The sequence below is a fragment of the Panulirus ornatus genome, chromosome 19 (assembly GCF_036320965.1).
Source record: "Panulirus ornatus isolate Po-2019 chromosome 19, ASM3632096v1, whole genome shotgun sequence".
Taxonomy (NCBI): Eukaryota; Metazoa; Arthropoda; class Malacostraca; order Decapoda; family Palinuridae; genus Panulirus; species Panulirus ornatus.
In genome coordinates, this window is record NC_092242.1 from 68679892 (window position 1) to 68968249 (window position 288358).

The window sequence follows — 288358 nt, forward strand, 5'->3', positions numbered from 1 at the left end:
GGGGGGAGTTTACATACACCGCCCGAAATACTTAGTAACACTTATCAAGTCAATATTAGCGCATGCGAAGCCAAATGTTTGGCAACATCAAACAGTTTCCACCACTATATCTTTAACGACCAGCAGCCGCCAAGCCGCAATTTCATATAATATATATATATATATATATATATATATATATATATATATATATATATATATATATGATGACTGAATAAAGCTCCTTACATAATAATGTCTTCTAACACGTATATACTGTATGATGTTTGCCCTGACCATCAGTCCTCTTAAACGCGGTTATGATGTGAATGGAACAATTATGTGTAATGTAAAAATAAAATCATTGTAACAGTATCTGAATATCACACACACACACACACACACACACACACACACACACACACACACACAATCATATATATATAAGGAGGCTACATTTCCCTGCTACTGGAAGTAGTGCAGTCTTGCGTTATTGGAGTTTTTAAAGAAGGCAATGCACCGAAACCACAGCTCTCTATCCACATCCAGGCCCCTACAGACCTTTCCTTGGTTTATTCCGGATGCTTCACATTCCCTGGGTCAGTCCAGTGACAGCACGTCGACCCCGGTATACCACATCGTTCCAATTCACTCTGTTCCTTGCACGCCCCTCACCCTCCTGCATGTTCAGGCCCCGATCGCTCAAAATCCTTGTCACTCCATCCTTTCACCTCCAATTTGGCCTTCCCGTTCTCCTTGTTCCCTCCACCTCTGATACATATATCCTTGTCAATCTTTCCTCAGTCATTCTTTCCGTTTGTCCAAACCATTTCAACACACCCTCTTCTGCTCTGTCAACCACACTCTTCATTACCACACATCTCTCTTACCCTTTCATTACTTACTTGAACAAACCACCTCACCACATACTGTCCTCATATATACCAGTCCCTGCCCTCACCTGGTTATCTCCCCTTCCACGCAGTCCTCTATGTCGGCTCCCATAGTTCCATCCGCTGCCATACCCACTCCCTGGTATCTAAAGCACTTAGAGATACAATACAAAGTAGACAGTCTGATGTTCTGTGCAGAACATCACCCTCTCAGTCATCAATGTCCTCTAGAGGTAGTTCGACCATTCACTTTTGTACCCCGCGCCTTTATACAGTGACACTATACAGGCACTGTAACCTACCTGTGCACCCACCCACTCTCCTACCCTAGAAGCTCCATCCCTATTCTAAAGGATGGTGCCGGCACAGTGCTTGCCCAAGCACGTCATGCTGCAGACAAGAGGTCCAACCAGAGACGTGGACCAGATGGCAGGAAGAGGAGAGGCGGAGGAGAGGCGCTGGTCTCCGATTCTTCGCTGCCAACACGACCCCGCCCAGTGGCTGCTGCTCCTGTCTCAAAAGACCCCACACTTCCCTGTTCATGCAGGTATTATATATATATATACTCCTGAATTTATGGGTACACAAAAGATTCCTCGTTATATGAGTACTTAAAATCCATTATAAATCCCCGTATTAACGTGCAGTCAGAACCTCTTCACCAGTAAATCTAGGCAATATACCAAAACCACTCGTGAGTTACGGACCTTCAGAAATGAGGCTTGATGAGCAGTTAGACTTCAATAGTTCCTCCACCTCAAGTAGCATTACTTCCTCGTGCTGATAAGATTCCCTTTCAGTCTTGCGTAAGAGAGAGAGAAAAAAAAGGTCTTAAGAGCATACCTCATCAGAGATCAGGTATTCCCTTTTATGATGTGCTTTTGTCAAAAGGCTTCGCTGTGGTACGCATGAGGGCCATTAATAAACGAGAAAGGGCCAAGCCAAACCTTTTGTCAATATCGTGACATTTTACCCCACTTGGAAAAATCCGTCAAAGATCAGCTTCTATTAACCCCAGTGTTACTCACAGTGAGAACAACAACGAAGTAAAACCTGTAGTAAAAGATATACCATACTTTATGAAGTACACTCGTGTGCACCTTACTGACGGTACGTTAATCACCATATTTATCATCATATACTTTATGAAGTATATTCCAGTGGAATTAACTGACGGTACCTTAATCATTAAACTTATCACGTCACCATCAGCCTTTGAATTAGTAGTGTGGGAGGAATTCCAGAGTCGTCAAGCAGGCAGGAGGTATGTGAACTGAATCGCAAGCGGCAACAATTTACATTTTACTGCTTCCTATTACTGTGATTAGAATTTAGAAAATAAACACACAAGGAAACCATACTCTCTCTCTCTCTCTCTCTCTCTCTCTCTCTCTCTCTCTCTCTCTCTCTATATATATATATATATATATATATATATATATATATATATATATATATATATACATACACACACACACACACACACACATAGACACACACACGACTCTCTCTCAACACGAATGTTTCATACTGAGGAAGGCAAAGATTCTCCCTAGGAGTTTAAGGTACGAGTAGGAGGAGGAGCGGTGGCGTCACCAGTGCCTCGTCGTAACGCTGCACATCTACGCGTTACAAAGGGAATTCAGTGACTCGGACCGTGGATTTGTGGTCGCTCCAGCCAGCCAGGGAGATATCTGCCTTCCTCCACAGTCAGCCAATCATAGCTTCCCCTCAGCCGGCATTAACTGCGGGCATGGCTAGCTGTCTGGAAATGGATGGGCTGGTGCATGCAACATTATTAACCGCTCAGTAATCTGCAGCAGCAGCAGCGGCCACAGACACAACACCTATGCTTTCTCGTGTTTACAGAATTTGATCATCCCGTAGTGATGGATGTTTCCCTGACATGATGTCCTTTATTTCTCCTTGTTCATGATGGTCGACGTGGCTCAGGTCATTGTATTCCCCAGTTATAGAGGCCATCTTGACCTGGGACCTTTATATATATATATATATATATATATATATATATATATATATATATATATATATATATATATATATATATATATATTATATATTCCTAGCCTGCTTGTGGTTACGCTGCGAGTGAAAAGTGACTTTAGCGAGGTTGTATCACAGGAGTACGATCGAGTCCATCCTTTCTCTGCTAGTGTTTCTAGCACAACGTTAAGGCCACAGGAGCCCAAGGTGAAGGGATCTTTGGATCATATAATAGTGCAGATATCACACCAGCCTATGCCAGATGCCTGTGAACTGATCTGTTCCAAAGGAAGGTAAGAACAGTTGAGCTGGCTGTGGGCCGACTGCCATGTTCAGGATTCGAATCCGGGCCAGCTATGTTAGCGACTATACCTTGGAAGTTTTGTATATCCTCATCCTGATTCCCTTCTGCAAAAAAATAAATCGAAATATCTAAAAGGATAATATATATATATATATATATATATATATATATATATATATATATATATATATATATATAGTGACCGACATAGCACGGGCAATTAAGGCTTTCTCGGGTGAAAGAGGAAAGTAAAAGAAAAAGAAAGAAAATTAATCAGGGCTCCGGAGGTGTTTGCAGACTTGACTCTTGAAGAAAGAAAGTTTATATGAAGAGCAAACATCCATTTATTTATTTCGATCGTTACCCAATATCAATTAAACTTTCAAGTTCTCCTGAAACTCACAAACCTGTACGTGTGAATATATTCATTTTGTTCTCTCCATTCTAAAACACGGTATGACTCATCCTAAGCAACAACAAGGGCGGTAACAGTAGCATAATGTGAAGGACAATGGACTGTGGGAACCTCGCCGGCTGTGCATGGGTCGCTTAGAAATGAACGCAGTTCATTTTCGAGGTTTCATAGCCCGCTGTGTGACGAATCGTGGGGGTGTGTGGACGCAGTGCCCAGCCTAGCACACCACTTGAATATATCTGGTTCAGGGATGGCTAGGTGCCCGCATATGGCTGACTAATGACTTTATTCTCCACCTTACTACAAATACAGTACACAGGCGAAGGAAAGTTAGTCATTCATAAAAGGAACAACAACGGGGTGGAAGATGGGGTTTATGGACTGCATCCTGAAAGGGAGTAAATCAAAGGAGCAACAGAGGAGTTCTATCGGACGCCAAGCTTTGGAAGACGAGGAGACTCCGACACCATCGTAAAGTGTACGTAATGTAAGGCGAGGTTCCAGACCCAGCTGTTGGGGGTAGAAGACCTCCCATATCATGGTTAGGTATACGTCAGGGAAGGTACGGTAAAAGACCGAACTGTTGGGGGTAGGAGAACTTCGAAACCACTGTAAGGTATCATGAAGATAAGATAAGGTCTTAAGACAGAGTTGTGCTGGTAGAAAACTTACCACACGAGGTATAACTAAGTCAGGGTAGAGCCCCACACTGAGCTATGGGGGTGAGAGTACCTCCAGAACCAACGTAAGGTAGATGTAAGATGTGCAAGGGGGGGGGGGTGAGTGTGAGTAACATCACTATCTACAGGAGTGATGTTCAACCTCCCCCAGGTCCAGGGACGCTGTACGCAACGTGCAACATCACCTAGAACCCCCGAACCTCAGCAACACGCACCACTGGCCGGACGGAACCTCCGATTCTCTCCATCCATTCTTACCCCCTCCCCCCACCATCACCTGTCCTTCCTTTCTTAAGCAACATCTTAAAGAGCTTTGTAATCAATTCTGCGGCAACCATTAGCCTAGCTAAAGATAAAAGATCTCTAATTATAAATGACGATCTAATGGGCTTCCATAATATTCGTTTTCTTTATCATTACAGAATTTCAAGGAGCCCCCCCCCCCCTTGCTGGGGGAACCCTAGTTGTAATACAATTAATCTTACGTTAACAACAGCCATGTATACAGATCTTACCGTGTGTCGTGGTAATGGCAAAAGTGACAAATTAAAGTCACGTGACATATTGTGCCATCCATTATGTGGCTATGAGCTGAGGACGAGGAAATTCATACAAAGTTTGAAACACAAGTAACGTCTTGTGTCGTCCTCCCTCAGCAGAGCGCTACACTGCAGGAGCAGGCAACAACTCAACCTTACCCACATAATAAACTCTGCAAGAAATGTATTGTTATCATTGTGATTATTGTTATTATCATTAATATTAACATTATCATTATCATTCCTAGAACAACTACTACTACTAGTTTCTAGAACGCGTTCCACATTGCTTACACGAAACATATGTGTGTGTGTGTGTGTGTGTGTGTGTGTGTGTGTGTAACTACCTAAGAGTACTTACAATACGATTGTGCCATTAGGCAAGGTTGGCGGAGAGCGCTTATCGCGTGTGAGAAGAGAGAGAGAGAGAGAGAGAGAGAGAGAGAGAGAGAGAGAGAGAGAGAGAGAGAGAGAGAGAGAGAGAGAGAGAGAGAGAGAGAGAGAGAGAGAGAGAGAGAGAGAGAGAGAGAGAGAGAGAGAGAGAGATTCTTAATGCAGCCAGGAACGAGTACTTCATGGTTAATGTGTCACGGTGATCTTACAACCCGAGCATAACTGTAAAGATGGTCTTTGCTTATAACCTTAAACAATGATGTAAACCACCAATGTTTTCATTCGCGTCTGTTTGTATGAATCCGGTGTAGCACTCTTTTGATCCTGAGTTTAACAAGATTCCTCTGTGTCATGTGAGCTGAGAATCTATATATTGACGCCCTCCACCATATGGTTTACGAACGACCACGGTTTTACAGTTGATCATAATGGTTTTCAAATAACAAGCTCCGGCACCAGGTGAGTGCTTCATGTGACTATGGGTTTAAGTGGCGGAAACGTACCCACGGTGCCCCACCTGCCCCACCAGCTGGCTGCCCCACCTGCTGGCATCGGAAGACCATGTACAAGTAACGACCTAGACATTGCTGCTGAAGTTGTCCTACACGTGGTGATTATGCAAGTGAAATTGGAATGACTTCAGGTACCTTTGTTCTGTCTGAAACAATTCTGGGCTTCAAATAACTCTGCTGATATTACTAAGAGCAATACAGTTTTACAGGTTATGTAATCATTATTCATAATGAGTGTGAAGGAATAAGCAGCGTGTCGTAATGTTATCATCGTAACATAAAGCTGAAACTGCCAAACCAGCTTTTAATATATCCTTTGTCGTTTCTGTTCCCTTGTATGAGAACTGCTGAAATTTAGTACAGTGTTACCCTAGCCTCTCCTTCAGTAAGGGACGGTTTGTTCAAGTGCTATGCACTGCTCACTGTGGGTCTGGATTTCTCAAAATACTCAAATCTTGTATACGTATCCATTTTGATCCATACCGTTACTACAGCCCATGGATCCTGGAATTATTTCCAAACCTTAGACGAAGAAGTTTTTAAAAAAAGGCTTTCAAAGTTTTATCTACATGCCAATGGCCCTAGTCTGGCTCAGTTAAATGGCTTAATAACCCCAATTTGCACCAGAAGAAGACACACAATACCTATGCAACAAATTCTCTTCTTTTTCACATTTTACTGTGTCACAAAAGGTGGCGATATAGCACGTTCATACCAGCAATTCCACAGGTGCCAATAGTGCAGCTTCCATGCCACGGGCTAAGGAAGCCAGATCAGCTGAACATGAACTCTGTTCCGGACGAGCTATGGTTAGCAATGCCCCTTTGTTGTACGAACTAAGAGCAGGAGTTTTATCACAGTTCCCCGTTGCTGTATCTTGATTGCAGACAAAGAAAAAAACACAAAACAACAACGGTATGTAAACAAGCGATTGAATTCGTGCTTTCAGTACTGTGTTTACTTTCCAGTGGATGTGATTACGTAGCGAAGAACCCCCAACTTTCCAGTGGGTGTGACTGTGTAGTGAAGAACACTAATACCGAGTGTGTGTGTGACAAGGCTGGATGCACGAGGTCTCTACTACCAGACAGCCTGTGCCTTTATGTCATAATCTTTATAGTAACAAACACAGACGATTTATTTCGTATGCAATACTCGACAGCTCTGACACAATGCCCAGACCTGTCTTGTGGCGATGTGTCCCACCACGCACATCTGTCTCCATCACCCAAACCTGTCCTATACATCCGTCTCACTACACACACCTGTATCATTACTCAAACTCGTCTTCTATACCGACACACATCATCTTCATCCTGATTTCGGAAGAAAATCTAACACATCCAAGACGTTCAAGACGTTATTAAAAACCGACACGTTTTTGAATCCCCAATAAAAACACTCCAGCTTGCACCCATGATTATCAAACGATCACTTACATCAACGTAAAGCAATTAATAACTTATCAACAAAATCTGAAATATAGTATCTTGCCTTTTTCTAAAAAAAAAAAAAAAGGCCACCGAATATTTCTAAAGTCCATTATGTTAAAAAAAAAAGTGACCAGTTTCCTTCTTCTATCACGGAGATTAATCATCTTTCTTCTCTCAGTTTGCTATCATTAAGTCCATAAAGGTTCAGAAGCTATTAACTTATATTAGCAAATGAGGGCAAGTTTAGCCATTTTCTCAGCTTAGAGAAAAATTTCCTCATTGTGTAAAATTAACTGCCGAGCAGATAATTGCCAAACTTCCGATTGTCGAGGATTTACAGGATTTGTTGAGAACTATATCCCAGGCGGTAGTAACGACGCTCACCTCGGCTCAGTGTTCCCAGCTCACCTGTGCCACTCGTCACACACTACACCCTCGCTTGACGACCACTCACACACACACACACACACCACGACCGCAGCCCCACACAACCAGCTGTACTTCTACAACCTGAGTTGTGTCTCACACCACATTCTACGTCTGTTGTGCCAGGCAAGCCCACTCGATAGAGCTACTACCCGGCTGACTTAGGAGTGTTGGAGTGATGTTCCGAGCCATCTTGCACCCTACGTGTTGGATGGTCGTAGACAGCAGCCACTCTGGGAAGTCCTGCCCTCCTAACTTTGGAATGTTGAAATAATACCCAGAACCACCTCATTACCCTCTGTGTCAGGGATCCTCTCTTTCTCTCCCCCTAAAAGTAAACCAACGGGCTAGTTTACTCGCCTCCTACCATCATGCATCTTCCTTATTTTCACTTCCTTACATCTTAAAAATGATTTCCTCCTACCCTCCTTTTTCTCATCAAATATCACATTTTTCCTAATAACTATGATCCTGCACCCCCAGCCCTCCTTTAAGAAGAAGAAGAAAAAAAAAAAACAGGTTTTTCCTCCTCTTCAGAAATTCTTAGATTAATCTAATTTTCCTTTCACGTTAAGGCCTGGTCTTGATGAAGACTTTTGTCCGTGCCCTGGAGCCCTCAGCATAAAGAAGACGGATGAAAAAAGAAAAAGGAAAAAAAGCCCAGCTCTGATCACCCTCCACACCTGCAGAGCCGCTGACACCATGTCCTCTTCCGCCTTCCCCTGTTTTAGTTATGGTCTACATCCATCATCTGCACCATCATCGTGCATGACCTCAGTGTGTTGCGAGTCCCTCCTTCGCTCATGTATCGTGGGTCGTCATCCATGATGATACGTAGTTGTAGCTGGTACATAGGGAGAAGAGGTACTTCATCTGATCAAGTCATGTCTGACATGAGGTGGTGTTGCTAGAATGCTCCTCCAGCCTTGCATTAGAGTCTTGTCTAACGAGGACGTCATCTCATATCAAACTAAAACAGAAACTCGGTTGAAAAACTGAAGGTATTCTAGGGATTCTTTGTAAAGCAGTTTGAATAACCTGATCAGAATTTCAGTCACACAGTAGCATGTAAGGGTGATGACGCTCCCAGGAAAACTTGGGAACGAAGATACTCGTTCTTAAGTCTGACGTTATCTGTGAGGGTCGACCGACGAAAACATCCCACGACACAATGATGATGGGCGGCACAACAACCCGAGTCGTGGTGGTGACACACAACACCTGATGGACTTCGTTCACAACCCTTCTTCATGCCATCCCCGAGGCAGTGGGTAGACAGAGTCCACCAAAACTGGTCTCCAAGACCAACACGTCCGTTTGTACAGTTCACTTTGTCACAGCCAACTGACCAACACCACATTTCAGGAATGAAGTTGTTAGGTTGATCTAGTTTTATCCTGACAGCTATAACTGCTTGCTCTGGGGGACCATTATATCATTGCTCGGCCAGAAGCGAAAGGGATAAGCTGTCAAAAATAAAAAAATAAACTTTTCCTCCCCCAAGTCTAGAAAACTAAGAGGCAATTTTCATTTCAATCTGCAATTTCCAAACTTCTGGGGAACAAATAAAATTGCAGTTTTAAATCATTCTTGATTATCAGGGAGTTGTAAAGCTGGCAAGTCTGTGAAACACTGCCAAAGGAGGGCAAATTCACCCTCTGAATTTGTTCCCCCTAAACACTGTGGAGTACATGGACCTGCTCATACATATATATATATATATATATATATATATATATATATATATATATATATATATATGTGTGTATATATATATATATATATATATATATATATATATATATATATATATATATATATATATATATATATATATATATTACCATTTGTGTGTTACGTGGAGAGGATTCTACACTCGTGTGACAATTATTCTTAATTTTCTACATATGTACAACGTCCTTACTCTTATGTTTCTATTACACACACACACACACACACACACACACACACACACACACACACACACACCAGTCTAAGCCAGGCACCTGTTCATCGACCCGCCCCTGAGGGGAGGATGAACGGATGGATATGGTAGGGGCTTGAACTGTCGCCCTCAGGAGCCAAGCCCCAGGCGGGGCTTTGTTTAAATCACGGTCAGCGACGCTGACCACTAGACCATGGAGGCTGTTGTGTGTGTGTGTGTGTGTGTGTGTGTGTGTGTGTGTGTGTGTTACGTGTATACATTATTAAATGTCACGATTTCAATTCCATTTTTTTCTTACCGACTTTCTCTGCGTCAGTTTCCGTCTCAATCCGCCTGATCAATTAGTTCCCGTTTTCTTAAAACATCTTTTAGCAGTGTCCTAAAGAAGGGATCATCCTCAACATATCATTTCTCCACCAGTATCACCCAGTAATTCATTCATTACCTCTCAATCCTCTCAAACACCAACACAACTTTTCCGCTTAAAATCATTTACATCGACGAAATTACACCACTGCACAAAATATTACTGATTCTGAGAGACCTGTCTATCATTCCACAAGCTATTAGATCTCACTCCAGTTTATATTTCCAATCTCAAAGCACTGCTCAACGTGGCAATACAAGCTCAGTTAAATTCACTGATTTTTGAAACATGTTGTACTGCTATTGATGAGGAAAATGTCTATAACCTCGTTCTTCATCAAGGCTATTCGTTCTTTTAAGACATAAGTGATGGTTCTTCATGCTTCTCATGAATGGTCATGGAATCATCGTTCCAGAAGATGTTCTAAATGCAAATGTCCTTTAGAATCTGTGGTTTATCTATGTCTCATCCATCTCGTGAGGCATATACACAGTGGATGTGGTCTTTGCATTACCCTTAACACCTGACCCTGGCAGATAATAGCCTTGACGCCCATAAAACCAACCAACCAATAAACATTATCCCTCCTCCATAGCCCTTCTGTGAGCTATCCATCATCATAAATCAGTTATTCATCCATCACATTGCCATCATTCTCTCATCAATCCCCCCCCACCACCTGTCATTTTCAACCGACCTTCAACTACTTGTTCATCTTATTGTCATAACTTCCCTTCATTATTAGCCTCATCTTTACAAGCCCTTACTATCAGCTATTCATCACCCTGCTGACAGCTTCCCATCACTCCTTTCTATTTACCCTATCACCCCTGCTGTCAGCTGTCCATCATGTTGCCGTCAGAATTCTATTTCTCTTCTGTCAGCCCTCCGGGAATCAGCCCGCACCATAGATGACGATGTCAGCTTTTCACAGCATCCTTTACCATCTTGCCTTCATCACTCCAATGAATCTCCTGCTGTCAGCATCTCCATCATACTGCTGCTGCCAGTCTTCCATCACCCTTCTGTCAGCCTTCCATCACCGTGTCACCTGCCATCCCTCCATCACCCTGCCGTCAGCCATCCCTCCATCACCCTGCCGTCAGGAAGGGTTAACAACCCAGTAATCACGCAGGACGGCACGACGGGATTTGCCAGAGCTGGAGCACCGTAATTCCCAAATCCGTTTGTAGTCCGAAGTTGTGGAGGGAAATTATCCGGAATACATGAAAACTGGCGGCAATTTGACAGGCGATTGTTTCATAATTCAGGGGAACTGTTCACCTGACTCGGTAGTTCGACGTTTGACCCCCAACTCTTGTTTCACAGGTTTTGTGCACGAGGCGCACAGAACACATGCCATACACGAGGTAGACGCAAGATAGCCTCTCACACGGGGCTGGAATTATGAAAGCCCGAGCGGTAACCAGCGGGAGTAGGTCAACGCAGTTCCTTGAAAACTCTGGGATATAGTTAATCCGCTCTGACGAATGTCGATGTCTGCAATTTACAAAACCTCGAGATTAAAGCAAAACTGCGTCAGGCTTGTGATCTGTTATATACACACGTATAAAGATTCGTTACCAGAGTTAACACCGATGATCCAGTAATACATATACCCCGTGCAGGTACAGATGTCCCAATGTGTATGTAATATATATATATATATATATATATATATATATATATATATATATATATATATATATTTTTTTTTTTTCAAACTATTCGCCATTTCCCGCGTTAGCGAGGTAGCGTTAAGAACAGAGGACTGGGCCTTTTTTGGAATATCCTCACCTGGCCCCCTCTGTCCCTTCTTTTGGAAAAAAAAAAAAAAAAAAAAAAAAAAAAAGCTTTCACGCAGATGGGACGAGGTTCAAATCCTTGCTAATAATGAACGCTTGACGTACGATGGTACGATCTGCGAGTATGATGACCTCACCTTTGTCCTGACCCACATGAGTCATGTGGGAAGGTGTGTATCATCCTACCCACGGGAAGTACAGGTCTTGCTCAAGGGAATGACCCCAGTGTCACCACCGGTCTATCTCTTCTGTAGTTGCCGCACTAACTATCCCTCCTACCAGCGGAATCCTTCGTCTTAACTATTCAAGCTACCCTCTCAAGTTGTCTGACGGACGCCCATTTTCCTGAAACCACCAATGACCTAAAAATCACCATTGCTGAATGATGGATAACACGTCACGCAGGGAGGAAATGTGTGTGTGTGTGTGTGTGTGTGTGTGTGTGTGTGTGTGTGTGTGTGTGTGTGTGTGTAAGACAAGGACTGCAAAGGTTTTCCTTAGGCATTAGCTTTTCCACAGAAAGCAACGGTAATTCCTAGAATCAAAACCGAGGTTTCGCTACTATAAACACGAACAGGGTGTTGTAATGCGTCTCGTATCTGAGAGGCTAGTTAGGGGGGGGGGGGTGTCGTAAATCCGAGAGGCGAACCCTTTTGTCGCTAACTGAAATTCCAGTTCCTTGAATAACCGACCTGAAGGAATGTTTACAATGCGTGACTAAAACGCACTGACTGTTTGATTGTGAGAATGTCAAAGTCACTAGGCGTAGAGGAAACGCTCAGAGAAATCGACTGCACCAGTAACACGTATCTTATACTAAATCATCATCAATCAAAGTTATCAAGCAAATGGGAGAAGAATTAGTGACTGAACAGACCTCGTGATGGAGGTCACTTAGCATTCCAATCTTCTCTATTGTTGACACTGTCCTACGTAGCGAGACTCCCTTCCATTTGAGGCTGTCCGGGTCTTGCTAGTGTAAAAGAAAAAAAATCTCCCAGCGAGAGAACCAGACTCTCTGTAGAGAACAGAAGTTAACATTTTTATTAACAAAGTTTCAAAATTACGGACCATAAGTTTGCACCAGATGATGAGACGAAACGGCAGTACTTATTTTTTCATTATACGAGTTCGAATAACACACTTCCTTATTCTCTGTTCACATAATGTACTCAAACGACAGCTCAGATAAAAGTTTTAAAGTAACTAATTACTTTTAAAATAAGGCCGGTGTCTGTATCAATATCTATCACTTGTAGGAATGTTCCAAACCACAGAAATAATCAATGCATAAATAAACGCCACTTCTCAAGAGCAGTGGACGGACGGAGGGGGAAGGATATAAACCAAATCATTTATGACTTAAGTCAATGTCTACACATTCAGCCAACGAGTACGTGTGTCACTGTGTCACGCAGAGCTCAGGAATGTTCAGTGTGGGTATGTTAGAACATTTCTTATCATTATCATTACTAAAGTAGAACATGGACGATAATAAAAAAAAAATGGACATTGGTTAGCCCTCTTGTGGAAGCGATGCTGTGAATACATAAGGAAAATCCATGATTCCCTTAACTGCGTGTATCATTCGTCACAGCTGTGGTTATGCTGCACCATGCATGAAGCTGTACAGATGGTTATGCTGTACTATGCATGAAGCTGTACAGATGGTTATGCTGTACCATGCATGAAGCTGTACAGATGGTTATGCTGCACCATGCATGAAGCTGTACAGATGGTTATGCTGCACCATGCATGAAGCTGTACAGATGGTTATACTGTACCATGCATGAAGCTGTACAGATGGTTATGCTGTACCATGCATGAAGCTGTACAGATGGTTATGCACATCACTCATGTTTGTCAGGTATAATTCAGAAAAAAAAATGCAGTACACTAGTCATGACAAAACGATTAATGTAATCAATTTCAAAGTCACAAGCTCTGCATTGAGAGGATAGCAACAAATCATCGATACGCAAAAGTCAAAATCAAATTAGTAAGGAATGACGCATGTGCTGTATGAAGCAAGAGACAACTGAACTAGAAAGGTTGCAAGACTCTCACACACATAAGAGGACGAACCACACACACACACACACAGCGTATAAACTATATATATATATATATATATATATATATATATATATATATATATATATATATATATATATATAACAAACGAACTAAGTGTTAAGGAAAAAAAACATGATAATCGCCCGTTCCTCCCATGTTCTCTTTTATCTATGCTAAAGGAGAAAGAGAGAGAAAAAAGGTAAATATGTACACAGGACGCCAACAGTGACCCTGGACGCCTGCTTGCCCTCCATATCAGCCGCCCTTCCTCCACCACGCAGATAAAACATGGGTAAGAATAGCTGCGCCTCCGTCAACAATCGACCAAGAATCGAGCGGGTGGGAGACCGCGCCAGATAACCCAGCACGCGATGCACCGCCACCACCTCCACCACCTCAGCCAGCCGGAGTCAGTCTGGTCGACCCACCACCCCTGGGGGGTTTACCTTCACCATCTGGACCTGTTACCGTTGATGGCCCATAATGCCATCGCGGACACGGTCAATATTAACACTGGTCGCTGGGGTGACTTTATTGTTTACATTTGGTCAATTGATTTGTCTCTGTTGTGTTACGGGCAAGTGGTCTCTGGACGGGTGGAAGTCTATCGATTTTGTATGGATTGATTGAGCCAAATGTGCAATACGTTGTGAAAGATGACGATAGTTCGCAGATAGTGCCTGTCATTTTACTCATCAGCAGTTACATACATAAATATACATCCTTTGCAAACATATCTCCTACTCCACCTAAAGTCACGCCTCACCTGCCTTGTCAAACACCCTTAGGAAAAATAAAATCCAACCAACTACTGGTTGCTTAACGACTACCAACAGTCAACACTTACACAATAAGCCTAAAGAAAAACATTTTCAGTGCAGTCCCTCCTCAACATTTCATGCAACATCTCTAGCCAGCTCCCTCCCACCCAAATCACACTACACATCACAATGCAGAAACAAAATAAAGAGCTTAAGTCTGCCTCACATTTCAGCAACCAATATTCACAGATCTTCCATCTTCTGCAAACACGACACTGGCCAAACATATTTACGCTTTAATGACCCTAAAAGCACTGAGAAAAGAAAAAAGCCTTCCCAACCCAGTCATCAGTTCCACCTCACCAGACGCCCACTCCTACATACACTCCTCAAGATACACACGAATTCCATATACTGTCTTGCCAGCACTATGGACACCGCCCATCTCCCCAGCATTATAATATTAATTCACCATAAGATCCATCATGCTCAAGGGGCAACCTTCACTCTGAAGAAACATTTAAGTTACGACACATGAAAGAACACTTGAATTTCCATTCATGTATATATATCCAAGTATGTTATATATGTGCCACATACACACACACACACACACACACACACACACACACACAACACACACACACACACACATCCAGCCCAAGCTACGTAACCATTTATCGACCAGCCCCGAGGTTAGGATAAACAACTTGGGTTGGCTGAGGGCCGAGAGCCGCGCCCAGGTCTCGAACTTGGGCGGCTGCGGGCGTAACAACGAACGGAAGCCCGTGTGTGTGTGTGTGTGTGTGTGTGTGTGTGTGTGTGTGTGTGTGTGTGTGTGTGTGTTTACGCGCGCAAATAAATTCAACTAAAGCAGTTGATAAACATATAAACTGATGAATATATTCACATCCAGTATGTCCTGAGGAGTAGCTAAATATTTGATATAAAAAAGAGAAAAAATATAAACTCTTGCATTTACAGAGCAAATATAACTACGTATATATTTCAACATGGTAAATACATTCCATTATATACTTATGGGCGGATATGTTATGTGCCAAGTCGTTACAAGGTATATCTTTATGTCGAGAAAAAGCGAAATGCCCAACATGAACAGAACTGAGATCTTCACAGACTCTACCCAGACCACCTCGCTAGGACTTTGGGTCTGTGTGGTCTGTGTATCAACGTAACTTGACGTACTCCACCCACACCAAGAGCAGCTCGCTAAGCTAGCTGCTCGCCAGTCCAACAGCCCTTAGCTTTTAAATCCAATCAGCAAATTCTCTCTCTCTCTCTCTCTCTCTCTCTCTCTCTCTCTCTCTCTCTCTCTCTCTCTCTCTCTCTTCTCCCTACCAAACTCATCTCCCTCATCACCTTAACTCACCTTGATTTTTCCTTACGACGTTTCCGGGCACCAGTCTATATATATATACACCCCGTACCTCAAGTCTGAGATCAAGTTGCCACGTTGCTTCTAAAGCTATCTGAGTTAGGGTATGTGAGGCCGGCAGTGGTCCGAAGGCCTCCGTATCCACCAACACACCTCGTCCGGTCCGGTACACTCTACAGAAAACCCTCTGTGACCTCTGTGGTGGGCGATAAATTTGCCCGAGTTACCGGTACAAACCAATCAATCAGTGGAGGAACTTCTACAAAAACACTTTTCACATTCCTAGACAGAGCAATCCACGAAGCTCCCAGTGGCTGCAGGTAACGTAATAAACAATTTCGAGTTGGGATATGCTGGCTGTTGTCTGTCTATCACGTTCACTGCTGCACCTTCCGACATCACTGGTAATGTCTTACAGGATCATCCACGTCTGCTATTCTCTCGGGCGTAGAATAATAACCGTTCCGTAACTTTTCCCCAGCAAGCAAGAATGTTCTGCTTCAATACACACACAACTTACCCCAGAACGCTGCTGGGTATTTTTCCCCGGGAAAGGTTTTATATGTCCTCGCCTGTCTCCACCCCTTGCCCGTGTATAGCGGACCATTTATCTCTGTCATCATTTCACGAAAGCAAATATATTGTACGTTTCCTCTTTTTTTTTTTCTTTAAGGGAGCTTTACACGGAGACTAACAGTTTAAAATGTAATCAATCGAGAGAGTGACGAACGGTTACTTTACGAAAACATATGTTTACTTCCGAGCCACGAGAGGCTGGACGATGAATCATGAGACCTTTCGATTCGATAATGAATGTTCTCTGGGTTCTTCGAATCCCCAAAGATGACAGGCTCCGGCCGTCACCTCACACCACCAGTCCACATTTTGACATGCTCAGCACACGACTCACGACTCACCTGTAAGCGAAATTCTACGTCACCGAAACACCAATATTCGTGCTCCAGAACCCTCACTCTTCCTGCTTCGAAACTGTTACGTTTCAAATTATCCAAAAGCAGTGGACTGATGGGTACGAAAGCAGGTATGTGAGGCTACGACGCACATCTTCTTTCGTCTGATTGCTGACAGACAACGTAACCTTGCGCGATGACTCTAAATATACGTGAAACATCCGATGTTCTAAATCTCGTTATGAAACGTGGAATGTCCGATATCTTAATCTAGTTATGAAAGATAAGCTTCTTACAGCACTAAGGCCGCTGGATCCAAATACACTGACAAAATGATAATTACAACTCCAGTAAATATAGAAAGAAAATACACACAAGCAAAGGGATTTGATCATGTAAAATATGTGAATATCCTTTTAATTTGCTTGAATGTGGCTATGATTCAGATTCTACTCAGGCACACAGACGAACCTGGTAAAAGAAAATCCAGGGATATCTAAAACATGAAGACATTATAACTGGTGTTCTGACTCAAAAGAGCTGAAACCTAATTTGTCATCTGATGACGCACTTACGGACGATCGTTTCTCTGGCTCAGTGGTATTAAGCATCTCACGTTTTCAGTATCATCAGCCGGACGCTGTGGAGATCTGACCTGGACTGACCTTGGTTTAGTCCGGCGGTAAAAGATTTCATTTCCGCGCGATACACAAGGTTCAGGAAACAAGGTCTTCCTGCTTCAGGTAACCTCGCAAGCTTCTGTATTATAAGTAGAGGTAGTGTGTTCTTCCTCATTATATATACCACACTGGCTCACACACATCCTCCTCAGAACACATGGGTCATTATGATGAAGCTTTCGTTCCCTCATACTTGGTCACAGACAAATGAAAAATGGGAACCTTTGTCCCCCCCCCCCCCCCAACACATGCCAGAATCGGTCACGACAAACAAGATTATAACAGAGGTCACCACACAGAGCCATCGCCTGCCACACAAGTACAGCTAACGTTCACCACACTGCATGATCCACCTCGCTCACCTCAATGCAACATTCGTATGAAAGTTTGTGCCCTTATAACACAACATCTTAACGCTTGAGAGATACGTCAGAAATATGACTTATGCTCTCACACAACACCTTAAGGTTTTAAAACGACACCAAAATATGAATTATGACCTTCACAATATCATAAGGCTTTATATCGACACTAGAAATATGACTTATGCCCTTAACATCTTCAGGTTAAAAGCAACACCACAAATGTAACTTGTGTGTGAATGCAAAAATAGCAAGTTTCAATCTTCATGTACAATATCGAAAGCTGATAAAAGATATCAGTGAACATCTGAGTCAGAGACAAGCAAGATCTTTTCTTGTCTCACACAGCTTCATCATGATAACATTTCTGCGCCAGGATTATTCAAGAAGTTGACAGAATCACTTGCTGAAGACTCAACACCCGCCGCAAGCCAAAGACGAAAATAAATGTGTGATATTTTTCCTGCGATGTGACAAATGAAAAGAGCAAAGGAAAGGAGAAAAGAAGAGAGGAGGTAGAGAAGAGGTAAGAGGGGAGGTAGAGAAGAGGTAAGAGGGGAGGTAGAGAAGAGGTAAGAGGCAGAAATAAGGAACAAGAAGAGAGGGGCGGAAGGTGAGTGGGGTAGACAAGTAGATGAAGCGGCAAAGGAAGGAGAACTGACCTGTTCCAGAGAGGGGGAAGGAAAAAATGAGGGAAAAAGATGAGTACGAAGAAAGAAAGTTGAAGTATTAAGGAAAAATAAGAAAAGGAGCAAGGCGGGTGAGGAAGAAGTCAAGAAAATGGAGAGAAGGAATGGGTAGAGAGAGGCAAAGAGATTGGAGGAATTAGTCATTCTTAATCAATGACTCCTACGATCCATCTGAAGATCTGCCGTGTTGGTGTGCAATATGCATCCTCGTCCAAGATTCACTTCCAGGCCAGTGTGAACATCTGAATAATTCTTAAGTTCATCGAGGGAGTCTCTAGTTACTTAATACACGAAGCTCGTGTCTGAAAAATGAATGGAAACCAAAAAATAAAAAGTCCCTTTTCAAAGTCAGTTCATAATTCTTACACCAATAAGGAACAAATGGAAATGATCATGAAGAGGGAGAAGTATCTGAGTTTACAGTTCAGGATGTAGATGAACCAACGAACACAAGGAAAATATTCCAACCCATGATAGAAACAAGGGACAAAAATGTAATACCAGTTTCGTTCGACTATTTGTTGAGCCTCGACTGATAAGCAGCTCCTCTTACTATATATATCTAGATACAGATAATAGAAAAGGCAATCCGAAAAGAAAATAAGAGCCACTGTGTTTATGTGGAAGATGCTTTTCCTCCACTCAAGTACTCAGGTCAGATGAGGAGGCGAGTCGGGTTGTAGGTTACGTCGCTCTGGCTAACGTGAGGGAGAAGGAAGCTGTAATGTCAAAGGCAAGGCTTCTCGAGTTTGAAATAGACGAGCAGTCCCACTTCTAATATCAGTTTGAATTAGGGAAGAATCCGAAGTTGTCAAGGAGTTTAGGCATTTGAAAGTAACGCTCATTACGCTGACGTCGGGGAGAGCAGAAGTTCTGAGTTGGGTAATTCAATATAGGAGAGTCGGTGTTCAAGAGGCCCTGTATGAAGGTGCAAGTGCGAGTTCCAGGATATGTTCCGAGGTGCAAAGAGATGGATAATAACAACTAATAACCAGTAAGAAGTGTAACACTTGATGTCCCGAGGTGCAGAAAGATGAATAAAGACATCTAATATCCCCGAGGAAGTGTAAAAGTGGAGAGAGAATTTATAGCTGAAGTTCACAAAAGATCTGCTGGGTGAAGGCAATATCGAAAATACTGCAAGGAGGGGAGACAAGTGAAGTCGACTCGATCATGGAGGAGTTACGACGGACGAGGGATTGTGTGATAGTCTTTCAGAAGGAAGGATGTCGAACCACGGATGAGATAGATGGATTTTGTGATCTAACAACTGCAGTCGAGGGAGGTTTCTGGCGGGCACAGAGAAGTGATCACATTAATGGAAGTACGAAGACAAGACTATTATCTCGAATTATGCTTACAGTGATACCAGCTGACAAATATCGTGATAGCTGCTTGATGTGACACAGAACACATAGCATAGCCAAAACTAACAAAAAGATCGAGGAAGAAAAAGCCATCATTACGTATACAGTAGCCAAGCGAGTCTCTGAGGAGGTATTTTATGAATTCTGGCTGAAAATGAAAGATTCAGAGGCCTCTAGTACGTGAATTGTAGATGCTGACCAAGACGTCTTGGGCCACTACAAAATCATCCCATCCTACAGATCAGAATTCTCATTGCTTGCGTCTTCTCAATTGCATGAAAAGTTTACAGATTGTTCCCTTTGTTACATCTTTGTACTTCTGCAGTCTCCCCATACTAATCTATGAGCTTCTGATGTTATCCACCATTACAAACAGCCTCGTCAGGACCCAAATGGTCTGTTATCGTTAGAATTCCTTTGCATTCCTTCGTATACAACAAAAAGTTCGGTCGTGGTGGGGAAACAAAAGAGAACTGTAGTCTGTCAGACATGACCTTGTAGTTCCTGTAGCACTAACACCCACAGTAAAGATGACGTATTACGGTATGAATGGAGGCGGGTGGTGACCTTACCCAGACGTATTTCTGGACGAACTTTTCCATGAAATGAACAAATCAGTCTCAGTCAGTCAGGAGGTAATATGGTGTCCTTCACCGACACAGTTTCTGACTTCCTGAAGAACACCCTTGATCTCTCCCGTGAACTGGGAAGCTACAGTGACCACGTAGAAGACAGTCTCAACTACCTGTCTGTCCTCCCTCATGATGCTCGAACTACACCCACCACCACCCACGACACACCAGCACCCTGCCAGTAACACCCCATCTTCCACCACACCGAACCATCCACCACAACTCCGCTACCCAGAACATTCCACCACCAACACGCACCACCACCACCACACACTGCATCCCTCCACCGCCCCTGGCAAAATGGCCCTTCATCAGAGAGGCCTCGACCTCTGACTCTAGAGAACTAACTCGCCCGCCAGATTGGTAAAGTTTTAACACTATAAACACAGCCACTCGATGCTCAGACCAACCAGAATTTTCATCGTTTTGGTTTGATCACAGCACACGTTCGCCCATGGAATACCGTCCACCACCAGGGCATATTTCAGTGAGACCGAAATATTTATTGTATAAAGAATAAAGAATCAGTATGTTGTTTGGTTCAGGAGGCTACGTCGTTGTCTGGTCATCACGGGAACAAACGCAAAACGGAAACTATTCCTGGCAGTCTCTAGCTGCCGACAATTTTGTTGTAACAACAGCGTACTGCACAAATAAACTCCTCTCATCGACTTGGTATTCATAAGGTAAAATGTTGTGACAGAGTGCATTTACTGAGGAGGGGGGGGGGGTGATTCGACCATTTACATTCTTAAAAGCAAGATGTATTCCTGAAGAGAAAGAGTCTTTTCTATATCTACTTATTTCAGTACGACGTGTAGGTGTTGATACCTTACCGAGGTAATATTACGCTTATACAGTTGGCTGTAGAGATCTCCAGTTCCCAGAGGAGACTCGGGTTTTAAAGCAACGATGGTAGACGACGTCCGTGAATGATGACAGGCGAGAAACAAAGATGAAATAGCTTCGTTTCTCCATCTCCCGTGTGAGTGATACTTCTCAGCCAGTGTATGCCAGTGAGAGCGGCAGGGGTTGAATTTACCACAGACCACATTATATTTTCTTTCTGTCTCCTTGTGTCATTTTCTGTTACCCCCGAGGGAAACGTCGAGTCAATTCACGGTGATAAGGCGCCTTGTGTAGTGTGTGTGGTGGGGTCTGCCAGTGAAGGGGTGGGAAAAATATAAGGGAATATAATGCAGCCCTGGCGATGAAATTGGGGCCACCGCGTTCGAATTTATGCCACTCGAGGGAAGAGGGTTAAGATCACACGTCTGAAAGGGAAGCTGATGAAAGGATCACAGACATTATATGGAGGATAATATTATCATAGATGGCGGGCTGTAGGAAAAGGCCCTGGTTCCTGGCAAACATTATTCTTCGGTAAAAAGTTTCGTCCGGTGTATGGGAGCGATGTGTGATAATGGTTGACGTCTTCCTCCATGCATTTTGAAATCTTATATATATATATATATATATATATATATATATATATATATATATATATATATATATATATATATATGAACAAAAGGCAAGATCATAAAAGCTACACTGAACCCTTTTTCTCGTCAGGCGAAGACAAAAGGCTTTGTTGCACCTTCGATTGCTTCACTGTGACACCTGCACGTTCAAGGCCCACACACATCATTCACCGCCCACGGCTGTGATGATGTGTATGTGTCAACGTCCTCGAAGTGTACATAAAGGAAGTGATGTTAGAACGAAACAGAGGGAACATACTTAACCAATTTATCGCGTTAAGGGCAGAATGTAGGATGGCAGCGTAGAAGAGTTTCCTCAAATCTGCCTTGACGAGTGTCCCACACTTACTTCTCTTTACAGCATCGTGAAAGTCCTGTTATTCAAGATGCAAGGCATCACTCACCATGTGTACATACTACGGGTGGCAGAGACGACAGTCTATGTAACATCACAAAAGCTGACGGGGACCACTGTACCCAGAGCCTCACCTGTGCATCAGGTAGACGTCCAGGATATTCGGCGAAGGTTGCGGTACAGACGGCCCTCCACGGCACTTTTTCAATAGGTCCTCAGAGAACTTAAGAAAGCTTCTACGACATTGCTACCAAACCAAGGATTACAGGATGGAATGAACACCACCACTTTAGATATGATCCAGATTTTCCAGCTCGCATTTTGATCATGGACCTTATCAATATACGTTCAACTGCGTCACTTATTTATTCAAACGTTCGACAAACCGAGGCAACACAGGATAAGATACGGGTTTAACACGAATGACCTTCAGCGAACACTCTATTGCTAACACAAAATTCTGATAACCCCATACTCCTTAGCACCTCACTCAGCTACATCATGGGCCTGGCGGTGACCTAGCTACTTGCTTACCTGGCTACCGCCCAAACACCACCCTACCGTAGGTGAGGGGTCAGTGTAAGTGTGGGACTGTGGTGGTGGTGGTGAGGGAAGGGCCGGTAGGTACACCTGTGTGGAATAAAAGCCTCACATTTTACTTCTAAACATTACCATCTCAAAGCCGGGAGATCCGGGGCTCCAAGCTTTGATATTCAGTGCTGTGTTAAAAATCTTTCAATATCGTAATGCATTTAGGGGTCGTGATGTTTGTATTGTGGCCAAGAGTGATGGTACGATATATATATATATATATATATATATATATATATATATATATATATATATATATATATATATATATATATATGCAGGAGGGTAAAAGGATAGAGCAAATTGGAACGATGTGGTATACAGGATCTGTGGTGCTTGTTGTGTGGAAAAGGAGTTGTGGTTTCGGTGCAATATACATGACAGCTAGAGGATGGATGGGAGCGAAAGAGGCCTCATATATATATATATATATATATATATATATATATATATATATATATATATATATATATATATATATATATATATTCAAGTCTAGATCTGCACACTTTTAAGATTTCAGAATTAATGGATGCAAAGGAGACGAGAAAAACGTAAGTCACAATAATTTCCATTCGTCATTGTATTATTGCAGGAATCTGAACTTAAGGGACATAATATATAGTCCGTATGCCCAGATAACTTACTCTAAGATCTTAAAGTGTCTGCACTAGACTTGGCGTAATGTAAGATACACTTGGAAACATCTTACTGTTATTCTCAAAAGTTAACTCACAGCGGATTTACAAATGCAAGAAGTTGACCCGTGCGCGTTTCCTTGAATCCACCACAATCCAGAACGGTGACGTTTTTTAAGGAATAGAATTTCTTTTTACATCATCCTTTGTCGTTTATTCATAATTCTACTGCTTGGGGAATCTAAAACTTTTTTTTTCATCGATACTCAGTTGTTCAGTGCAGGTGTGGCGTGTGTATGGATGGTGCCTCTCTAACAAACAAACACACCAGGGCTAAATCTTCCCTCACTCAGGTCTCGATGGTCGAGGTTAGGGTTAGTGTGGGATGAGCTAGCTTGGTGGAGGAGATCTTGAGGCAGGGGAAGAAATTACGTGGATATATATATATATATATATATATATATATATATATATATATATATATATATATATATATATATGTATAAATATACACAAGACCTGCCTGCAGGTGCTAACACCGGGGGTTAGAAGTCACCTTCAACGAGGCTGCATCATCGTCAGCTGACGGTAAATGGTACATTGTCACGAAGGACTTTCTCGGCGTAAACGGGCCCACCTCTCCCATCCCTGGAGTGAGACGCAGCTTGGAAGCTGCAGGAGCCCCACGAAGGAAAAGGGTCCTAAGTTTACATCACAATACATACAATCAGCACCACGATCAAAGACGGCCAGTTATATATTCTCTTTCAAACTGAATTTCCAACGGGCACAATTGACGCACAGGTTCTCCATTCATGCGAGACGTATGGCGATGCTGACTAGAATCTTTCAGAAAGGTTACAATCAAAAGATGATCTTAAGACCATTACCATCAACATCAAAATGGATAACAACCAAGAAACGGACATACCACATAATAATGCTATTAATCCTTGCTTAAGTTAGGCCTGTATAGCACTAGTCATCTTAGTGTAAGTTAGGCCTGTATAGTACTAGTCATCTTAGTGTAAGTTAGGCCTGTATAGTACTAGTCATCTTAGTGTAAGTTAGGCCTGTATAGTACTAGTCATCTTAGTGTAAGTTAGGCCTGTGTGCCACTAGTAATCCTAGTTTAAGTTAAGCTTGTATATTACTAATAATCCTGGCTGAAGTCAGGGCTGTACATTACTAGTAATCCTAGCTTAAGTCAGGCCTGTATATTGTGTTACTGATGGCATAATTCAGTGTACCTCCCACATCAAATGATATCTATCCGTCTCACTTTAATCATAGTACCGGCTCTATTCATTTACCTATATCTCCATCATCAGGTGCATTAAGATACCACATATTCATCCAAGATACGACAAAGCGACTGTAGTTTTCAATATAAGAGCTTTGAATGTATTTACTGCTATGACAACTAAGCTGAGCTGCTACGTGAGGATTACGTCTTCATCCTCCCCTTAGGCGTCCATCACATCCACAACGTCTCCAGAGCAAGGGATCCACAAGATCATTTCTCCTGCAGTTCTTCCACCACTTAGAAACCCTTATACAACTCATCGACCAAATCCCCACATTTCTTCTGGGAATTACCTCTCACTTTCCCTCCTTCCGGCACAAAACTACACCTCCACATCTACCGCCAGTTTACTGCGTACCACACGCACACCCCCATCTGTACTCTGGCTTGCGACATGTTACCGTCACGCGCATGCGTCACTCGGAAAACACGTTCCCCCCCCCCCCCCCCCCCCCCCCCCCCCCCCCCTGCGGACTTTTCCGTGGCCGACCTCAATATCATTTCGTCTCATCACTCTTGATTTCTCCAGGGATGCGTTTTATTTTTATGTCTCAGATTGGTGCAATAAGAGGCGCTTTTAGCCATGCTGGATTACGGGGATGTGGTCGGGTTCCTCATGATCATTACAACAGACATCGTCCTGCAACCTCACTAAAAACTGTGTGTGTGTGTGTGTGTGTGTGTGTGTGTGTGTTACTGGCTTCCGCCTGCAGACTGGAAGTGAAAAATCACCTTTAGGAAGGCTATATCATTGGGAGTACATCCTCGTCAAAGAATTTATCATTACAAAGGAGTCTGTATTTCCCTGCTTCTGGAAGTAGTACAACCTTAGGCTGCAAGAGCCTTTAGGAAGGTCATGGGTACCACTAGGACCATTTCTCAGAAATTGATTCCGAGGCAAACTAACCACCAGCTAAATGGTTGGTGTACTCAGCACCCACACAAATGGGACCGGTTCGAATTCTTGCTGTTGGAAAGCATTGTGTGACACACACACACACACACACATATATATATATATATATATATATATATATATATATATATATATATATATATATATATATATATATATATACGTAAAATTTGAGCCACGAAATAGTTTAAAGGATTGCAGATAACTACTGTCGCAAAATTACTACTTTACGCAAAAACTCAAAACTTTTCCGTCCGGTGGGTAATGCGTCGGCGCTGGAGCAAAGAGTTATCGTTCAATTTTAACGCTGCATTTTGAGAGGTAATCAGACCATTCGTCACGCTGTGAACACATAATGGTCACAGCGGAGCTTCATCCAACAGGCTCGAGCGAAGACATTAGTCATAGGTCCAGCCACGACCACAGACAGTGTAGGAAAAAAACAACGACAGCCCTCACACCAGGAGCACAATGTACGTTAGTAAATCTTCATTCTCTCTGTACTAAGTTAGTCTATACTCAATGCACAAGTACTTTACCCGGGAGGGTGAGCGACGAACACTGGAGGAGGGGCGTCCGTGCCAATGTCATCTTGTCGGAGCGATGCCCTACCTGTAGGAGGTGAAGAGAAAAAATTTAGTTGCAAGTAATAACTCTGACGAATATACTATTTCGTAGCAAGAAATAACTGGTAATTATACTACTGACTACTAACGTAAGGAAATCATAAAGCAATCACAATGTTTAGAAACCAAGTTGACTTTCTTACAGTGGATGATAAGGATATCAAGTGTGGTGTTATTGTAAAGTATTCGCACACGAGAAAAGATCTTCTAAACATCTATGTTCTACTTTACAGGTCATGAATTAAGTTACACTATCCATTTTCTTTCTAAAGATATCTATTATGAAGTTCCCTGTTCCAACACTGCACGATACACCAGATAACCTTTTGGTACAGATAAGACTACAGTTCAGGTCACACACACACGGTGCAGCCGCTCACGCCTTATGGTAGAGATGAGGACATCTCCACGGTACACAAGCTCACACATCAGGGCGCACGTCAGCTGCAGATCACCCATCATTCCAGACTGACTCGTGCCACCAGGAAAGGAATGAGCGAGCGAGTCGTCGAAACGAGTGACTTCGAGGATATTTTACACACTACATGTAAAACTGGTTGCCTAACTCCACCATCTTTACCACCCACAACCACTGCCACCACCACATCACCTTTGTTCGACCAACACGACCACTAAACCACCATCACTACCACAGATGCCTCACCATTATGATCACTATATCTACAAAAACACATCCCCGTCGCTACAGTTCTGCAACGACCACAATTCTTCCGTAACTCTGCCGCCAACACAACTGTGACATATTACCACACACAACAAACCCGTACGACACCATCAATTACAGGCATTGTCACATCGCTTGCGTCAATTTCTTGCATCGATCTCCTGATTTCCGTCATTTTCCTTCGCAAGCTCTGTCACACACGAGAGCAGAACCATCGGGATAATCATTGCGTTTCGTCAACATAAATAAGCAAGATGGCGCTGACTCATCTTTACATTTCTCCACCAAAAATTGTAGAAAGGCAAGTGTGCTAAAAAGCCTTAATTGTGCGCGCTTATGATTACCGCGAGGAAAACTGACAATGTACACCACAATGTACACCACAATGTACACCACAATGTACACCACAATGACATAAGAGAGTTCAGAGAACTCTTAACGTCACTGTTATTGTACTGTGCACCTCCCTCTTCATTGACTTCGTTATGTACACAAAATTTATAATGATTGAATGCTACAAAGGCCATGACGAAGATGTGTCCGCGAGGATGTATCAGGCGAGCACATGAACACATGTGGTATGAATGTAAACAGAACACATGTCTACTATTATCAAAGGGTGAATATAATAAATGTGGACTTCACTATTATAGAAAATATGTAACTATCTTTCATAAACACACCGTTAATTATTTCGAACTATATTCAAGTAAAAATTTGCTCTCAAGATTATAAGACGACACAGAAAACTGATGAAAACTATCGGAATCAAGACGAACGATTTCGTATTGTTTGATGGGTTGCGAAACTGACGCAAATCACCAAAAAAAACGTCAAGAAGTCAGGTGATTGACGCCAAAAGCGCTAGTGTGACGCCACCTTAAGTCACATCACCAGCACACAACCGCTACACGATGCTATATTGATTCCACATCCACCACCAGCATAACTACACCGCCACCACATCTCCAACACTATCGCCACCACAAGTCCCACTCCACCAACTCAACCGAAAATGTAATCTACCACCACACCTCCACATTGTTTACACAAACACCGAAACATTAAAACCACGAACTTCTGCCACATTGTCAGCTAAGACCACCACAGCACGAACACAAATGCCACATCTCCACCACAACTGATGCACCACCACAAGCAACCAATCAACTACAAACACCACATCATCGTAGCTGCCATATCTCCACCACTACAACTTCCACATCATATCCACAACAAATACACAACCAGAACCTCCACCAAAACACCGACTACAACCACTATAACCACCATTGTAACCTCCACACGACCCCGTACAACTAACACATCACAACCCAGAACAGTGTTCCACCAAGAGAGATACAACACAGCAACCACGACAACCGGCACGTCATCCCCACAGCCACAGCACTACCACCACAAGAACCACATCTCTACCACAACCACCAAATCAATAACACCCGTCGTCCCACACACACAATAACCTCCACACTGACCCACCACAGCAGCAACAACCGCCACGTGAACCTACCACCACCACAACCACAACCGAAGCCGTGGGCCAATCAGAAATCCTGCAGCGGCCTCGTTAACGAAGCAAAATGGTCAAGTGGAACGCCTTGCCACCTGCTTCACCGTACACACAGTTGCCAACGTCCGCCAAACTCGGCCCGCTTCTCCCCCAACAAACTTATATCTCCCCAAGCTACAAATAATTTCCCTCTTACGTCTTGCACAAGTTGATATGAGCCGCTTCCTGAAACTTACTGTGTCCGACTAAGTTCTAAGTTGCATTCGGCAAGTTGTGTACACGGTCGTGGAGGAAGTAGAAGTGCGGGAGGGTCTTGGCGGCGCTGTATAAACACACTCAGGTGGATTATTGGATTATAGTCTTGGGTCAGGCAGGGACCGGCTCCCTCCCTACTCCATCACGTGTAGTTCTGCCTGGCCACGGGTCTGGTGGCACAGTGGAGGTACAGTAGTAGTAGCAGACTATTGTAACTATAATACTTGCTATAGTTGTAATAGTAGTAAAAGTTTTGGTTGTTGTAGTAGTATTAGCTGCAGTAGCGGTAGTAGTTATGTTGTATAGCAGTATTGTAGTACTAGTTACTGCAGTTGTGGTAGTAGTAACGACGTGCTATCGATAGACTGAAGCGGAGGTACGTACAGAGTGACGTGGTAGAGAGTAGATGTACACTGAGCCTTAATCACAGGTTTCATCATCATCAACCTACGTTGTGATTACGTTTATTGGACTCCAGCTCACTTCTCTCTGTGACCGAACTCTTAGAACACGTCTTTCTTATACCGTCATCAACTGGGCAATTAATATGAGTGCTCTTGAGGCGAGTCGTACACACACTTCCTAAATATATCACTTTATTCATAATAGCAAAGAGATATCCCAGAAAAATACACACACGCCCAGTCTGTGATATTTCCAAAATCATATACATATATATATATATATATATATATATATATATATATATATATATATATATATATATATATATATGCTCTTTCTGAGGGAGAGTTGACGCAAATTTTACTAACGAACCTCCCGCCTCATATATTGCTACCATTTAATCGGTTGTAATCCCGGTGAATGAATGTCTAAATTGGTTGAAATCCAATTTGTTGTTTGGTTAAAGAATGTGTGGGTACCCGGCCCTTTAGGAAGGTCTAGAAAATATCATGATCTGTTTTCGATGTTTAAGTCTATCAAAGCGGATATGATAACAGTATTGTCTTTGTTTACGAAAATGATATATCAACTTCTAATGTCCGTTTCACATCAAAATGATACATAATAACGCAAGTACCATGCAATCGCCGTCCTCACTCAAGCTCCAGTCGAGACATACGATCATTTTGAAACCACATTCCCGAGACATACACGAGGTACACTTTCCCGTCTACGTTCTAGACATTGCCCAGTTCTACACCGCCACTACTAGACACCAGTTCAACAATCTGAATACCTTTGATGCTCATGATGCAAGTAACCTAACGAGGACACTGAAAAGGCTGCCAAGACTGTTACTGTGGTTTAGGATCCTCATGTCCCCTACTGGTTGGCCATAAGTAGTACAGTGGCTCGCTCTCACACGGGTGCTAAGAATGTTGTTAATCATCTCAAGACAAATCGGTGATTTCTATACATCAGAACGAATGATGCACACGCGTAAATCTTTCTGATCCATTTTCCAATCTGTGCACGCAAGAGGCGAACCTGGATCACGTGTATGGCAGACAGCCAGTCTTTTACACATGATATTTTGAAAGCAAAAGAATTTTCGTTCATATAGCTCTCTCTTCTCTCTCTCTCTCTCTCTCTCTCTCTCTCTCTCTCTCTCTCTCTCTCTCTCTCTCTCTCTCTCTCTACACTGGAAGGTGGAGTTCACAAGATATGTGGAAGGTTCTGCGAAATTTATAATGAAGAACTAGGAACGTGGTATCAAATACATGAGGAATGTTGAAAAAGATGTCAAAAATCGAGAGAGAGAGCTTAGGTTGGGGTAATGCGGAGATCAAAGCGGTACTTACGTAGAGCCGGCCAGCATTTCAGTGCAATAAAGGGAAGAAATGAGAGCACAGCGGAAAAAAGAAATGAGGAACAAAGAAATGCTGAAAAGAATACTGTGGACAACCAGGGCACAATTCAAGTCTCTTCCATAAATTCATCAGGAGAAAATTGTTAGTTAAAGCACAGTTAATCAGGCTTAAGGATACTGAGAGAGCTGTAAAGGATGATGTGAAATATATGCGAGGAGCTGCATCACAAATTTCCAGTGTCTGCACTCTGGTGAATACCTGGTGTAGTCTTCAGGTGTCTTATATTCACATAGTTGGGTCGTTGGTCGACCAAGCTGTTAGAGGCCGCAGCCAGCAAGCCCAACATGGTACCCCACGGCCTAAATATACCTAGTCTGGTTCACTTTGTAAGTGAAAGACACAAGAACCCCAACTCCGGTGACATGGGACGGAGAGATCTTGGAAAGCACCGAAATATCTAGAGCTTTTGCCTATATATGGCTCCTGGTCCTGATGAGGTATCTTAATATGCACCGAAATAACTGTGTCGACACGTATGACAAGCCTGGAAGACGAGGCAAACGTCAACTTATCATTAAGAACCGAGGCCGGGAAGATGCGATGAATTACAGGCTTATCAGATCTTACACTTTACTCGTCGCACGTCTGTCGCAATTACCTTACTCGTCGCAGGTCCATCGCACTACGAACCTCACTCGTCGCAGATCTACCGCACTTTGTACCACACTCGTCGCAAGTCTATCGCACCTTAAATCTTACTCGCCGCGCATGAATCTCCAATATAAAAAAAAGATAACATCTGTACTAGAAAAAAAAATCCGTGATAGTGGATCGATAAGCCCCGAGTCCTCTCCATTCGTCGCATATTAGTTCGTGTCGAGGTCCAGACTCCAGGCCTGGCTTCCCTCCCAGGGGAAATCTCTCTCATGCCTCCCTCTGGATGAGTGCTCTCCGAGTCTGCCTGTGAGATTTGTGTGGGAGGAAACGGAAATATGATATCTGGCGAAACAATGGAATTTATATGGAAGATCAGTCGACAGTCTGCCGGCGTCAGTGTGGGCAGGGAACAAGTACTGGTAAATAATGAGATAATGAATGCATGAAAAAATGGGACACACGCTATCATGCGAACGACAGTTCACTGTATTTCATGGTACCTTTATGGATCTTTGCCATTTAAGATATTTCATGACTATATCTTTTCCTTACCAATAATATATATATATATATATATATATATATATATATATATATATATATATATATATATATATATATATATGTGTGTGTGTGTGTACTAAAATCTGACGTTTCTAAGCAGCGCACCTTTGTCACTTCCCTTTGATAAAAACAACGTTTTCTTCTCTTTACTCTGTGGATTAATACAGTGTTCTGCACGTTCATGAATGGTTCATCAGGCCGTTGCGGACTGAGAACATAACGACTTCCAAATTGTTTCTGATGCATCCAACCAACCCAGGTGTAGTTAACTCGGTCACAGCGGAGGTGGTAATTCATTCACGAGAGCGCAAAACTACTTTGCATAATCCACACCACTTGGATCACATTGGTCAAGAAGAGGGTTAGCTCCTCCGTCAAATACATTCGTGATGGGTGCAAGTGTAATATTTCTTGACGTCTTCATTTTCCCTAACGATAAGAAAAATGTTCCCTTTGCGGCCAATCAGTCAAGAGGCGCGTCTATCATTACACCAAAGTGGACGCACAAATTAGAAGGCCCAGCTTGTGTTTCGCTCCCTCCCGAATAAATAACTCGAGCGAGGTATAACAGCCAGGGAATTAAAACTGCCAAAAAACGTGTCATCGTCCGAGGTTTGGCTCACAGTGATGGCCAAACACTGTTACCAACCTTTACCAAGTGAAGCAGTGGACTGTTTATTGCCCCTAACACTGTCGCAACTGAAGGAAAACGGTGGACGGTGGTTCACCTACAACACCAAACACGTGAAAAATATAATTAGCAAAAAACAGATAAACATATAAACTACTGCCATTTGGAAACTTTAGCTGCGAAAATGAAAAATTTGCTTAGGATACTTTGTTCGACCATTATCAGGAAATTCACTCAAAAATTCCTCCTCCACGACATCATTTGTTAGGCTCTCCAGAGATCCGTGTGACGTCAAGACAGCGCGTCTAGGTGGGGGGCAGGTATACTGTATTCCCTGTTATTTTCCGACCAAGATAGCCGGCGATATTCATCAAGCGCTCCTTCCCCTGGCGAATTACTCCCCTGAAATGTTTCTCTCAGCATGAATATTTACACTATGATTCTTGCCGTCTATTTTTACGTACGTGGGGAGCAGGGAGGAAAATGCTTCAAGGTATCAACAATTTTTTATCTTCCATTCTCCCTCAAAATGCTTTTATAAACATGGTACTCGAAGCTGGACCTCAGGCAACGAGAGATTTAGGTTGAATGAGGAGGAGTTCATCCTGATGGTAATCTGTCATGACGTATTCATGATATGTCATGTTACCAGGAGTACCGCTGGTGCTGGTGGTGGTACGACCCCAGCTGTGGCTGAGGTCGTAACGGGGGGTAGTGGTGATAGCGAATATATCGCGATGATGACACACTAATGGTGGTGGAAGTGTGGTGGTGGTGCTGGTCGTCTTGATGGTGGCGGTGATAATGGCACTAGTCACAGCGGTAAGTGTTGGCGGAAGTGATGGAGCCGATATCAGTGTGTTGGGGAAGGTGGTGTTGGTGATGGGGGTGGCAAGGGTAGTGGTTCTCAAGGGTTGTGGTAGAGTTGTGTCAAAAGCTATGACTCTGGCTGCTGGACTAAAGATGCTGCTATGATGATGGCGAGGGTTAATCATCGTAGATAGTGATGGTAATTAGGAGTAATGGTGACGGTGGTGGTGATGATAGTGACAGGTCGTTAGTCCTCAGGGTCACTGATGGTAGTAATGACTTGTGGGACTGCCGGAAAGTGAATGAAAATACTACCAGCGTTGTTGACCATGGTTTGTGTTGCACCTGTGGGCAATTTCAAGCATCTGCTGCAACATTCTCTTCGTCATGTCGAGAAAGATTGATCAAGTCACAGCTCAAGGAATGGTTGAAGTGAAATGAAACATATTCTCTCTCTCTCTCTCTCTCTCTCTCTCTCTCTCTCTCTCTCTCTCTCTCTCTCTCTCTCTCTCTCTCTCTCAGGTGGATCGTTCGATAACAGTTCTAACAAAAAAAAACTACCACCTCAATCACCTGCAAATGCTGTATACGGTCATTTTCAATTGGTATTACCGTTTAAATCCCTGTGGGTTACCTGTTGTGACAAGCCGAAGCAGAGAGAGAGAGAGAGAGAGAGAGAGAGAGAGAGAGAGAAAGAGAAAGAGAGAGAGAGCGCGTCGTGTTACCGGGCCATACAAACAACAAATGAAGGAACTTATGACCCTGTGAAGGTATATGACCGACTCCAGTGTAGTGTATACATAACTGTACTACATAACAGCGCTGACTTCAAGGTTAGTTGGGCGAGTCCTCATAACAAGGGCACACTAGACGGCAGACACGACTGGCAAGCATGCAATACGGGATTACTGAGCCATGAAATGAACGTATAGTTACAGATGGGATCATACGTGAGGAATGATACGGTAGTATGGCAAGCAAACGGTATTTCACTGCTTACGATGATATTGTGTACAACAATTAAACAAAACTCGGGTAGAGAAACATAATGACTTGGGAATGTTCTTACTAAGTCTGAACATATACGAAAGGTAGACGAGTTTACACTTGATAGGTGTGTGAAGATGGACTGTTGGTGGTCGAACAAGATGAAGGATGTGATTGAATGATGTTTTTGAGAAACTATGAATGAAAATTGCCTGGCTACCATGAGTATCATTTTACGTGAAACCACAATATCATCTGAATATCCTAATCAAAGCTAACTTATATATACACACACCAGCCAAAGCCAGGTACCCCCAGGTACCCATTTATCGACCAACCCGGAGAAGAGGATGAACAGGTGGTTTGGCTGTGGGCCGACTGCCACGTCATTACAAGGCCGTCGCCTTATACCACATACAATGCTGCATGTCATCATTCGGAACATCTAGGATCATGCGTACTTCATTAGCATAACGTATTCTCACGAAAGAAAAAAAATGCGAGTATAGTGTCTCCTGTGTAAAAATTTTCGTCCTGACTCATTTCAGCTTCAATAAAACTCGGCCAGTATTGATATTAAACCTAAAAGTGTAGCTAAGAACGCAAGAACAATTGAATTTTTAGTGCTCGAGAAGATTACGTGGAAATGAAAAATGTGAAATTCGTATGTGATAATGACTGTGATTTACACTCGTGTTAGGTGGCACATTACAGCCGGGAACAAATATAAACCCAGTTTACGTCTCACGCGGCCACACTGGAATTGAAATAATCGCAACACAAACCCCATGTTTCATGCGTCGTAAAAGAGGAATATCACGTCGCAAACCTACGATCATAGATGTAAGGAAATGCGAGACAGTCATCTACCACTGTCCCTCGCATTAAGCCTCGAGGGTCCGATAAGGTAAAAGCCAAGCAGTGAGGTACTTAGTGACTACCACAAAGCTGAAGATTCGGTTGGGCTAACAAGACAGCGAGCAGTTCGGAGTGGCCTGTAAATATAACATTAGAAAAAAACAAATGTCAAAGGTTTTCCAGACAGAGTATTTCTGTTACAGGTTTCTGTTGCTCCAACTTAACGGTGATGTAGGGAAAGTACTAGAAACGACATAGCTATACCGTTAACAATTCGTCCACTGTTGCGAAATACCTACTAACTCTTATGCCATCACTTCCAAGTCCCTATGCCAACACTATCGATTCCCTATATCATCACCACAAACTTCCCATACCAACATTTCCAACCTCCTGTATATTTCCTTCATCGATTCTTTCATACATGCTTAACCTCGTCAGTGAGACGGTACCAGCCTTGAGCTGATAACTAAGCTGTTAGAAGGTGTTGTGTCTTTGTTATCTATACTGTGTGATTTCACTCCCCATACAGTCTCTTACCACTACCACTCATGGTGTGCTCACAGCACGAGCTCGCTCTTACTCTGCATCCTACACCAGCCCGTGTGGTGTGCTTCTAGCTGTCTTTCCTCCGCCACTCTCACATGTACCTCCCTGCATCTCGCCCCTTCTGATACACCAGAGCAGCCAACAGTATGCCACCACAGTCATCATGTGTGGCCTGCATGATGACCACTTTGCTCTCTCCATCAAACCATGTGTTCTGCACTACACACACAGACACACACACACACACACACACACAAACCCACAGTGTGTGTGCGTGTGTGTGTGTGTGTGTGAATGTAGTACGGCCCCACAACCTGTAAGGTGCGCAACACTATGTGTGCTGAACCACATTGTGTATGCTGCACCACACTGTGTATGCTGCACCACGCTGTGTACTCTGCACTACACTGTGTACTCTGCACCACACTGTGTATGCTGCACCATCCACACTCTCTGTGTTCCTCATCACGTGAGGTTTAATCACCTTCTACACTTGATCTTTTAGCAATTTCCAGGGGCTGGTTCACTGAGGTCCAGACCATCTTAAGTAGTTTCATCATCATCTCCAACTTTTATAACCAACTTTTTAATATCCTGTCTTGGTCTCAAAAGAAGAATTCATCAAAAATACGTTAGCCACGTCTGATGATAATGATATGGCCATTTAACTTGACCAGCCTCTCCTCAAAGTCTTCATTTTATTCAAATCTAAGTTTTACAAAATATATATATATATATACATATATATATATTATCCCTGGGGATAGGGGAGAAAGAATACTTCCCACGTATTCCCTGCGTGTCGTAGAAGGCGACTAAAAGGGGAGGGAGCGGGTGGCTGGAAATCCTCCCCTCTCGTTTTTTTTTTAATTTTCCAAAAGAAGGAACAGAGAAGGGGGCCAGGTGAGGATTTTCCCTCTAAGGCCCAGTCCTCTGTTCTTAACGCTACCTCGCAAATGCGGGAAATGGCGAATCGTATAAAAAAAAAAAAATATATATATATATATATATATATATATATATATATATATATATATACATATATATATATATATATATATATATATATATATATATATATATATATATATATATATATATATATATATATACTTTTTTTCATACGTATTTGCCATTTCCCGCGTTATCGAGGTAACAGACGACTGAGCCTTAGAGTGTAAAATCCTCACTTGGCCCCCTTCTCTGCTCGTTCTTTTGGAAAAGTAAAAACATGAGAGGAAGATTTCCATCCCCATCGCTCCCTCCCCCTATAGTCGCCTTCCACGACATGCAGGGAATATGGATATCTTCCGTCATGAAGATCACAAATGAGACAAAAATATAAAAAATCTTTTCTCCCATCTTTCGCCAATGGGGTTAATGCATGGATGACAAAAAAAATATACGAATTCTAACTATATCACTTTATCTCCACCACGTATACTGACGACCATTTTTTACGATGTGGTATTTAACATTTCTTTTTCCTTCTGTGTGTGTGTTGTTGGTCTTGTATATTTCTCCACTTCTCATACTCGAACCGATCTTTTAAATGGTTCGTTTTGAATATAGCGGCGCCTCTGTACCAACCTACACCAATAGGGGGCAAAAATATATATTTCAATATGCGGCAATAGAGGAAAATTTTATTTGAGCACGAAGCGGTACAATAGAATTCAGAACGCGACAATATAAGACATTAAAATACTTGACAATAGAGCTCAGTGTGCAGCAGTTTACTAATGGGTAACACAACCCAAGCGGCCTCCTGCCATACTGGTTTGCCGCTGTTTTCTGGCGATGTTGGAAACATAAATGAGTAAATGATTTTCTAAACATAATTTTCTCCGGCATTAAACATGAGTTAAAAACAATCAGCGGCATTTTGTGAAACTCGCAACACACGCCAGACATTTTCTCCCACTATAACGGGAAAGGATGTATATATATATATATATATATATATATATATATATATATATATATATATATATATATATATATATATATATACCAATTTTATCGACAAACCCTTAGTGGAGGATGAACAGCTAGGTTGACCGTGGACCGACCGGCAGCAACCAAGATTCGAATCTCTGCGCTCAACACCGGGCGGTTCGGAAATGGATCACGGTTAGCAACGCAAACTGCTGCACCACGAAGACCCCCCCTCCCCCCTCCCACCTCAAAAAACAAATTATACCTCACCCTTTCGTTGTCGTGTCGAAGCAATCATCACATCTCAGTACGAATACACAGAACATACGGACAGACACAACGACCTTGATCAAATACTTATTGTGTTACTACTTATCACAACACGAAGCTCGGATATGAAAATCATCCCAAAGGGAACAGGAAGTTTTATGCAGTGTATCTGCCTCCGTACCATCGTGTTTTTAAGCTTACATCAACGCAGCGAGGTGTTATTAATATGCCTTCCAGCTATTTCCGTCATGTAAATATTCTGTAATGTCAATTGCATTTATAGATGTATAAAAGCATAACAGATATAAACATCGAATAGCTAACAAGAAAATCTACTCTCTCTCTCTCTCTCTCTCTCTCTCTCTCTCTCTCTCTCTCTCTCTCTCTCTCTCTCTCTCTCTCTCTCCTAGGCAGTAGGTGTCATGCAGTCATCGACCGGGGTCAGTCTGGTACCAGTACTTCTCGCTTCAAGCAGCGGGAGGGCTAGCTATGGCGGCGCAGTAGCTGTTCAGTGTCACCTCTATTACTACTTTATAAAGACAAGAACAGAAGAATAAAGGATGAGATTTATATTTTGAAGGCTCTTTTCTCGACGCTACGTCGCTGGGGCAAACATGCCTAAAAATAGAAATATATATATATATATATATATATATATATATATATATATATATATATATATATATATATATATATATATATGAATAAAATTTTACACAAGTTCTCTAAAACATGAAACCTAAAAGCTAAAATAATTTCAATAGTCTGTCTGAGTGAGTACATATACATATTTTCCCCCTCTCTCTGGTAATTAATAAGCACAGTTCTTTCCCGGAACACGACATGATTTTTAAGATCAGCTTCCAGAACTTTTAATTAACTCCTTTAATAAATTTTTGTCCATCACGACGAGAGGTCCCAAGTCCCGTAACACACGGGACATCAAACGTCGCTTCTCTCTTAGGTCATCCCTCATCTAACATCTTCGTCCACGTTTCCTTCGTTATCAATTTTCTCCTGTCATCAACCTACAGTTCCCCATAAGTCCTAATGAGCTACAAATTGTACATCTCATTTGTTCTCACTATTTTTTTTTTCTCTGTCTCTCCTCATAATCTGCAACTTTCCCTCCACTTTACCTCATCATCGTTTCTCTTCTAGTCTTCATCAGCCACAAAGGACCGTTCTGACCGTATAAACACCAGCTTCTTGCTTATATCTTCACTCACTTTTCTCATCCACCTTCTCTGGCAACATATCACCATCTTTATGTGGTTAATATTATCCATACTACTCTGTCGTGACTGGTTTTATGACACAAGAAGAGCACTTTAAGATCACCTAAGAGGAGAAGACTCCCCGCAAGCATCAGTTACCATGGATTAAGATGACCTTAATTTCCTTACCTTAATCCAATCAAGGCGAGTCATTTCTCCCACCTTACCTACACAACTTAAATAGCGAAATAAAGCATATTCATCAACCTTTTTTCAAAGTCTGATGATTCAATGACACAAAACAAAGTGATCAGAGATGTGCTTTAATCTATTTACTTGGGTCTCTGGTCAGTTTTTTGGGGGGAGAATTTGTCTTTCTTCTTGAATGTATCTGAGAACAGCGCTGTCATATCACCAGGACCTCCGTGCCTATATAAGCATACTATTTTTTCCTACTGTTAACAGAATTTACTTCCCACGATACTTGTTATGTAGTTCTCTCACTGTAGGTACGATTCCTGGACTTGTTGCACACTATGTGTATCCTCTTTTGTGCCACTGTCCACAGGTTGGGTAGTTCATGAGTCAAATATGAACGAAACCTTCCCTGAGTGAACACTTGTCATCCGAATGGAAGTGATGCGGGTCACGGTGTAGTTCAATATGCCCACAATCCATGTGTCTTCGCAGCAGAAAGGATAGTCAATCTAATCTGTGGCTCATTTGCCCCAACCAGGCCCTTGTGGTCTGGCTCCACGGGCCCATTATGTTATCTCCAGCCGCTCAGTCACTCAGGTAGGCAGGCGACACTGGTGCAAAATAGGAACATAAAATCTAAGAGACTGTCAGAGCTTCTGTTATTTCAGAGACGCTCCATCTCTAGATAACTACTATTATCCACATCGACGATCGTATAGGAAGCTGCCTTTGGCCTCGCTCAAGATCACATCTCGGGACGTCGGGAAAGCTCTTTAGAATCACATCCACGACATCATTTCCACGAACCAACCTAAATCCTCTTCCCCACCTAGCTTCCCCGAAGGAAGCTCCCAACGCCGATCTCATCGGCTTTGATTTCATCTTCGGCTGTCCTTCATTTCCTCTTGGAGCGCGTCCTCCATCCTCCACCGGCTTCATACGATAAAAGAAGTCCATCAGGCAGATCTTCCTGAAGGGGCATCACAAGTTGCTACGGAGGACGTTCTCAAACATTGGTCTTGGCGGTGATCGCTTACCGACCAGGGTTGCAACGACGGGTCTGTCTTAATTCACTAAATAATTCCTTATACGTCCCTCACACGTGATACTAACTCCTCAAAATAAACTCAAGATAATATATTGCAGATGCTTATCTTCAGTGCTGACTGATCACAAGAATGAACAGTCCTTCCCGTGCTTGGAGTATTACTTTCTCTATCTGGGCTGAAAGGCGGAGCATTTGCAACGCTACTTGGATAATTTCGCAATGAAAATGGCTTCGCCAAACTTCGATTTAATTCCAATATTCAAAGGCGATTTTTTTTTCCGGGGGTTAGTAAGACGGTTGTTGTCTTACTGTGATGTGACGCTAATGTTGAGCTGATACCATAGAAAATTGGGAGGCTTTCAGCACTAAACGCGCCAATTTCAGTAGCAGGTTTCATCTCTGTTTGTAAAGTCGAGGCGTTGCATGTAAACAACCACTGATCAGACACTGAATGTAGACATGATTCATATAATCTCAACTTATGATATACATTTGTTCACTTAAGACATGCAAGGGTTCGATCCCTCGGAGTGGCAGTCTGCTCTACACTCAACCCAGGTGTTCATCTTCCCTTAGGGGCTGAGCGATGAAAGTTTACCTGGTTAAGGCTGGGGTGTATATATATATATATATATATGTATATATATATATATATATATATATATATACACACACAAGGTTAAAAGAAGGACCAAGACGAGTGTAAAAATCTCTTCCCGTAACAAACAAATAATTATCACATACATACACACAGACGCACAACTAGACACATAAAAACCAAGGACACAGATAAGCACTTCCTCATAACTGCAAAGTACCCCTGGGGTACAACACAAGAATGAACAATAAAATGATACACATGAACAATACAAATCTCCCACGGAAATTATAGCTACAATTACGCGAACATTGGGTTCAGTTTAAAGCTTATTCTTTTTCTAATAAACTCCTTCACTTCACACACACACACACACACACACACACACACATATATATATATATATATATATATATATATATACCTACTGGTATCTCGGGGTAGACGAAATCTTCATCACATGGAGGATGAATAATAGAACACGTTCTTAAGCTCTCGTCTTTCGCCTGTTTTCTTATAAGACCTGTTCATTCCCCCGCTGATGGTATCTTAGAAAACCCGACGAAAAGCTTACATACACACACATACACACACACACACACAAACATACACACACAACCCAGGTCCAAACGAGGTGGCCTGGCCTTGACCACTACTGGATAAAGATGCCGAGAGATACAGAAAGTCCGTGAAGAGGAGAGAGCAGAGAGAGGGAAGACAAACTAATTGGAAAATATACTTAAAAGTAAAGTAATGAGGAATGGAAGAATAAGAGTAGAGAAGGAGGAGGCAGGGATAAAGTTAGTGAGGGAGGGGAGAATGGACAGAGGAGGCCGGCAGCCCTAACAAGATATATTTGACGCAGGAACGGACAGCCCGTCTGCCTCGTATTGACTGTCTGACTTATTGCTCCTCCACCACTCTCCGACAACTTCACGGAGGCAACACAAACTTCTCCTTCAACCTGATTAGTTTTTATTATGAGGGAGATTTGTTTCGGGGTCGAGAGGAGGGCGTGTGTTTCTCTGGATTTCTTGCGCGTTGTTGTCTACTATTGTGTTAATGAATCTAATGTCCACACGTAATCATGCAAAGTACCTTTGGTGATAAAAAACATTACAAAAGTTTCATATATATATATATATATATATATATATATATATATATATATATATATATATATATATATATATATATATTCCTAATTATCCCAGAACCAATTTCTATGAGAGAGTCCTGGCATTACCCGGGACCTTTCTAAAGGTTCCTGCAGCTCAAAGCTGCGCTACTTCCAGCATCAGGGAAAAATGTAGACTCCTTTGGAGAGAGAAGTTCTTTGACGAGAGTGAACTCCCAGTGATACAACCAGCCTCACTAAACTAACATAGAAATTAGTCCTGGGGTAATGTTATGTATATATATATATATATATATATATATATATATATATATATATATATATATATATATATATATATATATATATGAAATCAAGCAGACAGCACGAGACAGACAGACTATCAAATAAGGTACACACGTGCCACATATGAACGGTTGACGCATATCCTACACATCAGAAGGCTTGTGTGTGACGTCAATACACGCCAGTAATATATTCCAGGATAAGTGTCGTGAGACGTTAAGGAGGAGGACTCCTCAGGAATGTCTCTTCCTTACATCGGCCATCAATATTCCCAGGGGAAGAATGTGCGGCATCTCGCATATTTGCCAAGTACATCACTTCTTCGAGGGCATAACGGGTGAGGGAGAGTTTAAAAGCAACACCATTTTATAATACCAGAACTCTTTGAAAAAAGATATCTTTATTACAGAGTTTCAGTGTGTATAACATGGCTTATCTATCATGATAAATGGCCAATAAAGTAACATCTATTGAGGCATTACTTACATAGATGTGCTTTTGACATCAGGAAAACACACACACACACACACACACACACACACACTCAAGCACACAAGATGAAACAACCTAGTCCATTTGACGAATATGTACAAGACAAACTAACAGTACAAGTAGGTCTGTACCCTCCACGGCCCTCGTCATACACGACGGTACGACCCGAGAGCACAACGGTACGACGGTACAACCGTATGGCACTTGAGCGGCAAGTTACACGACCTTTAAGTATGATGGAGTGACCTTTAACTTGACCCAAGGATCGTGCTGTGTGCTGAAATGCCGTGCCCTCACACTTAAGGGTCGTACTGTCTTAAGTGACGTAACGCCGTGCTCAAAGGACTGATATTGCCGTGCTAAGCAAAAGTTACTATGGCAAGAAAAGCAACTTCAAACTTTTCATTAAATTATACAACCCCAGGATCCCCTTTTATGGAGACTACTCCTGCAGCTTCGAGGCTGCGCTCCAATCAGAGGCAGGGAAACGATGGAATCCCCTAAAACTCATAATTACTCAAAACCACTGTACAATTGTATCTTCCATTACCGACAATGCGGCAGCGCAGGCGGCAAATTTTCACCTGCGGGGCAACCACCTGCAGGCACTAATACCAAGGTTCGTAAGGTCCATTATAAGTTCATCATCAGCATACTTCCAACCCACGGCAGATCACGGATGCACTCAACATACCTCAGGGTCGACATCCACTCCGTATAAACAGACGGGAACTGTAGACAACGTTCACATGACAATCGCGTAAAAAAAAAAAAAAAATGCTCATAAAGTAACACTTTGTCAAAGTGGGATATGAACTGCTCTAACATTAAAGTGGAGCTGGTGCACTGGGCCACAGGCTCACTAAATCATATTCTTGCCCTGGGGAAGCGCACAACATTCGTGTCCACCGAACAGCTAATCGAGAATTTATAGCGAGGAAAAAACAATTCGTATGGTAACGGGGAAAAAATACGAGAATTTTTCCTATCTTGTATACCTGAAGCTTATGTACTGCTAGAATACATCAATCTTTTTTCTAAGGTTCAGGAAAAAAAATAATAAAGATGTTTTCAGACATTTCTTTCCTGCGATTTGTATTTAATGACATTTATGTGCAGAAATATTTGGATGCATAAATGTCAAAAGACGAGATGAACATTCTGCACTCCATTATACAAACGACGCCTCATATATATAAATTGGTCGTTTGATTTTTATACTTCCAAACGAAGCCAATACACGTATATATATTAAGTTCCATGACACCCTAAAGGTATAATATGTGTGGCATCCACACAGGCATATACACCACACTAACTAAAGCGACGCTGCTCAAAACCATCCATAATGTGACGGGTTTTCGGGGGAGGGAGGGGGAGGGAGGGAGGGAGGGAGGGAGGGTGGGAGGGAGGGAGGGAGGGAGACGTGGGAGGGGGAGGGATGCAGGGGTGGGAGGGGTGGGGGAACGTCTGCTTCAGGAAAACCGCAACTAAATGGGTTTAAGGGATTTCAAGTTAATTGGACAGAATTCATTGGATGGGCCACTTATGAATCTATTGCTCAGCGGAGAGAGAGAGAGAGAGAGAGAGAGAGAGAGAGAGAGAGAGAGAGAGAGAGAGAGAGAGGTAAAAACGATTTGTCCTGAGCCTTTCATCAACAGTGACATCACATTTCAAAATATGCAGCAAATGGTGTCGAGAGAATTTTAGGGACTAACTTTAAAACTAGTCCATACATGATGCACGGCACAAAACCTGGTAGGATAAAATGAAAATAAAGTCTATCATCTCCTCTGTCCTCTGGTACGAACATTACCATTAACTTTCCAATCAAAGTAACTTAAATGATCTTAAGATAAACGTAATATTCTTTTTTCTTCGCCAGAATCATTGGTTTGTATGAAATATGTTTGCAGTACTGTCGTGGCACTCCAACAGCAATGAAAATTCCATGGTTGTATGAATTGTTTCTCAAGATGACAGTTTCACGGCGTACACGCATATCAGATATATATATATATATATATATATATATATATATATATATATATATATATATATATTAGCAAAAAAGCCTATTTATACACACGCATACAGAGTAGGGCATGAACGCACACACACACACAAACAGAGCCAGGTGCAAGCACGCTTTTAGTTATTCAGAAGGAACAGCACCACAACCCCACACGATAACAAAATGTTCTTATTCGCTTTGGTTGTCAGGGACAAAGAAAAAAAAGAAAAAAGTGTTGGGAACAATTTTGCGAGATATTTCACCCCTAGTGTTTGGAGAGCAACTTTATTCTTACTTCGTTACCAGAAAGAAGTAGCCAGCTCAAGTTGCCCTAGCCAGACCAGCCCCAGTTACCCACTAGTCCTCACCTACGCCAAGGTGGTGTGTGGAGGGGATTACACAAACGTACCCCATCACTGTAAGTAGCCGGGTCTGCTGCGCTTGTGGGGTGGAAACATTCAGCGGGCGCGTAGGATTTACATATCATAGAATACACACACATACACGAGCCATGGCGTCTCCTTGTTGAGGGAGGGAAGGTATTTGAACCCATATATGTACCGCAGCCATCAAGATGATCAGAACGTCTCTGCTTACAAATGGATCCTCCCTCCTCCCCCCCCCTCAACCATACTGATATCGTATTTTACGAGTCTTTTACAACTCTTTTACGACTTCCATGGTGACTGGCTCTGATGTCTAATGGATGTCTGTTATGACAAGGAAATATTTTCTGGCATGAATGACAACACCAGCGTGTTGTAACTATGTACTAGTCTTCTAATATGCATCCAACCGTAACGTCACATCACTTTATATATATATATATATATATATATATATATATATATATATATATATATATATATATATATTTTTTTTTTTTTTTCATACTATTCGCTATTTCCCGCGATAGCGAGGTACCGTTAAGAACAGAGGACTGGGCCTTTGAGGGAATATCCTCACCTGGCCCTCTTCTCTGTTCCTTCTTTTGGAAAATTAAAAAAAAAAAAAAAAAAAAAACGAGAGGGGAGGATTTCCAGCCCCCCGCTCCCTTCCCTTTTAGTCGCCTTCTACGACACGCAGGGAATACGTGGGAAGTATTCTTTCTCCCCTATCCCCAGGGAATAAATATATATATATATATATATATATATATATATATATATATATATATATATATATATATATATATATATATATATCCTAGCAGGAGCAAAGTGCCTATTTTAGCGACCAACACCTCGGGGTGGATGAACAGCTGGGTTGACTGTGGAGCGAATGCCGTAACCAGGATTCGAACCTATGTGCTCGACCCTGGGCGGCCCGGGAATGCGTCACGGTCTCGTAAAAGGCGACGGTAAAGGGCAAGAAATGGGGAGCGAGGTGCTGAAAATCCTCTCCTCCTGTATGATCACTTTGTCCCGATAGGAACAGCGAGAGGAGCCAAGAGATGGCCTTTCTCCTAAAGCTCAGTCACATTTACTTCTGACGCTATTTGACTAGAGCGGTAAACGATGAACAAGTATGAAACAGAATAAAGAGAAACTATACATATAAGCATACATATACTATAACATTTTCGAACCTTTGAGTTTATACATATAACAAAAGGAAAACAAGTGGAACCATAACACGGAAAATATCACTTAATGACAATCCTCGGAATGAAAATGGAAAAAAGAAAACGGTGTGTATTTATACGAAACACAAATTCAACTTTGTCGGATGTAATTTTGTAAATGAAGCTGTAAATCGGTTTAATGTAGCGCCGGTGGCCGACAGTCCAGTGGCAGCATTTTGTGCTGTCAGGAATATTAGTTTTAAAATGTTGAAGTCGTTAATCTGATAAATGTCAGAGCGAACTGGATGAAGCTTGGCTCTTACAAAGCACTGTGTTTAATACAACAATTAATTATGGCGGTAGAGGGGGGGAAAAAGCGCTACATTTATTGTCAAAGCCACCATGGTCACCCACCGGCCGGGGACCATCGCGGCAACGCGACCCACACGGCGCTACCATGATGGTGGGCCAGTGGCTGACTACCCCTGGCCCACCAACCTGCTGCCCACACCAGAGCCAGCATGTTGCCGTGGGCCAGTGTGGATCACATCCACATTCTGACGGGACGAAATCATTCATACAGTGGCCAGATAAGACGTCGGAGCGAATTCGGAACTTCCACTGCGAAAAAGTGAGGAATTGTGAGGGATATCATACGAAAGCTTAATAATTGCATTGTTTCACAGGTATGATAAGGCACTAACCCTCACCATCTCTAACGCCATCGTCATTCTGGCAGTGGCTCCTACCCCCAGCTAACAACTATCAAAAGCTTAGATCAGTCTTCTGTTACATAAGCCCGGAATTATCCAACCTTACGATGCCTATGACGATGATACAAGGCCCCCTCGGGACGCTAGCGCAAACCAATGTAGTTTACCACCACTGCACTGCGCGTGACGGGGAACTACGCAGCCCAAACGTCTTGTATACTGGACACACTACCTGAACGAAGGGGCACCCACGCCAGACAAGCGGCGTGACCACGTTATGGCTCTCAATACAGATGGTATGAAAAAAAAGAGTCTTCATCACTTCGTCAAGCAGCGCCTACAAGTCCTCCAAGCTCTCCAACATGATGAATAAATCTCTAGTCATCAGTATACAGTTGCACATGGTGGTTACAGATCTGTCTGTCTGTCTGTCTGTCTCCTCTCCACCCTGTATAGTCACAGAGTCTGGACGGTCCATGGGTGTGTGTTCTGTGTGTATTTCCCTGCGCCAGTGTTATGATGGTATACTCTCGTGTTTATTGTATAAACTCCCGGCCTTTACCACTCATGGTGAACGGTCCATTACCGTGGCCTCCACTAAACTGGTCTCTGAAAATCTTTGCAACCTTCACTTCAATATTATGTGTGTGTGTGTGTGTGTGTGTGTGTGTGTGTAATGTTTACCAAGGACGGTAAAAGGTATGTCAGATATCTTTAATACCTTAGTGTCATATTCTGCTCTTTTCTGTGTGTTCTTCAAATATTTACGAACAAATCTGAGGCTCCTCTAACTTTACATGAAACATGACAACAAAAGGATATTGATAATGGTCTTCGCCAAACTGTAACTCAAACGTTAATACCAGTCTTCTGTAAGTCATACCAGTCTTCTGTAAGTCATACCAGTCTTCTGTAAATAATACCAGTCTTCTGTAAATAATACCAGTCTTCTGTAATGTAAACATTGTAAAGGAAGAGGTGAGGGGACGACTTGCATATCATTGTGAAGTACCCACCAACGAAGTTCCATCGTCAACATTCATCCATACGTGGGTGAATTAACATAAAGATACATTTCTCTTAATCTCATTCTTAAAATTGATTCGAACGTCGAAGTCAAAAGAACTCGACCTGACCCAAACAACTCCACTACTGCGAATTATTCTAATCACGGAAAAAAGTTAATAACGAATGCTGCAGGCACCATTTCATGCACCTAAAGAAGGAGCTCTTGTCTAAGGGGATAAATCTCGAACATTTTTATGCCTCTCTTCAATATCCAGAGGAGGCGGGACCTTATGCAGTCGTCTGGCAAGAGCGAGTGTGTGTTCCGCAGACCCCCTCCCCCCCTCCCTCCTTATCAGTCGTTGGCTGTACAGAATTCAATAACAATAAAGCAGGAGTGACGCAACCGCGAGTTGACTTTACGGCACAGCGCAGAGATTGGAAAAATATTTCCCTCTGTGATCTTGTGTCACGATAACATGGACTCAACCCAGAGAGAATCGCCGCGTTTTGTTGCTCTCCTGAGAGAGAGAGAGAGAGAGAGAGAGAGAGAGAGAGAGAGAGAGAGAGAGAGAGAGATCCACCCACCCGGCGCCGCGGCCTGGAGGGAAAAATCAAGCAGAAAAATGTTAAATAATTTTATCCATACTGATTTCCTGCATTCGTCTGTCCTTGGTAACTGCGTTGTAATGTATTATCAGTGGCTTGAGGCTACGCAACTTTGAGTAGATGAAATCTCTTATGAAATTAGAATTAATTATCCGAGTAGATTTCAGCGATTTTTTCAATAGATTTTAATGTAGACGAAAACTGCTGTTTAACAAGCATGCAAACACTGACCATGTTTAATGGTCTCATAACGACTGTGTGTACCTCTAAGATAAACAAACATACATCCCTGGGAACACGGTAGAAACACTACTATCGACGCGTCGTGAGTAAAAGGCACGTTGGAAGTAGGGGTGTGGACGGAATTCCTTCCCTCCTGTATTATTACTTTGTAAGTGTAGGTGCGGAACAAGCCACGTGGGGATCTCTATTTTCACTAGAGGGTTCAGTCATCTGTTCATGGCGCCACCTTGTTATGATGGAGAAGAGTAAACATGTATTATAAAGATATGATGATTTAGTGTACCATCCAGCCAAGAAAAAAACAAGGAAGATTTGATGTCTTAGGCTAAGCTAGGATAAGACAAGCTAGGCTAAATCTGAAGTTCGTATCTGGTTCTTGAACTCCCTATGATCTCCAACAATATACATTACTTTTTTGCCTAACACACTAATGATTTAACTCTGGTTAAAGTGGGTTTTCCCGGCACATAGATACCTCCCTCTTCCCGAAGCTGCGGAAATCTCCTTCCTTCTCCCACCCTATGTCTTCCTATAATCCTCAAGTAACCTCAACATTCAGGTCTACACATTTTCCAGGACACTCGGATTATCTTCGTATCTTCTCTCAGCAATACGCCCGTGACTGAGTCGTGTTTTGCTTTTGTTGTGTGGAAAGAAGAATCTGCTAACGCGAGAATAATGACTTCCAGTCTTTCTCAGTGTTTTCACTTGTAACGCACTCAGTGTACAGAGACCTACATGCTGCCAACCTTGGCATTCTAGAGGAAAGTGGAAGCACCAAGATAGCATACGACAGTTACACTACACTATGTATCACCTGATATACCAAGGGAAGACACTGATCTTATACCTCCTGTAACTAGATTGTTACGATAAAGAAAATGATCTGTACTTGTATTATTCCACATGTGAAACGCAGTCATGAAAATACTAACCAAAACAATCTGCATCTCATTAATGCGCAACGTGATGTTTCTTCTCATGCTGAATCCCATGGCGAATAAAAGGGAGAGAGTTATCAAGAATATAATACTGCTAGAAACACTCTTCTGCTTCACCCAAAATAGCATCACATTAACATATTTTGTACCTTAGAATAAAGATAACTAAATGAAACTACACAATATAAACCAAGTGATGTTATGTTCCTATTGGAATATCATTACCCTTAACGTTATGGTTTGAATATATTGTTCAATTGATATATCATGTGATGTCCACGTAATAAAGGATCTACTGATTTTTCTGACTTGCCATCACAACTAGGGAAGACCTTGCCTGGCATTCGGTTTCAGCATTAAATGCTCGATGCTTAAAAGGGCAACATTATAATCATCTACCACATCCAAGACTACGGTAACAACCACCACTATTGCAACCACTGCTACCAGTACCAAAACAAACCATAGAGACCACTGCAGACTACACCTATTATCATGAGTAATAACATCATCATTCTCATCATCTAACTTTCTCCTCCTCTCCCTCCTTCTATATTCACTCTCATCTATACCTCCCGCTCCTTCATTCTGCTGTTGCCACTCCTCTTCGTCATATCTACCTTTCTCGTCCTCCCGTTTCCTTTCCACCCAACCTCATCTTATTTCTCATCTTTTCTTGCTCTTACTCCTAATTCTTCCCGTCTCCGATCTCCTTCTAATTGTTAATATTTTCCCTACTCAGCTTCCTCAACGCCTTTCCACCTCATATTCTTTTCGTTATCATTATCTATCATTAAATGTGTTTTCTCAAACTTCCTCCTTGTCGATGTCTTGTTCAGCAGGATAGACTGTTCGGCATTATACTTAAATTCCACTGAATACAATAGAATTCCAACAGCAACAGACCATCGAGTCCTAGCGAAGCCGTTTGTGACAGCGGAGAAGAACAGAAATTCATGGATTAATGTACTAGTAGTAGTAGAAAGACAAAGACTTTTCAAAGACTGTTACTTGACTTATGACATTACAGAAGGTTATACAATGTAGTAATACACGGAAAAATAAATAAAAGGCATCATCAGGCCAAGGAAAGATCATTTACATCTTTCCCCTTCAGGAAGAAGGAAGGACCCGTCCCAAGGGAAGACCTTCAAAGGCTAACCCTCCGGCTGGTCCAGCCGCTCGTTCCCGCCACCAGTGAGAAAAATGGCCCGACCATCGCCGCCTGACATTTGAGGCTCGTGTTAAAACCTGCCTCTCCTCTACCACCACCATCACCACGATGACCACCACCAGTAACCTCCCTACAACCTCCATTACCCCTATGCTTACCTCTGTTGCCCCCACACACCACCAATAGCCTCACTCCCCACCTTCACCCTAACCAGACAATGCCCCCAACACAAACAACCCCCCCAAAACCACCACCACCACCAACACCAGCCCTAAACCTCACCTCTGCAGTACCACTGCTCTCGCAAGACCTTGCGTCCAGTATTCATATCACATGTGTTGCCCACCTTGTAAGCCCGAGCTCCTCTTCATATTTCTTCTCGTTCTGATGCTGTTTCCTTTTCATATCTTGTTCCCGGCTGTTCTCCAGGAACCTGCGGTTATAGTTTTTACTTTCTTCACTGGATTACTGAAGTGAGAACCTGCTCCATGCGTTATCGGACTGAGCCGCCAGCCTTGTGGTACAATCTCATCGAAGAACTTATCACACCGAAAGATACATCATTTTCCCTAGTAATGATTTTGTTCATAACTCAGCTGACCGTTATGGTAGTTAGAAAAAAAAAAAAATCTTTTGGTTTCGGGAAAGTCCAACACCGGCGGGGCGGTGTGAGGAAGGGAGTCACATACTCGCTGCATCAGTTACACGCAAGATATCATCTGGCCGACCTCAGCACCCGTCACCCGCTCAGTGGAGAGGCTTTTGTCTGGCCACACTCGCACCGACCCTTAAGTGAAATTCTGATTTCCAAGTAACAACTTGTACCACACCAGATTTTATTTACCTTAACACTGCATGACACTTAGGATTCATTTCTTCAAGATCCATTTTCTTTGTCGCGTCACCGTGTAGACACTTTACTCCGGCTGAAATTTTCTCTGATGGGTGACTCTAAGTGAAGACGTTCGTGGCTTTTCCGAACTATTAAAGAAAAAAAAAATATATATTGAGACTAATGCTTCTCGGGGTAATGTTAGTCTCTCAAGATTTTTCATGAAGTTAATCTCTGCCGTTTTAAACGAGGCTAAACGTCGCTGAACGTCGTGATGTTGCGACACATGGAGGACTTCCCGACCCATCGTAGTGAAGGGTCAGAGGCAGACGACAACTCCTCCTCACAACGAACCAGACGAAAGCTGTGTTTGGCTACGTCGCATAAGATTCTGGGAACGAATACACGAATTTTACTCTTTTTTCCTCTCCTTTCGCCACGAGAACACGAACATGAAATAGATTAGAATGTTTTAACTAGGAAAAGATATGTGTGGTTACTGTACACATGTGAAATATTAGAGGAAATATGCACTGCAGCAAAGAAATGTTTTCGGACTTTTTTATTCGGTAAATAGTGTCAGCTTTAGGCATTTTTTTTTTCTTTTTAACTTGGTAAACTGTGGAAGTTTCAGACGAATAAAACTATATTGCGCCGACTTTTTGCCCGCGTATCAAAAGCAAGTTTGTGGCAAGTGTTCGCAACTTTCCAAAGTCGAGTGGTGCTCTATATTAAGTCTCTAGTACCAGTATAATCTGGGTCCCGTGTTATCCCGTGCTTTCAGTGACTCCTCAATTCAACTACATTGACTTTATATCTTTTATACAACTCTACATGACGCACAGCTAACTTTTTTAAAACTGGTATAGCAGACTTGTTTTGCATACTATTAAGATATCAAAGATCGGAAGTAGTAATTCAACCTGAGGATATTCTTATTGTTTTCTTAATATCAGTTATACATATCACATATGTAAGGAGGAGTGACCATTACGGAACTACTCCCAACCCCATCAAAACTGCATAGACCCAACCACTCACTTGACCTTCCTCGCAGGTCGCTAGCCATTAACCTTCTCCCACAAAAAAAAAAAAATAAAAACCCAAACCCCACGTCATCACACCATGATTCTGTCAATTCCTATTGCTCTTGTTGTTGTTTTCGCTCCCATCATCCAACAGACATTTTACCTCCTATGTACAAAGTAATGTAATAGGAGACTTTCCTCACATTTTGAGCAACTCCTCCACCTCATCTAGTGTATAATAGTTTGATCATTACATTCATTTCTTAAGTTTCGACTCTACCAACTTCTCTGTTGCTTGAAATGATTCTCTGAACCGTTCATAGACATATCATTTCCCACGTGCTTATCTTGCTTCATCTTTCTTACTCTACAATAATCGTTCCTGACCTTCTTATAAATTCCAAACACTACCCTTATTACTGCCGAGTCTCCTCTGTCTTTTCCACTGAGTATACCCACTTTCCTGTACTTATTGACGTGTGTGTGTGTGTGTGTGTGTGTGTGTGTGTGTGTGTCTGTGTGTGTGATGACCGTCTATAACTACATCCCTGGGGGCAGGGGTCAGTGAACTAGGGTGGTGTCTGCGTTGACAACGGGTGATCTTTGTAATGTTAGACAAAAGGTAACAAAGCAAATATGTATATTTACTGTGACTGCAAGCTGGTAGAGCAGAGTGAAAAGCTGATTATATTAAAAAAACTAGACGTGTGCTGCAAGCTATTACAAAGAGCTACAGAGATTCTGTCGCGAGAAAATAATCATTGCATAGACTGGTACACGTAGCTTAGTGATTGGTATAGGGTGGGAGAAGGGATTAGTGAGGAGTAAGCTTCATCAATAAGTACTTCGGGAAATGAACTGTTGAGCAGGTTATAAGAATACTCTGATACCCTACACTTTCATGGTGAGGTGCAGCACTTCTCAGAGGCACTATTTTCTAACTGAAGTGGATTATTCAAGTGTATAAACTTGGATGAAAATGTTGAGTGAAGCTGGACTACGGCGACTGAGGTGAAGGTAAATGAAACTTTATTAACCACGGGAAGTACGTGTGTGTGTGTGTGTGTGTGTGTGTGTGTGTGTGTGTGTGTGTGTCTGTCTGTCTGTCTGTCATTATTTGTGTGTTACAGGGAGGGAGGTATACACTTGCTGCCGTGTCTCAACCTTGTGTATATATATATATATATATATATATATATATATATATATATATATATATATATATATATATATATATACGGTCTCTACTCCCGTATACACATACACATATCAAAGCCAGGTACCCATCTATCAACCAGCCCCGAGTGGGGAGGACGAACACCTAGGTTGGGTATGGACTGACTTTTATCACCTAGCAGTCGCACAGCTAACTTAGAAAAAATGTAGAACAAAATACTTTCACAAACACTGATTCTCAATTTTCATAGTTGCCACAGGCGCAGACACATCATAAGTATCAACGATCATTGAAATCACTTGAAGAAAATTAAAAACTAAATAAAAGCACAGATTATGTCTTCAGGAAACTAATAACTACGTACTTAATGGCGAAAATGTTCAACTTCACCTCTATGGAAGAAGTGCGAAACATCGGGCTGAAACTGAAGACCATAAATTTTCGGAGAACGATCTAAAAAGACGTAATAATAGTGTTTAATTACTATCATATCTAAAGATCACAATACTGTAACTATCACCTGTTATAACAAAAGATGGCAGGCTGGATACTTCGGACCTTCAAGACAAGGGAAGGTAGAAAACCACTTCAGGGCTACACTAACACACTGTCAGACAGAATATTACCATGTACTAGCACTTCCTCTATGGTTGGGCGAAACTGTCGAGTTTGGAAGAGCTAAAAGATAAAATGAATAAACCTTTCGCAAGCCGCATAAACGGCATTAGGAACTGGAACTACTGGGAACGACTGAAAACACTGAGGTTCTCTGTAATGCGCAGATGACAGCGATGATGATTTTCATAATCAACACTTAGAAAACGCTCACAAACATTTCCCCTCTACCAAGAAAGACATGGAAGACCGTATAACATGATCCCTGAAACAAAGGTACAGTACTAAATACTGGATAAAACATGCGTGACCCAGAATTGCTTGGTGTAATGCAATCAACCATAAAAGACATTGTTGATTGTTCATTGGTAAAATACGACTCGGACAATTTGCTACAAAGTGCACCAGACCAGCCAGGATGTGGAGGTTAAGTGAGCCTAAGGGCAGCTGCCTCTAACAGCCTGACTAGAGAATGAAGCAACGAGACAACTTGTCTGAGACCCAGCTGTGTGGGTATAAGACCTCCGAAACCATATTTTCCTTAGTATGTACAACAAAAGAACGAAAATGCAGGGAAATATCTAAATAGGCTATAAGTTATCTTACTTACACTTACGATCTCACACTCCCACCACCCACATTATCAAGAGTTAGCATCTCTGTACACTTCTAATCTTCATAGTATTTGAAATAAGAACCGTTAAAAAAAATATAACTAACATGACAACTTATTTTCCTACAGAAATATATCTTAATATAATGGAGCAATGGCGTGGTCAACTGAATGTCTAAAGTATCTGAGTGATCTATAATGATAAATCCAAAACGGTATTACTTTAGCCTTGATAGAAATGTGAATAATTTACACATAATGGATTATGTCTAGCACAGGCCACCATGGTCAGATAGCAGACAGGCAACCACGCAGTTATTGTTACCGGATCGGCCACTACATTGCTCATGTCTGGGGAGGGGAACGCCTTGTACAGGGGGTAGGGGACGGAGAAGGGAGGGCCGGGCGGGGGGGGGGGGTTAAGGCCGAAGAATGACAAGCCGTGCAGGGGGACTGGGAGGGGGGGTGGGGGGATATGGCTAAGCGTTCGGGGGTTTTGGTAACGGAGGACAATGATTGAGTGGGGGGGGGGGGGTAGTGATGGTGGGGGGGGGGCAGTGCAAAGAGTTTGGGGACTGGGGCAAGGGAGGCTGATGCTGGCAGCGATGGTGGTGGTGGTGGTGGCGAAGTGGTGGAAGGGTCGTGCAGGAGGTGGGGGTTCACATAATGAGGTGTTTCTGTGGTTTATGTCCGACACCAGTGAAGCACACACAATGATCGAACCTTCGAAGCTTCGGAACCGGGTTCAAAGCCGATCGTAGGCCGACAGAAGCTTGTAAACAAAAACATATCCAGAAATAAATGTACTTAAAGGTAATGTAGTACATTATAACCTTACACCTACCTGCCGGGAATTCCCAAATGCGCTCACATTAGGGGATAATCTCCTTGTTAGCACACTTTCCATCACTGGACGCGCAAAGCGGCACACTGGGCTATGGCAACTGACAATCTGTTTACAACTTTTCCAAGTTTCTGGAACGCTAGAACATCTGACAGAATCCTTTATGGCGAGAAAATAAGTCACATTCTTCTGTCAAGTAGGTTACAAAAAATAATGATTTGGCATGTTAAGTTTTATCTCACTACATTGAAAATGATTACTTAGTTCAATGTAAATACACAAATTCACGAAAGAATATAACAGAAAACTTTATACTGATTTTTAAGCTAGACAAATGTATTTACTGATCCGATATCATTGTATGTGAAGGTATTGAGGCGTTGTTACAACTCAATTCTGTATTATGTCCAGGATTATAATACTCTGTTTTGTAGTTCGTTACTGCTTTTATCTGTTATTAAAATGCTTTCGGGATTTATTGAATGAATGTGTTGATGAGAATGCGTTCGTATCATGATCTCATCTTAAGTTGTCCTACTGTCATGAAATGACTCACAAAAGTATTCGAAAAAAAAAACACACAAAAAGTCACTATTTCAAACATGATATTCCTACTGAAAGAGATTATTTTCAATATACTAGTTATTGTTTCGTATCAGAACCTAAGAGTCGTTAAAAGAAGCTATATTTTCTTGTTTTAAGAATTATTGCATCCATCTTTAATACGAATTTATCACGAATGCTAAATCTTTTGCTGCTTCAGTTTTTCATCAGCCTTCGAAATCCTTGAGGATCGAAACGTCTGTACGAAGGCTTTCGTAGGATAACTAGTATTCTTTGTTTTCTAAAGCAGTTGTAAACTAGTTTGCAAATGGTAATAAATCTTTCCGCTATAATGCTGTGCGTTATTTCTAAGATACCATTTAATGTGCAAAAAAAGACAATACGATATACAGTATTCAATACTTTAAAGCAAGCATGATTTGCAATGCCTCGTTTTGCCCTCGTCGTTTTAAACTTGTCGTTTATACATTTATCCTCACTCAGGGGATATACGTTCATTTAAATAATGTACCCAGTACCTCGGGGTGGATATATATATATATATATATATATATATATATATATATATATATATATATATATATATATATATATATTTTTTTTTTTTTTTTCAGTTTATACTCCGTGTCTTCATTCGCTGGGAGGTATGGCCGCTTCTTACACTCACGCGATGAAACTGCTGCACCTTTTGGCTTTGATCTCCAGTAAGCTGGCCGGGAGCCAATTGCGCTAAAGGCATTATTAAGGCTTACTCTTCTCACTCCTCTTTACCTCCATTGTCTCAGACTTGTGTTGTGTGAGGGGCGCGTCGAGAATGCTGCAGGAAACCTAAATGTTTATGATAGAGTATAATGGACAGCACAATACGTCGCTGATGAAAAATCACTACAAACAAAAAGAAAAACAGGTCGTAATGAAAACGTGATATTCATATTATGGCCAACAGTTCGTAATTCGTAATATCATTATCATCCGTAGTCATAAACATTTCGTAATGTCATCCTATACTTCGTAATTGTTTTGAAATAACGAAGATCGTTAAAGAGGTGGTAGTTTTATTCGAGTACAGCCCTATAGAAAGATTACGTAAAGAAGTTATGAGACGAAACTACAAGAGTCGTCGAAGATCTAAGAATGAATAGATCAGCCGAGTGTGTGGCCTGGGAGCGTAACGCACAGTGGGTGAGTAAATCGCTTTACGGGCGATTTATTTTTTCTGAGATTCATCCAGAGTTGACTGGGTGAGAAATCAAGGCGTGAACGGGAGAGACAATTTAAGGAAAATGGGAGCTGATGCTATCAAAGCTGGAGTTTTGAGGTGAATGAAAATAGGCTTCGCAGAGATGAGGAAGAAGAGAGCAGGGAGATGCAGCTGGAGATGGGGAGGAGGAGATGAGTGTTAGTGTGTGTGGGTTACCGCGGGTTACCTTGCTCAAGTCTGTGGCCTTCGGTAAGGTTAACAGACACGTGAACTACACTGCCAGATAAGGGGCTGACAGAGGATAATTCAGAATGGCATCGAATGCGATGATATAATTCTACAACTCATCACTGATCATATTTTTTCCTTTCCTTGAAGTCATCTTGTTTTGCAAAGTCTAAGTGAGCCTCCAACACCGTATCTTTAACAGGTACTGACACATGAAATAAAAGATAACGATTTACCTGTAGACGAGGAGGATTCGAACCCAGCGTTACGTCCTGGCCCTCTACCCCGTGGTCAAAAAGGATGGCGTACCGGCCTGCCGCGCGGTACGACTGGGTTTGAATCCTCCTCGCCCATACGTACACAGTTGTCCTTTAAAGCTGTTTAGCGTGTGTGTACGTGCGTGCGTGGTGGGAGGGGGTGATCGACTGGGCCTTAGACAATACCCTAACGGTGCTACAGTGGAGGATGAAGGAAATCAATGACAGTTTTTATGAAATACTGGAAACTTGTCGTGCACGAGAGGTACGATTTAATAGCTTTCCTGAGGCCTCTCCGAAGCATGTTTACACTGTTTAAAAAACATCCTTATATAAACACTAGCTCGCGAGAGAACATATTACCTTAGTAATATTCATAAGATTGTACTGGATTCATTTAACTAACATTTAATTTTTTAACATTTCATGAAAAATATATGTATATTCATATCTTATAAAGTTCTTAATTTCCCGTAAAACCTTCGAGCTTGAAACCGTCTTTCACGTAATGAATCAGAATCTCTCAGAATTAATTACTTAGTTGCAGGATCTTGGTGGGAGTTCTGGTATCTAATTAACCTCACTATTCAAGCCGTAATCCCATTAAGAAAGTCTTGAACTTCGCTCTTCCCTCCACCATCGATGCTGACCACCAACTTGGCGTCCTGGGCCACACTCACCTCCTCAGCATCAGAAAAGTTATCGTCGCTAAGGAGATATCAGGTTCTCCTGCTGAATGCCAAGGCAGGATTGTGTTTCCCCCAACATGTTTAGCACGCGCTCGTGACTGCTGCTGCCACGCCAGCAGGAAGGGATATGAGGGGGCTCATGTGACATGTAAATATAATGGGAAAAATATATAATCATGGACGACAGTCATGTTAGTACGCGCGAGATGTCCCATAGCCTGTCAGATTGGTGACCGATAAAAGTTGACGAAATAGACATTATTTTCATTTCTTTATCTTTTAAAGAAATACTCGGTATCTCAAATCTTGTAGAAAATGCCGAAATTCAATAAAATCTATTTCTTCCACCGTAAGAATTTAATGAACTGAACACTTTAGACGATATTGACAACATACCATAAACTGATGAAGTTGGATATTTCTGCTAAACAGTGCGAGACGAACTGATAGTGGAGTGTTTTTAAGTGGATGACGACAGAAAAGTTCTACAGCGGGAAATCACAAGATTCAAGATGTTAAGACGGCACACCACAGGCTGTGTGTGTGTGTGTGTGTGTGTGTGTGTGTGTGTGTGTGTGTGTGTATGTGTGTGCAGTAGATAGGATGCTTTGAAGACCTGATGAATGATTATCTCGAGCCCAACAGACGGGTTGGCTGAACCATCACCGTCCAACAGGACAGGTCAACATGAGGGAGACGACCTGGGTCTTCCCGTCATCTACAAGGCAAATGTATTAAGCCCGACTTTGCTCCGTCTCGTGGACGACACGAGTTAACGATTCACGGGGCGAGGAACTCATTCAGCCAGAGCTTCACCTCCCATTCTCACGGCCATCAGTTGATGAATGCTCCTTCACCCAGCGTTCCACTCAAATTTGGAGCGTGTTTCCTGCAGCGGAAGAGCATTAGGGCCATAACCAACCAGCAGATGAAGCCATTACCTCGCACACGGCTTCAACAAAATCCTCTGCGTTATATAAATCAAAGCGTCCGGGGAAATATACACATACAAAATAATCAGAACATGTTCAGGTGTGTTGGTAAAGTGAGGCAGGAGAGCGAGGGTTTAACTTGACGACGAAGACGTCGAAGAAGAAGAAGAAGAAGAAGAAGAAGAAGGGGGAACGTGGAAACCTTGCCATTCGTCCCCCGTGTTGCTCATCAGCTAGAATTAATTAATAAGAAAGAGAAGACCAAACACAGCACGTGAGTGTACGTGCGTCAGGAGGAGGAAGAGTAGTACAGGAGGATCGTCTTAATTAACGGACGCGAGGTGTGGGTGTGAACACCACTTGGGAGACGAGCTGTTGGATCCGATTCTCTGAATAGATGGAGTGTAGGTAAAGGGCCAGCCAGTCACCAGGTTGAGAACGAGTCTACTTACTTCGTGAATAATAATGATAATAATGATGATAATAACGATAATAATTTTATGGAGTTCACTTCACCTGGTGATGCATTCCCAGACACTATTACTGGAACAATATGGTATTGGGTAATTCTTATCCACTTTACAATGCATTTCAGTTGATGGATGTAAAGAACAGTTACATTAACAGTGAGTCCAACTAGAACTTGTAGAAGAGTGTGTTTGGTCAAGTTGTGATGAGAGAGGTTGGTAAGTAAGAAGGTGGAGGAGGTAATGCAACACAAGTTATCTGGGGGACGAGTGGAAACTTTACCCCCGAGTATCGTCACACTTTTAGAAACATTCGCTAAAGAGGTTGTGTGAAGGTGGGCCGCCGGAACCTCTGTGAGAGTTGGTGGTGTGAGAGGCAGCAGGTCGGTGTTTGTCACGACGTGGCAGAGGCTATATGATTGCCTAAGTGGCGTCGCGTCAGTGATGTACCGGTCGTGTGGACATAATCAGCACAAGTGGTCGTACAGTATCCTCAACAGTTTCCCGTTCATATTAAAAGGAAGGTCAACCGGTTGCCAACGTCAGTGTCGGGTGTTGCCGATCACAGGATCCATACATCATGGTAAGTAACTCAGCTTGGTTAATGATTAGGCAATATTACCTCAGTGCTGTGGGAGAGCCTGGTCATACAGGCTTGCTTAGGCGTTTGTGCATTCCCTCAGGAGGCAGAGGGCACGAACATGCTTTACAAACAAACACACACACACACACACACACACACACACACACACACACACACACACACACACACACACACACACACGGACCACATACACAGTGAGGGGTGTGTGTGTGTGTGTGTGGTCTTACAAAATTCCTCAACAGCTGAGGAAAGTGCAAAGGTGGTTGTACTTCTTCCCATAATGACTTATTTATGGCTGTAGCGTTAAGCCTAATTAATGGACTAGCTCAGCTGGAACCCATGGAATGGGTTATAAATGAAGACCTTACTATTGATTTACCATCTTCCTCGTCCCTGATGGTGCGGTACACCTCAGGTGCTGCATCCATCATGGTCTGGTCACCCACCCTCCACAAGACCTGCACCCTCAACAATTCCTGCAACTGCTACGATGGCCAGGAATCTTCACTTACAAGTAGTGAGTTACGAAGAAGCAGCAGCACAGGAGACGTAACTGAACAGATCTGTTAGAAAACACAATAAGAAACATGGTTCGTCATTGCTTTGTTCTTGTTGTTACAGTAAGTCTCCTAAAATGTGAATGTGATATGCAAAAAGACTTGTGTGTTTAGAGTATTCGTAAACATCGTTAAACTTGTGTGTGACGAATTAGGGTGAACTTGCTTGATATATGTGTGTGTTTAGAGGACTGGACCAGAAATATTCGAGTATGGATTTTCGAAGTATTCAGTGTACGAGGCTATGTATGAGGCTTTTATGTCTGAGGAATAATTCTGAAACGTCGCTCCTGTTCATAAGAGAAAATTTTGATGCACTAAATTACGACTCTGTTCGAAGTAAATACATTTCATGTTCTCGTCATAACTGATGTAATGTTTGTTTTCATGTTATCACTGTCCACCTCGACAGAGTTGAAATATATGATGTACTGAGCAGTGTTATGTACGAATCCTAATATCTTAATTAATTCAACTGACAATAATCTCAGAATCTCAAAATATTCTCCATATTTCGAAATTTCCTCCTTTTAAACACAAACAGAATATCTGGAGTAAGGCCTCAAAAAGTATTTTCAGCGGAATAAATTACCTATCCCCCTCCCCACGTCACTTTTTTTTCTTTTTTTGGAGGGGTCATTAACAAAAAAATGTCAAGCCATGTGTAAAGTAGATATGCATGATGTTATAATTAATGAAATGATGTGAGTGAGGCATTAGGGTCCAGCGGTTATGAATGTCATCCACATCAAATCACTCACTAATTTGAATACTTTGATACAAACATTACAATACACCATCGATATCTCTGTTGTACATTTGGATTACAATACAAACGTTTCCGTTTTTTTATATATATATTTTCATAATTTGGTCCGTTTTTTATGTTTTCAAAATCCTCAGGCCTCCAACTGTAGCACCTTTTAGATGAGTTACTAAAAAGGCATATAATTAAAAGGCCTTCCTAAATGGCCTTGTAAGAAGGTAACACATTTGCTTCTCTTGTTGTATGGCCGTCAGAAATTAGGTGGTAAAACTGGCCACATATCAGATCACAAATTCCTGGGCAGTATTATGTTAATGGCGAGCTGGTATGCAGGTTTTATCACATTAAATTCTACCACTCATTCTATATTACTCTGACAGCTTTAATTGTTAACCAAATTAAAAAATGAATATGGATCGTGTCCTGCTACACCGGGATCAGATTACCATCTGAGGGGCTCTGGCAATTATATGTTGTATATTTTCCATCTATTTATTTACCTTCTTTTCTTCTAAGTTAGACGGCAGAGCATCACACGTTGGCTGAACACGTAACATTTTCGTCCATAAATGATCCTGGTATGGCAGAAGAATCGCTGTAACTCGTCCCATACCAGCGTCGCTCGATGCCACTCTGCCTGCCGGCCATTCAAGTGCTTTCTCTCACTTAATTGACGACATTACGGGACTCTTGGATACGGAAATTGGGCAGTAGAGAGAGCTTTTCAGGGCCCAGATAACCGGTGATTGCTGCACCATTGTCCATTTTCTAATGTTAGTGCTTGTTACCATATTCAAGCGTGAATATGTATGTATAATCTATTTATTGACAGTATTTTTTGTCTCGTATATATAATCAACGGAAGATGACATATTCTCGGTCGATAAACTCATCTTCATAAACGTAATTATACGTCTTAGATTCGCAAGTTAAAGACGATTGTTTCCATATACTCGAATCAGGTTGTTATACATCAAAAGTGAAACGAGTAACATGAAGTACCAGGATACCAGTTTCCCAAGGGTATGAATAGCAGGTAGATACACAGCTGTGCTGTGATATAGAGACCTGAATGAGCCACACAGCATTTGTTTATGTAGGTAACAGTGGCCTATGTGACAGACACGTTGGAGAAATGTGGAAATGTTTGACACAATGTTTATGTCTTGGGAGAGTCGAAAAATTGCCAAATGAAAGCGGTTAAAACTGAGGGTTCAAAACGCGAGACCAATCCTCTCTCAGATTCCCAGCTTTTCGCCTCAGAGAATCCAAAGGTCTGAACCTTTACTTGTAAGAAGCTTTTGTTGAGTCTTTCGAGGGATTTCGTTGACCCTTTGATCACCACGACACAGGAACATTAATTTTATTGTCCGAGGACAAGTTGCCTCGGATCCTTCCATCCCACAGAGGCAAGAGAAGGAATAGGACTTAAGTGTATGAGTCGAGGAATGTGGAACTGAGTGAGTGGGACGAAGAGGGCGGGAACGGTGAGGAGGGTACGAAAGAGACAGTAGAAGTTAAAGGAGAGGGATGGAGCGGAGTGAGAGGGAAGAAGAGGGAGGGAACAATGAAGTACTCGAGTAAGGAAGAGGCAATAAAATTCTGAGAAAAGGAATAATGGGAAAGATGGAACAACAAGTGAGGAATAAAGGTTTAGGGTCAGGGAAGTGAGGAACGAATGTAAATGGTTTGGAAGGAGTGAGGAGTAAGAAGCAGAAATGATGATGAAAGACATACTGAAAAAGATGGAGGTTGTGGTGAGGAGGAAGAGGGGCTGGGAAAGGGAAAGAGAAATGAAAATGTAAATGTAAGTAAATAGCGAAATGGGGGAAGAGGAGAGAAATGAGAGCAGAGGAGGGTGTGGAAGGTGAGGAACACTGAAGGTAATTATACAGCAGGTGCCAAAGTTTCCCTAAAAGTTTACTTTGTCTTCGGGAGAGGCCCCTGCCGTATCCCATTATAGATGCTCTACCCTCACCTACACTGCTGATTCTCAGGGTAGTGATACGCAATTTATAAAGAATATATTCCCACACAGTTATAATAGATATGAAATAATTTGATGTCTATATAGAATACATTCCTACACAGTTATAAAGAAACAAGTATGAAATATCAGGTCAGTTGATTGTTGATGTGTGAAACCATGGAGAAGGAAGGTAAACTAAACACCATGTATGAATTTTGACCATCCTCGACTATAGGAAATAACTACTTAAGATCTTCGGTAGAAAGGACGTGGAGGTACTTCGTTCGTTTGATTCAAGACTCAAACTGGATCCAGGTCAACGCAGCGATAAAGTTGTCTCATGAGATCGTTCATACTTATAAGTTGACGTAAGTGTGTACAGACGAATAAATTACTTTTCAGTCAATAAATGTTCGTGCTTTAATTAACTGTTAACAGATTTTTTCCTCCTTTCCTTGCTTGCATGACTCTTGCCTACTGCGGCGATCTGGTTGATAGGTAATTGTTTGCTCATTTGAGAAACTGTTTGGTGCACCCAGTGGCGTGGCAGAAATGAGCAAATACACTATGGTGATTACCATTAGCAAGTCACCATGTTTGGTGCCATATTATCCCAGTAATACAGGCCACTACGACGGTCAGATAAAATGGTAATGGGCACGTGAAATATTTCGTCGTCTGTAGATGGCTTCCAAGAATTCCCTGTTGTGCATTAGTTTTGGCACGTTTATGACTTCCTGTTCGTGCTTGTATATAGCGAGAATCGACTTCCCGCTTGTGCTTGTATATAGCGAGAGACGACTTCCTCCTTGTGCTTGTATATAGCGAGAAACGGCTTACTGCTTGTGCTTGTATATAGCGAGAAACGGCTTACTGCTTGTGCTTGTATATAGCGAGAAACGGCTTACTGCTTGTGCTTATATACAGTAGGAAACGATTTACTACTTGTGCTTGTATATAACGAGACAAGATTCCTCGCTTGTGCTTGTATATAGCCAGAGACGACTTCCTTTACGACTGATACGATTACCCAGAATCTTCAAGTGAAGTGGCATTCACCAAAGCATGAAAAAATATACCATCGATAACTTGCGGCGTTTATCTTTGTGACTTTACGTTTGTTTATATGACATATCAGTGCAGCTGCTGGTCTGGCCTGTAACAACAAGCGTGTCATGCTCTCCACGTGTTTCTTTTAGTCTGTTTGTGAGTCGTGTGTTCCCTGAACCTTTTGAGTAACTGCAAGACGATATTTGTTCGTCATAACGAGCGTGTGTTACGTTATAATGATATCTGTGTAATATATATCATCATTAATGAAGTGCTATACACATTAGGGCCATGCATATAGCCACACTGGTTATCATCTCACACTCATCTTACTTACAGTCACAAACCTTAGCCTTATACACAACTTAGAGGCTTTATAAACCCGTAGCTTCAACACACACTATGTACTAAATAGGTTTAGTGGGAACGGTGTATCACGTTACTCTCTCACCCTCACACAAGTTTAGTCAGGAGCCACTTCTTTGATAGCTTTACTACACGATACACATACAGCTCACTCAACACTCTCATACAGACCATGTGTACACGTCTTTACGTCGAGGACAGCGTGTCGTTATAGAGGGCGTCGAGAAATTCCTCAGCATGTCGATGGAGGGAAGGGAAGAGTTTGTTGTTGAATCGTTTGCTAAGGCATTACTGGGACGTGGTCTTAAAAACAAATGTTTCCGGGGAGGTATAAAAAGCATTCGAGTAAAAGACTAAGCAAGACTAGGAATATTTGGTGGGAGGAATATCGATGCAAAAGCGGCTGAGACAAGTAGATGCCACTATGATTCATTCAGTAACGGGAGCACAAACAATGTATTTACAGTGATCAAAGATGACCGAACAACAATGGTAAGTAAGACGAGTTTTAAGAGAAAATTGAATCAAGAAGACACGTTTGGTGGCTTGATGGAGATGTTAATTCCTATATTTTTCAAGACTGTCGTGTGAAGATTACAAATGAGCAGAACGAAAAAGGGAAAGAGAAACTACAGTAATCTTTTTGTGCAAGTATCGTAACCTGGGTAATAATCACGAGAGAGTAATCCGAGGATTTCCAGAATCCAGAAAAAATAAGAACATGTACATTTTGACGATCAGAACGTAAGCGCTACGAGAAAATCATCAGAACCAAGAATCGAGCTCCCTGACGGGAATGAAACAGATCAACAACAGTTTAGTAAAGCACACAGACAGGAGCAGAAGGTGATCCTCACTACGGTAGGATCCAGTGCGCTAAACCAAAGGTTCGTGAATATGATCACGGTGAGGAACGACACGCTAAGTCCTATGCAGCAGTCTTGAAACGTACGTGAAATCCATCTATACAAAACAAAAAAGGAGTGAAAGTTATTGCAGAAAACAAAATTCTTATAACAATATTACCCAAAAATGCAATATCCTTGCACTGCAATAGCTATAACCACCATACTGTCACAGGATAAAAACAAAAATTATCCTTTACAAACTTGCTTTAATATTAGCCACTTTTTTCCCCCAATAACCCAGCTTGGGGATCAAAATGGAGAGGCGTATAATTAATAACAGTTGGCTGTTGGGTAGATAACGTATCCACCCGGTTATATGGTGTTTACTCAAAGAATTACTGGGCATTCCAGTGAACCTGTTATAATTACCTCGCTCATTACGCACCCACATCCCCTGGCTATTGATTACCCTCCACCCTCTCCCACCTAAAACACCCCCACCCCTCCTCTATCCAACAGATCCCCCCACCCCTCCCCTCCCCTTCTCCCGCGATTATAGCCACACCGACGGCAGTATTTAGCAAGAGTTGATTTACATCCACAGAGGAGAGACACCAGAACCGCAACTACGACGAACACCCGCTGCCGCAGCCACGTTCAAAAATTGCGACCGATGTCAAAGGTACCGTAACTTTCTCAAGGCCGCAAGTCAAGGCTTGACCCGGCATATACAGTGTACACTGACCACCGCAGGGGAGGCAGACTGCGTGTACGTGGCTGGCGAGATGCTCGGGAAGATGTACGTGTGGATATGGTCACTAAAGTCTGGGTTATATCACCGCGGGAGACAAACACAAGAATACTGGGATCCATGGAACGAAAATGAGACAAGAACTGATCGGAATGAGTTACGAAGAAATGAGAGAAGACTTCATTCTCCGCCTTTTCGGAGAGAAAGAAGGATGAGGAGAGACATGATGACCACATGCTGATTATTCAGGTAACCTCGACAGCCCTAACATAGAACAGTTCTTTGACGTCTGGAGAGAGTCCAGAACAAGGGGGCAAAATTGGAAGTTATGAAAAGTGTGCTGGGGGATGTTAGGAAACATCTTGATCAACACAGTTATGGAAACATGGAAAAAAAAGGTTACGAAAGGAGGCAGTAAAATGCGAGGACAGTAAGACTGCATAATTCAAAAACATATATGATGAAAATGCAGGAACAGGTGGTGGTACGCTAAGAGTGTACAGATCCCTATCCATACATGAAGATATTAGGTAATAACAAATAGGTTACGATAAAACGTCTCTCTCTCTCTCTCTCTCTCTCTCTCTCTCTCTCTCTCTCTCTCTCTCTCTCTCTCTCTCTCTCTCTTTCGATACGACCAAAAATCCTTTTTCCCTCCCCTTTTCTGGTCATTCCAATAACCAGACCGACAACCATGACCTCCACCCAAACGACGCTCTATACCCTCGTCCACGGCAACACTCACCTTCAGCCACACGCCACAAACACCCCATCCAATGTCCTGCCTTCATGGCACGAACCTTCTCCATAGCAAAGTCCTATCACATACAATCATCTATTCTACGTCCGCTCATTTTCGATATTTCCTTCGTCACTTATCCCTAGTTCATATTTTCCTATTATTACTTATTGGTCTGCTTCACTTATAAACCTGAAGTTGTTGCAATGTTGATAGTGGTGTGTCGTCACGGAAAGTATTTAGTGTGAAGTGTTTAAGTCGGTGTGTGTTGGTGTAGAGAGGTAAGTTTTCCCTAGTCTCGCGGCCGTACCCCTCTGGCCATCACTGTCTCATAAATCCACCCAGCCCCCCACACACTGAGTTCGATTACAGTTCATTTATTCATTATATTGTGGAGCGAGAGGGTGTGGTATTCTGGCAGGGTGAGGATTTGCATAGATCACATCGCTAAATACTACTGGCGGGGAAGACGGTCTGGTGGTCAGTTATACAAGAGTATAATGGTGAGATTTCCAGACTTGAACGTTCCATTAGATGAACAAGAGCTCTGTGTGTGTGTGTGTGTGTGTGTGTGTGTGTGTGTGTGTGTGTGTGTGTGTGTGTGTGTGTGTGTGCCTATAACAACGACATGCGAGTATGTGTACAATATTCCTGAAGGATAGGTACAAGTAAATGACATACGCTGCCAACTGTTACTAACCGATCAATAATTGCAATATAAAAGAGTTTTTTTCTATTTTCCAGATATGAAAACTTTCATTTGTTTCTAATCACTTACTGCTCACAGCGACGGCAACAAGTGAAGAATGTAAAAAGCTGAAGAAAGGATTTTTTTTTTAAAGGTTTGTGATCTGCTATAAAGTTTAAGTGAATAGAATGATAGATACAACGAAGTGGTCTGACTTAAATAATGAAACATCTCCCGGTATAAGCCCTCCAGATTTACGACTCATAATATCCAGAGCATTTTACCAGTGGCGTCTGTTGCCTGTCATTCAGTTTTCTGGTAGAATCATCTTAAGAATAGTAATGACTTCCTTGTGAGCGTCCTTAAGTAACCTGATAAATGGAATCAAGTTGGTCTATCGTGGGCCTGTAATGTATGTCTACCATCGCTGTTGTGGGACGAATGTGTGTGATGATAGTTCGAGGCCTCTATCAAAGTCCCCCTCAACTCAGGCTTTGTGATATATATCAGTCCAGTCACCACGCGACGGCTGACGAACTGACCATGATCATCTCTGTTTTCACTGGGATCTTGCGCGTCAAATTTTTTCTTTTTGAAAAAGGAAAGAGTAACGGAAAACAATGAAACGAGGCCAAACAAACTGTGCCTTATTGGTTCCCAGAGACTACCCGTTAGTGACTGAACTTTACGGTCTTGCCTGAACGAAACACATGACGCGTTGGTACAACGTAAAAGAAGACAGAATACACAATATTGTTATTTTTTCGGGTAAAAGTACACGCGCGTGCGTGGCATGCCAGTACCTGAATCATTTGAAAACTACCAATAAGACATTCCTGCATTATTTTGCATTGGTTTCTAAGTTGCCTTGCTGTACCACTACATAAATTTATGAGAGCGTTACACTCTCTGCTCGTGGGAGCATCGAGGTCAAAAGTTAGATTTACGAGTGAAAGGAGAGTTTGCATGTTGTGAGCGCTGCCTGGATTTCCAGAGATTTCTGAAGCAGTAAGGAAAAAAAAATACAGAAGCTTGTGATTTCAGGGACGGAAAAAGACTGTTGCCTTCAGGGAAGAATCAGGAGGTAAGAGAGTTTACCAGAGAAAATTACTGTTGATCTGCGTTTGGGTTTGAATAAAGCAAATGATAAAAGAGGATTTAGGTAAACGCACAAGATGAAAGTAATAAACCTGATATCTGCAGGAAATATGTGATTTATTTCGGAGTTTACCAAACTTCCCTGAAATGGAAGGTTAAACCCGCCTATATGACAGCTATGAATGAATAAGATGAAATACTTAAGAATTACAGAAGAATTTAGGGAAGGCCATAATCACTTACCAAGTAATCATACTGACTGTTGCGGTTGCATGGAGAAAATAAAAGCTGAGAGGATAAACAAGACTCGAGGAATAATGGAAGAAAATATATGACAAAAATGATATAAAAAATTTGATAATACTAACCAATTGGGAAAACAGAACTACATTTAATGGGGGTGATACAGTTTTGGTTTTTGACGCCAAGAAGCTAAAGAGTAATAGCTATATTCTTGAAGAGTAGGTAAAAAATTACCAAAAATTAAGTAAAATGAGAAAGCCTTAGTGTGTGTGTGTGTGTGTGTGTGTGTGTGTGTGTGTGTGTGTGTGTGTGGAGAACCGACGCTAAAATGGAAATGAGATGTGGGAAAAGTTCAGAGATATTTTTTGCGAGCGAGATGAAATTTGTATGAAGGATGAAAGGGATGTGAGCGAGGACAGCCGCATGACGGCACTGGAAACAATGTTTTCTGCGATGAAAGGAAACACACGCCAACACAAGGCACAATGAAAACACACTAAACGGCGAGAAAAGAAGAAAAAAAGGAGTTGAAAGAATAGAGGACGAACGAGAAAGCGTTTTAAGGAAACATGAAAAAAAAAGAACATGATAAAAAGATCGAAGAGGAGGCGAGATTTGGATTTGAGAGAGAGAGAGAGAGAGAGAGAGAGAGAGAGAGAGAGAGAGAGAGAGAGAGAGAGAGAGAGAGAGAGAGAGAGAGAGAATGTGGACCCCCGTAGATCCACAGGCAGAGATATAAGAGACATGTGGACCTCTGTGGTGTAGCGGTTAGCGTTCCTGATCATGACCATTCACGGGCCGCCCAGGGTTGAGCCCATAGGTTCGAATTCTGGTTGCGGCAGTCGGTCCACAGTCAACCCAGCTGTTTATCAAGCCCTAGAGGTTGGTCGATAAAATGGGTACCTGGCTCAGGCTAAGGTATATATATATATATATATATATATATATATATATATATATATATATATATATATATATATATACATATAGCGTTAATTGAAAAAAATGCCAAGGTGAACAATGCCGGTGGAAAAGAGGAAATGAGGATGAGTGACAGATCCAGTGGGAAATGTTTGACAGCTGGTCTATGAACGCTAGTTTCGTTGACTATGAAAAGAGAAAAATATTTCGTAAATCTATCTTAAATGAATATAAAAAAAGAGAAAATCTTGAATCTAGTTCGCAGGAAAACAGAAAAATGCTTCACGAACCAATTTCAGAGAAACGTTTTATCAAAGCTTATAAATGAAGTCAGCATTGTGCATTGTATATTCATTATAACTAAAGAAACTTATTTTTACCTGTATGATTTTCAGGACATTTCCCCTCCACCGAGTTTGTCAACCTTAGTGTGTAAAGCAGTCAGTCAGGTAATCACAGACAATGTGTACACACGCACACAACACACACACACACACACACACACACACACACACACACACAATGACAACATAAATATAGAGTATGCATTTAACAGATACTGAACCCTTGGACAAAATAATTTACCTAAGATCTTTCCAACAAAATCACAAGACTTTTCAAGTACTGGTATTTATACATACTCGCAAATTGTTATCATCTTTAGCATAAACACTAAGTCCTTCCCGGATACTCTGTTGACAACGACTCAATTAAAGGGCTTCTCGCACCGGCGGGAGTTTGAACATTGCAATAAATATAGTTAATGACTTAATTTGCTTTTCGTCAAACGGGTTTACAGGTGACGTGTTGCCATTACCATTTAGCTGTGTGCAGTTAGTGATGATTACTATGATTACTGCAACGAGGGAGTTCCTGTTAGTCATAGTACAAAGCAAATACTCGAGTCCAATGTAGACTTTTGTCTATATACATCATCATCTGTGTCATGCATGTACAGCCGAGTGTATGAATAACTGTTGGTAAGGCGTTAATGCAGTTCTGAGATATTATCAACGTAAGGAGAACACACACACACACACACACACACACACACACACAACATGACAATAAGCAAGATACTTTAAGAAAATATGAATAGAAATAACCCTATAATATAAGTGTGGTGGATGAATTTAATATGATGATACAAGACTTGGTTAATTCAATCAGTGTATATAATTCTACGAAGTTGTATGATAGTAAAGAATGTTCAAGAGGCTGGGGTCCCACGAGTGTAGAACTACCTCCTCTTACAGATTTCTCGAGGTGATGACCCCTTCCTCGAAGAATTTGTAAGGTTCGATCCAGCTGACGTGCCCCGAACCACAACCCAGTATTTAAAAACTAGTGCAGCAGCAAGTCCTGGTCTTCTATCACAGCACTAACTTATACAAAAAGACCTTCGTAACTCGCGAAACACGCAGCACGAAGAAATTTTGTTACCCTTGAATACTGAATTCAAGAGGCGGCGAGGGAAACTGAATGCGTGTGATAGTCTGAACAGAGACATTCCTCCTTTCCCCGAGTCGGTCACCTTTCCTGTGAAGAAGCGCTTAGCACCACATCAGCCATCGACTCCCTAGTCTTAACACCACCTCCCTCCCGGCCTACGTTCCAGCCCCAACACCAAGTATAAGAATATGAAGTCGCCGGATGGTTATAAAACCTTTAGGGTAAAGCACTCTCCTGCTCCCCATTGCCTCTTTTGTGAACCTTTCCAGTGAGCTCGCGTCCGAGAGAGCCAAACCCCTCTGTTCCATCATCAGCGCTTCCCTCACTCATTCAAAACTCACTGGAAGCTTTCATACGTCCCCCAGCACCGAAGTCAACAAACCCACAATCTCTCAGTGACTTATGACCCATTACCATCGTCCCTGATCCCTGCCTCACTCCATGAGAGTTTTATTGGTATTACAGAGACTGAAAGTTCCATACACTCTCAACACTTTGATAATGTGATGGTCTTCTCTACCATGCTCAGACTCGTCAGCTTCGTAGAGGTACACCAAGACCTCTGTGGCTCTCACCTTTACTGACATGTCCAAAGCCCTTGGCCAAGTCAGCCAAAACACAATCACTGACAAAGTTGTCGACACTGGGCAGCGAAGAAATTCCATTACATGGTAAGCAGACTTCCTCAGAGCGATGCTAGGCTGCACGCTTCAGAAGGAGCCCACTTCACTTTCCAGTTCCCTCACCTGCAGCGTTCTACAAGTCACAAAATATGACTTTTGTGCTTCCTGAGCCTTATAGATGACGCCCTAACTGATGCATCTACTCGAAGTAAGTATGATGAACAACTAAAGTTAAGTGTCAACGCTGACGGAGGCTCTCTCAGACTCCTCCCAGACCTCCAGAGTTAGACGAAAACCAACCACGTCCTTATATCGACCAAAACAAGACCGTGGTTATGCACATCACTCATATCCCACCCTCTACTGGTTCGGCATTATCCGTCGACTCATAACAATTCTGCTGCCTGCATCTAAACTCGAGAACATCTACACAACTTACAGTCTTCCTAAATTCACATCTCCCCTGCCTGGTCTTCATCTCTTAACCACCACACAACAGAGCCTATTACAAAAGATACGGAGGAGGGCAAGCAAGATCCTTCGTCGTCCTTCTCACATCACCTAGCAAGAGGCGCTAAACACACTAGTTTCTCCTGTCTTCTCCCCCAGTCATCACCTGAAGCTTATCCAACAGTTCAGGGAGTTGCTCCACTAGTCTCATCACTCGCCTTCTACCACCTCGTCCCTGACTTACAGTTAGGTTTCGTTACTCATTTCTAAAACAAGACAATCATGAACATCACCATCACCCTCTACCCTTATTACAGCTCAGGTGCCATTATTGTATGTGTCTGTTGTATATCTAAGCCAGTTATGGCTGCCCTTTTATTCAATAAACCCGTTATTTACTATATTACACACAAACACTCGCATGTTTCTCTGAACTTAACAGTTTTTCCTCTACATATTATGTTCTTTGAGACTGTAATGAAATTACTACTCTACAAACACTTGTACATAACCACACGAGGTTTTCATTCCTGTTAGTCTCTCAATTACATCTAAATATAATTGTTTACCTCTCAATCCAGCTTAAACCCTGACCTCTTGTCACGTTTTCATTAATACCTTTCAGTCGGCTGGGAGACCATATTCTTTATGCATTCATCCTGATGCATCTCTGCAAATCTTTTCGGTTTCAAAATCTAGGTTTTCATATATATATATATATATATATATATATATATATATATATATATATATATATATATATATATATATATATATATATCTTTTTGCCACATGTATTCCTGAGGGATATACTGTAACGGATATTGTCTTAAGCTTACTATAATTCTTTTAATGGACGAAAGGTTTAACTTGGGGAAACTACACTGGTTGCCGAGTTCAGGTGTTGAATATAATATCTTCGTGTTCAAGTGAATTTCATGTATTTTCTCTCTTCATTTTGTAACTATACTGTAACCAGATTCTCCCGTACTGATAGTATTATATATATACATATATATATATATATATATATATATATATATATATATATATATATATATATATATATGAAAACTGACTGTTATCAGTACTGATGTTTAAAGCTATAGGCAAGAAACTTCTGCGAGCTGCGGTGTTGCAAGCTGACCCAATGGACTATTTACCGTGTATCATGAGTGGGTGACTGTGGTATGTGCGATCAACACCAGGATGCCAGCCACGGTGGCGTTCAGACAAACTGCAGTGGTGTCTTGGATGTGGTCTGGCGTGTACCAACATACCACAAACATATGCTCTGCGTCTAGGTGAGTCAGACATGGCGGTTGTGGGGAGCTAAAGAGGCCATAATTACAGTTATTATCTCTAATTCCCCCGCCGTCGAGTCGTATTTCATCAAGAATTAATGAATCAAGTTGGACATATATGTAACTGCATAAAGTATCACAGGGAAAGACATCATTTCTTAATTATGTAGTTAAATGTTTGACTAATATGATGAACACGCTTGTATTTCTGCCTTCACGTGATTAAATGTTTGACGAGATGTTGAGTACACTTAACCCAGGGATGAGAGTGAGGTGAACAAATGACTTCGGGTAATGACCCGACCAGCCTGCAAAGAAAGGATTCTCATTTGCTCTTAAATGAGGTCAATGAAAAGTGTGGTTCAAAGACCATTTAGTCGGGTTGTTAGGAGTCTTATATTCGACAGCCTTATGCAGAACTATCTTATGGATGGTTTTACCTACAGCCCAATTTACGAGAGGGTCAGTATATCAAGGAGGCTAACATTCAGTGTGAAGATTACCGTAGATTTCCCCATTGTAGGAAATGTATGTCAGCATCAAATATAAAGACAATATTTTACCATCTAGCAGGACGAGTGTTCGGGAGCGTCACGGTCAGTAAACTTGTATGTACAGAGGCACAAACTGTGTGGTGCAGAGATTTTGGAGTTTAGGGAATGTTGTGCTTATTGAGTGAGTTGGCGCGTGACCTTCCCGGGTGTGTGTGTTGATGTGAGGGAAGCGAGGCTGCCTGGCTGCCTGGCTGGCTCGTCGTGGACCCACGAAGTCACTGACTCCCACTTGCCCGTCACGTCGACTGTGTAAGGAACGATAACATTAGTTTTGCTCCAGAATGAGGATGAATCGCCGCTCTTGGGTAATGAAGCTCACTTCTTGCTGATTTATGCTGGCTTCCTTCATGCTTAAGACGAGTTCTGCTTTGTACCTTCCTGCTGATGACTGCTGGCTTCCTTCATGCTTAAGACGAGTTCTGCTTTGTACCTTCCTGCTGATGACTGCTGGCTTCCTTCAGCATTAAGACGAGTTCTGCTTTGTACCTTCCTGCTGATGACTGCTGGCTTCCTTCATGCTTAAGACGAGTTCTGCTTTGTACCTTCCTGCTGATGACTGCTGGCTTCCTTCAGCATTAAGACGAGTTCTGCTTTGTACCTTCCTGCTGATGACTGCTGGCTTCCTTCAGCATTAAGACGAGTTCTGCTTTGTACCTTCCTGCTGATGACTGCTGGCTTCCTTCATGCTTAAGACGAGTTCTGCTTTGTACCTTCCTGCTGATGACTGCTGGCTTCCTTCAGCATTAAGACGAGTTCTGCTTTGTACCTTCCTGCTGATGACTGCTGGCTTCCTTCATGCTTAAGACGAGTTCTGCTTTGTACCTTCCTGCTGATGACTGCTGGCTTCCTTCATGCTTAAGACGAGTTCTGCTTTGTACCTTCCTGCTGATGACTGCTGGCTTCCTTCATGCTTAAGACGAGTTCTGCTTTGTACCTTCCTGCTGATGACTGCTGGCTTCCTTCATGCTTAAGACGAGTTCTGCTTTGTACCTTCCTGCTGATGACTGCTGGCTTCCTTCATGCTTAAGACGAGTTCTGCTTTGTACCTTCCTGCTGATTTCTGCTAATTCCACTTTATATTTAAGACAGGTTCTGCTTAGTAGCTTTATACTAAATGCAGAAGAGAAGGTTCTGCTTTATACACTCCTTGCGCATCTGATATTACCAAAAATATGTCGCAAAATATCGCCTGTGTAATGGTTTCTGGGATGAATGTTCCCAGAAACACTTTTGACAGCATTTCCATACGCATCTCAGTTCCAGCGCTTACTGTATCAGCTTTTGTGTGGCCTCAGCAATTACACTAAATGGCCTGTGATATCGGGAATATTAATGAGAATAATGTCACTCAGTTTTATGATGTCTGGTTGAATCTGCAACTAATGCTGTCATGAATATTATGTGAGGCTTCATTATTTCCTAAATGAATACTGTTGATAAGGCGACACCTCTTTTTTCTCAATTATTTATGTATATATATGCGGTAAATGGTAAACTGTGTTTCCTGTGGGTACATTTCGACGTAAAGGTTGCTACCATATCAATTTCGTTTTGGCGACGAAGTCTCAGGCGAGGCAATCGTCGAAACCATAAGAATGCGACCTTTTATCACCCATATCAATGTTCTGTGGCATCACCTTTGTTTTTCTTGAAGTTTAGATAATTGCAGTTAAAGAAGAAAAAATCTTAGATCCATCTTGACGATATTCAATCTATCATGATCTCATAAGGTCTTGCGTTTTCTATTTCCTTTCCTTCTCTCTCTCTCGTGGGTCGAGGTTTAGCAGCAGATACATTATGTATTGACAAAAAAATACCGACACCACTACCGACGTGACGTTCCCAGAAGAACGTTCCTCACGATTGGCTGTCACTGTCCAGGTGAAGCCAACCTCTTTCCACTGGCTAAAGAACTTAATATAACATCATAGGTATGCTTTCGTCAGCCCGTCCCCGATGCTAAACCTGTGGTAGGAGGAATTACGACACAGATGCTCAAGAAATGTCAACTCTAACGGTACATAACGTTAGACTGGCTTACAACGCTTCTTGTTATATACCATACCAAGCAATAGTCTGTAACCCTTACATAAAAGAAAAATAATCATGTTTACTAATCCTTCACTTCTATGTGAACCTATTTAGATCACACTTACGAGATAAGGAAGCCTTCAAAATCATGGTTTTTCGTGTTTCGTTGCTTTTCTTTAGTATTCCACTCAGTCCTCAAGCACTGTTTCAAATAGATCGTCTCTAATTTTCCCTCACGAGAACGTTGTGACGGGGTCAGGTCACCGAGGCAGCAGGTCCTTTCCACCGCTTGTTGACCTTAACAAAAGGTGAAGGTCAGAGGGCGTTGTGGGACGAGGAGGAGGAGGGAGTAATCACTGCCGATAGGTCAAAAACCGATAATGTCCGGTGAATAGATGGCAGGTTGCGGGACACAGTGGGGTAGAAAATGTGCCCTAAACCGTAGTAATGGCGATGGTGCGCTATGGAGACGGCACGGAATCATCGCAAATCTATAGTGTACTGCTGCATCTAAGAAGCTGGGGTGACTGTAATTCTTCCGTGTATCATACTGATACACGGCACCGAGATAATTCTGCCTCAGTTCACTGCAAAAGAGGAGTGAATTAGGTTTGCAGCAGCAAGGTTTAGAGAATCCTTGGTTGTTCTGATCGCCTGTTGTGAGGCTGACAGTTACTGTATGTTACAGACAAAGATTTTGAAGGGGTAATGCTGGTGATAACAGATTCATGACAAAACTCCTCTTAACCAAATGTAAGTTGAATCTGGATAGCTCTGTCAAGCGTAAAGCCACCGAATTGCTGTATCATGGACTTCGAGGCATTATTAAAATCTTTGAGACAATGAAATGCCCGAAGTAAGACTTTAAGGGGCTGAGCAGGATCACTCCTGATGAATAATGGAAAATGAATATTGGAATCCCTTCTCTTTCTTTCTCACTCTCCATGCGTAATGTGCACACTGACCTGAAATTTGGATTCGGATTCCTTACCTGACTCATCTACCCAAACCCCGGCCTTATTACTCCTCCGCACTTCTTCACATTCAGTATAATCATCACCTTGAATGTGATTACACTGGCTCTGAAGTTTTATTCAGTAAAATCAGTGGTTTTCAACCTTTTTCTTTTTTCAGTATAAGCACACGAAACTTCTCATATTTCTGCGGCACCTCTTTTTCACTGTCTGATTTCTGCTTGCCACAAGGAGGTAAATTAGAGCCATAATCCTTGTGGATCGGGTCAGTAAGGGGAAAAGAGATGGATATAATCAGTTACGATAGCATGGATAAATCTAAGGCCGTCAACGTCGAACTAATACATCAATCAATCGAGAAATCAAAGACCCTCTCCAAGTGTTAAGGATATTTCCAAGACCACATACACTCCTACTATGCATGAGGCATATGGAACAGTAGAAAAGGACACTGGCATTTCATCTGCAACTTTTCCTAAACGTTTCCTTTCCTTTTTACGTAATGATCGTGAAGAGCTCCAGCTCCCTCTGGTAAGATGTGGAAAATTGCGAGAAAATTATTATTACTACATTTCTTTTTTTTTTTATTTGGCTATTCTTTATTCATCTGCATCCCCAATGAGTCAAGTGCGATTTTCACTCGCTTCGATTTCCAAGAACGGTCGTTGCGGATGTCAATCAGCTCCCATTCCACTCCAGCAAGTTTGGAGCAGGTGTAATCAAATTTCCCAACCATGCTGAGTGTTCTCCTGTATGTCGTAGTGCTCACCAACCAATGGTAATGTTTCTTTATCATTTGTTGCAACGGCATTTGGGAACACGTCCATGTTGGCTTCTTTTACATGTTACAGTTTACCTTATGCAAACGTTAGATAAAACATCTACTAACATAAGTCTTAGCACATCAGGGTCATCCGCCAGTAATTCACAACATTCTCGTCCCTCAAAAGTATAAGGAAGGCGGACATATATTCTTTTTAAAAAGCTCATGCACGAGAAGCAACGCTCTTTCTCTTGATGGTCATCTGATATCTGCACGAGGGATAAGGTTTACGTGTCCGGAGACAGTTTCCTTCACAAAGCTTGGCAAATAAGCATGATTTGGCCAGTTGGGTTTTCTTGCAGTTCGATGTTTTCTCGACTTTGTCTTAGTGTAGTTCTGTTCGCATCGTAGTGTTCTTGCTACCAACGAACGAACGCTTCGCGATGCAGACAATAACGTGTAATGATACTTTGTTTTATCTTTTCATAAATTATAGAATTCCTTTTACTAACCTGACCATTGTGAGAGGTGATATATGTGTGTGTGTGTGTGTGTGTGTGTGTATATATATATATATATATATATATATATATATATATATATATATATATATATATATATATATATATATATATATATATATATATTTATATTGCAAGAAGTCACAGTGGCGCGCGTGATGTAGTATATGCTGATAACTACGAGGCAAATGAAGCACGGTAAGTTCCCAAACGCACTTTCATGTAATGATCACATCGTCAGGGGAGGCGCAAGAGTGAGACAGAAGACGTAGAACAGTCAGTTGATATACAAGGAAGAGACTTAGCTAACACGCCATTAGTAAGCAAGTGTTACCATTCTTTATCTATTTATCATTGATTTATTCACACACATACACACACACACACACACACACACACACACACACACACACACACACACACTTCTGATAATCCTATTCATTATATCAACCTTGCTGAGCCCTTTCGAGTTTTTATCCCTTTTAAGCCGACAAGATAACAGGATTTGCGTCAAGAAAACTTAACTGTATAAGTCCTACCCCCTTTTTTTGACGTACACTACTCTGCTTTTTATAGCCTGATGGGATACTTAGGAATTTCCAACCACATGATGTGAAGATGAAGGTAATACAGGAAATAATGGTATTACTCATGTCTATATGATTGAAGTACCAGGTTGAAAGATGGGGGTCACATACACGTAAACAGAATCACACAAGTCAGGTTAAAGTTGGGTCTTTCTGGCCAACCTTCCTCTGATCGTCTCTGATAAGGATACGAGAGGAAACCTAACTACTGGTAGCGATAATTACCCACGCCAGACATCAACTGCTGTTAGAGCTGACGATAAATAAATGTAGTCTATCCTTGTTAGGTGATGACGCATTGGTCGTAGCGAAGAGCGACGTGATAGCTCTTGCTCATGTGAAGTAATGTGAACCAGTCCTGACAGTAATGTGTGGCTTGATCCTCTACGTGAAGGATTTTTGATCGCTCCGATTTCGTAGTTTGTGGTGGTTTTTACAACACAACATTTTTCAGCGTGTACATTTTTTCTTGTACAGCATCAGCTTCCACTCAAGAATGAGCTCTTCCAATTGAACTGCTTCTCCAGCAAGCATTCCTAGTTGCTCGTCCTCTTTTCTCAAGTTCTTTTCTGTGTCATAAGTTTGCTTTGCTCTTATCAGTGCTCAACAAACATTGTGAAAATAACTTATATTTTTCATGGTCCACGTATCTATCCAGAGCGAGCGCTACTTTGCATCAAAGACGTTTTTGTGCATCATTGATCATACTTTCCTGGCTTATCTACAATCAACATCACAGCTATGTTCTGAAGGCTGATTTTATAGACCATTACTCGAGTAATTTTCATGACGAAAGTATTCAACAAGGTCGGTATACCACACTAATCTTATGAAGGATCGTACAATACACCACATTAGTCTTACGAAGGAACGTACATTGCACCACGCTGATCCTATGAAGGGAAAGTATATCATACCAAACTAATCCTACGAATACCACACTAATCCTATGAGGGAACAAATACTATACCACATTGATCTTATGAAAGAACAAATACAATACGAATCCTATGAAGGACCAATATTTTACTACACTAATCCCATGAAGGACCGTATATCATACACTAATAGAATGGGGGAACGACAAGCATACTTCACTAATTATATGAAGGAACGTGTAATACATCACGCTAATCCTACGAATAAACGTACATCATCCCACACTAATTACACTAATTCACACTCCTGGGTGAACTTGGTTGCATCACTTATGGTGGAACTTCGATTCAAAACCATCTGAAGAAGGAATTGTAATATACTGATCGACTGCGATGAGGAAAAAACAGAAATGATTTATCATAAACCTAAACGAGAAGAATGAAGGAAAATATTGAGTAAAAACTTGTTCGTACGATGTTGTTCCCAGAGAACTCGATAATATACACATATCCACACACACTCATATATATATATATATATATATATATATATATATATATATATATATATATATATATTCAGTGTCAGCTGTGCTGCCGCCTGATTTTTTTTCTCTCATTTTTTTCTATCAAGCGACCTGTCGTGTCTCGTTTGGTTCATTTATGAACACTGGATTCACCCGGAATGGTTCACGGCTCGTGCTTCGGTGTCAGCAAATGAGTTGGATAGTCCAGGGGTTTGTGGTCTAGTAAGTGGTAACGCTTGGGCAATCGCTGTTAGTGTGGTGGTAGTGGTGGCACTGGCACTATAACTGGCTGGCACTGGCTGTGGTAGTGTCATGGTGTTGGTATAGAGTTTTGCGACAGTTTGACACCTTCGATGTTGGCTCTGCCTACAGTCATATTATTTGCATGCGACGTAAAGAATGTGACAACATTAGCATTGGCTGCATCAATTGTCATATTAATGGTATGGGGTATGACAGTCGACAACCAACTATCACATTAATGGTATGGAGTGTGACAGCACGACACTAGGTCGACGGCCATTCCATCACACACATACGTGTGTCATGGAACCATTTCGCTTAAGGGTCAAGGAGTCACAAAAAGTTGGTGGAAGACAAGGGTGCAAAGGAACACAACTAAGATGGTGGCAGAATCGAAAGGAATGAGTTACGAATAAAGGAGGGAAGACCCCAGTCGGACCACTTTGGCAGATATAAAGAGGATACGTGTGGAAGACCCGTAAATTTCCTTAGAAGGCCATGACATTCGTTAATACAGATCAATCCTTAGAACTCATAACTGAAACCAGGAGGAGGAAGAGGACATGATTGGAAGCTAGGCAAGAAAATTGTACGGAGGAAAGTGGAACATTTCTCCAGGAATGGATCTGTAGACACGTGGAACACGCGAAGCGAAAAGGATGTAAAAAACGAGTAGCACTGAAACATGCCAAGAACCTACATGGTAAAAAGCTGATCTCGACGAGTGCTAAGCTTGTACCCAACACGTAAAAAGAATTAAATAATAAACCACGCACGAACACGCTACGAAATGGAACAAAATAAAATCCACGAACTACGAATGATTTATCAACATCATCGTTAGCATTAATCAGCCATCCCATATTTCATTAACAACAGACATTTTATTTATGTGTTAAATCTTTTTCAGTTCGTTAGTATATTGCTGCCCTGTTATGATACGCTATGACATCCGTATTGTGTGATATCGAAGGATTTATTCTGTCCAAGTTCTTATGGTTCTTACGATGGATAATTGACCAATGGAAGATGTTACGCCTGGACAATGTTCTGGAAACGTTCGTTCTACTTTAAGCACACGCTACTGCCAAAGTAACACGTCATATTCCGAAGAAATGGTGAAAAACGATCAAAAAAGAAAATTCCAAGGTAGTTAAGGGGTACTAAACGATACACGAGACGCGCTACTTAGCTAAGATGTTCTGTTCGACTTTCTTCAATAAAAGACAAAATGTATAATAAGTATGATACTATGTCTCTCCAACTCCCACTCTTGGGCACACCTCACACCCTCTTCCATATTCAGGCCCCGACTCCTCACAACATCTTAGCTCTATCCTTCTACTTCCAGTTCGTTCTCCTCCTCTTCCTTGTCCCGTCCAATTCTGACATACCTTCTACGTCAACTCCTTGTCACTCATCCTCTCCCTATGTCCAGACCATTTCAACACACTCTTTTCAGATCTCTCAACCATACATTCCTTAATACGACAACTCTCTTAATCCATTACTCTAAAGCATTTCATTTGTTATTTCCTTTCGCTGTACCTACTTTATCCTGCATTCCAGTAAGCTTTGATCTATCTCACACATTTCCATTGTTACAGAAAACAGGAGAAAACGTCTACTCTTTGTCATGTGATGGAAACATTGTTATGTCTTCTGGTTAAGCTCGCGGTACATCGTTCTCTACGTTCTACCTTTCGTTATAATCTGCATACGTTACACGAATCCACGAATTAATGTCAGTGACACTAATGAACGGAAGCTTCAGGTCTTTTCGTAGCCTTTAATAAGACGTTAATCATATACCTTAGTGTGGTTTCATATCCAGCAATCTGACGTGCAGCAACACGCGGGCCAATTAGCAGCTCCTAGGGGACGTACATCATGAGGAACTAACATGCAAATTCTGAGTTCGTGAAGGTCCCCACAGGGAACAGATCCGCACCCTTCGCTCGCTCCACCGGCAGCGTTCTCATTACGCGTTCTTAAAAGACATAAACACCTGGGAATTTGCTTGAACTTTATTGCCTCGGATACGTTAAAACCGTCTGGTTTCCGTCAGTCAAGGCGCTGGGGTGAGTTTTTGAGCCGAGATAATTACGCAGTGTTTAGGAGGACGGACGGGAGAGCTAATCTCATAGTGTTTTGTTTACGATGTACGACTTGTGTATGAGTGATATGATTATCGGGATGATTCATAAAGCCAGACACATAATGGAAGCATCACGAGACGGATACGTTACGGTCGTGCTAATATATGCAGGCCCACTTAAGTAGTCTAGCTATCTTTTTATCTGTTTATCTCATCATGAATTTCATCTCCTGATCCATAAGTGCATAAATACATGCCCTGGAGTCACTTAAAACCCCCAAACACGTGCCCAGACCTCTTGAAGTGAAACATGAACTGCCATAAATAACTGCTTCGTACATTTTCATTCTGCAGACGAACTGATTGCATTTCCCCCCCCCCCCCGTCCCCCCTCGCGTAAATAGATATGATAATGACGGGGAGTGGGGATGGGGTGGGGGGTGGATACAACAAACCATGCGTTACAGACTTTCAAAAATGTATAATATAGTATTGACTGACTCAATAGTCTATTCTCCGACATGAATGGAGCAGCTTCGTGGTATTGCTCCTGTTCGTGATCAAGGTCATCTCATTAATACTATATATACATATATATATATATATATATATATATATATATATATATATATATATATATATATATATACACACATATAGGTATCCAATATATCAGTCAACTCCTGGGTGGGATGAAGAGCTGGGTTAACTGTGAGACCGACCGTCGTAACTAGAATTCAAACCTAGACCGCGTGGGCGATGAATGCGTCAGCAACGCTAACCAGCCACCTCACCGAGTTCCTCTCTCGCTCTTCACGATCCTCGTACATATTGACCTCTTCCCAGCATACATGTGTCTGTTTACACTCTGCTCCTCAGTGGAAATAGCGATGGGCTCAGCGCTGTGGCTGAACCAGTCATGGAGGTTGTACTCCGCCCACTGATACTTGTGATTAATGTCTCGCTGACATCTCGCCCGGTCTGGCTGTCTGGCTTTTCTATCTCGAATACAAAAGACGAATAAAAGGTGTGCGATAAACGCAGAGTACCGAAGTGTAGGAAGACAACTGACAGTAGGAGTAGGAGATGTGAGGAAACAAAACTATCATTGACTTTAGCGTCGAAGTGACGAACCTAAACCAGAGAACCAACCACATACACAACCGTAAACACACAACCACACCACGGCTTGACCTTTGATACTTACAATCCCAAGGGTCCTACCATCTTACTTTACGGTCGTACCATCTTGTTCAAGGGTTGTACCATCTTGCTTAAGGGTCGTACTACCTCGTTCAAGGGTTGTACCATCTTGCTCAAGGCTCGTACCATCTTGTTCAAAGGTCGTAACGTCTTGCACAAGGGTCGGACCGTCTTGCTCTAGTATCCCACCGCTTTGCCCAAGGGTAGTACCATCTTGCTCCAGTCTCCTTTCCTCTTGCTCATGGGTCGTGCTATCTTGCTCTATTGTCTTTTCGTCTTGCTCGTCGGGGTAATACTCACAGTTCCTCACACAGGCGACACCTTGAGGGTTCTCGTGTTATGGGTGTGCGAGATGAAACCCGAGGACGTAGTTCCAGTCTGTCTTAGATCAGTTCACGACTCACACACACTGATGCATGACTGATGCAATCTATCTTGACTGCTGCAGCATGACACTAATGATGCGTCACATGCCGCCGCGTGACGCATCTGCATCGTCGTGCGGTGGAGTACGAAACAAGTTGTCCGTCACTGGTTGCGCCGTCACACACTGCTCCAGGTAATACTAGGCCATCACAGGCTGGCTGCAGTATGGCGTTCAGGACCCGTTTCGCAATGCAGCATAACGTGCATGACCTAAGATATACTGCAGTATGACGTCCATGACCTTACACACCACAGCATGACCCATTATAACTTCAGCATGACGTTCATGACCTCTGGATGCCGTTGAATGACTTCCATGTACTTGTCATATGCTGAATCATGATACTTCTGAGTCATGAGGCCTACGTACCTCATGCTCGCAGCATGAAGCTCATGACCCAATACACACTGCAGCATGGAGCATTACCTGCAGAGGCAGATAGTATGAGGAGAATCTCTGCACCATCACCCTTCACCAGCAAAACCTCCTAAGCCCTGCCAACTCGCCTTCCCATCTTCTGCTTCTCATCATCCTTAATACTAAAGAGGAAATTCCTTTCTGTCTATAAACTAAGACTTCCCACAAGGCCTGCCTGCCCTTAACGTCGGCCTGCCAACCTTCTCTTCGGCCTGCCAACCCTTTTCCTTTGGTCTGCAAACCCTCCCTTTGATGTGTAAGCTTCCCTTTCCCCTCTCCCCTCAGTCAGCAAGCCCCTCCCGTGGTCTGTGACCCCCTCCCCCGTCCCTCCCCTCTCGGTCTGTCAGCCCTCTCCCCATGGACCGTAAACTCTTCACATGCCTGGATACCTTCTGGAATCATTTATCACGGGAATGAGGATTATCAATACACCAGCAGGAGGTATATGCGGGACCTGTGTGTGTGTGTGTGTGTGTGTGTGTACTCTGCGCGCCTATGCCTCCGCTCAGTAGCTCACACATGCGGCCTCTCACCGCTTAACTGCCCCTCATTCGTAACCACCTGATCCCTCGCTCTTCGTTTAAGTATCGTGGTTGAACTGCCCAGCCGCAGCAGGTGCTCAAGTAGTCTCGTTAGTCATGTGATGAGGTCGGATCATGCACTTGATTAGCGAGTTTGTAGCGATACCAAAGTGGAGAGAATGGTGAGACACAGAACAGTTTATGAAACAAGAATAAGAACATACACACACACACACACACACACACATACACACACACACACATACACGCACACACACACACACATGTATGTGTGTGTGTGTGCGTGAGTGTGCGTGCCTGTGTGTGTGTGTGTGTGTGTGTGTGTGTGTGTGTGAACATTTTCCCATAAGCTCGAAATAAGATGCAAGATGAAAAAAAAAAAAATCTAAGCACATCAAATAACACCTTAGTTTCTTTTCGAGACTCGACTGTCTTACAGTCACACCCGCACATCCATTCTTTCCAAGATTCACGTTCAGTTTTCTACACTTCAGCCCGCAACCACTCCAGATTTACTACTCAGACGAAGCATAGCCTTTAACCAGGTTGATAACCTCTTCTCTGAATACCAGATTTTTTTTCAGGTCTTTGGGCCAAAACATCCGCCAGCCAACCTGTGTCATTCTTGCTTCCTCTTGATGGTCCATCCTGACAGAGCCGATCATATTTGGTTCTTCCATTCAACCATCTTAAACGTCACGGTCATCACGAATATTTTTCGGGAGAAGAGTTCTTCTACGAGATTGTAATCCGAAGATGCAGCCTGGATGATGGTGAATTTTCCCTCGCACTACAGCGACAAGCAGGCCAAGTCCGGTAACGCCCCTCTTCAGAGCATATTTATTGGTTGACTGATTGACAGATAAAGAGATGTATATATATATATATATGTATATATATATATATATATATATATATATATATATATATATATATATATATATATATACACTTATCGATCTCATGTATTTCCTCTCCCATACATCATCGTACCAGAGCCAGCATGTCGGCTCCAGACATAACCCACAGTGTATGCTTGTCCAGTTCTGTCCAGCCTAGCGGCCGGTCTCCCCCCCACCACCATCAGGCAGAAGGCTTAGTGAGGAATTATCACACCGCCAGAGGGGATCTAGTTCATATTACGCCCTGTGCGCCTTGTGCTCCATCTCAATCATCATTACTACAGTGTGGGGCGCAGGTGCTGATCTCGCCTGAACGCTGCTCTGTTGGCCCCCTGACGAATCTGCTCGTCCTCTCCGGCGGATTAAGTGTGTCCGGGTGCCATTCGCTGTGACATGTCTGATGGCGAGTCTGGCGAGAGGGCACTTGATGAGTGTCTATGGTTTGTGGTGTTTTATACAGAGTATGGAACCTGGTGTGGTGGTGGATACCTGCTGTGCTGTTGGATACGTGGCGTTCTAATGGACGCATGCTGAACTGGTGGACACATGCTTTACTGTGTGGATGGGAAGGGCCTCCTAGTGGTTATATATATATATATATATATATATATATATATATATATATATATATATATATATATATATATATATATACATATATATATATATATATATATATATATATATATATATATATATATATATATATATATATATATATATATATATACACACACGAATAAAGTGCACAGAAACGCGCACTTCCATAGAACATACAAACCTCCAACAGCCAGGATCGAACCCGGGACCCCTGTACACGAGGCAGGGACTGTTGGAGGTTTGTATGATATATATATATATATATATATATATATATATATATATATATATATATATATATATATATATATATATATATATATACATATATATCCTGAGCAAATATACCTCGTCACGAAGTGGATGGTGACTCATACCTATCTGGCAGGTTGACAATGTTCAAGAATAGTTCGGCCACATCCACCACGATGGATCAGGAGGAGGCCCTCCATCCATCCCTTTGATCGATGATAATGTTTGATGAACGTTTTTATCGCCCTTACGATGGATATTGACACATGATCATCTTGAAAAGTTGGCACTAATGGACAAAATACAGGATGAAACGGCGGAGGTATATGTATAGTTTGAGTTTTCGTCAGCAATACGTTCACAAGGGCGAATCATCTTTTATTACTAGTCTTGTAGAAACTTGACTGTAGTAAAGGTAGTGCTGTATTATTCTCAGACAAGTCTCGTGCATGAGCAGCAGAAAGGAGGAATATGTTTGTATTGGGTAAGGCAGTGAGGACGCCTTACCTTCTTGAGAAAGACAGTTTTGTCTGTACCAGCGGTAGTGGCCAGCCGGTGAGGACACTGGTGTGTCCGTTCCAGTGTCGGAGGCTGGAAGGTGAGGGCGCTTCCTCTTCTGCTGCAGTGTCAGAGGCCGGGAGGCGAGGTCACTACTATATCAGGGACCGGAAGATGTTGGAATGATAGAACAGCTATGTATGCAGCTATGTCAGGGGCCAGAGGGGGTAGCTTTAGACAAAACGCAAACTCTTGAGCTCTGTGTCCTCACTTCCATGAGCGTCCGTAACTTGTACGCGACAAGAAACGGTACGTGTGACACGGAACAGTACGTGTGACGCAGGGTGGGTCGTGTGTGGGGTGAGCGGTGTGGGAGGATAGGAAGCTTACAGTTGATGAACGCCGCGCTGGCGACACAATTACTGAACATGGCTCCGAGGGGCCACGTTGGAACTGCAGTGACGAGTGTAATGTATGCAAATGGCGTCTCAGTGCCGTGAGTGTCGCTTTCCTGGTATTGCCCGAGGCTGTTACTGCTACCCCGGCCTCCTCTCCGCCAGAGTGTGTTGTTTTCTTTGTCCTCCTCCTCAGATACATTGTCCCAGCGCGCTTTAAGAGCGAGCCTCCTGGTGCTCAAACTTTACCCAGCATTTTGCTGGCACTCTGTTGACCGGGAGTGATCGTGATCGGATTATGGCTGAAGGATTAGCAGCTTTACTGTTATTCCAATTTCTACTTCGAGTTTAGAATGAACGCGAAAAATAATCTACGTGATCACAGGCTCTCTTATTGAGATTTGGGTACTCTCTCTCTCTCTCTCTCTCTCTCTCTCTCTCTCTCTCTCTCTCTCCACTGTACATTTTCATAATCGAAGAAACCAACACTTTTTCTAAACAACCAGTCCGTCATAATAACATTTGATATAACCCAACTACTTTTTGTAAACACGCAGTCTATCATAATGATATCACACAACTACTTTTTCTAAAGTCCTAGTCTATCATAATAACACATGGTATAACCCAACTATTTTCTCCGTCATATAATAATTGGTGTATAAACCTGTACGGATCCAGAGATGCGAGTTTCTGAGGCTCAACATTTGGGAGTCAAAACACTGGGGAGTCAACCATATATTTTAGTTCTGACGTACATTCTTCCTATTACTATTGCTACTACTACTACTACTGTATGTAAGTTTAAGTGACTTGGAGGGATATAATTAGAGAAAGGGGAATGAATGATGGACCCCTTTGGAGCGAAGAGACTGTACTCACTTTCGTCAACAGACAGTGAACGATACAGCCACACCGACGGTGAATTTTCGCTCGTGGCATAACTACAAGCAGGAGGATATATATATATATATATATATATATATATATATATATATATATATATATATATATATATATATATATATATATATATCACATCAAACTAGATCAAATTTGCAATAGATTCAATAGATTCATCAGTGTAGTTTTCTGTCTTTCTCTTTTGTTTTATTTCACTCGTTTCCTTCCGCCTCGGCTGAACCAGGTGTCTTGACGTCAGCTTCAGCACACTGGTGAAGAGCACGTAAATCATTAATGGCATAAGTCAGTCCTCGACTTGATACTGGGCCGGGCCATCTGTCTTACCTCTTATCACACACATGTAAAACAGGTTCTTTTAAAAGTTTTCTTGCCAAGACCAGACTGGGACTGCAGTTCCTCCAAGACAGCTTGGCTTTGTGCCAACGACTGGGATTTCGAAGACTTGGATCCATCAGACATATTTCTCTTCTGAAGAAAAAAAAAATATCAAATTTTCTTTGGAGACTTAGCAGGGGGGGGGGGGGGTGGTCTTATCTGAGAGTTCCCTTTAACTCCTTGAGCTTGTAGGCAGCTCCTTCCTTCCAGCAGAAAATCACAGCCGGGGTCGTATTGTGATCCTCAATAGTCGTGCTTTCGTGCTCAATTGGTCGTACCTTCGTGCTTAATGGTCGCGCTCCCGTGATCAATAGTCGTTCCTTCGTGCTTAATGGTCGCGCTCTCGTGATCAATAGGCGTTCCTTCGTGCTCAATGGTCGTACCATTGTGTTGTTGGGGATCAAGACGTATCCAGGACACGTCTTGAGTTCTTCAAACAGTGTTGTACGGGTCAAGGTAGTAATCACAGAGCAGTGTTTTAAAACCTTCTCTTGATGAAGGGAAGACACTGTTAGCAAGAAATGTAATGTTTTCTGAAGTACCGACCATCTCTCCGACAAGGTCTTCTTCCTTTTATCGTACGCAAACTTTCAAACCTTCATAAGTTTTTTCTTATTTTTCGGCAAACCATTACGTCGGACTCAAGTTGAGAGCTTCATTTATAGCTCATGAACTGCGGGGCTCTCATGAGCTTCTCCCTTAAATATCACAGAATATACGCGGAACCCTTTCAAGAAACCTCGTTAATCCTGGTTAAAAAGAAAAAATTGGGACAGAGGAACACTTAACTCCGATGTCAATGCAGCTGCCAAATTATAAACACTTTTTCAGCCAATATTTGAAGTAAACGAGGTGGATCAGCTGAAGACAAGAACGTATCTAAAGCGTTTCAGTCTGCGAAAGTGAGGCCATCCATTGTTCTAATGCTGGAATGATGAATGACCTTTCAGAACTGAAATCTGTCCAGGTGATTGTTCAGAAAAAAAGATAACATCATATATGAAGTGAACACGTATGTTTCTTTTGAGATATAAAATGGTGTAGATAGAGAGATAAATGGATAGATAGACAGATATAGATATAAGAACTGAAGAGCACTGTAAATGATTATCTAATCATCATCCACCATTCTAATTCAAACTATAAAACTACAGTTGCTACACCAACATCCAGATCCAGCTGCTACGAACGGCAGAGAGCCGTATACAAACGAACCCATTATGAACCACTTGAGTAATCATATGAATGCAAATGATACCCAGGAGAGATGCCGCCGCTTGTTTCATTACACATTATCTGGCCCGCTAACCAGACACGCTTCGAACTTCGCTATCAGCTGGTTCGGTTCAGCTTGCTACTGCTTCATCCGTAACTTGTTTGAGCCGTGTCAAATCCGTGAATATGAGTTAAATTAGACCTTCTCGACTTTAGGATATATATATATATATATATATATATATATATATATATATATATATATATATATATATATATATATATATATTATTTTTTTTTTTTTTTTTTGCTTTGTCGCTGTCTCCCGCGTCTGCGAGGTAGCGCAAGGAAACAGACGAAAGAAATGGCCCAACCCACCCCCATACACATGTATATACATACGTCCACACACGCAAATATACATACCTACACAGCTTTCCATGGTTTACCCCAGACGCTTCACACGCCTTGATTCAATCCACTGACAGCTCGTCAACCCCGGTATACCACATCGCTCCAATTCACTCTATTCCTTGCCCTCCTTTCACCCTCCTGCATGTTCAGGCCCCGATCACACAAAATGTTTTTCACTCCATCTTTCCACCTCCAATTTGGTCTCCCTCTTCTCCTCGTTCCCTCCACCTCCGACACATATATCCTCTTGGTCAATCTTTCCTCACTCATTCTCTCCATGTGCCCAAACCATTTCAAAACACCCTCTTCTGCTCTCTCAACCACGCTCTTTTTATTTCCACACATCTCTCTTACCCTTACGTTACTTACTCGATCAAACCACCTCACACCACACATTGTCCTCAAACATCTCATTTCCAGCACATCCATCCTCCTGCGCACAACTCTATCCATAGCCCACGCCTCGCAACCATACAACATTGTTGGAACCACTATTCCTTCAAACATACCCATTTTTGCTTTCCGAGATAACGTTCTCGACTTCCACACATTCTTCAAGGCTCCCAAAATTTTCGCCCCCTCCCCCACCCTTTGATCCACTTCCGCTTCCATGGTTCCATCCGCTGCCAGATCCACTCCCAGATATCTAAAACACTTCACTTCCTCCAGTTTTTCTCCATTCAAACTCACCTCCCAATTGACTTGACCCTCAACCCTACTGTACCTAATAACCTTGCTCTTATTCACATTTACTCTTAACTTTCTTCTTCCACACACTTTACCAAACTCAGTCACCAGCTTCTGCAGTTTCTCACATGAATCAGCCACCAGCGCTGTATCATCAGCGAACAACAACTGACTCACTTCCCAAGCTCTCTCATCCCCAACAGACTTCATACTTGCCCCTCTTTCCAAAACTCTTGCATTCACCTCCCTAACAACCCCATCCATATACAAATTAAACAACCATGGAGACATCACACACCCCTGCCGCAAACCTACATTCACTGAGAACCAATCACTTTCCTCTCTTCCTACACGTACACATGCCTTACATCCTCGATAAAAACTTTTCACTGCTTCTAACAACTTGCCTCCCACACCATATATTCTTAATACCTTCCACATAGCATCTCTATCAACTCTATCATATGCCTTCTCCAGATCCATAAATGCTACATACAAATCCATTTGCTTTTCTAAGTATTTCTCACATACATTCTTCAAAGCAAACACCTGATCCACACATCCTCTACCACTTCTGAAACCACACTGCTCTTCCCCAATCTGATGCTCTGTACATGCCTTCACCTTCTCAATCAATACCCTCCCATATAATTTACCAGGAATACTCAACAAACTTATACCTCTGTAATTTGAGCACTCACTCTTATCCCCTTTGCCTTTGTACAATGGCACTATGCACGCATTCCGCCAATCCTCAGGCACCTCACCATGAGTCATACATACATTAAATAACCTTACCAACCAGTCAACAATACAGTAACCCCCTTTTTTAATAAATTCCACTGCAATACCATCCAAACCTGCTGCCTTGCCGGCTTTCATCTTCCGCAAAGCTTTTACTACCTCTTCTCTGTTTACCAAAACATTTTCCCTAACCCTCTCCCTTTGCACACCACCTCGATCAAAACACCCTATATCTGCCACTATATCATCAAACACATTCAACAAACCTTCAAAATACTCACTCCATCTCCTTCTCACATCACCACTACTTGTTATCACCTCCCCATTTGCGCCCTTCACTGAAGTTCCCATTTGCTCCCTTGTCTTACGCACTTTATTTACCTCCTTCCAGAACATCTTTTTATCCTCCCTAAAATTTAATGATACTCTCTCACCCCAACTCTCATTTGTCCTTTTTTTCACCTCTTGCACCTTTCTCTTGACCTCCTGTCTCTTTCTTTTATACATCTCCCACTCAATTGCATTTTTCCCTGCAAAAATCGTCCAAATGCCTCTCTCTTCTCTTTCACTAATACTCTTACTTCTTCATCCCACCACTCACTACCCTTTCTAATCAACCCACCTCCCACTCTTCTCATGCCACAAGCATCTTTTGCGCAATCCATCACTGATTCCCTAAATACATCCCATTCCTCCCCCACTCCCCTTACTTCCATTGTTCTCACCTTTTTCCATTCTGTACTCAGTCTCTCCTGGTACTTCCTCACACAAGTCTCCTTCCCAAGCTCACTTACTCTCACCACCCTCTTCACCCCAACATTCACTCTTCTTTTCTGAAAACCCATACAAATCTTCACCTTAGCCTCCACAAGATAATGATCAGACATCCCTCCAGTTGCACCTCTCAGCACATTAACATACAAAAGTCTCTCTTTCGCACGCCTGTCAATTAACACGTAATCCAATAACGCTCTCTGGCCATCTCTCCTACTTACATAAGTATACTTATGTATATCTCGCTTTTTAAACCAGGTATTCCCAATCATCAGTCCTTTTTCAGCACATAAATCTACAAGCTCTTCACCATTTCCATTTACAACACTGAACACCCCATGTATACCAATTATTCCCTCAACTGCCACATTACTCACCTTTGCATTCAAATCACCCATCACCATAACCCGGTCTCGTGCATCAAAAGCACTAACACACTCATTCAGCTGCTCCCAAAACACTTGCCTCTCATGATCTTTCTTCTCATGCCCAGGTGCATATGCACCAATAATCACCCATCTCTCTCCATCAACTTTCAGTTTTACCCATATTAATCGAGAATTTACTTTCTTACATTCTATCACATACTCCCACAACTCCTGTTTCAGGAGTACTGCTACTCCTTCCCTTGCTCTTGTCCTCTCACTAACCCCTGACTTTACTCCCCAGACATTCCCAAACCACTCTTCCCCCTTACCCTTGAGCTTCGTTTCACTCAGAGCAAAAACATCCAGGTTCCTTTCCTCAAACATACTACCTATCTCTCCTTTTTTCACATCTTGGTTACATCCACACACATTTAGGCACCCCAATCTGAGCCTTCGAGGAGGATGAGCACTCCCCCGCGTGACTTCCTCTTCTGTTTCCCATTTTAGAAAGTTAAAAAATACAAGGAGGGGAGGATTTCTCGCCCCCCGCTCCCGTCCCCTCTAGTCGCTTTCTACGACACGCGAGGAATACGTGGGAAGTATTCTTTCACCCCTATCCCCAGGGATAGTATACATATATACAAACATATACATATACACACATATACACACATATACGCACATATACACACACACACACACACACACATATATACATATGAAAAATGTAAGAAACAATTTAGAAAACTGAAACTTCTAGCTTGAAATGAAAAAATACCCTGAACTATTACCTTCAATTTTTGTCATTTTTCTTAGAAAAACAGATTTCCTTTACAAGCTCATTATAAGAAGTATTTTGTATGCTGAATGCAAATCTGGCGTTAAAATGATGTTTAGTCGTCATTATGACATTCATTTAAGCTGTTAAATCAAGTCAATTTCAAAATATTTTTTGTTCCTTTGCATCATATTTACTGGTCATATATCGGTAACTTTGGGCATTATCATACATTTTCCATTATTATTTCAAGTATAGAAATGTTTGAATATCTTAGCTTTCAATTCTGAAACAAAAAGTTTTTGGCGGTAAAAAATACCCTGAACTATTATCTTCAATTTTTGTCATTTTTCTCAGAAAAATAGATTTCCTTTACAAGCTCATTATAAGAAGTATTTTGTATGCTGAATACAAATCTGGCGTTAAAATGATGTTTAGTCGTCTTTATGACATTCATTTAAGCTGTTAAATCATGTCAATTTTGAAGTATTTTCTGCTCTTTTCCATTGTATTTACTGGGTATGTATGAGTAACTTTGAGCATTATGATACATTTCCCATTATTATTTCATGTATAAAAGCGATTGAATACCTTATCTTTCAATTTTGAAACAAAAAGTTTTTGGAGGTAAAAAATACCCTGAATTATTACCTTCAATTTTTGTCATTTTTCTCAAAAAATAGATTTCTTTGAAAAACTCATTATAAAAAGTATTTTGTATGCTGAATACAAATCAGGTATTAAAGTGATGTTTAGTCGTCATTATGACATTCATTTAAGCTGTTAAATTAAGTCAATTTCAAAATATTTTTTGTTCCTTTGCATCATATTTACTGGTCATATATCGGTAACTTTGGGCATTATCATACATTTTCCATTATCATTTCAAGTATAGAAATGTTTGAATATCTTATCTTTCAATTTTGAAACAAAAAGTTTTTGGCGGTAAAAAATACCCTGAACTATTACCTTCAATTTTTGTCATTTTTCTCAGAAAAATAGATTTCCTTTACAAGCTCATTATAAGAAGTATTTTGTATGCTGAATACAAATCTGGCGTTAAAATGATGTTTAGTCGTCGTTATGACATTCATTTAAGCTGTTAAATCATGTCAATTTTGAAGTATTTTCTGCTCCTTTCCATTGTATTTACTGGGTATGTATGAGTAACTTTGAGCATTATGATACATTTCCCATTATTATTTCATGTATAAAAGCGATTGAATACCTTATCTTTCAATTTTGAAACAAAAAGTTTTTGGAGGTAAAAAATACCCTGAACTATTACCTTCAATTTTTGTCATTTTTCTCAAAAAATAGATTTCTTTGAAAAACTCATTATAAAAAGTATTTTGTATGCTGAATACAAATCAGGTATTAAAGTGATGTTTAGTCGTCATTATGACATTCATTTAAGCTGTTAAATTAAGTCAATTTCAAAATATTTTTTGCTCCTTTGCATCATATTTACTGGTCATATATCGGTAACTTTGGGCATTATCATACATTTTCCATTATCATTTCAAGTATAGAAATGTTTGAATATCTTATCTTTCAATTTTGAAACAAAAAGTTTTTGGCGGTAAAAAATACCCTGAACTATTACCTTCAATTTTTGTCATTTTTCTCAGAAAAATAGATTTCCTTTACAAGCTCATTATAAGAAGTATTTTGTATGCTGAATACAAATCTGGCGTTAAAATGATGTTTAGTCGTCGTTATGACATTCATTTAAGCTGTTAAATCATGTCAATTTTGAAGTATTTTCTGCTCCTTTCCATTGTATTTACTGGGTATGTATGAGTAACTTTGAGCATTATGATACATTTCCCATTATTATTTCATGTATAAAAGCGATTGAATACCTTATCTTTCAATTTTGAAACAAAAAGTTTTTGGAGGTAAAAAATACCCTGAACTATTACCTTCAATTTTTGTCATTTTTCTCAAAAAATAGATTTCTTTGAAAAACTCATTATAAAAAGTATTTTGTATGCTGAATACAAATCAGGTATTAAAGTGATGTTTAGTCGTCATTATGACATTCATTTAAGCTGTTAAATTAAGTCAATTTCAAAATATTTTTTGTTCCTTTGCATCATATTTACTGGTCATATATCGGTAACTTTGGGCATTATCATACATTTTCCATTATCATTTCAAGTATAGAAATGTTTGAATATCTTATCTTTCAATTTTGAAACAAAAAGTTTTTGGCGGTAAAAAATACCCTGAACTATTACCTTCAATTTTTGTCATTTTTCTCAGAAAAATAGATTTCCTTTACAAGCTCATTATAAGAAGTATTTTGTATGCTGAATACAAATCTGGCGTTAAAATGATGTTTAGTCGTCGTTATGACATTCATTTAAGCTGTTAAATCATGTCAATTTTGAAGTATTTTCTGCTCCTTTCCATTGTATTTACTGGGTATGTATGAGTAACTTTGAGCATTATGATACATTTCCCATTATTATTTCATGTATAAAAGCGATTGAATACCTTATCTTTCAATTTTGAAACAAAAAGTTTTTGGAGGTAAAAAATACCCTGAACTATTACCTTCAATTTTTGTCATTTTTCTCAAAAAATAGATTTCTTTGAAAAACTCATTATAAAAAGTATTTTGTATGCTGAATACAAATCAGGTATTAAAGTGATGTTTAGTCGTCATTATGACATTCATTTAAGCTGTTAAATTAAGTCAATTTCAAAATATTTTTTGTTCCTTTGCATCATATTTACTGGTCATATATCGGTAACTTTGGGCATTATCATACATTTTCCATTATCATTTCAAGTATAGAAATGTTTGAATATCTTATCTTTCAATTTTGAAACAAAAAGTTTTTGGCGGTAAAAAATACCCTGAACTATTACCTTCAATTTTTGTCATTTTTCTCAGAAAAATAGATTTCCTTTACAAGCTCATTATAAGAAGTATTTTGTATGCTGAATACAAATCTGGCGTTAAAATGATGTTTAGTCGTCGTTATGACATTCATTTAAGCTGTTAAATCATGTCAATTTTGAAGTATTTTCTGCTCCTTTCCATTGTATTTACTGGGTATGTATGAGTAAATTTGAGCATTATGATACATTTCCCATTATTATTTCATGTATAAAAGCGATTGAATACTTTATCTTTCAATTTTGAAACAAAAAGTTTTTGGAGGTAAAAAATAACCTGAACTATTACCTTCAATTTTTGTCATTTTTCTCAAAAAATAGATTTCTTTGAAAAACTCATTATAAAAAGAATTTTGCATGCTGAATACAAATCAGGTATTAAAGTGATGTTTAGTCGTTATTATGACATACATTTAAGCTGTTAAATCAAGTCAATTTCAAAATATTTTTTGCTCCTTTGCATCATATTTACTGGTCATATATGAGTAACTTTGGGCATTATCATACATTTTCCATTATCATTTCAAGTATAGAAATGTTTAAATATTTCATCTTTCAATTTTGAAACATAAAGTTTTTGGAGGTAAAAAATACCCTGAACTATTACCTTCAATTTTTGTCATTTTTCTCAAAAAATAGATTTCTTTGAAAAACTCATTATAAAAAGTATTTTGTATGCTGAATACAAATCAGGTATTAAAGTGATGTTTAGTCGTCATTATGACATTCATTTAAGCTGTTAAATAAGTCAATTTCAAAATATTTTTGCTCCTTTGCATCTATTTACTGGTCATATATCGGTAACTTTGGTCATTATGACATATTTTCCATTATCATTTCAAGTATAGAAATGTTTGAATATCTTATCTTTCAATTTTGAAACAAAAAGTTTTTGGCGGTAAAAAATACCCTGAACTATTACCTTCAATTTTTGTCATTTTTCTCAGAAAAATAGATTTCCTTTACAAGCTCATTATAAGAAGTATTTTGTATGCTGAATACAAATCTGGCGTTAAAATGATGTTTAGTCGTCGTTATGACATTCATTTAAGCTGTTAAATCATGTCAATTTTGAAGTATTTTCTGCTCCTTTCCATTGTATTTACTGGGTATGTATGAGTAACTTTGAGCATTATGATACATTTCCCATTATTATTTCATGTATAAAAGCGATTGAATACCTTATCTTTCAATTTTGAAACAAAAAGTTTTTGGAGGTAAAAAATACCCTGAACTATTACCTTCAATTTTTGTCATTTTTCTCAAAAAATAGATTTCTTTGAAAAACTCATTATAAAAAGTATTTTGTATGCTGAATACAAATCAGGTATTAAAGTGATGTTTAGTCGTCATTATGACATTCATTTAAGCTGTTAAATTAAGTCAATTTCAAAATATTTTTTGTTCCTTTGCATCATATTTACTGGTCATATATCGGTAACTTTGGGCATTATCATACATTTTCCATTATCATTTCAAGTATAGAAATGTTTGAATATCTTATCTTTCAATTTTGAAACAAAAAGTTTTTGGCGGTAAAAAATACCCTGAACTATTACCTTCAATTTTTGTCATTTTTCTCAGAAAAATAGATTTCCTTTACAAGCTCATTATAAGAAGTATTTTGTATGCTGAATACAAATCTGGCGTTAAAATGATGTTTAGTCGTCGTTATGACATTCATTTAAGCTGTTAAATCATGTCAATTTTGAAGTATTTTCTGCTCCTTTCCATTGTATTTACTGGGTATGTATGAGTAACTTTGAGCATTATGATACATTTCCCATTATTATTTCATGTATAAAAGCGATTGAATACCTTATCTTTCAATTTTGAAACAAAAAGTTTTTGGAGGTAAAAAATACCCTGAACTATTACCTTCAATTTTTGTCATTTTTCTCAAAAAATAGATTTCTTTGAAAAACTCATTATAAAAAGTATTTTGTATGCTGAATACAAATCAGGTATTAAAGTGATGTTTAGTCGTCATTATGACATTCATTTAAGCTGTTAAATTAAGTCAATTTCAAAATATTTTTTGCTCCTTTGCATCATATTTACTGGTCATATATCGGTAACTTTGGGCATTATCATACATTTTCCATTATCATTTCAAGTATAGAAATGTTTGAATATCTTATCTTTCAATTTTGAAACAAAAAGTTTTTGGCGGTAAAAAATACCCTGAACTATTACCTTCAATTTTTGTCATTTTTCTCAGAAAAATAGATTTCCTTTACAAGCTCATTATAAGAAGTATTTTGTATGCTGAATACAAATCTGGCGTTAAAATGATGTTTAGTCGTCTTTATGACATTCATTTAAGCTGTTAAATCATGTCAATTTTGAAGTATTTTCTGCTCCTTTCCATTGTATTTACTGGGTATGTATGAGTAACTTTGAGCATTATGATACATTTCCCATTATTATTTCATGTATAAAAGCGATTGAATACCTTATCTTTCAATTTTGAAACAAAAAGTTTTTGGAGGTAAAAAATACCCTGAACTATTACCTTCAATTTTTGTCATTTTTCTCAAAAAATAGATTTCTTTGAAAAACTCATTATAAAAAGTATTTTGTATGCTGAATACAAATCAGGTATTAAAGTGATGTTTAGTCGTCATTATGACATTCATTTAAGCTGTTAAATTAAGTCAATTTCAAAATATTTTTTGTTCCTTTGCATCATATTTACTGGTCATATATCGGTAACTTTGGGCATTATCATACATTTTCCATTATCATTTCAAGTATAGAAATGTTTGAATATCTTATCTTTCAATTTTGAAACAAAAAGTTTTTGGCGGTAAAAAATACCCTGAACTATTACCTTCAATTTTTGTCATTTTTCTCAGAAAAATAGATTTCCTTTACAAGCTCATTATAAGAAGTATTTTGTATGCTGAATACAAATCTGGCGTTAAAATGATGTTTAGTCGTCGTTATGACATTCATTTAAGCTGTTAAATCATGTCAATTTTGAAGTATTTTCTGCTCCTTTCCATTGTATTTACTGGGTATGTATGAGTAACTTTGAGCATTATGATACATTTCCCATTATTATTTCATGTATAAAAGCGATTGAATACCTTATCTTTCAATTTTGAAACAAAAAGTTTTTGGAGGTAAAAAATACCCTGAACTATTACCTTCAATTTTTGTCATTTTTCTCAAAAAATAGATTTCTTTGAAAAACTCATTATAAAAAGTATTTTGTATGCTGAATACAAATCAGGTATTAAAGTGATGTTTAGTCGTCATTATGACATTCATTTAAGCTGTTAAATTAAGTCAATTTCAAAATATTTTTTGTTCCTTTGCATCATATTTACTGGTCATATATCGGTAACTTTGGGCATTATCATACATTTTCCATTATCATTTCAAGTATAGAAATGTTTGAATATCTTATCTTTCAATTTTGAAACAAAAAGTTTTTGGCGGTAAAAAATACCCTGAACTATTACCTTCAATTTTTGTCATTTTTCTCAGAAAAATAGATTTCCTTTACAAGCTCATTATAAGAAGTATTTTGTATGCTGAATACAAATCTGGCGTTAAAATGATGTTTAGTCGTCGTTATGACATTCATTTAAGCTGTTAAATCATGTCAATTTTGAAGTATTTTCTGCTCCTTTCCATTGTATTTACTGGGTATGTATGAGTAACTTTGAGCATTATGATACATTTCCCATTATTATTTCATGTATAAAAGCGATTGAATACCTTATCTTTCAATTTTGAAACAAAAAGTTTTTGGAGGTAAAAAATACCCTGAACTATTACCTTCAATTTTTGTCATTTTTCTCAGAAAAATAGATTTCCTTTACAAGCTCATTATAAGAAGTATTTTGTATGCTGAATACAAATCTGGCGTTAAAATGATGTTTAGTCGTCGTTATGACATTCATTTAAGCTGTTAAATCATGTCAATTTTTAAGTATTTTCTGCTCCTTTCCATTGTATTTACTGGGTATGTATGAGTAACTTTGAGCATTATGATACATTTCCCATTATCATTTCATGTATAAAAGCGATTGAATACCTTATCTTTCAATTTTGAAACAAAAAGTTTTTGGAGGTAAAAAATACCCTGAACTATTACCTTCAATTTTTGTCATTTTTCTCAAAAAATAGATTTCTTTGAAAAACTCATTATAAAAAGTATTTTGTATGCTGAATACAAATCAGGTATTAAAGTGATGTTTAGTCGTCATTATGACATTCATTTAAGCTGTTAAATTAAGTCAATTTCAAAATATTTTTTGCTCCTTTGCATCATATTTACTGGTCATATATCGGTAACTTTGGGCATTATCATACATTTTCCATTATCATTTCAAGTAGAGAAATGTTTGAATATCTTATCTTTCAATTTTGAAACAAAAACTTTTTGGAGGTAAAAAATACCCTGAACTATTACCTTCAATTTTTGTCATTTTTCTCAGAAAAATAGATTTCCTTGAAAATCTCATTATAAAAAGCATTTCGTATGCTGAATAAAAATCTGGCGTTAAAATCAAGTTTAGTCGTCATTATGACATTCATTCAAGCTGTTAAAAGAAGTCATTTTCAAAATATTTTCTCCTCCTTTGCATCGTATTTACTGGTTATGTATCGGTAACTTTGGTCATTATGACATATTTTCCATTATCATTTCAAGTATAGAAATGTTTGAATATCTTATCTTTCAATTTTGAAACAAAAAGTTTTTGGAGGTAAAAAATATCCTGAACTATTACTTTCAATTTTTGTCATTTTTCTCAGAAAAATAGATTTCCTTTACAAGCTCATTATAAGAAGTATTTTGTATGCTGAATACAAATCTGGCGTTAAAATGATGTTTAGTCGTCGTTATGACATTCATTTAAGCTGTTAAATCATGTCAATTTTGAAGTATTTTCTGCTCCTTTCCATTGTATTTACTGGGTATGTATGAGTAACTTTGAGCATTATGATACATTTCCCATTATTATTTCATGTATAAAAGCGATTGAATACCTTATCTTTCAATTTTGAAACAAAAAGTTTTTGGAGGTAAAAAATACCCTGAACTATTACCTTCAATTTTTGTCATTTTTCTCAAAAAATAGATTTCTTTGAAAAACTCATTATAAAAAGTATTTTGTATGCTGAATACAAATCAGGTATTAAAGTGATGTTTAGTCGTCATTATGACATTCATTTAAGCTGTTAAATCAAGTCAATTTCAAAATATTTTTTGCTCCTTTGCATCATATTTACTGGTCATATATCGGTAACTTTGGGCATTATCATACATTTTCCATTATTATTTCAAGTATAGAAATGTTTGAATATCTTATCTTTCAATTTTGAAACAAAAAGTTTTTGGCGGTAAAAAATACCCTACCTTCAATTTTTGTCATTTTTCTCAGAAAAATAGATTTCCTTTACAAGCTCATTATAAGAAGTATTTTGTATGCTGAATACAAATCTGGCGTTAAAATGATGTTTAGTCGTCGTTATGACATTCATTTAAGCTGTTAAATCATGTCAATTTTGAAGTATTTTCTGCTCCTTTCCATTGTATTTACTGGGTATGTATGAGTAACTTTGAGCATTATGATACATTTCCCATTATTATTTCATGTATAAAAGCGATTGAATACCTTATCTTTCAATTTTGAAACAAAAAGTTTTTGGAGGTAAAAAATACCCTGAACTATTACCTTCAATTTTTGTCATTTTTCTCAAAAAATAGATTTCTTTGAAAAACTCATTATAAAAAGTATTTTGTATGCTGAATACAAATCAGGTATTAAAGTGATGTTTAGTCGTCATTATGACATTCATTTAAGCTGTTAAATTAAGTCAATTTCAAAATATTTTTTGTTCCTTTGCATCATATTTACTGGTCATATATCGGTAACTTTGGGCATTATCATACATTTTCCATTATCATTTCAAGTATAGAAATGTTTGAATATCTTATCTTTCAATTTTGAAACAAAAAGTTTTTGGCGGTAAAAAATACCCTGAACTATTACCTTCAATTTTTGTCATTTTTCTCAGAAAAATAGATTTCCTTTACAAGCTCATTATAAGAAGTATTTTGTATGCTGAATACAAATCTGGCGTTAAAATGATGTTTAGTCGTCGTTATGACATTCATTTAAGCTGTTAAATCATGTCAATTTTGAAGTATTTTCTGCTCCTTTCCATTGTATTTACTGGGTATGTATGAGTAACTTTGAGCATTATGATACATTTCCCATTATTATTTCATGTATAAAAGCGATTGAATACCTTATCTTTCAATTTTGAAACAAAAAGTTTTTGGAGGTAAAAAATACCCTGAACTATTACCTTCAATTTTTGTCATTTTTCTCAAAAAATAGATTTCTTTGAAAAACTCATTATAAAAAGTATTTTGTATGCTGAATACAAATCAGGTATTAAAGTGATGTTTAGTCGTCATTATGACATTCATTTAAGCTGTTAAATTAAGTCAATTTCAAAATATTTTTTGCTCCTTTGCATCATATTTACTGGTCATATATCGGTAACTTTGGGCATTATCATACATTTTCCATTATCATTTCAAGTAGAGAAATGTTTGAATATCTTATCTTTCAATTTTGAAACAAAAACTTTTTGGAGGTAAAAAATACCCTGAACTATTACCTTCAATTTTTGTCCTTTTTCTCAGTAAAATAGATTTCCTTGAAAATCTCATTATAAAAAGTATTTCGTATGCTGAATAAAAATCTGGCGTTAAAATCAAGTTTAGCCGTCATTATGACATTCATTCAACCTGTTAAAAGAAGTCATTTTCAAAATATTTTCTCCTCCTTTGCATCGTATTTACTGGTTATGTACCGGTAACTTTGGTCATTATGACATATTTTCCATTATCATTTGAAGTATAGAAATGTTTGAATATCTTATATTTCAATTTTGAAACAAAAAGTTTTTGGAGATAAAAAATATCCTGAACTATTACCTTCAATTTTTGTCATTTTTCTCAGAAAAACAGATTTCCTTTACAAGCTCATTATAAGAAGTATTTTGTATGCTGAATACAAATCTGGCGTTAAAATGATGTTTAGTCGTCTTTATGACATCCATTTAAGCTGTTAAATAATGTCAATTTTGAAGTATTTTCTGCTCTTTTCCATTGTATTTACTGGGTATGTATGAGTAACTTTGAGCATTATGATACATTTCCCATTATTATTTTATGTATAAAAGCGATTGAATACCTTATCTTTCAATTTTGAAACAAAAAGTTTTTGGAGGTAAAAAATACCCTGAACTATTACCTTCAATTTTTGTCATTTTTCTCAAAAAAATAGATTTATTTGAAAAACTCATTATAAAAAGTATTTTGCATGCTGAATACAAATCAGGTATTAAAGTGATGTTTAGTCGTCATTATGACATTCATTTAAGCTGTTAAATCAAGTCAATTTCAAAATATTTTTTGCTCCTTTGCATCATATTTACTGGTCATATATCGGTAACTTTGGGCATTATCATACATTTTCCATTATCATTTAAAGTATAGAAATGTTTGAATATCTTATCTTTCAATTTTGAAACAAAAAGTTTTTGGCGGTAAAAAATACCCTGAACTATTACCTTCAATTTTTGTCATATATAATATACATATATATATATATATATATATATATATATATATATATATATATATATATATATATGTGTGTGTGTGTGTGGTGTGTGTGTGTGTGTGTGTGTGTCTTTTAATCAGTTGCAGTAGCGATTGTGTTCGTTCAAGCCTTCTGCTTCGCCTACAGATCACTCTGGGAGAATGATCCTTCCTTCAGCGTATCATGCTAGTCTTCCGTATCTAATGAACTGATCATCATGCGTTTCGTCTCAGCAGCTATTACCATGCAATACACACATTTCCTTCATTTTTTTCTCTTCCTATTTTCATGCTTTTAATTGAGTAATTTTTTTTTTCTCACTTGATGAATAATACGTGGCTTCCTTCACATACGAGATCTGCTTCTTCCCCAAAACGGGAGGTTTCTACAAACCTGGTGACGCCTTTACATGTTTTTTTCTTTCATTTCTCTTCTATCTTTAAGGTTTGTCTTCAGTGAGAACGAACTATTGTCCGTGACTGTAACCTCCAGCATGAAAAAAAAGGAGGGAAGAAAAAAAAGTAACCAAGTCTTTGGAAACTTTTTATCGCGCTACTAAATCTTCCTGGATAAAGGACGTGAAGTCAAAAGCTTAGAAAAGTTTTAAATGTCTCGAATCTCTCTATTGTTTTTTTTTTCATGGTAGGTTTAGGTCTGAGTCAGAGCTCACTGGACTTGCGGAACTAACTGTAAGATGCAGCAGATTCACTCGGCTGTAGTGCATTGCGGTGCTATACCTGATAAGCAAGGCTGGGATTCGTGCGTGCCTCTACTCTGGTAGTGTATGTCACTTTCTTACTCACAAAAAACAAAAACACATCGTAACACTGACACAGAGTGTGAGCTGATTTGATAAGATGATTCAAACACCTTCAGCAGCGAGTTATCTCTTAAGGATCATAGAATATCGGTGACGTTGCTCCTCCAAGACGGAGAACAAAGGAAGACGTCGCTTTTCTGACCGGAAAGGACCACAAAGCTACGGTAGACAACCTGCGCACGCGCGTTGTCTATCATCAGCTCCTGGCGCATTCCTGATGACCATCAAAATGAGGAGGGTGTTTCTCCTCCTGCGTGTCTCGACACTCCTCATAGATCCGTATGTCTGCATCTCCAACTTTAACGTTATAACAAGTTACCACTGCCACACCCGGGCAACGAATATCTTATGTGCATATTATAAGATTCGCTGATGAATTTTTGGTTACATTAATATCTAAATGATCGATTTGAAGAGATATATTGGTCTTACTCCTATTTTCTGTTACCACACGTAGATATGTGTAGACATTATGTTGTAGTGCATATGTGTGTGTGTGTGTGTGTGTGTGTGTGTGTGTGTGTGTGTGTGTGTGTGCGCGCGCACGTCAGTGGACATATTCTTCGTAGTTGTAAAGGTGACGAGCTGACTAGATCTTAAGTCACGTATTGCATAAATTTGCATCATGATTTGGAAAAACTGATTTTTTTTCGGGTGGTGGTGGTGGGGGGGGGGGGGTGGATGCAGGTGCTAAGACTTCATAATGATGAACAATGGGAATCTGAAATCAACAATATATGTAGATGTGTACAGTGCAAAATACATGCATCACGGCACACAAGTTTTTTCTCCAAATTAATGAGCTCATCAGAATATTTGTCTGCTGTGTGTCCTCACCTGCAACTCGTGGCTGGTCATCAGGGAAAGCAAGGACCTCTTACAAGAGGATTTTTCCTGCGAGGTTGTTCATTCTCTCTCTCTCTCTCTCTCTCTCTCTCTCTCTCTCTCTCTCTCTCTCTCTCTCTCTCTCTCCCCTAATGTATGCGGAGACGCCGAAACCCGGTCATTAACAAATATGTTCCATACCGTCCAGTGATATATGAAGATTATTTCTGCAGAAACTCTCCGAATAAAAACAAAAAAGCATCGTGAGGTCTTTCACCACCAATCAGAGGAGAATGAAATTCCTTATGGGGTTTCTAATAGCACTCAAACACGAGACATGTCTTTAAGGTGTTGCGGAGGAGAGTCTCTATGTCTCTTCCACTTTTCGACAACCCGTTGCTAATGGAAGCATACGGCGAAATGTGTCGCATCTTCCACTGTGCATACGTCAGGGGGAACTACTCAATGGTTGGCCATCCCCTTGGGAGGGAAATGAAAAGCTTTAAGTACAAAAGTGGCTCAAAAAATTTAAGGTGAAACTCCTCTAACAAAAGCGAATACAAAAGGAATGCATACAACAACAGAGACCCCTGGGCGCTTTCAAGGCTGTTTGTGATAGAGATTAGAATCATAAGAGCTTAGCGTGGACGGAGCAGAGAAGCAAACACGGGATATAAGGATAAAATCCTCCAAAACTTTGTAAGTACAGAGGCGCAGTCGTGGACTGGCAACAATGTTTTAAAGTCTTATCAAACGTATATGTGCTGTTCCTTCCAATTACTAATACTGATTATATATATATATATATATATATATATATATATATATATATATATATATATATATATATATATATATATGTGTGTGTGTGTGTGTATATATGATTTCATTTATTCTTGTTTTCAAACTTCAATTATAACCTGGAGTCAAAAGGAAGGCCTTCAGATCGTGTGCATGTGTGTGTGTGTGTGTGTGTGTGTGTGTGTGTGTGTGAATTTTTAGGAGGGAATTTTCAGCAGAGGATCCTGCATGCGCTTATTCCTTTAAGAAGTTTTATAAGGACATTAACGAGGGGACTTAACGTAGCGAGCAGGAATTACCCGCTCGTATAATCTGCGTCAGAAAATTCCATTATCCACCTCCATTACAAAATAATGAGGCGTGCTGACGAGAGACACATGATAAAGATGGCTCACTTCACAGATTCTTACGGCAGGAAACCTCTGCCAGCCAGACTCACTATCAGGCAAAATGCTCAAGATATACACGTAGACTTTCTTTGTCTGGTAAACAATCACTTAACAATAACAACGACACCCCAACACTTTGCTCTGCCCTTTTTTCCGCATCATGTAATACAACGTTGAAGATGTAATCACAAAATGTCTCTTACGTTAAGAAAATCATGAAAAATCAGCGTTGCTCTCGAGATAATGATGACACAAGTTGGAAAACAGGTGTGCGTCCGGCTGAAGGTTATGAAGACTTAACGTTTGGCGTAACGCCACAGTCTTATTCAACTTTAGGGACAACGCAACGGTCACTGTGAACGTTTTCTTTTTTGGTTATCATATCCAGGCATCCAGCTTCGTCGTACATCTTCCGATCCGTCTTTCTTTTGGCAAAAATCTAGTCGTAAGTACTCTCTCTCTCTCTCTCTCTCTCTCTCTCTCTCTCTCTCTCTCTCTCTCTCTCTCTCTCTCTCGTCGTACCCATTAATCAGTGTGTCTCGCCACACCCTTGTGATGATACCACAGGAGAGGTGGGGCGTTCAGGTCTATGAATGATGCGACACTCACGACATAGTTCACTGTTTCGTCATTCAAGCAACAGCGCCGCCAGCGGCCGGAATTTAAACTTCCTCCAGTTCCAGGAGAAGCCAATGAAAATATGATGACGAAGTAACATGAAATATAAACTCGGACCATTAATAGAGAAACGACGCTCGTTTGTGAAATGTAGTAAAGCAGCGATTTGACTGATCATACATATACTGTGTTGGTAAAAGATTAAGATAATACAGTAATATTATCAAATAAAGCAAAAGTATATAGAAATCTTAGAAAGTTACCGTTAAACAAACATTCATGTATAGAGTATGAACATAAAGCAGAAGTAAAAGATTAATTATTTACAGTTATGCATATTTTACATCTGCCTCGCTCTATAATTATCGCTCCTTCCTTGTGCATTGACAACATACCGAGTCTCAAAACTCATGAATGAAGTAATGACGCATTTCATCGTCTACAACGTAAAATATAAGAAGGAGAAGTAAATGATTTGTAAATCTGAACTGGTTTGTTGCATTTGTACAGAGCCAGAGTACTGGGGGTGGTCACAGGTGACAGGATCATTGTAATGACTGAGGGATTGGTTCCACGTCGGCCTGGGTGTTGCAGGTGGGGCCAGATTAATAATCAGTGGGTGCTACAAGTGGGTCACGTCACCCATGGTGGGCCCACACCAAGGGTGGGTCACGTCACCCCTGGTGGGCCCGCACCAAGGGTGGGTCACGTCACCCCTGGTGGGCCCGCACCAAGGGTGGGTCACGTCACCCCTGGTGGGCCCGCACCAAGGGTGGGTCACGTCACCCCTGGTGGGTCGAATAGTTGGATCTCCTCCGTGCAACAGTCGCCACGTCTGGTTAGCGTTACTGCTCATCTTGAGCAAACTCAAACTGAACAGTTGTAAAAAAAAAAAAAGTACACAAATCAAAGACAGTACGATGCAAATCATTTGACGTCATCGAATTACATACGTACACAGCCATCGTGTCCGAGAAAACGGTGACCAAGTGTATAGAACGAGGAGGTTGTATGTAGGATCAAAATGCGTCACAATGTATGGCATGAACATGTATCCTTAATGTGGTACGAGTGTCATGGAGTATTTGAGGCATACAATCTTACTCATCTATTTTTCTGCCTTTTTATATATATATATATATATATATATATATATATATATATATATATATATATATATATATATATATATACACACGAACAACTAGGGTTCGCGCTAATTTAAAATCTTAATTCTATGGATAAAAATTCGAATGAGAAAAATTTGACAAGCTGAACCTGAATAAAATAAGTTTCTATCGAGGAAAAATGATCACATTCTAACGTTCAACAATATCAATAACTTCCATCACGTAACTGGAACTCAAACCGGGAACATCTAATACTTTTCAACTGACGACGTAAATCATACTTCATTTGAATGATATTTTTACTGTGAAATATTATCCTTATTACAGGATGTGAGAGAAGTTAACATAATAATAATAATGATAATAATAATAATAATAATAATAATAATACAGCTACCAGTACTACTTCCACTAAACTACTACACGAGATTTAATTGCTACACTCACAGAGGCCTATCCATCTCTGCTTTTCCTTCGAATATAAGACTCACTACAGCAATCAGTCGCCATCTCTTTGCCTCTATTACCTTCACGCAAACCATTATACAGCCACATTGAGAACAAGCCTCACTGTTGATGAACCCATTTACAACTTTATTCCGTTATCGAGAACGATTCATTAATACAACTTGTTCCTCTCCAGAGGAGTAGCTTGAGAATCCAGTAACTGTACATAGCATCGTAAGGGTAACTCTATCCTGTATACATGTATTCATGGAACGGATCCTCATCGAGACTGATGCTACCATGGTAGGTCACACACGTGAGAGGCCTCAACACATTACGTTCCTCTGCCAGTCAATACATTTACACAGTGTTGATATGAGAATAAAAACCAATCCGGATGTCATTTCGAAATTACTACGAGAATAAAAAGCAAATCCGGATATCCTCGCCGATTACTATGAGACTAAAAACGAATATGGATATGTCCATTCCAATCACTTGTTTTTATGTAACGAACTACTTGCACAGCAGAGAACCCTCACGAAATATATAAATAGTTCAGCACGAAACTAAACTTCACTAAAAAAATAATAATAATGCACCAAACAACTCCCAACAGACACCTCATTAACAATCTTGCCCGCGCAAGTAAGGAGCAAACATCTCCTCAACAAACATATCACCATCAAAGGCCTTCCCTCCTCCCTCTGAAGGAGAGAGAGAGAGAGAGAGAGAGAGAGAGAGAGAGAGAGAGAGAGAGAGAGAGAGAGAGAGAGAGAGAGAGAGAGAGAGCCCAGGCCGCTGAATGCCTCACTTGGTAAATCTTGCCGCGGACGTGAAGCCAAAACCTCCTGGATAACTCCACCACCATGAGAGAGAGAGAGAGAGAGAGAGAGAGAGAGAGAGAGAGAGAGAGAGAGAGAGAGAGAGAGAGAGAGAGAGAGAGAGAGAGCCTACCACACCGCCACCACACACTAGACGACGCACCCCCGATGAAAACTGGGCCGCACGGTTGCAGGGACAGACACGTCTCATCTGTTTAACACCGCTGGGCATATCTCCCCACATTGAACATTTTCCATGTGGACGGACTCGAGAAGGATGCATCCACACTAGTGTCTTTTCACCCCACGTCAGAATGAAACCCGGGGATGTTCGATGTAACGGTCAATAGGCGCGTCCCGCTGCGTTCGACCACAGATATATGGTCAGAGTATAACAGTATAACATATTTACGGTAGAACCCAAAGACTATTTTCATGGCTGCTTTTCGAGGCTTCAGTCACACGCTACAGGTCATTCATTACCCGCGGTGAGGGGCTGAGAGAGGAATCCAAGCAATTAACCGCCTTCGCCAAAGAAGCAAAACCCTACATACATGTATTCCACAGGTCAGGCAGTGAGTGTACTGACGACACACCTACGGTTAAGCTCTAAGTCAACCTCCTCCCGCGTGAGTTTGTAAGACGAGTCTATACACAGCGATTACGGTGCCTCACTACGGAGGAGTGCGAGGCTGCAAACCTCTAACTGTCGCTTGTCTGCGAGGATGGTGGGTGTGCTCTGTCTCCCTCTGGTATATCCGAGAAATACTCTAATGTACAATTTAGTGGACAACAAACACCGAGGGAAAAGAAATGGCAACCATCTAGCCTGCCTGACTGAAACGTTAAGATGTAACGATCAGAAAAAACGTCTCGCATTTATTTCACATTAAGAAAAGTTGTGGCAGTCTCACATACCTGCTTCCCATACTTGGTGGCTCTGATGGGTGATAGTTTGATGAGAGAAGGTGGAGGGCAATTACCGAATAACGTGATATTGAAGGGGTAGCATACAAGGGTGGGTATACAAGGGTAGGTATACAAGGGTAGGTATACAAGGGTAGGTATACAAGGGTGGGTATACAAGGGTGGGTATACAAGGGTAGGTATACAAGGGTGGGTATACAAGGGTAGGTATACAAGGGTAGGTATACAAGGGTAGGTATACAAGGGTGGGTATACAAGGGTAGGTATACAAGGGTAGGTATACAAGGGTAGGTATACAAGGGTGGGTATACAAGGGTAGCATACAAGGGTGGGTATACAAGGGTGGGTATACAAGGGTAGGTATACAAGGGTAGGTATACAAGGGTAGGTATACAAGGGTAGGTATACAAGGGTAGGTATACAAGGGTAGGTATACAGGGACGAGACAAGGGTGATTACATCCACCCACACTACAGAAGAGTTTGTTATGCTGTGCGGTGCGGGCGGGCCGGGCTGGGGGGCGCCTTATAATGTCATTAAAGGCGGCGTCGGGCTGGCAGCGCGCTGCTTGTCATGCGTCCCACAACCCCTCCCGCCTGAGATTGCCTTCCCAGCTGCTTTATCCAGAGATATGAACCCAGCTGGCGATATATTACCGCCAGATCCATTCTGGTCATCTGATCATAAACAACAGAAGTAACGTATAACATCGATATATATATATATATATATATATATATATATATATATATATATATATATATATGATTGTGTGATACCACTATGGTGTACCTCAAACGGCTTGACCAATAGACAATCATTTCTATATAACGTTTTTTACCGATCGCTGAACACAGACGTCGTACATTACTATTACCGAACGTACATGTTATCAAAACCCTCTACGATATCTAAAACTATTATTCTACCCCTTACGGTCACAAATCAATCCCCTTCCTCAGCAAGATGAGGAATAACCTCAAGCCTTGAATGAGGAGTCAGTCAGGAGGACGCCATGGGAAAGAAATAACAGGAAAAAGAGAGGAGGAGGAGGACGAGGTGGAGGCTGATGATGAGGTCGGGATGAAGAATAGGATTACACAAGAGGAATCTGATGGCGAGTTTGATTCACATGAATGGGATTACAGGGGCCAGACCGATACCACCGTCCACCGCTGTCTCTGTGGTTTGCTACAGCTCTCTCTCTCTCTCTCTCTCTCTCTCTCTCTCTCTCTCTCTCTCTCTCTCTCTCTCTCTCTCTCTTCATGCTTCAGTTGGGACTGGAAAGGGAAAAGGGGGGAAGCTATACACGCGAGAGGGAAGAAGAGTGGGAAGGGAGAGAAGGAAAGGCAGTGTAACTGGTGTGTGTGTGAGAGAGAGAGAGAGAGAGAGAGAGAGAGAGAGAGAGAGAGAGAGAGAGAGAGAGAGAGAGAGAGAGGAAAGAGAAGAAAGATGAAGATGGAAGAGGAGAAGAGGGAGATTATATATAAAAACGAACAGTGGATGACGAGAGGAGGGGAAGAGAATTAGGATGGCATATGACGCGAGGAATGGAACAAATTGGTGATTACAGAGCAAGCAGCTGCACTGCCCTCCACACGTAATGGCTTCAGACGGCCAATCTCTGAAACCGGCTCTAGAAATATGGATCACAGAGTATGATTTTGTCTAAAATTATTAACCATAAGAGAATCCATCCCTCAGATAGATAGATAGATAGACAGAGAAAGAGAGTGGGGTGGGGTGAACCCTTGATTGCTTGCCGTTTCCTAGTCCACAGAGTACCGTAAAAGTTCATTCCGGGAGTGGAGGTAGGATGCAGGTATCGTCTTAAGATTAGGGTATATCTGTCGTCCGGTAGATGACCCTCCTCCTCCTGCGCTGCTGCGGGAGTAAGTGCAGAGTTTGTCTCTGTTGTTAATTTTAATACCTAGTCAACAGGTAAGTTCCCTCAAGTAATTCCTGAAATAACGGAACTTAGATCGAATACACGGGTGCTTGAGAGAGCCCACCACTTTAATGTCATAAGATTTTGATAAGAATTTCATTTTCCAACTTGAAATGAGCATCTCGTGTGAATGTAAATGTTCAACTGTAAACTTCTCAAAATTCTTGAAGTCTCACCCCGATGCACACACACACACACACACACATACTATCAGTTCAATGAAACTGATTGTCGGCACAAAAAAATGGTTCAAAAGGCTCCTTAATGGTAAAGAAAATTCAAGATATGAGGCGCCAAGGGTACAGAACGCTCTCTCCCTCCATATCCTTCGAACAAGTAATCACAAACAGGTGTATACATATACACAAACAAATAGAAAAAAATACGAATTGTTAATTACGAAGATGAAAGTATACGAAGAAACACGTTCATTCAAACATGCATTCACGGGTTGACCCACACAAAGGTTCACAATGGCATTCATACTGGCAGAGACATGCTCCACCTCAACACTGTTCCAAAGACAGTGACGTAATTCATCAGAGGGACTAACTAAAGCAACAAATTCCTTCTTCAATGATGATGGGACGAAGGCGAGGATCAGCGGGGACATGAACGTACAAAAGCAGGAGGAAACTGGGGGAGGAAAGATGTTAGCTGATTCATATACATATTTATATATATATATATATATATATATATATATATATATATATATATATATAAATATATATATATATATATATATATATATATATATATATATATATATATATATATATATATGTATATAGTGGAGAGGGCAACCCGCTTGAATGTTCTGTACGTGAAACATGAGCTTGTAAGCGGAGTAAGGCTCACACACTGCAAGCGGTCCGCATGGATTCTTCTTTTTTTTCCCCCGTGGCTTCAGTAAAGTGAAGCACTTGGGAAGGCGAGGGCGTGGGGAGAGGGGGTGAGCCTGGGGTGGGTGGGGTGTTGGTGGTAAAAGTACAATGGAGATAGAGTGTCGTAAAAAAAAAAAAAAAAAAAAAAAAAAAGGCAGGATGGGGGGAGGGAGCAGAGCACCGAGATGGTCAAAAAGTAAACGTTTATTATCAGATATGGTGATAAAATGAGTGTAAACATGGATAATCTAAGGAGCCTAGAGGGAACGGGGAAGAGGGTCAAAAGAGAGATGGATTATGGGGAGTGATGAGGTATCAATGTAATGTGTGAGACTATGAGTACAGAGCTTGTTATTAAAGTGATAATGATTACTGAGTCCGGGGGTTTGGGCTGCCCTCGGCGCCCTTGCAGAAGGGACGTCAAAATATATCGAGAGGCGGGATGAGGCAAGGACCTCAGCCAGCAGCCATCATATGATAGTCTGTTGGTTCTTCCAGAGCAGTTGCCGCTGTTGGTCTTGGCTGTCAAGTTATTCTGAAACGATTCTGAAACGCAGACTGATTCGTAAGGACAAAGCTGATGCGAAATGACTAAATTCTCATTCTATACGCCAACCAAGGCTTCGTCTTCGTTAGAATATGTATCTCACTATTTCCCTTTATCCGTCTTGTATAAAAGGCTTCTTACCAGCTGTATACGAATGTATTCCTTAGTGACGGTATGATAAATATGTATCGCGTGAAGGTAATTCATATCCGTTATCTTTAATCCACTCCAGAAGTAAGTGGTTACTTGTTATTCTCCAGATAATTTCCAGGTAGAAATACAGTAACGCACACGTTTACAAACACGCACTTACACGGACACAGAAAAGGGCAGGCACAAACAATCTACAAAGACATACAATAACACAAACATAAGTACACATACACACACAAATCACGCACTCGAAGTACACATAATAGACTGAATGTTTCTACACACACACACACACACACACACACACACACATTGTCCCCGGGTCACTAACAAACAAAAGAAACTTTAATTAAAGTGCTCACCATAACATATCAGAGCAATTTACCTTTTAAAGTAGTTTGTGTCTAGAGAATAAAGTCCCTTCAACTAATCACAAGAATGAATTTAAGTTAAATCGTGGCGGTCTCTCCTGTGATGAGGAAAACCTTAGGGTTTAGATAAAGGAACAACTCAATACAGACGAAGGAATACAATGGTTTTCAAACAGCAACAGAACACTGCGTCCTTCCGGGGCTGTTTGCGGTAGCAGACGATGTCAGAAACTCGCAGGTCAACGGAGGTAGGATTATATACTTCACGACTTCTTTTTTCTTTTCCAGACGGTCCAAACGGAGGAAGCGAATTAAGTCGAAAAGGTTTTATCTGTGAGTAAACGAACCACAGATTCACACATGTCTCTACTCATGGTACCTCTTCTTCGGTATCATGAATATCTATCTAGTTAGCACGGTTCTCCTGTGACCCAGGCATGAAGTACCAGATGTCACAATCCCTTGAACTCCAGGGGAACGGTAGCCCAAAGTAGACTGGGCTTTGGAATGAAGTTCCGAGATTAATGGTAATGTCCTTTTAATGATCATTAATGTAGGGGTGAAGTCCCTGGAGGGATAATAACTTAGTCCATTTGATTATCATTAACAGTGGAGTGGAGTTCCTGGAGGGATGATAACGACCTTTTGAGTGTCACTTGAAAGGTGGATGCTACTGTATAGCCAGTCAGTGACCTCAGACACGTCTTACTAAATTAACCACAAAATCCTCGAACAAAAGCCAAGCGATGCTTCACGGGACACCATAATGGGTTAACGCCCATCTGCCTGGAATACGTAAGCAAGAACTGAAAAAAAAAATCGATTTTTGGGGCAAATATTTTGTTTCCCTTCCCTTGAAGATACAACAATCCGAAACCTTATGCTCAGATCAAATCTGATCTTGTAGTGTAGAACTGGTTGAATACGAAATTATTTATATAGATATAAAAAAACGGGCCTCCGTGGTGTAGTGGTAAGCGTTGCTGACCATGGTCTACGCGCACCCACTTTCGAAGAGACAAGAGTGAGGATTGACTTGATCTCAACCTTTATGTTCTTCAAACACATCGATGGACATGGACTCAGAACTCCTCTTCGCTAGAGCTTTAGAGATAGAACAACCAGTGGAGATAACATGAAATTAGATATGTAAAGAAGTACTTGAACATATGCAAGACGGTGGATGACTGGAACAGCATTACCTGGTTGATGCAGACAGCAAACATGAATCTAAGAAGCTGCATGATAGTAATGTTCAAGAGATGGAGTGCCCGATGATTGTAAGACTTTCTCCCCCCCCCTCCCTTACAGTAGAAATAGGTAATTACACACACACACACACACACACACACACATACGAGTCTAAGTACAAAGCAATATTTCATAGAGAACGGCTTGAGCACAAAAGTCCAACACATTGTTTACTCTCTCATTTCGACCAAGTGCACCCAGCGCTCTACTCCGCTGGCATTGTCAGCGTTCCAGTTGTTCTTTGCATTCGCTTCCTCATCTCCAGCACCTTCCTGCCTGCTGCTCTTAGTCTCGTGATGTCTCTCTTGCCTCGCTGAATTTTCTATAGTCTCCCACCCAACCCGGTTCGTAGAGAACGAAAAGTTTCTTGTTAGAGAAAAAGTGGGAGGGGGAGGCGGGTTCAACTTATTCATTCATTCAAGGTTCAGCCTGATTCCTGGTACTTTCAGCTACTCATTTCTTCTCTCCTTGATGTTCTAAAACTCATCCTTTTATATATACCTCACAAAAAAAGTCTTGGTATCGCAGAACTTCGATTACATTCATTTTTATCACTTCTGTCATCCATATATTTCTTTCATCCTTCTTCTTACTCTTAATTCATTTAATTCGCTCCTAATATTCTATCAAGGTGTTATCAACTATTCCAGAACATCGGCTGTCATTACGCTTTTTAATCGACCTCCTTCGTACCCATCATGCAGTCACAACGGTAGTGCATTTTAGTTCATTAATTTGTCTTCTGTCCCCGGGGAGAGGGGAGGAAAGATTGCTACACTCGTATCTTCTGAGTCACATAGCAGGTGATTACGGACGGTAGCAAAGTGTGTGTGTGTGTGTGTGCGTGAGTGTTTTGAGGGGTGTGGGGGGGGCTTTACTGGAAATCCTCCCCTCCTGTATTGACACTTCCTGAAGATACGAATGAAAAAGGCAGCCAAACGAGAATTATTCTACATCTGGAATGCTCAGTTGTGGCCATCTCACTACTACGGGTCAAGGAAGGCTGGTATGAAAGAAGGAAATTGGGTGATTAGTAATGATCTTCTCGGCTATACTTAACACCTGAATATATATATATATATATATATATATATATATATATATATATATATATATATATATATATATATATAGACAATCAGCTATACGTAAACTACAAGACTATATAATCTGCCATATCAGTCTTGAATACTTGGGAGAAAAGTAATTAGTTTACATGTATGAATTATATATCTGGGTTTTTACATAATTCACCATTACTTCTTTTTCATGGGATCAAAACCTACGGAAAATCGAAAAGAAGCAGGTATATCACTTACACTTCTGGAGGATGAATTTTCTAGCCTCTCTGTCGCGTAGATACTTTTAATACAGTCATCTATGGCTTCCTCCTCCCGCCCCACAGACTGACAAAGACCACTCAACAATCCCCATAGAAATCGTCTAATTTTGATAGGGTAAAGTAGCATAAGATCCAAGCAGTTGAGCTGGAAGAAATTTCCTTTTGTGTTCTTGAAAAGTGAGGAAAAAGTTCTCATTGAGGCTTAACGTGTCTTTCTGGGTGAGCTGGCCGCAAGGGGGCGTGATCCTGGCCCTCTCGCGAGAAGGAAGTAAACTGAAAGGGGAGACAGACAGGGGAGACGGGAGAACTCAGACTAGCGAGGCCCAAGGATGGCAGCTGAGGGCGAAGGGGAGGGGGGCCTGAGAGAGAGAGAGAGAGAGAGAGAGAGAGAGAGAGAGAGAGAGAGAGAGAGAGAGAGAGAGAGAGAGAGGTGGTTAGAGGCAATGAAAGGCGTATACAAGGAACGAAAAGGAGAAATTGTGGAAGAGGGTGATGGAGGGTAGGCTTGACGCTAAGTGACGAGATATGGATGGAGATGAGAAAAGAAAAAAGGGAAACATCTTAAATAAAGTTCATAAGTAAGTGGAAATAGAGGGACTGTGTGTGTGTGTGTGTGTGTGTGTGTGTGTGTGTGTGTGTGTGTGTGTGTGTGTGTGTGTGAAAGCAAGGCTGTAGAGGGACGACGGGGATAGTGCAGGATATGAAGGAAAGGTGACTTCAACGAAAGGAGAGGAACGAGACGAGAGGGTCTGATGTAGTGAAGAGTAAACTCAATGAGGATGTGGAAGCAGGGGTGGTAATAGTTTTGACGTGGCTACTGGAATGGAAATTGGTTCAGGGATCACTTGAGGAGGGAGGAAGGTTATTCAAGTTAGGCCGGAGGGAAAGAGATAAGATGAAATATAAATACAATATGAGGTACAGAAGGGAGGGGGAAAAATGGAACACTGACGCTCCACTATACTGGCAAAGTAACGAGTGTTCTGTCAGTCTAGAACATCATACCTCAGTCAAACACATTCCCCCTAAGTCTACGGCCACGTCTGTAACACGACCTGTTTCATCAAGGATCCATAACATACCCGTCACGACCTGTCAGAGACCTATAACGGTCCGATACCAACCAGTCAGTAACGCTGAAGACTCATCAGGGGTCCGTCAGACACCGAGCCAAGGGAGGACTGACTATAACCATAAAGTAAAACCTTAAAATGTATGGAAATTATTTCAATTACCGTCCCGGGCGAGCGCAAGTTCCGGAGAATGAGGGGAAAATTGGTGAGAGCGGGGGAGCAGAGCGCGGAAGTGGGATTAAGCAAATTGGTGTGATCACTTGGCCTAGTCTTCCGCCGAGTTGGTGGTGAGGCTTTGAAGTTTTCCCTGCCCGAGGCCAGTGGAGGGAGGAGGAGGAGGAGGAGGAGGAGGAGGAGGAGGAGGAAACCAGGGAAGGGACCACACCACTAAAACCACGTCATAGGGATGACATGAGGATCAACGACGAGGAGACCACAAAAATAAAGAGAGGATGGAACTATACTAAGAGGACGGCTTTACTGGCTGCACACCAGCGAGAGGGTGAATGGAGGACCACACCAACGGTACTCGCCTACTGAGGACCACAGCAACGGACCTCACATATTGAGGACCACAGCAAGGGACCTCACATATTCAGGACCACAGCAACGGACCTCACATAGAGAAATAATGTACGTCAGGAATAAATGCCACAAGCCCACACCAAGATGAGGACGTTGAGGTTTGCGACATCCAAAGGACGAGACCAGGGTAGGACCACACCCAGGGGAACAACGCTGTCGTCATCAGACCATACGAACCATACCCAAACTACACAGATGTAAACTCGATGTTAAGATGATTTAGACGGACCAAGAATATGACACCAAATTAATTCAACATATGAGCAGATACGGAAGACTATATCAAAAAGCCGGACCATCAAGGGATCACATCAGGGAGAGAACAGACAGAGGACGATCATACTGAGGGGAGTACACACGAATATGACGTGATGAGCATTGTACCACAGGAATCTGAGCAGGAATACCAGATCAGTGGACTCACACAAGACCCAAGATAATAAATCACGAAAAGGAAACAGAACTATAAAGACCACATCCTTTAGACCACGACTTAGGAAACCACAGAGAACCACGCCAGGGAGGGAAGAAACATCAAGGGAACCGCAATATACGGACCACATCAATAGCACAACACCAGGGGAAATAGAACTGAGCGATTACATAGGGGGCTAAACTAAGGGAACCAAACCCTGTGGGGTTATATCGAGGCGGACGATACAAAACGATCATATACGGAAAATTTATGCATGAGTGGATACACTTAAGTGGGCCAGACTATGGGAGAAACTCAATTGTGAGATAATATCTCTGGAACCACATCAAGGGGACTATACCAAGGGTACCACCACGCCAGGAGGGGAGGGCAAGCTGTACAGGGGTGGACAAATGGGGCTCAACAGGAGGGTGGGAACACGATGATCACATCAGTAAAGACAATACGTGGCAACACACTGAAGGAACTATCAGACAACATTACATAAGGATCGCTAAAGTATAAGACTATATCATAAGACAAGACGAGTGGTTTACCCCTACGACAACAACGCCACCGAGGGAACAATGTGAGGCAACACACTAAATCGACCACAGGGGATGAGGGCAGTCACATTGGAAGAACCCACATCAAGGGGAAGCAACCCGAGAACATCGTCATACAGGTGGGTGGCACAGAGGAATTACACGATAGGGACCTGTAAGACAGGCACATACACACATATCTACACACACACACACACACACACACACACACACACACACTATCAAAGGGGAAACATGCAGCAGTTTCATACAAGTTAAACCACGTGAGGCGATCCTCTTTAGATCACAAGGAAGAACCAACATTGGAAAGAACACAACGCCATCGGAACGTCCACCAAGGAGGCTATACTAGGATTAGAAGAGCAATTATTAGGGATAACCGCAGATCAACGTAGGAGAGGAACGCACCAGAGTAGTAACATGAGTAGGGTATCACCGTCCTATGAGGAAAACAAACTGCAGGAGGGATGAGAAAGAATGAAAAAGAGAACAATGTGATCAAGGCATAGCCATAAACAGAGAGAGAGAGAGAGAGAGAGAGAGAGAGAGAGAGAGAGAGAGAGAGAGAGAGAGAGAGAGAGAGAGAGAGAGAGTGTTTGAGATCTTATAGGAAAGGAGAGAGAGAAGGGGTGGGGAAGGTTAAAGGAGAGTGCTAGGAGATCTGTGGATAAAGAAGAGCAAGAGAGTAAAGTATTAAGAAAGGGATGAATGAGAAAAGCCCAGAGTGCAGGAAGTCAGCAAGGGAGACATCGGGGAAAGGTCAAGGAGAGAAAGGAAACGGAGAGATGGGAGAGATGAGAGGAGCCAGGAGGGTGAAGGTTATAAGAAGACAGGAAGGAAGATGGAAAGAAATGAAGGGACAGGGATATTGAGGAGAGGGAGGAAAGGGAAGAGAGAGTGAAAGAACACCGTCAGGAGTACTGAAGCAGACGCCGAGGGAGGACGTGATGCAGCAGCAGCATGTGACACACACACACACACGCACACACACACGGTGACCTGGGCTGGAAGAGAACGCTCAAGAGTCCGTTAAAGAAAAGCAAGAAGCCATGACAAGATCCACTACAGCGGAGGAAACAGATGCGTCAGTGAGGGCAAGAGAAAATGACACGAGCTACGGCTGGATGGAGTGGGGGAAACTGGAAGGCAGGTGCGTCACTTTGAGCGAGAGAGGAGAGGAGATGACTGGAGAACGAGGGGTCAGATGTCTCAAGACGACCAAGAGGAGGGAAGGTGAAGATCTGGAAGGTGACTGGAGGGGAAGGGGAGGGATGCCAGGGCCAGTGGGTGGCTGTGGTGAGGGACTTGAGCTGTGTGACGGGTGACTGGAGGATATGCTGCGGCGAGTGACGCGGAGGGGGGGGGGATTAAAGCTTGTAACAGTATTGGGTGACAGACAGTGTTACGGCGGGTGATAAGGAAGTCCTAGGAAGCGGTGACTGTCTGTGTGTTTTTAAGAAGGCTTATGACGAGTGACAACGAAGTGCTTTTCGGGTGACGGATGGGGTGCAGGCCGGTGTGGCGGAGTGGAGGGTGAGGGTGAGGGGTACCCGGAGGGTGAGGGAATAGGATGAGTGCTGGTGATGGGTGAGAAATGTTGTGTGACAGTGAGGGAGGGCGGGTCTGAACGACGGCTCGTGATGAAGGTGGAAAGCTGTTGGGTGAGACGTGACGCGGGTGACGGGATGCGTGTGATGTGTGCGAGTGAGAATAGGGACCGGAGTGACGGGTAACAGAGGGTGTGCATTACAACAGGTGACGGAAGGTAACATGGCGGGTGTTGGATACAGCGCACCGGGTGACAAAGAAGTGTGTTGGTACGCGACGGGTGACGTGGATTGTGGACGTGGGGAGGCGGGTGAGGGCGGACACGGCTGGGCCTGCTGGCCTGGACGCGTCGTGCTATTCTGACAGGCCCTTTGTCGTTGTCGTCCTCCCTGCCGGACGACCACTCACTCGGTCGTGTGTCTCCCTCCCTCCCCCTACCACTGCTCTTGACATGGTTGCCAACGCTGAATGGCAAGTCCAGGAGGAGACAGGGAGGTGGGGGAGGGAGAGGAGGCGGGGGAAGCAGGAAGCTGGGCAGCGGAGGGGCGGAAAATGGGAGGGGTGATCGAGAGAGAGAGAGAGAGAGAGAGAGAGAGAGAGAGAGAGAGAGAGAGAGAGAGAGAGAGAGGTTATAAAAATGACATATTTCTTAAAGCTTACCATGATAAGAGAGGAACTCCTCAGCTTGATATCACCACAATAACAGTACAGAAAACATCTTGAGGCACTTCACTTAAGATGAAGTACAGAGAAAAACATCCCCAGAAGATGAAACCTGGAGAGCGCTTCCTTGTGTATAACTTTTTCAAGTGTATTTCATTCATGACGAAAAGTGTTTGTGACACGATCAGGTTTCTTGGTTTTATTTCAGCAATTAAACAACGCTTCCCACCCACCACTATTGTAGCAACCACACACCATTCTCTTCTGCTAGGCACCACTGATACACGTTATACATTACTAAAGAGCCACAACGCATCTGAACAAACTGAATAGCAATAATCAACTGATCTAAACATTTCCCCCAATGACACCCAAAAAGGTATGGCTGCTTGTAGCTCTCCCAGTCACAAGAATATTCAGTAAATCATCACAGTTGTGCTACCCAGTGAAACCGCTAACTAGGCAGTTTGAATGTCACGTTGCTACTACCTCACCGGTTACGCCTCATTACTGTAAAAACAGACATATTCTTCGTACTACGTCATACTTTAACTGCGAAATATCTTACTACATCTTGCTGTATTACCCGCGGGGCTCTTATCCTAACATATACACAAAATGTATGAGTTACATATTTGAACTAACACGTTACGATACTGAAAACTCTATACGATCAGCCTGTTAATAAATCCTCGCTATCACTTCATGAACGCAGGGATTAATGTATCTAACGAAAGGGGAAAACAACTGAAACGTGACAGTTACATATTAGCATATAACCTACGCATCACCACTAATACGGTATATGTCATATACAACTATAATCTACTGAAGGCCACTAATATAATTCACTACCTGCTATAACCTACTCAACACCACTATTATAAGTCATATACTATCATAACCAGCCCAGCAACACTAGTAATTCACATACTACTGTAACTTGCCCAGAATCCCTGATATGAACAATAAGCATTCAATTACCCAGCTTTCTTAACAGAAGTCACACACCATCATCATCTGCCAAGCACTGTTAAAACAAGTCTTTTACTACAATAATATCCTGAGTTTTACTAGTATACGTCACACATGAATATCATCTTCCCAGCGCTCCTAATACAAGTCACAAAATCGCTAACAACCAACCCAACGCCAGTAATGCAAGACACAAATTGTTATTGTCTGTGGAACATCGGCCATATAAGTCGTACATCACTGTCAACCTGACCAGCACCAGTGATGCAAGTTACATACTTTAATCATCTATCTACCTGACTCTTAATTGCCTAAACCCTCTAACACGATAACCGTACATCCCTCTTAGTTGCCGAGTGCCACTAACCCTGCACCTCCATGCAACACTCCCCTCCCCAATACGACTAATATAACAGGAACACATCCGTGTCACATGCCTATCACCACTAACACAGCACTTTACTCTTAATTCGCATCAGTATATTGTCCACAGCTCATAGCAGGATATGGTTCAGAGCTCACATCAGTATATTGTCCAGAGCTCATAACTGTATATTGTCCAGAGCTCACATTAGTATATTTTCCAGAGCTCATAACAGTATATGGTTCACATATCACAAACAGTAACAGTATATGGTCCTCTCATAACAAAAGGTGAGATCAGAAAGCACAGAAACCGAAATCTATAGAGGAAGTATAGACAGAATGGAGACGAGGGTAAAAAAGGATTTATTCCCTCAAAAAAATTATATACATATAACGTATGTGAAGACTGAGCAGAAACATTTTATGAAAGTCGAGACTAAAACAGACGAACCAAAACGCACAGACTGACGATCCAGACCAAAATGGACACTCCGGAGCACACAGACTCAAGATCGAGACCAGAACAGACAAACCAGACACAAAGACGAGGGACACCAGAAGACACACACCAGTGCAGAGTGTATGAGATCAAGACCAAAGCAGACACATTATCGAAGTCGAGACCAGAACAGACACAAATCATATCACACATTCTAAGATCGAGACCAGAACAGACAACCCAAAGCAGACAAAGGTCGAGACCAGAACACCTAGAACAGAGCAGAGAGAAATTAAAGCCGAGGCCAGAACAGACAAACCAGAACGTCGAGTTTAGGACCGAGACCAGAAGAGGAGGGCTAGATCAGTGAGCCAAGGGCGTCAAGACTAGAACAGAAGGACCAAGAGGGGATTCACCTATCACAAGGTACAGGCGACGAGACAGAGGTCCACAGCAGGCAGAGGAAACACGAGTTATCATCGCAGATATTACAGCAAGTCATGTAATGCCAGACTGGGGAGAACATTATAGAGAAGAGGATATGAGAGATAAGCAATGAGAGAGACAATAGGATATTATGTATCACAACAGGAACCGGGCCAGATCTGGACCAGAGGAAGAGAGAACCCTGAAACACAAGAACTAGAGCAGAACAGACAGACACAACAGAGCTAACGACATGCTAGAACCCAGACCACCGAGGAAAGAGGGAGAGAGACCATAGAAGACCAGAAACCCTAATGAGAGAGAGAGAGAGAGAGAGAGAGAGAGAGAGAGAGAGAGAGAGAGAGAGAGAGAGAGAGAGAGAGAGCCCTGAGTGCGGGTATCGGGGCGCCCCAAGAGAGTGACAAGCGTTGTCAGGTCCTCCGCCAATTAGACTTTGGTCAAGGGGCCGGCAGGGAACCTCCTCTGCCAGACACAATATTCATAGCCCGGGGATTACCATGCTTGTCACTTACCGCTCTCGCTCTCCACGACACACAGTGGGGGGACAAGCCTTTGTACAAGAGGGACGCGTGACCACGTCCCTCTGCCTCTCCGACGTGCTGATGGAATTCGTTTTCACCTATGCTTCTGGGAAGTCTGATGCACAATGTGCCGACTGGCTAAGTTGAGGTACAAGAAAAAGGGTCCCATGTTCATCTTTAAAAGAATTTCTAATCAGTGGTTGCGATCCCTCTCCATTTTTTTTCTACTTTAAGATAGGTTGGTTAGAGGAGAGGACGAAGAGGTGTACAGAGAAGGGATGGTCTGAAATGGAAAAGACGACTGAGTTTGTATTGGTGTATGGTGTAGGTTTTGTTGATACATACAAGTGATTTTCTGCAGGAGCGTTTATGTTATCCTCTCTCTCTCTCTCTCTCTCTCTCTCTCTCTCTCTCTCTCTCTCTCTCTCTCTCTCTCTCTCTCTCTCTCTCTCTCTCTCCTCGTCTCGATCACCCCTTCACTTTTAACTCTCGAGCAGTCGATGACAATAACGTCCAACTTTTCATGTCGTTCAACGACTGCAATCAGTGGCGTATCTAGGGTAGGGCAGGTGCCCTGGGCGCCACTTGACGGGGGCGCCACTCAACACGTTTGTATTTTGACATATGCTGCCTGATTGACATTTTTAACGGTTTGGTTCTGTGAGATAAAAAAGAATCTCGCCTACTTTTCAACTACAGTAATATTTTGCTACTATCAGTTGCATTACCACTTCTACGTTACAATTTTGATCAAACAAGTCTAACTTTAAGACTTTGAGTTTATGTAGAATTAAGTTTGGCCTAACTCTTCAACAGTTCATAATTACACTGTACATATTGTTATATACATCCACTGTATGTACATTCTTAATCAAGCCAGGGGCGCAATTTCAGTGCTTGCCATAGGCGGTTTTCCCCCTAGATACGCCCATGAATAGTTAAGGGTATTTTTTAGCTCAATATACTTTTTGTTTCAAAACTGAAAAATAAGATATTCAGATACTTTTAACTTGAAGTAATCATGGAAAATATAATAATAATGCTCTCATTTACCGATACATACTCATTAGATACGATGCAATGGAGCAGAAATATATCAAAATTGACTTCATTTAACAGCTTAAGTCTCATTAAGAGGACTAACGTTATTTCAACACCATTTTGTATTCATCATGAAAAATACTTCTGATGAGTTTTTAAAAGAAAACCTTTTTTTCTGAGAAAAATATCAAAAATTGAAGGGTATATTCTTAGCTTCAAAAAGTTTGTTTCAAAATTTAAATATAAAATATTCAAACACTTCTATACTTGAAATAATCATGGAAAATATATCATAATGCTCTCAGTCACCGATGCACACAGTGAATACGATGTAAAGGAAGACATATTTTGAAATTGACTTCATTCAACAGTTAATTTGAGTGTCATTAAGAAGAGTAAACGTTATTTTAACACTAGATTTGTATTCAGAATGTATGCCACATCCCTTCACGTATAATTTTCTAACTTGGCAACAAAAAACCAGTTTTCTCATTTCTAATTTGTAGTCTCCTCCGATCACTATTTTCTCTCTTCTTGCTACACATTAAGCATCTGCCATGACCATCACGTTATGTTCGTTGTCCTACTATATGTGAGCGTGATGTGTCACACTGATCCCCTCGCTTACCAGCTTATCATCCACAGTGTGTGTGTGTGTGTGTGTGTGTGTGTGTGTGTGTAAACTATTTACCACTATGTCCCGAGAATCGAACCCCGATCAATCTGTTTGGCAGTCATATAAAGATATAATGGCCAATAGTTTACATCAGATATCATGTGTACATTACGTGGTTGATGTATACATCATAGAATGATATCTCTTATCAGTGGGCGCCCTACATCCAACAGATGACGTACACCACATCTGGAAGATAACATTTTCAAAGAGCTGGCGTGAGGCTTCGTGCAAATCAAAGAGGTTCACATTGTTGTCACAGCCACATGATCCTGTCGCGGGTATTAGTGGCTAAGAAAGAATGTATCAAAGATGCACATTTCCACGACTAAGTGTGTACGGCAACCCAGTGAGCGATGCTAATGGTTCACTAAATTGCTACACACCACACGAGGTGATTGCGGCTTCACTATCAGCAACATTGCAATCGTTTGATTTTTCCCTCATAATGTGACACGATCGTAATACTGATAGCGTCACAGAAGCGATATCAGGATGTCAGTGCAACACATCTACACCGTCAGTCTCGCTACAGTCGTACCTGAAGTTCATCTCATGTGTTTCTGTTTTCGATGTGAACTTCAGAAACATGGACCTAGAGGCAGACCTTTCAGGCGATCAACCACTGAAAGCGGCGACGCACCAAAGGATTCGAACCATGGCTCTGCCACTAAACTACCCTACACTATTGGGAATTCACTCAAGTCAACTAATGAAGCTACTAATTTTTTCGTAATGATTATGCCCAGCATTTATATATACCCTTACAGGGGTACGAACAGTAGTATAAATTCTCCTAAGAAAACGAGGATATTACTTACTGTAAACTGCGCACTATGCACACAGTTATGAGTTCGCATTGCGTGTACAAGGCTACAGTAGGCCTTAATGGCCTGAGATTTAGGAGATATAATAAAGAAAAGAACAAAAGTAGACTCACGACTCTTACTTTTCTCTCTTTTTCCGCAAAGAAAAAAGAAAAATCATCTTTAACAGTTTGTTAAGATAGAAGAATCTTTATTGGAATTTTAGCCGGGGGTAAGTTAACTTTGATAAATAATACACATCATATCTTAAACTTGTTCGTTTATGTACAATGTAACCCATGAATCCTAAACAAAAGGAATTTTAACTTCTTTCTCTTAAAGTCACATCAAGACGTTTCACAACACTCCTTTAAAAGTTCTGATTCATCTAACTAACCTGAAAATTGTCTGAATTTGAAATGATGCAAATATAACACGTAACTTGTGGAACCTCACACACTGAGTCTTGGATTGGACTTCAAGAATATGGAAACTGGACTAGCACGACTGGATATATCAAGTCCATTGCGTTTGTGTGTGTCTGTGCACGTCATGTAGAGCTCTAAGATGAAAGGACTGAGACGTGAAATTTTGTCCCCGTGCTTGGTGAATCCTGAGGGTAAGCCACTGGGTGTTGTTACTCATTCCTTGTGAAACATTATTCGAGACATTCATAGACAGAATACAAGCCAGAGTTGGAAATCGAGCGAGAAACTTGAGGAAAAGACGCAAGATTTTTTTGTATTGTATACGAGTACTGGATGCATGAAATGAAATCAGAAAACTTAGTGTTGACTGCACACAAACTCTTGAAAACCTTTTGTGATTAGCAGAGGGAGTGCATTGAACGAGGCTCCACGAGCGTAGAACTCCCTCCCTATACAAGGAGGTAATTACATCCCACAAGGACTGTAAACGAGACAAACTGCCGGCATATATAATGATCACATTTACCTACATGGATACGGAAATGTTTAAGAAAGTATTCGTAACGAATATAAGGCCAAGACTAGAATGTGGCTCAAGTATTCTCCCGAACTTAAAGAATCGTAAAAAGAAAACTATAGTAGACAAGGTCCTGAGGAGGGCACTAGGATTAAGAAAACTGAAAGAGGACAGAGGCCTTGTATTGGTCCACCACGAGATGAGACAAAGGTAATGACTGACTCTTGCACAATGTCTAAGATTCTAAGCCACCAGAATTAAGAAAACTAAAAGAGGACAGAGGCCTTGTATTGGTCCACCACGAGATGAGACAAAGGTAATGACTGACTCTTGCACAATGTCTAAGATTCTAAGCCAGTTTGAAAATGTCGAGAGCAAAAGATTCTTCGAAAGATGCAAAGAAAGCTAGGAGAGCCCATAATGAGACACGAAGAAACTTGCCATAAAGGATGGTATTCTGACAGTACCAGACAAGTGGATGAACAGAACATCCGAGACCTGAGCTGGCGAAAGCTGACGATGTGAAAAAAAAAAAATATTAAAAGCAATGCGATTGTAAAGAAAACTCAAGAGACATGGCCCGACGGGTGTCGAACTCCCATCCCGCATCGTACAAATAGGTAAATACATACACACACACACACCCAACTAGCGCCAACTTTTCATCGCGCCTTAATTTAAAACTCCTGCATCTTACTTGCCCGCAACCGCTTAACTTTGCATGATGAAGCACATAAAGCCCTGCCAGCCGTCTCCAGCCCTCGTTACCGTCTCAGACGCACATGAGAACGACTAGCCTCGGAATGGACGAAGTATGGCAAGGGGATAGGGCTAGGCGAGACGAAGGGACGGATGAGAAGCAAAAGGAGAGTAGGAGGGGTGGAGATTAAGCCAAGTGTGTGTTGGGAGAGAAACGATGGTCGTGAAAAGACGAGAGACGTGAGAGGCAGGGGAGAAGACTGGGTGAGATCGAGCGAGGGTCGAGGTAGGAAGTCGTCGACCATGGTTCCTGAGAGGAGGGAGGGAATTTAGGCAGAATGAAAGGAATGAGAATGACAGTCCGGAAAATAAGGAACACCATGAGGTCACTGGAGAAGCAAGTAAAGAATATATCTTACATTGATTCATATATAATACTGTTCAGGGTCGGCTGGATCATAAGACCATCCCAGCAACTGGAAAAGCTTTGTATACACACATTGTGGACTAACTTAGTCGTTGATGGCAACTCAAGATCACATAGTACAGCAAGAACTTGTAGTTCATCACCGTGATCAAGTCAACTGAAGACTAAAACGACTTTTCTTAGTTCTTAGACACGTGAATTTACAGCTCTGAACACTGTGATCTGCGTGAGATAAGGCGTTCTCTTTGGTAACACAATTTCAGATTCCGATGAATTTCTTCTTTCGAGTAGAACACATGCAGAATATATATATATATATATATATATATATATATATATATATATATATATATATATATATATATATATATACAAACACGTGTTACCGCGGGGACGATACAAAAGCTCTAAGACCCCAGTGTGCCCTTAAAAATTATCTTTTTTCAGTACACTCAACTATACTTTTTCAAAACAATTTCCAACTTAAGGATACTTGCTCTTAACATTCATATCCCTGAACGCAAAAGAAAAAAAAATCATATCTTAGTTCCCCAGACCATCTAAGCCCCTCCTCCCAACCACAACGTCATTAGATTGTTGTCTTCGATAATCTCTTCCAACACTGGGCCAGTGTTTCCTCAGAGACCAAGATGTGTGTGTGTGCCAGACTGATGTGCTGGTGATGTGGTACGTATATAAGATGATATACCCTTGTGTTGTGTAAGCTATGTACAGTCTTATCCCTCATAGGCAACCATACCTCTGCCTGACTTGCATTGTCGTCATGTGCTATTCTGAGTACTCCAGATGTCTCGATTTCGCATCTTTTTATCTCTATCTTGTTGAATACGGTTATTCCCGGGAGTTCCCTTTAATCAATACCTCGACTCTCTCGACGGGAGGAAATGTTTTGAACGAGTTTGACAACTTCTGACAGCGGGAGATCTTACAGTTTCAACTGCACAGGTTATCAATTTGTCTCCGGATCAAAATGGTGGATCACATTTGATCTCGCATCACGAGTCTCACGGTGAATATATATTTCTTTGCCCACCACTGACCGAGAAGGCTCCGGACACTTTACGATCACCCCCCCTCCCCCCCTTTTTTTTTCCTGCTTTGCCGTCTCATCTTCTTGGTTTCGGTCTTGAGACTAAGTCGCCACGCAGTGTCCATTAAGATTGGGCACCTAACGCAGACCAACTCCAGCCTCATTTCTAACTATCATGATTAACGTAAGCCCGAACTATTCTGGTTAAAGGCTAGGGTTCCCAAACGACGGCTGGTCACCACCACTTGTTCAGACTTTCTCTGACGAATGACTGGTCGTTAGACCACTGATGATTAGAGATGCTAACGACCCCCTACTTCCTCCACTGATGTAGCAGGTACTAACTGATAACGGGTTATCTCCGTCACTGGTCCAACCTCGTTAGATTCTGCGGCTTTTCTGTTTCAGGCTTGGTGAACGATGCAGTGGTGTGATACTCCATAACAGATATAATCATTCTTTATTCCGTGGAGGAATTCTGTCACGAATTTGACCTGACTGACTTTTTCTCGTGTTTATTTACACTAAAATGTTGGACAGAATGTAGCAAAACAAAAGGATCTGATTATAAAGTATGATTTATAATACGTAATTTCAAGATAAACTTTCGCTCATGTTTTTCACGTTTAAAGATATATATTCTTCAGGCTGTAAAATTATAAGATTATAAGAAAATACACATGATGAAGTATTCGTTTAATGTTTATCCTTAATTAGATTAGATTTAAAGTTAACTACATATATATATATATATATATATATATATATATATATATATATATATATTGTGTTCATCATTTGCCGCAGAGCAAAGTGGCGCCATGAACAGACGAAGAATGGCCTCATTTCCCCACATTAACTCTCTAGTTAACATGTATGATGCATCTAAACCGGAGCCAAGCTCCAGAAATCCTTGTGGTTTTCCCCCGACTACTTCACATGCCCTGATTCCGCACGTCGCCCCCTGTATAACACATGACTCCAGTACCCCTTATCTCGTGCATGCTTCACACCCTCCTTCATGTTCAGGCCCCGATCACTCAAAGCATCTTTCACTCCATCCATCCATCTTCACTTCGGTCTACCCTTCTCCTTGTCCCTTATACTTCTGACATGCACGCCTTCTAACTCAGCCTCTCCTCACTCATCCTCTCTATATGTCCAAACCATTTCAGCACACCCTTCTCAGCTCTCTCAGCCAAACTCTTCTTTCTATCAAAATGCTCTCTTAACCTACCATTTCTTACTCGATCAACCCTCCCCACACCACATATATGTTTGTCCTTAAACATTATAATTTCCAATGCATCCACCCTCATCCATAATCATTTTACCTGAGGCCCAAACCGCACATCCATTCAACACCGCCCGGGTTACTGTACCATCAAACAGTCATCTTTTCCCTCACAAACAATGACCTCTTAACACACTACTCAATGCATCCAAGACCTTAGCCCCTCCCTCACTCACCTTATGGCTCACTTCAGTCCCGATCGTTCCAGCTACTGCCGTATCTACTCCCTCTTTCTAACGGTACAATCAACCGACTCAGGACCTACAGTTGTGCGGATCACCGGACTTGATGATAGGGGTATGATACTGTTGGGTCACACTGCATAAACGAGGTCATGCTCAAGCTACACGTCTATTGGACAGGTAAGGGCGTCTTCCGTCACTCTCCTTCTATAACCCATATGTACAGTAATGCCACACCGCTGTTTGTGATCAGCTGGATAGTAATTAGTCGCCTCTTCTGGAGTTATACGGCCGTTGCCATGAAAGAAACGGAGAACAAAACAATGGCATCAAGTCGACAGTAGGATACGAGCAGCAGCGCCTAAGGTTATTCATTTCCTCTACCGAAATATATTGTGATGTTCAGTCAAAAGTTAATTATACTGTAAACTTTAAGATAAAAAAATTCGCTTATGATAACGAGACGAGTTACCATTTATCTCCGGGTACGTGTAAATTTTGAGAAGAGGCTAGAGTGTGTGTGTGCTTTGCCTGACGTATTCAGAAGGTAAACATAAGACAGCGCCAGTAGCCGGGCTGATTAGCTGAAGTGTGCCAGCTTTAGCACTCAGCCCCATCGTCGCGTCGCTACTCGCGCCGAGTGGCCCGCCACTCGACTCTGGACTTGTTTTTCAAGGCCCGACAGTGTCGCCCTCGGTGGTGTAAAGTCTTTCATCTACTGAGAGCATCATCCATGACCTGGCCATCCATTTCCAGGCCACGGACGAGGGTTTGCGACCTCCCGCTAGCTCCCTGGCCACTGCAGAGGAGGATGTGGCCAGTAATACCTCGAAATCTTAAGTAGTCTAAGGAACATTCACGATTTCAAAGCTTGCAAGTCACCTGATGATTCCCTCTAACGACCGAGGATTTTGTCAGTTTACGTAATGATGCCTCACTTGAAGGATGTAACGGGGAACACTTGTGGTTCCTGCGGCTCAGCAGAGCTGTTGGGAATAGAATAAAAATGGACGAGAATACTGCCTAAAAAGTATCAAAAATATTTGCATTTAAGTTCCCACAGCCGGAGGAGAAATTTTCTTTACGTTATAAGACAGATTTGGATTCCAGGCTAAACCTTTAATTTCTATGGGCCACACACTCAGGCAAAATCGAAGCCGGTGTTATGGTTCTTACGCCAGTCTGTAGATGTTTGGAATATCATCATCATGTTTCACGAGGGACTTATCTGGGGTCTTTAAGTCAGACCAACTTACAGATTACTGTATGACGCAACGAACGAAGAGAGAGAGAGAGAGAGAGAGAGAGAGAGAGAGAGAGAGAGAGAGAGAGAGAGAGAGAGAGAGAGAGAGAGAGAGAGAGAGAGAGAGAGAGAGAGAGAGAATAAGAAGAACCACGAGGCGAAACTTAATCTGCGCCAGTCACGCTATGAAGGCTACACTGTAATAGACAACATCGTTTTACAGGACAGTGTTGCACATCAGTCTGTCGACAGACGGTTCGTCGTTCACGATGACCATCGGAAATGTCTCCCACCTCACTACTGGAGTCCACGTTTCTCTAAAGGATTCGGAACGTCTTTAATATATTCAGTGGTGGGAAAAAGGCTGGGGCAACCGGGAGGCAATTGCAGGTTTCAAAGTTAGTATCCCCTACACCATCGACTCCAGCCTAGTATGAGAATCTAAATCTACGAAAAAAGGCACCTCAGAACCTGCTTAAGAACGGGGAGATATCACAAGAGACGACGTGAGTCGCCCCTTTTCGAGAAATTTACCGACACTATCTGTCACATATTCAACAAAGCCTCGCATATGATCATCTGACGATAGCATTATAATTCACGGTTAGGTTAACGCCGGGATCGGAAGCCTTTATCGACTGCCGGGGGCAGTAAGGTCGGTCAAGTTCCAGGGTATAACCAGAACGTGAATAAAACTGACCACATAAAACTTCCTCAGGTGTTTAAGATTATTTTCATGCTAATGTATATATACGACACTGACCTCGACGGCGATGCACAGTCCAGATGCAAAAGATTTTAGGTTGTGAATAAATGTGAAATATTTATGAATAAAAAATTAATATTTCTCGGGCTTGGAGAAAAAAAATAAATCATGATCTTTAAAAGGCATGCATGTTAGTGGATAATTAAAATACCTACTCTAATGATGAAAAAATTACTTGCGTTAATTACTATGGAAATTCTGTCTTTGAAGTCCTTCATTTAAAATTTAATCATAGTGTACTCATCACAGAGTAACCTTGAACTAGAATTTACTTGATGCAATCACACCAGAATATATCAAATAATGATATAATAATAATGATTATAATAGTAATGATGATAATAAATAGATAAAAGTAATAGAGCAGCAGAACAATAATAATGATAATAATCATGATAACTCAAAGCCTCTTCACTACATCCTTCCGTCTCTTCTCGGTCTGCCTCTCTCTCTCTCTCTCTCTCTCTCTCTCTCTCTCTCTCTCTCTCTCTCTCTCTCTCTCTCTCTTGCTCCTCAACACGCGAAAGGTAAATCCTCCTAATCAATCTCTCTCCACTCATCCTCTCCATATATCCAAACCATTTCAAAATACGCCGCTCTGTTGTCCCAACTACACTCCAATGACTACCACGTCTCTCTTTCGCACTGTCATTCCTCACAAAATCAACCTTCCTTACACCACATAACGTCCTCAGGCATTTCATGTGCAACATATCGACCTTTTTCCGTGTTTTTGTATTTAAGGCCCACGAATCGCAACAGTTCAGCAACGTCGGGACTACTATACTAATAAACATACCTAAATTTACCCACGAAGACACAAAGTTTTTTCTCCCACACTTGACACAGCCTTTACTCCGTCACCCACCCTTTGGGTGGATTCAGCCCTCCATAGTTCCATCTACCCCCATGTCAACTCACAAGGCTTCTAAAACACTTCACCTCTTCCAAGTTCCCTTCAGTCAAACCTATCTCAGCCCCCCCGCTAAACCGCATTAACTTATCACACTCGCTCAAAGTAACTCTCACCTCCCTCCTTTCACGAAAACACTCTTCCAAACTCACACAGCAGCTTTTGCAGTTTCTCACAAATAGTAGTAGCAGTAATAATAATAATAATGATAATGATGATAATGATAACATCAGTTCAATTTTTCTCAAAGTGCACCGATTAGACTGTGGCCCTCGTTGACTTACATAAATGACCCAACTTATTCCAGAAGTACACAAACATTTTAACGATGAAGAAAAGACATTTGGATGATTCCCCTCGATGTAAATACAAAATTCAACCATTGTACGGTATAAGAATTATGTTCCAGGTATATACTGTCAAACCCCCTTTATAACTATCCACTGAAACATTTTATGATCGATGGGGAATATTTTCAGTATTGAAAATGGGGGAAAAAAAATCAACCCTATACGTAATTTTCGTCTCCTTTATCCGCCAGACCGTCTTGAAGTTAAGACATTAATCTAACCTTGTCTGAAATTTCGCCACGGGATATTTGTAGTTATGTCAGGAACTATATGGGAAGTTATACCCACCTGTGCCGACCTGTTTCACATATGATGAGGGGGTCTGGCCATCCAGTGATGGCGGCAATTACAGGAAGTTGTTGCTGTCAGAGGAGATGAGCCGGGCGAGTGATGGGCTGTCAGCTGCGTCACTCCCAGAAACAGCAACCGCCGGCTGCCATCACCCCCCAACCCATCACCCATCACCCGTGGTCCCCAGCCCCATCACCCGTGGTCCCCAGCCCCATCAAACGAACATTAACTCCCCCTCCCCCCCCCCCCCCGTTTTGTTGTTAGTTTCTTTTTGTTGTTAGATTCTCCAGGTCCTCTGCCAGGCAGGATGTCTTGCTCACGTAAGAAGGCCTGTCTCTTGGGAAGGATTCCTGTTCTCTTACATCGTTCTCCAATGTTTCGTTAATTCTCTCATACAACAGCTTCGCTCTCGACTATCAGACACACAGCGGCTCTCCTGCACCCCAGCTGAAGACAAGCCACTAAGGTCTTGATCGCCACGTCCACTAGTGTGTTCAGCGTCGGTTATTATTCTAATAGGGTGAGCTAATGCGCGCCTCGAAGTCGCCCGGCGTTACAGATGGTACCATCACATATTCATAAGTTTCTGCTGTGCCAGTAACTCTCTCTCTCTCTCTCTCTCTCTCTCTCTCTCTCTCTCTCTCTCTCTCTCTCTCTCTCTCTCTCTCTCTCTCTCGCACCATCATTCAGAAGCTGACAAAAGTTTCTGTTGTTGTTCCAAGGATCTAAGTCTGCCGTGGGGACTTTTCTTTTTTTTACATGAGCTATTTCTCAAAGTCTACTTACTTTTTCTGTGCTATACGACGTGCTAAGTAACGACAAATCCCTCCCTTTTCTTATGCCTACAAAAGCCCTCCAGTGGACGGAGTGGGGAAAGTGTAGCACAATAAAAGTGAGAAAAAAAATTCTCGTTTTCGACACACAACGGAGTGGTCAATATCTCGTCCAAACGCCTTTGGCTTTCCCAGATCAATGTTGGGTTGGTAACCACTCAAAGTTGGGTGGGATAGGATGACTCGGGGGAGGAGTGGTGATCCAACATGATCAAGCTAGGATCTGGGCGCGAACCAGCGGCCTTAAGGTAAGATGGCAAAAGCTATATAGGCTTTCACCTTCCATCTTCCTATAAAGGAATACAGAACTATAAATACACACACACACACACATACACACACACACACACACACACACACACACACACACACACACACACACACACACACACACACACACAATATCAGTGTTTTTCCAACTGCTCACTGCAGGTTGTGAAAGATCTTTACACACGTTTCTCAACTCGGCAAATTCACTCTCCCTAAAAGGGTGTTTATAGCTCACAAAAGTGATATCATCTGGAGTGTATAATTATCATGAAGGTGGTTAACCCTATTTCTTTGTCTCGTCTATAAAGATCGTATGTTCAGGCTTAGTTAACATTATGAGACATCATTTTTTCAACTTTTTTTTAACATTTCTCCTGCGAGATACGAGGACGCTCGTCTGAGTCCACTTGTCTGCACTGGTTTTCAATTCTTCGCTTCCACCATAAAGGGGCAGCACGTTATTTCCAGGCGACTCGCTGGAAGACTTCCTTTATGGCTTTTGTAGTTTCCCAGTGTGCCTTCCTGCAGATGAGATTCTAATGACAGGCCCGCCTCTTGAAGGAAGACAGATGGGTGGCGTCGGGAAAGCATGAAAAGTTAAACAGACTTCCTTCATGTAGCTGTTGAAGGGAGGGGGGGGGGGGGGGGTGCAGGAACAGTAAGCAAATAGGCCAATCCTCGAGTTGCCACCATTACTCAAAATTCTGCAGACCTTTCTTGCTCTCTGCGTGAGCAAACCAGAGGAGTAGGAGGCACGCAAGCAAGCACCCAACTCACAAACCCAGAATGATACCTTTGAGGTCAAGAAAATGGAAAATTACGGTGATGAGAAAGGCGGTCAAGAGATGAGAGGAGGGAGTTGATTCATATATATATATATATATATATATATATATATATATATATATATATATATATATATATATATATATATTCGTAAGCTGGTTGCCACATGGAAAATGAAAGAGGAAGATCCAAGCTCCTTCCTGGGTATTCACCTGGTCTGGGATACAGAAAGACTGAAGAGATGTATGTTTTACAGACACATGGGACAGGCAAGTTGTGTGACCTCATCATGTGAGTGGGTTAGGTGAAGGTCAGGCAAGAAATGTGACCACCTAAGGCAAAGGTCAGGTTAAGGTTTAGGGCATGAACTTGTACATGTTGACAACATTTTTTAATATAAAATGTACTGACATATGCATGGCGACACTGACGCTAACATTCTTAGGAAAACTGTGGTTAACAATGGTGGCTTATATGATAATTCTGTTTAGAATTGAATGTCCTAGTCAACAGTGTGGAGGAAGCCTCACACACACACACACACACACACACACACAAGGAAATATATAGCAAGCTGTTCATATCTTAAATAAGACCAAAATCAAAACATGTTCCTCAGTGTTGGTCATCACACTTAAAAAAGCACAAAGACCTAATAGAGAAGGTCCAGAGGAGGTCAACACCGATGGTATCAGAATTAAGAGAGCTTAGTTACATGGAAAGGCTAAAGGCTATAAATTTACTCAACCTGGAAGAGAGAAGAGCGAGGGATAACCTGATTAAAACCTTTAAGTTTTTAAAACAGATGGATGACGTGGACAGCGAACAGTTCTTCGGGAGATGTAGGGGTAGAACTACCAGAGGACATGGTTGATGCAGACAACATACAAAAATCTAAAAAGCCGTATGGTATTAGAGTCAAGAAATGGGGCCGCACTAGTGTAGAACTCCCTCCTCGTACAGTACAAAGAGATGATTAAACATAAAAACGGGAACAATAGACGATCGCAAGAAAAAAAAATAGCATAAATAACACTCGAAATTGCAGGAACTTAATAAGAAAACGCAAGAATTACAAAATACAAGACAAACACATATTAGTGGCAGGCATAACAGACACTTACAGGCATCACATAGATAACAAAACCAAATAAGATAAAGAGATGGTTGGACATTCACAGCGAAAGAAATAACACGCGAGAGAAGACGCAGTCCAGGAAAACAACACAAACACAAAACATTCATAACAGAACAGATATCATACGAAGACGCACCACACAAAGGAGGAGAAAATAGGTAAGCAGCAAGACAAAATCCACACACCAGCTATATGAAAACTGGATGATGAATAAGGATAAAGTAACAACATGATGCAGAGATAAAAAGACGAGCGACAGCACCACCCCACCACCTCTGTTGCTCTCATTCAAACGCGGAAGAAAGGAAGGAAGGAAGGTAAGTAGGCCTCTGACCATCACGGGCTCTTGTCCTATTACTTCCCGTCCTCTGATTTTCCACCCTTAGTCTTTTATTCATACACTCGGCCGAGCACGGCGAGTTCAAGGTGGGGAGGAGAGTCTCTGAGGCAGCCATGGTTAATCATGTAACATTCTATCAACCCTCATCCCCCCTCCCTAACCTGTCTCCCCGAGCCGGATAAAATTCCCCTCCATCGACCATCAATTAATCAACTTGCTGTCGATCACGCCAATAACCATCGATCTCCAATCTTAGGCAAGGGAGAGAGGGAGGCAGGAGGCAGCTAAGGGGAAGCTACGCCATAAGGGGACTAGGTATTTTTAATGTGTATCTTTTTTTTTTAGTGGAGGTGAGGTGGGGTTATGTGTGCTGGTTTCATCATCCCTTCACATCGCGTTTGCATGTGTTGTGAGATACCTGGTCCGTCGTTGTGTGTCTGTGAGATGCGAGACGAGGGACGGGAGCGAGACCTAACACCAACCTCGTCTACACGAGGTAGAAATTTCATCTCTCCAGTCCTCTGTCTCGACCAAGACCACAGCGAGACAAGGGAGGGAGGGAGGAGGTATGGCTGGTTGTCTGATTCATCAGGCCAAGCATCAGGCGGGAGTTGAGTACGTGGGTTGCTAGCACAAGGCATCAACCAGCCACGGACGCAAACCGTCGTAAGAACACATTTCGCTCTCGAATCTTAAGGGGGAGATTGATCGACGGCGACATTATCTCAAATTCCAAAATGAGATTTGAGGATTCTGGAAACTGAAGAGGAAGCGCCTGAGGCGAAACACCTCAGATGACCAACTCGATAAGGACATAAAAGGGATCCGGCCTATAAATAAAAGGGGTTCAGCGCCACAAATGCATCTTGGATCCTCCGTATAGCGATCTTACTTTTAGTGGCCATAAAGCGTTCCGAGCGACGTGATCTGATCCCGACGGCAACACTGCAAACCTCTTTAATCCTCAAAATGACGTCCGCAAAATTGTCTCGATATTGCTGAATATTCGTAAATATTCCAGAGGTACTGGCTGGGATGTGGTGGGGTGAAGGGAGTTACTGGGCTACAAGTACCTGAATATTCCACGAGTATTGACAAGGATGCTTGGGGGGGTCTGTGTGGAGAGGATATCTAAGGTTTATGTAAAGGTCATGTGAACACCAGGTCCTGCCAATGATAAGTTTATACACGATATATAGACTTACGCGAGAGATATATAAGCACATATTCGCCCACAGAAACGCAGCCAGATACCACCAACACGTCCGTACCTGAAGACACAAAGGCTGTCATGTAGAGTTCCCTTTAAAAGGTCAACAGGGGTTAATAACTCCGCCCCTGCCAGCCACCGTGATGATGAAGGGGAGTGAGTACCCTGCTGGCATAAACCTTTAGCTATATGGGTCTGATGGATGAGAACTCCTCAACGGTGACTAGCGCGACTATGGTTGGGGTCTGACCCTGAGAGCTGTGGGGCAATGGTTGTGTATAGTAAGGTTATGTGTTCATCAAGTTGACAGAATACTTGTGCCTGATGAAAGGTGGATGACTTAAAACTCCCAAGATGACACAGATGGAATCAGCCGGTCGGGGAAAAACCAGCTAAGCAATTACTTATTGTTTGATCCGTTATAAAGTGACAGACTCTTAATAAGATGGTTCTCTTTAACCGTGGATGACCTCATCTGCGAGGAGGAACGAGTAATGGGGATGAGTTGGAACGACTCAGGAGGACAGGAGTGAGGTGAGGAGTAAGGGTGGGGAGATAAAAGACGAAGAGGGGGAAGGGGTTCATCAGGCAGGAGAATTGAAGAACTTCATATGAACTGGAACTTTGTCATCCTTTATTACATGGTTATCTTCGAGGATCCAAGCCAACCACCAGCCAGAGCGCGTCAATCAGTAATGAGAGAGCGATATAAGCAGACATTAAACAAACTCGGATCAGTATGGTACAGACACACTCAGTGCAGCGTAGCGCACACACACACACACACACACACACACACACACACACACACATATACACACAAACACAGACACACACACAAAGATCAGGGTTGTACGAACACACATCCAGAGGAGGGGCAACAAAATGGCACCAGAAGTAGGAGAGTTGCCCACCACTAGAAGAGGAAAGAGTAAGGTGTCGTGAGCCTCAAGCATCTAAGCTGGTTTGACGACGTCGACAATGGACAGTTCTTCGAAAGATGGAAAGATCTACTGACCAGAAGCCGTAAGAAAACTAATAAAGGAACTCCTTATGAAAGATTCAAAGAAGTGCTTTTATGATACCAGAATGGTGGAGGAATGAAATAAGCCACGTGATGAAACTATGAACTCATGAAGGTATGCATAAGTGCGTATTCACTGCTCGACATACAACGAACAACCTAGGTATACACTAATCGACAGGCAACACTCTTAAAGCGTCAGGTAAAATAATTCAAACTGTATCATTACCGACAGTGAGCCACGACGTCCGTCGCCAATAATATTAAACATGTTTCCCTTATATCACTGATTACATTTCGATGGCTTTCTATTATCTCCGTCGAGAATGTGTCGCCCATGCCCGATGTGCAGCGAGTGGATCTCTCTCTCTCTCTCTCTCTCTCTCTCTCTCTCTCTCTCTCTCTCTCTCTCTCTCTCTCTCTCTCTCTCTCTCTCTCTCCTTTTTTCCCCATGGGCGAGGCCACCACTACCACCACCTCCTCTCTCTCTCTCTCTCCGGTCGTTACATAACAGAACGACATATGTGCCGGTCGTAAAACCCGGCCCTAATGCATGTAAATGAGTCAGTTTGTAATACTTCAACCGGTTTTGTCACAGTGTCCCATTTTTCTCCAGTGTAGAGAGCAACGGACCTTCAGGCAACAATGCTCATCAGCTCGTGGCTGTGGTGTTGGGTGTTGCAGTGGGAATTGTGTCGGATGAACGACTGCGTCTTTGTGTTGGAGTGTATTGTACGCCGGTCGGCGAGTGTGTCTGTATGTTGGCTGGGTGTAGTGTTTCTGAGTGTTGGTAAAGTGTTATGAGGAGGCTGAGAAGTGTATCTAGTGAGGTACTGCATTCTGGATGGTGAGTGTTGCTCTGGATGACAAGTGCTACTGGGTGTCGTGTGTTGGATGACAAGTTGTAATTTAATGGTGTGTGTGATTGATGACAGTGTTGCTGGGTGTTGTGTGCTGCATGTCGTGCTCTGGCTGAACAAGTCTTACAGGGTGTCGTGCTCTGGCTGAACAAGTCTTACAGGGTGTCGTGCTCTGGATGAACAAATGTCCCTGACATTTCTCTTGCCTCTGGAGAAGTTCATACTCTTGTCGCAAGACGCACTGCCCAGAATGTTCAAAAGATGGGCACCCCCGAGTGTAAAACTCCCTCCCCGTACAGTACAAATAAGTAGTTACAAATACGTTATCATCTTCCAACCCACAAAGGTCGGGAGTTGACTATGACACCAGTAACCTCTCCTCACCGGACGCATAGACGCCATTTAACGTTTAATGCGGTGGTCTGGGGCTGGCCAGCCGTATGATGTGTTCATCTCAATAAGAGGACGGGATAATGTCTTCCCTGAAGCCCCCCGTATAGGAGGACCGGCTGGAAGACTGGGGTGTCTAGGAAGCTCCTTCGCCTAGTTTCGTTTCCAAGGAGAGGAAGAGTGATACAGATACATGTCTCTGCATTTGTAATTTCTGTGAAAGATGATATACATAATCACCATTCATATCTACGGCTATATTTTTTCATTGATTTGGTAAAAATACAAATTGTTGAATCATTGCTTCTTAACTATCAACTATATATATATATATATATATATATATATATATATATATATATATATATATATATATATATATATCAGTATGACTAATTAGTAGTCCAAACAATCATTTGAATGTGCAGACGCCTCCGTCAGTAGAAACAGTAGGAACATGATAGAAGATTCATGAACATCGAAGTATCCTATCGGCAGACATCGACCTCCGCCCCGCCACCCCCAACTCTGTACGCGAAACTGAAACTATTCAGCTATTTATCAGAGATCTGGAGTTTGAACCTGATTACCAAATTACTGGTCTTGTTTGCCATAGCCACCAAGTTGCTAGCGGAGTTGGGAGCCTCTCGTAAATTATTACTGAACTCGGGAATATCTGACCAACTTCAGCTGAAGTTTGAGAGTGTGTGTGTGTGTGTGTGTGTGTGTGTGTGTGTGTGTGTGTGTGTGTGTGTGGCGGGCGAGTGGGTTGGATTCGCAGGAGAACATCAACATCATGGTGACCACAGGGACCGCCGTGGCTGCGGTCCTGCTCCTGACGGACTTTCCTAACAAGTTGGCCTCAACTCAAGGCTCAATTATAATATGAATGCCTCCACCCACCCAAAGTTGTGATTAGTTCATCCAAGTATTTCTGGGTATTCACAGAAACTCCCAAGAAAGTTCCTTTTCACTACACGGTAATCATAGGCCCCCAGAGAGAGAGAAAAAAAGAAATATCTCTACGGCGAATAGTCCATTTCGCCCAACTAAAATCTGGTGCCATTGACGTCTGGTTCCTAATGTAACCAGAAAGTTTCCAACGACAATGGCGTTGCATTTCTGTGTCTCAATTGGTCAGATATCATTACCATCACAAACAGGGCTATTCCCCAGTGTGAAGGGTAATCAGTCACAGACTGACAGAGGAAAGATAAGATAAGAGACGGAGGGACATATGTCTGTGCGTGTGTACAGCAGGAGCAACACGAGGGAACAATTGAGAATTGAGAAGTGAGAGCGAATGGGAGAAAGAAATAAATGTTGGGAACTGGGAGGTGAAGCACTAGCAAGACCTATAAGGATTACTGTTCTTGTAGGCAAGGTGAGAGTAACTGAGGCAAGATCAGGAGGCTTACGAATTAGCTAAATTATGTAAATGGTGACGAGAGAGAGAGAGAGAGAGAGAGAGAGAGAGAGAGAGAGAGAGAGAGAGAGACTAGTCGATAAGGGAAGCCGTTTGACAGACGTTAACGAGGTGGCGTTAGAAAAAAATAAAGACAGAGATGAGTAGGTGGAGTGAACGCTGCACGAGGGGAGCTCGGATGGGATCAGGGGAGGTTGAGGAGGAATCAGGGGACGCGACATGGGGTCAGGGGAGGCGACGTGGGGTCAGGGGAGGCGACGTGGGGTCAGGGGTACTGTTATGGAAGATGACGTGAGGTCGAGGTTGGGGGGTAGTGGACAAAGAGAGGAGAGCTGGGGTCAGAGAGACAGAAGGGAAGGGTGGTGAGGTAAGGTACGAGTGGGGGAGAGACATACTAAAATAATGCAAGTTACGTTAGAGACAGAAGAGATGGGTCATGTACAGAACCAAGGATAGTACACGGGACGATGGAGGACAGATGGAGAGGACTGTTCACAGTACCAGGGACAGGCAAGGTAGACGGGGGACAAGACTCGTCCCACTCTATAATTCATCTTCGGTGAAAAATAAACATGGTTTCGAGAAGGACGTTATGACGGCTGCTGAGCAGGAGGGTCCGACCCTTGGAGTCACGACAGCCTGGCCCTCGACCTGACCACTGAGAGTTAGGCCAAAGGCCGAGACATCACACTCCAACAGTAGTATTGTTGTACTCAAGAGTAGTTATCGTCGTGTTCCAAGGCTGATTAACGTCCTGCTCAAGAGAATAAGGGAATTGTAATTAAAATTATATGAATCATGTCAACACCCAAGCCTTAAGCTTAAAAAAGCTATTCCATGTTCGACTCGCAGATGTTAAGATATATCAATGAACCCATCATCGATAAAATTCAACATATCAATGGATGAATATCTGCAGTGTACCTGATCAAGCAAGCTGTTACGACTTACGTACAGGATGCAGCCTCAGGCTGCCTTGTCTAGTCTGAGGAGCAATCTGGGTCCAACATCGAACTCTGGAGGTGAAGAGAACCTCAAGAAGTTGACGGTAAGTTATACATAAGGAAGTTTAAAGAGCAGACAAGGGAAAGGGTGGGGGCAAGATTGCGAAGGGGGAAACGGATATTAGGGTGAAACGTGGGACGATAATTAGGGTCAGGGTCGCTCGAGAAGATGAAGATCAGGGATAGATAGGGGAGGTCATCAATGATGAGGGAAGGTTGGGACAGACGGGAGTGTGGGATGGAGATATGATGCCAAGGGACAGACGAAGGGATGACAAGGAAAGTCAGGGTGAGGAGAACGGATTTAGGTGAAGGAGGAGGCAGATGGAAGCACTTGGGTGTTGGACTGGACATACTGAAGGATCTCAAGTGGGTGATGGACAAGATAGAAGGAATCTACGTGGATGACAAGTTGAAAATCTTCCCTCACAGCGAAAAGTGTAAAATAAAACATTCATATGGAGAAGGTAAGAAGATCAACAGATATCAGATTTGTAACTGTTCAACTGAAGCTCGGCTACAGGTACTATTACCGCTTTGGACTATCTGGAGATCTTAGGCCTATCCGGAGATGTTAACCAAGTGAATTGTCATGTCTGCGACTAGAGATGTGGACACAGAAAAGGAAAAAAACAGTGCCTTAAGATATAGTCGACACAAACTCTGCAAGATATGTCACAACACCTTGTTGTTCATAACGGGATAACTGAAACTCTAAGATAGTTTCCACTTTTGCATTTAGTCAGTAAAACTTACCATATGAAGGACTATGTAATGCATATGATGAAGCTTATGTAATGACTCAATTTCTCTAACAATCTATGTATTGAATGTAGGACTACTGTTCTGACAAAGACCCTTTGTGACTTCTTTAATTCAACTTTTGCACTACTGCTCAACAGGATGAGCGTGGGGCGCACTATCAACTAGTCGGTGATATTGTAACAAATCAATAAATGATTGGATACTGACAAATTTTGGGTGGGTGATGGAGGGAAAATGGGAAGAATTTGGCTGGATGATGATGAAGATGGAAGAAGCTTACGTGGGAAGGACAGACAGCAGGAGACCTGATGGTCCATGACGAGGTTATCTGCCGTCATAATCTTATTTGTAGCAGAGACAGGATAGCAAAGCAGAAGGCTTTGTAGATGGGGTATTGGGCAGATGGAGGGAATTTATATGGGGAAGGGGCACATGTGGGGAGAACAGGTGGTGGCGGGGGATTGAATAGATGGGGGAAAGGCAGGCTGGAGGCTAGAGGCAGATGTGCAGATAGTGTGAATCAGGTCAGCAAAATACAAAGGGATTGTAAAAGAGACAGGTAGATAAGGGGAATATGGATACGGATGGGGATAGGCAGAGAGTCTGAAGTCAAGAGCAGTGACAAAGGCAGTGTGGATGGGGTCAGGGTCAGAAAAAGGGAGTTTAAGTGAGGTCGAGAACAGACAAAGGGAGTGTAGGTGGAGTCAGAGTCAGACAAAGGGATTATGTCTGAAGTCAAGAGGAGACAAAAGGAGTGTAGGTGGAGTCAGAGTCAGACAAAGGGATTAGGTCTGAAGTCAAGAGGAGACAAAAGGAGTGTAGGTGGAGTCAGGGTCAGACAAAGGGAGTGTAGGTGGAGTCAGGGTCAGACAAAGGGAGTGTAAGTGAGGTGATAGGGAGAATGTGGATAGGGTCAATGACGGTCAAAGTGTAGGCAGTTGATGTGCGGCGTACATGAGTGAGTAGTTAAAGTGAGGTCAGAGACGAAGGAAGAGTCGGTTGCTGATGTCAGGCCCACACAGACGTGAAGTAAGTTGTGGCAGGCACACACACAGAGGAGAGGTATGTGGTATCAGGCATACATGTGCGAGATGCAAGTGGTGTCAGGCACACATGATTGGTAGGAAGGTTGGAATAGTAGGAAACAAAGGATGTGTGTGTGTGTGTGTGTGTGTGTGTGTGTGTGTGTGTGTGGTTAGTGTCAGACGATGGAAGTCCTTGCTGTGGTCAGGGGGTACGTGAGGTGGTGGCGGGTGAGGGTGGTGGAAGGTGGACAGTTGAGGGAACATCTGCCGGTGTGTCCGAGAGGCCCTTCTGAGAGTGAGCGTCGAGAGGGAAACGGGTCCAGAAGAGCACGGGTGACGAGAGACTCATCTCGTGCCACAGTCCGGCCATTTGTGTTAATACAGACCATTTGTACCGCGCAGTATGCTGAAATTAGACCCATTTGTCGGGGGGCCACGCTGTATGGGTTTGAAATGACTGGTCCTGGTCATAATGGCTCAGATGAAGAAGATCTGAGGTGGAAGGTGCAGCTCTGCAGGGATGGCACATGATAATGGGGCCATTTGTTAAACTACATGAGATACGGGTGGGGGTCCCCATGATATATACAGGAAACAGATGGCAGGAGAAGGACAGTGATGAGCACAGAGGAGGTGAAGGTGAATATCTGGAGAATTACGATTTACAGGATATATTGTGAGATTCACAAGACAAGAAATGATTGTGTAAAGAAATATCCACGAAGGTTTCTTGTCATGTGAATGTCTTCCTCTGACTCACTGTCAGTGAATATGAATATCAGTAAGGTTTATAATTGTACAGGATAATGAGATATTTAAAAAGCATGAAACATTTACGTGAAACACGAAAAAGCTGAGGCCTTCCAGAAATATTCATGAACTTTGTTCTTACGTGATTATTATCCACTGGCAATATCAATGATATGCATGTATGTGTGTGTGTGCCTGACCATCCATCATCGTAAGCAGTCACGTATACATAACGTACCAATTGACAATTTGTTGACCTAGTTGTCCTTAACGAGAGATTGAAGTTACTAAAACAATCAACATACCTCAGCAGTTTTTTTTTTAGAGGTAGTAGAGCGAAAGCTGCACGTCACAAGCAAAACCACATTTTCGGCGTCCTTTACGGCAGAACGTTTCATTCTTGACACACACACACACACACACACACACGAACCCCCGTGGTGTAGTGGTTACCGTTGTTGACCATGAGTCAACACGGGTCAGCCCAGGGTCGGACCCGCATAGGTTCGAATCCAGGATATGGTCTACACGCAACCCAGGTGTTCACCCTCCCCTCGGGACTAGTCAATAAATGGGCACCTGGCTTAGATTGGTGTGTGTGTGTGTGTGTGTGTGTGTGTGTGTGTGTGTGTGTGAATAAATGCATCGGGGTAAATACAAGGTAGATATAAACAAGGTTAAGAGACGGGACAACACGAGTGTTTACGTAAAACTTTCTTCCCGGAACACAAATAGTAATCACACATAACGAGATAAATGCAATACATCATAACAGAACAAATGATCAAGTTACTCACATTCTATCTTCCAAAGGCTGTGTCGGCTGGTGTTAACACAACTTACCTGTAAAAGTAAAGAAAAAAATGAATGAGACAAAACTCATGTAATGATCAGTTATGTTTTTCCGAACTGACAAGTTCCATTACTTGCGACACACACAAAAATTTCAAATCAATATGAATCTGTCGGGCTACGTAACATGAAATAACATAATATAAGGAAAGAAAAAAAATTAAAACCTTTGGTGTAAAAAAGGCAAAGGAAGCAAATGTGTAGCACCAGAGAGGAAAGGTGAACAGAGTTCTAGGGTTTTATGAGAAGTGCATCGGAATACAATCTCACGAAATACTCTCCTGTCGTCTCTCACTATACAGTACGTCGACATCTTAAACATTAGTGTTAAGTTTTCGTTGCGTATTGTCCCTAGAGAAAGGGTTACTAGGGTTATACCCCCAGACGCACATTATGAAGGTGTTGTGGGGTTGTGTAGGAATAACACAAAAAGACATATTAACGTCTGATCTGACACAAGTCCTGAAAATGATCAAAAATTTCCCCACAATATCATCATCCTCACCAGAAATGACGAGGACGAGTTGGCAGAAAAAAAAAATGCATTTATTTCTGATGGAAATGAAGTACGTGCCTTTCTTCATTAATATAGTATACTTGACATGTGAAATGACTTTCCAGTGACAGAAGTTGACAGGACCATCATACAAACAAAAAAACAAAAAACAAATAATTGACGTCAAGTCCACGACTAACCCTGAGTTTCGTAGTGAAAAAAGAAAAAAAAAATCGAGGCATCTCTCTCTTCATCGTCTACCTGCTGTACTGCCACCTCCAAGATGAGTATTGTTCTGGTCTCTTCTACCATCACAAACACCCTTGAAGGAACCCAGTGGTCTGTTGCTGTTCAGTTCCTCAGCATCAACACATCACAAGACGCGCGCTTTTGTGCTCGCCTTTCCATGCGTCCCACATACGAAGATGCTGTTAAGGGAATGCTCGCCTTGTATACTCCAGGATTTGAAAATAATTCCCTTACACCGAGTGAAACTATTATGATATACTCCTAAACGAGACGCCGTGTAAGCGAAAAGAAATAATCAAATAACGAAGAAAATAAAACAGTTACAGATGGAAGATATTCTTATTAAAAAATGGGAAGTATCCCTGTCACAAAACGACGTATCTGGACTTCTAACCTATTTCCAAATTGAATGGTTATGAGAGAGAGAGAGAGAGAGAGAGAGAGAGAGAGAGAGAGAGAGAGAGAGAGAGAGAGAGAGAGAGAGAGAGAGAATCTTGCAAAACGAGATCAGCCGAGAAGAATCTTATTTCATGAAGACTTTAAAGGATCTTTATCATGACGACCCATGATGAACACTGTCAGTCAACACTGACGACGCACATCCTTCCTGCTCTGATTTCCTTCCGCTTTTGGAAGGTCTCCTTCCCTGGCTCTACTCTTGTCCATCAAGTACTGGTTGTGGGACTGGTAATTTTTACTCTGGTGTTCTTGATGTATTTTAGCAACATCCAGTTCATTACTGGAATAAAGCATTTCAAGCTAACTGAACCAGTGAAGTAAATAGTTATACGTCTATTTAGTTCAGTAAACTTATTGTGAATACTAAAATCATGACTCCTATAAAAATGTGTGTCATTATTGTTCTAGCCATCTTCGTGTGTGTGTGTGTGTGTGTGTGTGTGTGTGTGTGTGTGTGATGAAAGAGTATGTGTGAATGTATCTGAGTGTGTTCATGTCTGTTTGTGTGCGTCACTTATTTTTACTTCTGTACTTAAGTAACGAGTATGTGTATAATTATTTGCATTACTTACATATGTATATATATTCATTACGTATCTATTTGCATACGAATATTTCCCACAAGACATTTTCTACACCCATTTACCATTATGCGTTCCTTCAAAGTGTGTACCTCAGCAGTGGGAGTACGTAGGGCTAATGTGTCTCGCTTGGGTCGCTGATCATAGTCCAGTGCACTCCATTTGCCACCTTAGATAATGTTTTCTAATGGAGCGCACTTAACCATGAACGATATTGGTATATGCCGAGCGGCGGTGGAGGATGAGGATGGGAATCCAGGACCTCGTTAAGCATGAACTTAATGGACATTACGGAACAAAGGACGAATGTTCGTCCAGCAGCAGCGCAGGATCACTGACGGTCGACTGGTGTTTGTACTACAGGCCGTGCACGCCTCCCCTTTCCCTACAGTCGCTCTATGAGATCGTCCTTGTCCATAACGCTACTCTTTTACGTTTTCCCTTTTGCGCTATATTATATATATATATATATATATATATATATATATATATATATATATATATATATATATATATATATATATTCTCTAAAGTGTGTTTATTCTATAGCCTCTCCACCGTTTGTTCTGCAGACATCATATTGACAAGTGATCTCAGTCAAGTTACCTTCTATTCTCCTGCCACTCCTACAGCCTCCCTGTCTGTCTTCCACACCAACTCGGTCGTTCAGTTCGCTATCTACAGTTATCTATCAATCTTCTTGCTATGATGTCTCCCTTCCATTATCCTCACTTCTTAGATATCTCTCACCACCCATATTTACCTTTTTGTTTTAATTCTTTCTTAGTTTGGTACAGCTTAAGCATACCTTTTATCCTGTAAACATAGATGTACATCTACTCTATTTTATCTTCTCTACCTTATTTTCTCTCTCATTCTCCGCATTTTTATTTTCTATTTTCATTACGACCCTCTCACTCTGTCCTTCTAGCTCATCCTCTTGTCACTCCTCTCTCTATCTATAGTCACTCTCCCTCCCTATTTCCTCCCTTCCTCATCCCTAAAGTACACAATATCGTTCTCATCCCCACACTTAACCATAGTGTCCTACCCCTGGCCCGTCGCTGGGGAGCTCGTTCCTGCGGCAGCTGCCTCCCTTTCCCTTACCAGCACGAGTGACGCTGTCTTTCCCCGTAGCCAATTTTCCCAATTTCCAGCCAAAAAAAGAAGAGAAGAAAATGCATGATGCAAAGTTTCCCCCGCGAACAATAACACCATCATTCTACTGCCAATCCCACGTAATGCAATATCCAGCATTACCTTCACAAAGTAAATATTATCCTTTCAAGGTGGAGAGGCTGCCAGAAATTACTCACAGTCCGCCACCCCCAGCTCTTCACCTCTTGAAGAGAGGGAGGGGAAAAAATATAAAATTGGACGAAAAAGCGTCGCAAATACCTTGTGCGCTGAGGTGGTCTTGTTAAAAATGGTCGGAAATCGAGTGCGCAAAGTATGTTTACATTGTTGAAAATGTATTTAAACTGCGCAGCCTGGCAGTCTGAGGAGGAGATCATTCAATTCCCGACCGTATGAAGCAGGACAAATGTTTTCCTTGTCTTTACTGAATTTCAGGGCAGAGTGGGTGGGTGGGGAGGTCCCTCCTCCTCTAGTGAATCACGGCCGTGGGCGGGGTGTATGCTAACTACAGACACAAGGTGGATAAGTTTGACTACTCAACGCTCTCTCTCTCTCTCTCTCTCTCTCTCTCTCTCTCTCTCTCTCTCTCTCTCTCTCTCTCTCTCTCTCATACAGCGCACCAGGACAATAACCTTCGTCTATGGGCCCTCCAGTAACACACACACACACACACACACACACACACACACACACACACACACACACACACACGCTCCCCGTCATTCCCTCTTATGTTTTAAGACCAGTGGGGGCGCTCCCTCCCTCCAGCCCCATACACAACACACACACACACGCTCCCCGTCATTCCCTCTTATGTTTTAAGACCAGTGGGGGCGCTCCCTCCCTCCAGCCCCATATCACTGTCAATATCTATGTAGATCTGTACGGTACGCATCCACAAGTATTGACCCCCGACACTTGACGATGGCTCCCGTGCATTTGTCGCCGTTACTTGATTGCTAGATTACTTCCCCTCACTTCGAGGGAATGTTTCTTTGTCGACCACTCTCCTGTCAGGTCCATCACTGTTGCAGGATAGACTATTTAACGTCAGATTCCTGAGTTGTGTGTGTGTGAGAGAGAGAGAGAGAGAGAGAGAGAGAGAGAGAGAGAGAGAGAGAGAGAGAGAGAGAGAGAGAGAGAGAGAGAGAGATGGCACGGACAAATACATTATGATTCATTATTTATTTACTCAGTTACGTACACGTCGGTACGTATACACACATATACAATAGCCACTACCGGGTGACAAACACAGGCGTCATATTAATGAGGCACAAACAAACACACTGCTGCACCCATCTGTCAGGTATGGCAAATACGTAGATTTATTGCTCTCTCTCTCTCTCTCCCTCCACCCCCCCCCCCTCTCTCTCTCTCTCTCTCTCTCTCTCTCTCTCTCTCTCTCTCTCTCTCTCTCTCTCTCTCTGTCAAATTCCATCAAGGGACGGGGTAGAACATCAAACCAGTTCAAGCGAACCATCAGAAACATCCGTTACCGACAACGAGGGAGGAACCAACCAGTCAAAGACCAATCAAAATGTTCTTGGTCGGAAGAAGAAGCACCACACACAAATAGGAGTCACACAGACTAGAAATGGTAGAGGTGAATAATCTAAAATGTAAAAAATAATTGCAAAAAGTGTGCCACAGTAACTTGCATACATAAACACCAACATTTACAAGACTGCTCATCCATTATGTGTTATTCACTAACTATTATCCATCAGTTTAATGACTATTTCCAGTGTCCCTCTCGGCTGTGATCTCAGGTTCCTTATGCTGAGGCAGAGCCAACACTTGTTGTTCTGATACAAGACAAACTGCTTATCTAATCTACTCACTTACCCCCGAAATAAAAATAGATGAATTAATGAACAATGCTAAGATAATGATCCATGTTTTATCTTTTATCCATTCTATGGATATGGTTGCTTCCTGAGTGAATGGAAGACAATGATGATTAATCTTTGAGCTGTGACAACTGTCAACACCGGGTCAAGGTTAGGTAAGGTTATTCCTCATTAGCTCCCCTGGTCTTCTCTTACTCTCACTTGTCTCATCCCTCACCTCCACCCTCACATACACCCTCAACTCTCGCTCTTTCACATGCTCCTCCTCTCTCACCTTTCACATACTACACCCTCCACTCTCACTTACTCATCCACACGCTCCTCCTCTCACACTGCCTCTCCCTCGCACCCCATAACACCCTCTTCTTCCCCCTCTCCCTCACATTTCCTTCCTCTACTGCTGACCACTTCTGCCTTTGACCCAACAACTTTGTTCATAAAGCCATCAGCAACTTTATCTATCTTCCCTAGTCTGTAAAATTGTTAGTATTATCCCTTTCGCATCTAACGCACCATGCCTTTGATGGGTCCACGGAATTAATTTAGCTTCATATTAAAAAATAACAGAGTTTATGTATGAAGTTTTAATCTAATGTTGACGCTTTTACAGTAAGCTTAATGTTCGCTGACAGAGGACAAAAGGATTGTATTCTAATAACGACTATAGTCATATACAAGGCGAAACAACCGCGGGTTTGGACCACTAATAACCAAGTGCATATATCCAACCTCTATATATCATCAGCTACGAAAATCCATGCACGCTGCATTGCGGAAAACAGACTGTAATTGTTAATGATACCTGACACATACTGCCCCTCCAGCCTAATTGGGCTGGAGTCGACGATGCTCAACTACCAGTCATTAACCAGTGAATGGGAGGTACCTCCAAAGATAGCTAACATTGCCTGTGAATAATGGGCAACAAACCAACATTTCCTCCAACTTTTTAACACGTCTTCCATTAATAGGCTTCGACATTATAAATATATATATATATATATATATATATATATATATATATATATATATATATATATATATATATATATATATATATATATATATATATAATGCTACCTTTCAACTACCGATCTATTCCTGCCCAAAAAAGAATTTTTGTATCATTCTTCAACATAAAGAATAATACAGACATGGTGACTCGATAGGCTGGAGTTTAAGCTTATCCTTATCATTGTCTTTATAAGAAAAAGTGAAGGGATTCATATCGTTGGTGATGGGCTGTATGATATATTCACGATAACTTATGATTCTCTTCCAAATATTTCCTTCAGGCATATTAATTGTGCAAGGTATTTTTTCCACCTGCTTTTCCGCCCGACGTGTTGCTTACTGGAGGGAGTGGAGGGTGGGAGAGAACCTTTACTTTGCTGTTATTTTCATGTACTGCTTTTAAGGGGACTATTTCTTTTTCTTCAAAGTAGTTTTAAGGCCAGACCTTAGGTCTGTGTATCTATGTACCTCTCTTTAATTATAAGACTAATCTGTATCATATTATCTAACTCCCCCTAAGCAACACCTATCTAAAGGGAGGAAAACCTCGTCATATTCATTTGCTGCAACACATCCGTAGGGCGTCTACGGAGCCCCACCTGTGTTGAGTAATTATCAACGTGTGTACCACATATGCTCCCTCCCACTCCCTTAGCGGGGCCTCCGTGCGTCGTATAAGCGTGGATGTGATACGTTTTCCAACATATTATGATGGTAGGGTGCTGGTAGGGTGACGGTAGGGTGATGGTAGGGTGATGGCACGATGCTGGTAGGGGTAACTTCTAACATACATGTCAACAGAAGGACATGTGTGTGTTCGTGATTACGATTGTGTGTTACAGGAAGAGTCTGTACACTCGCGCTGTTCCGTCTTTTAACTTTGTATGTATACACGTACAATGTCTTTACTGCTATGTATGTATAAAAACATGTATACACGCAGCCTAAGCCTGGTGTGTGTGTGTATTTGCACTGTATGGGGATGGAGTTCTGTACTTAAGGGGCCTAATCTCTCTAACTTTCACTTTAATACATTCTTTTTAACATTCGTATGCTGTCTGCATTCAAAATTTCTTTACTTTTTTCATTCATCCACAGCTTTCATTCTTTTAGAATTATTTCTTTGCATCTTTTATGACATTTTTCTTGCCTTATAACTTCTTCAGACCTCTGGCTACTCCGTCTTTCCATCTTTGGAAGAACTGTTCACTTTTGATATCATCAAACAAGTTTAAGTATGCAATGATAATCATAACAGTATTGATAATTATAATACTATCATTATCATCATTATCATCTTATCGTCAATATCATTATTATGACTATCATTATCAATATCGTTAATATTTTTATCATTAACAATATTACTATTACCATTATTATTACTATCAATGTCATACTATTATCATCATTACTATCAAAGGATTACAGAATTAACTGAAGGAAGAGGCTAAAAAGATACGAGAAAAAACACATATAAATACACTCGGGAAGTTATACAATAGGGAATGCTAAACGGGGTATCCTGACGTAGATACAAAGGTTGATATTTACATACTCGTCCACATCGTCTATTATTTACTGATGTTCACAGTGGTACGGTACACGCTTGGTGGATCTCAACAACCAGTGGGCGGTGGCGCTTTGCCCTCCTTGTTGCTTGTGGCTACGCTTGTGACTTGCTTGTCACCATCTTCGTTTATTATCACGCTCCTTGTCTGCCACCATCCTCGTTGTGTGTCACCTTCTGCGTCTGTCGCCGTCCACGTTCTTTGTCACCCTCGTTGCTTGCCATCATCTTCGTTGTTGGTCACCTCTGTCCGTTTGTCACCCTCGTTCTTTGCAACCGTTATTGCTTGCCACCGTCATATTACTTGCCATCCTATATTGCTGCCATCCAATCCTCGTCCCTTCCCATCATCGCCGTTGCTTGCAATCCTATCCTCGTTGCTTGCCGTCACTGCGACCCTATTCCTCGTCCCACGCTGCCAACAGTGGTGTTTGATTTCCAACTTGGTCCAGCAAGCACTAAAATGTCCAGTTTGGCTGTGAAGTACGGTCACCGATGACTGAAAAAAAAGTTTCAACGCATTTTTCTACCAAACAGTGAATGATGCTGGCGAAGCTGCTGGTTCTCGGTACGGTGCTAATCACACTCAAACAGACATACAGAGACGACTTATCATTATACTGTACACTTCTCATTTAACACTGCACACTTCTCATTATACTGTACACTTCTCATTTAACACTGCACACTTCTCATTATACTGTACACTTCTCATTTAACACTGCACACTTCTCATTATACTGTACACTTCTCGTTACACTGTTCACCCCTTATTACACTGTGCACTCATTTCACTATAGAAAACGTTATCAGATGACAACCACAGCCCTGTGTGAGTTGAGATTATCACACGAACCCGACGACATAAATGATCATGTTGATGGTATATCAATGGAAGGTTGACACCACTTCTGCACTGTCTTGTGCTTTTAGAACGTGATCATGCGCTGATTCTGGGATTTGTTCATATCATCCATAAGGTTGAATTTAGAATAAGTTTCTTTTGGTTAAAACACCTTAAGAAAACACAAGGAGCTAGTTACTACAAAAGGTCCAGGGTATGGTGATAAAATAATGGCACCAGAGTTAAGAGTGTTGAGTTACAGGGTGGGGCAAGACATCTTAATTTTTCCAAAAAGGAAGAGAGAATAATAAAGAGTGACCTGATCACAACCTTTAACTTTCTAAACCAATCTGATGACGCAGAAAGTAAACACTTCTCTAAAAGATCTATGGTGACAGAGCAACCGCAGGACATATTGTGAAATGGGCAGAAAGAAAAAAAAAATGGTCAAAAAAATAACATACAGCCCCCCAGACCCTTGTCTGCTACCTACTACGAAGGGTCAAAATTTACATCACACGGACGTCAAAGACTTAGTCGAATGAAGACGCTGAGCATCTGGTCACCGACCCTACACTGAGCAGACGTTCCCAAAGCAACGTCGGAGAAAGGCGGAATGACTGTGTTCGATGGTATAACCACTCATCCCCGCCATTCTCCTCTCCGTACCTCCCATATTTCTGGCACAGCTTTCGCATTCACCGGTAACATACTTTCCCGAAGATACATCACTATAGCGGCCAGCAATTTCTCTCCTGCCAAGGAAGTGGATGAATTACTGGAAACTGTGTATAGGTGTGTTCCATCGTGGGTCTGACAATTTCCTCGGCGTCTACAGACTAAAAGTAACTCTACCCTTTTCAATACCGAAGAGTGATTGTGTGTGTGTGTGTGTGTGTGTGTGTGTGTGTGTGTGTGTGTGTGTGTGTGACGCCGTTCCACCGTCACCCGTCGAGACGCAACCATCTGGCCGTCCCCCTCATCTTCTCTCCCTGCCATCCCACACTGTAGCTACAGCTGTATTCCCAATACTTTCCGGTCGTTTGCTACTTCACTAATGGCATACACGTTAGACCCTTATTAAACGGACCATTGTGTAGTGTGGGCATGTGGGTGTAAAAAGGTCCCTTTGGGGTTGGCGAGCAGGAGGGAGCGAGGGACGGGCAGCCGGGGGTTATAATATGTGTGTATATTAAAGGAAGCAACGTAATGGCCGGTTTGGTTTCCCATGAGAACAGGACGTGTGGTTGGCCCGCCAGCAGGGGGTTCCTTCGGTCACCAGCTGGTGTTATTATTCAACGTCGCTTTGTTTCCCGTCACATTACTAGGGAAAGAAGTGTGGTCATATTGCACTGCCGTCCGTAATATATATATATATATATATATATATATATATATATATATATATATATATATATATATATATATATATATATATTATCATACTCGCTTTTCCTTCCTTCCCAAGGAAACCATTTCATTGGGTCTTCTGCAGCGTTCAGGAAGCCAGTCACGTCCATCACATGCAACCATAGGTCACTGAGTATGGAAATCACATGTGTATGTCTGCGTATATGGCACATGTTAAAGTGTGAGGGCCTGAACATGCAGGAGGGTGAAAGGCGTGCACGGGAAAGAATGAAATGAAGAATGCGGTATACTGAGGTTGATGTGCTGTTAACAGATTGAAGAAGGCATTTGGAGCGCCCGGCGTAATTCATATGAAGGATGGTGGGGCCTGGGTATGGATAGGGAGCTGTGGTTTCAGCGCATTACACATGACAGATACAGAATTTGTGTCAGCGGATGTGGCCTTTCTTCGTCTGTTTCTGTCGCTACCTCGCTCACGCGAGATACGGCTATCAAGTATGAAAATATATACATGCGATAATATCATACCACCATAGTTATATTCCATATAAAGTATCATACAATTCGTTCTCATAACAGCATCACAATAACAAACATAAAACGTGAGGAATGAAAACAAGAGCTGAGAAATTACTCGTGTTTACATCTTCGACTGCAGCAAACTACAAAGTCTCTGTTATAACTCTGTGTCGTCAATAAAAGAAAACAGAAGTATTGGACAAGAGTTAATATGTACGAGTTCACCATTTCATGAACTTGATATTGAACTCTTTGGCATATCAAAAGGCGCTGCCCCGTGAGAACACAATGCGTATTTTATGAAATAACTTCTCGCGATTCAGCACAGTTAGGTCTGACATCAGTGACCAGAGGAGGTACAAAGGAATTATTTCAGTGTCAGAGGAGAGTCAGAGAGAGAGAGAGTAGAGGGAATGCCGCCAGGGGGAGTCAGAGGATAAATTGCAGCTTTGCTGCATGTATTTGGTTGGAGTGGTGCGTGAGAAGGACACGGAATATAAATTGCTGATAAAAGTAAAGTAACAAGGTTTGAGAGGGAGCAATCTCCATGTAGAATAGCGCTGCATTAATATAGGACGGAGAGGGTTGCGAGTTTACATATGGGGAAAGCATATATGGCTAGGGTGGTGGAGGACCCGGATGTCATGAAAGGGTGACGGACTGAAGCAGTTCTGATAGATGTATGTCGGCATGTAAGAGGCAGGTGACCCCCCGCACACAAGCGTGGGGAGATCGGCAGTGAGGCTGGGTATCTCTGGTAAACTGTAGTGAAAGACACGCTCTGGTGTGACATAGAAAACGAGCATAGTGGATAACGGGTATTTACAAGGCCGAAGGAGAGAGAGAGAGAGAGAGAGAGAGAGAGAGAGAGAGAGAGAGAGAGAGAGAGAGAGAGAGAGAGAGAGAGAGAGAGAGAGCTTAGTCAGAGAGAATTTGCGGCGAATCTGACAAATGAAACTCAAAAGGGACGGATACAGTCTTGAAAGCTACAAGATATATCTCAGATGTAGAAACGGAACAACATTATGATTCTGGCTCCCGTATTTTAGAGAACTTGCCGACATGGACAGAGAAACCAAAGCTAAATGATTAGTGAACTTTCAATAACATAAATTTGTAACATTAATCTCCCTTCAAGCCTTTGTTCTGCCTTCCCACAGTACAGGGACTGTGGTGGCTTGATATTTATGGCTAAAATTACAGGTTAGTATTATTTTTTTTTTGCTTAACTTTAGGGGATTTGTAATTATAATTCTACCCGAGTTATATGTCATGTAATTTCATTGCACATTTTATTCAAATTCTGATTTTCAGACAATTTGTGTTGGCAGACCGCGGGACTGTTTACATACGAATTAGTCTTCATGAATGTTACGTAGGTTCTAGTTGGTATATTCGATTAAAATCTAGTTTTGTAATTATTAGTTTCGTTTCATCTATATAATGTTTTGTGTTGGGTCTTAATGAGCCACGAACAGTCGATGCAACGCTCTGATGCTAAGGATGAAGCACAAACCGATACGTCTGTCTCTCAGCGCTCAGTATGATGTGAAGATGCCAAGTGTAGCAGCATGGATTTTAGTAGTACTATGGAGCATTCATTTCCCACCTATATATCATTTATACTTAATCGCCGTTTCTCGCGTTAGACAGGAAACGCCAGGAACAGACGAAGAGAGGCCATATCCGTGTGTGTGTATAGATGTACAGGTTAAGGGATGCAGCGACGGGTGTAAAACACTCTCCCAGTAACACACAAATAGTAATCACACACACACACACACACACACACACACACACACACACACACACTTCAATGACTGAATGGATATCGCCAACAGACGAGAATTTATACAATAGCACGAGCCCAGATCCTCGTCCTTCATGAAGACAGAAAATGGAGTTCGCTTCATCTCTACCATTAGCAGTATAAATGTTCGATACACCAAACCATTACCGTGCCCAGGTACTGAGATAACCCGGATAAAACTACTGTAGGCATGCAGGACACGGAGCTCTGTGTGGTCCTATCATTACCAACAGCGATAACTGTCCTGCCTTACATCTTACCCAACACACACACACACACACACACCGACACACACACACACACACACACACACACATCTACCTATCTGCGTCCACACACTCAAGTGATACATACACGCGTCCCTCGCTTGTAATGGCATACCAGAGGACGACGAGGCTGTCAATGACACGCGCCTGGGCCAGGCGTGGTTGAACAGGCGGTGTTGAGATGTGTTACGCTTTTTCTTGCTCCCGAGGGTATAAATCAGGTTCCAGTGTACGTCTTGAATATCTTTTCTCTACTGTAGCACATTCAGATTCCAAGTCCAGAGACCAAACGGATGGTTTTTTAACTGTTTGATGAACGGACTCGGTGTAATTATTAACTCCGTATATAATAAATTCGTTTAAACGATCACTTTCCGAGTATGGACCTTCTGAACTGAAGGATCATAATATAACGATACTAGTTCAGCGGCTGAACAACTGTACGTTACGAGGGCACAAGACAGACAAACTCTGGCACCGAATTTGTTATAAATTTTCGACTCGAGTACATTTTTGCTGTTGTTGTTCTAAGTTACAACCGAAAACTAAGATTGCGTGGCTGGTGGCTATAGTAATACTAGCTTTATGGGGAACGTCTGCCTAAACGGAATACAGAGTGTAGTTTACGAGAAAACTGGGCCCATTTCGTGCATTCCACTCGTAAAAGACTAGCCTAATGCTAAAGAAAAATCTGAACATATTATCTGAATCGTACTTTTAAGATCTGAAGATTTTCAAGGATACCAACAGTCAGTTGCTGGTAAGGTTAAGACATGATGATCCTTCTCCCGAGGTTTTCCTGCTAACTTAATTCAAGAACTGTTTTACCATCGGGTGACGCAGTCCTCTAGACTGGGTCATCCATCCATGGTCTGCCACAAACTGAGTAGGTATCACCAATGGTCGGAAGACAAGACCTGGAAGGACCAAACAGTCGAAAATCAAGAGAAAAAAAAATCCTCCTTTTACTCCTCGAAGGATCATCCTGATGAGGCTGAAGGATATTTATGCCATCCTAAGGAACTTTGATGGAATGTTAGTAAGCTAATACTATCATGATCAAGACATCGACCATAGACGTCAAATGCACCGTCAACCTAAACGTTCATAATCTGCTGAGGTGACGTGGAAGCCCAGGGTCGGTTATGTAAGGTACTCCAGGCTGATTATATGTCCGATCTTTAAGCTTCGTACATCACTGTAAATCAGAGTCGTCTTAGGACTCGCTCACCATAACTCACGAGGAGCATTTCATAGCCTCAGTGTGAATCGGAGGACATCTTGCGTCTCAATGGTTCATCCTTCTGCAGGTAAGAGCAAAAGTTACTGCTTGCAGCCCCTGCAGGCGACCGGATGCCATCATCGTCAGCGGATGGTGAATATTAAAGTGATGCTAAGGACCTTCTCGCCCCAGAGGAGCCCATCTCACGCGTCTCTCGCTCAGAGTGCAGCCTTGACGCTGCAATAGGGTTATATGATGAAGATGACCGCGCTATATAATCCTCAGCGTTCATCATGCAAGATGTACCATTTTCGTAACGAAAAGTGCAGTATATAGTGCCTCATGCTCGCGACTGCCGAAGACTATTGTACATTTCTTCACTATACAACAGTCATCTCCAGCGTGAACCACTGAGCATATGGCGTGTAAGACAAGAAGATATAATTTAAGTGCTGGGAATTGAGGACATCACTTGGGGAGGAACAAATAACGAAAAATGGTGAGAAGTTAATTTCCTTATCCACTTTTAGCTCTTTAATCCGTCTCTGCGGTGCCATTTCAAGCTACAGATCGATAATATTTCGACAGCACCTGAGTGGAGGAAGAGACCTGGTGAATCAGCGGTGAGTTGAGACCTACGCAGCCTACTGGTCTTTCGAGCTTCTTGGCAAGAGCGGTCCTGCCCAGCCACCCTCCACTTACAGTGGGTTACTCAGACTCGCATATTCAGTGGTAGTTGAGCTTTTGGTAGTGTTTTAAGGAGGGAGCCTCCTCAATGGAGCTGTAGAAAATGTGAAGAGAAATGTAGGGAAATAGTGATGGAAACGGACGAAGAAAAATATACGACATAAAGAGAGGGGAAACAGAGAAAAAAATGGTGGAGAATGGCAGAATGAGGTATGTAGAGAATAGGGAGAGAGAGAAGGGGAGAACACATCAGCTAAAGTAAGGGATGAAGCTCACAGAGGACTGAAATGATTTACATGGACACTGAAAGGAGAGTTAAACATGCGTGGAGGAGAGGAAAAAACAGAATTATCATACAACGTAAAAATATCTGCTAAATATAATGTCACAGTGAACTCAGATCCAGAAAACCTTACTGAAAAAATGGGGCAGAATTTGTGATTTCTACAAATATTTCCTCCACTTACTGTGATGTGATCTTCCGTTTACATACTACATATAAACAACCGCAAGGTTTTCAAGGACTCCTTCATTCGACTGGTGACTATATATCTTGTGTATTTATGATTGCCACAGGACTAATCTTTATGAAATAGCCCTGATGCTAACCAGTACATTTCTAAAAGTTTCAGCACCCCAAGGATGCGCTACTTCCAGTAGCAGGGAAATGTAGACTCCCTTTGGAGTGAGAAATTCTTTGATGAGACTCTAATCCTAATGGTACAACTTAGCCAAAATGTGACTTTTCACTCGCGATGCAACTTTGCGCAGCTGGATAACTGACCTGTTTCATGTGGTCTGTAGTTCTAGTGTTTACTTTTGAGAAGGGTGGCTGACCAGGAAGATGAGGCACAGTTAGGGGTCAAGTGGATGATGAAATGTTTACAAAAAGGAAACTGAATAATTGAAATAATTGAAACTGGTGTTCTGAGGACATTTTAGTTTGTTTTACTATGTAGGGTGCAAATTTGTGTATGTCGTATGTGAAATCTTATATGGTTATTTTTTTTTTCAGTTTGAGTTAGATTAGTTGAACTTTCGGGATTACACGAAGGTGCTAGTCGGATTCACCTATCAGGTAGTAACAAGGGTAGGTTGGATTTCTGCGAGGTAAAAATATTCGAAGCAAAACTGTTCTAATTGCGTTAAGCAGCGCTGCATGTCAACTGTTTGTGTATTGTCGGGACGATGTGAACTGTGGCTTGGAATTTCAGACTCTGCTTTGCGAGAGGAGGAAGGTGGAGGGTCATGCAAGATTTAAGAAGATTGGAGAGAGAACTGCTCCCTAGGGAACTGTATTGTAGCGCTTGAGAATCATAAAGGTAAAGGCTTTGTGTATGACTTTCCTTTGACTATGAAGTTAAGATATCCAATTGTGTGGAGTGTGTGATCAAGTAGCATCTGTGTGAGGATACATCGACGAACAACGTCAGATGCATCGTTGATGTACATCACCAGAGAGGTGTGTGGGGTACAGGGTGGTTGTCGTTGATCAAAGCCATGGTCAGAGCCATGTGTTGTGCGAGTTTTGTATTAAGTGTGGCAGTGGAGTGTTTGGGTTAGAGGCCGGGCTGGACACGTGAAAGTTGGATGGTTTTGTTGATTCTTCTATGAATCAGTTGCATATCTTTAATGAGTTTGGATAATGATGACATCCTTGATACAGGGTGGTGAGAGAAAGAGCACATATACATACATGTGTGTGTGTGTGTGTGTGTGTGTGTGTGTGTGTGTGTGTGACAAAATGATGAACTACAGTAAACTGATTCGCACAAGGGAGACGTACTTTTTTGGGATGGTCTATCGAACTGCATACCATATCAAAACAGTAACCCAACAAAAAAGAAATACTTGAAATTACGTTAAGTGTAGTGGCTTCATATCATATATATATATATATATATATATATATATATATATATATATATATATATAATTTCCTTCTCATCCATCCGTCTATATATACAGCCACCACTACAAGTCTCACTGTGAAAGAGTTCCTCGCACATAGAAACATCCTCTGCGTCATGTTAACATTTCTTTCACTCATTTCTCCCCCGTCTCTTTCATTTCCTCTCAGTGCCTGCCTCTCTACTGCCCTTCTTTTCATTCACCTGAGAAAGCCTTCCCGTCTTTTCTTTTTCCTTTTCATCTGTCATTTAGAAATTATAGAAAAAACAATCACGTCATTGCTCTTTACAACTTAACCAGACGTATAGTGCCGTACATGTGAAACATATCGTGAGATAACAATTTCTACATTTATCCCACCGTTGTATCGCACACAAATACTCTAAGATGGAAGACAAAATACATCTCTGACGGGTAAATCAAACTCCGACCTTTGTAAGACTACTGAGTAAAAAGACGGCTGACCTTACCCTCTGTACGAATAGTAAACATTACAACGGTGCTTAGATTCATTCGGGATGAACTGAGTGACCTGAAACCACCGGGAATGCCGAAGGAAGAGCTGCATTTTGACATGTTCTGTGAAGAGGGTATCAAAACAGTACGATGCAGTCTGGTTTATAAAACAACCAGTGAGCAACTTGAAGGGCGAGGTGTGACCTCAGGGTTCAAGTATGACTTGAAGGACGAGATGTGGACTCGGAGATGAATTGGGACATGAGGGAAAAGGTGTGAAACTCTGGGATGAATTGGGACTTGAAGGACGAGGTGTGACATCAGGGATGAAGTGAGAGGTCAGGGTCGAAGCCCTCACAAAGTATGACTTCAGGGAGTAAAAATCGCTTCTGGAGGAGGCTGGACCCTTAATCTAAGACAGGGTATCATGTCAAAGACGAGGTAGAACGCAAGGGACGATATGCCAATTAAGGAAGTTTGTCTTCACGGAGATGTGATCTTAGAAGGAATTACCAAACTTCAGGAAGAAGACGTCAGACACGGAGTATGACGTCAGAAACTCACGAAGACGAAGTATGACCTCAAAGAAATGAAGCTTAATCTTCGAGGAGGACCATGACGTGTGTGTGTGTGTGTGTGTGTGTGTGTGTGTGTGTGTGTGCTATGACTTCTATGACTTCAAAGATTACGCATGGTTCCCGAGATAAAACAATGTCATCTGAAGAACAGAACATAATTCACAGATGAATAACAGCTACGGAAGTTTTCGAGGCATCATTAGGCTTCATAATGATGTTTTTGAAGAAGAGTGAAGCACTAATTGTTTTTTAATTCATTACAGTGATGGCATAATGGTAGCAAACAGCGAGTGAAGTTATTTTGAGACCACTCAATTACCCAGCTGTGTATAGATGAGGGAGGAAACGAATTACTCGAGGCAAACCTTGTTATTCTGAAACCAAACCAGATTATAAATAGTCGTTTCCTAAATGCAAAACGGGTCTTTCCCCAAACTAAACCTTCTTTCCGCTTTAGGCTTTCCCAACTCTATCTTCATGCTTCCATCTCTCTTCCTTATTGGTCCCGTTTTCTCTAATTGTTCGCGAATCAGTCTCTCTCTCTCTCTCTCTCTCTCTCTCTCTCTCTCTCTCTCTCTCTCTCTCTCTCTCTCTCTCTCTCAATACAAGAAAAAAGAAGCCAGAACACAGCTGAGTCATCCCCAGATGAACCCAAGGGTGACACTTTAGTAATGAGCGTTGGTGGTGGCGGAGCGAAACACTATTCATTCAAGAGACGCGGGTGCGGTGGGTGCTACGCGCTAGATCCTGCCCTTCTTGGAGGCAAAATCTCGTAAGTAGGTACTCGCAGGTACGTAGCTCCTCCTTGCTTATGACAAGAGATTAGAAAGTTCATCCCAATACTGCTGGATCGACGAGATTAGCCAAGCCTGCATCATGCGGATTCAAAGGTTAGGTTACGTTACGTTACGTTAGCTAAGCCTGTGTAACGCGGATTCAAAAGATTCATCTCAAATATGAATCCATGAGATTAGCCAAGCCTGTGCTATGAGGTTTTCGGAAATACCATCGTGGATTAGAATGCAGATTGTCGCCTGATGTTAACAAGGCAGACCCAACACATGGTCATGACTACTGTTAATACATACATACATACATATATATATATATATATATATACATATATATACATATATATATATATATATATATATATATATATATATATGTATATATATATATATATATATATATATATATATCACCTCAACGGAAATTCCTTACTTGAAATACCAACGAATGTGAATTATTAAATCACACCTGGCCAGGCTTAACCTCTCGTGCATTAAACAGCGGTTCCCTGGACAACGAAATGTAACACAATGTTTATGTACGAACCAATAAATCAGTATTCATCAACGGAACAAGATGAATCAGGTACATGACCACAGGAAAAGAGAAAAAGATATGAAATAAACCTTTGGTTAGACCCCCCAAAATATATATATGAATAAAACCCACATTATAGCCAGGTTTGCCAAGCAACATGCATGCGAGTCTGACACGACCGACGCCCAACACTTAAAAGACGCATTTAAAGACGATGCTTCAAGAACGACAGCAAGCACTCAAGAAACACTGCTGCCAGTATGAGGAAATGAGGTGAGGTGGGTGGGGAAGAGAATGAGGAGAGAGAGGTTAGCAAAGAGCGAAATATTGGACCTTTTGCCCAGTTGGTATGACAAACACGGAACGCTGTAAATCTCTCACCCACAGCCACTCTACCCGCAAACCATACATATAAGCTCTTGTAAAACCTCAGCCCCAGATCTCGCACCTTCGTGTTACTTCGTTTGAAAATTATGTTGTGGTCTCTAATGTACGGGGGAAAGCTGGCCTGTCAGGAGACGTAAACCTAACTGAGTTTTGTGAAATTTATGATACGCCGGAAGTCGAGTATTTTGTAGACATAGCATTTCAGTCTTTAAAACCACACGACCAGCATTGTGCGAAGACTAGAAATGGCCTCATATGCTCGGTTAGAAATACTGGGGAAGATGAGGAGCCTCACTAGAAATGCAGTGTTACAGTAATAAATCCTGGAGGAGTTTGTGGTGTTTTGCAGGACGAGAGAGAAAGAAAACAGATGACGATGATGGAAAGTGTGAGGCAGTTATTGACCTTTGTTTTCTATGATAAATGAGACGACACGGGCAGCTGAATCCCCCAACCAAGGCCATCCATTATATATATATATATATATATATATATATATATATATATATATATATATATATATATATACACACGTATGCCATTTCAAAACCAATATGATGCGAGGGTTCACTAAAGCAGTCGGGTTCGATACCATGTTTAAGGGATGTTGACCGGCAGCCGCTGCTTAAGAGATCATTCACACAGCTCAGTCTCAAGTCCCAGGGTTGCCTGCCACTGCTGCTACCCTCACCTGTATGCCAGCATTATTGTCAAACCTAAAAAATGATCTTCCTCTTCGACAGCCCAGGTTTAAGTGACCACCGCTTTAAAAAGGAAAGAAAAAATATCTAAAAAACAAATTCGACACGACACCTTTACACACTTGGGGGGCGGTGCCTTGGCCTCACTAAAAGACCATCAGACAGCTGGACAGCTTGGTGGAAAATGGTCTGACACCAGGTGGAAGTACTGAGCTTTTAGCACATATATATATATATATATATATATATATATATATATATATATATTTTTTTTTTTTTTTTTTTTTTTTTTTTTTTTTTTTATACTTTGTCGCTGTCTCCCGCGTTTGCGAGGTAGCGCAAGGAAACAGACGAAAGAAATGGCCCAACCCCCCCCCCCCCCCCATACACATGTACATACACACGTCCAGACACGCAAATATACATACCTACACAGCTTTCCATGGTTTACCCCAGACGCTTCACATGCCTTGCTTCAATCCACTGACAGCACGTCAACCCCTGTATACCACATGACTCCAATTCACTCTATTTCTTGCCCTCCTTTCACCCTCCTGCATGTTCAGGCCCCGATCACACAAAATCTTTTTCACTCCATCTTTCCACCTCCAATTTGGTCTCCCTCTTCTCCTCGTTCCCTCCACCTCCGACACATATATCCTCTTGGTCAATCTCTCCTCACTCATTCTCTCCATGTGCCCAAACCATTTCAAAACACCCTCTTCTGCTCTCTCGACCACGCTCTTTTTATTTCCACACATCTCTCTTACCCTTACGTTACTTACTCGATCAAACCACCTCACACCACACATTGTCCTCAAACATCTCATTTCCAGCACATCCATCCTCCTGCGCACATCTCTATCCATAGCCCACGCCTCGCAACCATACAGCATTGTTGGAACCACTATTCCCTCAAACATACCCATTTTTGCTTTCCGAGATAATGTTCTCGACTTCCACACATTTTTCAAGGCTCCCAAAATTTTCGCCCCCTCCCCCACCCTATGATCCACTTCCGCTTCCATGGTTCCATCCGCTGACAGATCCACTCCCAGATATCTAAAACACTTCACTTCCTCCAGTTTTTCTCCATTCAAACTCACCTCCCAATTGACTTGACCCTCACCCCTACTGTACCTAATAACCTTGCTCTTATTCACATTTACTCTCAACTTTCTTCTTCCACACACTTTACCAAACTCAGTCACCAGCTTCTGCAGTTTCTCACATGAATCAGCCACCAGCGCTGTATCATCAGCGAACAACAATTGACTCACTTCCCAAGCTCTCTCATCCCCAACAGACTTCATACTTGCCCCTCTTTCCAGGACTCTTGCATTCACCTCCTTTACAACCCCATCCATAAACAAATTAAACAACCATGGAGACATCACACACCCCTGCCGCAAACCTACATTCACTGAGAACCAATCACTTTCCTCTCTTCCTACACGTACACATGCCTTACATCCTCGATAAAAACTTTTCACTGCTTCTAACAACTTGCCTCCCACACCATATATTCTTAATACCTTCCACAGAGCATCTCTATCAACTCTATCATATGCCTTCTCCAGATCCATAAATGCTACATACAAATCCATTTGCTTTTCTAAGTATTTCTCACATACATTCTTCAAAGCAAACACCTGATCCACACATCCTCTACCACTTCTGAAACCGCACTGCTCTTCCCCAATCTGATGCTCTGTACATGCCTTCACCCTCTCAATCAATACCCTCCCATATAATTTACCAGGAATACTCAACAAACTTATACCTCTGTAATTTGAGCACTCACTCTTATCCCCTTTGCCTTTGTACAATGGCACTATGCACGCATTCCGCCAATCCTCAGGCACCTCACCATGAGTCATACATACATACATTAAATATATATATATATATTGTGTGTGTGTGTGTGTGTGTGTGTGTGTGTGTGTGTTAACACGGGCAAAATCCTTCCTGTATTATCATCACATTACATTAAAAAGTAAAGCACTGACAAGGACCTTCTTGCCCTAGGAGGAGGCCAACCTTACTCTGCCGCCGCGTGAAGCGCAGCCAAGATGCTTAATGATCCTGATATAACTGAAGGCACCAGGAACTCCATTATCAAACGACTAAGATACATATACTTTTTAACTCCTTCCTTCTCCATACAACTCTAAGATTAATCTAACAATTTAACGAGAAGTTCTGCATCTCTGTTTCCGTAATGGCTTATGTTTCCGGAGGATGATGGAATCTGAGCGGTAACAAAGAGAGGAAGTTTCCCTCGTGTTCATGATTTTGCTTCCTTGTACATCCTGTACTGACCCCCTCCTCTACCTCTCCCGTACTGACCCCCTCCTCTACCTCTCTCTTTGTCTGTCTGTTATTTTCCTTGTCTATCTTGCTACCTGCCTTTTACTTTGCTGTCATTGTTTGTCATTCTTTTTGTCGTCTTTATTCCTCTACCTGTCTGTATGTCTGTCTGCAAATCTTGCCAGTTTATTTGTCTCTCCTGCTATCTGTCTATTCTTCACTGTCTTTGTCATTCCTTTTGTCGCCTCTGCCTCTCTATCCATGTGTCTGTCTGTTTTTCTTTCTTTTCTCTGTTCTGCTCCCACCAACATTAACATGTAATTAGCATAAGTGTGCTACATAACATTAATGATTCACAGACTAAAATAACATTTACAAATGTTGGCGGGTGTGGCAAAATAATCACATTCCTGAATATTGCTCGGCTTATAATGGAATATTTTATTTTCTCTTGGAAATTCTTTAATTGAAATTTTAATTAAAATGAGCAATTAACCTTTTCTCTGCATACAAATAACAAAAGACTTTTACATTATATGACACTGGAACACACGTCAACGGCAGGCAGCTTCCCAATTATGTCATGTATTTTTCGATTTGCAGCTCAAATTTTTGACAGTCCAAAGAGGAGCAAAATAAATTTGCTTGCATAATTCATATGAACGTACCTCCTCTTCACGCACACGTTTCCAAGTACGGAGGTTAAAGCACACACACACACACACACACACACACACACACACACGCACACACACACACACACAACACTGAGTCCCAGAGCGGATGGACTACGGCAACAGATATTTCCCTTCTAGTTATGGTACATGGGTAGAATAAGGATTGCAAGGCAGAAGGAGCCTCCCTACTCACCTCTCCCTCCGGCTCAACCGTCGGCGGGAAGATGCGAGAAAGAATAACACCATGAAGTTTGTCGTAAAATACTGGAATGGAAATCTAAAGGAGAGTGTGGACTGGGAAAAGTTCCCAAATGGTCTGATGACACCTGACCAAGATGTGGCAGCATCGAAGAGGCTTCCAGATAAATGCTCTCTCAGGTACCTCAGACGTTGGCAACAAGTCCCGGACAGCACAACAAGTGACGATAGCAAATATCAGCGAGAGTCCAACTCCTGCACTACCAATGGAACAACAATTAAGGACCAGACTGGGACAAATATCCTCTTAACGGTACCAAACAATGGTAAACAACCCATGTCATCGAACCATCAACGGCACCACACAATCCTAGGTATCAACAGGTGTGTCACTGGGATAATAATGAAAAGAAAAAAGATCACAGAATATCCCTGGAAAGTATTAACAACTGCCCAGAAGAATGACCCATACACAGATCAGTTTGCAGTGAGAGGCACCACATACTGTCAGTAGTCCAGACCAATGTCTCCCTCAACGGTAGCGGTGCCAAACACTAGCAATAGACTTCGGCAGTGTCGGCATCAGACCTGGCCACTGCTTGGCCACTGGTGCTAAAAAACGTGTATAGCAACAGATCCGCTAACTGTGACCTCCCTGGTATCGAACACAGACTGACGGTGTTCCTTCAGCGGTATTGTAATATACAGACAACATTGTAGCGCCTCTTTCCCTCCCTCTCTGGTTTCATATCATGACAACAGCCTTGCCTAGTGTCCCCCACCGTGGTAACAAAACACAGTACAAAAGGTCTCGATCAGCGCCTCATCACCGCTACCACCAAACGTTAGCCACTGTCCACAACGCTGTAACCCCAACGGGGACCAAACACTGCCAGCTTTCCCTTGATCTGTTCCAATAACTGGAAACAATCCAGCCGTGCGTTCTTTCCCTGCTCCCAAACACTGCCTATGGTTCCTGCCGGCGTCCCGTTTATGGTACGAAACACAACGTGATGGATGCAACCGCAGGGATGGTTGCCCTTCAGGAGCATTTAATGGTCATCCTTCAAGAGCAATCTTGGTCATGAGGGAAGTGGGGAGAACAGCAGCAGCTGAGGTGGTGGAGTGTACGTCGACGTGTTCATCATCGTCTGGTCATATGTTATGTTCGGATCGCTCGTCAACACCGCCGTTACTGGTAACTCGTCTCAGAGAACAACAACTGAGCCTGGGTTTAATAAGCAGCTTGAGATCAGAATGCAGTTGAGAGAGTGGCGAGTACCGACCTTATTAGCGTTAGTAGCATGATAACTTGTAACTGTGAAGCCGTCTTCATCAAGTGCCCAGACGAAACATTTTCCTCCGATTTTGTGGAAATATTTCAAGGCGATCGAGAACCTTCAATTACATCACAATCATCATCTTTGCTACAGAATAACAGGTTCAGTTGTATTATCTAAATATTTGAGAAACTGCAACAGTAATTACTAAAGCTTCATCAATAGAAAATATTTACACAAAAAAATCTCTCTCTATTTGTATAAATGATATTGGCTAATTGAGTGTTGGGCTGTTCGTTTCATGGTGTATGCCCCCTTGCCTACGAATTTAACAAATCAATGAAATTAAAAGCAATATATATTTATATTCAATGATTTCCATTTATCCCCAAGGCCAATTTCTATTGAAGAGTCCTGTTGTTAACTAGGACCTCTTTCTAAGGGCTTCTGGCAGCCTAAGGCTGCGCTACTTCCGGTAGCAGGGAAATGAGGACTCCTTTTGGAGTGAAACGCTTTTTGACGATTGATACAACGATACAGCCACGCAAAGGTGACTTTCCACTCTCGGTGTAATCTTGAGCAGGCGAAGTCCGGTAACACACACACACACATATATATATATATATATATATATATATATATATATATATATATATATATATATATAACATGAAATCGTCTTTAACGTTCACTGAGAATGAAAGCTTCGCGTACGGAGGAAATAACCGATTAAAACCCAAAATCTCATTAGGATCCAAAGCGAAACCTTTCAGGATTCTTACGGAAGGAGAAGAACAAAGAAGGGGAAAGATCCTCCAAGTGAAGAACCTGATCAAATAAAGGAAGTTTCCGAACACACACAAAAAATAATACTTTACCTGATTAGAGATTTTGGCAAGAGTCACGGTGGGTATTGATTTTGTCCCAGGCCAAATCTGCGAGGATAAAAGTGATAATTGCAAGACGATTTCCAGATTAGATAAATGGCCAATTATCTCTTTTTGTGAGAGACAATTACCGGGGATGAGAGAGAGAGAGAGAGAGAGAGAGAGAGAGAGAGAGAGAGAGAGAGAGAGAGAGAGAGAGAGAGAGAGAGAGAGATACTGTGTGAAACAAGGGCCACCACCATCGTCAGAACACACACACACACACACACACACACACACACACACACACCAACACCACTCTTCACTTGTTGCTTGTCTGTTTTTCACTGAACATGTAATCAAATGCAAAGAAAAATTTCATTTTCCTGTTTTCTTTTTTATTCCGTATATACGACGTGGTTATGCCTTCATATACTGCCACTGGAATTTTCTTCTAAATAGTTTTAAACCAAGTTAGGTCTGGGGTAGTTCATTTACGTTAGTTGAAGTGAGATTAGGTTAAGCTAGGTTAGGTTAGGTTAGGTTAATTAGATTACTATGCTAGGTTAGGTTGGGTTGTGTTAGGTTAGGTCAGGTTGTGTTAGGTTATTGTAGGTTAACATAGGTTGGGATAGGACTTCTGAGGTTACGGTTGAATATCTCAGTCCCAATATTCGTCCTTCCCAGCAAGTGGCCCAGTGTATAACGCACAGAGAACAACATTCACCACAACACAACCTTGTTTTAGATCAACACAGAAGCGGCTGTGCGAAATATCGGCCATGATGAGCCTCGAGAGGCTAGTGCATACGTCACTGGAAAGGAATGGCGTTTTTGCCTTCATCGAGAAGCGTGAAAGATGAATGAAGACTTTTTGGTCTACGTATATATATGGAATGGCATCTCCATTCTCTTAACTCTATGTTACGCAATTTTTCCTGAAGAATGACAAACATATAATGATATGTAAAAACAATGATTGATAAAAACAATGTTTCAAGAATTGCGTATTCAGATTCCTGGGGTCTGAAAAATATTTGATAAAAAGTATTTACCATGACAAGTAACATTTGTGATAAATTCAATTACAAATTCTTTGCTACGTTTCTCTGTATATATCGTGAGGACAATAAGGTCTGTATTACGCAAACGAAAGGTACGTAAGATGAAACGTTCACTTTCCATATTGACGAACTTCAAATGGTAGGTCGTCAGGTGTTGGCATCACCGAACACAAGTAAAGTTTTCCCCGTGAAGCTAAATCATTACAACAGTTGCCGTATGTACGATAACGGTTCGTCGTTGTATCGTTAAATCATTTCATTAAGAATGATGGTACATGACCGGGTTAGTAAACAGTACAATGGGATGTTAGGGTGAGGTGAATCACGTGTAGACATATGTATGTTTACCCAGAAGTACCACATCCACATATCTACCGGGTCGGTCCAGGTCAGTTGAGCACAACCATTATTATACGTAAAGAATAAAATGTTTTTTTTAAGAAACAGTCGTTCATCTGTACAGGAGTATGTCCTCCCGTACAGCAGGGTACAGTCATACATACACCGGTGTCCGCAACGCAAGGCTGTCCCAGGAGGAGCCATATATCTGGTCAACTGGGTCACCATCCACTTTACATAGTGAACGTACGCATGTACTACACCAATAACTGGCGTATCTCATTACATAGTGAACGTACGCATGTACTACACCAATAACTGGCGTATCTCATTACATAGTGAACGTACGCATGTACTACACCAATAACTGGCGTATCTCATTACATAGTGAACGTACGCATGTACTACACCAATAACTGGCGTATCTCATTACATAGTGAACGTACGCATGTACTACACCAATAACTGGCGTATCTCATTACATAGTGAACGTACGCATGTACTACACCAATAACTGGCGTATCTCATGCTGCTTAGTCAGAAGAATCTCTGTCAGGATTCCTCATCCTGATTCACACACACACACACGGGGAAGGAGGCGTACTGTATACCCTCACGAGTATTGATGTTTCTAGTATACCATCGAATACTTTGAAACCAAAGTCTGACATACACAATAATGCTCAGCAGACGCACAGGTCACACGCTCCATGGCGACGGTTGGCGGTGTGTGTGTGTGTGTGTGTGTGTGTGTGTGTGTGTGTGTGTGTGTGTGTGTGTGTGCGTGTGTCACTCGAGACGATCTTATCCCCAGCGCTGAAACTGACGAGCAAGAAGTGGGTCGTCATTTGGCTTGATGGTTATGTTACTACTGTGGTAGGCCAGCGAATTGGGTCGTTAAGTCAGTTTAATGCGTCTAGCTGCTTGGGGTTCTGGGCGAAGCGACGTCGCCAGAGACGACGAAGCCTCGAGGGATCGGAAAATCCAGATAACTCCTGACTTGAACATGAGGGTGGAGGAGGTGCTGGACCACGACTAATGGTCTTTTCAATGAAGACAAAATATATTCTGTAGACACACATACACACACAAACCTTAATACATACACCCTAATGCACCATTAAAAACAAAAACTCATGAACAGGCCAAAATACACACACACACACACACACACACACACACACACACACACACACACATACAAAATGCACAAACATACACACACAAAATAAAGCAATCGCACACGCACTCAAACGTACACTCAGACCAACACACAAGTGCAAATACACTCATATACACTAACATGGCTAGCACTAAGTATACATAAATCAACATAAGCACAAACACATTCGGACCAAAAATATGTCCATGTGAACATGAAAATAATATGAACATTCACAAAACACGCATGATATACGTCATTCACAAAACGATTCATAAAATCCATAATATACCAATTGTCCTCCACGTGAAAATTGAAGTTATGTAATAAATTAATTGGCTTTTCTTTTTTTTTTTTTGGTGGGAGGGGGGGTCAATCATTTATCATTATTTTCATATGAAACTGCGTTTTCTCTTCAATTATGGTCAACAGAGAAAGGTTTTTAGCCGTGACTCCGACTACAAATCAGCTTTAAAAGGTTACTGTGTTGGGGGTAATCAAATCACGTCTGACACGGCCGGGAGAGGCACGTTGGCAGGAGCCTGGCTCGTGTGTGTCCAGGTCATCTGCTACAGTGACAGTGGCCTTCCATTTCTCTCTCCTCCCTACAACCATCCATCCAGCTTACCTTTGAATTTTGGTCTTACCCCAACATCCCTAACACTCTCCCACCTCTCCCTTCCCTGCTCTTATACCTCTCACCCCTAACACTCTCGCCCACCTCTCGCATCCTCGGTCTCATACCTCTTACCCTAACACTCCCTTCCATATCTCCCCTCCTTCCTCTAATAGCTCTTACTCTAACACTCCCTCCCACTCATTCCTTCCTTCCTCTTACTCTAACACTCCCTCTCATGCCTTCCTTCCTCCCTCCTTCCTTCCTTCATCTCTGCCATCCTGTTTCCATCTGTATGGTTTAGGAATTTTGATTATACTCACTATCCCTCCAGCAGATAACCTCGTCATGGACCATCAGGTCTCCTGCTATCGATCTCGCCTCTATGTTCCCGTGTACTCCTACGCTTCCCTCCCTTTCTTTGCTCCCATGGACAACACTTGATGGCCCGTTGGACGCTCGTAGAGAAACCAACTCTCAGAGCCCGTTCGCATGAGCGGTACTCCTTGAGGCTCTGAGCAACGGAAACCTGTGTAGGCATCTAATGAATCAGACTGACAAATCAAAAATCAAAGATGAACCGAAAAACAAAATCAGAATAATAATACATCTTCACACAAGTAGAGTATACCTATTTCAAGTACAAGCAGCTACAGATAACATCTCTATACGCTTTCTGTGCGCTTCATATTGTTCGAATCCTACACGAGAATCACTATCAATGGATATAACTTTCAAATCCTGGCGCTCGGTGTACGATATTACGTTTTCTTATGAATATCTCGTCCTAGAAGGGAACTGCAGTTGTTTGGAGTTTCAGTCTCATGTGATTTATCGAAAGACACTTGGCCCAAAGTGGTGAAATAAGATTTCATTTTTCTATTTTCTCTCATGAAGTAATATTGTTCTATAGTTCCAGTAATTCTTGGTAAACGGTATCAAATACCACTCACAGTGTGCTTTTCGATAAGCGATATCTTTCGTAGCCTGGCGTCTAGTATGATACTTCAACCAGGACCTGAAACTGCGTTTGTTTTTCTCGCCTCGATCACCTAAACTCCTCGTGACCAATATATATAAAGGTTCCCGCTGTTCTGCAACTCATATCATCCCACTACTGTATGTTCATTCCAGGGTAGTATATTTCACCTCCGACGAAGCTAACAATCATCTTACCTTGCCTTTCTTGTTCCTTGCCTTATCCCATATCAGCAGACATCATCAACCTTCAACACTTGGACTCATCTTAGAAAAAAAAACCATAAGGCCATCCACTGTCTTCCCTCTGCGTTCAACCCTGAAGCCTGTCTTCTCCTTGCCCCAACCCCTCCCACCACGCTCTTGTGTGACTCCTCCTCCCCATCCCATATGTGACAACCCTGGGCCCTTCCTCCCCACCCAGAGGCGACCCTCCTGCATGGGAGATAACTAGATTAACCTATCAAATGAAGACAATAACTTGTTCGCTCTCTGATTTGTTGTTCCCATTCCCGGGGCTTCCGGGAGCCTGCCAATAACAACACTGCGCGTTTTCAGAGTGCAGGACGCAGGGGAGACTCACCAAAACCATCCAGTCCGTATTCCGTCGTTTTTTGTGTCGCTCATGCCACGGATTGTGATTAGACCAAAGTATTAGAGATTTGCCTTAAGAGGATTTACCGATGGATTTCCAGCGAACGAGTAATTTTTACTTTTTTTTATGTGCCAACTCTCGTTAGCTAAACAACACAGACAGGAAATTGCTTGCAAAATTCGAAATACAATAATCTCTATAAACAATTTATTCAGACAAAACCAATCTGAATAAGTGTAAAGAAAAAGTATTCAATGATAAGAAAATCTACAGGATGGGAAGGCGAGAGATGTTTGTTTTTAAAGTCAACGAAACTATCTGAACTTTATTAACGTGTCCTTCAACCATCCCCGAGAGCTGTAACACAAGATAAACCTCAGACAACGTAACCTTTCTATGGTTCATCAAGGTTATCAGATAACCCGGCAGGCATCAGCTGAACCAGAAGAAAAATACTTGCGTTGAAGACGACCTCGTGAGGCTAACCCAACAGGTATCAGTTAAACAGAGTGATGCTACTTAGAAGAAAATATCAGGCGGTGTTCAGTGCCAAATACGGGTCGACTTTAACCACAGACTTTGTCTTACGTCATAATGTATGCTGTACGTGGGCAATCGTCAGCATAACATCTGGGTTGTAGCGATGGAGAGGGTATAGTTGTCACCATGACTACAACACAACAAACAAATCTCTTACTTCCTCACCCTGGCGCTCACGATACCCAGACGGGAGGACTGTTGTAGTTATTTCTACCGCCATAGTTTGGAGACCAGGTCGCGATAACTGCTTTATGATCTTAATGACGGATCTACAAGTAATCACCCAATACGAAAGCTGTAGCACCCGGCCTGTGCGGAGGCGTTGAGAGGTACCTGATGTCTGACGAGTCATGCAGCACACATAACGAGCGCGTTATGTAGTTATTAATGATAATCATGCAGCACCGAGGGAAGGTGTTAAAGATATTTCGGTTGACGAATGTACGAAGCTTGATCTTGACGTCCTTCATGTCCCTCGCAGTAGACAGGCCGAAAACAAAGTCTCGCCAACCAACCCTCCTGATCCTCAGACAGTGGGTCAGACACGGACGTCATTCCAACGATCGTCGCAAGAATCAGTTGTATAGACTGTTAGTGTTCGGTGGATGGGCTTATCTGGACATCAAGTCCTCCATCGTCAAAATCTGGATATTTATATACAGTTATCCGAGTAATCGCAGCATTATTTCACCTATGGTGAAAAAGCAGAAATATTGATATCAAATAAAGATATCTACACGACACAAAGACTTTGTACAAGGCAACTTTCTCAAATCATGTGTGAACAGAAATGTATATCTGTCCTCTGCCAGTGTCTTTTCAGTTTTCCTTTCTTTCTTCTAAACAGATGTGATTTCGACGGGCCAGACCCTGGTAACTGTGACGGCCATACGAGTGAGCGTGTCAGACAAACCTTGAGAGCCAATGTTACATTCCGACGTAACGCACTCCTAGCATTCACACCCCTCATGAAATCCCTGATACCAAACGAGTACGTAATCCCAGGACAGCCCACACACCCCCGAAAAGAGGATTTTCCCTTCGATAATCCCACCACAATTGCATTACTGGAAAGCTAATCCCTCTTAGAGACATCCGCGAATCAGCTAAAAGAAAAAAAAGGAAATCCCCTGAGGGACGCCAATATTGGTAGCGCAACCCTGTCAGTTCCTGCCAGCTTGATGGTCACATATGGGGTCGACCGCCTCCCTCTCATACAGACAGGATACCTCATCTTCCACGTACCTCATCATAGTCTGGTCTCCTTTATCCATCTGTATAAAAAATGTATTTCAAGATTTACTCATAAAGTAAGAAATCAACTCACTTTAGGCTTTAAATTAAAACTGAAAATAGCGCTCGTAAGAAAACCAAGTCACGTCAATATATAAAGTAAACATTGATGGAGGGCGTCCGTAATATCAGCGATAGTAGCTCATCTGCTACTGTAATAGGCTTACGGTCAAAATGTTTACATTAGTAATGAGGCGGACAGTTGTGGGTCCGCTACAAGCACACTCAACTCTATGGTCCGAGCACGGATGATCCTAATGGGGGAATCGAGAGAAGCAAATGGCTGTCCAAACCTCAAAACTGAAACCTCCTTTTTGCTCTCCTCGCTGTCCAGAATATTGGCGACGTTTAGAAGAAACAGAAACTGTACGTAAGTTTCTAGTCGTCAATAACATCACCATTAAGTGCAGTCCTACCCGATACTTAGTAGAAAATGGACAAATTATTGAAAAAAATAAGAATAGAATTCACTTCTAAGTAGCAGGTTTCAAGGAAGTATCAGTCCATTACCACTGCTATGTATAACACAAAGACGCATCTTTCGTTTGATGTCCCAGGTCAATGCGCGCTCCTTAAATTCCCAGAATACCTTCCAATGCAAAGTATGTGTTTTTATGAATATTTATTCGTTCTAAAAACATGTTTTCAATCTACACCCGTGCGTGTGATTTGAGAGAAAAGAGGATATAAAAGAAGGAAGCGCAATTACTCCGAAAGCGATATGACGGCAACGTAGCATCTGGCATCCTAAGAAACACAAACGGGACTGTATTTAGTTGTGTTGTGCGACGGTGGATGGCGCCACCGTGAATGTGTTTCGTCTGCAGTGTCTAAAGGTTTTTTGACAGCTGGCGCGACGCTCTAATGACCCTAAAAGAGACACGGGGACGAGTCTTGCGGAAAGATAATCAACATTCACAAGTATTTATAGTTTATTAGTATCCAAAGGACGCTGCAACCCGATGGGTGAATCTTATGATACTTTTGTGTCCATATGACGGTGGAGGGAGACATTACCAACATGACAGATGACTGACGGACTTGTATGTTTAACGAAAGCACGTTATCAGAACTGGGAGAGGGATTTGTCCCAGACAAAGTCGTCCATCAACTTTCATATGTTTCATTGCTTTATACCTACTAACGCTACCTTCCTGGCCATATTTCACTGATCATGTACCTAACTATATAATCTCATACTTTGTGGCTTTGTTCTTGGATCCTTGGTGTGAACTCTGTATCCCCTTTTGCGCTACTGCCCAAGGGTTGGGTAGGAACGAGCAGTAAATTATCTGCTACTTCTTAGAAGATATGATTATTCTAATTCACGGATAACTACAAATACAGACGTTCCGAGCTTTCGATTGTATTTCAAGCTATTATCATTCTTGACAATGGCTTGAAAGACAACAGAATATTGTTGTCTCCTAATCACAGTGCTCCACGTATGTATGTGAATTCCCACAGAGAATCTAATTCCCAAGTCTAGCCTCTCCTCTCATCAAAAGGAAGGCAGAGATTGCAATTCTCTAAAAATCAGTCAACACAATTCTATTTCAATAACCACAGTTAAGTAACCTGTAACAAATTCTTGCTGTATTACAAAAAGACACTACAAGATTTCAATGTAGATTATGAATTTAGATGTCAACAAGAGGACTGCGAGTTCCTTACTATATGTGTGAAGTACAACTTGTACATTGTCCAGAAGATATATTGTATACCTGCAAGTAGGGTCTACAAAACATGTCACCAAGAAGCATAATACTACCCATACACGAGATAGTTGTTAAATCTACAAGTATACTACGCTGTGAACATGACATAAGACACCTACACATCCCAGAAGAACTAATAATGAAAGAAAAACAACTTAGAATCAATAACCAGCACACGGGACAAGGCAGGACACTATAACTACATACTCAAGCACCACGCAACAGTCAATAAGCATACAATGCTACATGCACGTTCGCCTACAGGTATTACCCAACCGTACTCGGCTACTCATTCCCAATTGCTTCACTGGCCTCTTAACACGTTCCCAAAGATGTCTTAATTTATTCAAATTGAAACGTCAAGAGAACCCTTGAAGGTATCTTACACAACCTCCCCAGCACGTGAAAAGACGTACTACACAAGTTAAAAGATTCAGAAAGAATCTGATAAAGATTAATCTTATGTGTGTGGGTGTGTGTGTGTGTGTGTGTGTGTGTGTGTGTGTGTGTGTGTGTGTGTGTGTGTGTGTGTTAAAGCATAGTAATGACACCGTAACACAACAAAATCGTAACATAACAGAAAGTGACCCTAAACATGTAGAAAATGATAACAAGCAGGGGGCGGGCAATCAAGACAGTGACAACATGAAGGAACATGAACACATATATCTATCACCTTGGAGAACCGTCCAATCATTTCTGGCGAGCATCTGCGTTATACGTTCATCCTTCCCCGTGGGCTCAGCTGAGCGGGTAGAGTTCACCCGCTCCAGTTGAGCAAGCCCACTGTGCATCCCAATAACATTAATTACGCATGGTGGGGTGTTATGGTCTGCTGGTCACACATGACCCGGCCTGACCCTGCTGGATCCCAGGGACCATCCCTAACCCCTCTGTCATAGATTATGAATCAGCGCGTCTCCCGTACTAGCGAGGGGACAACGACGCCCAGCCTTGTATACAAGGGTCTACATGCACTGCCACCATCCCTCCGCCTGCTTTGCCTATCCTCCCGGCTCTGCTGCTGTAGGGAGACGGAAATGCCCTTGTGTTGATCTTGACTTCGTAGGGAGGACACCTCTAGCTTCCACTCCATAAGAAAATAAGATCCAGTTATAAGACTACATCAATGTCGTTTTTACCGCGAGTTTACGGAAATATTCATACTTGTGTTCCAGACGCTTTGAGAAAAATCATCTTTAACTTGTTTATACTTACGACTGATCGCTACTGAGCTCAGCCACGATTCAGTCATGAGAGATGCTGTTCCGATGTCTTGCCAAAATGTTTATAAAGAGATAAAAACGTGTTTCTTTGAGTTATCTAGTCATTGTGAGCAGATATATCAATCACTACACTCCGGTAGTACCCTAACATGACGTAACTAGAGTCTTTGCTGCGAGTGTAAAGTAATTAGACCGATCATAAACTACCATAACTGTACAAACGCGGAGGTATATGAACACGAATGTACATATATGGTGCATATGAACGCGCACTCTCATAGAACACAATGCCCTACAACAGCTAGGATTCGAACCCAGGAACTTTTGAGTGGTATTCGGGAACGCTAACTGCTATTCGATTACAAGTAATCGAATACCCTTCGTGTCACATCCATGCTAGCTGCTGGTAATGCAAGTCTTATGGGATTTGACCGGTGTAGACCCAAATGCGCATACGCATATACATACACATAACCTCATAAAGAAATTACGACAGAAACACACACACAAACAGAAACGATATAGTCACACATAGTAGGAAGCAATGACACACACACACACACACACACACACACACACACACACACACACACACACACACGCTGTCATATTCATACATTCCCCAAACTTGTCATGATTACACATACTCAGTACGGACCATACTCGCACATCAGACAGACAATCATACTGACGTTCGCAAAGAAGCAAGTGCAATCATAAATGAAAGAGATTATCATATTCAGCCACATACAAACGATCAGATCACAAAGAAGTGATCACATGAACACATACACTGAGACAAAAGATCATACCTACAGACACGGTCATATTCACACAAACACATACTCACACATGGAGACTCTCTCTCTTTCACACACAGACGATCATAGTCATACATATAACAGAGACGATCAAACAACGGTCATGCAAACATGCAGTGCATGATCATGCACAAGCATCTGGAGAGCCCGTTACACACACACTGCGATCCTGCATCAAAGCGGCCAAACAAATTAACAAAATCCACAAACACCAGCTGTGGCAATCGTGCAGTGTGTGTGTGTGTGTGTGTGTGTGTGTGTGTGTGTGTTTGTTGATCGTGTTTGGTAATACTAAGGTAAACACATCATGGTCCTACAGATGCCATTCTCGCACATGTTGCTACTTAAACACACGTTTCCAACTCTTTAGGTTAAATTATGGAAAAACAACTTGAACACATCATACAAAATGCTCATTCTACTTATTTAAAAAGCTAGGGTAAGGTATCTAGGGTTTCTGATCGAATTGGGATCATAAAAATGTTTGAGTCGTTAGAAACTAAACAAGCAGACCAGACAACTATGCAACCCTTATGTTGCAATTAGTGGATAAAACCAGCAAAAGGTTGTACTCTCTCTCTCTCTCTCTCTCTCTCTCTCTCTCTCTCTCTCTCTCTCTCTCTCTCTCCCATATATATATATATATATATATACGAATAGACATATAAACAAATATTTAACTAGTAGCGAGTTACTCATTTTTTCCTTATGATCTAAAAAGCAATGGCATAAAGCTTGAAGGGAAAAGGCTTCATGAATACAAGTATGGATGAGCGAGGGAGGCTGTAGCTTGTGTGGACGTGTGTTTGGATGTGTATGTGAGGGTCCACTGATGTGCATGTCTCTGATTACTATTTGCGAATAATATTTGTCTGTCACGGAGAGTATTCACACTCGTCTTACCTCTCTTCATATACACGGTACCTGACAACTGAAACTTGGAAGGTGAATGCTTAAGTATATACATGGATGCCAATACAACAGACTTATTCAAGAAGAAATTAAACGATTATTTCCTCTCTAAGTCAATGCTGACTATATGGGAGTAATAAAGATACAGTCCTTCACAACCTGGTATTCATGTTTGAGGACAGCCGATAAGTCACAAGCAAACTGTTTGGTCTATGTATCATCCGGCCATCTCCCCCACCACCCTACCACCTGAAACCACTAACCAGCCACCGGCAATCACACAAGCAATGACGTGGATCACAGTGAGAGAGAGAGACTATGGAAGGGCAGAGGTCTTTGCCACTGCTCACTGTAACAAGACGATGGAAGAAACTTTGTGCATCACACTAACTGACTGTTGATGTCCAGCTCTGCTGCGGTCTTCAACAAGAGGTGTCAAAGATATATTCAGTGTGGTTTATGTCTCCAAGTGGTCCTTAGGTAGGGGGAAAAACCTGGGCCAGCAAACCCCTTAGTTACACATGAAAAGCACCACTTCCCCACACGTCCATTCAATCACCTCCCCCTTAACTTGCATACAGAACTCCCTACCTCACATAGATACAAACACACGTAAGCCTCTCTCCTGCATATACATATAGCCACAACTCGGTACACACACACACACACGGTGCATACATACAAGGCTAAGAGACGGGGCAACACGAGTGCAAAACTCCCTCCCCGTAACACACAAATAGTAACCACAAACATACATACCAGTAGGCCCTCACATACACATCAACAGCTTCCCCCACACGTGCACTACTTCCTACACGCCATCATCCCCATACATACATACATGCATACATGAATTAGCCACCCTCTCTGAAACAGTATGATAAATGCGCATATGCACGATCGTCAGCCACATTCATTTTGCACCTCGGGCAGTGTGTGTGTGTTTCAACCTGGGTCATACGTGTATGCGTGTGTCTATGTGTGGGCGCTGTTGGTTGTTGCTACCTTTCAATATGCACTTGGGACACATGCATCGATCCCATCCTACTCCTGCTCAGTCGCAGGACGAATGTACAACATCTCTGATTGTTGGGTGGGCTGCGGCCACAGGATGCGGAGTCTTCATTGAGAGGGAACAAGAACGTTTCCCTAAAGTGATCTTATCGCGGAGGAAGAAGAGGAAACCTTCCCGTCCTGCCGGAAGACGTGCGTCTTACTTTCAAGAGAACACTCAGATAATCTAACGTGCTTCTAGCTTTCAACTGCTATCAACGTACAACATCACAGTGAGGGGGGGAAGACATAGGCATTGTACCATAAAGCAGCAGTGTCTTGGCCTTTATAACGTGTGTAAGTCAGGATCTATAAAATGTTAAGATGTTCTCAATCAAGTCAAGAGGAGTCGAGAACAGCGACGCTACTGAGGGAAAGAGATCACCATTTAATTAGGTCAGGAGCACACACACAGCTGGTGCTGACTCACCACCACGTCCCCGTGCCTGACGCTGGCCAGACGTCTAATTCGGCAATTACACACGAGGAAATGGCTCGTGGTTCCCCTGCATCTTGGCCTCTCCTCAAGACCATCACTGTCGTTGTGAGGCTACACACACACACACACACACACACACACACAGACACACACACACACACACACACACACATACACACACACACACACACACTACAAGTCAGCGTCACAACAGACAGGGGTGAGAGAGTTAAACATCGAATACATTCATCAAATGATTCATTTATTCACAATCATCCAGGGACTAGTTTCCAAAAGAGAGTCCAGGCGTTAACTCATGACCTCTTTCTAAAGGCTCCTACAACCCAAGTCAGCGCTATCACCAGTGGCAAGGAAATGTGGACTTTTTTTTGGAGTGAGAGGGTCTTCGAAGAGACTAGACTCCCAGCGATACATCCTTGCCAAAGGAGGCGTTTCACTTGCGGTGGAACCTCTTGCAGGTGGAGTCCGGTAACGTCAACATCGAGTACCTATATCAGGAAAATGACTACAAGTTCATGGACGTGCCACATCGAGCTAATGTTCTCGTAGGAACACAACAAGAACGGTCCCACTCCAACCAATATGAACATTTAGTCCCTCTAGGGTTTGCGTGAATACTAACTGATACCCCCTTAACCTTACTATAACCCATTGTCTTTACTGTGGATGATGTCTGTATAACAGTATTTTCATTCAATAAACCGTTAGTTTATTGTTGAACCCACGACAGTGAATATACCACCGTCAGAAGGCAATGATATTTCCCTTACAGTATCACTGTAAGGGGTTTGCGTGAATACTAACTGATACCCCCTTAACCTTACTATAACCCATTGTCTTTACTGTGGATGATGTCTGTATAACAGTATTTTCATTCAATAAACCGTTAGTTTATTGTTGAACCCACGACAGTGAATATACCACCGTCAGAAGGCAATGATATTTCCCTTACAGTATCACTCTCTTTACTGCCCCCTGTATCTCTAAAAGCTTCTACTTTCCCTCTTTCAATAAAAGCTATTCACTGCTACTGTATCAATAAAAGCTATTCACTGCCACTGTATCAATAAAAGCTATTCACTGCCACTGTATCAATATGAAAAGCTTTTTTCCTCACCACCTTTTGCCTCTTGTCATCATCTCGCGCAGGTTATTCCCCGGGAGGCTTGCGTCCCCATGAGACGATCAAAACAAAGCTGGATTCTTCCCCTCCCTCCCTCCTTCCCTCCCTCCCTCCCCACCGCACCACTACCACCGCCACCCTGCGGCATCTGGCTGAGCCCACCACGCTTCGTTACCAGCCGTCAGCCTCGCGGATTTTCACCTAATGGGGAAAGCATCTCGCTTTCTTCGCTTTGAGTTTTATCGGTCTCAATCTCTCGTCCAAACTCTGCTTCATTATCCTTCCCACTCCAGTCAGGGTTGCGATCGTTAGACTGGGGGTCTTCTACCTTCTCCCGGAGGGGGATGTGAATGAACAGGAATCGCAAGGATGCCACCATTTACGGGTTGGTTTGGGGAAATCCGTTCAGATCCTGCAGACTTTTCGGACCTGTGTTTCCTCCGTCTACAACCACAGATTTACTTCGTACACTCATCACTCCACTTGCGAGGCTACAGAATGTATAGGGGAATGATGGCAGTGATCAATAGATCTAACAGTGCATCGCGATTAGGGGCGATATAAAAGTGAAGAGAGAGAGAGAGAGAGGTTAGGGAGGGAGTCAGCTGGACGCACCCGCCTACCCAACGACCAACACAACGAACTCAAATATTACTGCCCGGGTCATTAGCTCCACTGGATGTGCTGTTATACTCCGCGCCCCAACCGCAGCAGTTGTTTATAACTGCTATCATCTCGCCCTTAGGATACCTCCTACACATTATCTCCACTATATTACCCTCTTGTTCCCCCTCCCATCCTCTCATTTTCTCTCATTTGTGTATATGCACACATAACGTGTACACACACACACACACACACACACACACACACACACACACAATGCAAAACAAAGCTGACGAAAAAAAAACCCGCTCGAAAAACTCACTTGGACGCGCATCTAAAGACTGCCTCACCAGCGTAGTGACGGAGGGTAAGAATACGTGAAGGGCGCGGCCTCAAACAGTCTAACTGAACACTAGGGGAAACAGTAGATAAAATTCATCATTATCATTACTGTTATTGATATTACATTCAGTTGTATCATTCAGATCATTATCAATCATTTTCATTATCATCATAGTTATAATTAGTATTACTATCATTAGTATTAACTATCATCATTAGTATTACTAATTATCATCACTATCATTAATTATTATCATCTATCATTATCATCATTCATAATATCAATGATAATAAAAGATTTTTATGGGGTTATTGCACTTCGAGGCCGTGATCCGTGAAACTGCAGAGTACGATGGGCTTCTGTGGAACGGAAAGGTTCCACGACCCATTCCGTCTGCTGACGATGATGCAGCATCGTCGAAGACGATTTAGGTGGTCTTCCCCAAGCGGCATTTCCAGAGAGAAAGAGAGAGAGAGAGAGAGAGAGAGAGAGAGAGAGAGAGAGAGAGAGAGAGAGAGAGACAGAGAGGTGACACCAGACTCCGCCAGCATGAGATTTACACCGCGAGTAAAAAGTCACCTTTTGGCGAAGTTGCATCGCTGAAATACAGTCTCGACAAAGACCTCCTCATTCCAAGCGAGTCCATCCCTGCTACTGGAAGTAGCGCAGCTTTGGGGTGTTGTATGCCTCTGGAAGACGTCATGATCTGACAAACACCAGGAAGTCTCTCAAACAGAAGTCCTTTGGTAAATTACGAGTAAACAGATTATCATCAAAACAGAGCAAAACCTATTCATGGAATGTTAACCCTCCCCCTCCCTCCCTCCCTCCCAGTCGAGAGCCGGTATGTGGCTCTTCGGCTCTCCAGACAGCGACATGACACCACCATGAGAGGCATAACCGACCAAACGACGCTAATGCACGAGTCCATCAGCCTGCGCCACGGGTTGCCGGAGCATTACCATATTTTTGGGTTTTGCTGTGAATGTTGTATTGTTACGCACTTTTTTGTCCCCGCCCGTCAAAAAGAGTTCACTGTGACAGCAGGACTATCCGGTGCTTTCGGGCCATTAAGCACGTAATTAGGTTTTCGTATAACATTGCAATTAGGAGAGTAAATCTGTTGTTATGCGTTCTACTAGGCTGATGGCGTACTCACACATGCCTGTTCGCAGGTTTCCACAAAAAGAATTTGTAAACCTCTGCACGGCCGAACTCTCTGCCGACTGCATACAGATTTCATTCCTATCAATCATTCTGTGTTCGGGCAGCGGCACGTGTTTCAATCGTGCCCGCTAGGAATTTACGACAGCTCGTAGATCCATGCAGTCTTTTCGTAAGGCTTTACTATCGTTTTTACCTCTTTATCTACGTCAGTTAATAAGAACATCATAGGTGCTAACACCGTTCCTCGAGGCACGCCCACCCCTTACTCGGTAGATCGTTTCATTCGCCGATGCTGTGAATTTTCCACATTTGTTAAACCTTCGACATGTATGTCACCAACTTCTCAGGATGCAGTAAATCCTCTCCTGCCGCCACCACATCTGGACGGCACCTGTCATCAGGCAAGTCCCACGGTTCCTACACTTACGTGCTACATACTATACATCGCGAGTGAACAGCGAACTGAACAGAAGTTTAATTAAAAATCCTATCCAGGAAACGTGGGCAGCACTCGGGGGGCACAGGTCATGTTTCAAAATACATCGAACTCAAACACAATTGGTTTCTACCCAACATTCATCGAAAACAGTATGAGGATGAATTACAAAAAGAGAAGTCTGACAATATATTGAATGAATACAAAAACATATCTTAGAAAAAAAGCCACATGTCTTTAACTTGAAAAAGGAAGTAATGCAAATAAAACAATAAAGGAATCAACTTATACTACAAAGAAAACGCGAGATTTATTGATATCGTTATCACATACCAGGAAAAAAATATCATCACGGTGAGTGAGCCGCTGTGAAAAAAATGATCAAATAAGATGAACCATACCGTATAGAAAGCATATATTACCACAGTGTGAAAAATGTTCTCAAATACAATTAGTTCCTATCTAACGCCCTCTGCATATACAATGAGAGAAACGGCAAAAATTTTCTGAAAATATGTTGAGGTTTGTAAGCTCTGGTGATGATAAAATGTTTTAAGAACTATTACTCATTAACCTGAAGAATAGGAAATACTAGAAAAGATATTCACTTACGTAATACGTATCTGTAAATATAAAACGCAAAATGCAGAGATCTGTCCCTATGTATTACGAATGACTGCTCGAGCAACGCTCACTGTACGTTACTACAGATATGATCACCATAACCCCAAGGTTGGCCTCGACGAACCTACCATACATGCTTCTGAAGGTGACCCACAGGGGACAAGTCGAAGGCAAGGCCACCTGAACTAAGGATCGTACCCTACTGCTCAAGGGCTATACACATTCTCGTGCTCAGGTGCCTCAGAAGGTTGGAATTCCCTCAGGTCCACATATCAGTAAAGTTGACCAAAGGTTCGTTCATGATATAAACAATAAGCCTCTGCAGCTGTCATTTCCCAGTAGAGAACACCCAAGTGAAATAAAAAAATCTCATCCGGAAAGACCTGGTTACAAATGGATTTAAGCAAACCCTAAATTAAATTTACTTCACCTTCATATATTGCATCATCATTTGTGGCTGCTTTACGGGAAAAGAAAATCAGTTCAGGATCACCGAACTGAAGGAACGCAATTAAAGGGAAATCATCCTCCGTCTCTGAGATCTCCAACAGAACTAATAGCATTATGAATGGGAGACAGAAGTCATGCACACGAGAGCCCTGGCTGATGCACTTTCATACACTTAACGAAGAAGCATTGAAGTGAATACTCTTAGGAAACGCCTCAGGAGTTCTGTAGTAAACCCCACCTCATTACCCTGTTGCATTAGCAAATGTACCTATTGTCCTGTTGACTCAACAGCCCAATAGACTAAGCCTTACCAACGTGGTTGTCCACATCCATTATCGGTTTAGTGATAATCCTCCAGTTATGTGTTTAGACTGTGTAGGTGCCGCTCAAACGCCGTTGCACGGTCAAAGAGGTCTTCACCATGATGGCTGCCTGGGAAGATGTGTTGTTAGACGAGGTCTCAAGCTGTGCGAGTCGGACCTTCAGGCACTGAATGCAGCATGGATGAGGAATCCTTCAACTGGTCATAAAGATTATCAATTAGTCCTACACTGCCCACTAACTTGCGATACAATGGTCTAAACGTCTCAGAATATCACATTCTTAGGATTTCATCCTACAAACTAGACGTACCAATAATAGACTGAAATACATTAATTTCAGCTCATACTCTGCATCATTATATCTTGTGCAGCCATGACATGTGGCACATACAGTGCGAGTCTCTGATGATACACAGTTTGGTAAGCAGAGATATTTTCATTTTTTTTTTTTCATTATTGATACCTCCGATTTACTTACACCAAGAGCAAAATTCTCCTGGTTAGATATGTCTTTTAATGGTTAACATCCTCAACCTTGACTTTCGTCCTGGATGCAAGACACAGACACACGTATTCAGTAAGCTCGTCACAATCCATTCGTCCAACATCACGTTCAGCAGGAGCAGAACCTCAGGTTTCTATGTATGAATCAAAATTAGTTCTCTTCCGCACGATTTTTCTTTCTCTGACATCGGTTTAAAGGCGTTCCAGTACCTACCATTCGCCATTACACATTACCCGTGATTTGGATTTTGTTTACGTCAGCTTAGAAACATTTCAGAAGGCCTAGAAGGTTATGTGTCACCGTGGCTGTGGTGACAGTAGGAGGAAGATCCTTTCACTCCCCTGTCTTCTTCCATCATTCATAGCCTCTGTGGTTCACTCTTGTGACATTATGATACCAAAACTATTTATGAGGTCTGGACTCATTATGCAAGATTTTTCTACAACTTCTTTATCTCTGAACATAACTTATTATTGAGCTTAGGATTATATGACATGTGAGGCAAAGTCAAGCCATGGAGTCCATGGATATTACAGTCACAATAATGTTAGTCGTGTTGGTAAAATGGGTCGATTTGTTTGAATATACACATCTTGCACAATGTACATACCCACTTAAATGAAACATTATACTCACAGTGTTACACAGGCCCGACCTGTGCCAGTAATGGTACCGCGAGAACACACACACTCGACCTGGGCCAGTCATGTAACCCCCGAGAACTGGCTGTCATTGACAAGAGACCGTGCCAAGGTCGACCTGTTGAATCTTTTTTCACATGCTCTTGGTCGAGTTTGCATTCAGGAAAGAGCAACAAGGAACACGTGAGATAAAATGGATGCAAAGGAAATCAGTTTCTTGATGCGCCTTGCGAGTGTGGGTTGTGTGATCAACACCAGCCTCACGTCGGAATCAGAAACTAAGATGTATCAGAAAGACGATGAAAATTAGACTGTTGAATCGGGATACTTACAGTATTACCGAGATTTCCTTTTTTATTTTTATTTTTTTTTTTTTTTTGCTCAAAATGTAATAGGAGCAGAGAAGAATATATCCAGGGTGTCTTGAGGATTAAAAAAAAGAATACTAATCCTCACTGATCAAGTAAAGGAAATCTATCAACCCATTGACTACAAATGATGCGAGTTACAAACATTTTTATGAAATATCCAACGAGAATTACATTAAGTCTATGAACTCGAGAATAACTCGCTGTGACTAAACAATAACTTGATTCTTAGAAACCAGGCACTTCAGAGTGAGCGCATTTCCCGGTTTAGCGAGGTAACGTCTGGAACAATCGAACACTGGCCCTCATTTGAACACACCCAATCCCTAGCTGTCATGTATTATGTACCGACACCAGCAACAACCATCCACAGCCAATCCAATTCCCTCAGGCTAGAGCACGATTTAACTTGATAGCTTTATATGCCCAAGTTCGGAAATATTATATATATATATATATATATATATATATATATATATATATATATATATATATATATATATATATATATATATATATGTCAGTCTGCTTGAAGGTTACAATGCGAGTGAGGAAACATCTCTAACAAGGCCTTGGGTTTCTAGGGGCCACAACCTTCCAAACCAGACCACTCATATGGAAATACAAGCCTAAGCCCCAGCCTCACAACCTATACTCACAGATCCCCTACACCACCACCACCAACAGACAAACTCTGACAAAACACATTAGCACCGAAATGACCCAACCAACGCTAGACAACCACCCTACCCAAACTCTTGTCTTAAACACCACACTCCCTAGACAAACATGAGTCACACTTTCCTCGTCTAAATTAGTACAAACACCGATTAAACGCATCCCTTCATGCTCACAAAGCAACTACCATAATTACGACTTACATCTGCCCAACACTCTCCTCTCACAGAATAGTACACATCACTACACTTCATGGTCTTTCTTACTGGATGTAACGCAGAACTGAAGCTACAGGAGACCAGTCAAGAATGGGTCCTGATGTTATAAAATTACACTCCCTCCCATCCACCCACATCATATATATATATATATATATATATATATATATATATATATATATATATATATATATATATATATGTATCATATATATATATATATATATATATATATATATATATATATATATATATATATATATACACAAAGTGGACGATACAATAAATTAATCACACCATCAGCTGCCAAAGACCTCTATTGCACAACAGTTCAAGTGAAACACTGTGTCGTGTGGGTAGGTGGGCGGGTAGCGGAGACTGGTGGGCTGCTGGTGGGCTTCCAGGTAGGCTGGTGGGCCTTGGGGGCCCGCATGTTAGCCCAGAACAACTCCATCAGCCTGGGTAAACATTCCAAGCGGAGTGCTTTGAGGGTCCGTTGCTGTGGACCCAATATTGTCTTAGATTACTGACTCACAGTTTACGTTATTCTCTGGCGGCTACCTGCAAACACACTGGGTTTTATATGCCGGATGTGTGTGTGTGTGTGTGTGTGTGTGTGTGTGTGTGTGTGTGTGGTACGTAAATAATATATAAATAATGCTTTATTGGATGTAGGTAGCCATTTGGCTGAAAGCACACAGTTGAGGCATTAGAAATATTTTACGTGAGTAAGTGTGAGTACGCCTTTTTCAGTGTGGTATTAGTAATAATGTGAATGATAATAATAATAATGATAATAATAATAATAATAATAATAATAATAATAATAATAATGATAACGTTTTCATGAATTATCTGTAAAAGAAGACCCAAAATATGGTGTCTCTCCCGTGTGGTGGTGTGTGCAAGCTCGGGTGAGGTAGATGTAGTCATGGTGCACACCCGCAACTTGGGGACAAGGGATCTCAGACGACGAGAGCTGATGGTGAAGTAGTACCTTCATCCTGAACTGCTGACTGATGTCAAGCCTTAAGAGATTCACGAGGACAGGTGTGTTCAACGTTTCTTTGTCAAGAGACATTGAACATACCTGTTACCATGAGACCCTGAACACACCTGTCCTCTCTAATATAACAAGTCTTGATATCATCCAACAGCTCAGGTGCAAGACGAACCAAGGATGACCTTGCATGTGAGAGCAGTACTCCATACATGGACGAATCAGTTCCTTGTATAAACGGGGCAACTGTTCAGAAGAGAAGTTTCGACATCTACATGGGACACCCAGTTTCTTAGAAGGGAGACGTAGCTATTCCTGTAATGTGGGATCTCCAAGAAAGAGTGAATGTTACAGTAATGCCAGGTATGTTCAGAGAGTCAAGAGGTGGAATTACAGAACTGTCACAGGAGAGACGAGAGTTGTGAGGACACTTTATAAATACGCATCGATATTATTCGTCTCGAAAGGCTTATTTGCAATTGGATATTTGTTAACATTTTCAAAAAGCCGATAATGAAACATTCCACTCGTTACTGCCGCATGAATGTCTTCATAAACTGTTACTTGAATAAGGAACAGAACATGAAAGGACTCTTGATTATACATTTCATTCGAGCTCAATATTATAGCAATTCGTTACATCATTTCACTTATCTAAGATCTGTTGGTTTAGAAGTTTAAATTGTATGTCTTTTAAAAAGACCTCAAAAAAATTGAACAAAGTTTGCCGTTGGGTTGACAATTTGATATAGCCTTAATACGTGTATGATACGTGATATATAAAAGCTTACAACCCATATATCTCCTAAAAGAAAAAAATACCCATTCAACAATCATTCGCGACATCTGAACTTGTGGCCCACGTAGGGCACAGCAAACCAACGACGTTCACGAACGTAAACTCCTGGTGTATACGACGACCTAGCGACAGCACTATAGAACCCCGGTAGTGGGCCAAGTGCCCCGCAGACTGCGAGAATCGGGGTCCCATCAAGCAATGGTCACGCCACGTTAGTCTCCGCCCGCCCGCCCGCCCGCCGATGGTTTCCTACACTACAACATCTGGGTTGTCAGGTCCTTTCTATTGTGGCCGTCGAGCGTGACGCTGCCCGGCCATATGTAGCGGCCACAGCTTACAGCTCGTCCCTTTGCCTCCTCTTCCGCCTCCTCTTCATCTTGGCTATTTACGTCCAGGAACGAACAATCTTGTAAAATTACTGAATTTCTATATTTTCTTTCCATTTTCGTGTCTTGGGTCACTGTGCCATAGATAAAATCCGAATAAAATCACTTCAATAGTTTACGACTTAGCACGCATTACTAACTGATAAAGATATCCTATATTCAGTTACCGAAGACGAATTCTGAAGACTAAGTAATGTGTTGTTCATGAATATCTCTATCAGGTCACACCGAAGCCGAATATCAATTACTTCAACGCAACACAGGAATCTTACATGGATGAATATTTTCTCGGCCTCCTCCAGCATGAATTTGGTTACCTACACCTTATGCTCCCCCCATCCCTTTTTTCCAAGGATATGTTTCACACTTTCAACAAGACGATGGCAAATAATAGTTTGGGTTAGTCAGATAAAGCGTCCTGGTCATATGTAGTGGCCCTTGTGTGGCTGGCTGAGCACATACAGCGAGAATCATTCTCAAAAACATGACACTTTTCTGGGTTACCTCACCAGCAGGCGCACCATTATCGTGATGCGCTATTTTACCTTAATCACTGCTGAGTGAGAATACTGAGTAGGTTTAGGCAATAGTCATGATGGGGCGGCACCACATTACCGCTCGCAACTGTCTCGCTATAAAATGTATAATATGCGAGGGAGATCTGATAATGTACCAGACGGGAGGCTCATTCCCCTGATTGCCCATAACAGTGTTCTAAAAGCCTTTCATTTTTTTCTCTATGGTTCTTGTCTGATTTATGTATATTGACAGGAGACATAAACAAACGCATATATATATATATATATATATATATATATATATATATATATATATATATATATATATATATATATATATTCAGTGTCATATAGACCTTCAATTTTACCACTATATGATTTTCGACGCAACCAACATTCCAGAAGCAAATTTCAATGGTTTTTCAATAGCCAGTCACAACAGTGATTCACGGGCTCATAATTTTTGTCCTGTTATTTTTGGCATCACTCGACTGCTGTGTCAATCAGAAGTACATCGGTTACATCAAGTTTTAATCAGGCCGTCACAAAATCCATCTGATCACACCTGATCGGAGTAATCATTTCGTAATCGGACCCGCATCAGGCAGAGGATGATCAAGTGATTAGCCAGATCTTCAATTAAGATGGTATCAGTGAGGAAGGTTTGTGTGTGTGTGTGTGTGTGTGTGTGTGTGTGTGTGTGTAGGGAGGAAGGGGAGGAAGACGGAGACGGACATAGTGATGATAGGGAGGAAAAACAGAAGAAAAAAGAGGAAAGACAGAGGAAGCGCTGAGAACGCTGCGGAAACACAGACTAAGGGACGAAGGGAGATAGGATGGGGGGTAGGGGGACGCCACAGTGGGAGGGGGAAGCGAGTCAAAAATGGAGGGAGGGGCAGGGGGGGGGTGTAGGGATGACAAGGGTAAAGGGAAATAGTGGAAGGCCCAAGGGGCAGAGGGGAGGAGGAACAACCAGTAAAGGAGAGGGAGGGAGAGAGATGGCAGAGTTGACGAAGGGCCGAGGAGGAGGAGACGGAAGAGGGAGCGGGGGTGAGGGGATATGAGGGCGCACTCCAAGGCATAGGAGGGAATTCAGCCTCCTGGTTGATATATATATATATATATATATATATATATATATATATATATATATATATATATATATATATATATATATATATATATATATATATTTCCTATGAGACCACGAGGAAAATGAAACACGTAAAGTTTCCAAGTGCACTTTTGTGAAATAATCACGCCATTTGGTAAATCACGTATTTACCACATGGCGTCCTAGCTATGTCTCTTCGTTGTATATCAGCTGACTTTTATTTCTTTCTTGTATTTCCCCTAATGATGTGATTATTACACGAAAGTGCACTTGGGAACTTAACGTGTTTCATTTTCCCCGTGGACTCATAGAAATATACTTGATAACGCGCAAAATTGTGATCCTTTCCAGTATATATATATATATATATATATATATATATATATATATATATATATATATGAAATTGTCCAGCTCATTACAGTTGCCACCATCTTTGTACCTTCTCTCACTGGCATTCTGTTCTTTCTGTTCTGGGACTTCCTCTCCGAGATTCATACTGCCTCCTACATGTGGCATCAGCTTGCCTAACTTATATCTCGATGGTTTGATACAAAGCCTCATACTGCGTTAACTTTTCCACAACACCGTATGGTTAATCCTGTCGCTTCCTTCACCCACCTAACTGCTCCATCACTGTTCTCATTAAAGACCCTTTCGTGTTCTTCAGCTCTCCTCAGGGGATTATATACTAACGGCGTAATTAAGCGCAGTTTGCCTATTACAATTTTCCATACAATAAATTGTCTTAATGACCCACTGTCTACGATTAACTCTCGCAATTTAAGAGACTCACTAACTACGCAAAGTGTTCCTGCCTCCCTCTACTCCTCTCTTCTCTCTCCCTGTCACTTCGTATCTTTCATCTTTTAGGAGAAAAAACAATTGTTAAGTTCCTCTTGTAAGCCGGATCTCCACTACTTGCCCTACGCAGTCTGGCTATAATTTCGTTCATACTCTGAATTCATGTTAGCTTGTCACATCATCCTAATGCTGCTACATTTCTCTCGTCTCAATTTTTTTTTCTCTGAACCATTTCTTAATTCTTTCCACCTTTTCTCTTAACTCTTCCTTTCTTACAAATACCTCCCTGTATTGCTCATGATTCGATAGTCAAAGGAGCTTATTTGGAATGACTGAGGCCTCTCGTCAATTCCCGAATTCTCCCTCTCTGTCTTACAGATGGTCCCCATCCTTCATCTTGGCTACCAAGACAACCTTATACCTTATATTTCAAGAATGGTCAATTCTTGTGTTTCTTCAGGCTTCCTCCCTTACAGCTCTTCCGGAGATGTTATCACAATTCCTTTTCCATCTAACTTGTTTCTAAGTGACTTGGTCATATCCTGCCAGCTGATGTGTCCTGCCTGTCTATAACTTTCTTGTTTGTGACTTTCATGATTGTCCTCTGGACAAAGACAGGGTCGTTGCCCTTTCCCGTTGCAGAGCAAGACTTGTAATACTTTCATATCTCCGTCTATCTAATCCTATTTTCATTATCTCTGCCCCTTTGTTTTTTCTATCACCGACACCGATGACTCCAGTCTTCACATCACTATCATTCATCTCCTTTGTTACTGTGCTGTTTAGGGATTATGCAATCTAAAAAAACATCAAGTCTCCTGATGAACTTCCGATCTATTTTTGATTCTGTAACTACTACATCTAACTCCACATAGGCTTCAGTGTCTCTACGCTGCCCACACACTCTTAACGTCCCGACAAATGGACAGATAAGGGAGTTCAAAGTCATATCCTTCTACTTGTGGACAAAATCATCATAACCCGCTAGAATAACGAAAAGCTTCCTTTAAATTTTCCTTCTCACACTAACTTTAGTGGTGTTATTTACTCTAGATTTGCGATGCACTGGCGTCCATATGTACTGGACTTCCCCACCCCACAACCCCTTCCATCTAGCTACCTACCTACCTACCTAACCCCTTCCACGCACCTGGTTGCAAGACGAGGATCTTCCATATGATGATTCGGCTGCTGTCACTACACAGGAAGACCCAGCGTTCTGTATGTTATTACACACTTGTTATTATCTATTTGTGAGGTACAGGGAGGGAGTTCTACACTCGTGAGGCCCCATCTCTTAAACTTTCTTAACGGTTACCCACCGTTTTTTAAGTTCTGTATAATCTCAGCATTTCCTGTCGCATCACTTGGGTTATTCTATTCAGCCGCTACTTTGATGCTACGAAAATAATTCTGTACCTTTGTGTGTGTGTGTGTGTGTGTGTGTGTGTTTAAGTGTGACCGGGGAGAGAGGAAATTGACGAAGAGATAGAATATTACAAATACACTGTCAGGTGAGAAGCAGATTACATATATAGGAACACATTGATCAGTCATAACAGAACAAATGAATATAACTTAATCAAATATTTGTTTATGTATCTATTCGCATGATAGAGAGAGAGAGAGAGAGAGAGAGAGAGAGAGAGAGAGAGAGAGAGAGAGAGAGAGAGAGAGAGAGATGGGAACCCAGACAAGAGAAACAGCACACAGAAGCAGGCTCCCCAGTCAGACAACGAACCACTAACAGTACAGTGCAGCCGCTTCCTGGAATAAAAAGAAACAACGTAGTTTCGCCAGACATATTTTGATATGGTAATCCAATAATTCCAGCTGCATGTGGCGGCAACAGCGCCAGCCAACCAACCTGCCTGCCTACACTGCCAGATTTCTTGTAGTCCTCCTCCTCCTCCTCCGTCTAGTTCGCCCCTTCAATCCTGATCCCATTATCGTCCACCCTCCCTCACTTACAGCTACCTCACCACCATCCCCCGGCCTCCAACGCTCTACCCCTCTCCACCACCCCTGGGCTCCAACGCTCTAGCCCTCTCCACCACCCCTGGGCTCTAACACTCTCCCCATCTCCACCATCCCCTGGGCTCTAACACTCTCCCCATCTCCACCATCCCCTGGGCTCTAACACTCTCCCCATCTCCACCATCCCCTGGGCTCCAACAGTCTCCCCTTCTCCTTCCCCCACACAGTGGCCTCTTTCACCATCCATGAATACCTCCTGAATCGACACCATCTTCAACAGCAAGCACACGTTCATCCTCCCAACATCATAATTAGTTCTCCCATCTCCATCTCACCCGTCTCATGAATATCTTGGCCCGCTTGTGACCCATCTCTTGTGTCATCTGGGCCCGCTTGTGGCCCATCTCTTGTGTCATCTGGGCCCGCTTGTGGCCCACCTCTTCTTAGCTTATAGTGTCAAGTCGTTGCACCCACTGTACGCTCTATCCTTAACTCCAGTTACACCCGGTTATGTACCTTACACACACACACACACACACACACACACACACACACACAAATTCGAATATCCGAACGGGTCATGCATATAAAAGTTGCTACAGGCACAGTCATACAACGTTATTTGGTAGAAAGAATTACATCTTTCTATCGAATATCCAATATTTATATGGGATATCCGATATTCATAATGGCAATTCCGACTTTAATACGGGAAACCTCGGGTTTAGGAAACAAAAGCAAAAAATCGTACTTCTGAACTATATATTCAGAATATTCTCAGATAATCTGATTTCTCACTATGAAAGAATATATAAAAAATCTCGCTTTATGTGTGTTCAAAATCCTAATTTCTAGATGTAAATTTCTATCCTTTCAGAAAAAAATTCCTTTCCTCTAAATGAGAAACTCTTAGCTATGCATGAACAGAGTTCCAGTTTCTGTGTATGAAAACTGTGGCTCTCTCAGAGAAATGAAAAGAATATCAAAATTTCCGTAAAAACTATTGAAAGATAAAAGAAAAAGAAAGGAGAAAAATAAAGAAAAGAGAAAGATTTGAAAGAAAGGAAAAAGAAAGAAAGCACCTCTACCAGCTGCATTTTTTCTGAGGCACATGTAAGGCGCATGTAAAGAAAACGGCAACTCTGGCGGAATCGTAAAACGTTAGGAGTGGACCTAGACAGCCATGAAGGCTTTTCCTCACCTGGTACCATTGCTTCGACAGCTCCAGGCGACACGTCCACCAACTGTAATGAACTGATCAAGTGTCGCCGTTGCCCAGGGGAGAGGCACACCACCCAGCAAGGTACGTCAGGTTGTCCAGGTCAAGCATTATGAAACGGGTTTTTCGTCTTTCATAATTCATTCTACTATCAATTTTCAGAGTTTTTCGTTCGTCTAACATTTCAGATCCTTTATCCCCGCCCCCTCTCCCTAACTCACATAACAGTGTCAATCTGACGTATTACTCAAAAGCGATGTACAAAATGTGTTGTTCCCCCGCTACCTTAAGCACTCAGCTTACCTACCTCGATCACTTTACTTGCTCAAGGCACCAGCACACTTGAGAGTCTTGGGTTGTGGAGTAAATCGTTAGGTTCACTGCTACACAGGATGTGGACATCGTCAAAATGTTTCGAGGTTTGTTAGAAGTGCGTGACAAGCGAGTAAGGGAAGTGAGCATTTCAAGATGGTGCATGATTATAGTGGTGTGTGAAAGTGTGCGAGAGAACAGCATCTGCAAAAGATGCAGAAGAAGAAAGTATTGCCTAGATCCGGATTGCTCTTCACACTCCGTCTGACCCGTACAGGGAACGGAAGACACCCACAAACACAGCCTCTGTCATTCCTCATACCTGACGAGTCATCATAACCATTCATCAATCATTCATCTTATTTCTTAACCACAGCTGACGAAGGACGTCCTAGACTCTCTGCCTGCAAGATTAGCACAGTTGACGTCGTCAGGCTGTGTGTGTGTGTGTGTGTGTGTGTGTGTGTGTGTGTGTGTGTGTGTGTATACTACGCTTCCGAGCATAAAGTGAGCATCTCCACCACTTCCCACCCTCACCTGTGGCGTCCCACAGGCACGACGACGGGACCCTCGCGAATCACTTACTTAATGAACAACACAGTGAGTGTGAGGACACACAGCTGCATCCCCCAGGGGGCGACTTTGTTAGGAGGAGGGTGGTAGGGGGAAGCCAGTCCCGACCTCCGGTCCGCTGGCAACAGAAGCTTTAGTAATATATATATATATATATATATATATATATATATATATATATATATATATATATTGCAGCCAGCCAGCCAGCCACCCTCATCAGTGGTTCACAGATGTGTTTATATTACAAAGAGAACAAAAGCAGCAGCAACAGAACACTGGCAATGGTTCCAAGTCATGGAGGTGGGTGGGAGGTTGTGGTGTGTGTGTGTGTGTGTGTGTGTTTCCCAACTTTATCTGAGAACTCTCATAACTCCTCGAAGACCATCAGTAAAATATCATGTCGTGCGGAGACAATGTCACTTTATTGGCTTTAGCATCCTACGACATTTCTCAGGTTTGTGTACGACTTGTCTGGCTGCTTGGTTGTCTGGCTGGCTGGAGGTGTTGCTTCTGTTGGGCGAGTTTAGTTAAGAGACTGCAGGTCGGGCAGCCAGCCAGCCAGCCACCCTCATCAGTGGTTCACAGATGTGTTTATATTACAAAGAGAACAACAGCAGCAGCAAGAGAACTCTGGCAATGGTTCCAAGTCATGGAGGTGGGTGTGTGTGTGTGTGTGTGTGTGTGTGTGTGTGTGTGTGTGTGTGTGTGTGGTGGCGGCGTGGTCCCCAGCGGCGTCATGAAACAAACAGGAGCGGTGGCCGGGTCAACCATCCGTCAATATTTCACTGAAAGCACTTTGTCCTCGACAGTCACTCGTGTTGCTTGCTCGCTGAGTTATTGAGGATAACAGACTGACTCATCCTGTCTCTGGGATTCATTAATGTCACACAAGCGGAGGGTTTGTCACCCTCTCACCGAGGCCTTATGTACCTCGCCCCTCTGCTCTGTGATCGCAATTGCACTCGTGGGTCAAACGTACAGGAAAGATGAGAGGGCTGACGTCTGCTCATAACTTCCTCTTGAACATCATCTTACGACCGACCTGCCGGCTTCTGCCTTTAGTCATTCATGACAGATACCTTCAGAATGGTGCTTTGCCTTGCAGCCTGTCTCAGAATTTCTTGCCCTCTGTGGACACTGCCGACGTTATTCGTGGTTGGTTCTTCGCCCTTTCTGGCTCCTGTAGACTTCTTTCACTTTCAGTATCTGATTTCGTCCTGTAGACAACTCTCTTATATATTCATTCTCTCCCGGTGTCTTTTCTCTACCTATATACCACGTTCATATTCTGTGCCCTTTTGCGGCTCCCACCATCCCTTGTCTCCTCATCTTTATACCAACCCACTGTCCACCAAACACACGCTACGACGTCCTTCTTTGACTCACATAACATCTCCACCATTACCCATGATGTCATGTCATCTGCCCATCTAACCCACACATCCTTCTCAAGATCGCCATAGTCAACTGCTTACACGGTGATGGTGGCAACTCTCGAGACCATTTCACGAGAACACCCCACCGCCCTATAGTACACTGGACTGAAGGGAGTTAGAACTTACATCATAGTGAAACAGACCGTATCTCTGACACCCACAGACAGTTACATGGTGACACCATAACCTGTAACTGAAAAGTAACTGAACTCGTAAGTTTTTGACGAACATTTTTTTCTTCTTTTATCAGTAGCGGCTTTTGCACCCAGTTTTAGATATCATTCAACACACCTTTCAGAATCATGACATGCAACCTGTCAGAATCCGCAAGATCGCAAATGCTCTGTGGTGTTGAAGACAACGAATACTACGGAAGATGATTAAACGAGAGGAAGAGACAGAATTAAATCCGGGAACACACGACATGGTTATACAGCAAGTGTAAACTGGCTCTATGATAATTAGGCTAGAGAAGACGATATCAAGCCAAACATGTGGCACTGTAGTCTAAACTGTGTGTGCTGTATGTACGATGATCAGACTAGACAACACGGATTCTAGACACACTATGTGGCACTCCAATCTACACAGAGTGTACTGGATGTACGAGGATAAAGCAAGAGGAGTTGGCGCAAGCCAAAACACATCGTGTGACTACAAGACAGCGTGTGCTAGAGGAGACAGTATCAGACCAAAACACACCATATGATACAACAATCTATACACAGTGTGTGCTGGGAGTATGAGCACAAGGCTAGGGGAGGCGACACCAGCCTAAACACCGTGAGTGGGTACACACGTTGGGTGCTGAGCCCTGTCGTCAAACGGACTTGGGATCGGCTTCAGATAACAATAAACATTAGCACAATGGAGGTAGATATATGTCTTGACTGAGGACGCTGGTCTTCGTGGTGAATTCAAACGTAGCATTTGTCTTATTACTTCATGGAAGGTGCGTGTGTGTGTGTGTGGAGAGAGAGAGAGAGAGAGAGAGAGAGAGAGAGAGAGAGAGAAATTTTGCTCCCTCCCTGCATGTATTTTAAAGCCCACCAACTGATGCAGATGGTGCGTGGTTGTGTCTGGTCTACGAAAATTACATATTATACGTAATCATATACAACACCAGGGCAAGGCGTCAGGACCCCATGTTCATGACAATTCACCAAGGACGAAGTGCTCACCAAGACCTCACGATATATTCAGATGATCGCGTAATACTTGGTACATATCTGGAGGGTGGTGTACATTATGGGCGTCTTGAACACGTCGTAATGAGTAACGTGATTAACAAGATGGAAGATGAAGCACAGAGAGAAAGAGTTACACGGATACACAGACCACATAGACCCAAGGTCCAAGCGATGTGGTCTGGCCTGAACACCAGCTAAATAAAGAAAATGCAGTCCCCTTAAAAGCAGCAGAAGGAATGGATAGCAGAACAAAGGCGCTCTCTCTCTCTCTCTCTCTCTCTCTCTCTCTCTCTCTCTCTCTCTCTCTCTCTCTCTCTCTCTCTCTCTCCATTCCACCCGGCAACACACCGGACGGAAAACAGGTAGAGATATATAATGAAAGATTGATTTACAGAATCATCATCATACATATTACACCAGCAAGGTGAACCACGGGGGAAATGCCATCCACTGGTTAACTGTGAGGGTTTGAGGCAGAGTGGCACTTGAAGGGCTGGTTGGCATTCACCACACCAGCCTGGCTGCATCACAGTCCCCATTCCCCGGGTCACTTAGGCCAGTCAGGCTGTGTAGACCCCATCCTGGGCTTCACTAAGCAAGCCAGGCTGTGTTAGACCCCATCCTGGACTTCATTAAGCAAGTCAGTAAGGTTGTTAGACCTCAACTTCGGGCACTAAAGGCCAGCCAAACTGTGCTAGACCCCATCCTCTTTAGCACGACAGTACAACCCTTTTACACGAGAGTACGATCCTTGAGCATGATCTTATGATATCGGGTATGATGGTCTAATCTTTGACCTAATCCCTATGGATCAGGTCATATGACACGCAATCATATCCAAATAGTCTACCAACCCCTCCCTAGAAAAATAAGAGAGAGTCGTCTACCCTCATGCTCAAGGGTCTTACCGACGTGCTCAAGAGTCGTACCGTCGTACTGTCGCAATCAAGAGTTCAATTACCACAGAAGCTAGTCTTTCGAGCAATGTAGTGTCACACATCCATGTAACACAGAGAAGCACGGCTAACCTACAACTAGGGTCTTGCTGCGCAAAGATTCCTCAAGACTGGCAGGCACGGGATCTGGCTTCGTTCTCGGGTTGCCATTACTGGCGAAGGTCGGGTGTGTGTGTGTGTGTGTGTGTGTGTGTGTGTGTGTGTGTGCGTGAGTGTTCTATAAGATGGACGAGTGTGCTGTGTATCCTGATAATTAAGATTTCTCTAACTTCTGTCACAGTCTGGAGGGCGGGACTGGTGGGATAGGACTCCCTAGTTCTTTAAAGAGTAATCCCAGGAAAGATGCAAGTATGCCTGTATGCCTCCGATCTATTCCCCAAGGAAATGATGACGGACTTACTGATGATAGATAGATAGATAAACGAACATACTGATAGATGTAAATTTGCTGTATATATCCGCTAAACCACAAGTTGCTTTCTCTGTTTTTTCCCTCTTTCTGGGTAGCTAAGCCAAAGGGAGAGGTGGGTGACGGGGTGCCTCCTGCTGTTGCTCCCAAAATTTACTTTACAACTGCAAGCAGCCTCGTCAGGGATCATCATCTGTCCATCCCTGGTACTCCCATTCAGACAGACTCCCATTTAGTAGATGTATAGATAGATAGATGCATGGAAAGGCAGAAAGCGAGAAAACGTACCGTCAGATGGGTCGACAAATCACTGAGGACGGCGTTGGCAGTTGCGTGACAAAATGTAGCGAATAATACCAAGTAATCGACCCCACAGTGGGAGGCAATATCTGGTCACTGACGCACGGAAATCTTTGGGCCTTTGTTCGCGTGGCCTCGTACAGGAAAAGAAGAAAAAAAGAGAACCTCATCAACGTCACAATTTGACAGCTTTTCAAAACAGCTTCGTAAAGCACAGCACGCAACGTAATTAGCAAAATGTTGCGAATTTTCGACTTCATATTCAAAATTCGAAACTGCACTCATTCTTCATACAAAAGACAATACAATATCTAACTCTGTACATTACGCTACAGAAACATATTATGCTCAGAAGCACATTAACGTTTCCAAAGAATGACACGCTGGTTCTGGGAAGTACATGTAACACACACGAAGCACAAGCATACGCCGGTTACCTGTACAGCTTCAGAGAGATGAGCCATACCATCAACTCCATCATTCAGATTACAACGAAGGATATACGTGTACAGGGAACATATGATTTAGCGCTCATCTATCATGCATCTGTTATTTTTCAATTCTCCTAAACACAAACACAGATCAGCGTTGTTTGCTCAAATTATCAGCATGTAAATAAAAAAACATACAAATATGTATTCGGAGAAAAAAAATATACGAGGTGCGTGCAGTCGTGTATATGATATCTTGCTGTCTTTCATTATCTGATTTGATACGCTGAACTAACAATATACATGAAATATTAATATCAATTTTGAAACGACTGAGAGAAGAGTTTTGAAACCTGCTTCCTTAAGACCAACTGAAACATAAGTACACTTATGAGAGAGAGAGACAGTTTCAGAGTTTCCCTGGCAAAGAATCAGGTAAAAACATGGAAGGGCCACAGGAGTAACAGAGGAAACAGTACAACTGCAGGAAGGAAGAGTTAGGAGGGGTCTTGGAATTCCAGGAAGGGGAAGTTGGGGGAGGAGGATTAGGAGTCACTCTACGTCAAGGACACAAATCACTGGACACGAGCAACATCGATAAACGCTCCCTGACGAACCATTAGACCTACTCCTAACGAGCCAACAACACCCATGTTACCGTCAGTGTCAACAGTAAGGTGCTACAGTGTGAATATGATCATCCAGTATTCTTAAACCTGACCATCTAGGCTGTTTGTTGTTGTTCTGTAACAGAGGCAATCCAGTGGCACTGAAGTCTGCCAGCATTACTGATGCTTCTCGATATTACTCGTGCATCAACGAGCCACAAGAATTGTACACTATGAGTTGAAACCTGAATAAAAAGGAAGAAAAATGAAGGCGCCTATAACCCCATGAGAAACTGGAACACAGGATGCGTTGATACCATAACCTGGACACCTGTCACAACGGAACATCAGACATGCTGATAGAGGCGAGCTGTCGATTAATAAGTGCTTATTTTTCCCACCCGCAGACATGCACTGACTCACCTACGGAGTGAAGGTGTTACGACTGAGAATATTCGTATCTTCGTGTGACAGATTCCAAACGATACATACATACTCAGGTGATCCATCAGAGCTCCCACTGTAATGCCAGTTGAATCTTTTTTTAGAGAAAGTGACAAAATAGACGAGAAGAAATATAGAAACAAAGAAACGAAATCGACTGACAAGGAAATCATCTACCACAAAAATATAATGAATCCGTTGATGTGCGTTTCCTGACATCCAGATCACCAGAGGGATGAGAGCAACACACAATCTGGTTTGTTTACATACACAGGTCTGGCCATATACCACACTCCTCTTCCCCTTCAGAAAAATGCTTAAAACACCCTTTAATTTTCGCGGTAAGACCCATGACCCACTCATAACGCAGAGAAAGAAAAAACTCCCGATTCATAAATGGTTTACCAGCGGCAGCTAATGCAGCAAGAGGTACTACGTGTAAGGAGCTCTGGTATAGTGTTGATGAGTGTAAAGGACTCGGCCACACGATCAGTTTCGCAGCTTGGTTTCGGAACATGGCATCGAAGCTGTGCTCGAACACTGATCGTAAAGACAGCAACACTGAAGCACCTACCCCTGGTCGGTAGTTACGTGTGGGAGGCGAGCTGTTGCGTGGTTATCTGCGCGGGTCCCAGCCACACCAAGCGCGCGCGCCAGTTTAGAGCAACGATGGTGGACACTATGGCGTCGCGTACATCCCCTCCCAGGGACCTGCATTTGAGTGGACAAAGACGTTAACACTACAACTGATTGAACTATGTAGTCTATTATTATACATTATAGTTGTGGGTACATGCACACCCGTATCCTCTGAATGTTGTTGACCACATAATGGCTTACCTTCACGTATTCATTCCTTAGAACGTTGTACATAACGTCACAAGTCTCGGGAATAATAATGTGTGTGAGGGAACTGCTTGAGATCCGTGACGTGTACTGGAGGGTTCCGTAGCTTGCATCTGTGGCCAGATATCTGAAGGTTACAACCTCAAGTCGTGATCATCCTGCACTTATCATCGAGTCTCTCACATTTGTGTTGGTCCGGGATATAAATGGACGCACTTTCTATAACAATGTTGTAGTACAACTCGGGCCATCCGAACCCCGTGCTTGACGTCGTCGTCTCTGTTCGTACGTTGCAACTCACTGAATATTTGGTTATAAGTTCCACAGTTTGTTTTGCGACCACAATTTCACTCATTCACTGCGTTTTTTTTTTTCTCTCTCTTTTTCATCGATATCCCAGCGGCCAAGGTAAACAGTGCAGCTCTCCGTCTTCTCTGTCTAGGAGCCATGATCCACTCCTCCCAGTAGACCCCCACACACTGACCGTTATCGTTGTTGAGCCAGTTCTGTGTAAACGCCCCCTTGTCTGTCCGCCAAACAGTCGTCAGCTCCAGGTCCGACCCCATGCCTCGACACTGATCCAAAACGTGCTCGAGCACAATACGTGGCAACTGATTGTGTAGCCGAGCCCTATAAGACGGTACTGGAGGAGCTGATGTGAGGGTTTTGGTCAAGGGTGTTGGTAGGGAGGTGACCTGTGGTGTGAGGTACCTCTCTGAGGAAGTGAGAGTGAAGGCTGTTTTAAAGACAAACAAGCAAACGATCCACACACAAACGACCCAAACACGAACGAATCACACACGAACGACTCACACACGAGTAACTCTACCCGTGCGTGTGTGTATGTTTGTGTCTAGAAAATATAATGAAAGTAGATTGGGATATTGTTTGACTGGATGGTGCAGGAGGTGTGGGTTGGGATTGCGACCTGCTTGGTACGATATATTTTACAAGTTAATTAAATTTAAAATTTATATTATAGTAATTGTATAAGAATCTTTTTAAGTTATTATTAAAAAAAATTAAACATCATTCAAATTACCAAACAATGATTATCAACGTGAGGGATGGGGTAGCGAAGTGTTAAGGGTCAGAATGATGAATGGTGGTGTTGGAGTGTTTACGATATGATCACGGTGACCGAGACGGTGAGCAGTGTGACGACACTATACTATATGGGATTTTTAATACTGTAGCAGATGAAATAGTGTGGTTGAAGGGATAATGAGAATGTGGGAGATGGGAGTGTGTTGTTGAAGTAATGGTGACACCGTGGGAAGAGGGATGGTGGCGTCCCGTGAGGTGGAAAGGGATGGTTGATGCCGCATAAGGGAAGGGGCAGTATGCCTGTACTGAAGGAAGGGTTAGTGGCGACACGTGAACTAGGAGATATAGTGACGCTGCTTGTGGTGGTCGGGCGACGACATCACGTAAATTGGGAAATATAATGACGTCACTGATGGCGGGATGGGCGGTGACGTCACATGTATTAGGGGGAGGGAGGGGAGAGAGAGGGGGGTGCCTGAGAGTGATGATGGTGTCTCTCGTCTTTGTCTCGCAGTGGAGCATGTCTCCCTCCCTCCCACCGGCCGCCGGGCGTTGATAAAGTGAGACAGTTATTTACCCATTACTCTGACTTTTTGAATCTCTCTCTACAGGGGGAGGCTGGTTCACCAGTCACGACGCGAGGTTAAATAATAGGAGGGAGTGAGGGAGGGAGGCAGGGATGAGCCACAAAATGCCCTCATGTGTGTTGATCTTGGCCGGTTTGATGAAATGTGCAGACCGGTACATTTAAGTCCCATATGAACTAACTTCTGTACACCCCTGTCCCATTCTCTCTCTCTCTTTCTCTCTCTCTGCTTTGTGATCCTTTTCTTCCACCATGTTCAAGGGACCGGCATCTTTTTCGGTAGTCTTATAGTCAGACCACCTCGCTGAGACCTTGAGGTCTATGCAGTCTATGTATCTTTGTAGATCTGTGTAACTTTACGTTCCACCTCTCTCTCTCTCTCTCTCTCTCTCTCTCTCTCTCTCTCTCTCTCTCTCTCTCTCTCTCTCTCTCTCTCTCATTTATCTGCTTATCTATCTATCTGTCTATATATCTGTCTATCTATGTTTATCTGCCTTCCCATTCCTATGACAATGCTAATTCCTCGGGCAGGGAGACCCCAGGAGATATAACACATCAGCAATGGTAAAGGACGAGCGTCACTTTTATTTTCATTTTTTTCTTCCATGCCAGAGCCTGGGAGGGTCCCGAGCCTAGCACTCGCGAGGGGAGGAGGTGGAGGGATGCTGGTTTGTCTGTGACATGCTGGGAATTTTAGGGGAAAGATGAGGGGAAGTTAGGGGGAGAGGAATAAAGGAAGAGGGAGAAACAAGGGAAGGAGAGAGATATAGAGGAAAGAGCGTAGGAAAATGGGAGAATAGAAAACAAAAGAGAAGTAAGACAAGAAAATGGAAGTATCAACAGGATAACAAAGACTTAGGGGGTAAATGTGGCAGAAAGGATAGGATAGAAGGAGAGGAATGGGTGGGAAAGGAAGAGAAGGAAGAAGGAGAATTGTACTGTAGGCTGGGAAGCATAAAACGGTAAATGGAAAAGTATATCGTAGACGCGAAAATCTAAGCCCAGAAGACTTATGAGGTCGAGAGAGAGAGAGAGAGAGAAGAGAGAGAGAGAGAGAGAGAGAGAGAGAGAGAGAGAGAGAGAGAGAGAGAGAGAGAGAGAGAGAGGATAATGGCCGTGGCAGGGGGTAGGGGTGGGCGGAGCCACTGTCATCAGCTCCCTGCTGCTCACAGCCTACCAACAGGGCCTGCCGCCCAGCCTAGCCTACGCACCACCGCCACCGCCGTACACACACACACACACACACACACACACACATCCCTCCCTAGGTAGCCAGCTAGCCGGGGGTGCTGGCTCCTCCCGACATTTGGATGCAGGGGCGAGTTATTGGTTTATATAAAGTTTTATTTTATGGAGATTGCGTGGTGAGTATATTGGTAGTTTAGGTAGGGCAGATGGCAGGGTGTACCGCCTGGCGAGAGCTTCCTCCTCGTGCTGAATGGAACTAAGTCATGTATATATACGTACAGTCAAGATGTGTGACACGATTGCGAAATACTGTTGTCCTTTTTTTCTTGTAACTAACTTCCCATTCATCCAGTAACGTCTAGTTGTCCTCATCACTCCCAGCTTGAACATCTGGTTACACTCATCACCCAGAAGTTGAACATCTAGTTGTACTCATCAACCATAGTTTTAAACTGTTTCAGTCTCATCGTTGCTGCTCACCAACGTCAAACCATCACCAGTCTAAACTGTCAGTTTGGGCAGTTTAGGTTTTTATAGTATCATTTCTTCATCTTCTTATCATCATCATCATCATCATCAACAGTAGTGACAGTAGCAGTAGTAGTAGCTGTAGCAATAGTAGTAAATCGTAGTAGTAGTAGCAGTAGTATTAGTAGCATTAGTAATAGCAATGGTAGTAAGTTGTAGTAGTAGTTGTAGTAATAGTATTTATAGCAATAGTAGTAGTAGTGGTAGTAGTAGTATGGCAGCAACCAGGTGTCGCACACACCACCTCCCTCCCCTCATCACACACTGTATCACTACCGTCTGGTCCTCACTTACGACGCTGTGGCGCGAGGGCCGCCCCACCCACCCAGCTGAGCTACTGCGCGACTCGGGAGAGAAATGTGGGAAAGGAGGGAGAAGGAAAGAAGAGGGGCGGAGGAAGTGCGAGTGTAAGTGTGTTTGTACAGTACAATGAAATAATAAATGAATGAATAAATTAATAAATAACTGTTTCTTGTTTTTAGGATGGTCATAACAGACCTAGTTAACTAATTGTAAAAGAGGTAAGACCAAGGTGTGTGTGTGTGTGTGTGTGTGTGTGTGTGTGTGTGTGTGTGTGTCTGTGTGTGTGTGTGCGCGCGTAATAAAACCAGTCTAGTATATCAGCGATATGTAGACAATTAAGAAAACGCAAATTGTTCAGAAAAATCTTTGTATGCATTATCTGCCTCGGTTGAGGAAGTTTATGGAGGTACAATTTCAGTGAGTTGACTTTTCTGTTAAAAAAAGAAAACAGCAACAAGATGATCAGTACTACTGTGACGACAGCAAACACAGGTGAGGCCTGAGACCAGACATGTAGGACGCACACAACCTCAGCAAGACGGTTGTCTCTGTAAGCAAGCCGTAGAAATACGACGTCACTAAATGGGAGGCGAGATGGAGAAGGATGAAAATGATGAAATATGTATGGAATATATTTCACCGAAACAGAGGGGTGAAGGTTGGGGGAAACGCGAAGAAATAATGAAATTTGTGTGGAGTGTGTTTTACAAAGAGGAGGGCGGGGCGCTCGGCCGAGGTGAGGAAATCTGAAGAAATAATGAAACATGTATGGAGTGTATTTTCCAGGGAGAGAGGGGCGGTAGTGAGGATCTCTGAAACACTGATGAGGGGGAGACAAATCACCAGAGTTGTGACATGTGTACCGAGGGGGAATATCGTGAGGGTGCAATTGTGGCGAGGATTGCTGGGCTTTGAGGGCTGGCTGCTCCCCAGCCTGGCTTACCTACACTTGTTAGGCAAGGGAGAGGAGGAAGGTCAGCGAGGCCGCAGCCCCTCAGACGGAATGCTACACCAAGGAAAGGTGTTAACTATCAACAGTTGTAGGGAGGTGAGGAAAAAATGAGGGGTGTATGAGGGGTGATGGGGGGGAGAAAGTGAGTCATAAACAATAGGTTGAGGATGGCGAGCGAAGACAAAGAGTAGTTTGGTACACAGGAGAGACAGATGACAGAGGAGCTGACGGTTCATTAAGAAGTTATCTGCTGGAATACGACAGTCGCATCCTGAACTAGTTGTTCAGCGTCAGACTGAAATGTGGTAGTACAATAGGAGGCTCCTCCCCCACCCACCACTCCCTCCGGCACATCAGACGGCAGGAAAATAACCATGAGGAAGCATCATAACATGGAAATTTTATGGGATATATGAAGGAAATAAACATTCTCATCTGATTACAGCCGATTATTCTTTCTTGTTCTCTTGATGATGACTCACTAAACACTCTATATCTGCTTTCAGCTTAATCATCACCATCTGTCTACAATGAATGACAGGCCTGATCGAGATACTTTGTGGAGGGAGTTACGTATACATGGTGTGGCAGGAAAACTGCTGGAAACGATGAGTTTATATCAAGAAAGCAAGACTTATCTGCACGGAGGGAGAGAGGAGGGTGGGTTATTCAGAGTGAAGGTAGGTCTGCCTCAGGGGTGTGTGATGTCACCCTGGCTGTTTAACCTGTCTGTGGATGGGGTGGTCAGGGAGGTAAATGCAAGGGTCTTGGAGAGAGGAGCAGGTCTGCACTCTGCTGAAGGTGGGGGATGGAGCCTGAGAGGTAAGTCAGCTGCTGTTCGGTCGAGGCAGATATGAGTAAGAAACTGCCGAAGCTGGTTTCTGAGCCTGGGAGACTGTAGGAAAGGAGAAAAATTGAGAACTAATGTGAATGAAAGTAAAGTTATCAAGTTTAACAGTTGAGACAGATCGGTTGGAGTGTGGTTTGACTGGAGAGAACCAGGAGGATGCATAGTATTGCAGGTACCTGGGAGTGGACACGGCAACGAATGGAACTATGACGAGCAGAAGCAAGCCATAGGGTTGGGAGTAAGGTCCTGTTGACAGTGAGAAGTGTAAACGGAAATCACTGTCTGTGAATACAAAGATGGGAATGTTTTATGGTACAGCGATGCGGTATACAAGGGGCGATGTGCTGTCGACGAACCAGGACGTATGAAGCCATCAGGGGAAACCACAGAAAGGTGTGTGGGACTTGGCTGTGGATGGAGGTTGTGGTCCTGTGCGTTATACATAACAACCATAGAGTGATGTGTGAGGGAATGAGGCCGTTCTTCGTCTGATCCCGGAGCTACCTCCCTCCGCAGGAAATGGCGATCAAGTATATAACAGATCGCATAAAACGACCTCACTTGATTAGTTGTAAAATAAAAAAAATCTCAGTATCTATGGAAGGAGCTGATCTTGAAGGCTGAAACATGGCTTAAAATCTATGCTTCACCTGAGATTGTTGGTGGATGAGATATTTCATTTCATCACAGATCCAACACTGTTTGCATTACATCACGTATACGGAAATACCAAATGTAGTACACATAAAATTGTGGTAACTGAAGAATGAAATAAAGCAGCTTTAGGGAACGAGGTCACGCTTCGTTATCACTTGGTGTAGAAATAACCTGAGTCACATTTTGTTGTTTCCTCTTCCGGCTTCAGTATATCACAACAAAAGACAGGAAAAAAAGTCTCTTACAATTTGGCAGGAGACAAGAGTTCTCGTTACGGGTCGCCCTTTCATCATCTTCAGTATAAACACGACAGCGATGATGAAACCTGGCAGGCCAGCTGGACATGAAGATTCATAAAGTCGTCTCGTGTGCGTGTGTGTGTGTGTGTGTGTGTGTGTGTGTGTGTGTGGAGGGGGGGGTGGTCGTCGACTAATACAGATCCCCTCAGTAACAGTCCCGAGAGGCCCATTTTTAGCCCCCAGGCTCGAGCAGCCCAAATATTTTGAAGAGCTTTTTGATGGGTTTTGAAGGGACCTTCCGGTAAATAAAAGCTGCCATTTTGGACTTGGACTGAGAACACAAAGGATGATCTTTTTTAAATCTTTTTCAAAGAAGGAAGGATGATATTGGCGGATAATATTTTAGGCTTGTGTTTTCAACGAAAAAAAAAAAGCCTCAAGTTATATTGACCGACTGGCCAAAACCCCCCAAAAAAGAATTACGGGATAACACAGGGTTCGAATCTCTTTAAGAATATAGGTAGCTTCTCTTCATTGTGTATAGACATCAAGAAACGACAAGAAACGAAAGCCACAAACAAACTTTGATGTAAGTACAGTAATCAAGACAAAAGACATTCCACTCACAGTATCAGCCACACCACAAGGTACATCTAGCCACGAGTGACCAAACCATAATATCAATGATTCAAGTTATATATCAAATTAGATTCTTCGAACATCAGTTCTTAAAAAAAGCAACTAAAAAGGAATCTCATCTGCATCTATCAACGAAATGTTAACATAAAACCTTTAAAGGAAAAAAATATCTGGTACAAAACCATAATCGACTCATGAACGACTAATGATATTCATCTGATATTCCCCGTGAATGACTCATGACATCAAAACACACCCACCTAAATAATAAATATAAGATACATTGTAACGTTGTTCATATCCAATCACTTGTCCATCACGGGACAATGCCACACTATGTGGGGATCTCACCGATAAATCACTCCTTCCATGACGGCATCCATAAGTCTCCTAGATTTTATGAACCTTTCGCGATTAAGTTTTATCATATCATAGACGTAAAAACCGACTTGGCTGAACACAACTCTGACTTGAAAAATTGTGTGTATGGTACTGGCGGCATTGTGACCACGCTGGCTAGTAGTGCCGCCCTGGCAGGCTGCTTGCCCAACAGACGGTCCTGTACTGCTTTTTTCTCCAGCCATTATTACTCCTCTTGTCAAAGTCTCGTTCTGGGATGTTATGCAGTTATTACTACCCGATCTAAGGATACTCCTCTATACTGCAACATCTGTAGCTTCGGTCTCGAACCTTTTAGTTATAACCTATTTTCACACCTGAACCTACCATCTGATACTCTTTAAATCTTTAACCCATTATGACTCTTTTAACTTGAGATCCCCCCTAACCCTATAGCCTAGCTTTCTCTCCTGTTGCCACAGTCTCCTATCCGATGATCTTAACCCATGTTTCCCTTGTTGCCACATTCTTCTACCTGTATGATCTTAACCCATTTTCTTTTACTTCTGTAACCAAATTCTTGTACTCCGTAATCTCACCCAATTTGCCTTCCTGTAATCCTAGTCTTCCTGCCTATAATCTGACCGCCTTTTTACAGTTATAACTACAGTTCCCTCTCTGTCATCTCACCCTATTTCTCTCCTGTGAGCACTGTATCCCACCCTGTAATCTCACACAGCTGTTACTCCTTCAGCCACAGTCTTCTAATCCATCCAGCTACTTCATCAATCCTTCACCCTCATAATCTACTTCAGAACCATCCTCATCTACCTCACCCCTTATATCGTCTTCTACACAACCATCTTTATCATCACATCCTACACACTTTCTTCATCCCTACCGACGCACTTGACTATTCTCTGCAGCTGAAGGCACGACTGTCACCCTCCGGTCAACGCCTGAGTCGACGGTACTCCTCCTCCTCCTCTGCCGTGGAGCACAGCAAGACTACTAAGGTTCTTTAAGGATGGCCTCCAGCTCCCCAGAGGGCATCACCAACTGCTGCAGTATTATAACCGATCCCTCCAGCCAGCAACTCTGAAAACTTTCACGAACAACAGCAAATCTGCTGCAACCGTAATCAACTTCCTTCAACAATGGACGCCACGTCACCAAGACCCAGAATAAATGGAACAGTCAAAGCTTGAAGTAACGCTGCAGCCGACGACCACACAATAGCCCCCCACACACTCAACAACATTCTCTCTCTCTCTCTCTCTCTCTCTCTCTCTCTCTCTCTCTCTCTCTCTCTCTCTCTCTCTCTCTCTCTCTCGCTCTCTCTCTCTCTCTCCTTTCACTGTGTTCTTCACTCGCCTCTCCGACCCTTATACCCGGTTCACTACTGTTCACCACACAGGCCCTCTCTCTCCTCTTCGTTCATCTTTTTATATATATCAAGACAACACTGAAGTTCTTTTCTTCGTCCATCTCTCTATTCAACCAACCTCAGCTCCTCATATAGTTACCAGTATTTCAGTTTTCTCATCAAGTGGTTTAATTCCTCTCTACACTTTCCAGTCAGCCATGTCTGTCATAGCCACTCTTCATTGTAGTACAAGAAGCATTACAAATGTTTCCCGGTTGCTTGGTTGCTTGGATGTTTGACCGCAAAAACTTGAACTCCTTCTTCAGGCGTTCACAATAATTATAAGACACACGCTCTCACTATTCCACGATCACAAACAAACTCGAAAAGAACCCAGTGATCTGTTGCCGCATGAATCCCTTTGAATTCCTCTGTAATTCCATAATTTTCAAAAAACAGTAAGTTTTACGGAAAGTTTTTTGGAAGGGGGAGTTACCACACAGAACGTGCATCAAACATAATGACGCTGTGATTCACATATAAACAAAAGCAAAAGAGAGTGGTATTATCTACGCATCTGGGTCACGGCCTCTGTACACTCGAACTCTGGAAGCCGAACATCAGCTTTCGGAGTATTTGACAGATAAATACTCTTTAATCTGGTTCCATTATGTATTGTCCAACTAATCAGATGGTCGATGCAAAGACCATAACAACTTTTCTTATCAGAATGAGGCCAACCACAACTACCATGTGAGGGAAGACACGTCAGGCTCCCAGAGTGCACAAGACCGAAGATAATGATAGCTGGGCAATGGCTGCTGAGGGACAAGAGACACAGGCACTGTATGGACTCTGGTGCGAGTGAGGGACCATTCCTGCTCTGTTTTGTTCATTTACTAAATCCCAGATATAATGATATCATTTGAAGAGACGTGATTTTCAATGCATGATAAAGCAGCACTTTATTCCAGTAAATAGAAATTCTGACATTTAGTACTAATGAAATGTCAACCCCAAACTCCCGAAGCACAAAGATTAATGAAACATTGATCATGAAAAGGTCACATTCCACTTTCTTCAACAACTTCCACATGACGCCACCCCCCCCCCCCCCCCGGTCAAGGTGGTTCTTATGATACAAGTAACAATCTGCAAATGCTCAACAATTGATCAAACTGAATCAGTTGTTACGTCACGAGCAATAATCCTTTCCACCAGTGGTGTACGAGATGATGATTTCCATAACAATGCTTCATCATCAGTTAGCTAATCAACACTGAAGTCTTCTTGCCCAATAATTTGTCCACTGAGCCTATAAAGAAAACAGAATCGATAAAGAAAAACGAAACACATCGACGTTTGTTATCAACTACTTCGCCTTTAATGAATTCCTGTCCCTTCCAGCGTTATACAGTCTTCATAGTACACTAAAAACTATAACTTCACAGTGTTGCACTTAACCTCAGTACAGCCAACTTCTGTCCATATATATATGAATATAACCAGAACTCTTCACAGAGCCCCATACTTCTAGAAGAGCTATTTTCTTCCCTCCAAAAATAACAGCAGCTTTCCAATAAGTCTTTTACCTCTAAAAGAGCGACCTTCCCTCCATCATCAACCATACCTCTTCACACAGTCACTTACCCCTAGTACAACTACCTACTTCCCTTTTTGCAATAACCAAAGCCCTTCACAAAGCTACCTAACTCCATCACGGCTTCCCTTCCCTCCATCAATAACAGTATCTGTGTACACGCCCAAGAGCACCTCTAACGTAGCCTCTTTCCCTCCGCTATTAACTAACATTCTCTCCAACAGCAATCACTTAACTGCAACAATAGTCTCTCCACCAATCGCAGCGGCACAAGAAGAGTGGGGTGCGTTAATTACATAAAAGTGAGGCCCTTGGAGAGGGCGACGTTTAATCTAATTCTGCCTAATGATGCAGACAGGAAAATAGGAGAGGGAGTTGCTGAAATTTCCCTGCAAGATTTCACTGTGTTACGAAGTCAACGGAAGTCACCCCTTTTTGTTCCTTGATTCGTTACTCTCGTTCGCCTGCCGTAACAGGCGAGGCGGGGGGAGGAAAATGGTAATTCACTACTTAAGCCTAAAAAGAGACATATTTTTATCACTCCAATAAATAAGACATCAGAGAAAACAGTATCTTGCCGGTACACCGAACTAGATAACTTTGTCTCTCAGAAGAGAAGAGGAATTAGTGTGTGACTAAAATCCATATGGGAAACCAATTGGTCCAGATGGATTACTGTATATTTCAGTAAAGTAACACGTTTATGGAGAAAGTAATAAGACCACATGTTGTAATTGCTATACTGCGGCTAGGTTACAGGTATTGCTTCTAGGCTATAGGGACTATTGGTGTTGTGGCCTATCTAGAGATGTTAATCATTTCAATTGTAATTGACATGACCGGAGTCGTTGCCTGGCAGGCGTTCCACACGAAGGTCAAGTGGTGCGTTAAAAGAAGACGGGACCTGGAGTCATGGGTCATTAGGGTGTGACCTCCGCCAGATGGCAGGAAGGGGGTACGGCATTTGCCACGAGCACTGTGTATACTTGTATGTAATCTTAAATGACAATCAGAAAAGTGAAAGAACAAAACAACAATACAGCAATGCTGATAACATAGTTATGTAAAGGATGCGTTGAAACATGAATGCCTTTTCGATAACCGAAAAAGAGATTCATTTCGACCTTATCATAGTTGCCATCTGAGGGAAATTATCCCAGGAGTGTCAAGCAACATTTTTTTTTCTCCTCTGTAATTTCATTCATGCCTACCATCTGATTCAATTCACTGAGTTTCCACATAAGCGAGAGGAGAAGCCATATTCACTCGAACCACACAATGTTAGCAAGACACACACAATTAAAGACACTAGACATATTCACACAATAAAGTCGCTTTTAAAGCTTTCAAATATATTAGGTAACAATGATGGTATTTTGGCTTGTGAGTTGTTCAGGAAACTGACTTGTGTCAACAACGAATGTTAATACAACAGTCAAGATTTCCTGCTAACAACTAATAAATGTATATTTATATATTAATATGATTCCTAACTATTTAAAACTTATTCTTAAACTTTAGCGAATATAACAAGGTCAAAGTTTAGGTGTTAAGTTATCATTCACAAGTTAATTACTGTAATACTATAGTGATTTACTCTCATAACGTTTCCCAGCTCTCACTCAACGTGTCTGTCTCAGCACTGGGGACCAGTCTGGTCCCAGGGTACAGTCATGTGGCGTCATAGTTGACACACACGAGGATAACTGGAGGAGATTCACACTATCGCCCGCATGAGTAATGCCACAGCCTTTCGCTCTCATCTCCTTAGAGGATAGTAATTCTGCAACTACTGTTGCACACACACACACACACACACACACACACACACACACACACAATTATAAAGGAGACCATTCAGTCTGAAGGTTCTGGCAGCAACCCTACCCCGTTTTCGGTATGGAAACAATATGAAGAAGGGGTAACCACAGGAATCTGTGTGAGGAATCTAATAATGATAAGCAACGGCATCATGAGGTTCACCATCTATTCCCGGCACGTCCCCAGTCTAGCCCAGTCTACCCCTACCTCACACTCCTAGAGAAACTCTGGCATTCGAAGAATTGCCCTTACTCCTCCCCAGCTAACTCCCCTGCCAAAGCCAACTCTCTCTTGCTTCAGAGCTCTCTACCTCGCCCAACTTCGCTCGAGTGTTTTCCATGAGGTGACTGACGATATCTTGTGTCCCCCGTCCAACCAATCATCAGGATCCCTCAGCCCCACCTCATCGCCCTGCCTCACACACCAACAGCCGAGACCCAACGTTGCTTAAAAAGAATGTTCGACTAATGCCAATCGTTTCTACGTCCACTAGCCAACGAGAACGTTTCTTCAGTGATCCTAACTAGACCACGATAACTGCTGCCTTTCGCGTCTGTCGGCAAAACCCATTTTCGTTTCAACAGTCCCCCCTAGATGAGCAAACCTGAGCAGTCGGCTAATCACTACCCCAATATACACTTTATAAATTCCAGCTTTAGTACAGACAAATAAAAATCAGTTATGCCTCAGTATCCCTCTAACCCAGCCAGAATGAAACATTAGAGGCCTCAGCTTTTCCAAAGCCAAGCCTAAATTTTGCCTTTTCATCATCCAACGAAACCAAGGGTTATCTCAGCTTCCCTAGCGATGTGCAGATTTGTCTCAGTCATCCACGATCGAGCCTTTTCCACCTCAGCCTCAGTAACCTCATCATCCTCCCCAGCTCAGACCTAAGACCAGGGGACATCAGGTTTACTCCACAGTCACAGTCGGGATTTTTCAAACCTGGTCAGAATTGTCTCTATTTTCTCTGGTCCAACTCTCAACCCAGAGTTGGTCCTCTTCCTTCCTCCTGCCCGAGCCCAACCCTCCGGTGCACGGTAATGGCAGACGTCCCTGTCGAGCGGGTGATTTTAATCTAATCTGTAGCCATAATCAGCGAGGGGGGCGGCTGCCAGAAATCAATGAGAGTGTTATAAAGTTCGTCAAGGGTACTACGAAGTACTGCAGGTTGATGTTGCCACAAACATGTATGAAGAGCTTCACACACACACACACACACACACACGCACGCACGCACACACACACATACATACAAAAATACACACGTGTAGTCCTCTCTCCCCGAGATGTATCGAGAAGTAATCACGGAGAAGTAATTACATACACACGTTCACACACACACACACACCGAACCATATGAAACTGGGAATCATCACTTTCAGCGCTACAAAGGCTTGGCTCTCAAGCGCCAGACAGCCATCATGACACATCCTCAGGGTGTCACCACACTGCAAGACCTGCCAAAGGTTCACTGCCGAGTCTGACGTGGTGACTTAGAAACACGATCCAGTGACGTCCTCAGACGCGGCCCGTTACGATGACTTTAATATGGTTGATGATAGACTCGTCTTGTGGTTGGGCTGGCACGAGCCAGTCTTGTCACGTCGATGGATGGCTTGTTCTCAACCAAGTGGGTTAAAAAAGAAATATCTAATCCATTATGAAAGAGAACTACGACATTTCATAGATGGCGCACCCTAACGAACCAAAGCCAAAAAAAAAAAAAAGAATCAGTGGAGAGCAGTCCATACGCAGGGGTAAAAAAAAAGAAAAAGGACTCTGAAAAAGATGTCAACCGTAATAAAAGTGTGACTGAGGGAAAAAGGTCGACAGAGTCGGATCAAAAAAAAAAAAAAAAAAAAGAAGAGAGTATCCGAAGCGACAAATGGTAAAGTGAAAACTGTGAAAGATTCCCCTCCACTTCACGGCGGACATCCAGTCCTAGAAAACGGGATTAGAGGGAAAGAGCAAAGAAAACAGGTCAGCACGACATACCGTAGGGTGGTAATGACCCTTAGTGGGCTAAAGAAACGAAACTGTATCCACTGATGTTCAAGTAAAAATGACAGAGAAAGACATGCGAGACAAAAGCCGTGTTAATACACTTCAATCACCTGCTTCATCCATGACATATGTTAATTTTGGCAAATTAGGCAAAGCCAATGAAGGCTAATGAATATTCACGTAGCTACCAATATGATGGGCACATATTGAGAAAAAAGAGGACAGTCAATTCAAAAAACCACTACAGACTCTCCCATTAGCAACCACTGAGTTAGTTCGTTCAATCCATATATATATATAATATAATATATATATATATATATATATATATATATATATATATATATATATATATATATATATATATATATACATACATATATACATACCTTGCAAACGTGGGAGACAGCGACAAAGCAAAAGAAAAAAAAAAAAAATATATATATATATATATATATATATATATATATATATATTATATATATATATATATATATATATATATATATATTGCACTAGGTCACAGTGGTATGCGTGATCTAGTATATGCATATAACCATAAGGAAAATGAAACACGACAATTCCCAAGTGCACTTTCGTGTAATGATCACACCGTCTGGAAAAATACTAAAATGAGAAGACGTAGAACAGTCAGTTGATATACAAGGAAGAGACGTTGCAGTTTGAATTCAGTTGTACACTAAACAAGGTGAAAATATGTCTAATTCCAGATTATGCAGTAACTAAATCTTATAATGAGAGACTACGGTCGCTGCAACATGGATTGTCGTTCCCGTTCGAAGAATCCAATGGCCAATTACAAGCTTCGGGGGTTTAAGAACAGTCATATTTACTGGTTATCAGCCATATATTTCCGACATCGCCTCATCCACGACCGTTGTAATGCGAAAAGCTAGTGTCGTGGCCGTACAGTGCGACTTAATTCTTAGGTTTTACAGTCACTCCTTGTGGCTCTGCCCTCCTGTAAGCTACTACTTGTAATCAATGTTCTCTGTGTAAATTATCCGACGTGTTGTATGTGGTTGGTTCAGGCCAGCATAACCTCACTAAGGGCAGGGCGCACTTTATGTGGCAACACGGCACAGCGCTCTGGTAGAAAGCTGTGCAAAGCCGGTTTTCATACTTTTGTATTCTAGTCTTCCACTCAGTGCATTAAACACCTACAAACTAGGAGCATTTTACGCAGTACAGGTTAAGTCGGGATGGACGGTGTGAGTCCTCCGCTCCTGTGTACTTGCTGTGTATGTTCTCATTCGGCAAACAACGCTTTACAATTCCTCCTGGTTTAGGGTTTTTACTTTCAAAATATGACTGATGAAATTAGATGAAACGGCTGTAAAAACTGTGACTGTGAGACGTCGTACGTAAGTGATCTGATCTATCGCTAGTAATTTCATTACGAATTTGAAAATACAAAAAAAAAGATGTAGGTAAGTCAGAACTATGAATGAACTCGTTCACAGAGAGCAAGGCAGAGGCCATACTATACAGTAATGGAGTGTGTGGTCTCGGAATCACCTTAAGTATGAGAAAAGTGCCCAAGTTATTCTGAGAAGTTGTAACAAAACGCTGTTGTTGACCTTGCTAACCCCAGCAGTGGATAAGTCTACAGGCCAAAAACCAACCAACCAACCAACAAGGACTGTGTACCTCAGGTTCTGTTACCTTACTACCTTCCTGGGGATTTCTTAACTACGAGCCTTGCCACAAACCCTCCGAAAGTCTTCACCTCTGAAAAAAAAAAAAAAATTAGAGATGGTTTTAAGCTCCTGACTACAGCTAGAGTCATGGCATCAAGGATAATCTCATTTCGCAAGTGAAGATACAGCTTTAGAGGAGGATGAGATGACCTGTTCTGCCCTAGATTAAAACCTGCGGTTAAAGTTCGATCCTTGTCCAAGTGCAGAGGTACTACTTTACGGGGAATTGTACCAAAAAAAAAAAAGGTTCCAGCGCGTCACTCGTATCCAATAACAGATCCGTGGCGGTTATAACAGAGGGTGTGAAGTGTGTGAACCATTACAAGTGTTCCCTGGTTTTGACCCACTTGGTATGGCAGTCTTGTTCTACCAACTGGAAGGTTCTTTCTCCTGGGAGGCTTCACTGATAGGGCTGGTTCGGGGGCGGGGGGCACTCCATTCTTAGGAGGTTCCACTTTTTTAGAGAGCCCACTTCTGAGAGAGAGAGAGACTCCACTTCTAAGAAACCCCACTTCTTGGAGGCACCTTTGCCTGGGAGGCCCTTTTCTGGAAAACTCTGCTTCTTGAAAGCCCTTCCTCCTCAGTGCCCTACTATCTGGGTAGGTCCGCTTCTTGGAGGCCTTACGTGGAAGCTCATCTAAGAAGCTCCACTTCTATGACACATAAAACTCTACAGCAATTAGAAATAACATTATCACATTGTTTGTATTTCCTTCTTTCTGTTACTTTACAAGCAAGTGCACATACCGTTCTTAGGCACGTTCATAAGAAAATCTATCACCAACGCAAAGAGTGTAGGTGACAGAGACTAAACCTTGAGATTGGAAAAAACAACATAGTTATACCTAAAGCAGTCTGAGAGCGAAACCAAAAAGTAACATTATGCTGTAGAGCTTCAGCAACAATCGTTATGTACATGTAATGTACGGAAGGCGATGGAGAAGAAATAAACTCGCTGCTTTTATACTGTGCTGTAGGAGGAGGGAGAAATGAGAGACGCTTTGGGAAAGGTAAGGCGTGTAGGGGGTGCACAGGTGAGGTGGAGTGGCTGGTCCAGAAGAAACACTTGTTTGAAGGTTAAGGACCGTAGCCTCAACCCGCTGCTTGTGACTGTCCTGCCAAACTTGCCATGGGAGTGATCATCATAGTGGCGGAGAGAACACGTCACTAGGACGACGGATAGAAATGACGCCACCAACGCTGTGGGTCAAACATTATCTCTGATCTGCTGGTGATGGCCATACCGTACTGTGTATGCCATTGTGAAAGCTATTGTGTAGTTCCTTCTCACTTTTCCCCTACACTACCCAATCGCCTCCACATCCTCTCCTTCTGCTGTCGTACCTTCTTCCCTTCCTGTGCTGACGCAACTCCACCCCAAGCTAGCCTCTTCCCTCCTCCCCCACGATCACATCTCCCTTCGTGACCATCCCTACCTCCCGCCCCTTTGTGGGGAAGCGGCAGCAGCAGCGGTAGCAACAGCAGCATCAGCGTTCTACTAGACTCGACCCTGACTCATTTACCTTCATTAATTAATATGGTCCTAATACAGGCATGATCCTCTTAGCGTGCCGGGTCCCCCCTTCCCCAACAAGGACCACTAGTGGGTATGGGCTGCCGTCCACAGCCGCCAGAAGAACGCAGCATTTTTTTTTTTTCCTTTTTCTTGATTGGGTGGTTATGGGCAGGGGTGAGGGTGGGCAGGGGTGAGGGTGGGTAGGAGTGAGGGTGGGCAGGGGTGAGGGTGGGGGGGAAGAGGGGAGAATGGGGAGTGGCAACGCCCCCAGAACCCACCCGATGGAGGCGCAGTCACCACCTTTATCAGCGTCTCACTGCGCGGCTGGATGGATGGGCCTACGTTAAGGTGTGTGTGTGTGTGTGTGTGTGTGTGCCTTTCGCATGTGTATCAGGGGCTGTGCGCAGTCTGATGTCTGTACACAACCAACCGGTCTCTCTCTAGTGCCTGAAGCGGATGTCATACTCAATCATTAAGAGACTGATTAAGGGCAATCACTTGACGTCACTGATTATAACGTAAATTAGATACACTCGATCAAAGAGCTCATTCAAGGCCGCTCCTTTGTCAATGAGAAGTGACGGACGGGAACCTTTTGATCTACGGCTATCAACAACAGATCATGTCTACATACGATATAGTCAGTCACCTTCTATAATCGTTCTGATACACAGAAAGGCTGATACAAAAGAATAATATATATATATATATATATATATATATATATATATATATATATATATATATATATATATATATATATACATATATATATATATATATATATATATATATATATATATATATATATATATATATACATATATATATATTTTTTTTTTCTTTCTTTCATACTATTCGCCATTTCCCACGTTAGCGAGGTAGCGTTAAGAACAGAGGACTGGGCCTTTGAAGGAATATCCTCACTTGGCCCCCTTCTGTTCCTTCTTTTGGAAAATAAAAAAAAAAAAAAACGAAAGGGGAGGATTTCCAGCCCCCCGCTCCCTCCTCTTTTAGTCGCCTTCTACGACACGCAGGGAATACGTGGGAAGTATTCTTTCTCCCCATCCCCAGGGATATATATATATATATATATATATATATATATATATATATATATATATATATATATATATATGTAGTTGTTGCCGGACTCTGCCTACATCACGTTACACCACGAGTGAAAAGTCACCTACAGCGAGGCTGTCATTGGTAACACGGTCTCGTCAAAGTGCTTCTCACTCCAAAGGAGTGCACGTTTCCCTGCTGATGGAAGTATGACAGCCCTGGGGATGCAGAGCCTCTGGAAAGAGGTCGTGGGTAACACCAGAGACGTATCTTAGAATGACGTCTCGAGGTAACGATGAATAAGAAAAAGCTAAAACTTGCTTAATATTTCGTGTTCCTAACTGTTCTAATGGAGGCACCTTACCGCACTGCAGACATGGGGAGGGGGTGTCCCTTTCCTCTTGAAAATCAAATTCTGAAATCTGTTTCTACAACGAATTTTGGCTAATCTACAACGCACAAAGGACACCGAACAAACACTCTACATCCAACGCTTCTTGGGGCAGAGCCAGAATATCGCTTAGATGGTTTAAACTATTCAAGTGTTCAAGAAGGTTATATATTTCCTTAACAACTTTGATTTTCTTGGTTACAGGAGACGCCTCCGGTAACACTCATCCTCTCCAGTCTTGCAACGACATCTCTCACGTCCTGTCTCATGGATCATTCCAGTATTCACGTTGCTCCTTTACATCTTCCCTTCCGAAATGGCGGCCAAGGCACGAAACACCGTCGCTGCCTGTGGTGTGCGTAAGGCGGGCATCCCCCCCCCCCCCCACATATGCGGATTGATAAAGAAATGGAATACATATTTTTTCCCCATGTACCGGATGTGACGTAGAACATCATTGTCCCTCAGATGGGGTATTGGGAAACGATCATGGCCCTCCAGCCTAGAGTATATGTGAACATTAAGTATTATACAGCGGGTACACAGACTCCTCCGAGAGCTTCCTAACTACAACACACACACACACACACACACACACACACACACACACACACACACACACAAAGATGGTAAGGGAATCAAGAAAGCTGAGTTATAGGGAAGAGGTTATATGGGCCCTAAATCTTTCAACCACGAAAAAAGTTTAGCAAGGAACTTGTTTCAGATGATGTAAGGGATGTTCTTCTGTTGATGTATGACTGGAACAAACTGAATTATAAGACTGTGAATGTGTGTCTGACTGAGTGAGGCAAAGGGAGTGAGTTGTAGGCAAGCTTGGCTTCCCCTTCTCACACACGCAGCTTTCGCTTACCGTTCAGCTCCCCCGAGATAATGACTATATAAGTTCATTAAGGAAGTTAGCCCCAAATCCGCTGAGACTGGTTCTAGTTATAGTGCTAACGAGTTAGCTGCCCAGGCCGAAAGAGGGCCGTTGGGCACATTATTCCGGGAAAGGTTCCGCTAACTCAGTCAAGTGACCAATCATAAGCCGACAGAGGCTATCAAGTTCTCCTGCCCACATGAAAGAGAAAAACCGAGAAGAAAAAGGCATAATACAGATGAATGGAAACATCCATGGCTGTGATGGCGTCTATAAAATCCTTACGAACTAGAGGGTCTATGTTGGATGTGTGAGAAAATTCAATTTTGCTCTTAATGAGGCAATTAAGAGAACAAAAGTGCGCTACCGATCTCCACCGGTACTGTCAACACCCACGTACGGACAGAGGGACGTCACAAAGGACGGACAGACAGCGAATGCCACGGTTGGATGGACGGACGGACGGTGGAAGTCATGGACAGAGAGACATTCATATATATAAGTTGAAGGGATTGTTGATTTGAAATCACCACTTCAAGAGTTATATATATATATATATATATATATATATATATATATATATATATATATATATATATATATATATACTTGATCATGTTTCTCCCTAAATCTCCCTAATCTACCTTACTACATCATCCTAAATGTTCCCGACATCATCTCAATACAATGAATTAATCATTACCATTGTCCAGTCCAGCACTACAGCTCGTAACTCTGGTTCAGTCATTTCTCTCATCCCTCGTTCAGCACATTCCCTCTGACATGATTCATTCTAAGATCCTTATTTACCGGATGACCTCTTGACGTCAATTCTTTTCTTCTTCTTGCCCTCACTCGAACTACATGCATTCACTGCAGTCCATACCCAAGTCTGCTGTTCTTACATCATCCACAACTCAAACGTGTAATACATCTTTTCATATCATCTTCATATATGACTGTTCTATTAAGTTCTGGTAACTCAGTGTTGTTCATTCCTTTATTATTTTCTTCTGATATTTCATTCCTCTTATATCGTCAGTGCCAACCGAGGACAGCGATTTCATTTAAACCACTAAGAATGATTTTTATTTTCTCATCCACTCCCTTTTTCTTTTCTCTCGCCCTTTCTCTCTCACGTTTCTTTGCACATGGCATTCTTTTTCCTTTGTGTGTTTTCCTCTCTGTCCTGAGGACCAAGACATGAGGAACAAGTCCATCAAATCCCATGTGTGTCATACAAAGGGACTGGAAGGGTCGGACTGGGAGTGCTGGGGGACCTACCCGGTGCAGCAAATATTTAATCGCCACGAAAGATACATGTGAGGTCGGGCTCTCGGCTGCACCTGTGACAAGCACGCTGGATTCACATGACTAAATGGAGCGTCAAGGGAGTAAATGGAGGCTGTAGATAAAGGATAGTGGTTGACAGTTTTAGGGAAAGATAGTTTTGTTATATCAGATACAGAGAAAAACTGAAAGGTTATGAAGACCTTTGTTAAGAATGGGAGTGAAGAATGATGTACGTGGTTTTAGGGGAGAGTTGAACTTATTGTTCTCCAGAAGACGTGAGGCACTTGATGACATCTATGCTCCAGGCAGAGCTGGTCGAATGTGATATAACTTTGAAAGTTATCACTGTGAGTCTTGACTGTTACTAGGTTTCACCATCGAAGAGCAACACTATTTGAAACCCATGATCGAGGAGCAACACTATTAGAAACCCATGATCGAAGAGCAACACTATTTGAAACCCATGATCGAAGAGCAACACTATTTGAAACCCATGATCGAAGAGCAAACACTATTCTAAGGTTTCAAGATCGAAAAACACAGTTTTGACAAGGTTTCAATAATGAAGAGCAAAATCATATTGCAAGAACAGTGAACGTTTCCTCACAGACCAAGGATAAGTTATCACCATCATGACACTGTAATCTGGATGGCTCATAACCTGTATAAAATAAACTTCACGACGGAGCCGAAGTCCCAGAACTCCAAGCAAAACAAAGTGCTAAATAACAAGACGCTTATCATCGCCTGGAGAGTGAGAACTCAGAAGCATTTTGTGGGGACGTTCTCATCTGGGCGAGGGATTGCAACGTTGCATAGGAAGTTCAGGAGACTGGGGCCCCGTGGGAACAGAACTCTCTTAAATAGGTAATTACACGCCGACATCCTGATGAGAGATATCAAGTATGACATGCTGATAAGTTCTCACGTAATCTTTTGAGAATAAGGAGATTCACGGAACAAATCATAATTATGTTAGATTAAGAAGTTTATGAATAAAAGAAGATCAACCTAAAGTACTATAGAAAAATTCTTCATTAGAAGTAGGACACTGTGACGAGTATCAGCATCATAATGACTTAATGACTCTTCTTATTCTGGTAAGGAATACTGTCAGAGGGTAAATAATGCCACACGTCCCTGGAGCCTGGAGAGGAGAATAGCCGCACCACTGCTACAAGGTAAGTCAGGGAATGTTACCTGATGCAAATGTTAGAACTGAAACAATGTACACCAACCAGGGTGGACGAGTCGTAGACAAGAAAGAGCTGGACTTTAAGAGATGAAATTGGGGAAAAACATTCCGGGGCACTGATGGAGATGAGGTGGATATCGAAGAGATAAGATCTGAGCTAATCTGTCCAGAGAGAGAGAGAGAGAGAGGAATTAAGCAGATCACTAGCGACCTAATAGAGTGTAGGGAAGTTATATCCTGAGGGAAATTAGAATCTTTCTTCCCTTCTAGTCTCTTCCTTGACCCTTTTGTTAATAACTATGACCCTGATAACAGTGTACATATTGCTGTCATATCCCAAGAAATCGCAAATATTGCTCTGCTATCTTATTTCGGTTTTTGGATTAGTTCTCTGTACTTACGCATGTAAGTCCCAAACTCAGCCTTCACAGTAATATTTATGCCTACATGGACGCGGTATTGGTTGGGATTCTTCATAATCTCCCAAGATAATTTCTAATATAATTCTAGTAGAAAGGAATCTGATCTCTTTGACCCTCGTGCTTGTTGCAGAGTTCCTTAACCCGATACTAAATCCTGGCAGACCGTGTGATTACCTCCACTAGGTTCACCTTCACCCTCATCTCCCGACACCTCAAATCATTTAATGGTCTTTGCACTGCGGTAATTCCGGGGAATTTTACCAATAACACTCACTCTTACACCATCCTTGTGTCAAACTTTTCATATCTAAATATACATAGATAGATAGATTGACTGATAGATAGATAGATAGATAGATAGATAGATAGATAGAGAGAGAGAGAGAGAGAGAGAGAGAGAGAGAGAGAGAGAGAGAGAGAGAGAGAGAGGAGGTGGGGGAGAGATTCAATGCTATGTACAATCTAGATGGAATACGATTGAATTACGTACAAGGTATAACACATCATTTTGACATAAGCCATTAAAGCCGTCCACCAACCTAGAAACTCATCTCTGTCAGTCTCAAATATTCTCCATTTCTTTATGATTCTCACCAACTGCTGTCTACGGTAGTTAACGAGCTGAGGTACAACACAGTGCAAGGTACTTATGTAAGCGAGGGTTGTGCCCGTTTGTACGAATACGTGAGGCTGTGTCTGTTGTAGCTTCAAGTTAGTGTAATCTGCATACATATCGCGTCTCCGTCAGCGGAGTAATAACCACTTTAACTATCTATTATAACACCACCACCATCGCCTCTAATTCTCTGGCCCCATCTCCCCGTTTCCCTTTAGGGTCTTCCCTTGACTGAGTCCTCCTTACCTTCCTCACGACAGACGCCTTACCTTCCCTCACTCCTTCGTGCTCACTTCTCCTAAGTTGAATCCGTCTCGATATTCCCTCACTCTTCTCCACACTCCTAATGCTGCATTTCTCTGACCATTCAATGTATTATATCTCTTTCACCAGTCCTTCAAGTATCCTTCCTGGTTTCTTCCCTTCGTTGCGTCCCTGTCACACCAGCCCTTCACTAACACCAGCACCAGCACTTCCTGGATCATCTTCCTCCACCAGGCTTCACCACACACGTCGTTGTACCATCTTAACTCAATCCTCAACTACCCAGTTCATCTTCCTTTCCTTGCACACGTCGCCATATTCTCCCCACTTTCCTCCCTCACTCTAGCACCAAGCTTTCGTTTTCCCCCCACTTCCAGGTACTCTCACATTCTCTCCTCTCTGTCTTTACCAGTGTAATATTCAAACACTAAAAAAGTGGAAATATATATATAATCATATTTTTTAATCATATTTTCTCATGGCATATCACCGTACAGTCTCAACAAACGCTCCTGCCTGAGGCACACTACCATACTTTCGTTAGTATTTCTGGTCAACCTCCACTCTGCATATCCGTACACACTGCAACTCCGACACACACTCAAAGTCTCCACTATTCCACTCATATACAAAGAGGAACCCTCCCCACCAAGCCACCAGCTCCATCCCTCCCTTTCCATCATTCACTGAATCTGTTCTTCAGTTTATGCACCCGAAACCGACCCGACCATTTCTCATTATTAAGTCAATGTCTGCATCATACGCCGCAGTGGAGGGGAACACTCACCTTACCAACTAAATATCGCTCAGTTCACCGTCTCTGCTGACGGCGAATTCCAGTATTTCTTCCCTCAATCGCCTTTTCCCAGCATCACGAAATATTCAATAACGTTTCGGTCCTTACGTTTCTTATCCTAACACCCCCTCCCCCAAATCTACATAAGCTGCGAGTGTTTTCTCTACCAGCATTACTCTTGGTTATCACCCTCACAGAGTCCTACTTACTTACTTACCATACAAACACTTACTGCGTATAGTTCCCACTTACTACCTACACCTCGTATCACCTGTTCTACTTATTTCTTCATGCACGACCATTTTCAAAACCATTACAATGTTTTCTTTTCATGAACGTATATCAGACATCCCAGACGCGCGTGCGCACTCTCGTAAACCCTACCTCTTCCTCTTACACAAGGAAGAGGAATATTCTTCCGAATATCGTCAAATTCCCCGATGATTCCTCCACCATTTTCTCTTACCATCTGATTCAGGTGACCTCTTTTTGGGCCACACGTTTTTTCATTCTTCTGGGTGAGTTTTATACCAGAGTCAGACCCTCTCAGATTTGCCCTGAAGAGTTCCTTTGTCTCCATTAAAATGCTCATTCTCTTTCATTCTCAGGTCCTCTGAATATTCATTATTTCATACCATCACGTTTAGATTTACGCTTAGCATTCTGCACCTCTGCTTTCATAATTTTCTTCTTTTTCCACCTTGTTCCTCCCTCCTTCCCATTATATATATATATATATATATATATATATATATATATATATATATATATATTGCAACTTCGTGTGATACTTGCATTACATGAAGATTTAGCAAAGAAAGACAGAGAAAATGGTAGAGTCAGCTTACATCGCGACAGAGGAGACAACCAATCATAGAGATGGATTCTTTAAGTTGACAAACGTAACAGCAAGTAATATTAGAACAGATGAATATTTCCCTTCAAGTCCATGACTGACATTATTTGCGCCTCTTTAGCTACAAGAATCATTAATATGTGTGTATTTCTACTCTTCCTCCACTGATCTACGATATTCATGTCTGCTCCACTAACACGAACAGCCTCGAAGGGACCAAGTGGTCTGTTTCTATTTGAATTCCTTTGTGGGAGGTGGGGAGAGCGAACACTGAAGCCTGCGCTGCGGAGGAGGAGGAGGAGGAGGAGGCGCACAGCCAGAGAAGCAGTGAGGACACGACAGGTCACGGCAGCGTCCAGAGGGCTGAAGTGAAGGAAAAAAGAGTGACTCGGTTGTCTCAAGTGTCTTCTTCCACCCTTATCCATACACACACACACACACACACACACATATATATATATATATATATATATATATATATATATATATATATATATATATATATATATATATATATACCAATCCATTTATATTTCAACCTTCCTGTAGTACTCCCCACCATACATATTCGTTACCTATTCAGGTCACGGACTGCTCAATACACCCGTAACCCCTCCTCCTGCCCCTTTTACACCACCAACCCCCGTCCTCTCCTGATCCACCCAGACCGCCGGGGAACTGGTCGAGACGGTGATGTAAACCAACATTTTTCGACCCCAACTCTGCCACGCCCGCCTGGCTCACACCCAGCTCACTAATAAACAGATAGGCCGTGAAAATAATCAGAGGTTTACAGGTGCTGCTGACTCGGGGGACGAGAGAGAGAGAGAGAGAGAGAGAGAGAGAGAGAGAGAGAGAGAGAGAGAGAGAGAGAGAGAGAGAGAGAACGGGGTACAGATGAGGAAAGACGTAAGATGAAGACACAATTTTAGAAACGCAAAGAGAAAGACTGGCTAGACCGAGCTATGGGGACAGAAGACCTTCAGAACTATCGTAAGGCAAGGTAAGGCAAGATCCCAGACCAAGCTGTAATGATTTTACGATCGTAAGGTATATGTAAGGTAAGATAATGTCCCAGACCAAACCTGTGGGGTTTACACAACCTCCGAAACCATACGTAGGGTAAGGTAAGGTCCCCAGACCCAGCGGTGGGGGATAGAAGACATCCCGAACCATCGTGAAGTACACATACGGTAATGTACGCAAGGTAAAGTTCCAAGACGGCGGTCGTCCTGTATAGTTATGTTAAAGCTTACATGAGATACGAGAGTTTAACATAGTGACACTAATTACATGGTGACACTGCATGTATGATGGCTGAACTTATAGTGGCATTAAATGTATGGTGATAATTGACTGATGGAATATATGACGATGATGCACTTGGCTCATTACGACAGTTCAGTGTAAGGTGACACTGAGTGTGTGGTGATGACGTCTTGGTGTAGATGAACATAACCCGACCGTAACTGCTTCAACAGACAAACGAAAGTTATTTGCAAAGTTGCTTGAGGTCCCTATCAATAAACAGATAACCATCTTATATAAATAAATGCATAAATGAATAAATTATACATAAATAAGCCCCAGATCAAGCCAAAGTACGCCACACTTCGTGGCCACAACGAAGAATGCTACGACCCCCTAGATCCAGTATCTTAGGTGAGTGTTGTTGTTGTTGATGTTATTGTTGTTATATATCCTTGTAAACAGATAAATACACTTAATCTTGACAATCACTAAGGAAAAAAGAGCGTACCGGTACCACCATCTCCTATAATCATTCATTAACCCGGTTATCTATCACCCTAAATACCTCTTCTTTAACAGCTGAAAGACTGAGTGAAATACTTACGGCCCCAAAAGCTTCGTATGGCGTGTCGTGACGTTCTTGCCTTACCTGAAACAACGGAAAAAGAGAATTACATTGAGTCCAGGACACAGGTACTTAAATTCTTCTAAACTAGAATAATTCCAACACTGATTTCTATGAAAGACTCTTTGTATTCCCTTGGTTCTTTATAAAAGTTTCTACATCTGTAGGATGCGCTACCTCCAGTCGCAAGGGAAATGTAGAGTCCTTCAGAGTGACAAGTTCTTTGACGACATGTACTCCAAATGATACAGCCTCGTCTAAGGTTACTTATCACTTGCTGCAAATTCAGGCAACTAAGAACGAGATAGCCAGAGAGGGCAGCCCGCTTTCTCGTCCAGAGCCTCAGCATAGCTATGCAACGAGGGTACGGAAGTTACATGAACAGCGTACATCCCTCATCCAAGGAACTACGAAACCTTAACGATCAGTAATTCAGATTTTAAAATTTTGTAGCTGTTTTGTGTTTTCATATAAAAAGTCTGTTTACGTTTATAAATTCTTTTCCCCTTAAATGAACTATATGTGTGTTTTCATATCTGTGGATGTGTTTGTGTGGAGACATATGTACATATTCAATATATTTCAATAAGGAAAATAAATATGGGCGGTAGGGAAAGAAAATATTTCAAAGGGTCATCGGAAAAAAGTGAGTTCCCTTTTTTGATAACAAATGTGAATTCTCTTTCCTGAGGCTATGAACCCTGCAGACTGGGCCAGAGGTAGTTCAACTCTCTCTCTCTCTCTCTCTCTCTCTCTCTCTCTCTCTCTCTCTCTCTCTCTCTCTCTCTGACAACAATATGTGCGGAAATTTTCTCCATGTCCCTCGACGAGATATCAAAATAACGAGTGAACAAATGCATATATTTCACACCACCACTGACACACTCTCTCACTAATTCTCACCTGGATACGCTTCCAGAGGTCAAAGGTCATCGACCGTGCCGCCTTACTTGTAGGCGGAAAGATATAATTGTCATATTAAATCGTGGATAAGTAATAATCAACTCAGTATACCTGGAATGTAATATATACCTGAATAAAGGCTGGGACGACCTAGAGTCAAACAGATGTGGGAGTAAAACGTGAGCTGGGAGGAGAGAAATGTGCTAGTATTGACCACAGTGTTGAGGCGGGCGGCCGGCCTCACCATGTGGCCATCCTGGAAGTAAAATTACTGATCAGAAGAAGAAGACAATAATGGCGATTTTATATCCAAGATGGCAAAGAAAATCTAGGAAGTGTACATTTTCATGAGAGCGGATGAGGGCACACAAGGATACATCTGACTTACTTCTAGATACCAAATATTGTTAAAAGAGATTCTGGTTCTATATCCATAAACTTTCCGACATAAACGAGTCTAAAGCTGTTAAATCTCCTGTTTAAGACCAATTTCTATTAAGTATACATTTATGTTATGTTCAGGGAACATGTTAGATTAGTCAAAATAATGTCCAAAACATCCAGTACTGCTCAGTGCGGTTCAATGAAACACATAATCACTTGAGACAAGTTAAAAGCTTGAAAACTGTACCTATCTGAACCTAGATGGTAGAAAGTCACCACAACATACTGGCGGAAAATACTGAAAAGTCTATTCCCTGATATGTACACAAGATCATTCCTCGCTGGCATGACACACTAGGATGAACGTTCAAACGTCTACAAATGATCCAACAAACGTCTGGGGGATGAACAGCGTAAATCTTAAGGACGTAACTGTGCACAACGTACTACAGGTAAATACTTAAACAACAACGGTAGACTCCTGGACGTCTTCAATAAACAACGGGGAAGCTTGCACCAGGACCAGCCAGGATGCAAAGCAGGTAACAGATAAAGCCCTGAAGCAACGATCAGTTAAGCGAGTTAAAACAGTTAAGCAAGGTCGCGCAGACCAAGTTAGGGTACGAGCTGCAGGATCTGGCGTCGTCTTGTGGGGGAGGTGGGAGTGGTGGTCTCCCCCCCCCTTAACACACACACACACACACACACGCACACACACACACATCTCGGGCTCAGCTTCTACAGAACTAAGGCAAGTTATACCTAGGCCCTTGTATTGCAGAGAGTGTTTCGAAACGTTGCATTATATATTCTAACACGGAGAGAAAAAACTAGTTTAAGTTTCTATCATTGAAAGCATGCCGTGTGAATGTGTCTCACTTCTTGGTAAATGCACTCTTTGGTATGCTGTGGAAATTAAATTTTCTGCTTATCCCTAGACTCTCCAGAGGTCTGCTAATAAAATGTAGCTCACATTTTGCTCCGAGCAATACTGCACGAACCAGTTTATCTTTGTTTTGAAGCTTCACCCTAGGAGTCAGACTCAAAAACAAAAGAGCAACGGTAATCCTAGTCGCTTTGTTACAGGCGCGGACATGGAGCTGCGAAATAGTTAAGCAAAACACTTGTAAATGATTGTCTCGCATTCTAAATCCGCTGTAAAATGAACAGATGCAAAGCTTTCATGCAACATATTTAACTCTCCATGACAAAGTGAAACGTATTTCAACACAGCTTCCTATAAACACGACAGCGATTCACGCTTTACTTCTGTACTTATGTAAGTGCTATGTGACACATTTCACTGGAAGATTCTCACGTTTCCTATCACTGTAATCTTTAGTATAGAGATAATAAAGATATCCATCAACACAAGAGCGTGAGGTGTACCACAAATACTTGACACGATCTTATCAGAGTCAACGAGACACAGCCAGTACCTCGACGTAGCGACTGGTTCTTCACTACCCTTCCGAGACATCGTTGAGAGACTTGACTACTTTAATGATGTGAGCCTCACAGACCTCATGTATGTCAGGTGGCCATCGTGTTTACCATCAACATGCCTCAGGAGCTTGTAGAGAAGCTCCACTCCTATCACAGGAGGAACATGAACCTACTCCTCTATCTCAGGTCATTGTTCATATACTTTACAAATTTTCGTAAGACTAACAGAGAACTATCATTCTCCAGTGCAACTTCGCAGGTAATGTAAAAAGAAAGAAAAAAAAGTTGAAAAACATAATGAGTTCTGAGGAAATTCAGTGAATGATGCATAAAAGAATATTTCTTTACACCCTCTTGCCCCTCATTGAAATCTGGCGCTTGAAAATATGATGGATTACGACAAACTGTGATGAAAACAAATGATTAGTAATATATGTCTTATTACTTTAACCAAGAACATGTACATATCAATGCAGAAGGAACAAGGGTGAGGTGGAGCCCGAGAACACGATGAAAGGATGGAGTGAAAAAGCTTTGAGTTACAGGGGCCTGATCATGCAGGAGGGTGAGAGGAGTGCACAGGATGGGAAGAATTGGAGCGATGTGGTATACAGCAAAGTGCTTTCACTTGTGTGAACCAAGACACACGAAGCGGTCAAGGGAAACCAAGGTGTGTGGGGCTTTCCTGAGGATATTGTTTGCCAATATTGGGGCTCTTTTCTGATACGTTATACATGACAGCTTGAAACTGAATGTGAGCAAATGAGGCCATTTTTTGCCTGTTCCTGGCGCAGCCTCGCTATGAGGGAAAAGGCGAAGAAGTGAGAATATATATATATATATATATATATATATATATATATATATATATATATATATATATATATATATATATATATGTTAGGAAATATGTATGAATATATGCCAGTAACCAATTCTCCAGTTCTCGTCTGCACTGACGGAATTTTTACACAATTACTGAAGGATTACCGTACATGACAGACCTAAATCCGAATCTAGTTGTTAATCCCATCAAATTCATTACACAATAATCGCCACTAGAGCAAATAAAGTTCACTGTTTGATACTCGGTAATTAATTTAATTAGGTATGATACCCACACATCTGAATAACAATATCATGTCCACAGACGTATATTCCACCTGGCTCTTTCCATCCGTGGGTAATAATGATGATCAAGGCCACTGTGGCGCAGTAGTATTGTGATTTGTTCACAAATCTTAATGAAACATTTTTTTCTTTACGTTATCGTTGATTGGCTGCTGGCCTCACCTTCCTGGAAAAACATTACACAAATGATCTTGCCTAAGGTCTGCACTCTCTGTCTCTCCTGAATAACTTCCATCTTTACTGTGTCTCCCATCCTGTGAGAGGAGACTCGTTTTCTCGCTACGTTTCTTCCTCATCCTCCTTCTTTTCTTCCGAGTAAGCAATAATCATTTTTTATGAGGGATGGGGGGGCGTTGCTTCACTGTGAGGCTGATACACTTGAGGTTTGGTTCACGTGTGTCGTCACACAGTATGTCCAGTAGCCTCTCTCTCTCTCTCTCTCTCTCTCTCTCTCTCTCTCTCTCTCTCTCTCTCTCTCTCTCTCTCTCTCTCCCATGTACTTGATTTATTTCCTTGAGGAGCTTTCATGAGGTGAAGCACCAACCAACCTAAAGTAAAATAGAGGCATATTTTCGGATCCTGTTCCTTGCACTGTAAATCTCTTGTAATCTCTTCACACACCCCAGTACAATGCACCTATTTTCTTCATCTATTACTTGGCCATACACCAACCAGCGCTCACATATTTTGGCACAAAGATGTATTTTTACACGTCCCACGATGTCCATGTATCATAATTGTGATCTGATAAATTTGTGGCTCTTCCTTGGAAAGGGTTAGAGATCACCAACTGCTCATGCTTATATTTTCGGGGTCATTACTCAGTCATCTCTCATCCTTCAGCTGTGCCCAGCAGGTGGTGATCCACTCGAGGTTACCTTCCGTTTTGCTCCTACCACACAGGGTGTAAACTAGGGTTCTTGGACGTGTGTCTTCCGCCACCCGGGTTGTAGACTAGTTGGGAGGGGGGGGGGGGGGGGGTTCCAGATTACACAGGAGTAAAGACACGATTCGCTAAGTGTTATGAGGGGAGTTCCAGATTACTCTGGAACACAGCCAGGATTCGTGAAGGAATAAGAAGGGAGTTCCAGATTACATGGGAGTATAGCCAGAACTCATGAAGGGTTAGAGAGCAGAGATCTCACCATCACGCACGGTACGATAGACTGAACACGTCACGTACCAGGTGTAGGTACTGACAGAGGGAGCGAACTGTAGATTCCATGAAATTTAGGCTTTCTATACCAATAACCAAGGTGTAAAACTGTGAAATTAGCTTTCATGGTGTGTATAAGTCCCATATATCAATCACTTACCAAGGTAAGCCAATAGTATGTGCGCGCTTATGTATCTTCTAATATTTTCTATCTCATTTTCCCAGGATTGAGAGTTCTGGGCAACCCTCCTCAGACACTAATAGACTTTAGCTATTGTTCTCACCATTATCAATATTTCCTCAGCCAGCCTCAGTCCGCACCACAACGCTCCTTCCAATGCGTCCCCCTCGCTACATAAGGCTATATAAAAACACCTGACATTTGCAACGTTCATAATATTACATCGGTTCTCTGAAACACAGCTTCTCTAGGTTATATACAACCTGATCTAGATTATCAGAGAGCTAGCGCCTTATATGTCTGGGTATATAGAGACACAGTGCATCAAAGGAGTTTAACTGTAGGCAACATACCACTTGGTGATTGAGCCCTTAAGCACGACTGTACGACCCTTGAACATGAATATACGCCTCTGTGATGGCCTAGTCTTTGACCTGGTCACTTAAGAATCAGGTCAATAACCATGCCGTCACACTTAAGGGTTGTACCGTCACACTGAAGGCTTATAAAGACTCGAATCGTTGTGTTCATAAGGTCGAAAATCGAAATATTGCCTCTACTGCCATACTGTGACAGCTCACGCGACCCCAGGCCTGCCTCGCCTCCACCACCACCGCCATAGCAGTTTGTCCACACTAGCAAACCCTGGCTTCCAACCTCACCGATCTCGCGCGGTTCGAAATACCTCCCATTCCTGTAATTCCAGTTTGATCTGCCCCTCGATGCTCCCACCTGAGAAGGATTAAACAATCGGAGTTGCGAAACAGAGTTCTCTGATCCTAACTTCAATCTCTTCGTCGGTGACTGAGGAGCCAGATCTAGCATATTCCTCCAGCCTTACGGAGGGAACCCTTCACCATAGATACATATGTAGCTACTGATAGCAACATGCAATGTCTGTGGGATATCTTCATTGACTATGATTACCCCAGGACCAGTTTCTGTGAAGCAGCCCTGATGTTACTCAGGACTTTTCTAAAGGTTCCTTCAGTCCTAAACTGCGCTGCTTCTAGTAGCAGAAAAATGTGGACTCTCCAAAGGTGACTTTTCAGCCGTGGTGTAACCCCGAGCTGGTGGAGTCCGGTAACACCTCTATTTGTGTGTGTGTGTGTGTTTGTGTTGTATATACATACATATATATATATATATATATATATATATATATATATATATATATATATATATATATATATATATATATATGTTTGAAGGAATAGTGGTTCCAACAATGTTGTATGGTTGCGAGGCGTGGGCTATGGATAGAGTTGTGCGCAGGAGGATGGATGTGCTGGAAATGAGATGTTTGAGGACAATGTGTGGTGTGAGGTGGTTTGATCGAGTGAGTAACGTAAGGGTAAGAGAGATGTGTGGAAATAAAAAGAGCGTGGTTGAGAGAGCAGAAGAGGGTGTTTTGAAGTGGTTTGGGCACATGGAGAGGATGAGTGAGGAAAGATTGACCAAGAGGATATATGTGTCGGAGGTGGAGGGAACAAGGAGAAGAGGGAGACCAAATTGGAGGTGGAAGGATGGAGTGAAAAAGATTTTGTGTGATCGGGGCCTGAACATGCAGGAGGGTGAAAGGAGGGCAAGGAATAGAGTGAATTGGAGCGATGTGGTATACCGGGGTTGACGTGCTGTCAGTGGATTGAATCAAGGCACGGAAAGCTGTGTAGGTATGTATATTTGCGTGTGTGGACGTATGTATATACATGTGTATGGGGGGGGTTGGGCCATTTCTTTCGTCTGTTTCCTTGCGCTACCTCGCAAACGCGGGAGACAGCGACAAAGTGTACTAAAAAAATAAATAATATATATATATATATATATATATATATATATATATATATATATATATATATATATATATATATATATGTTATTGAACTTCGCCTACGCATGTTCCCACCACAAACAAGTAGTCGTCTTCAGCTAGGCTGTATCATCACCACCATCATCATCATCATCATCATCACCATCATCATCACCACCACCATCATCATCATCATCATCACCATCATCATCATCATCATCATCATCATCATCACCATCGTCACCATCATCATCATCATCATCATCATCATCACCATCATCATCATCATCATCATCATCACCATCGTCACCATCATCATCATCACCATCATCATCATCATCATCATCATCATCACCATCATCATCATCATCATCATCATCACCATCGTCACCATCATCATCATCATCATCATCATCATCACCATCATCATCATCATCATCATCATCACCATCGTCACCATCATCATCATCATCACCATCATCATCATCATCATCATCATCATCACCATCATCATCATCATCATCATCATCACCATCATCATCATCATCACCATCATCACCATCGTCACCATCATCATCATCATCATCATCATCATCACCATCATCATCATCATCATCATCATCACCATCGTCACCATCACCACCATCACCATCATCATCACCATCATTAGCAGCTGGAAGAGAGCTTAATCTCGCGTAAGACCGAACCAGACTCGTTGGTAAGCCAGCGCTGCCCACACACTTCCCAGTGTGACTCATGACCACAGGGAGGCCAACTGTCTTATTTGATGGGATGAAATCTGGCGACCTTTTCTTCCTTCTTAATGGAAGGAAGGAAGGCAGGAAGGAAGGCAGGAGAGAGGGAAGGAAGGGTGGTGCTGCAAGAGTCCCTTGACACACGTCTACTCTCATTTCTTTCCTTAAGGAGGCGCGGGCTTTTCTATACTTCGTGCTGGACATTTACTTAAATGAACTCTCATTCTCCGAATTCTAGAAAACTAACTTTCTCGTTTCTGTAATTACAAGAAACCTTTACTGCTAATTCTTGAAGTTTTGTAACTTCCAGTCACTCACCTGATTACGTCCCGTCCCTTCCAGCCTCCCGGAATTATTTCTCTCCCACAATGTGTATGAGACCAGGAATCCGTTACATCTCACCCGTGTCAGCATCACAGTGTTTATATTTCTCTTTTACGTCTCAGGCTTTTTATATCATCAATTTACGTAAATAACAATACATTTTTTCCCTCCCTTTACTTTTTTTTGCCATTCATATCATCAGTTAACGTACATATTTGTGATTTTTTTCTTCTTTACCTTTTATGATATCAATTGTTTACGTAAATAACTGTAAATGTTTTGTTTTGTATACATGAGTGAAAAAACTCGCTCCCCGTAATCACATATATTCATCACCTAAGCCTTAGTTACGTGAAAAAACACATAAGGAGACATATTACCCGGAGTGAAATTTAATACCAGGATGGAGGTAGAGGTCGTCATTTGTCTGTGGTTATGGCACTTATAATGGGAATTCGATTCTAATTATGATAATCGTCCATCCGCTTCGATCTCAAAGGAAAATGCAGAGTATGATGAGTGATTGGTCTAAGTAGACGATTTACCTGATAATGGCTCTACGAAATACCGATATGCCTTTCAATGGAGAAGAAATTGGTGGTTTTTGAAATGACGTATGATAATCTTGTGTTAACAAATGAGTATTTGTACATTCATCTATGAACACAAATGTGATATGAATGGTTAAACACACACACAAACACTCACGCACACAGAGAAAGACACTTCTTAAGTATGTTGAGTTCCGCATAAAAGGAATTTCGTATAAAGTTGAAGATTACGCTACTTTCATCGACACTTGATTACATAGCTAAAGCTCGTGAATGTATTTGTAACAGTTTCCCCTCAAACATCAGAAAAATGTCCATTTACACAGCAGTTTACCCTCATGACAATACGACCCCCTTTGAACACGACAGAGCAACCCATGAGCATGATGGTCTGTGGCATACATCCTCACCTTTGAGGGTCAGGTTAAGGGTCGTAGGTTAAGGTCAAGGGTTGCAGGCTACGGCCTACAATCTCTATTAATGCTTAAGGGGAGAGGTGGACTTAAACTGGAAATCAGAAAATGTTAGAACTATTATGGTTTGTTGTTGAATAAATAACTTTTCCTTTCACCCGATGGTCAAATCTTCACTAAGTCACTGACACAAGTTATCAAGAGCAATATAAGCTTACAGTGATGAGTGGCCGATGATATCTTTAATTTTCTACAATACTGTAAATATGATACAAGACAATAAGAGGAAAAAGATAACCTTTCCTGATTGGAAAACTCAAAAGTATAATAAACAAACGTTACAGATTATCAGTTCAAAGACAATAATGTTATTTCTCATGTTTCTGAAAATCAACCCTAAGATTGTGACTAAGTTACAGAAAAATAATTTAGTCAGTCAACTAATCAATTATTCATACACTTTACACCCACGAAATGTCAAGAACTTCTCTCCTCCACACTCGAACTTCTGATAAGAAATATGTCTGTAAATGCATATTCATCTTCAAACGTCTCACTGAATTCGTACCATTCATATCTAGTGATGAAATTTGATATGGCTGCGTACACGAAATGTTTCTTTTCTAAAAAAGAAAACTTAAAAAAATGATCATGGAATCATTTACAGAAAAATGACGGGTACTTTATTTCTTGAGGGTATACCTCGACCTCTATCTATAGTTGACTGTGTTAGAATGACTTACGTTACATAACATTCGAAGAATCAATTTCCCATTTATTGAAAACACAAAATCCCTCCTTTCGACAGCTATATCTATCTTACTGCCTCTATCATCCTTTCCTATCCCTTGAAGAAATTTTCTCCATATCTTCGCAAATTTTTAGTTTTCATCTAAATTCTTTCTTTGCTTATCGAGTATTTTCATCACTACTGAGTCACCTTTCCTTTTTGTGTACACTTCTCTGGATAAGTGCTATTAGACTCTCCCCTTACTATTAATGGTCGGGTTGATAAGGCAAAAGGCGTTCGATTCCATCTCTGGCCAAAATGGAAGAGGAAAGAGACCCACTTTAAATGAGCGAGCAGCTTTTCATACCGTGGCGAATTAGACTCCCAAAGATATTTTATGTTAGTTGAGACGGCACGGGCAACTGAGGCCCTAACCCAGGACATCTCTGTGACGATATACATATATATTTACATCCACCTTCGCCTGATCCAGGTACCCAGTTTACCGTACCAAACCCTAGGGGTTAGAGGAACAGCTGAGTTGACTGTGGACGGACTGCCGCAGCCATGATTCGAACATAGGCAACCAAACCTGGTCGACCTGTTAATGCGTGACGGCCAGGAAAGCTAACCGCTACACCACGGAGGTATGGAACAGATGCTCAGGGAGAGGAGTTAGTGTGGCACCTCTACCACTGCCCGGGCGTTTGGGAAGCAGATTATCGTGATGGTCAGTATGTAGGACAACCAACATAGATGATTTGGTTATGCTTAACACACGTATGTTACCGCAGTGGTGAACTGTTGTATAACCACACCGAAGAAATGTTAGAAAAGTCAGCATTATAATCAACTTACGATAAGTGTTTGAAGTTGCACAGAGGACATTTAATAAACAGAAAGACTTTTCGCTTTAATATTCTTTTGCATAATTTTGATTTGATTCGTTTTTTAATTGCATCGGCGGTGATGGCGTCTGACACGTTCATGTTTTATAAAGAGAGTTTTAATGCATGGTCTTTGAGAGTAACAATATTCATTCATGCGAAATAATGTTATTTTTCTTTTTTCAACATCCTTTCTGCTACCATTATCATTAGTGAATTTTTTCCATGATCAAGGGAGAGTAATTGCAAAAAGATGATTAATCTCACTAATGATGATTGTTCATCATACTGAGAAGCTGACAGACTGTTGGGAAATCACAAACCTATAATGCTTCATGTTCCATATTGACGTGCATAATAATGGTTAACGACGAAGATTAAGACAAACTCAAGATAGACTTTAAGGGGGAACAAAAGCTATGACTATGAGTTGTTATCAGACATTAAGAATTTAACATGAATTTCCTGCACTATTATCGGCACTACTATCACCGCTCACACCATCATCATCATCATCATCATCCCCAAAACCATCATCACGACCACCAGTAACAACACTATTGCCAGCACAACACACACCACCACTACCACCATCTCTAAAACTTGCCCACACCCTCAAAGTTGCCACCCACCACCACTACCACCACTACCACCATCCTAAGCTGTTACTTGCCAACACCCGGGCCAACGTTGCCACCACCAACACGTTACCATCTCACCAACAACTAGCCAGCTACGTCCTCACGTCACTGCAGCGTCTATGTCCCCGGGGAACAACAAACGCTACAGCGTCATCAGCATTATTACAGCTGGGACGCTCCACCGCAGTGGAAAAGGTGAGGGAAGTAGGCCCGGAAGGTGAAGATGCTGGTAATTGAACAGCCAAGATGCTGGCTGGTCCCGAGATGTGTGGGGCTGTGATGGCTGCTGGGAGAGAGATGCTGGTGATGTGTGTATATTGTTATACTTCGCCCCACAACCACCAAGAACCATACTTTCTGCTGAGCGGATATATATATATATATATAGACCTTGAGATGTCTGTAGACCCGACTCTCCTATTTCAAAAGGTTATAGGATGAAGGAAAGACGAGGGAAGGAAGAGGATTCCACAGTTTGAGCATGAGAGGCACTATACATGACAATCCTCATGTCGACGGGCAATAACAACACAAGAATTAGGCAATATAGTTCAAGTCGTTTGCTGGTTGACTGGACTACAGGCTCGCCCATATCAACTTACAGGCTCATGAAAACCGTCAACTTCAAGCGCCTACATCCCGATATATCGTCAACACCTCCTGCAAGTGTTGAGGACAATTATATAACCACGACACTTTCACTAAGCGAGTAGATGAGGTTATTCTAATGTTACTATTATGAAGAAGATTTTTGAGACCAAAATTTCAGACTTAAGAAACAATTTCATTCTTAATAATATAGTTAAGATCGATGTCTCAGAATGTCCGGTGGATAGTAAAAATAAAGGAGAAATTTCATCGCTAAACCTGCATTTACAGGTGCTGATAATAACAACTCTATATCTGAAGAAATCATAAGAAAGTAACAATAGTATTAGATAAGAGAGCCCCCAACAGACACTAGAGGTAGAAAAAAGATCCAATGCCAACGTAGTATATGTTGTATCTAATTATGGAGCGTTTAAAAGTAACATACTACTGTATTTTGTCATCACTTTGACATAAGCATAGAATTCCTAAACTCCTCATCTGTCCTGTGATACAGTGTGTGCTGGCACTACGCGAGACTGACTAGGTTTTCATATCTAAATTGTGAGAGCAAAGAAAATGTAAAACTTCCAGACGAACAGGTAGGCAGGCAGCCCCACACTGTAACGTAAGAATCTTGACGTGGAACATCAGCATCATGTTGACAATTAGTGCATGTATTCCAGACCGTGGCCTCTCCCCAGCCCTGGAAGCCCTCTTCCATTACTCACTAGGGGGTCTCTTTCTATACAACCACCCTGATATGACATAAAAAACTACTAAATTAATCTCAGCCGAGGGTCACCTTAATTTAGGTTCAGTTATTCCAAGCAATGTATTCATATTGTATTTATGTATGCACTCACTCAAAGCCTTTATGAATTCATCCAAAATACATAGTGAACTAGTTTCAGACAAGGACCCTTCAGAACATGAACCAAAAATACACTGCTCATTGTTGACATATGATGACCGTCGGATAGATCACCGACCAGTAATTATCATAGCTTCCTCATTATCAACATCACTTTTCAGGCTATTGATGAGACGAACACACATTGCTGCTGTGGTCTGCCAGTCTGGAAATCTCAGGCGCTGGTTCGTGCGGACGTGGTACACTTGACTCATATCCTCAGCTAACTGGGAAGGCAAGATGCTTTGTGCACTACCACGTTCCTCAGACGGTTTGTGGATTAGCACATTACTCAGGTGCCTTGCGGACAGATTGCAAATCCTTATGCGCTATGGAGACTAAGTTGTGGGATACCTGCATCACATCTTCTGATGCCTTGAAGGGATGATATGAAAGATGCCAAATTCACATCCTCTGGTTCTAAGAAGGATAATCATCTGGGCTTACCAGACTCCATATCTCATTACGTTTGGGTGGCGTGTGAGTTCTAAGCTGCCTCCTTTACATCCTCAAGTGCAGAAGGAAGGGGCTTCATTATATGTTGCTTGACACACACACATCCCCAGGTGCTGAGGCTGTGTGTTAGTATTTTCCTGTCTTACATACATCACATGAGATTCATGAGGTATGGGATGGCTTACTCACATCCTCATGTGTTGAGGATATCCGAGTAATAGGTCGCCTGACACATCCTGATATATCCTCATGAACTGGGTAGCATTTGTACCTTGAGGACCTGTCTCACATCTTCACTTGCTCGGGAGCTTTGAGTTTTGGTATGTCTGACATCTATCCCCAAGCGTTAAAAAGTCTTGATTGTGGACTGACTGAGTCTAAAGTCTCATCGGATTTTATGAAGACTAAACTTTTACCGAGAAAAGTAATCTGCCTGGGTACAGCATGGTCTTGATCATTACCACCAGGCAAATACTTATTTAAAACTGAAATCAACACAATACCCATACAAAAGCAAATCTAACATCAGGCCTCCACCAACATATATATATAAGTCACCAAATAGAATTTTCAGTCTGTCACCTCTAAATGCACTGACTCCCGAGTGGAGCAATATTTACCACTGGAGGTGCCAAAAATCTTGGCCTGGGAGTCTGCTCTTAATGTCCTGTCAGAACCAGTTAGCGCCCGGCACTGTTGCCACAACCCTCCACACCATAGGGGCTCGCATCCTCTTTCGGGAAGTCTCCCACTTTACGCAAAATAATTTCCGTAAAGATTCGCTACCTTCTCTTTTCTACGCTTTCCTTATGCATGGAAAATTTTATGGGCATAAAACTCTTGTCTGAGGTGATAAGGTATGCAAGTTCGATGAAATCTAAAGGAAGAGAAAGTGAAAGTGGGAGAGAGAGAGAGAGAGAGAGGGTGGGTCTCCCAGCCCTAGAGTTCATGGCAACCCTCAACACTGCTCCCACACTACATTAGCGGCCAATCAACACGAATTAATTAAGTAAATGGACGAGGTAATAAATTAACTTAAGCGACTGACGTGTCTCTCTCGGGCGACGAGAGTATAAGGCGAGGGAAGACTGACTGGCACAAGTGGCACTCCTGCTGACTGACACACTGCTAGGTGACACACGTAGTGCTGGGTGACAAGTACAGGGCTGGGTGACACGAACTACCGAGTGGCACAGTGCTGGGCGACACACAGCTGGCTTTGCATACCACTGGTCGATACGCAACTGAATGACACGCCGTCGCTGAAACGTTCAACAGGACCTGACGATACAGGGCTGGATGACACTGACACTGAGAACCTTGCTAACGAAGGTGACCGAGACACATCTGGCGTGACACAAAGTTGGCTGAGATAACTGGCGGAGGGTTGACTGAAGAAGGTCGATGGCATATGTGACTGAGACAATATTAGATGACTCATGACTGATACAGTTCCAGCAGATATGTAGTACATGACACAAATACTGGATAACACTGTCTACTCATCCCTGTGACCTTTTCTGGGGTCCTGTGGCAGTTTGAGAATGTGAGTAATGATGATCTGTTTCCTGTAAGGTTATCTCAAAAGAACTCGGCGACGAATCAAATCCTGCTCAAGGACATGTATGTTCGCAAAACTTCAAACTGGACTGCAATCCGAAAGATATTCTTCAAGAAATACTTGAAGCTTGGGTCAATGTCGTATCTCCATAATATCACAGTTGCATTGCGAATCTTTCTCAGTCTGCTTGCATCTGTTGCTTCAGGTGAACTACGTACCTTCAGCGTATTAGGGCAGGTAAAGAACTGCTACATCTGGAACAGGAACATCTGAATGGTCTTGGCAAGCTTCATGTATCAGTTATAACGCTGGCCGTGGGCTAGATTTTTCATCAGTACCGATAATTAAAATGTATTTATGCAGGAACAAAAATCAGAAAAGCCTCTCTGTTGAAAAAAAAAAAATACAATTCGTAAAAATGCAATTTAACAAAAAATGTGTTTCATGCTCTCAATTTCCGTGTTCACCTCAACTTCCTTAAGTGAAAGGACTTTATGCCAAAATACGTAAACACTGCATATTTCTTTACTTCAGTTTGCGTAGCTGGAACACGATGTATTTTTCCAGGAGTCTGTCACTTCCAGAAAACATCTATTACTTCTACAAGTGAAAGCAAGATAAATAATACTTTGAAGTGTTTAATGAACTGAACAGAACTGATAAACATAGTGTAATATTCGTCTGTAGGAGCCTTACTGAATGTAAATGAGTAATGTGTATGTTCAAAGAAATACCGAAATTAGTATAGAAATTACAAACTGTGTAAGAGGCGTGGTCAAAAGGTCTCAATTTATTCCTGTGGCCTGGGCCTCACGTGTCCTCTCAGAGGGCCTGGTTAACCTGTACAGGCCCCAGCGACACATACCTGCCTAACGACACAGAGCCCGAGTGAAGCGTGATGACCTGAGAAGTATGTTCGAGTTCTGACTTACTAATGTGCGAAGTGAACAATTTGTTGAATATTTCCTTATCCACATACTTGAGGGCTGTTCTAATATTTGCCAGCAGCAAGTCTTATACATAGATCAACGAGAGTAAACGAGTCCCAGAATAGACCCCCTGATGTGTTCCACTGGTGACCTACACCCATTCCGAAATGGCTCCGCTGACATGCATCCTTCATTTCCTTTCAACCAGACAATCTCCTCCCCAATAAAGGACTCCATCCACTGATAGAAAGATAGATATATAGATGAAGAGGTTAGATATTTCTTTATTTTACAGAAAGGAGGAATTCTACGTTAAAATTTTTAAAAACACAGGAGTTTTGATTTACGAAAGTGTCTTCCCTTCGCAGATTCTCAAATATTTGCAAATGCATTCACTTCGTATGTTCATTAACCCAAGTTTTGTTGCGTGTGCTTTCCTTTGTCTTTCGCCTCCTGAATAACTAAGGCAATACCGAGATGTTAAACCAGGAGAGAATTGAAGATACAGCCTAGTGTCTCCTCTTGTAAAATGAACTCAATCTGGATTATCCAATTACCTCGTGGAAAAGACATACAGAAGCAAGACTTTCTATCGCCCTTTTTTTTTTATTAATTCACAAACATGAAGAATCTGCTGTCCTCCAGCTCCTGCCAGGCAATATCAACACCGTCGATTATGAAAGTTTCTGAAGTCACAGAAAGTGTGGAAAACTCTCTCTCTCTCTCTCTCTCTCTCTCTCTCTCTCTCTCTCTCTCTCTCTCTCTCTCTCTCTCTCTTTTGTTGTAACAACATATTTTCGCTCGCAACTTAACTTCGCAAATGGAACACGGGCAAAAGTTTGCAGAATTGTTGAAAACAAAGCGGGAGCTGCCATTAAGTCGTGCTTAATATCTGAAGGAGTCCAGGGAGCGTCACTCCTGCCAGGGGGCCGCTGCCTGAAGGAAGGGGGAAGAGGGGGGGGAGGGGAGGGGGTCTTTATTGAGACCTCGGAGCGTCAGGTGGAGCGCCTTAGGTGAACGGAGCGTCTGTGTCAAGCTTAATGGGTGACGTGGTGGGTGATTAATGATGGAAGATGTGTCGGAGCAGTGAAGAATAGAAGCGTCAAGAGAGTGTGTGTGTGTGTGTGTGTGTGTGTGTGTGTGTGAGAGAGAGAGAGAGAGAGAGAGAGAGAGAGAGAGAGAGAGAGAGAGGGGGGGGGGAGGTGAGGTGAATAGCTTCTATTTTCTGTATGATGTATTGGAGTGTTGGGTGGAGAAATTGCTTTAGATGTAGTGGTAAGGTAAAGAATCTCCATGTCAGGTAAGGGAGAAGATGACTTTACATGTCTTTTATTACGTGATATCGCTCGGGAACTTTTGTGTAAGACGAGTGTTTTTTTTTTTCTTTGCGAAGATCTGGTGGATGCTTTGGGGTCACATGTTGGGGGATAGTTTGTGGACAGTCAAGAAAAACGTGAAAACAAACTTACGTCAAAAAACGAGAGAGAGAAAAAAATTGGTTGATGATTTATGGACAGCCAAAGTACCAAAGTTTTGCAGGATATATATTACAGACAGATGTGGAGTGCTGGAGGAGAAGTCAAATGAGGGATTTGTACGTGAGAGAAGTGAGAAATTGGACTGAAATCGTTTAAAACGATGTGGATGAGACAAAATAGTTTAAACGTGGAGAGTTCAGGATGAGAGGAATAATATGCTCAGTATACAGAGTTAACCCCATGAGAACGATGATATCATCCTTCAGTATGATATGGTCTGGTGTCTGACCTGAGCTTTAAGTGAGGTCAGGTCAAAGATTTGGCTATCATGCCCAAGGGTTGTGCTGTTGTAGTTAAGGCTCGTATCGTCGTGCTCTGGACACCAAAGTAATACTTTAAATCACACAAAGAACTGGAGAAATAATGGCGTTTTTTTAAGAGAGTAATATCAACAATATCAAGTGTATATTCCCTTGTTCATGATAATCAGTGGAGGTACAAGAACATCCCACGCACTCTACGTACTCTGCTTGACAATAAAAGTCGGACACGGATGAAAGTCCTGAGGATGTACACCGCTGGTGGTAAACGTTAGAAACATAATGTGAGGGACGACTGGTGCAACGTTTGGTCGCTCACTGTAACCTGGACATGTAAAGAAGGTGACTAATTTACACACGTTTACTGTTGGTGAAACACCCCTGGCTAGCAGATGAGTCGTGAGAAAAAAGGAAAAAAAGATAATCTGAAAAACATTTCATAATTGTCCTGACGCCGAGATTTAAATCAAAACTTTACTGAAATTTCACAACAGTAAATGTTTACGTGGAATAAGAACAAGCGGCTGCTATAGCAAAACCACTCTATTTGCTCACAAATGAAAATAGGATACACACACATCAGCGACTTAGACTAAAACTATTGAGAATAGTCAGAGAAGGAATAGTTCAAGAAAAAATAAGTGATGCAATCCACCAATTAACTCATTATCATTAATTCACTTTAACAATTCACCTTAACACGTCGCTATTGATTGACTGATTTGACCCCTTGCTCACAGGACACGCTGGGTCACCGCATACAACAAGGCCGACGAGGGAGAGCAATGGAGAATTAGCAAGCAGGAAAGCCTATTGAACACATCTCCCCAGAGGACTCACAGGTACAGTGCAGCACGTGAGGTGCTCTCTCCCTTCCAGGTACTAAAAGGCCAGGGAGCTTGGTGGAGGCAGGTAACAAAGGGAGAGAGAGAGAGAGAGAGAGAGAGAGAGAGAGAGAGAGAGAGAGAGAGAGAGAGAGAGAGAGAGAGAGATGAAATGTAGTCTTATCTCTTAGATGTATTTTCTGTGAAGTTCACACCCTCTCTTCTATTTGCATGAAAATCTCATTTAGAAGACAGAAGTGGTCATGGGCTCTGAGGCGGCAGCACCAGTGATGAACCTGGTGATGAATGAGAGACGAGACGTCTCTACCAGAGTCAGACCAGACGAAGGTTACAGTGGACGTAGTGATGAGTCAAGAGGTTGGACGACTCTATCTTCACCCAGGCCATGTGGCTGATGCATGTGGTCATGAGGGTACCGGCAGCTTCAAGGTTGGACCTCGTCCATTACCAGGGAAATGATGGTCACCTTTGAAGTGAGGATTTTCCTGGACAATATTGTGTGCCTTTTCATTCACTGATGACGACACCACCACCGCAACCTCACGCAGGCGGAGTCCGGTAGTGGCCGGAGATGAGTACATCCACAGACAGATGCGTGTCAAGTGCCACACCATAACCTGCGCAGACAGTCATCAACATCTCGATGATTATCATCAACATGACCACCATCATCAATTACCATCATCCCCATCACCACCACCACCACGCGTACTGACCTCACCATCACCACTACCACCACAACGCGTACTGACCTCACCATCACCATCACCATCACCACCACCACACGTACTGACCTCACCATCACCACCACATCATTCCTCGGTGTCACCACCGCGACACGAACCGGACCATCTTCACGACAACGACCAAAATCTCGAAATCATCTCCACAACCACTGTCCTCCCGACCCTCCGTCGTCATCATCAATGTCAAATCCTCCACCACAACCACGATGACCACTGCTTAAACTGCGACCATTATCTTATGACAACCACCATTCGAACTTCTTGCCACCACATCATACATAACCATCATCACCACCATCAGCAAAACCCAAGGTACTTAACGAAATAACCACACATTACTTATACATGCTTTTACCACTTCCTGAAGTAACCCCACATCTCCCAGCATCATCATTAGCCTGTACACTGCCACGCACACCATCACCATCACAAGGACAGATCTCACCATCAGTACAAGCTAGCACCACCACTCACCATCTCTTGTCATCAGCTTTACTTATTTCATCCCTTCGTTTCTCCCGTTGGTTGATGACGAGAAAATTACATCTCAGGATTTACATACGCTCCCAGCGATTGCTCCACCGCTGCCATTTCACCTCAGAGTGCGCCTGCCCTGCGGCCCTCTCTCTCCAAGTCAGGGAGCGCGTGTGTGTGTGTGTGTGTGTGTGTGTGTGTGTGTTGCAATAGACACGTCAAGACACGATTCCATTCTGGCTGACGGAGACACAGGGGCCTCCTCCCTGACCATGGGAGAAACAATATGATTCGGGCAGTACCAATGTGTGGTCAGTTTTAGTGCAGGTGTTTGGTAGATCACCTTCTATCACTGATATTCCTTAAGGTCTTCCTCCTTCATCTTTCACCGTCTGTAATATATGGTTTACTCTGATGTTGGAATCTGTGTTGATTCTACTAGATTAAATACAATTTTCTCCTTCAAATACAGCTTGACGAGGTCTGTAAACCTGCAAGGAATCACCAGTTTTCAGCTTCTTTGGTCCTGGAAGGACTCTTGTTTCCAGGACTGGATGAATGTCCGTTAAAGTCTGGCAGAATTATGAGGACAGCAAGAGAACAGACACTCCCCCTCTGAGTCTGGTTGTGATTCATTTTCAGTTTACTGTGCACCCCATGCTCATCCTGCGAGCGGTAGCGCAAAAAGATCACAGGGTCACAGAGGGTACACACGTCATCCACACAACCAAGCTGCCACTGTTGGTATCACCAATTTTCACAATTTCTGCCAAATCCATCGGAAGTTGGTGTCGGGGGCTCGTCTCTGTCCCCATGGGTCCAATCTGGAATCGAGATTCGTTCGTTGAATATCAATTTTTCTTTCCTTCTTTCATCGAACCACAACACATCTGACGCAAGAAATGTACATGTCTGGGTCACAAGATCATTAACCACTCAATCATGCTAACCGGCAAAAAAGAAAAAATAAGAGTGCAGGTCAGCTTAGTACCTTAATTCTTGCTTCGTCCTACATTTAACTCGTCCTACTGAACCTGTCCAGAGTAATTACCAATTATAAGGCCGGGAATTATTTAAAATTCTAGCCAAATCTAAATCAGAAATGACTCAGTGTCTAATAAAAATGTAAATGAAACTTGATTCTGGAGTTAAGTTTAATTTCAATGCAAGAAAACTGACTTTGAAAGCAGTTTGACACACATCACCAACAATCAATATACAGGAAAGCGAAATTACGAACCGAAGTTCAAAAGTCGGGGAGGAAGACGAACTGGAGACAAAGGGTAAAAATATGTAGGAACGGAGACTAATTACGGCTGTCGAGGTATTAACAGGCCGAGCGTCCCCTCACCTGTTGTCAGCTTTTCCCACTGGTTCTCGGGGGATCGGCTTAATTAACACGGAAACATAAAAGGTATCACAGGACGCTTCGTTCTCCCGTATCAATCGATAATCTCAGCCAAGGTGTAGGGGTGTTTGGTCGACAAGTGCCGCCTTGGACGACCACGACCAACCCTGCGTTTGCTTCCCGCAACACCACCCACCGACCTCTCTCGTCTTCCATTCCATAACCCCGGGTACTACAAGGTCGCCTCATTTTACGAGATACTGTGTACTTGGGATTGCTGGTCCAACGCCTATATGCACAGCGCTTGATGGTCTGTGTACTTGGCAAGCAATTTCTGTTTGCCTATTGGACCTGAAGGGAGCAGGTATGCATTTTGGGATATGAGGTACACTGAGACGATTATTGGGTTTGGTAGCTTACAAGGCTTTGAAGGAGCGCGGGAAGACGTGGTGAAGGGAGAGCACTGACGAAGGAGAGACACAGACAGGGAATATGCAAATGGAGAGAGAGAGAGAGAGAGAGAGAGAGAGAGAGAGAGAGAGAGAGAGAGAGAGAGAGAGAGAGAGAGAGAGATTCGCAACACACACTGAATACCAACCGTCTGACAACATTATGACCTGCCTCGAAGTTTGGGACAGGCTCATAATATTCCCCTCAATTTCGAGTCATTACAACAAGTATAAAATAATAGGACTAAACTCACCTGCCAGACACTGTTGCCAAAAAGCTATTTCGGGACATATATTACTTTATCATCTGCAAAATTCGTCCTCCAAATTGACTCGAAAATCATCTAATAAATTCTCGTTGGCTATCAGAATTCCATCAGAATTCTGGTGGTGACGTCCCCGAGGTCCGTGTTCCTGGTCGGGAATTACCGGGAGTCAGATTAATACTGGGACAGGCCGCGACAGTGGCCCTGTTATTACAGTTAATGGTAGGCGTGAGCTGCTGGCTGGAGGGCTGGGTGGCTGGAGGGCTGAGTGGCTGTAGGACTGGAGGGCTGGATGGTTGGTTGGAGGGCTGGTTCGAGGGTTGACTTGCTGGAAGGTTGGCTAGTTACCTGGTTGGATGGTTGGGGGATGGCTGACAAAAGAGTTGATTGGTTGGTTGGAGGGTTGACTGACTGGAGGGTTGGTTGGCTGGTTGGAAGGCTGACTGTAGGGCTGGTTGGAAGGTTGGCTGGTTGGAGGGATGGCTTACTTCAGGGGTGTTAGGGTTTGGGTAAACCGGCTCAAGGCTTGCTGATTCTACTTTAACTAGATCCAGGCTTACTGCCTCTGGCTGGCTAGCTGGCTGGCTTACGACTGACTGACTCTTGGTTGACTGACTCTGGCTGATTGCCTTTAGGCTGACTAGCTCTAGTCAGACTTGATACAGGATATCAGTCTGTGGGCTGGCCACCAGTGGGCTGTTTGGTTAAGCTGATTAGCGGTGGTCGGAAGTACACTAATATGCTGACTGTCGGCTGGTTCGTTTTCTTAACAACCCTAGAGTCTGGGAGCAGTGCCTGTAGTTTGATTGGCTCTGGGATGTCTTGCAAGCTCTGGGCAAGCAATCAGGCTGCTTGGCTGGATGGTCTGGGTAGCTGTGTACTCTTTGGACTGTCTTTATTGCGTCTGAACTGTTTTGCAAGTCTGCTTCGGGATGCCTCGAACTTCACCCGTCTAGGTGATGAATGATTCGTTCTGAGGCTGGTTGACTGGTGGGTTGTATGGCTAGTATCTCAGAACCAAAATGTATTTCTTCACAGTATCATCTGCAACACTACAACAGCTCATGTACTCCAGCAGGGAAGGACTTATCAGATAGCTTAACTGCAATGATCACGTCTAGTAACACAGAGACTGATGGATTTTAAATATTAACGAACCCTGTCAACAAAGCAGCAAATTAACGAGAATATTTGATGACAGAGGCTGGGGTAATACCGGCTGCTGGGAATAAAGTGCTATATGAATGCGTGACGATGATGGTGGTGATGATGACTCGACCTGATGAATATAAACCATGAGCCCAACAACACCTCACGAAGTACAAAGAAATGTTTGCACGTCTTCCCTGTGGCACATCTGTTGTGTCAAGAAAGACATTACATATGTAAAACTATGTGTGTGTGAGTGCGTGTGTGTGTGTGTGTGTGTGTGTGTGTGTGTGTGTGTGTACGCCCACACGTCTCTATATTCCACTAATTAAGTCCAATCGTCAATTAAGCTTTTTTATCAGAAAGGGAAAAAATTCTTTATTCACTTCTTTGTTACTGAAGTAGCATCAGCATAATGAAAGTCTATGTTTGTACGAGAATAAAAGTATATGGGAGGAAATCCCACTTATTCTGGGATTACGTAATCGAAGGATTAGGTCTAGGGATATGGGAGGAAATCCCACTTATGCTTGCATTACGTAATCGAAGGACTCTGTATAAAGGGAAGCAGGATCCTCATATCCGATCCACGACATGTAGGACAAGGGATGAGGAGTGAAGGATCCCTCCTCCTCCTCCTCCTTCCCTCCGCTTTGAGACTGCCGCACCGCATGAGGTAGGGAGGGGCAAGCCGCCCCCTGTCTCTCCTGTGGGATGATGTCTCCCCCATCCCCCCGCCATCCTAGTACAGCAGAACTAACTCCCGGGGTCTTAGGGGAAAAGGGAACACCACTCTCCCTCCTCCTCATTTTTGACTCCGTCGGAGTTGGGAGATATAAGGGAGGCCATGCCCGAGGGAGTTGGGGCGTTGTCCCTCTTCCCCCACTTCAGGGACTGCGTGGCTGGGGTGCGTTTAGGGGTGCCCTTGTGTTCATGGATTTTGAGGTTAGCGTAGCGGCCACCAGGGAGAGACAGAGGCTATGAGTTACATGATTTCTTCAGCTGACGAAACTAAGTGCATTTACGGTCTTCACGCACGTTGCATCCTGACGATTTCCATGTGTATTACACAAGAGTAGCCCCACAGGAGAGAAAGTCCCAGTGTATCGTGGTGTCAACACTGGTGTTCCATCTCTGGGTTTCACAGGTTTGCAGTGCCCACACACGACAGCGGTGATACTAGGTAGTTCTCTCCCCTTAGTATCGTAAATCGTGAGTGCGTCTAGTATTCTCCCTGTGCCTCGATCATTATCTCTCTCTCTCTCTCTCTCTCTCTCTCTCTCTCTCTCTCTCTCTCTCTCTCTCTCTCTCTCTCTATTTTTCATTATGATGACGTCTGAATTTCTCCTCATCGAGGATCGTGCCCTTATCAGCAATCCTCTGTGAGACTTTGATGTTTGATTGTAGATCTTTAAGAGTCATCGACACAGGAGATGCTTATTCTCACATTCTGTTGTCGTCCATAAAAATATAAGAGTGTAAATTCACTCTGTCTTATCGGTAGGAGAAATGAGGAAGTCGAAACGAAAAATATCTGGGGAGCAAGTATTAGACCCTGAGGCTTCATAGTTTTTAAACAGATGAAGTTCTAGATTTCATTTAATTAACTGCTTATTCTCTAGGATCATTTTGCCAGAAGAGATGAAACTGAGGATTCATTGCACTTTTTCGGCCATTTCTTACTGAGCAGTTTCATGATGATATCAGTCAAAGGCGTTTACCAAGTACGTTGATTTACACCAGTGTTGTGTTTACCTTAGAAAGGCAACGTGTAGAACACTTGTGTTCAGTTATTGACGACATCTCTACCTTCTCCTGTCATTTCTTCTAAAACCGCTGACTCATATATTATAATGTTTTTCATGATTTTCCATTTCTTCAATGTCTTTCCTGTAATGCGCGAATAAATGGCTTAAGTCACAATACCAAAACTCCAGCGGAAATTATATATAAATGGATTTGTACGAAGTCCTGCATGACTGGTCGGTCTGATCTGGTCTTTGAGGATAAAGATCTGAAGTGTTATTATTCGCGCTTCTTTTAATATTGCGTTCTGGACTTTTCATCTGGTAAATCATTTATCATTCACAATCATTTACTTTCCAGTGCCAGTTGTAGTTCTATGAAAGCTTCGGTCGACTTAACCCACGGTCAACTATTTCTTGCGGCTGTTTCACTAATTCTTGCTTTTTCGACAGTGGCTGGACTGGCGTAGATGATACAAGGGATACAAGTGTCTGTCGCTGCTTGTCTTCAGTTATATGCCTTTGGAAGTGGGGAAATCGCCTTGCCCTACACATAAGACAGTAACTAACCTACCCTAATGTAACAACAGGTAGTATCCAGAGGACGTCTCAGTACACACCTGAGCTGAAACGTCACAAAAGTATTTCTTGAGGATCTCAGTCATAATATCATCTCTCAAAACTAACCTTTACACAGCTCTGAATTATATAAACATTGACATGATGTTCTGGTGAAAGATTAAGATATCCCTCCACAATCAGCAGCACAGATGTCATGAACTCCTTTGGAGTAAAAACTTCCTCGATAAAGTTTTTATCCTTTTCGCCCATTGAAATTGATACAACTGGTTTTACGTTTACCAATAATTCATCATTTTCCTTTGCAGGATAGAAAACGTTGGCCCCTGGAGTGATACACTTCAGGAAAATAATTTCGTGTCGAGCAAGAAGGCTATGTCGGCAGTATGCACGGTAAGTAGAGAGGAAAATGGCGGAGTCAGTCATGATACCACTGAAAAATGCCATCCGCCGTTCAGGTTGTGGTGGCCAGGAAGAAAAGGCGAAGTGGAAATGAGGGAGAGAATGTAGTAGCCAAGAAACGAAAGAGTGGTGGTGGTGGTGATGGTGGTGAGGGAGGGTGTGGTTCCCAGGGAGTAAGGGAGTAGTGACGATGAGGGAGGGTGTGGTAGCAGCGTAGGAAGACGTTGTGGTGGTGGTAAGGGAGGGTGTGGTAGCCCTCCGCAAGAGAGAGCAGACAAGGTCCTAAATCTGTCAGTTCCAACAATGTCATTCAAGATGGAATGTGTAGAATATGAAACTGTTTCGTATTTCTGATCTTGAAATCTCTTTACTTTCAATGTCCTTTGAAAATCTTGTGAAATTTGGGCCTTAGGTCAACTTCCTCGTGTGTGTGTGTGTATATATATATATATATATATATATATATATATATATATATAATCATGAAACAGAATCTCCATGTTAGGCGATGGTCACAGTCTCTGTTAGACATAGCCCGGAGCTCAACGTGGGCAGACGGTCCCTTCCTGGAAAAATGTAGCCAGTATGTGTGTGTGTGTGTGTGTGTGTGTGTGTGTGTGTGTGTGTGTGTGTGTGTGTGTGTCCTTCCTGGAACAGGTAGCCTGGAGCTATCTGCAGCCACCACCATCACCCTACCTCCCTCAGGTAGGTCACTAGACTCCATATCGCTATAACAGTAACAAGAAAATCTTTCAAAAATAAACTTCTTGTTGTGACACCGTCGACATAAAAATGAAGAAGACAAGAAAATTTTACCATGCAGCCACTTTGTCTACTGGGAAAACAAATTGGTTTGGCAAAGACAATAGTCTTATATTACCTACATAATATTCAACTTCTAGTTAAGTTAGAAAATAATATATATATCTATATATATATATATATATATATATATATATATATATATATATATATATATATATATATATACTTTATAATGAGAATGTACGAAAGTTCTCAAAATACTATACTAAAATAACCTCAACCAAATCCGCATCAGCAAAGAATGTGAGAAACACATTCCTTGGCGCTAAACGACACAACTAACTCTTTATATGGAATCAAATATAATCTATGAACCGAATGTGTCAGACGAGGAGAAATGAACAGTCTTGTAAGGTCACGTCAACTGAAGCCTCATCGGTAATTTTAAACTCCAATATCGACCGACTAAAACTTAATATCAGTAGCAACAGACGGGATCTACAATGCAATTTCGGCGACCGGCCGCTTTGATGTCCAGCGTCAGAGAGAGAGAGAGAGAGAGAGAGAGAGAGAGAGAGAGAGAGAGAGAGAGAGAGACAGTTGGGGGGTTGGGGGCTAGGCAGATGGTGCAGGCAGACGGAGCGTAAGAAAGGTAAAGGTAGGAGAGAGATACAGAACCGGGAACATTATATACAGAGAGAGAGAGAGAGAGAGAGAGAGAGAGAGAGAGAGAGAGAGTAGGCAGAGGTGTGGACAGAGTGAGAGAAGGCATATTCATTTAGTCGAGTGTGACGTCATGTGGTGTCATTACCTAACTACCAAATATATAGTTCGAGGGAGGGAGTTCTACACTCATGAGGCCACCCTCATCTCTTGAAGTTTCACTACTACCACACGACTTTTTGGAACTTTTTGTTTGCTGTCAGAATTCATTTCATCACACAACTCATTCCATGTATCTAATACTCTCGTGCTAGAAAAGTACTTCTTTACGTCTCATCTAACAAAAGTCTAGTTTAATTTCGTGCTCTAGTCTCTGGTTGGTCTGTCTTTGCACCTTTCGAAGAATTGTTCACCGTTGACTTCATTAAACTGGTTTAGTAACTTGAAAGGTTGTGATCAAGTCACCCCTTACTCTTCTCTCTTCCATGGTGGACACATTTATCGTCTCCATCATCTCACTCTAACTTAGCCCTGTTCATTCAGGTACCAATCTTTGCTGTCCTCCTCTGGACCTTCTCTTTTAGTTCTTCATGCTTCTTTCAGCGTAGCGACCAAATTTGAGAAGCACATTCTAGCCCTGGCCTAACATACGTTCTGAATATTTCGAAGTCAACGTACTTCAGGTGATTCAAACATTTTCCAGAAAACATTTGGTTTCTTTTAACATATCTTGTAAGTTGGAGTCCTTGCCACAGGTTAGGTACAGCGTCAACTCATGAGTCGCTCTTATACACTGACTCCGTCAGCTTTCTTCCTACTTGTTATTATTCACATCGAGGCTTTCTTTCGGTACATCCCATCCTCAGTGTTTTACACCAATTTGGATTGAGTTTCAACAGCCATGTACTATGGTAGCTTCGGAACCTTTTTAGGTCGACCTGCTGACGTCGTCAAACCGATATAAAAACTGCAACGTTATGATCAAGTCTCCCATTACTCTTTCGTTTCCATACTGGACAATCTACTAGCCTCTAACCTTTCGCTGTAACTCATCCTTTAACCTCACGCTGTAACTCATCCTTTAACCTCTCGCTGTAACTCATTTCTCTTTATAACCACTGTACCTATATGTAACCTTAACTCTGACGTTTGTCTGTTTGATCTTTGAGCTTCGTGAAGTGCAGCAACCAGAGTCGTGGGGCAGGTTCTAGTTTTGGCCTAAGATACGAAATTGTGTGTGTGTGTGTGTGTGTGTGTGTGTGTGCTTAAAGGTCTTCAGCCTCCATAAGCTGGTATTGCCCTCTGGTATAATCCTCCCTGAGTCTTGCTTTGTTGATTTAACGTCGTCCATTGTTGACCTCGTCAACAGTTATATAGCCCTTTGAGTTTACCGGCCCAGAGTTGCTTTTGATAAAAGCTTCTGGACTAATGTTTTTCTTCTGCTGGGACAAGAAATGTATTTCATTCTCAAACCTCGAATCTTTCAACTGAGACGTTTGCTGGGCAGATTAAAAAGACACCGACCATCGTCGTTCTTTTTCCTCACTTCCATCTCAAGTTTCTGATGGACTCTAACGATCTCCTGATTAACAAGACGAGGTTCGATACAGATACTGAATTAGGTTCTTCCCAAAAGTTTAATAAGTTTACAGTTTCAACCCAAGGCTTCGAGATCTCGTCCGACGATGGTTGGAGTGGCTGGACGCGGACGGACGGACCAAGCCGACTGGAAGGGCGGAAAAAACGACCGAGCGACGGCGACCTCGAGGACTGACCACCGCCCGGACGAGGTCAACCCGACAGCACCGTCCTCCCTCGAACGATGAAGGAGACGGGGATATATATATATATATATATATATATATATATATATATATATATATATATATATATATATATATATATATATAACGTACGGGGGAGAGAGGAAGGATGAAGAAGAGTTTTCTCGATCTTTCTCTGTATGAAGGGTGGAGAGAGAGAGAGAGAGAGAGAGAGAGAGAGAGAGAGAGAGAGAGAGAGAGAGAGAGAGAGAGAGACAAAAATTTTCCCCCCTCGCCATTTTCGCCCGTTGCTTAAACCGGTCGGCAGAGCTGACTGGCAAGCAATTGCTTGTGAGAGAGTGTATTTGACAATCATTAACGAATCACATGTCAGTCGAACGTTAGGTATGCCAATTACAGCAGTAATTGATTTTCCAGCAGGTGACTGGAGCACTGACTTATTGTGCACTGGAAAGTGAAGGGATTAACCAGTAAGCTCTCGATAGTTCCTCCAGGAAATGTACACTGGAACCACCACTGGAAAACAAAAGAACTGGAATGGAGGTGTTTGTGTTCGATTAGCCAAATGAGCGATATGAGCTGTGCACTAATACGCTTATTTTTCCCCCAAAGGATATGATGTGTGTGTCTTCAGTCTTGTATCCTGATGAAAAGCTTAGTTGGATATTTGTTTGAGAGAGATTTTTACCGGTTTAGTATTATAGAGTTTTTGCTGATGATAATAATAATAATAATAATAATAATAATAATAATAATAATAATAATAATAATGATAATAATAATGATAATAATAATAATAATAATGATAATTCTATCACAGTTACTGGACAAACGTTTACATAAAAATAAAATGTATAGACCACTGATAACATGACCTCCATTCGTGATAAAACACACACACACACACACACACACACACACACACACACACACTGATAATGAGGCAGCACGGGCCCCTCATGTGGTCGGGCCCGCATGGTTTCGAATCCTGGGCGCGCCAGTCGGCCCATACCAAAGTGTTTTTCCTCCTCTTGAGGTCCGGTCGACAAATGGGTACCTGGCTTAGCCTGGTGTGTGTGTGTGCGTGTGAGTGTGTGTGTGTGTGCGTGTGTGTGTGTGTGTGTGTGTGTGTGTGTGTGTGTGTGTGTGTGTGTGAGCTCATGTTAATAAAGACATGGTTAAGAAATGGGGCAATACGAGTGCGAAACTCTCTCCACTTAACACAAAATAGTAATCACAAACATACACGGAAACATAGTGAAAGACTGAGAGTGTAGGATCCCCCAAAACCTCATTCAGTAAACTGGAAAAAAGAAGGTGTGGACTAGACAGAATAACACACAGGAGAGAAATAGACAAGGATAGTAGAGAAGGGGGGTGAAGCAAAGAGAGAGATGACAAGACGAAAATGGGAGACGGGTTAAAGTGAGAAGAAAGATAAGGGTAGGACCTGAAATGGGAACAGGTGAAGGGTTTGAACAAGATCAAAAGATAGCTGAAGATAAAACAAGCTAGAGGGTTGAAGGAAGAGATGAAAGGAAACGAAGAGGATGTGTACACAGACAGATGCACTGATAAGGGGTAAGAACATACATATACACATACATACATGCATACAAATGGATATAACGAGAGAAGCGAGTAAAGAAAAGCAAGAAGAGCGAGAGGGTGAGGAAGGTGGGTAGCAATGTGATACACAGTGTCGACAGCAGTGAACTGTGACCACAGCTGGAGAAGTTTGAGGTCACACCCATTGGTTACGGGGTCACTGCTTTCTGGAAGACTGAACTCGTACTTCTGTACTGCTGTGCTCCACCCCCACTTTACTTTGCTTCGATCACTTACTTCGTCGTATTCTTACATAATTCTGTCATTCTTTAAATAAACTTGAAAATACATAAATCATTGCGCAGTTTATGGAAATTATTTTTCCCCCTCGAAAACACTTTTTTTTTCTAGGCAATGCTACCCATCCTGTCAGCGACAGGAGCGAAAGAGAATACAGAGTTCACTCATGGCCCATGACCTGAGCAAAATAATACACATATATCTTTATAGAACTGAGTCAAAAGACCTTGAAAAATACATCTTTTCTCTTAACAAGACAGGAAATGAAGAAGCCAAAAGAAAAAAACATTACACCACCAATAAATTGACGAACGCAAATGACTTCGAGCCAATGGCCTACAGACAGTAATGTCTTACCCACCTCCAAACAGGGAATGCTAGAAACGCCACAAAGATAAGCCACACGGACAGTGAGGGTAAATACTTTCTTACATTTAGCATTAATACCTGAAGATGGTGTTGAAAGATACGGTTGGTGGACAGAGTAGTTTGATGATAACGGACAGCCTTAATGACCCTGGCAGGCGATAGACCTACAAGCCCAGTCAACTAAGTGCCACAGAGTGGAGGAGCTGCGGCAATTGGAGAGCAGGTCTGACGCTTGTACCAACAGATGCTCACTTAGTTGTAGCTTCTTACTTTTGGGTGTGGGTGTACTCTAACCTGAATGAGACACCAGTGTATATAAAGCACATAGACAGTCCCCTCCAGTGTTAACACAGCGACACACTCAGGTGGACTTTGGAAAGTGGACGATGAAAGGAACAGGAGGACCTGTCGAGGCCACAGGAGCCCAGGATGTTGCAAGGGTCTTCGACAATACTCCTCAGGTGGCTCCTCTGGTTGTCTTACTGCTTTACAGGGATGTGAACTGCCACAGTGGCGTTTACCAGATGTAAAGAATAATCCCTGAGAACTCATGGGAGCATATGACACTAAAACAAAAACTACCTGACGTTTTTCTAATTAACAATATATGAACTTCTCATAACATTAAAGAATTCATGTTTTCAATGTGCAAATTCTTTTTTCTTAATGATATTCGAACATAAATAACACACATTCGAGCACAAATATCAATGTTTCCACCTGATGCATGAGGCACAAAATAAGACATCCATCAGATTGTAAGATATGGATCTCGACGCAAGTAACTTTTACTCAGTTTGTAGCAAACAACAGCAACAGATGATGTACAGGTAGCGGCGAGCGCGGATCATCCAGGTCTCTGCTTTAAACTGGAAATTAAATCCATAATGCCACTAGATCAGGATCAGTAAAGATCCGGATTCGTTCCTGTGTTAACAGTTGTTTCTGTGTGAACAGGCTAATCATATCCATGTTCCCTCAGCTTTAACGTGAACAAACGGAGTATATTATCGAAATTCTATGTGATCTATGGAAACAGACAAAATCCCACACTCCCTGAAAATAAAAAGCACAACAAAACCGAATTCTGTGGTTCTTGTAGCTCAGACCACTCGCCCTGATGTTTGTTCAAGGGGAAACCATGAGAGGCAAGCCTCCTTACACCTGTTCCTGTTCACCCAGCTGTAAAAATATAGTGAACCAGCTGAAGGTCGATTGTTGTGGCCTCACTCTGTAGCTGGGAAGGGAGGAGAGGAAGGGACAGCACATGGAGAGAGGGGGATATAAAAAAGTAAATTAAAAAATCAGGCATAAAAATATCATGGGGGTGAGCTTAGTCCACTGGGGACGTTCGGGCTAAACTCTCTCTCTCTCTCTCTCTCTCTCTCTCTCTCTCTCTCTCTCTCTCTCTCTCTCTCTCTCTCTCTCTCTCTGATTCCCAGCGGCCAGGGCTGACTATTTGATCCAGCTCGAGTTTATTTATTAGCGAATTCGGAATGGGTACTGATGACCGCCCAGAGGGGCAGGAGCACCACAGCCCATTTGAAGCAGGGGACTGATGAAGGGAGAGAACTGTGCGACGATCAACCCGTTCCATCATAATCCTGTACACGTCACGACCAAGTGGAATATGACTTGCCCGTTGAGCACTTTACACTTATACGTTTTGGTTTAGATCCACAAGGATTTCTCCGTCCATCTTTTTTATTTAATCTTTGCTGAGACGGCACGGGTAAGTGAAGGTCCTAATCAAGGCCATCTTATTTACGCTGTATATAACGTTCTCGAGTGACCCAACTTAGTATATTTAGTGATGAACTCTGTATTCCTACCTCGTTTAATACTGTTCCTCTATATTTCCCAAACTGTAAGTTTTTCTATATTTGTTTCTATATTTTGTATTAAGATTGTACCTCACACTACCCTTCACGATATTGTTTAAGTACCTTCCCTTCTTTGTTATGTGCTATGTACTGTGGGGTTTGTGCTATGTACTTGGGGTTTTCCAGTGGTTCTTACATACATTTTGTTTGCGTTATACTTTTCATATCCAAGTTTTCAGACGCAATTTTTCTCTATTCTGTTTATACCTAATGGTGCCTAGGTGAAGGCCAAAGTTAGATTGAATTAAAATGGATAATTTTGGATAACTGGCGTACCGACTGCCACAACCAGGATTCGAACCAGTGCGCGTTTAGTGTTGATTTCTTCTACCTGATGCTCGAGTAACTGTAAACTCTCCACTGGCACATTTTCTGTACATAGTTTACTGATGTCAGTTATCAGAGAAAACTCGAATTTTGCTGAGTATTGAGGGTGAGTCTGCTGAGAAACTTAACATTGCTTCTCCTGATTTAGCTCTGCTAATGGCTTCATCCCACGCTTAAGTAACTGACGTGCAACTAGGAATCATAACCTGATGCTCTCTCTCTCTCTCTCTCTCTCTCTCTCTCTCTCTCTCTCTCTCTCTCTCTCTCTCTCTCTCTCTCTTATTTCTGTCCGATGATGACTTCCTTCCTCAGTACACCACGCAGACGATCATCCACTGGTATATATTTAACCTTGGCAGCGTGGTGCCTGGTGATGCCAACGGAAAATAACGTCACAAGTAACGTTCCTCAGTAATCGTGACCACTTAGTACCACTGGCACGTCCAATAGATCGTGTCACTTCTCGAAGAATGGAGAGTAAATATTCCGATATTCTATTTCCATTCCGCATGTGTGGTGTACAATAGTTCCATATACTACAAGTGGACGAACTTCGGACATTGGCAAGAAGACGTTACGTCCAAGTTGTCTGGAATTGCCTACATATCTCCAAGAGACTTGCGATCGGCAGTTGAGCCTGACACTACGCATGTGTTGTGTGTATGTATATTGAGGGATTTGATGGCAATCAGATGCTGGCGGCTCCTGAGCGTCGATGCAGAATAGTACACAAACTGGTTAGTTCTGCCTAACGCTGTTAGCTACACAACCTACGATGCTTCTTGTTATAGTTCTTGCTTCATGTAAATATCTAGGGTCACTGCCGAAGAATCTCATAAAACAGGATACATTCTACCGCAATATTACCTACAGATGACGTGTTAGGGCTACACGATTATGATGTTTCACCCACTTAAGGAAAAAGGAGACAAAGCTTTTGCAGAAATCTCTTCCCTCTCTTTCCTCCTCCTCCTCCTCCTCCTTCCCTTCCATCAAGCAAATCCACGTCACCCGCTCTGACTTCATCCACCAGCGGGGTTGATCGACTTCGACGATACCCGGGCTAAATGCAGACGCCTCCATTTTTTTTTTTTGTCTTCCATTTCCTCGAGTCTCGAGACTTTGTTCAAACTTTAATGCGTCACGGGTCATTCATTCTAATTTCTGTGATTAAACTTTACAGAAGTTAACAGGGTTAGTTGACTGCAAGATGGATGGGGAGGACATTTGCATGTGTCCCTTTGCATCCCTGGGTTTGAACTGTTCCCGTAATGGTATTTTTGACTGATAAAAAGAGAGAATGGAAAACACTTGATGGATCATGCTGTCTTTCTAACTGCAATCATTCCAAAGTTTTACAGACTCAAAATCAACGCCTTCTGAAGTGCCATAACTGCATCGTATCTAAATAAGCAAAGATATTAATGTCTGTAAATACAGACAAACAAATACATGAGTGATAGTTTCATAAAGATAATTCCAAGGGACGTACAGGTATTAATATCTAGTTGGTCAGTTTGTTTACCCAAGAAAAGAGAAGTGCTCCCATTTTCTTTATGGCATCTGCCGAAACTCGAAATTAATCTGTGTAGAAAAAATACGTTTCACTTAAGATCATACAATATGGAAATGTACTTACTCGGAGAAATGATTTCGAGTAATTTCGCAGGTTAACCATAAACACGTCCTAACATTCGTGTTCCAAAGAGGTGGAGAAATCTGCGAGGCGTTTCGGAGCGCTAGGGTTAAACCCACCGTTCATTAATCAATTACTGAGAGAGAGAGAGAGAGAGAGAGAGAGAGAGAGAGAGAGAGAGAGAGAGAGAGAGAGAGAGAGAGAGAGAGAACGCGCCCCGCGCTACGGCCTTCATCAATTACTCGCACATTTCATGACCTTTCAACTCAAGGATGTAGAATATTTCAAGACCAGAAAGTAAACACAAAACACACATACACACACGCACACACGTAGGTGCTCTGCAGCCAATCGGGGTTATTGCTCCTCCGGTGTAATAATACGAACAAAAAATACTCCAGTTTTGCTCCGTTGAGTTTTTCTGACCTTGCAGAGGGAGAGAAAAAGTTTGTGACGGTGTCCTGTTGGCTTCCGAGTTTATTTTGCCTCCCGAGTTCGAAAATGGCATCATCTATTTTTTTCCCTGACCTGACCTCTCTGCCACCCCCCCCCCCTCCCCCTTCCATCTCCCGGGCCCGTAACGACAGCCAAAACAACAACAACCATTAGCTCAACGATCACCATTAAGACTATTAGTTTTCCATTATCGCATCACAAGTCCCATTAATTCTCGCCACTTCACCAGTAAACCTCGTTCACAATACTTCCCAACCCTTTCGTTCAGCAACAAACTATTTTTTTTTCAAATTTTCCTTCAGCGTCACAACAGATGTCGCCTGTACAGTATAGGAGATGCTCAACAGAATGAGCAACGTTACTTTTAATCTATTCATACAATCAGTGTTGATCAAGGATTATCGTTGAGTTGCATTTGGCGATGTTGAGTTTAAGTTCGGGACGAAAACTGGTGAGAATTTGAGCAGTTCGCGCGTCAATGACCTGGTGGGTTGGTCGGAAGCACCGTACATCACACACAAGTTTTTCACCCTTATATTCACTTAACACACTCGTATCTATTTCCATCTTGTCGGGTCCTTCCAGCTAAAATATAACAACGTCGTACGAGGAGAGGGAATGCTACCCATACATCAACGTTACTATATCCCAAGATATCGGGGCATATTTCTCGAGCCGGCGACAGAGTAAAGGAAAAGGAAATATATTAAGTTCCCATCGTACAATACATGAGATTATATCAGTAAACTGGTCTTGGTTGAAACACTGCAGCAAATAAAGTATCCTAAAAGTGTAAGATTAGTTGTCCCTTCCAAAATTCGGGAAGTTGTGGCGGGATCTGTTGATCGTCAGCACTGAGCTACGCTACATGTCTCACATACATGAACACCCAAGTGAAGTTTTCCTTGGAACATTGTTAAATACTTTTCAATGTCTAAAATGTCTTCAGTGGGTGTCCACCGTCTCTGTTTACTCATATGAAAATCCTTTTCATCAGCGGTCCATGACTGATGCAAATGCTGAACTGACATCGATCATGGAAACACCTCAAATAATTTAGAGGAAGTTGGAAAGATATAAAGTGACGTTGATGTGTACGTTATAAACTCACCTCTCAACGCGGGAGCTGCTAAGATCTTCGATCAATGTCAGGAAGAAAAGATTTACCAAGACTGAACACTTTAGAACACTTCCTGCATTCCTTCATAAACCACCAAATAAGAAATCCCAAGAAAATTACCGAAAAATTATTGAGGAACTCAATTCAGTAAAAATGTCCAGAATGTTTCTTTGAGATCTAAGGAAACCAAGACCTAAATGTAATCTTTTTAGACGTCAAGCCCTGAATATAATCTTTACAGCCGTCAGACCCTCAGTGTAATCTTCCTGGACGATCTTAACTTACCATAACTATGATGGAGATTGATACACAAAAAAGATCTTAGATGAAAACCATCTATAGAGAAGTGCTGAAACACAACGCGTAGACACAAGGCAACTCTGGAGGCTGTATGACCACCACCACCACCACCAGTAGGTATCAGGGCCAACAAGGAGGGCAGATGGCTCGGTGGTGAGCACGAACGTTCAAGCCCAGTAACGACCCATTAAGAGACGACCAGAGAGTACATCTTGTACACAACGGTAAGGTCTGTGAGAACGACGATCAGACCCTTCAGCACCACGATACAATCCTTGGGTTTAACCAACTCCAAGAACACAGTACAGAAATAGCCTTCATCCAAGAAACCAGACTTACACACAGGTCCAACCTCCTTCCTTTCTATAACTACACAACCTAAAGAAAATATAATCAGCAAGATATCCCATTCAACGACATCACTTAACGTACCAAAGTACGACAGCAAATTTGAAATAAAGTCCATAACAATAAATCAAGACGATACTTTCTAAAACATAATCAACACCAACGTTGATACCTACCGCCTGACTTCCCAGATTCACTCCAGCCCAGAGAGACTGACCATCACACTCAGTGCTGAACTGAGCAGTGACTTCAACGCCCTTCAACCTGCATGGCTCCATACTCATACCCAGAGCTCAGAGATGAAAAACTCATGAAATCAACTGCATTCTTCCATTACCCTCATCCTACATGACCATCGAGAAAGACTTCCAGCCCAGCTCCTCCAACAATGAGCCTGAATGGCGCTGTGTTCTTGACTCCTTCGAGGCAAAGATAAGGATAAGAAACATCGCAAACACAAGATGTTGTCCTCCTTACTGAAGGAGACATAAACAGTAGACAAAGTGATCCTATGAACAGCAACTCATCCACCTTGGTCCGCAACACTATACATCCTTCTTCACACTAACCAGTCCACTGTGCACCACACTACCACATCCAACCTGCTCCACACTACCCAACTCACATTACTGTCACTACTCCATCCACCTTGCTCCACATCCACTGTACGAAAAGATCAGAGAAATGAAATGCGGTATTATCTCTACATTATTCTCAGTAATCTCAACATAAAGTGGTTATAATAAAGGTTTTGATAATGAATCAAGGGAAAATAAATATAGTGTGATATGAGAACGACACCCAACATATGATTATGATAATTAGTCCATCAGGTGATTTAGCGATATTTTTAGAGCTTGATTCCTTCTATCCCTACCACATAACCTCACATCATCATTCTTTCATCCATTTATAAAACTGCTGTTCGTGAATACCATCAATACAACGTCTTATCACTCTCAGTATTCCCGGGTCTGTACTTGTGTAAATGTATTTTTCACACTTTACAATTTCTAGTTCCACTAACCCCACCACAACCCGCATCAAAATCTTGCATCATATTTCAGGCAAAATAATAATTGTCTGTGTTGATTCGAATATATATCTTAGAGGCAGGAGGGAACGCAGGACTCCACAATGTCTCACCCTCACCGTAGCCCTAAAGCAATTACTCATTCCCCCAACTGTTCTAAATAATCTAGAGTTTCTCTGTGTCAGCATTTTATTGCCTTTTACGGTCTATTTAAGTATCAATTATCTTTCTTTCTCTCACCCACGTTGCTTAAATTTGCCGTCTTCTTATGATGGTCAAAATCTCGACTAATATTTTGTTCTCTCCCTTCTGTCCTGACGAGCATGGAGCACCAGGGATACTAATGGATTCCTCTTTCGTCGTTTTCCAGGTGCATATACCATAAACCCCTTCAGTTAGGGAGTTGCGCCACCCTCCCAGTAGAAACGGGGAGTGTTACTTCGTTTCCTAGGGAGGCACTGATAACTTTTACGTCCAGCTTGGCTGCTAACACGCCACACAACCGCTCGGGTGATGATTATTCTGACGGGGTGAGGTGGAGGGAGAGATGCGATTCCAGCCTCCACCATAAGCTGGATTACTTGCAATATTCGGCACTCCACTGCTCAAGGGTCGACAGCTGTGAAATGTTTCTTTCCCTACAACGCTGAGCTTTGGAGCTTTGTACATTCTCGTGTCACTCTGCCTCCTTTTTAACATTCAATTTGTTCACTTCCTACAACAGTCTTAGACGTATCTTATTTTCTCTTGATTTTTCTATACCTTCTTTTATTTATGTTTCAGAAAGGACTGGCTTCGATTAAGGATTTTTATCCGTGACCGGAGCGAGGACTGGCCTCGTTGTGACCTTTTATCCGTGACCGGAGCAAGGATTGGCTTCGACGTGCTCTTTTGTCCGTGACCTGAGAGAGAGAGAGAGAGAGAGAGAGAGAGAGAGAGAGAGAGAGAGAGAGAGAGAGAGAGAGAGAGAGAGGAAAAAAAGGAGAGCAACGACCGCGACAGACAAGATGGAGGGCTGATACTGCTGCCTGCGACCACGTCAGACATCATTAGCGACCAGCGGTGGGCGTGACAAAACCCCGTGTTCCATCAGCTTTCACGGTTTGTCTTTGTCGTGACACAGGAGCAAAATCTACTCGGACAGAACATCGAGGCGCTATTTCTATCAACCTTATCAACTGCTAGGGATTTAGGGTTGTGTGTGTGTGTGTGTGTGTGTGTGGGGGGGGGGGGGGGTCCAGGAGATTAGCGAGAAAGGGAAGAGTCTTCCATATAAAACACATATACAACACATAGATACCGTTCACTAATCTGAAATATAAATAATGTTGTAGGGACACCAAACTCAAAATGGCAATCGATTAATTTCTCTCCGAACTTCTAGAACAGGAGCAACATCTGTAGATACCTCGCCTGGCTAAATACTGTGAGGAAACAGGGCGAGATATTGCCGAATGAATTAGCGAACATAAAGCCGATATACGTCATCAAAGGACATCGAATGCGTTTCTTGTCTACATAGACAAGTACGGACACCCATCAAAGAGGCCAAAGGCGAATATACTGCTAGACGGACTGGGCAAGCAAGTGAGAAAAGCCGTGGAGGCTGCCTACATATGCAACACAGGGGAGATACGCGGGTCGTATACCTTCTCGCCTGTCCCCCAGGGACTGGGGATGTCTATCGATGAACAGTCTATTGATTAAACCAACGTTTTCTGCGCAATTAGGGAACACTCAGTAATGTACTAATCAGGAAGAGTTGGTATGGATGATCTCTCATTTTCTCTAACTATAAACGCTGTGAATTTTCTCCCATATTAGCGAACTGATGTGATGCAAGGAGAGCCACGGTCGCCCACATTACCATTATAACGCCTCTGTCCGGACACCACTCCCCAGCCCATTCACGGGCGGCGGTGGTGATCAGCGCTCCCACCCACTCGTCATGATTGATGAATGATTCTCTGATTGATGATTGACTCGTGATTGATGAGCGAACATAATGGAGCTGTCCTTTTCCCAGTGAGCACGCGTGCTGGGTGGGTAGTGGATGATGCGAAGAATGGGGAAAGTTGAGGACAGATAGGAAAATACTTACATACATATGGCTACAAAAACAGGAAAAGACAGAAAAAGCAAAGGAAAATATGAAACCCATACATCTTCAACATACAGGACATTAGGATATGGTACATAGCACACATACTGCAAAGTAAATGAAACACGGGCTATAATCTGCATTTTAAGCATATAAGCAAGACCATATCATGAACCGTCTTAGAAGCGCTTGAGATTATTTATACCAGACTTCTAAGCAATAGCGGCATTACTCTTCCTTTCAGCTGAGAATTGTAAACATTAACGCGTCACTTCTGACGGAGAGAGACACCACAGGAACCAGCACGAATGACTTACACAGAGAGTAATGTCAGCGGGCGAGGCATGTATCTACAGAGGCAGGCTGGCGTGACGAACGATACAGAACAAATTCCCAACATATAACACACGACGTTATTCCCAGTCAGGGAACACTGATTGACACTCGATAATACAGACGTGAGAAACCGGGCACGCAGAAAATATCTCCCTAATGACTTTTCTGTCCCCACCCCACAAAGGGAGAGGGGAAGAAATAGAGAGAGAGAGAGAGAGAGAGAGAGAGAGAGAGAGAGAGAGAGAGAGAGAGAGAGAGAGAGAGGGGGGGGGGGGGGGGTCGAAGGGAGGGACAGGCATCAGTGTTAAGGGCATTAACACAGGGTTGGGTTCTACATTCAAGTTAGGCTACAGTTCAGCGTTGACGGCACCTGCTACAAGAGTAGTGACTATGTGGTGGTTGTACTGAAGCCACGTTGGTCTGGCCTCACAATCGTAAACCTGTTTACATGATACTGTAAATTAAAGATTGCTAGCGACATTCCTTTGTCATTTGCCATTGTAAATGTTATGCTAATTTCATACTCCGGTGGAAATAACTACAAAGTAGGGCTACCATAATTATTTGCAAATCTGTCTCACATTCTCGGTTATTAAACCTACGAGACAACACGAGTCGTCCTGATCATTTACGAATCAAACGAACTCACCCAGGAAGACACTTCTTTTTTTTTTTTTCTTGTCGTGGGCAGGCACCTAGTGACTGCCTCAAAGTCATCATGGGAGGCAGTGCCCATTTTTGAACTGTCTATATCTTCTAGTACGTAGGCTCTGCTGCGTGGCCATGACCTATTCATGTCTCTAAACTCTTGATCTCTTTGCGATATGATCTCTCCATGTCGCTAAGATTTATCTATGACGTGTTCCAGGAATCTAGTGTTTACTTACTTGTGTACTGTATACAGGAGGCACCTCCTCGACTCTACTACATTCCCAACCTGGACCAGTCCCTCCATTAGGAGTGTATAACAGTGAGAGGAAGTGGGGCTACAAGCTCGCTCAGGGATGGCAACATGCGATAACGTAATGACAGTGTGGCTTAATGGTGTCCGAACCCGAACCATGCGACCCTCGCGTGGTTGTCCCCTGTATGTGATCTGGCCGTGTGGCCATCAGGGGTCAGGGGTCAGGAACAGATCACAGACCCGTTGTCCCTACTTAGGTGTGTGGTTCTTGTGAGAGGCCTAAGGTGAGCCTCTCGGTTGAGCTATGATAAGGGTGACTGTCTAATAAGCTGTCACAAAAGGGAACGTGAGTGAGGCGACTATGACAGCAGAAAGACAGCCTGATATGACCACCTCCTGTGCGGGAGCGCCGTGGCTCTCGCGGGAATTCGGCCGAACTCTGGCATGCCATAACTTGGCTTTGAAATAAGAGGGTGCAAAGGCCAGAGTCAAATATTCAGGCAGATTCGCACCTAATCTTCCCTGGAGACTACATCAGGTATGTAAGCTGATGGAATCCCGTCCCTGATGAATGTCTGTGTGGCTCCCATCACATACACACATACACACACACACACACAAACAAACACACACACACACACACACAGGCCAGCGTCCTCCGACAAGACGGTCTTTAAGTCAATGATGAACGGTAAACAGGAGCGGCTGTCCTGACGCCGGAGGAAAATACTGTGATCATTATAATTCTTATTTGTGGAAATATGTTAATATATTCCAGGGGGGGAAGAGAGGGAGACAGGGAGGGGTGAAGAGGAGGGGGAGGAGGTTTCTCTACCTAAAAATTCAGAGTCGTTGAAAACTGACATAAGGAAGCCATAAAAGCAGCTCATTAGCATACATGCCACGCCTGAATATCTTGGTTCCTCGGAGTGCACAAAACCCAGAGATTTTCTGACACTCAGCTGGATTATCCTCAAGAAAAATCTCCATTGTTAGTGGCAGAGACGAGAGGCCAAGTTTGTTGCTTTGCCCTGTCACACACACACACACACACACACACACACACACACACACACACCTTACACATATCTCTAAGAACATATATCTAAGAATATAAACACACGTACATTCAACCATAAATTATGTATGTACATGATACTTATAGAGATTGCAGGTAGACACAAGTATACAAGAGAAATCTATTTTTTATACACAAGTTATGTGAATCCACACATCCTACATTGGTATTACCGGACTCCTCCTCGAAGTTACGCCCACAGTGAAAGTTGCACAGAGCGAGGTTGTATGACCGGGGCAAAGTTGCATCTAGCGAGGTTGTATGACCGGGGCAAAGTTGCACATAGCGAGGTTGTATGACCGGGGCAAAGTCTCGTCTAAGAACAGTTTTCACTCTAGATGTGTCCATAACTTATCCAGCTACTGGAAGTAACGCAGCCTTGTGGCTGTATGAGCTCCTGGATAAGGAAGGGGTTCTGAAGTAACTTCATTACCGGTTTCACGAAAGAGGTCCTTCGGTAATTTCATGAATGGACGTATGTGTGTCTGTGTGTGTGTGTGTGTGTGTGTGTGTGTGTGTGTGTGTAAAAAATGGTGGCATCAAACCCATTACCGTCGAGAACAGCCTTCGCAGAGTGGTAACCTGGCCAGCTGCCACGGTGGTGATGAGACCCAGCGATCACTATTGTGCCCGTCTGTCACACACACACACACACACACACACACACACACACACACCACACCAAAGAGTTAGTCTCCAGTCTTCGCGGGTCTCGCGTCACCTTTTATGTTTACGACATCCAACCAGATCCCCCTGACCCCTGTTGCTGTATTATACGACATCATCTCCCCTCTCCCCCCCTCCCCCAACCTCCTGATGAAGCCACGCCACCTACAGTGTCTTCGTGAATATTTGCAACATCTTCCAGTTTCTGAGATGATACAAAGCGAAACAGATAGATGTTTCTTCATGCAATAACTTGCCCTATCTGTCCAGAGCGATGACAACTTCTCACAGAATTCGGAGGAGGTCAGGTGAACAACTTTAGGATGACTCTTACGTGGCACATTGTACTGTTATGAGGTCATCATCATCATGCAATAACGACCTTCTGCATCTGCACAATTATCGCATATAATCGACCAATTTCGTAATAGTCTCCTTCGATTTCTCATGATTTCTACCGTAATGCCACTCATGTGTTTTTATCGCGATACAACATTTCGTACGTAAGCTGCTACTTCGCACCGTTTTTCGAGAGACAAGAAATGCGTGACCTTGCGTATTATATAGGTTAGGTCGGAGACTCCTTTATCTCCACATATGTTTTTGATACGATGTGTGTTTCTTAATCTCACGATCACTCAGGATGTTTGTGGCCGCAGCCCTCATACCTTTCCACTCTATCCAACACGGCAGTCTAGATAGACTTCGTAAAACTTTATTTTTCTCCAGAGAAATCTTGAATTTCTCAAGTTAAACAGTTGTATACAAGATGGGCCTCGCCGCTCTCACACAGCATTACCCATTGACAGAGACTCGCAATTAAAAAGATATGGGAAGAATTCTAGAATCCAAAATCAACCTGATGCAATAAATAAAGTTGTCTTAAGTTAAGCATGCCACACATTTTGCTGAGATCAGGACTTCGTTTTCTGTTCTATTCCGGCCCAGAAAAGACGCATCAAGATGGGTCTTTCGTTTTCATGGGTCTCTGACTTTTTAAGCAGTTTTACTTATTGGAAATTTTCCGCCGTCTCATTTTGGCGGTAAGGAGTTGTCCTGAGAGGTTGCTCGGGAGGGAATGTCTGGGAGGAAATTTTTCGGTTCAAGGTAGTCTGGCTGGATGGCAGTGTGTGGTTAAGGATTTTCTTCATTTCTTTTGTTCTTCTTGCAGTGTACTAAAGTACATCATATCTGAAAAGAACACTACAGGTGCTTTGTGAGCGACGTGACATTATTCAAAGAGCAGTTATATGCTGGAGGTTTGGCCTTCGTCGTCGTCTTCTGCTGCCCAGACGATGGCCTTGGGGCTTACGCTTCCTGAGTTCGAGGTTTGGCAAAAATTATGGATGTCTTGCGAGACACTGAGTAGAGGCCTACCTTTTCAAATTTTTTTCGTTCATTTTTGCCCTCTAAGAAATGTAACGGCACCTCTTTCTCTTATAGAAAAGTAAACTGAATTTGATATATTTCTCCTTGCAACACGCGACACAGATCTTCGTAACAGAAGCAATGAAAGTTGTGTAACACTGTACCTCTAGCTCACATATTGCTTCTGTGCAATACTTGTCTTCCCCTTCGAGAGCTGTAGGAAAGAAAAGCAATTCAACGCGAAACTCGATCTGGCACAGTTGTTGAAAGTCAAGCTTATCAAGTCATAACAAAAAGAATACAAGAAAAGAGTGTATATATGCGAAAGATTTCCTCACCAATCTGCAAAAATGAAAGAGGCTTCGATCAACAGATATGGACATCTTATGGTTGAAATAAAAATCCTCGTTTTTGGGATGCGCTTTAGAAATACCTAAAACAATTTCTTGAATAATCTCAGGTAATTCTGGGACACTTTCACCTCCATCGTCAAGGTGAACCTCAAACCTTAAGATCTCCAGCATGTGAGGTGGCACATTTACCTCACTAGTTGGAACTAAACGAACAGAATCTGGAAACACTAACCACAGGGACTCCAACAGTAGGTATTGGACTTCGACTAACATGTATTATCATCATAAACAGATATTGGATGAGCATCATCGTGCACTTGAAAATAAGCATTACTATCACAAGGAAAGTTATTTCTCCTTATTCTAAAATGAAAATTTATCTTTTTCGTCAAACGTCGATATTTGTACGATGTGAATTATATGGTGGCGATTAAAATGTGTGATGGAAAAAAATACCCGTTTAATTCAAAGAGATTTAGTCCGGGCCATCCGCACTATTTACGTAGCTTTATCGGTGGGATTCAATTACCCTGTGTCGTATCAAAATGCATAGACCTGGTCCAAATGTGACCCTAAATTAAGTATAAGTACCATGGTACATGAGTAATAGGTGATGCAATACTGAAATTCCGAGGGGAATTTTTTTGTTATTGTCTTTTTCTTTGACATATTGTTACTTGAGCGGGGTTGAGTACTTACTTAGTGGGCCTCTTGGCCTATTGACTGCCAAGGTCATGAAGGCCGTCGACCACAAGTCATAACCACCAATCGAACAGTCGTTCAGCGCCTTCTTGAGGTGTTCAGAGCCACCAACAAAATTTTTGGACAAGTCATCAGGTGTTCAAAATAATTCATAAGACCAATACAAGTTTTCGGTGAATACACAGCCCTTCCCAGCGCCATAAGATGTTGAACAAAGAGCAGTGGTTAACTGACCTCAGTGACCCCAGAGAAGCACGAACGAGGGCATGATAATGACATGTCTGACACTGTCTTAAGACGACGCTTCCCTCTCATGTCACATCCCGGATGTGCCACAGACGGTATTTGTTATCTCACCAATACACACACTCGAACTCCACATCATCCCCCCAACTGCATGTCATTTTCATTCAGTTTCTTCCAGTCTCATTTCAAAAAACTTCTGGTCTTCTTTCTCTTTATTGTTGGTATTCTCCTTTCACCTTCTCCCTCGAGGGAGTTAGCATTTGCAGCCTTCATTATTGTTACAGTAGTGGAATCCCCCCCGAGTGTACTGCTTCTTTCACATTGGTGAAGACATTCTGATACGAAGTTAAAGAGGCACCGCAATGATGGGGTCTGTCAGGATTGGCTTATCCCATGAACACCGTTCTCTCTTTCCCTGTGATACTGATGTACGAGCAGAAATTACATTTACTGAAGTGGGGAGAGAGAGAGAGAGAGAGAGAGAGAGAGAGAGAGAGAGAGGGGAGGCACAAAATTGTTAAAACTGGACATAAAAACTCTTTATTCACAGATGTTTCCCACTTCGAAATGCAAATTTGGCAAAATGTAAACGATCCACTATTTACAGTCACTAAAAGTGGAGGCTGAAGTGCTCTCAGGGTATGGTCATTATTGCTTCTTTATCATCTTTTTCCTCGATTTTCAGCTGCGTTCGTAGGCTCATCTCTGTTTACAATGGTTAAGGTAATCCTCCGTAATTGAAAGAACCTGTTCCACGTGTAAGGAATACGAAGTCAGACTCATCAGCTGGTTCTTATATGAAATTGGTTCGGGAAAATGAATACACACACACACACACACACACACACACACACGAAATAGGACAGCACGAATGTAAACTCCCTCCCCGTACAGTAAAAATGAGTGATAACGTACATACATACATGCATGCAAACATATATATATATATATATATATATATATATATATATATATATATATATATATATATATATATATATGGGAGAAAGAATACTTCCCACGTATTCCATGCGTGTCGTAGAAGGCGACTAAAAGGGGAGGGAGCGGGGGGCTGGAAATCCTCTGCTCCACTTTTTACTTTTCTAAAAGGGGCAGAGAAGGGAGCCAAGTGAGGATTTTCCCACTAAGGCTCAGTACTCTGTTCTTGACGCTGCTTCGCTAACGCGGGAAATGGCGAATGAGTATATATGAAAACAGGAGGCAGAAATCTTGTGTGTTATATAGTGACACATGACCGGGGATCAGAACTCGTTGTTCTAGATAGCATTTCTTATGCTTAATGTTCAACCTCAGGTTTTTCTTCCTTCTCGGTATAGGGTTAATATTATCAGGGTGATAAGATATACCGCAGGATTTCATAGGCAATGTTAATTCTTCACAGGCGTCCAGATACATCGACAACAACGATGTGAGTCTGTGTTGAAGCATGTATTTGTGTCTTGACACAATACGTGGACGTGAATGTAACTTAGTGAGAGCTTGTTGGCGCTCGCAGCGCGCGCGGGTTATAAGGGAATGGTGGTTGGCTGTTGTTTACCTCCCATCCGTTGCAATCAGCCTGGCCGAGTCTGGTGTGTGTTAAGTAATTCCTACCTTCGCTTCCACAAGTTACGGGATTTGAATGAGGACTTTCTAGCATTCACAGATATACTGTATGGTGCATACAGGGACAGAAATAGACGCCAAGGTTTATATAGATTTTTTTTCTTAACTTTCACTATATCATTAATATATAATAGGAAAGTGGAAAAGGCTGGGGTGTGTGTGTGTGTGTGTGTGTGTGTGTGTGTGTGTGTGTGTACGAGTTACGACATGGTTTATATATAAAAGGTTAAGAGACGGGGCAACTCAAGTGTAAATCTCTCTCCCTGTAACACACAAATAGTAATCACACATATGCTTACTGGCCTCCGTGGTGTAGTGGTTAGCTGACCGTAATTTACGCACGGGCCCGCCCGGGTTCGAATCCTGGGCATAGCCGTCGACCCCAAAGCCAACCCACCTGTTCATCCTCCCTTTAAGGCTGGGCAACTGCCTTAGGCTGTATATGTGTGTGTGTATATACATATAACAGTAAAGGTACTGTATATATATATATACACGCTTAAGAGACGGAGCAACGCAAGCGTAATTTTCTAACACAAAAAAGTATTATCACACACGCGAGGCTGTGCAACCCATACATGGCGAGCTATCTCGAGAGCGAACTGCGGTCAAACCCAATTTCTCTTAAGAGGAAGGGTGAGACTCTCAGAGTTAGGCGAGGCTAAGAAAAGAAAAGAAAAAGATAGAAAAGCGAGAAAAAAAGAACTGGGTAGATATGATCAGCGGGACGGAAGAAAGAGGACGAGTTCTTGTTTGTTTCCAAGTGGACACGTCAGTGTGATCACCAGGGTTATGGCGGGGTAGGAACCGCTGGCCCCTTCCGGGCATAGGCGAAGTTACCATCAGCGTGTACTGTTACCTGGTCGGCAGGTGAGGAAGTCGGAAAATCAACAACGATAGAGACAGACAGACAGACAGACAGACAGAGTTGCATAGTTAGATACAGAGACCACACGGACCCAAGGTCTAAGAGAAGCGTTTTGGCCATAACAATACTTACAAAAGAAAGTATAAAATTTTCATCTTGCAATGATATTCTTTTACTGAAGACTTCATAGGGAATACTTCTGAGGGAGGTGTGTGTACATACACCCAATTAAGATATTCAAGAGACTTGCGACGTCTCAACCACACGAAGGGACGTCTGCCTACCTTGAAGCTACAAACAGAAAACAAGAAGCCCAAGTTTAAAAACAAAAAACATCGAAACCATCTTCCATCAGGTAGTGAACGATCCAGAAACCGAAGTACTCTGGTCTCTGGGATTTCACTTTAGCAACGAAGATGCGGAAAAAAAACAATCCGAATGGGACATTCTATTTCCACGAGATACTTGCCTTACAACAACGGGAAACAAGAGTTGAAAAAAACATGAGTGAAATTTTCAACTGGCTTTTGCTTAACGTCCAGGGACCCTTCACGGAACCCCCATCCTGCTGCGGGAAACACTGTATGTACAATGTAAAGGTGGATATCCACACGAATTATTATGTACTATGTATGAAGCCCCAGATGGTTACCGCACCATAATTATTTCTGAATCTCACACACCACATTGGTGTCGAGCGGCAGATGGACATCCACGATCTAAGTGTTGTGAGGGAGGCATCTCCCTCGCATGGACTAATTAAGTAAGAGACCATTACCCTGAGTGCTTGTGGTCACGAAATGAACACATACAACATAGCTACAAAGTTGAGCCTCACCTCACCTACTGCTAACCTGGGGTTGTCCCGGCGTTGGTCGTATAACTGGGATCGCATCTGGAAAATATCGCCAAGGTGAAGTACATCCTTGACTCGCTCCAAATTAAGGTTCGCTAGCTCTCTGTCCTTGTTAATGGACACTCCTAACCGAAGCTGTACCCAAGTTCTCTATCCGTCGAGACAGACAGAATATACATGTCAGGTAACGTATGTCTGCGAGACTTACACACACACACACACACACACACACACACACAAAGGGCAACACAAACGTAAAACAGTAACCACAACAGCCACCCTCCGGGAGCACAGATATTACCAAGATCCTTCAGTCCACACATATCCGTAACATCTGTGAACTTTTACCCTACGTTAAGGGAGACTACATTACTGAAGAGCTTCATACGTTGTACATGTACGTGATACAATGTTACAAATTACTGAAATACTACATAAAATACTTAAAACATCGTTGCACTTACGTAAGCATAGTTCTAGAACGGCCAGATCTAAGGCGTGTTACTACGACAATTCTCAGAACAATGATCTAAATCTGTGCCTCAGCCTTCCTTATATTTGACTGACCATATATATGTAAATTGTAACGAAAAGACGTAGCTCAATAAATTCCAACTTTTTTACTTTATATATTTCAAAGAAATAATGGAAATTTGTGCCCTAAAATTCGTGACAAAAATTTTCTCAACGCGTTAGCAGTCAAGAATTTTATTGGATTTGGGAGGCCATGCATCTTAAGATATTGAATGAATAGTGTATAGGACTCGGAAATAGAAAACGGAATTGGTGCATCACCTTCAATGAAAGATATGAAAGTATTAATGCCATCGACGGTGCTGTCTGCACTCTGGAACTTATCATACGTGTACACAACATGGAATTACCCAATACATTACCATGAATATACACACAGTAAAGTGTGAACTGTATAATATAAATTTTCCCAATTTTTCTTCTTTTTCCGCCAAACTTCTCGTCTCAAGATTGAGATGATTACGTCCACTTTCCCCAGGACGACTGTGTGGCAGGAGTAGTGGCACCTTGTCGTCTGCAAAGTTGCTCGGTATAGGAGTCGAGAGCAAAACTTACTACATTATAAAACTTCAGAAAACTATGGACCCTACGTTAGCATTGGCCTGTCTTGCTTCCAAAGTAGAGCAACTTGCGGAAGACATGATCGTTATGGAGAGTGTAGCCAAGCCAGAGCA

General features: G+C 42.2%; 1 long non-coding RNA gene across 1 annotated transcript; it reads right to left on the reverse strand.

Annotated features, from left to right (window-relative positions):
- Window positions 1–26396: 26396 nt before the first annotated feature.
- LOC139755295 (uncharacterized) lies at window positions 26397–211649 on the reverse strand. The gene is made up of 3 exons (XR_011714070.1): window positions 210933–211649; window positions 210663–210803; window positions 26397–26467 (listed from the first exon to the last, which is right to left on the reverse strand). It is a non-coding gene; the product is annotated as an uncharacterized lncRNA (long non-coding RNA).
- Window positions 211650–288358: the final 76709 nt, after the last annotated feature.